We start from the raw sequence: 217,277 nt of genomic DNA on the forward strand, positions 1-217,277 counted from the left end.
AAATGCCAGAGTCCAGTTTGGTGAGTGGCAATTATGAGTGACTCATTTTCTTTCCAAGTTGACATTTATGGTATGCCTGTTCCCTCAACTAGCAGATTCGTAGCAAGGAGGATTTCCCGAGCATCTGTTCTTACTGTCCTGATTTTGAGTTTAAATCAACATCCCATCCCACTAGTGTTGCTCTGTCCTTGTCACAGTTTTATTCTAACAAGTTTCCAGTCCAGTGTATTTGGTACTAAGCAACTTACTCTTTGACCACCAGTTTTTCTTGACCACTGGCTTCTCTTTGACCATCAGATTCTCTTTGACCTCCAGCTAATCTCAAGCCACCGACTACTCCAAAGCCCCAGCTACTCTCAGGCCACCAGCTGTACTCTCAAGCCACAAAGCTACTTTCAACTTGAACCGCCAGCTAGGCTCAAGTCACCAGCTAGTCCCAATTAAGCTACCAGGTTTTCTAAAGCCACCAGTTACTCTAAATTAAGCCACCGGCTACTCTCAATTAAGCCCCTAGCTGTACTCGTAGGCCACCGGCTACTCTCAAGCCACAAGCCGCCAGCTAGGCCCAAGTCACCAGTTTGTCTCAATTAAGCCACCAGCTTAAGTAAGCCACCAGTACTCTTAATCCACTAACTACTGCACCAACTAGTCTCAAGCCACCAACTACTTTAAAGCCCCAGCCACTCTCAGGCCACCATGGAGCTACTCTCAAGCCACAATTAGCTACTTTCAAACCACCAACTGCTCTCAAGGCATAAGCTACTCTCAAGTGGAGCCGCCTACTAGGCTCAAGTCAACAGGTAGTCTCAAGCCAACAGCTAGTCTCAAGCCATTAACTACTCTAAATTCCCAGCTAGTCTCAAGCCAAACTGGCCAATCTCAAGCAACAGGTTACTCTCAAGCCTCCAGCTTGTCTCAAGCCCCCAGCTAGTCTCAAGTCAACAGCTATTCTCAAGCCCCCAGCTTTATCAAGTCCCCAGCCAGTCTCAAGTCAACAGCTAGTCTCAAGTCAACAGCTAGTCTCAAGTCAACAGCTAGTCTCAAGTCAACAGCTAGTCTCAAGCCCCCAGCTAGTCTCAAGTCAACAGCTAGTCTCAAGTCAACAGCTAGTCTCAAGTCAACAGCTAGTCTCAAGTCAACAGCTAGTCTCAAGCCCCCAGCTAGTCTCAAGTCCCCAGCCAGTCTCAAGTCAACAGCTAGCCTCAAGCCCCAGCTAGTATCAAGTCAACAGCTAGTCTCAAGTCAACAGCTAGTCTCAAGCCCCCAGCAAGTCTCAAGTCAACAGCTAGTCTCAAGTCAACAGCTATTCTCAAGTCAACAGCTAGCCTCAAGCCCCCAGGTAGTCTCAAGTCAGCAGCTAGCCTCAAGCCCCAGCTAGTCTCAAGTCAACAGCTAGTCTCAAGTCAACAGCTAGTCTCAAGTCAACTGCTAGTCTCAAGTCAACAGCTAGTCTCAAGCCCCCAGCTAGTCTCAAGTCAACAGCTATTCTCAAGTCAACTGCTAGTCTCAAGTCAACAGCTAGTCTGAAGCCCCCAGCTTGTCTCAAGTCAACAGCTAGTCTCAAGCCCCAGCTAGTCTCAAGTCAACAGCTAGTCTCAAGTCAACAGCTAGTCTCAAGTCAACTGCTAGTCTCAAGTCAACAGCTAGTCTCAAGCCCCCAGCTAGTCTCAAGTCAGCAGCTAGTCTCAAGTCAACAGCTAGTCTCAAGCCCCCAGCTTGTCTCAAGTTAGCAGCTAGTCTCAAGTCAACAGCCATTCTCAAGCCCCCAGCTAGTCTCAATTAAGTCAACAGCCATTCTAACGCCACCATCTTTTAAGCACCAGCTGTTCCCAAGCCACCGTTGCTCATAGCCACTTTTAGCCTGTTATTAGAAACCCAGAGCGACATTCTTTGTTGTATTAAACGGGATTTTTTCAAGTGCGTCATGCTGCCTTGTGTAAAATTGGCTGCCTGTAATTACCAAAGTCCACACACCAGCAGAACTTTCTGTCCAAATTTCGGGGATTCTAATAATTGTTTGCTGGAGGACCTAGCCTGGTACGTGATATGTGCGTCGGGCAGTGCCCCCAATTGTGGTTTGAGCCCGCGCATCAATTACAAGTGAGCATTTTGTGTGCCAGATCCTTGGTCTCAGATGATACTGACAGTTTGGGGCTCGAAATCGAGATGAAGTTTAAAAGTGCACTACCGGGAACTAGACTTGAAGTGGAGTCTACGTATTTTACGGGACAAAGCAATACAAATTGGCGAACCCTGTGCTCGCATGTTTATTTTTGATACCAGTCAATCAACCGTGCAATTTCTATATAGAATCGCCCGGCAGGCATGGCGCCGAAGTGAATGAAACTTTTCTGTCATCTTCCAGGGTAGTGGCGACCTTCCAACAACTTGAATCAAACATCGCTGCACTTCCCCCGCAGTTCCGTATATCTGTTCAGTCTTTATCGATTCTTGATAGAAATTTGCTGAATTGCTGAATTCGGTGCGTCGGCCAAGTTGAAGAACCTAACCATGAAGTGTTGCAAGCGACCGACTCTGTCTGATCTGAAACTGAACGTTGAGGATTCCGGTGTTTTTTATCGTTCACAGGTGGGTCAGTCACTGTCGTTTCAACGCCCTTCAGTGACACAGTGTAACAGTTAGCCTGGTAAACATATAGGAAGCTTGACTGGTGGCAATCCAGTTTGCGTTACGAGGTGCTTGTTTAAGCTACTTCATGTATTCATAAAGTGCAATTAGTCTCGAATGGAACTAAATGACACCTGAGCATAGCACCAACCGTCAAAAAAATGATGATCGCGCCGGTTTAGAACTCAAGTCATTTTTTTCAGACAGTGTCGAGTTATAACAAAGTAAAGAGAGTTGGCACAGCTTCCATCATGTACAAAAATCCTTTGTTCCACTGGGAACGCGGGTTTCCCTGTGGAACAAAAGAAATGCCCTCTAGGATGGCTGACACGGAAAGGCTCTACAGCAGTTATATCAAAATAGGCCAACCCGGCAATGGACTTTTCTTTTGAAACCAACATCTCCCTTTGCGTCGTTCATTAAATGTGCGCTGTCACCGCTGCCAAATGAGGCCTTTAACACGCACTGGGCAAACCAGAGAGCAGCTAAATTTCCTCCTTTTTGCTCCTTAGTGGACTAGGCTCCCCGCCTTGGTCTTCGTAGCATACCGTGTGCTCCTAGCGCTGTATCTGTTGGGTGTCTATATCGCTCTGCTCGTTGAGTTGATTCCTTCCTATGGAGGTAGCATCTTCATCTTTCTGACCAACATTGCCTTCACTGTTTTCGTCGTGTACTTGCTGATAGCCGGCTCCATCGCTGTCCTGGATGGATACATCCTGCGGAGGCGGAACAGCGCAGGTGATGTATCAGCAGGTGTAGAAACCACTGTTTGAGAACTGACACATCTCACCACAAACTTTATAGTTCAAGTACCATATAATAAATATTCAAAAACCGTCAATAAATACCTCACTCACAGAGCTATCAAAACACCAAATAAAATGGTACAAAATTCTGAATGAAAACAAACCCCTCTTCAACAGTTATGGGACAGATGTGATTTTTAAAAGGCACAGATCCACTTGCTACCAATCTAGGGGAAACTTTTGGCAAACTCTGGCCGCTCGATATAAGTGGTAATGAAGGCTCTGTTTTAGCCTTTGGTAATTTCCGACCCTTAATTTTTGCCACATCCTTTCCCTTCAGACATGGGCGTCCGTCACATGATCCACTGGCTCCTCTTCAACGTCACCGTCAACGTCAACCTGATAGTGACCATCGTTTACTGGGTAGGTCTATACGACCCCGCCAGGGGCGGTTTCTTCTTCAGCTTCCACGTGCACGCCGTGACCAGCATCGTGTCCGTGGCAGACCTGGTCGTCACTGCCGTGCCCGTGCGACTTCTACACGCCGTCTACCCCTGCGTATCATTAGTCGCCTACATGGTCCTCACCCTCGTCTATTGGGGTACGAGTAATGGGATCGTCTACCCCTTTCTCGACTACTCCTGTAACCCGGGCCTGGCTGCCGGCTCGATCGTCGGTATCTTCCTGGCCATCTTGTCCACGCAGGTAATCGTCTGGGCCATTTACAAGCTCAGGGTGGGGATGTGGAAGAAATGCGGCGGTGACGGTGAAACAACGCAGGCAGAAATAGAGCAGGACAAAGCAGAGAACGGGCTTTAAATCAACAATTATTTTCACAGAAGACTTCTGCGGCCGTGGTTTATTGTCGGTGCCGATTCGAGAGCGAAGCGAAGTGACGTCATGAAAAGTTAGCAGCACGAACGTACATAACGCCACTGTAATTTCATTACTTTTAAGCATGTTCAAGTTAAGAGTGCAGACGGCATACTGGTTAGCAGGGGCGTAACGGCACGCTCCCCATCTCCATATCATGGCGCCACACATATCCCACTTTACTCTAGGACTAATGAGTTGACTAAACGCTTAGTCCCAAACATTGTCTTGACCCACTCATTCCCCCACCCTCCCCTTTGAGAAAACCACCCTTTGATTGCTCCTCGGGCTTGATAGGAGAGAGAGAGCCACATACTTGGGCTAGACTCAATCGGTACCCCAAGGCTGGATAGATCCAATAGGCACTGTAATCACGGTCCTCCACAGGGCCTTACGAAAATTTGGCGTTTTGGGCGCCGACGAAACATATTCTGAAACTTACAAAGTTTTGTGGAAGATTTGGATTCCCACTTTGCATTTTCGATTTTGGAAAATCCCCAGACCGGCTAGCTCATGTAAATAAAAGCTTGTTACGGCTTAGCATCAACGTGCGAATGGGAAGCTTAAGCCTAGTGGACGGGCGGGGCTGGTGGTTAGGCCAAAGAAAACTTAAAGTAGCCTACACGGAAGACGTGGTGCGGACGAGAAGCTCCGGAATACCCCTACCCGGCGGATTTCCATCGTGAGGTGTGTTTTCGGTTCCCGACACTTTTAGTTGAACCGATCGATTTCTGACCATGCTGGAACCGTGGCCAAGCATTCGTAAAGACATTTTTTAAATACACTACTCAAAAAAGTTAAGGACCACCTTTTTCTGAACTTGTAATTTTTTTTTCAAGCAATGAGTGGGGTCTAGTTCTTTTATTTTTTTGTTTGTCTTGACTATGTTCTCATTGCAATAAAAAAAAATTAAAAATTGTTTCAAATCAAGACCACATTTTTAGTAGTACAATATTTCATATAAAAAGTATACGCAAAATAAAATGTGGTCCTTAACTGTTTTTTGTAGTAGTGTTTAATATATCGTCACGGTACTCTAACATATCTACTTGAACTTCATGATCTTGGAAACCCTGTTGGGTAGTATGTATTGTCTCTTTATTACCCTGCGAGTATAAAATAGTTTTGAGTAAGACTAAGATATAAATACGTCTTGTTTCTTCACTAAAATAAAGTAGGCTTCAAAGTTAGACCTTTTGGTATTATCCTTTTTAAATTTAAAGTAGGCCTCTGTCTCTGTAGCTGCAGAAGTAGCCAAGACAACATTAACTGGGCTGACCGTCTGATGCGTTTGAGTGTAAACAATAACACCATGTTTCCGAAGTGAAGTGACTCTTGTCTATATATAGAAACATATTTGTTTATTTGTTGCAATATTATCTATAATCTTTATTCATCCTACTGTATGTGGGATGTGGGTTGGAAGAAGCTCGTGTTATTTTCACGTCAGTGGCTATAATTTATTTTTACGCCAGTATTTCGATATAGCGCCCTCTACAGACTAACTTCTGCCAGTCATTTTCTCAACATGGCTAATGCGTTTTCGCGCGTGCTTAAGTTTCCCTGATTTGTCGCTATTTCCTAGCTTTTGGAGGCGAGAATTTTAACTCGTATTCCGTCAGCGACCATGAGCAAACGGTTTGAGCTGAGTCCCGCGGCCTTTGAGGCCATACAGAATGTGGACATTGAGCAGATAGCCCGTATGGACGAGGGGAGCATCCGGGCGCTCCTGCCGTGTCTGGTCCGCATGTCCCTGTGTGCCCCGCTGGACGTCAGCCAAGCTTGGGTAGAGGGCAGAAAGCAGATTCTCCGTGTGCTGTCCGGGCTGGAGGTGGTCAACTCCATCGTGGCTTTGCTGTCCGTGGACTTCAATGCCCTGGAGCAGGACGCTCGAAAGGAACTCCAGATGAGGTGAATGCTGGAATAAAAGATGTGGAGCATTTTAGGCTCTATCAAATATTTCTCTACAATTTTGCCAACTTTTTTGCAGTCAGTGACCTATTCAAGTGATTGTATACTCGGGGAACCCCCATTTTTTTTACATTTTTATCTTGCCAAACTGGTAAGTCCCCCCCCCAAAAAAGAGAGGCAGCACTCATTGCGCTGATTGCTGCAACATTGCTCTGACCCTATTTGTTGGAAATTTCGAATTGTAAATTGTGAGAAAATGTGACTTTCTTAACGGTAAACTGACTGTGCAAATTTGAATCCACCATGTGTCATGTGTTGAAACACTCACAGTTCCTCTCTAAATTTCCCTCAAAACCCTACCCTTTTGGACAACAATATTAACCCTACAGTTACTGAGTATGATGTCACAGTCATGTACCAAGGTGAATTCAAAGTTAAAATGTAGCTCTCCCTTCTATTAAGGAACAGGGTCGCCAAATTTACAATCCCCATATTCATTTGGTTTTTTCTATCAACTGGCTGCAAGATGCTGTGCCATTATTTCTCCCTGTTTGTGTCAGGTATGATCAGTTTAATTTGACCCAACACTATCAGTCAGTGGTTGACCATGCTACTGTCACAGATCATATTGGTTATCCTGTAGGAAATCTTGGACCTCACATGTTACTTTGCATCTTCAAAATAATCTTCCTCGTTAGTATTACACTTTTGGGGGTGCCAGATATTTTACTCCTAGCAAACTCTTTGTGAAAAGCATTGCTAAAAAATGTCATTTTAATAATCTGACTTCAGAGTAAACTTATTGACAGACCAGAAATTAAATAAAGAAGACACACCGTTTTTTGAGAACGGGACACCATTGTTCACTTTTGCCGTTTGCTGTAAAAGAAATAAAGTTCTTCAACTTAACCCCCACACGAAAAGATCAAATAAAGTCAATTCTGTTTGTAGACATAAACTAGGTGAAACAGAGAATCTCTTGACCTCCAACATTCAACATGGCCTGGCTCTTGAGTTTGAACGCAGCGATCCAGCCAGCAGGTTGCGTCTGCTCATCAGTGAACTTCTCTTCGTCTCCAGTCAGGTAGGTGTGAGGAAAGCACAGAAAGAGGATTTATGAAGTGCACATATCCAACGGTAATGCTGTTCAAGTTGTTAAACTTGTTACCCCTGTTCGTCAGGCCACTAGACCTCTTTGGGCAGCTGATAGTACACATCTTGCCTCTACCCTCACAGGAAGCTGTTTGTACTCCTGGGATATATAGAGGGCAGTTGGGGTAAAGTGTCTTGCCTATGGTCACTGCATGTTACCAGCAGCTGGATTTGAACCCCGACCCACTAATTGGGAGTCACAATTCCTAACCACTAGGCTACATGAATCCTTAAGCAGATTGAGCCATGAGAGCTGGAAACCCCAAACCGTCCAAATCAGGCCAATTTTCTTCACAAGGTCCACAGGGTGAAGACAAGGTCCTGCTCATTATAATTGTTTGCTTTTGGCCTTGAAATAGGATTGTAATGTAGTGTAATCTTAGATTATCGATTCATTGAAAATTTTGATCCAAGTATGGATTATATCGTTTCTTGTAATTAACTCACTTGGTTCTGTAAGTGTTAAAATAAATTAATACAATTTCTGAGCCATGGCACATTTTTTCTGAATATTCTTCCAGATTAAAGACACCACAGATTTTGTCAGACGACCGTGTGAGTTGTTCGAGAGTGAGGTCTATTTGGAAGAAGTGTCGGACGTACTGTGCATCGCGCAAGCAGGTACGCTGTTTTCATTTGTCCCAATTCAAGTTGTCAACCCAGTATAACCTTGAGTTTTTAATTTCGTTCGTCGCAGAGAAGTGCATTAAAGGTTTTTATTCTTTTTTTCTTTCAGAGTTGCCATCGTTGCTTTCAATTGACAAGATGGCAGAATCACTCTTGCGTGCCCAGTATGGTCCTATTCTTCTATGTAGATTGGTAGCCAATGTACCAGACAGCTTTTTCCAAGGTACAGTAAGCATTACCCATTGTTAAAATTATTAATCAAAATCAAAATGGCTTCTGTGATATCAAATTTGAAGAAAAATTGGAAAAGAATCTCAAAGACTTGAGTTTTACAGAATCTGGTCGGGTATTTTTTAATTGAACTGTTCTCAAGAAGAATTGTCAAGAAGGATATCTTGTCTGTCTTTTAGTTTGCAAAAATTTGATTGTGAATGGTGAGCGGCAAGACGAAGATAGCTACGGTGGCCGCCGACGGACACAGACTCTGAGGATGTTAGCAACAATGAACCCCAGCCAGGCCCTCTCCATCAGAGCTCTTGCTGTAGGTATTTCGGGGAAAAATCGAGAAGCAATCCCTGGGAAGCTTGACAAAGTGTTGCAAAATTTTGGCCGATCGATACAGAGGTTTCTCCATGGTCGCATTGGACTGTCTTGGCTTGTAAAGTTTGTGCATTCGTTAAACAGTTTTCTCAACAAATGTGGAAGATGTGATCTGCTGTATGGAGTGTCGTGTTGTAGGGAAATCCTCCTGTTCGGATGAAACAACCACATTTTTCGGTAAAATGGACACACTTTTTACTTGAGGTGTCTTGTCTGTGTTTAGATTGACCAGTGCAAGTTACCGGGTTTAGCGGTGGCCCTGTCGTTAGACCATGACACACCAGACCAATCAGAGAGCAGAATGAGTGACGTGGTAGGCTTCATCAGCGGCCTGCTCCTCGGCAGCAACTCAGGCGTTCGTAACTGGTTTGCCCAGTTTGTCCGTAACGGACAAAAGGTACCGACGGAAGTCACTTTTGAACAGGATTTAATATCAAGTAGTTTTTAAACTTGATGGGACCTTTTCAATTTTCAAAACCAAATGTAATTCATTATCTAACAAGTGTGATGGTCTGTACACTTCAAAAAGATGAGTTTTAAGCCTACTCAAAAAAGAGTGGTTGAGTGAGAGTCCTCTTTCAGTAACCAGATTTCTGGCTATTTTCAAATTTAAGAGGACATTTTGCGCACTTCAAGTGTTGGGGTTAAGTACCTTGGTATCTGTCACACGTTCATCACAAGTTATCTAATTGCAAGCCAAGTCGCGAGTTACCGAAAGATCTGTAACAAAAGCATTTTTCTGTTGTTTTTCAACCTCTTACTTGTGACTGGTCGTGTAAAAGGACCTCAGAAATGACTTAAGATAGAGCCAACTACAACAATGCTTGCTACATCCTTGCACAGAGGGCTTGCATGGCTGCCATCTTGCAGGCCAATGCTTTTGTTCCATAGGGTATACACAACAGAAAAGCCCTGCAAGATGGCTACCATGCTCTATTGAACCAAAACCATTTTCTCTGTTCCAATCAAGCACAAGGCTGACGCAAGCACCTCAATACTCCAAGCTCTACGGATGCACCTCCTGCAGCAGCTCAAAGCCATCATCCCCTCCGAAGAGTTCCACGGGAACCTCCCCGAGCGGCAAGTGGTACAGGCCAGTGCTGTGATGAGACTGTACTGTGCCCTCAAGGGAATCGCCGGGCTCAAGTAATTCATTAACCTTCCTGGGTTGTCCATGGTTTGCGTCAGACACTGATAACAAGCGTACCCTCCCGTTCTCTTGGAGGTGGTTTAGTGAGGTTTATAAACAAAGGGTTATCCGTTCGAAGTTGGAACAAGAAATGGTGAGATTTTTCATAGTCTTTTATTGGGAGCACAGGTTTGTGTGCATTTTTTTGCTTTTCTGCTTGGATTTATAGTCTCTGCATTTGTCCAACAGGTTCAGCGAGGAGGAGTCCAAGCAGCTGTTACGTTTACTGAGCAGTCACCCCCTGCCCACGCCCTCGGGGATCCACTTCATCTGTCTGGGGTTGTGCATGCTGTTTGCTTGTCCATCCCTCATCAGGTATTGGCCAGATTCTTCTGTTGTCATGGAAACAACTTCAAGCATTTTCAGTATCTTTCCAAGAGAGGTTTCACAGGCCTTACCTGTTCCAAACCAATTTCAGTATCTTTCCAAGAGAGGGTTCATAGGCCCTACCTGTTCCAAACCAATTTTTTTTTGTTTTTCTTAAGCTTTGAATTGAATCATTTTTGGTAGTTAGATCACCGTGGCAACTCTTCACTTTGTCTGTGATGCACTGTGATCTCCATATTGGTAGTTTTCTGGAAAATTTGGTACAGATCGAACGCATTGGGGTCGCAACGGGCTCACCACCTCACCTGGAGATTGTTTTCCAGTTCGTAACTATCTTTATTTGATGTTGGGAGTGTGTCCTTATTGGTTAAGGTTGGTGTCTCATGAGCAGAAGGTCATGTTTGAATTCATTGGCTTGCTGGAGGTTGTGTCCATGGGCAAGCCACTTTACCCTTACCCTTATCTTGCTCCACCGTGGAGTATGAATGGATGCTGACATTAGCTGGAGAGCCACCTGTGATGGACTGGCATCCTATCTAAATGCAGCTGAATTTCACAGTCATTTTATACCATGGAAACAGGAGGTAAACACAGACCTGCAGTGGCTCAGAAAAGATGGGCTGCTTTTCAAAAATGTGATTGATATTAAGCATTGAGAAGTGTGAGACGTTCGACTTTTTTTCTGGTCGCGTTTGTCAGCCAAGAGGACGAGAGCGTTGTGATAGATTGGATCAATTGGCTGGTTCGGGAGGGACCGATGTTTGAGCGAGAGAGCGGGGTGAGCGCCTCATTCAGCGAGATGCTTCTCCTGATGGCCAGCCATTTCCATGGCAACCAGGTGCACGCCATCATCGACCTGGTCTGCTCTACGCTGGGCATGAAGGTGAGGCCGTGTCCTTAGTGTGTGCACTACTTGAGTTACGGCTCTGTCTATGAACAAGGTACCCACATATATTGTAATGGCTGAAGACCTGGACTTAGCTCAAACCGTAAGATTTGGACTTGACCTTAGGCTTCTTCCTTTTGTGTCTCAGCCTTGTTCTTCTCATGTTTTTGACGAATTTAACAATAGATTTCTAAAATCGAGAAAGATTGTTGACTCTGTGTACTTGATGTTCACAGATTCCAATCAGGCCCAACTCCTTGGCTCGACTGCGACTGATGTTCATGCAGGAAGTGTTCACTGAACAGGTAAGGGGGTGTCCATCTTGGTCTTGTTCCCAGTGGTTGCATGCAGTATTACTGTAGTGTGAATTGCCACACTTGATGCACCTGACCATTTAAAGAGTCTGTGTGTGCTCTTTCATGCAGGTTGTTACTGCTCATGCTGTTACCGTAGCTGTGACCCCTGACCTCAGCGGCTCCATATCTGGCTACTTGCCAATCCACTGTGTCTATAATCTACTTCAGAACCGTGCATTTGCCAAGCACAAAGTCCCAATCAAGGTAACGTGTCGGGTAAAGATGCATGGGAAATGATTTGCTTTCAAACAAAATGCACGGGGACCGTTGTCAAAATAACAAACAATGTCCAGTGAAGACATCGTTTAACTGTTTAAATTGTGCATTGCTTTGAAATTACATCATCAAGTAATGAATATTTTATGTGGAAATTTACAATTGACTAGACAATTTATGGGCATTTTAATGCCAATGATTTGTATGCAAAAAGAATCCATTCCGTACCAGGCGACATGTGTAACATAAATTGAAATGAAATATTACTGAGTTCACCGTTGGAACATTTATTCAAACTTGATTTCTTTGAAACGTCAAATAATTTGCAGTTTTCAATTGTGACCTTTTTATCCTGTCTAGGACTGGATCTTTAAGCAGATCTGCCACAGTGCCCCTCCCCTCCATCCCCTCTGCCCACCCCTCCTGGAGGCCTACGTAACCTCGGTGGTAGTGCCCACCCAATCAGGTACTAAGCAGTACCGGAACGAACCACTCACCGAGAGGGAGATCCTATCTGTGTACAAGACCTCCAACGTTTCGCTGTTGCGGGCGTCGGTTCTTGCTGAGGATCCGGGTGTGGCCGGGGAGGGCGGGTCCGGATTGACGGTTCAGCTGTTGATGCTGTACTATTTACTGCTCTATGAGGACTGTGTGCTCAGCAACATGAAGACATTGGGTAGGTTTGTCTTTATCCATTTCAGTTTAAGACTTTACTTTCTGACCATGTCCCCAACTGGCTCAGATTAATTTTGAGACGTTTACTGAGGTTACATTGGAAAATGCCGTTTTGAAATATCATGCCGCTACTATTGAGAAATTGTTGCTAAGCATGTTTTTGTGCTAAGCTGAAACTAGCCACGTGATGTGCCCACAGGCAAGTCACTTTACTCTAACTTTGCCTCTCTCCACCAGGAGGATAAATAAGTGCCAGCAGTAGTTGGGATTGGCCTGTGATGGATGAGCATCCCACCCAGGGGGGAATAAACATATTCTCGGTTATTTGATGTCAAGGAAACGGGAGATAAATGCCGTCCTGATGGATTTCACTATTTTATGAATGGGTTTCAGTTTTTAGAGCTTTAATTATGTTTGAAATATTTGACACAGTCATGCACAACGAGCGGCCCCAGTCCTACTCCTCTAAGCTCACCTCCCAAATCCCCATCAAGTATCTCCTCCATGAAGCCCAGCGGCACCAGCCAGACTATGCCGGGCTCTACCCCTCCCTCCTACGCCTCCTGGCCACCCACTACCCCCACTTGTGCCTGGTGGAGGACTGGCTAGGGGAGGAGTTAATGGAGGAAGAAGTGGGTGGCAGAGAGAGGAAGAAACGGCAGGGCGGGGCCCCCGCCTCCAAGTGTTCCCCTGCGAGACTTCGGAATGGTGAGTCGGTGCCTGATTCGACTCAGATCCTGAGGGAATACGGGCGTTTCACAATAGCATGCCTCAAAGAGATTGCAACGCTTTGGCTAATCACAAAATGCGTAATCTGTGGACCCAATGCGTGCTTGGAAAGGGTCGACAGATTTCGTGCATTGTGATTGGCCGACGCATTGCAAACTGTTGGAGGCACGCCGATGTGAATCGCCGGTATTGTCTTGGGTACACATCCTTGTCATGTGCTTGTTACCATTATTTCTGGTAATGAAACCAAGGACTCCTCAAAAACACCCTAGCCATTATAGCTCGTAAGCCTGAAGAAACCTGTAGAGAGGAGACAGTGAGAAGCAGTTACAGTTTTAGAGGTGGGAGGAAAACCTCAGAGGAATATTCTGGGTGAGAACCCATGGAATCTGGGAGGCAAAATCGATCTTTTCATTTCTGGGCGGCGCACAAAGACCAATTACCATATATACAAGAGCCAGGGTCTGCCTTCTTTCACTGTGTTCGCTCGAGCGTTGGCTGAGAATAATAGCTATAGCTGAAAAGCGGGCTGAGGATCTCAATTTTTACGGCGGAACTTTTGCCGCCCTCCCGGTGCAAAGGGGTTAAAACGCCAAGATTGAGCAAGAATCACACCGAATCTTGTTGGACTAGGCATGGTAAGGGTGAAGTTCTTGTCTGCAAGTTCCGGAAGAAATTCCACCGATTTTTTTTTTTTCAGTTATAATCCTCAAGGCTCTGTCTTTTTTGAACCCCAGCCCTGCAGCACGCCCGCGAGGACCCGTCGGAATCTCTCCTCCTCCTGAGACGCCTCTGTCAGTCAGAACCTCATCACCTGATGGATTTTGCCGAGGTTCTGGTGGACAGCCTCCCTGGCTTGCTGGGTGAAAGGGTGCCTCGACAAGTTGTGACCTTGGCCGTCAAGCTGTGGAGGATGCTGAACACGGTCATGCTCAGAAAGTAAGAATTGAAACATTTCCTTAGGACTGTTGAAAAAAGTGTCTTTATGATGTAAGTCTTCGTCCGTGTTTTGCAACTGTTTCTTCTTCTTAAATTTTTCATTCCTTATGCTTGTTGGTAAGGCATGAATAGTTTTATTTTTTTTTCAGCTCACAAGAAAGCATTAATTTGAAACTCAGTGGCAGCGTTCATCTATGCTGAATCATTATCACAGGCTGCATGGTCTAGTACAAGCAATGGATTAGTCATATTTGTTACCTTTTAGCCTATTGAGTCTTGGGTTTATGTGTGATGATATCAACAGAAACGTTTTAAAACTGTTCATTGTTGCTAGCCCAACGCCTCTACAGTCTAACGATTGGTTGTAAAGATTTTGATAGATCCAGGCATCTGTGGACTATTCACTTTCTGTCTACATGGGATTTGCTGTTGTAGTTGAGTTCAAAGAATGCATTCCTATTGAAATTTTATTGGCTTGTGTTCAACTTCTAGTGGATGGAAGAAAATAGGAAGTTAGGACCGACCTGAATTCTGCCACATTTGAGTCAATTTGTCGTGTTTTAAGCAAGGTATCAGCGGAGTACCAGTCATAGGCAGTATAGTTTGCCTGACATCCTAGCTGGTAAGCTTGGACCTATTGTGTACTTCTTTTGAGGGTGGTTTTTCTTGGTTTTTAAGAGCGTGATTTGTTGTTTTGTCGAGGTTGCGAGTGATGACCGTGAATGCGCTGGTGTGCACAAAGCCAGTGGTACCGTTCACTGAGGAAGACATCACGCTGGATCCACTGATCGTGCTCAGATGTGATCTCAGAGTATTCAGGTCAGTTTTGCTGAATCGTTATTCTTGTTTATCATGTTGCCTTAAGTTAAATACCTTTTTCGGCAGCTTCACAGAAAATTATCTGGACATATCGCTGTCTTCAACAACAACTATACATAAATTGATTTCTGTGACTTAGGTGTCCGCCAATCTTGGATGTGGTCATGCAGATGTTGACCGCCTACCTGGCCGCGTCCAGAGCCTTCCTGGCCACCCATCTCCAGTCCAGCCCCAGCATCCTCAGGCGGCCCGAGCAGGGACTGACCCCTCAGCCCACCGACCCGGAGAGGGAGGAGCTGAAGAGCGCCCTCATTGCCGCGCAGGAGAGCACCGCCGTGCAGCTGCTGTTAGAGATATGTCTGCCGTTGGAAAACGAGGAGGTAAGTCCTTTCCCGTCCTTCCGCTGTCCTGAAACGCTGTGCAGTGTTTGTTTCTGAATATTGTAACCATCATCACCAGTGCTTCATCACAAGGAGCCCAAGGAGTTCAATTTAGGGGTTTTATACTTGTGACATGTTGCTAAGGATTGATCGATTGCTTTTTTTAGCTCAATATTTGGGTCTGTTATGGCTATACCATACCGAAGGTCGATCATTGAAAGACTTTTTTTTTAAATATAAGAATAAATAGTTAAACGCAAATGAGAAAAGGGGGCTAATACAGAGGCATATTCAGAAGACAGTTTGACGCAGAAATGTCTTATAAGACAAAAACTTGACAAGCGACACTAACGGCAGACCATATACATGTACATGTAGTTATTATTTACAGACTTCTCACCCTTTGTTTTCTCTTCGTATTTAAAATGAGTTGCCTCTATTTTGCCAGAATTTCCGCAAAATTGTGACTTTCTGAATGACTGCTTAACAGTTTTGCCCAACCGTTGTCCAACCATTTGTGTTCTAGTCGCCATGGTAACTTTGCATTACTCGTACATTGGGGTCGTAACTAATTGGTACACATTTTCTGACAGCACAGGTATACATGTATACAACATTCAACATTTCTCCTAACGAAAAAAATTGTTTTGCTCAAAGAAGCCAAACTTTCTTTTATAAATCAAGAAACTCAAAAGGTAATTTTTATCACCTGGCCTTATTTGTCTGACAGCAGCGATAACTTGTTTTTTGATTTTGTCAGATAAACAAGAAAACTTAAATCACAGCCACTTCACCTCAAACGAATGTAGAATGGCAGAACAAAATGGTTGGAAGTGTTTTGATGGTTGACTTGTTGGCAGAAAATGCTTTCATCGGGAGGGATTATTTGCTTGAGTAATTTGAAATGTGATGTATTTATTTTTATTGGAAGTTTGTGAGGGGTCTGGTCTCTGACGATACCTCATATTTGGGCTTTAGGTCATAGTTTGTGACTACACACCGTAACGTGGTTTAACATGGTTTTAAATTTTAACTACCCGCTGATAACTGCCCCAGCACACCAATATCTCCTGCATGCAGTGCCAACGTCAGTAAGTTGGCTACCAAGAAAACACAATTTTACAAGTTGTGAAGCCATTTGCAAGTTGTTTTGGGTATATCTGGGTATATTTGTGTATGCTTAAAGGGAACTACGGTATCAGTCGTCTTAAATATCTGTCAAGAATGAGTGATGTAGATTTGCTTCATCTTTGAGTAGACTTTGGGGGCTGTTTTGAAGAGGGATTTTCAGTGGCAATATATGTACATGTAATTACACACGATGGTAGATTTGCAAGAAATCCCATCCGCCTATCACCAGATGGGCGGCAGGTGTGAAGGTCATACCAAGAAGATAAATGCATTGCTTGATGACACATTCAATATATTCGCCGTCAGCATTGAAGACGTGAATGTTTGCTGCACTTGGTGAAGAGCGTAGGCCTTCCGCAACAAAGATGGTGCCTTCACTGTCGCAGCATACGCCCAGCGGCCTACGTGTGTCTACCTCGAACACCGTGCCCCCATTGTAATCTTTACACACCAATTTACCCACGTTGTGGTTGGTGTAGATTAGCTGCTTGTTGGTGATGACCAGTTCGTGTTCAATCATCGGCGCCCGTAGTTTCCAGATGAGGATTCCGTCGGGCTTGTGGAGGCTGATCTCGTCCTTTCCCTTGTAGCCCACAGCTATCAGGTTGTTCTCGTCCACGGCCAGGCAGGTCGGTACCTTGTCCGAATCATGTCCTGGCTGGAACTGATGGAGGAGCTGATATTCCCGGCTAAGGATCTTGACTGCACGGACATCAAGTACGACGAGTTGGTCCAAGCTGTTCACGGCGACCTTGCGTGGACCCGCAAGAACTGGAATTTGTAGTATTTTGTGGGAGAAAGGGGATTGAGGGTTGCTTGTCGGTAAATATGTCATCAGCTGTTTGAGTTTGCTGTTCACGGTGACTATTTCATTGTTGGAGAAGACTGCAACGGAAGTGACCGCGTATTTCCCCTCCAGCTTCATTTCGCTCTTCAATCGCCACTCGGTCTCGTCCTTCAGAATCAGCCTTCCAAGTGACTTCTCGGTCTCTTCACTCGCTTGAAAATCCATGTAGTTCAACTTCTCGGGCACCGACTGCGGTGGTTGTTCTGTCAGTTGTCTGACGGGGTGCAAGATTTTCGGCCTGAGATGTAAAATCTCCGTCTTGATTTCTTGAGCTAGGAGCTGGTGCATCTTCTCCAGTGTCTGCTCTGCTACGGTCAGCTGTGCGTCGTTGGCGTCATCAGCAGCATTAAATATTTGGACTCTGTCTTGGTAGATCTCCTTGGCCTCTTGCTTCAGTTTCTTTTCCTTCTCCCGGATCCTAGCAACCTCCATAGCAACCTCCTCGTCAGCGCTTTGGGAGATCTTCCTGTTGGTGGCCTCAAACATAGTGTCTAGTTTCTTGCGAGACTTAGCTGTGTGTTTCTTTGCATTACTGAGTTCCGCTTTCTTCTTTTCCATCTTTGCCATGACTGCCGCAATTTCTTGTTTGCATTTGTCAAAAGCCTCGGATACTTCAGTGCGAGAATGCTTTTCATGTTTCAGAACGGAGCAAGTTGTGCATACCAACTGTTCACATGTATCGCAGTAAATGTTAAGATTCTGATCTGGATGTTTCTCACATTTTGGTTCTTTCCTTAGTTTGCTCTTGTAGGCAATCTCTCCTGATTGGATCTGAGCAGTGGTGTAGATTTTGTGAGATTTTGTTATTGCCAAGCGTTCATGTGCCTTTTGGCAGTCCTGACAAAGAAAATGAGCACAGTCCATGCAAAATGATGTCGCTTGATTTGTCTCATTGCAGCTTTGACATTTGATCTCTGACCCTTGACCCTGTAGAAGCTGTTCCTGTATTGCGAATTCCTCCACCAGGGCGCTCAGCGTGAAGTTAGGCGGCAGATCTTCAAGGCTATCGCTTTTTAACGTAGTCTCATGTCTGCACATAGGACATTTGAGTTTCAGAATTTGGGGACCTTCTCTGAGTTTGAGATTGTGGAGACATTTCAAGCAAAAAGTGTGCAAACAATCAAGAAATTTGGGCTCCGTGAAACGTTGAAAGCAGATGGAGCATTCCAGATGACGCTCACCGATCTTCTCCAGAACCTCAGCTGCCCTGCTGGTCGCCATTGTTTGGTCAGAAAGGAGCAGCAGAAATATGCTTCCAGACTTGTGCTATGATCAAATAGAAATACCGGTATTTTTGTCAGTTTTCTGTGGTCTTACTGTTTTTACAATTGGCTATAATATGGAACAGCAGCACTCCTTGAATCATATACATGCACAAACCTTTTGTTGCCAATGCCAGTCAAATTTAAACAAATCTGTCAAATGAAATCTTATCGTGAGAAATGGTTGCCAGGCCCCCCAAAAGATGAGTTATTAATCCGGAAATCAACAAAATTACTCTCAGAAGAATGAAGGAATGATTACAAGTGCCGAATTTTGGTAAAGCGTGAGGAATGGAAGCTACTTGTGTATAGAGGCTTTGCGTTGTAGCCATCATGCAGGGCAGTGCTTTTGTTCTACAGGGAAACCTCCTTTGTGCTGCCGTGTGGAACAAAAGCACTGGCCTGCAAGATGGCAGCTATGCAAACCCTCTATTCGTCCCTATACTCTAGCATGCTCTGACTGTGGAATACCAGTAATTGCAGATTACTCCACCAGTAAAGCCGTATTCACACTGGACTCTTTCTTCTGTGGGTTTTACCGAGTCGATGGTCAAATGAGAAATGGTCATGTGATCACTGTCCCGCACTTGGACTTTTGACACGGGAAAATTTTACTGAGATCACGGGATAAGTAATCAAGCTGGTAATGCAGTGACTTATGAGGGGGCTTTGTGTGACCTTTCTGCATTTGTTTTTGTCCTTAAACACTACATTTATCCTCATGAAAATGGAAATGGTGTATTCTTGACACCAGTTAATCTTTCAACAGTGTTAATAATAATTTCTGCCAGGGTTGGGACAAAAAGAGGAGCAAATGTACTGAAAATTGTCTCCACATACCACACTGCAGTGAAATGTGCATAGAAACATGCATAGTTTCCCTGTATGGGATATGCCATTGTGCTTGGGCCGGATGTACGCCCTTCCGGGCCACTTTCTCGTGCTTTTACGGACTTACACTGTCCGCACTGGGCTTTTTGGAAAAGTGTCTTGGGAATTTTTCCTTGAGAGAAGTTGGCTTGTAAAAATGGCCGCACGGCGCAGGGAAAGTAACCAAGAGGAAAACTTCTTTGGATTTCTGCACTGGACTTAAAATGGGAAAAGCAGCCATCGCCTCAGTAAGTCTGACCCAAAAAAGTCCAGTGCAAACATGTCCTAAGGAATCACTGGCCGCAAGGTGGAATTGAAACCATGCACCATGTAGATGGTTCAGTGGAAAGGGACTACCTTGTAGCTGGCTACGCAGCAATCGAGTCAGGGCCCTCTGAGAACGAAGCAGTCCACAACTTAAAGCAGGTTGTGAGGGAAAATTTCCAAGTCCGGGCAGACTGTACCCTGCAGCTTGCTATGCAGTGGAGTGAGAGCGCATTAAGTGCATCATGCCCTTTAGGAAGGAAGTCGACCATGACTCCATAGCCAGCAAAAACATGGGGTCCATGGGTCCGGTGGGTTAAATGCAGTCTGCAGTATTGCCCTGCTGTGAATGTTCCTGTCTTCAGTGCCGTGGTTTGTGATTATGAGGTAAAATAAGAATTTAACATACCTGCAAGAGTGTAGACAAATGAACTGTGGTTGGTGTGGTAGTCAGTAGTCGGTGTTTCTTGCTCAGCAAAGTCTTTGTCACACAAACCTCTTGTCACCCATGGGAAGTGACATCATATCCTGTACCATGTGCCCAACGGCTGTTTTCTGTGAAGGTGGGGTAGTTCACATGAAACAGCTGTAGTTACTGTGCACTGAGGAACATGAAATGCAGCACGTCATTGTGTAAATTTGGGGTCTGATGTGACCTTTTCCTGTCCTTGTTAGAGGTGACTTGTGTAATTTGACCAGGGTTAACTGTACATGTATGTCATTGAAATTGTAAACTGTTTTGTTTGTTTTGCAGGTAATTTGCATTACATGTAATGGCTCTTGGAAATCAAAGAATGTTTTGTAAACTTACAAAATTGTACCCAGGTGTCATGGGGGCAGGAATAAATTGGATCCCAGATAGTAGAACGAGCTGCATGAGGTCCCAGGAAAAACGGAGAGTGTCTTATCCTGACCCAAAAGTGGGGTATCCCAATAGTACAACAAAACAAAGATATGTAGGAGATTTAAGCTTGCTTCCAGATGATGCCAGTGTGAATGCTGTCTTGCGAAAATCAACATGGCGTAGTAACACCTACATATCTGCAAGACTGCAACTGTCATTTATATGTACTCAACCACAATCTTTTGAAGAGAAGAGACACTTACCGGATACTATTAAGTTTGTTCATGGTGCATGAAGTATTCTTGATGTCGTTAGCTGTCTGCCATTCAAATCTGCCACTTTAAGATAAAGGCACAACCACCGCAAGGCTCCGACTGAAATGTGCCATGAAAATTATCGAAAAAGACAGCAGTACGGACACTCCCCCAGTTTTACCATTAGCAGCATATCTTAGAAGCATGTGATATGCTGAGTAAATATAGGTTAATATTTACCACATTTGCTCTCATGTATCCATCCGGGTGGTCAAAAAGTTTAAGAGCTTTCAAAGTTCATTGTTTCACTGAATTCTTAACTCTGGCAAATATGATAAGGCTGGAAAAAAATTGCTCTTAAAAATGTGGCCTTCAGCAAATCCTACGTGTACATTAAAAAATCTGCTTCCTCTGTAAATGAACTTAGCCAACCTGGCTATGTGTGGACTGTTGAGATAAGGTTACTGTCCTTGGAAATTTTTATTGAAAGTTTGCAGTACAACAGTATGAGCAAAGATGGCAGCCAGGTTGATTTCCTCTATCTGCCAGTGGATCATATGATTCAATTCTTCATAATTTACCTTTCATGAATATGAATGAGCTTCCATGCACAGTCAGTTAAACCCTGCCTATTGTCATGAAGTCAAAGTGAAATCGGTGGCCACGAAGTGAATTTTTTCCCCTTTCTTGGACTTGATTTCTTTAACAAATGTGAAGAAGTAGAGATCAAGTAATTTTGCACGATTTGTATTTCCAGTTGAGAAAGCACACATAAATGTAGTGTGATGAGCATCAAAATTAATTAAAAAGGAATGCATTATGGGAAAAGAAAATGGGGAATTCATTGGAGCAAAATGATGAAAACCTATTCATCTTTTCCCTCTGCAATCCTACTCTTGTATCCGAGAAACAGTTGTCAGATGTACATGTATACATGTATCTTGTACAAGTGGACAATGTTCTTAGCGTAAACTGAAAAACAAATTGATAAACAGGACTGGGATTGGATAGATTGTAACTAAGTTAAATTTAAAATGAGACTGTTGTAGATTTATCCATAAATCCATTGTGTCATTTTTTTTAAAATTAAAGCAAATGCAATGTACTTAAATAGGTTGTGCGAGTGGACATGTCCAGTCTTAGACTCCTTACATGTATCTGGCAGAAGTTAATCACTTTTTAAAAAAACTTAGGCATTTAGACATTGCAAAATGAATAAAAATATTATTAAATTTTCTTATCGAGGAAGTCAAGTCACATGTTCTTTTCAGTAGGACAACTGTTCACCTGGGTTTAACCTATAAAGGGTTTACTAGTACATGTAGGTCATATTTTGGGGTAACAAAAGAACAATGCACATACTTTTTTATCTTCACAAAAGTGCACTCACATGCACGTGTAAGGTAAAATGTTCATACATGTACATGTACAAGCAGTGTATGAAAACACATTATTACTAACATAACAATTTTGTTCTTATACAGAGCAAAACAATTTGACGTTAAAAGTGTGCGACTGTCATATCAAAGCATGGATTTCATCTTAGGAAGAGCCTCATGTAACGTTCACAACTGTCGAAGAAATTGCATATTCTTGGTGTACATGTTGTCTAAAATAAATTCGCTTGAAAGTTGAAGTGGAATTCTTCAAATTAAATATAACAACTCCCCACTTGCCTAGTTTCTGTCTTAATTTGGACTAATAGTACCGCCCAATGCCAACAAATTGATACAAATTTTAGTCGTGTACAGGTACAACAAATATTCCAATTTTTACATCCTATGCAATTACCAGGAGTTCAAAGTCATATTTTGATAAAAACAAGGTTCACGGTTTTTCCTGGAAATCTGCAAGGAATCAGTAACATGCATTTTACATGTAAACATCGAGATGATCCCATGTTACTGTCATTCCAATGTTCAGCAGCGTTGCCTGCAGTCACACATGATGATAGATCTCCAACAAATCCCATCCACCTAGCACTAGATCACCTTTGGGTGTGATGGTCATGCTGTATGGATACGTGCATTCCTGGATTGCACATCCGAGGAATTTACCATCATGACTGAAAGCTTTAATGGTTGCCCTACCTGCCAAATAGGGTAGATGGCTGGCAACGTAGATGTTGCCTTGACTGTCACAGCACACACTCCTTGGGCTGCCTACATCTTTTACGTACTCAGTGTCACCGGAGTAACTTTTGGATACCAGTGTACACATGTCGTAGTTGGTGTACATTAACTGCTTCCTACTGATGGCCAGGTGATCTTCAATCATTGGTGCTGGTAGTCTCCTGATGAGGGTTCCATCTGGGTTGTGGAGGCTGATCTCTCCCTTGGCCTTGTAGCCCACAGCTATCAGATTGTCATCATCCACTGCCAGGCAGGTTGGTTTGCTGTCTGAATTAGTTCCTGGCTGGAACTGATGGAGGAGTTGATACCGGCCCATGGATACTCTGTCGAGGGTCTTGACTGCAGGACCATCTAGTATAACGAGTTGGTCTATTCTGTTCACCGCAACCTGACGTGGATCTTTGATATCTGGATTATTTATCCAATTGCGGGATTTTGGGTTGCTTTCTGGAATATAAGTTACTAGATGTTTTAAGTCTTTTTTTACTGTGACTATTTCTTTGTTGGAAAAAGCTGCGACAGATTCCACTGCATAATTCATGTGCAGTTTTCTTTCTTTCTCAAAACGTATTGTAGATTTCTCTCCTAGAATCAGCCTACCAAGTGACTTCTCAGTCTCTTCATACTGTTGAAAGTCAATGAAGCACAACATATGAGGCACGACGTATGGCTGTTGTTTAGTCAGTTCTCTGATGGAGTGCAGGAACTTTTGCTTGAGATGCAAAATCTCACTCTTGATTTCTTGAGCCAGGAGCTGGTTCATCTCATCCAATGTCTGCTCTGCTACTGTCAGCTGTGTATTGTTGGCGTCATCAGCAGTCTCCAGTGTCTTAACTCTGTCTTGATAGATCTCCTTGGCCTCTTGCTTCAGTTTCTGCTCCATCTCTCTGATCCTAGCGACCTCCTTGTCAGCCTTTTGGGAGATCTTCTTGTTGGTGGCTACAAACAGGGTGTCTAGTTTCTTACGGGACTCGGCTGTGTCTTTCTTGGTATTATTAAACTTTTTTTTCTTCATTTCAAACTTTTCCATCAGTTCTGCAATTTCTTCTTTGCATTTTTCAAAAGCTTCAGATATGTCAGCATGAGAATGTTGTCGATGTTCCCAAAAAGGACATAGTGTGCACATGAACTGCTCACATGTGCTGCAATAAATGTTAAGAGTCATTTGGGGATGTTTGTCACATTTTGGTTCTTCTCTTAGTTTGCTCTTGTAGGCAATCTCTCCTGATTGAAGCTGAGCCACTGTGTAGGTTTTGTGAGATTTTGTTATTTTCAAGCGGCCATGAGCCTCTTGGCAGTCTTGACACAAGAAACAAGAACAGTCCATGCAGAATAAAGCTGCTGGATTTTGCTCATCACAGCTTTGACATTTGATCTCTGACCCTTGACCTTGTAGAAGCTGTTCCTGAATTACAAACTCCTCCACTAGGGCACTCAGGGTGATGTTAGTCGGCAGATCCTCCAACCTTTTGTTTGCCAGAGTGGTTTCATGTCTGCACCGAGGACATTCAAGTGTTAGAATTTGGGGATCTTCACTCTGACTGATATTGTGGAGACATTTCAAGCAAAAAGTATGCAAGCAGTCAAGAAATTTGGGTTCAGTGAATCGGTTGCAGCAGATGGAGCATTCTAGATGACGCTCGCTGATCTTTTGTAGAACGTCGGCTGCACTACCATTTGCCATTACTTATTGTCAACGCTAAGAACAGGTAGAGAAATTCACATCTGTGTACAAGAAATCAAAACCAAATCAACTGGCCATTTGTTTGTGTGCTGAGTGCATGTCTATTGCATTTATTTAGCTTTAAGCAATGAGGTGCGTGGAGCCTTGGCTCCCAAAGTCAGCAGCTAAAAAGAAGCAGAATCCATAATACAGACAAACGTGTATACGTGTACATGTTTGCTTGCCAAATTTCAACATTAGTTCACTTTGTACTTAGACTGAATTTAGTTGCTTCAATTTATTTTTTCAACTGCACCCAAAAAAGCCACAAGAAAAGCCAAGACTCACCTGAAGTGCAGGTATTAATGCAGACTTGAAGGGTCGCAAGCAAACAGGTGAATGTACTTTTTTTGGCTGAATTTGTTCTGTTATTCCCTGTCGACTTATTTGAAGCTATAGCCAGCAAAGATGACGACCGTCAAGGTTATTTCCTCCTACCATTTATTAGTGGATTAGTACCCTTGTACCCTTTGACTGAACCTGAAGGAACCGGGGTCGGGTGCACACTATCTTTTGTCATGGAGTCAAAGTGTATGCAGAAATGGCATTGTCCTTTTTTTCATGCATTTATTCTGTTCTTTCTGTACCCTTTCATGCATTTGCAAACGGGGGTGGCACTTCACAGACTAACTGGAGAAGAGAGAAGCATAAAATCTGCATGAGCTTTCATAACAACAACCATTTCGTCGGATGCAATGGGTTGGAGATTAATCCTGGTAGCATGAACGAATGCCACTGTGTGCATTCCTTCACGCTACCAGGATTAATCTGCTTGGCCATCTTCAGCTTTTGTCCATATTCCACTGCAAGGCAGTCCTTGAATTCCAAACATGGGCATCCCTACTCATTGTGTCTGATGCAGTTGTTGTTGCTATGGAAGCTCCTGCAGTTCTTTTGCTTCACCCTCCCTGGTTAGTCCATAAAGTGCCACCCCTGTTTGCCATTGTCGATGAACCTGATACAGCCTGGCTTACACAGCTATGCCTCCTGTCATCCTTGCACATATCTGGCATTTTGTGATAAAGAATGCATGTCAGATTATGACTTACAACTTTGTTTTAGTAACTAGCCTGCCAGGAACAAGCCTAGTGGAATTTTCATAAGAGTGGGTATTTGTTGGCCAAACTAACTTTCACTGGCTTTTTTCAACTTTATTTCTTTCAACTGCTACTGTGGAACCATGCTGCCAGTTTAAAAAACTTAAAACTGGAAGATTCAAAATTGCTACAATTTCATAATAGCACATACAAAAACATTGACAACATCTGTAAACTCTGTTTCATTCATCTTTACGAGAAAGACAAATGATGGTTTCCATCAGGTAGGTTTTGCTCTAGTAGCCTTCTGGGCAAGTGAAAAAATACACTTAACTAGCCCGCAGCAGTTTCTGGGTCAGATTGTACCATTAACGCAAAAAGCCAGCAAACACTGACCATACAATTTGGGTGATTTTCTGACTATTAATAGTTTTAGCCAGTGTATAAGTGTCGTAATATTTAGTGGCACTTTCTGTATTTTTTGTCACGTCTCCTAGTCGCCGTGGGCCCCCTTCCGAAGTGGTTTTTGAATGACAGTAAGGTCTGGTTTGTCCCCTGTAAGCTATTTAAATGCACCCGTACAAGAAATTGCAAGTGAAAATAAAAAACTGTGCATTGGGATGGGAAAATATGTGGAAAGAGATCATTTGGACATTCACACTCTTGTATTTCACAAGGTATTAAATTTTTTCCCTCTTGCTGGGAAACCTACAAAAATTTCTCCCTCTTCAGCAAAACTTTGCAATTTCTGTCAAATGAAACTCCCTGGAAGAGAAAAGTGTGAAAAGATGTTTCCAATATCAAATAAAACAGTCCATACTGTACCTAAACATGGACATATTCTGAGCTCATGGTAAAATACATTTACATGTACTTGAAAATTGAAAACACTTGTCGACTTCCATTCTTCCAACTCTATGGGCCTGTTTGTTTTTATATGTTGATCTGGATAGGGAGTCCCAAGGCTGGTTTGCTGTGTCTGTTAGGTGGTTCTCGTGTCAGTGAACCAACACGATTAGGATTTACACGAAACAAATTCCCAAGTGTCACAGTCCGCTTGAAATCTGCATTACCGGTTAGTGTACAGCACAATTTCAACATGTTTACATGTATTAGAAATTTTGCTCATTTAGATGTATAAGTGGACAAGCATATGAGTTTACAAATTTCCTCATTGTACTCAGTTGTTTTTGAGGCACTTGTGGGGGTTGTGTAGTTTGATTAAACAACAAACTGCAGTCCTTAGAAATATGTCAGGAATCAGTAACTGGCATTTTAAACATCGAGATGATCCCATGTTACTGTCATTCCAATGTTCAGCAGCGTTGCCGGCAGTCACACATGATGATAGATCTCCAACAAATCCCATCCACCTAGCACTAGATCACCTTTGGGTGTGATGGTCATGCTGTATGGATACGTGCATTCCTGGATTGCACATCCGAGGAATTTACCGTCATGACTGAAAGCTTTAATGTTTGCCTTACCTGCCGAATAGGGTAGATGGCTGGCAACGTAGATGTTGCCTTGACTGTCACAGCACACACTCCTTGGGCTGCCTACATCTTTTACGTACTCAGTGTCACCGGAGTAATTTTTGGATACCAGCGTACACATGTCGTAGTTGGTGTACATTAACTGCTTGCTACTGATGGCCAGGTGATCTTCAATCATTGGTGCTGGTAGTCTCCTGATGAGGGTTCCATCTGGGTTGTGGAGGCTGATCTCTCCCTTGGCCTTGTAGCCCACAGCTATCAGATTGTCGTCATCCACTGCCAGGCAGGTGGGTTGGCTGTGTGAATTAGTTCCTGGCTGGAACTGATGGAGGAGTTGATACCGGCCCATGGATACTCTGTTGAAGGTTTTGACTGCAGGACCATCTAGTATAACAAGTTGGTTTAGTCTGTTCACCACAAGCTGGCATGGATCTGTTATATCTGGATTATTTACCCAATTGCGGGATTGGGGGTTGCTCTCTGAAATATAAGTTACTAGATGTTTTAAGTCTTTTTTAACTGTAACTATTTCTTCGTTGGCAAAAGCTGTGACGGATTCCACTGCATAATTCAGATGCAGTGCTCTTTCTTTCTCAAATCTCAATGTACATATTGATTTTTCTCTTAGAATCAGCCTTCCAAGTGACTTCTCCGTTTCATCATATTCCTGAAAGTCCATGAAGCACAGCTTTTCAGGCACTACACACGGCTGTTGTTTAGTCAGTTCTCTGATGGCATAGATGGAATCCAGGAATTTTTGCTTGAGATGTAAAATCGCAGTCTTGATTTCTTGAGCCAGAAGCAGGTTTGCCTCATCCAGTATTTGCTCTGCAGCTGTCAGCTGTGCATTGTTGGTATCTTCAGCAGTCTCCAGTGTCTTGACTCTGTCTTGGTAGATCCCTTGGGCCTCTTGCTTCAGTTTCTGCTCCATCTCCCTGATCCTAGCAACCTCCTTGTCAGCCTTTTGGGAGATCTTCTTGTTAGTGGCTTCAAACATGGTGTCTAGTTTCTTGCGGGACTCAGCTGTGTCTTTCTTGGTATTGTGCAGTTCTTTTTTCTTCTTTCCAACCTTTTCCAACAGTTCTGCAATTTGTTGTTTGCATTTATCAAAAGCTTCAGATATGTCGGCATGAGAATGTTGTCGATGTTCCTGAGCAATACATTGTGCGCATATTAACTGCTCGCATGTGTTGCAATAAATGTTCAGAGTCATTCTTGAATGTTTGACACATTTTGGTTCTTCTCTTAGTTTGCTCTTGTAGGCAGTCTCTCCTGATTGAAGCTGAGCCACTGTGCAGGTTTTGTGAGATTTTGTTATTTTCAAGCGGCCATGAGCCTCTTGGCAGACTTGACACAAGAAATAAGCACAGTCCATGCAGAATAAAGCTGCCGGATTTTGCTCATCACAACTTTGACATTTGATCTCTGACCCTTGACCTTGTAGAAGCTGTTCCTGAATTGCAAACTCCTCCACTAGGGCACTCAGGGTGATGTTAGTCGGCAGATCCTCCAACCTTTTGTTTGCCAGTGTGGTTTCACGTCTGCACCGAGGACATTCAAGTGTTAGAATTTGGGGGCCTTCACTTTGACTGATATTGTGGAGACATTTCAAGCAAAAAGTATGCAAGCAGTCGAGAAATTTGGGTTCAGTGAATAGGTTGCAGCAGATGGAGCATTCTAGATGACGCTCGCTGATCTTTTGTAGAACATCGGCTGCACTACCATTTGCCATTACTTATTGTCAACGCTAAGAACAGGTAGAGAAATTCACATCTGTGCACAAAAAATCAAAATCAAATCAACTGGCCATTTGTTTATGTGCTGAGTGCATGTCTATTGCATTTATTTAGCTTTAAGCAATGAGGTGCGTGGAGCCTTGGCTCCCAAAGTCAGCAGCTAAAAAGAAGCAGAATCCATAATACAGACATACGTGTACATGTTTGCTTGCCAAATTTCAACATTAGTTCACTTTGTACTTAGACTGAATTTAGTTGCTTCAATTTATTTTTTCAACTGCACAAAAGAAAGCCACAAGAAAAGCCAAGACTCACCTGAAGTGCAGGTATTAATGCAGACTTGAAGGGTCGCAAGCAAACAGATGAATGTACTTTTTTTGGCTGAATTTGTTCTGTTATTCCCTGTCGACTTATTTGAAGCTATAGCCAGCAAAGATGACGACCGTCAAGGTTATTTCCTCCTACCATTTATTAGTGGATTAGTACCCTTGTACCCTTTGACTGAACCTAAAGGAACCGGGGTCGGGTGCACACTATCTTTTGTCATGGAGTCAAAGTGTATGCAGAAATGACATTGTCCTTTTTTTCATGCATTTATTCTGTTCTTTCTGTACCCTTTCATGCATTTGCAAACGGGGGTGGCACTTCACAGACTAACTGGAGAAGAGAGAAGCATAAAAACTGCATGAGCTTTCATAACAACAACCATTTCGTCGGATGCAATGGGTTGGAGATTAATCCTGGTAGCATGAACGAATGCCACTGTGTGCATTCCTTCACGCTACCAGGATTAATCTGCTTGGTCATCTTCAGCTTTTGTCCATATTCCACTGCAAGGCAGTCCTTGAATTCCAAACATGGGCATCCCTACTCATTGCGTCTGATGCAGTTGTTGTTGCTATGGAAGCTCCTGCAGTTCTTTTGCTTCACCTTCCCCCGATTAGTCCATAAAGTGCCACCCCAGTTTGCCACTGTCGATGAACCTGATACAGCCTGGCTTACACAGCTATGCCTCCTGTCATCCTTGCACATATCTGGCATTTTGTGATAAAGAATGCATGTCAGATTATGACTTACAACTTTGTTTTAGTAACTAGCCTGCCAGGAACAAGCCTAGTGGAATTTTCATAAGAGTGGGTATTTGTTGGCCAAACTAACTTTCACTGGCTTTTTTCAACTTTATTTCTTTCAACTGCTACTGTGGAACCATGCTGCCAGTTTAAAAAACTTAAAACTGGAAGATTCAAAATTGCTACAATTTCATAATAGCACATACAAAAACATTGACAACATCTGTAAACTCTGTTTCATTCATCTTTACGAGAAAGACAAATGATGGTTTCCATCAGGTAGGTTTTGCTTTAGTAGCCTTCTGGGCAAGTGAAAAAATACACTTAACTAGCCCGCAGCAGTTTCTGGGTCAGATTGTACCGTTAACGCAAAAAGCCAGTAAACACTGACCATACAATTTGGGTGATTTTCTGACTATTAATAGTTTTAGCCAGTGTATAAGTGTCGTAATATTTAGTGGCACTTTCTGTATTTTTTGTCATGTCTCCTAGTCGCCGTGGGCCCCCTTCCGAAGTGGTTTTTGAATGACAGTAAGGTCTGGTTTGTCCCCTGTAAGCTATTTAAATGCACCCGTACAAGAAATTGCAAATGAAAATAAAAAACTGTGCATTGGGATGGGAAAATATGTGGAAAGAGATCATTTGGACATTCACACTCTTGTATTTCACAAGGTATTAAATTTTTTTCTCTCTTGCTGGGAAACCTACAAAAATTTCTCCCTCTTCAGCAAAACTTTGCAATTTCTGTCAAATGAAACTCCCTGGAAGAGAAAAGTGTGAAAAGATGTTTCCAATATCAAATAAAACAGTCCATACTGTACCTAAACATGGACATATTCTGAGCTCATGGTAAAATACATTTACATGTACTTGAAAATTGAAAACACTTGTCGACTTCCATTCTTCCAACTCTCTGGGCCTGTTTGTTTTTATATGTCGATCTGGATAGGGAGTCCCAAGGCTGGTTTGCTGTGTCTGTTAGGTGGTTCTCGTGTCAGTGAACCAACACGATTAGGATTTACACGAAACAAATTCCCAAGTGTCACAGTCCGCTTGAAATCTGCATTACCGGTTAGTGTACAGCACAATTTCAACATGTTTACATGTATTAGAAATTTTGCTCATTTAGATGTTTAAGTGGACAAGCATATGAGTTTACAAATTTCCTCATTGTACTCACTCAGTTGTTTTCGAGGCACTAGTGGGGGTTGTGTAGTTTGATTAAACAACAAACTGCAGTCCTTAGAAATATGTCAGGAATCAGTAACTGGCATTTTAAACATCGAGATGATCCCATGTTACTGTCATTCCAATGTTCAGCAGCGTTGCCTGCAGTCACACATGATGATAGATCTCCAACAAATCCCATCCACCTAGCACTAGATCACCTTTGGGTGTGATGGTCATGCTGTATGGATACGTGCATTCCTGGATTGCACATCCGAGGAATTTACCGTCATGACTGAAAGCTTTAATGTTTGCCTTACCTGCCGAATAGGGTAGATGGCTGGCAACGTAGATGTTGCCTTGACTGTCACAGCACACACTCCTTGGGCTGCCTACATCTTTTACGTACTCAGTGTCACCGGAGTAATTTTTGGATACCAGCGTACACATGTCGTAGTTGGTGTACATTAACTGCTTCCTACTGATGGCCAGGTGATCTTCAATCATTGGTGCTGGTAGTCTCCTGATGAGGGTTCCATCTGGGTTGTGGAGGCTGATCTCTCCCTTGGCTTTGTAGCCCACAGCTATCATATTGTCGTCATCCACTGCCAGGCAGGTGGGTTGGCTGTGTGAATTAGTTCCTGGCTGGAACTGATGGAGGAGTTGATACCGGCCCATGGATACTCTGTTGAAGGTTTTGACTGCAGGACCATCTAGTATAACAAGTTGGTTTAGTCTGTTCACCACAAGCTGGCATGGATCTGTTATATCTGGATTATTTACCCAATTGCGGGATTGGGGGTTGCTCTCTGAAATATAAGTTACTAGATGTTTTAAGTCTTTTTTAACTGTAACTATTTCTTCGTTGGCAAAAGCTGTGACGGATTCCACTGCATAATTCAGATGCAGTGCTCTTTCTTTCTCAAATCTCAATGTACATATTGATTTTTCTCTTAGAATCAGCCTTCCAAGTGACTTCTCCGTTTCATCATATTCCTGAAAGTCCATGAAGCACAGCTTTTCAGGCACTACACACGGCTGTTGTTTAGTCAGTTCTCTGATGGCATAGATGGAGTCCAGGAATTTTTGCTTGAGATGTAAAATCGCAGTCTTGATTTCTTGAGCCAGAAGCAGGTTTGCCTCATCCAGTATTTGCTCTGCAGCTGTCAGCTGTGCATTGTTGGTATCTTCAGCAGTCTGCAGTGTCTTGACTCTGTCTTGGTAGATCCCTTGGGCCTCTTGCTTCAGTTTCTGCTCCATCTCCCTGATCCTAGCAACCTCCTTGTCAGCCTTTTGGGAGATCTTCTTGTTAGTGGCTTCAAACATGGTGTCTAGTTTCTTGCGGGACTCAGCTGTGTCTTTCTTGGTATTGTGCAGTTCTTTTTTCTTCTTTCCAACCTTTTCCAACAGTTCTGCAATTTGTTGTTTGCATTTATCAAAAGCTTCAGATATGTCGGCATGAGAATGTTGTCGATGTTCCTGAGCAATACATTGTGCGCATATTAACTGCTCGCATGTGCTGCAATAAATGTTAAGAGTCATTCTTGAATGTTTGACACATTTTGGTTCTTCTCTTAGTTTGCTCTTGTAGGCAATCTCTCCTGATTGAAGCTGAGCCACTGTGCAGGTTTTGTGAGATTTTGTTATTTTCAAGCGGCCATGAGCCTCTTGGCAGACTTGACACAAGAAATAAGCACAGTCCATGCAGAATAAAGCTGCCGGATTTTGCTCATCACAACTTTGACATTTGATCTCTGACCCTTGACCTTGTAGAAGCTGTTCCTGAATTGCAAACTCCTCCACTAGGGCACTCAGGGTGATGTTAGTCGGCAGATCCTCCAACCTTTTGTTTGCCAGTGTGGTTTCACGTCTGCACAGAGGACATTCAAGTGTTAGAATTTGGGGGCCTTCACTTTGACTGATATTGTGGAGACATTTCAAGCAAAAAGTATGCAAGCAGTCGAGAAATTTGGGTTCAGTGAATAGGTTGCAGCAGATGGAGCATTCTAGATGACGCTCGCTGATCTTTTGTAGAACGTCGGCTGCACTACCATTTGCCATTACTTATTGTCAACGCTAAGAACAGGTAGAGAAATTCACATCTGTGCACAAAAAATCAAAATCAAATCAACTGGCCATTTGTTTGTGTGCTGAGTGCATGTCTATTGCATTTATTTAGCTTTAAGCAATGAGGTGCGTGGAGCCTTGGCTCCCAAAGTCAGCAGCTAAAAAGAAGCAGAATCCATAATACAGACATACGTGTACATGTTTGCTTGCCAAATTTCAACATTAGTTCACTTTGAACTTTGACTAATTTTAGTTGCTTCAATTTACTTCTTCAACTGCACAAAAAAAAGCCACAAGAAAAGCCAAGACTCACCTGAAGTGCAGGTATTAATGCAGACTTGAAGGGTCGCAAGCAAACAGGTGAATGTACTTTTTTTGGCTGAATTTGTTCTGTTATTCCCTGTCGACTTATTTGAAGCTATAGCCAGCAAAGATGACGACCGTCAAGGTTATTTCCTCCTACCATGTATTAGTGGATTAGGTGATTCCATAATTCACAACTTGTACCCTTTGACTGAACCTGAAGGAACCGGGGTCGGGTGCACACTATCTTTTGTCATGGAGTCAAAGTGTATGCAGAAATGACATTGTCCTTTTTTTCATGCATCTATTCTGTTCTTTCTGTACCCTTTCATGCATTTGCAAACGGGGGTGGCACTTCACAGACTAACTGGAGAAGAGAGAAGCATAAAATCTGCATGAGCTTTCATAACAACAACCATTTCGTCGGATGCAATGGGTTGGAGATTAATCCTGGTAGCATGAACGAATGCCACTGTGTGCATTCCTTCACGCTACCAGGATTAATCTGCTTGGTCATCTTCAGCTTTTGTCCATATTCCACGATCGTTCGCGATTAATGGCGCGCGTGACAATCCGGTTTGAATATGCGCATTTGTAATTAGGTTTTTGTAACCTGAAACCACGCGAGAAGATATGATTCGTCCGCGACTGTGACGTCACTATGTTAATGCACGTAGACATTTCCGCGCGTAAAAAAACGAACTTCAAAGTACAATTTTTGCATTTACAAGCCGCATTTTTTACGGAGACTTTGTTGGGTTCTTGCTGTAGTTCAAGAGTTGATGTAATTTTTTAATATTGTCACTATCAAGCTAAGATTTTTTGGTGAGAAAGATTGCCCAATCTCGTCAGCCTATTTCGGATTTAGAAGGTCAAGTTCACGTGTGATTGAATAGGAACTTACCCGTGCGTTGAAGAATAGCCACATTCACGTACATCTAAGCTTTACCGGTTTGGTGATAAAGCAAATATTTCAGTTTGTTTGGAGACTTTAAAATAATGAATCACTCAAATAGATCAACCCGTCTGAACTCAAAACATTCCAAAAAGACTTTCCAATTTTTTAAAGGTGTTTCACTTGTTTCGCACCTCTATTTTTTCTCCTTTATGCAACTCCAACTGCAACTTTGCATATGTCGCTTGGGTAGCTTCAGCTTTGCCAATCTCTTAAGACCAATGACAGATTGTTTCTAGACAGCAGTTACCAGTGAACATTAAGTTTTGAAAGTCTTAAAAGTCTTGGAAAAAAGTACACTTAGATAAGAGAATAAATTAAATAATGTCTTAAACTGTCAACGATGACAATACAAAACCACCAGATATTAATTTACAAGGAAACAAGGGAGCTTAGACTGCAAGCAAAATTCAGTGTTTTGTTGATTTATTGAAAATGTCAATCACAAATCAGTACAGAAATTTTACACATCTCATTCTTTCTTTAAGCTGCCCATGGAGGAAGGAGGGGCCTTTACTTCTTTAAATGGTCCAGATTTCCTGCGTTTGTAGTCATGTTCAAAGACCTCAACAACAGCTGTATGGATAGAATGCCTGAATTATGAAATTGTGTAATGGCTTGTTGCTCAACCGCATTTAATGCGAGTAAAAAAATTTGTACATAAAACATGAAATTCCAAATCATCAGCTCAGGCATCACGGTATCTGTGTAATTGCTCCAACCGGAAAAAAAATAATGTGAACATTCATGTACTATCAAAAGGTTTTAAAAATAATGATTGGCAGGTTTCTCCATATTTATAGATTTCCAATGGCATTCCTCATCTTGTGTCAGAATCACTTCAATTCAAATTAAATAAGAAAAGATTTTTTATTGTTGTGTTTAACATGAAGTGTAAATGCTGCCTTTATCAACTGCAACAAATTCCTGCCAAAAAATGTAACTAACAATCACCTGTTGACCCCGAGACAAGCCAGGCCATGCCCATAAATTACAGATGTTTGTTGGGTATAAATTTCACCACACACATACAAAAATGATCTGTCATGTCCTTTTTCGCAGGGTCTTATTTTTCAGCCGAGATTGACAAAAAACATTTTAATTGAAGCCTAGGCCCACCTTTTAACATTTCCAAACATCATTTGGCTAGCACAATGCGAAACGATATCATCCTGGACCAAGTACTGAAGTAGTGCCAGGACTGCCAAGGTAGTAAAATGTGGTCTTCATCAGCATATACAGAGCTGTGAAAGTGGGGTTACTATGGTCACGACATGGAGGAATCCGTCAGTCCCTGCAGTGGGTGCGGGCCCCAAGCTCGGCTCAACGGCAGCCAACCACAAGGCGGCCGGCCGCGGTTTCGCGACTGGGGCCGGTGTCAGCTTTCTTCCCACGGGTGTCAGCTTCCAGGCACGCTAGATGGCTTGCCAAGCGTGGTAGCCATGGAGTGATTCCGACGTTTCTGATCTCCGACAGAAACAAACAAGCCTATAATTTCACATTTTCACGAAACATGCAGCATCAGCTCCAAACTAGAGAATTCTCCCACTTTTCACGACATGGTACAAAGTGCATCACGAGCAATTTCAAATCGAAATGTCACCAAAAATATGATATTTAAGGGTGGGTTTTCATGACTAAAAAAAATTTTAGCTGTCTTCCCGCAGCAAAAATAATGAACACTGGACCCTCGTTCACCAAATTTAAGAAGGTAGATTACTGTAAAAAATGCGGTTTTAAAAATATCCGTACTTTTTCTGACAAATACTGAAAAAATTAACGATTTTATTCAAAAATATGTCGAAAATTTGACCTTGCATAAATTTACTTTGGAATGGAATAATTTTTATCATTTAAAAAATATTTATCATTTTGATGAATCCATCTAAGCAACTGGGGTGACTAGAAGCCGCCAGATACGATGTCGTCACTGGAAAGAGGGGATGTAATTGGAGAGTCGTCTCAAGTTTATCTCCCTAGGGATTAAAAATTAATATTCATAAGAGATAATGAGGGGCACCATTTTCAAAATGTTTGGCGCATGCGCAAACACACCTACACGAGCGGCCAATCGTGATTCCACTGCAAGGCAGTCCTTGAATTCCCAACATGGGCATCCCTACTCATTGTGTCTGATGCAGTTGTTGTTGCTATGGAAGCTCCTGCAGTTCTTTTGCTTCACCTTCCCCCGATTAGTCCATATAAAAGTGCCACCCCAGTTTGCCATTGTCGATGAACCTGATACAGCCTGGCTATGCCTCCTGTCATCCTTGCACATATCTGGCATTTTTGTGATAAAGAATGCATGTCAGATTTTGACTCGTGGCTTTTTTTAGTAACTAGCCTGCCAGGAACAAACCTAGAGGAATTTTCACAAGAGTGGGTATTTGTCAGCAAAACTAACTTTCACTGGCTTTTTTCAACTTTATTTCTTTCAACTGTTACCGTGGAACCATGCTGCCAGTTTAAAAAAATGCGACAGATGCCACCACATTCATAAACAGTGCTCTTTCTTTCTAAAATCTCAAAGTAGAGTTTTCTCCTTAGAATCAGCCTACCAAGTGACTTCTCACTCTCATACTCTTGAAAGTCAATCAAGCACAACTTTTCAGGCACTACACATGGCTGTTGTTTAGTCAGTTCTCTGATGGAGTGCAGGAACTTTTGCTTGAGATGTAAACTCTGTGTCTTGATTTTTTCTTCTTCTTATTATTATTATTATTTATTCGGCCTTCAACAAGACAATGACAGCAAAAACAAGTGATAAAAGAAGTAAGACAAGTTAAAAGGAAAAAAAAAAAACAAAAACAAGACATAACCCCAACCAAGTCAGCCCAGAATGACAAAAGTATAATAAAACACTGTGACCCAAGGGCCTGCCAATCCTAACTTGGAGGGAAACACAAGAAGATCTTAGGCGACAATATTACAAGTACAACAAAATAAATAAACATGAAATATAAATATATTACATAAATTCAAACAAAATAAACTAAATAAATTTCTCACATTTATAAATCAAAGCAAAACAAAAAATCGGATAAACAAGCAAGAATGGCATTAGAGAGCAGAGCAAATAAAAAAGCAATAAAATGCATAAAAGAGCAAGCATAAAATAAAAAGCAGAAGAGCATCTACATGACCTCTGAATAAAAAGAATACATTTATACAAAAACTAATAAACACAGGGAGAGCAAGAAGAGAGCAAGTGTGATATGCAAGGGGAAAAGGCAAAAATGGCATAAAGAACAGAGCAATAAAAAGGCAGTAAGACACAGAATCGAGACAGAGTATTAAAAAGAAACAAATACACGAACAAAATGAACAAGCAGGAAATTACAAATTAAGCGGTAGCTACAGTTGCATAATGCATGATACGACAAATGAAAAAAAGCAACAAACAAAAACTCCTCCATAACAAGAAATCAGTAGTAGCAAAATAAATTACTCTTTGAGGATGAACCGAGTGGAAGGGAAACAAAACAGAGCAATACATATGTGCTAGAGGAAACTCAACACTTAGGCTTCGTGAAAATGAGTGGATAGAGCTGCATTGAAGTGATTCAAGGAACCTATTAGAAGGGAGTCCTTAATATGTGATGGCAAACTACTCCAAATCCTTGGAAAGACATGGCTAGGTGTGTTCTTAAAAGCAAGAGTCCTGGCAAATTGATGGTTAAATTAGAGAATATCTTGATGCCGAGTGTTAACTGTTATGTTGGCTTTGACAGACTGACAGTCTACCAAGCCAAACAGACATTTCACTGTGAACATGATCGTGTTTCTGTCTCTGCGTGCTTGCAAAGTCATCCAGTTTAGTTTTTGAAGTCTCTCCTCACAGAGCATCTCCCCTTTATGCTGCTTTAGGCACATCCTACTCGCCCTTCTTTGAACTTTCTCCAGTTTGGCAGCATTTGACTCGGTGTAAGGGTGCCATGCTGGCAGGCCGTATTCCAGTATTGGCAAAACAAGTGAACGATACAAGGATGCCAAGGCTTTAGGTGATGATCCACCGGCAGTCTGCCAAATGAAGCTAAGAGTTCTGTTTGCCTTAGATACAGTGGTGGCCACATGATCGTTCCAGTTCAGTGAGTCATTGAGGGTAACACCTAGGTATTTGAATGTTGAAGTTGGAGTCAAAGGGGTTCCGTGCAGTTCATATTTGGGAAGAGCAGTTGCTTTCCGAGATCTTGAAATGTGCATGACCTTGGATTTTGTAGGGTTTAACTGCATGCCGTTGCATTCACTCCATCGTTGGACTTCTGCAAGGTCTAATTGAAGAGACTCCTGGTCATCACGAGATGTGATTGGTTGGTACAGGAGCGTATCGTCTGCAAACAGCAAGCAGTTGGTGGTAATGTTGCGGGCAATATCACCAACGAACAACGAGCAATGAGCCAGAAGCTTGTCTATCTCATCCAGTATCACCTCTGCTACTTTCAGCTGTGTATTGTTGGCATCTTCAGCAGTTTCCAGTGTCTTGACTCTGTCTTGATAGATCTCCTTGGCCTCTTGCTTCAGTTTCTGCTCCATCTCTCTGATCCTAGCAACCTCCTTGTCAGCCTTTTGGGAGATCTTCTTGTTGGTGGCTTCAAACAGATCTTCTTGTTGGTGGCTTCAAACAGGGTGTCTAGTTTCTTACGGGACTCAGCTGTGTCTTTCTTGGTATTATTAAACTTTTTTTCTTCATTTCAAACTTTTCCATCAGTTCTGCAATTTCTTCTTTGCATTTATCAAAAGCTTCAGATATGTCAGCATGAGAATGTTGTCGATGTACCCAAAAAGGACATAGTGTGCACATCAACTGCTCACATGTGCTGCAATATATGTTAAGAGTCATTTGGGGATGTTTGTCACATTTTGGTTCTTCTCTTAGTTTGCTCTTGTAGGCAATCTCTCCTGATTGAAGCTGAGCCACTGTGCAGGTTTTGTGAGATTTTGTTATTTTCAAGCAGCCATGAGCCTCTTTGCAGTCTTGACACAAGAAATAAGCGCAGTCCATGCAGAATAAAGCTGCCAGATTTTGCTCATCACAGCTTTGACATTTGATCTCTGACCCTTGACCTTGTAGAAGCTGTTCCTGAATTGCAAACTCCTCCACTAGGGCACTCAGGGTGATGTTAGTCGGCAGATATTCCAACCTTTTGTTTGCCAGTGTGGTTTCATGTCTGCACCGAGGATATTCAAGTGTTAGAATTTGGGGATCTTCACTCTGACTGATATTGTGGAGACATTTCAAGCAAAAAGTATGCAAGCAGTCAAGAAATTTGGGCTCAGTGAATCGGTTGAAGCAGAAGGAGCATTCTAGATGACGCTCACTGATGTTTCGTTGAAAATCAGCTACACCTCTTGTTCCCATATTTTGTTGCTGAGGCTAAGAACTGGTACAGTTCACACATCTGTGCACAACCTGGAAACAAAATAAAAAAGGCATCTATTGAATAATATTTATAGTAAATATCTTTTGCACTGTAATGTGTGAGACAGTCAAGGTGCTGAGCACACTCTGCCAGAAGATCTGGGAGGAGAGGAAATGGCCTGTGGAGTGGTCCCAGTCCCTAGTGATCCCTCTACCAAAGAAGGGCAACCTCAGGCAGTGCCAGGACTACCGCACCATCAGCCTCATCAGCCACCTCAGCAAGGTGATGCTTCGCGTCATCCTCAACTGGCCGAAGGCGAAGGCAGAGGAGGTACTGTCTGAGGAGCAGGCAGGATTCAGAGTCAGCCGAAGCACATTGGAACAGATCTTCAACTGCAGAATAACTATAGAGAAGCACCTATAGCACCAGCGGGAACTATTCCACAACTTCATGGACTTCAAGAAAGCATTTGATAGAGTCTGGCATGAAGGTCTATGGAGTGTACTCCGAGACTTCAACAAAGAAGAAGGCCTCGTCCAGGCCATCCAGTCCCTGTACCGGCACTCCAGCTGCGCAGTCCTCCTGAACAACCAGCTTGGTGAGTTTTTCCCAGACAACAGTTGGCATTGGGCAGGGCTGCTTGCTCCCGCCGGTTCTCTTCAACCTCTACCTACCTTCATGCTGAACACCCTGTACGACCACCACACCTCCATCTCCATTGGAGGAAGACCAGTCTTCAACCCCCGCTGCGCAGATGACATTGACCTCATAGATGGCTCCAACCAAGAGCTCCAAGACCTGAAGAACAATTTGATCAGATGAGCTAGCACATACGGTGTGGAGGTGATCACGGAGAAGTCGAAGGTCATGGTGAACTCCCTAAACAACACCAGTTCTAACATCACCATTAACGGCGAGCCTCTGGCAGAAGTAACATCCATCAAATATCTGGGAGCTACACAGTCCAAAGATGGCTCCTGCACGGCAGAAATCCGAATCCGGATCGCCACAGCAACTGCAGCGATGGCAAGGCTCAACAGGGTGTAGAGGAGTAACATCGGCTTCCCAACCAAGTTCAGGCTCCACAAAGCACTCGTGCTCTCCATTCTACTGTATGGGTGCAAGTCATAGACCCTCTCTGGCAGGTACCGAGAACATAATTCAAGCATTTGAAACCAAATGCCTGAGGATACTCCTAAGCCTCTCCTACTTGGAGCACAAGACAAACAAGTATGTCAGGGACAAAGTCAAGAGCCTGGTGGCCCCAAGAACCACTCCTTGCCACTGTGAAGCGATGGAAACTTCTCTGGTATGGTTACATCGTACGACATGACAGCCTCTGCAAAACTATCATGCGAGGCACCATTGAGGGCGGGTGGAAGTGAGGCCGACAACGGAAGAGCTGGTCAGACAACATCAAGGAATGGACCAGTATGCCTCTACAGGACACCTTGACCCAGGCCCCTGACAGACCAGCGTGTAGAAAACTTCAGTAGCTTCTGCCTTCAAGTCCCTCCCCCCCCACAACTTAACAGTCGTAGGAATGAATGAATGAATGTGTGGAGTGTAGAGTCCACCTGCCAGTAGTACATTAAGCACTGGAATCCGTAATACAGATAGACACATATACATGTTTGCTTGAAAACTTTCGACATGAGTTCACTTTGTAATTTGCTTGATTTTAGTTGGTTGGATTTGCTTTTCAACTGCATAAAAAAAAACAAACCAAAGGCAGCCAAGACTCACCTGTTATGAAGTTGAATGCAGGCTTTAAAAGTGTCTCATGCAAACAACTAGGCCAGTTGGGTCTACTTTCTCTTGCTTAATTTGGCCTGTTTTTCTCTGTCAAGTACTTTGAAGTTGCAACTCAAATGGTACAGAGACAACAAAAACATGCTGTGTATTTTTAGCAAAACTAAATTTGGCTTTTTGCTGTAAATTTTAGAATGCTAAACTGCTACAACTCATGATAAACAACATATACAAAAAAGTTCACAACATTCGTAACCTTTGTTTCATTCATCTTGACGAGAAAGACAAACGACGGTTTCCAACAGGTACATGTACAGGTAGGTTTTTCTTCCATACAAGCATAAAATTTGGGTGATTTTCTGACAACTGACAGTTCTAGCAACTGTGAATTTATTTCTTTGATATCCCAATCTCAACTCATCTACATGTAGGTACACTGTATCCTCCACTATTTGTAAAACAATGATGCAATACATTTTTACACATGTAATTTTTTATAGACATGTAATGTATTTCAAGTTTTTTAATAAGTCGTCGCTAATATTCTGAGTGCAATAGTTTTATGTCGCAAAGAAAAAGCTACGTGCTATGTCAATGACAATTTATGAACTAAACTAATTTAGATCCTGTACTGTTTTGAATCTTTTCAATCATTGAATCCCAAATATCCATTTTACTGCTCAGCCCTCATTACCTCATTGGACCTGACCCTCAAGTCAAGGCAGTTTAAATTCTGTAATGCAGTTAAATTGGATTTTGGCCGTAGTCGTGGGAAAAAAGGGTGTTTATCACGGTCTTCAACTGTTCACCCTACCGGTAGATTTCTCTACATCATCTTCGTTTAAACTTGGTGCTGAACCAAAATTGCTGCTCTTTTTGTCTGGTTTATTCGAATAAATTTTCTTTTCTGGTCCAGACCACCGGACAGCTTGACAGTCATTCTGTCAGAAAATATACGCACCAGTCTGAATGTGATGTAAAGTGAGTAAAAATTACTCTCTGTATCAAATTGACTCCCAGAGTCAAACTTCTCTGTATGAACAGTGTGATTTGAAGAAATGTGACACGTAGTTTGGCTTTGAGGGGCAGTAGTTATTTGCTGAATACTTTTTCTTTCATGAGCATAATAAAAACCCATCACAGCCACGGTTCAAAACACGTTTCAGTATTTACTAGGAAATGCTTTCCTGTATACCAAGTTAAAATTTGTTACTGCAAATCATCATTCTGAGTAAAAACTTTCAAGGATCCCTCCTTCTTTTTTACTGATAATCGATTTTCCATATTCCAATTTTCTGATCATTTTGTGCTTTCAAATTGTGGGCAGTACGCTTGTCACCAATTGCGAGACAGTCGCACATTTCTTGTTCACTTGAAAATTTTATAGGTACCGGATACCATATTTTGGAAACCTGTTACGAATGAGCTACAAAATGTTCAAAAAGTTTTGATTAAAATTCCTTGGTCACCTTTGGACCAGCAACACCCGTAGTCACACGCGTTGATACACGTGCAAAAAATCCTTTCCACCCAATAGTAAATCACCTGCTGGCATGAACATCATGCCCTCGGGAGGCATTGAGTGTGCAATGACACACCCATTGTGCCTACCATCACTACCAAAGACGTGAATGTTGGATTCACTTTGCCAGGAATCGAGACCTTTAGCAACGTAGATGTTGCCTTGTCCATCACAGCATACACTCAGTGGGCTTTTTATGTCTTTTGTGAATGCCATGCCACCGTTGTAATCTTCGGATACCAGCTTACACATATCACAGTTTGTGTAGACGATCCGCTTGTTGCTTAGAACCAGTTGATCTTCAATCATTGGTGCCGTTAGTTTCCTGATGAGGGTTCCATCTGGGTTGTGGAGGCTGATCATCTCCTTAGCCATGTAGCCCACAGCTATCAGATTGTCCTCATCCACTGCCAGGCAGGTTGGTTGGCTGTCTGAATCAGTTCCTGGCTGGAACTGATGGAGGAGTTGATATTCTCTGCTGAAGGTCTTGACTGCAGGACCATCTAGGACAATGAGATGGTCTAGTCTGTTGACTACAACTTTGACTGGATCTTTTATATCTGTAATGTGTGGCATTTGGGAGATGAAAGGGGTTTGGGGGTTTGTTTTTGGTAAATAAGTTATCAACTGTTCGTATCCACCATCTACTGTAACTATTTCATTATCGGAGAAAACTGCAACAGAATTAATTACACCCTCTGTTTTCGTTTGCTTTAGTTTCCACTCGTCGTTCAGAATCAGTCTCCCAAGTGTCTTCTCAGTCTCGCCACACTCTTGAAAGGCCATGAAGTGCACCTTCTCTGGCACTATTTGTTGCTGTTCTACAAATTCCCTGAGAGAGCGCAGGAACTTTTGCTTGAGATGTAAAATTTCTGTCTTGATTTCTTGAGCCAGGAGCTGTTTCATCATGTCCTGTGTCTGCTCTGCTGCTGTCAGCTCAGTGTTGATGGCATCTTCAGCAGTCTCCAGTGTCTTGACTCTGTCTTGATAGATCTCCTTTGCCTCTTGCTTCAGTTTCTGCTCCCTTTCCCTGATCCTAGCAACCTCCTTGTCAGCCTTTTGGGAGATCTTCCTGTTGGTTGCTTCAAACATGGTGTCCAATTTCTTGCGAGACTCGGCTGTTTTTGTCGTTGCATTTTTCAGTTCTGTTTTCTTCTTTTCTGTGTTCTTCAAAAACTCTGTAATTTCTTGTTGGCATGTTTTTAATGCCTCTGATACATCAGCACGCAAATGCTTTTCATGTTTCAAAACAGAGCAAGTTGTACATGCCAACTGCTCACACGTTTCACAGTAAATGTTACGGCTCTGATCTGGATGTTGTTGACATTTTGGCTCTTCTCTTAGTTTGCTCTTGTAGGCAATCTCTCCTGATTGGAGCTGAGCCATTGTGTAGGTTTTGTGAGATTTGGATCTTTTCTGGCGCCCATGGGCCTTCCGACAGTCTTGACAAAGAAAATGAGCACAGTCCATGCAAAATGAATCCGCTGGGTTTTCGTTATTACAGTTTTGACATTTGATCTCTGACCCTTGACCTTGTAGAAGCTGTTCCAGTATTGCAAACTCCTCCACCAGGGCACTCAGTGTCACATTAGTAGGTAGATCTTCGAGTGTACTGCTTTCTAGCATGGTGTTGCGCCCGCAGAGGGGACATTTAATTTTCAGAATTTGAGGATTTTTGCCCAGTTCGAGATGGTGGAGACATTTCAAGCAAAACGTATGCAAACAGTCAAGAAATTTAGGCTCAGTGAAACGGTTGCAGCAGATGGAGCATTCAAGTTGGCGCTCCCTAAACTTCTTGGGAAACGTTGCTCTTCTGCTAGCTGCCATTATCCTGGTTTCGATGTCAGAATTTTCTGTGGATTTTCTTCCGATCTGTTCAAGAAGCAAATAGAAATGCTTGTTTAGGGTAGCAGTTACAGTCTTGAAGGAGCAGTCTCAGACAGTGTTGCATGATTCGGAACAGATGGCCACCATTGCACTGCAATATAGCATTTTAACCGGAATACTGCCTCAGAACAGTCTATGCGCAAAGTGGATCGTTGTCTCGATGTGGGGAATGCTCACCGGCCCAACTTTAGAGGCTTTTGAGATGCTGCCTTGTGAGACACAGTCCCGGTATGTTAGCACCATATCCTGGTTACCTTCAGTACCTACCCATGGAAGACGTGTGTTTTTCTTGTACAAAATATCCATGTTGTTTATGAGGTGTTATTCTTCACTGACAGAAACAACTCATTTTTGCCAAGGTGTTTATTGGCATTTCATTCTATTTCCGGTATGATGCAGAGAAATCTGTAAAACATCTAGCACTAAAGTGCAAATATGAACACGCAACACTGTGTGACATTTCAGATTTTAAAAAATCTATCAAACAAGGCGTTAATTCTCTCCTCAACGGCTGATTGTGCGAATCTTACTCTTAGCTTCTCTGCAAAGTGAAGAAAACCTGCAAAATTAAAAAAAAAATCCTGGTGGCCAATGTACCACTTTTAATCTTAGAGCAGGATACAGTGTCTTGGAAATGTTCTTACCTATCTCTTTGGAGGAAAAAGTAGAGCTTGCTTTTACAGACTTAACGTTGAGACTATCTGATGTGTACGTAGTTGGCCCTATCTGAAGCATGTCATTCAGTGGTAACGTTACTGCTTCCACTAGGCATATGCTAGATGTTTTGCCGTAGAGCAGCTTTCACAAAGATGATGATGTGGTTATCTCTCTTCTATATTTAGAACTAGCAGGTACCGTTTGATCACATGATTCCAGGCTGAGCCAAATTGGTTAATATTTGCCACACTTTTCTGTGTACTGTTGATAGACATTTGCATAATCACAGTGTTGGAGAGTCGATGGTCCCAAAGTCCAGAACACCAGCAAATGCACACTGTCCTTGTGATGAGGCTAAACAAACTTGTTGATTGATGGCAACCTGGCCGATCTGATATTTTCATTGCAAATTGCCACCCAGAAATATCTGCATTGGACTGAAAGTTTAAACAAAGTGTAGGATAAAAAATATGGGGGTTTTTGTATAAACAGAAAAAAGACATCCCTTCTGCTAGTAGTTAATGGAAGCAAGGAAACTATTTACAAAAATCAAAACAAAAAACAAGGATAAGAAACTGCTTCAAACAAAGCAAAACCCCAAACAAAATTATCTTCTGCAGGTCACCAGTTCACGGTGAACTAAACTAATGTAACAAGTTAATTTAACAATTAATTGAACAGAATGTTATCATTGGTTTCATGATATTGTTTGTGTACAAGACCAGCATTTTGAGGACATAAAATTATCCTACATGTATGCCTGAACCATTTTTCAACAAATATGTGTGGACTTTGGTTTTGCCACGATGCCACTTCAACTTGTTTCCGTAAATTTTGTGAATGGATTACTCACATTTTGTTGTGTAACATGGGATGGTTCAACAACTGTTGTTACACAGTTTTCACAGAATTTATTATTATAAAAGCATCTGTTTATTCAACCAGCATTCAACCTGTTTTTGGCTGAAAATTTGAACAAGATGCCGCTTGAATTACACATGGTCTTTTCATCATGTGATCGTTGTCAAAATTATTTGGTTGTTGTGCAGCAAAGAGAAAATTTTCTTGATCTGTTTGACAAAAGCTCGTTGGTAAATCAATATACCTGTAGTGATACATAGTTCAGTAGTTTTGACTTTTCACAATGAATATATATATTTATAAATTAGCAATGCCTTTTCTGTTCAGAAAATTATGTGCATTTTCTGAATCCATACGAGTGTCTGTATTTTGTAACTAACTTTCTTCACATCTAGATCTACACAGTTACTAGGTTACATACTGTACATTCAGGGTCAATAGGTTGATTCCATAATGTTGCAGTCCAGCTTTGGCGTCCCTCTTGGCATGTTTAAGCTTTTTGTAATTCAAGTACATTCTTTAATGCTTTCTATCTCCAAGAGTGACCCAAAGTACTAGCCAAACAAATAAAAGAAATATTGTGAAGTCAATTTCAGTGATACTTAAACGGCAAATTATCCAGTCGGGTACAATAGGGACACGAACAATGGAACACTTTTGGACGGCAAATTTATGGAATGACCCACTGATATAATATTACACAGTCCTTATTGTGAGAGAACTGTCGGCCATATACAAGCATAGAATTATTAAGTGTGCGCGTAGCTGTCACTTAAAGTGTAGCCGCAGTGAATTTTTTTTAGCCTCAATTTTTCTGCATCTTTTGTACTCTCCTTCAGTGTATGAAAACTCTCTATGTTTACACTTAAAATTATCTGTGCTTCAGAGGACAAGTGAGGGCGCTGTTGCTGTGATTTCATCCAGGGAAGACAGAGTTCATTACACAGGTTTTTCTATTAAAAGTGTGAACCCAGAAGCTACATGTACTTACTGAAAACATTTCCAAGAAATGTATGCACATGAACAACAATGAATCTTCAAAGAAGAGAAAATTTGGTCCAGCATTGACTACAAAAATACAGCACTTTTTGGCTACAAACTAATGTAACATTTAGGCTTTCTTCCTGGGATGACATCACTGTTTTGCTCATGAATATGAAAATCCCTGTCAGCGTAAAAGCCACAAAAGGCAGTAAAATACTCTTTGTAATAGTGAAACAAAAGTCAAACATAAGGTTAACTGAGACACAAAGGTGCATTTTGAAGGTTTGTATTAAAACAAAATTGATTGCAGCTCTCCTTTAAATGCTCAAGTACAAAAATATTACGTTACAAAGTAAGCTATCATCTTGTGATCCTAGATTCTTACTTACTGCGTAGAAATTGAATGAATTCAATATTTGAAACCCAGTATCCAATTTATTCCACAATCTCCAACTCCTGATGGTCAATGCAGTTCAACAATTTGGTAAACAAGCACTTGCTGCCGGGTGTAATTTGAAGTTACATGACATAAAACCGTGGGATTTTCAAGATTTTCCGTTTTTGAAATTCCTCAAAAAATCATTACTTCATTTACTGTCTGTCTGGTGGCTATTCTAATCTGACAGACAACATCTATTGATGCCCGAGTATTTCAGCCGCGCTTGCTCCCTTGTAAAAAGAGCCCAGATTGTGTGGTGTTACATAAGTTTCTTTTGTTCCCCAAACCGGCACAGTGCAGGGCTGGGGTCTTTTCAATAGGCATGAACTAGTGTAAAATACTTCATCAACTGGTCAAGGAGGCCATGCATTGGACTCTCGATCTGCTGAGATGGCTAAGCAATCTTAGAGAAAAAAGTTTTGAATGACTAATATGTACTTATTATATTTTGGAGTCTGGAAGATTGTCACAAAGATGAATGCGAATTTGACAGTGACTTCGTCATTTGAAAATAAATATGCATTCAGACTTGTCTTAAGAAGCTGGAACTGATGGAGGAGCTGATATTCTCTGCTGAAGGTCTTGACTGCAAGACCATCTAGGACAAGGAAGTGGTCTAGTCTGTTCACTGCAACTTGCCTTGGTTCTTTGGCTCTTGGAATCTCTAGCACTTCTGAAGTGAAACAGGATGGGGGGATTACTGGTTGGGGAATAAGTTACCAGCTGTTTGCATCTGCTGTCCTCTGTGACTATTTCATTATTGGAGAAAACTGCAGCAGAAGTAACTGCATGCCTCCCGTCCAGTTTCATTTTTCTTTCTAGTCTCCACCCCGACGCCGGTGTCAAATTTGACTCCACTGACCTCCTCTCATCCTTCAGAGTCAGCTTTCCAAGTGTGGTCTCACTCTCACCACTCTCTTGAAATTCAGTGAAGTTCAACTTGTAAGATACTATCTGTGGCTGTTGTTCTGCCAGTTCTCTTTGGTAGTGCAGGAAGTTTTCCTCGAGACGTAATATCTCTGTCGTGATTTCTTGCGCCAGGATCTCGGTCATCTCATCTAATGTCTGCTCTGCTAGTGTCAGCTGCGTGTTATTGATACTATTTATGCAGAGTCAAATACCTTGACTCTGTCTTGGTAGATCTTCTTGGCCTCTTGCTTCAGTTTCTGCTCCATCTCTCTGATCCTAGCGGCCTTTTGGGAGATCTTAAACATGGTGTCCAGTTTCTTGCGGGACTGCTGTGATCTCCATTGCTCTGCTCAGTTTGGTTTTCTTCTTTTCTGCCTTCACCTGGAGTTCTACAACCTCTTGCTTACATTTTTCCAAAGCCTCGGACAGTTCGACAGTGGAGTGCTGTTGGTGGTCGTTGGAGGAGCAAAGTGCGCAAACTGACTGCTGGCACGAGTAGCAGTAAATGTTAGGATTTCGACCCACGTGCCTCTCACATTTTGGTCCTTCTCTTAATTTGCCCTTGGAGGCAATCTCTCCTGACTGATTCTGAGCTTAACTGTATGTTTGGTGAGATGTTAATATCGCCATGCATTCAGGTTTCTTTTGGCAATCTTCACACAAGAAACTAACACAGTCCATGCAAAAGGAGGTTGCTTGATTTTGCTTGTCACAGGTTTGACATTTGATCCCTGACCCTTGACTTTGTAGAAGCTGTTCGTGCTTTCCGACATCCTCCACCAGAGTGCTCAGTGCATGGTTAGTAGGCAGATCTTCTAGCCTGTTACTTTGCAGTGTGGTGTCATGTCTGCACAGGGGACATTTGATTTTTGTGCCATATGGATCTTGGCTATTTCTGTGATGTTTGAGACATTCCAGGCAAAAATTGTGTAAGCAGTCCAGCGCCTTTGGTTCAATGAAATGGGTGAAGCGGATGGAGCATTCTAGATGACTCCCACTGATGGTCTGCAGAATCTCGGCAGCCGTTGCCATGGTTTTAGTTGGATGTGAGAAAAGCTGCGGAAATTCTATACAACAGTTGGAGCATAAAATCAGAAATCAGAATCAGAAGTTGTAGATCACAGAGCAAAGAAATAGAACCTCTTCCATAGATTATGCTTGCTCCAGGATACCATTCACTCTGCCTCAACACAATGACAGGAATCGCTAGAGGATCTTGAAGGACTGAGAAAGTGGGCACCCCTCAAAGGAGCATATTCAAGAAATATTGGAGGATTTTGAGAGATTGAGGGTGGTGTCTAGCCAAAAGGTCGAGGTACAGTGTAGTTGTGGTTGAAGAGTTTGCACAAATGTCCAGATGGAATGATTGAAGCCTTACCAGATACCAGTACTTTGAAATCCGCTTGGAGTTTTGAACAATTGCTTGGTCAGTCAGTGGAGTCGTTCAAGAGCCATGTGAAGGATATTCAGCTACTTGTCACTGCCTTAGAAAATGAAGAAGAAATCAACTGTGAGGTTGGAGCTGTAGTCCAACGTATGCCACGTCAGGTTTTGATAGAAAAAACTGAACACTGGATAATAACTTATCAGATATTTCAGGTTGATACTGTGGATGGTCACGTTACTCCTTTTGTGGAAAAAAAGAAACTTCCTGGTACCTGCAGTTCTAGTTGAAACTGGCCTGAAGGGTATTCTATGTTTATGAAGTCTGGTGATGGTTCTTCAGATAAAGTCAGTGCGCCGACTTGGTTTAGGCATCATTGCATAAAACAGCATTTGCAAAGATGACAAAGCGGGTATTCCCCGGCTACTGCAAACAGAATGAGTAAACATTAACAGGTCAAGCTGAGTCCAACTACGTGTACAAGTAGTTAATTATTTGCTTGGTGCATTCTCTGCCGCTTTTCATAGGTGTGCATTCTTAGTGCAGCATGCTGCCTTCGGATTGCCACTACAATGACTACATGCATGTATGGTGGAACGTCGCTATACTGAACACCGCTATACCGAACATTCGGCTGTACCAAACATCGTCCTTGGCTCCCAATATTTTGTGCACAAAACCTACTGAACATTATGCAGTTGCAAATCAACCGAGTAGCTTCACGACTTTTCCAGATCAGTTTTGTAACTCAAGATTTAATAAGAATTAAATAATTTACAGATACATTTCTAGAAACCCCAAACATGAATGCAACGGCAAAACATCACGAAAATAGCGAAATCATAGTATCACAAGAGGGCGCACTGCAGTTAGACAAGAGAGGGCGCTATTCAACCTGGCAACGAAATGTTTGGCAGTTAATTTCACCATACCGAACAATCGCTGTACCAAACATTTAGCGTGGATCCTGTCATGTTCCTTATAGCGGCGTTCCACTGTATATGTAGTCTGAGCAAGAACCTTTACCATAGAACAACATATTTTGTAGTCAGCTGAGCCAACCTATGTTGTATTTGACACTTGTATTCATCACTGCTGTTCTTTAATGCTTACATGGTTGTGAAGTCGAAGGGCTTGCAGGTACAAAGTGCAGTATGTGGGCAGTAAACTCCAACCCCAAACAAAATTGGACAAGTAGACCGCATTTGCTTATGAAAAGGATAAACAGTTATTGACAGCAACCTGACCTTAGTGACCTGTAGGTGGGTTTTTTTTTTATGCAACATTGCCAGCTTCAAACATTTTATTGCTTGAAAATTTTTTTCTGCTTGAGGCTTGTTACCTGTTCCCAACTTGGTTCTGCTTGAGGTTTGTTACCTGTTCCCAACTTGGTTCTGCTTGAGGTTTGTTACCTGTTCCCAACTTGGTTCTGCTTGAGGTTTGTTACCTGTTCCCAACTTGGTTCTGCTTGAGGTTTGTTACCTGTTCCCAACTTGGTTCTGCTTGAGGTTTGTTACCTGTTCCCAACTTGGTTCTGCTTGAGGTTTGTTACCTGTTCCCAACTTGGTTCTGCTTGAGGTTTGTTACCTGTTCCCAACTTGGTTCTGCTTGAGGTTTGTTACCTGTTCTCAACTTGGTTCTGCTTGAGGTTTGTTACCTGTTCTCAACTTGGTTCTGCTTGAGGTTTGTTACCTGTTCCCAACTTGGTTCTGCTTGAGGTTTGTTACCTGTTCCCAACTTGGTTCTGCTTGAGGTTTGTTACCTGTTCCCAACTTGGTTCTGCTTGAGGTTTGTTACCTGTTCCCAACTTGTTGATTGGATTTCAGTGCTGATTTCTAACCTTGATTCTCTCTCTTTCTGGTTATTTTCTGACAGGAAGTGTCCAGCAAACTGAGTTTACTGTGTGAGGTTCAGTGCCTGGTCTGTTCCCAACTCCATCAGATGTTCATCGCTGACCCCAACCTCGCCAAACTCATTCACTTCCAAGGCTATGCCAGCGAGCTGCTCCCAATCACCGTCGCTGGTATCCCGTCAATGCACATTTGTCTGGACTTCATACCAGAGCTGCTCAGCCAACCACAGACTGATAAACAGGTTCATCAAAATTAGTTTCAACTTTTTTGAGTCATATCAGGATTCTGTGGAACTTCAAACCTAATCCCCTAGGGTATATGCCAAATCGTTTTGAAATTGGAGGATTTGGGACTGGAATAGGGTTAAAATAAATTTTGGACCAAAAAACACACTTGACACATTTTTTGCCAATTTGACATTGCTTTTGGACACTTCTTAAGGCCGTGTCCAAAAGCTTAGAGCTGTGGCTATGGCTATCATTAGCATGTGTCCACGTATTTGCAGTTGGTAAAGATGTAGATGTAGCTTTAGACATGTCTGAACATGGCCTGCGCTAAATACAGGCATGTAGGTTACCTATGAGAATTTTAACCTGTTTAAATTCTTCATTTAATTTGCTTTGTCTTCTAGATTTTTGCCATTGAACTGGTGTCCCACCTCTGTCTCCAGTTTGCTCTGCCCAAGTCCTTGAGTGTCGCCAGACTAGCTATCAATGTTATGTCGACACTTCTAACTGGTAAAAATTAAGATCTGAAATTTGCCTGAGCGTAAACTGACCTACAGGACTGTGGCAGATTTCCAAAGTCATAGTTAACCAGTTACTGTCATATTTTCTTACCTGAAAAAGCTGCTTGGGGTGGGTTTTTACCCCCAAATTCTTCAACCTTGCAAATTATGCTTTTGACCCAACAAAGCACAACACGTTACTATGCCAACCGCAGAAATGAAAAAAAAAGGGAATTGTTAAACGAGTGTACACATCCTCCGTGGAACAAATTAGGAAAATTATGTGTGTTTATTATCTGGCATCAAGTGGTTAATAATGTGTTAATTTAATCTCTCTTTTTTCCCCGACTTTTTTTCACTTAAGTCCTGCCCAGCGAGAGCCTGTGTGAGTTCTTCCTGCCAACGCTGCCCTCTTTGGTCAGAATATGCCAGGCTTTTCCTCCAATGTACGAGGACGTGACCTCTCTATTGACCCAAATTGGCCGTATGTGCATGTCACGATTGGCTGCAGTCAACTCACCCATGCGCGCAGGTGAGGTTTTTTTTATCAAGAATTCACTGCCTTGTTCGTTATTAGTCATTAACAAACTTGGATTTCATGGGGAAAGAGGGTCTGATTTTTCGTCAGTGGAATCATTTCAGTATTTGAATTTTGTTTAAAAGCTGCTTTTCCACATGCTGTAGAATTATTCCGAATTGTTATTTACCACATTTGCCTGCGGCTAGCTGAAACAGCAGCAAAGCTTTCTCAGGCATTACAAGTATGTCATCAGATTCAAAGAGAGGCCGAACTTGCAAACACAAATCTCATGTGTGATGGTTTGTAGGTTTGTTGTTAAGCTAGTAAGTCATACCCTGCTGACTACTAAAAATTGTAAGTGAAGCATCTCTTTCAAATCGATTGTGCAAGTTCAGCCTCTCTTTGAATGTGATGTGATGATTTATACAAAGAGTTAACATCAGCCAAACTGCACTATTATGGCTTGCCAGTTGGTATGGCTACCAGGTGATAATTCATTTTCTCTGCTCTCGTTGTTTCCTCAGGAACGAACAGTAGTAGCTTTGGACTTTTTACGTCTAAAGGGAGCCAGCAAAGACCAGAGGATCTCAACCTAAGGAACAGTGACCGTGTCTTGCACATGGCCGTAGAGAACACGTTCAGGGACATTGTCAAGTTTGCTGTAGTCAACAAGAAAATTTTCTGATGAGATTTAGAGCTGCAATGCAGGAATATGCAGACTAAAACTTGGAACGACTAATCAGTGGTTATCACTTTCATTTTGAAAATAATTTTTATTTTGCAAGATTCAGTTTGTCGAGCAACCCGTTTTTGTTCATTGCAAACTCTTTGGTTTGGAGTTTGTCGTCTCCTGAAGTTATAACGATTATGGATGTTATAACGACAAGATGAAGTTGTAAAAAGTTTTGTAATAAATGTTTTTCAAGGGAGGCATAAAGGAAGGTTTTACAGTAAAATAGACCACTGTACTGGTTATACCACACTCGTTACATCGTGTACTTTCCTATGGTGCTCAGGGGACCATGGGCCCCCTGGCCCCGTAGGAAAGTGAACATGGAGACATGTGTGGCATCATCAGTACAGGGAAGCCTATTCAAAGGACAACAGAAATGACATTACAGTCAGTGTTTATAATGTATATTTGTGTTGAGCGATCTCTCAGCTCATTTGTAATAAAAGAGACAAAATGAAAACAGGTGTTTTCTTTCAACAGTTTTTCTAATTCTCTTCATTTCAAAGATGCATAGATTTGATTGATTACAGCACCAACAGAGGTTTTTATGAGTTAATTTTCTGAAAGGTGACTGGCACGCATGAGTAAGATATTTTGGCAGCGGTTAAGCTGAAGAAAATGACTGTCATACCCTGCATGGTGCTAGTTGAAGCAATTGAAGGTTGCGTGTCAAAGGTCAAAGGCTGAAGGTTAACGTAACTAGCAAAGGGAAAGGGCTCAACTATAGCATTGCGTCACATTTTACATTTCACTGAGTTTGAATGGGCTTTTCGTGTAGTTGCCAGGGAACCCTGTATGTACATGTGCCTGTTGTCAGGACAACCAATGGCTGTGCCGTTGATTTTTTTTTCCTTTTTATATTTTGCGACTTTACATCATGATCTACCCTTCACTGAATTTGACTTAACTCTTGTGCCGTTGCGAGGCCCCTGTGTCTTGTTATTAAGTCACAGAGTAATGTCCGTGTAGTCCATATTTTTCCCTTTTTATACTAATAACTTAATGTACCTCAGTGTGCACATAACAGTGGGATCTGTATCAGATTGTTCCGGATTTAAAAATCAAATGTTGAAATGTCCATATCTAGTCCATTTCAAAAAAGAAACCAAATTGAAATGATTGTGGGGAATTCAACGTTTAATGAAGCAAAATTATCTTTCTGTTTAGCAGTTAAATTCAGTTATCTCCATAGCTTATTCCAAATATTCAAAATGGTGACTTTCCTTCAAATGTGCTGTGATTGTAAGTATGCTGTTTTCTAGCAAAAACTAAAGAATTAATACGTAATTCAGTTTTTAAGAAGTTTCAGTCAAAAATACAGCAGGAACTGATAGCAGAAATGTAAATGATTCCATGTTTACCTAATCACTCCATTTTATTCAGTTTTCAAAACTTTAGCCAGCATTTGAAAAGGGCATACATGTACATGTATTATCAACAAAGTGTCCATTTTCTAAAATATATTTGAGAACAACTCATTTAATACAGACGATTCACAATAGTGTGCCTCCAAGAGTTTGCAACGCATTGACCAATCACATTGCTTAAAAGTTGACGCAATGCGTGTTTGAAAAGGGAGGCACACTATTGTAAATTGCCCATATTAGACCAGAAATTACATGCCAATTTTGGTTTTGAAAACAACAATTAAAAATTTTCAGTTGAAGCAATGAAGTCATGTGATCTGGTCTGTTGATAAATTGATGATTGAAATAAGATGTTGACAATATTTTAGCAGTGTTAAAGTGCTAGCCACATACACAATTCCAAAGTATTATAATACGTGTTCTTTCTAATTGTGTAATAAACTGGATAAAAAGCAGCCTTTAAGATCTAATTTACATTTTTATTGCATATGTGATTGACCCCACAGCCCACCCACGCTGAGAGCCAGGAGCTGAAGAGCGCCCTCATTGCTGGTCAGGACAGTACTGCCGTGTAGCTGCTACCAGAGATATCTCTGCCATCATTGTAAAACGAGGAGGTGAGTTCTCTTCAACAGACAGGTACAACGTAGCCGTACCTTATACAAGCAAACACTACAATGTAAGCTATCATCAGCCCCACACTTTTGTGAGATAATGTACATCCTTGACCTCATCCTTTCGGTCAAAATCAGTCAAATGACCCCTGTGTGTCTGTGTACCGGGGCAAATGTGGAAGGAATTTATGACTGTCTGTGACTGTGTCAGCAAAAGTAGTAAATTACATTTTGAGGGTAATGTAATGTTTTTACTTTGCTCCAAACAACCCTTTCATCTTTTAAAATGCTGCAAATGTATATCATTGTCCACACTTTTTCTATTCAGAAAATTTCATATTGATTGCATTTTGAAACAATTAAAAATTTATCCCAACTTCCTGACACCCAGCTTGACTTAAAGTAATCAGGCTATATTCTAGAATAATAATGCAATATAGTCTGAATTTTTTGAGAAAAATGCTAGCCGTGTATTCAAGAACAAAAGTATCATTTTACAAAGTAACCTCTCGTCAGCCCAGGTTTCTCTAAGATAATCACTGATTCTTTACCACTCAATAAATGGCAAATCCAGTATTTCATTCTGATACCTTCAACACCTGACAGTCAAGTCAATGCGATTCATGCAGACTAATAAAGCTTGATACTTTGGCAATGACAATAAAAGAAAAGGTTTCTCATCCCAAAGTATTCAACCATTTTTCACTCTTGTTTTTCATCACCATTAAATTCAATTGTCTCTGCTTTTGTAGTTGACACTGAAATCACTGCATTTCCTCTGCAACTAATTTGAAAAACTGAAAACTAACAGAAAACTCTGCCAGCAATTTGGCTTCTTTTATTGTGTAGTTCAGAAAACACTTCTACAAACGAAATCACCTTTTTTGTACTGACAGTTTTCAAACTCTTTTTCTTCATATCTGGGATTGACTATCACAAGAAGCAATGATTTAGTGTTGTGTTTTGGTAAACATGAAAGCCAGGGCAGCCAGTGTACATGCAGGTTGGGAGTTCAGTAGTATCTAGATAAAGCAACCTGCAGTTTTACAATCCTTTGTGACAGAGATCAAATTTTTGGATTAAACTTTCTTTTAAAAGTTATAATCATAGTTTACCCATTCTTTTGGACAAGAGCCTCCCCCAATGTGGATGGTTTTTAGCATGTGATGCTTTCCTGGCTTCAAATGAAATGTTGACACCCATTTTTAAGGATTTTAACCCTCATCCATGGGAGTCACTGACCTTCATAATGATCATTAGATAGGCATGTATAGTTCAGCCAGTGAATCTATATGTTATGTACAGTGTTGTATTCGAGTCCAGCACAAGTCTAGTCACAAGTTCCGTCACAAGGCCAGTCACAAGTCCAGTCACAAGTCCAGTCACAAGTCCAGTCAAAAGTCCAGTCACAAGTTCTGTCACAAGTCTAGTCGCAAGTTCCATCATAAATCCAGTCACAAGTCCAGTCACAAGGCCAGTCACAATTCTAGTCACAAGGCCAGTCACAAGGCCAGTCACAAGGCCAGTCACAAGGCCAGTCACAAGGCCAGTCACAAGGCCAGTCACAAGGCCAGTCACAAGTTCAGTCACAAGGCCAGTCACAAGGCCAGTCACAAGTCCAGTCACAAGGCCAGTCACAAGGCCAGTCACAAGGCTAGTCACAAGGCCAGTCACAATTCTAGTCACAATTCTAGTCATAAGGCTAGTCACAAGGCCAGTCACAAGGCCAGTCACAAGTCCAGTCACAAGGCCAGTCACAAGTCTAGTCAAAAGTCCAATCATAGTAACAGGGTGAACACGGACAAAAGGCTTTTGTCACAGTTCATTTGAGTAGCTTTAGACTGGCTAAAGACTGAGGACTAGTGATGGCCTTGTAATGGCATTACTGGGACTTGCAGGGACTTGTTATAGACTCCAATACATGTACACCACTGGTCGTGTAGCCAACATTTCTTTCTACACCGCCGTGCAAGGAGAGTTTTGCAGACACATGCCATTCATATGTTGTGAGGGATATTTCACAGCAGGATAAAATAGCTAAAACATGATGTCATGCTTTGTCTACATGTGCAATTTCCTTTTAGAGCTCAATGGATTTTGCCGTAGGAAAGCCCATGTGTAAACAAAGTGTGATGTGGTAGTGTTTTTAGGTGTATTGTTGAACAAAATCATGGGAAAACAAAACAATTTTGATTGGATGTTTGAACAGAAAAGTTATTTATGAAGTGGAATACATGAAATTGTTTTAAACAACCATGTTTAACATCTGCCAGGGGCCTTTGGCTTGGTTATTATCGTCCTCTATGATATCCAGGTTGCCGACCTCTTTTATTCCTCATTATCCATTGAACTGATGGACTGACATTTGTGAAAAAACAATGAAAATTTGAAAGTTACTTGGTCAGTTGTCAAAGTCTCTTTGAATTGTGCCAAGTAATTTGCTGTGAATAAGCAGCATGCTTACAATTAAACTTGCGTGTGAAAGACCTTTGATTGGATTTGTTTGCGACAGATGTCTGTTGTCACACACGACGGTAGGTTTGTAAGACACCCAATCTGCCTACCACCAGATTGCCTGCTGGTGTGATTGCCATGTCAACTGTAAACATGCATTGCTTGATGGCACATTCAATGTGTTTTCCACCGTTACTGAAGACATGGATATCTGCCGCTCCTGGGAAGGAGGGTAAGCCTTTGGTAACATAGATGTTGCCTTGGCTGTCACCGCATACACTTTTTGGTTTCTGTGTGTCTGTTTTGAATACTGTGTTTCCATGGTAATCTGTACAAACCAATTTTCCCCTCACTCGGTTGGTGTAGATGATCCGCTTTTTGCTGATAGCCAGGTGATCTTCAATCATTGGTGCTGGTAGTTTCCTGATGAGGGTTCCATCTGGGTTGTGGAGGCTGATCTCTCCCTTGGCCTTGTAGCCCACAGCTATCAGATTGTCCTCATCCACTGCCAGGCAGGTTGGTTTGCTGTCTGAATCAATTCCTGGCTGGAACTGATGGAGGAGTTGATATTCTCTGCTGAAGGTCTTGACTGCAAGACCATCTAGGACAATGAGATGGTCCAACCCGTTCACTTCAACCTGGCATGGATCTGTGATATCTGCAATTTGGAGTATTTTAGGGGTGAAAGGGAATTGTGTGTTGCTTGTTGGTGAATAAGTTACAAGCTGTTTGTATCCATAATCTGCTGTGATTATTTCATTGTTGGAGAAAACTGCAACAGAAGTAATTGCATGCTTTCCACATAGTTCCATATTTGTCTCCAGTTTCCACTTTGAGTCCTCTTTCAAATTTGGCTCCACCAGCCCTCTCTCCTCTTTCAGAATCGGCCGTCCGTGTGTCCTTGCAGTCTCCCCATGCTCTTGAAAGTTGGTGAAGTGCAACTTTTTTGGCACCATCCGTGGCTGTTCTGCACAGGTAAGTTTACTAAGAGCATGCAAGAATTTTTGCTTATGATATAAGATCTCAGTCTTGTATTCTCGACTCATAATTAGGCATATCTCATCCATTATCTGCCTTGCTTCTCTCAGCTGTCTATCATTGATGTTGTCAGAAGATTCAAATGCCTTGACTCTGTCTTGGTAGATCTCTTTGGCCTCTTGTTTCTGTTTCTGTTCCATCTCCCTAATCCTAGCAACCTCCTTGTCAGCTTGTTGGGAGATCTTCTTGTTGGTAGCTTCAAACATGGTGTCTAGTTTCTTGCGAGATTTGGCTGTGTTTTTCATGGCATTCTTCAGTTGTGTTTTCTTCTTTTCAACCTTTGCCATTGCTGCTGCAATTTCTTGTTTGCATTTATCAAAAGCCTCTGATATGTCTGCACAAGAATGCTTTTCATGTTTCAGAACAGAGCAAGTTGTGCAAATCAACTTCTCACATGTGTTGCAATAAATGTTAATATTCTGATCCGGATGTTTCTCACATTTTGGGTCTTCTCTTAGTTTGCTCTTGTGGGCAGTCCATCTCGATTGAGGCTCGGCCAGCATGTACATTTTGTGAGATTTTGTTACTGGTAGGAGGGCATGTGCCCCGTGGCACTCTTGACACTGAAAATGTTTACACTCGTTGCAAAATGAAAGTGCCTGATTTTGCTCATCACAGCTTTGACATGTGATCTCTGACCCTTCACCCTGCAGAAGCTGTTCTCGTTTTCCAACATCTTCAACGAGAGCGCTCAGTGCATGGTTAGTAGGCAGATCTTCGAGCCTGTTACTTGGCAGTGTGGTGTCACGTCTGCACAGGGGGCATTTGATTTTTCTGGCGTACGGATCTTGGCTATCTCTGTGATGCTTGAGACAGTCCAGGCAAAAAGAGTGTAAACAGTCTAGTGCTTTGGGTTGAGCGAAACGGTTGAAGCAGATGGAGCATTCTAGATGACTCTCACCGATCTTCTCCAGAATTTCAGCAGCGGTTGACATTGTTGTTTTGATTGGATGTGAGAAAAGCCACAGAAATCTCTAGATCTGTGAAAAATATAAACATTTGTAAGTATTGTTTCTTTTTAACCTGAACAGTCCTCAGTCGATCCTCCAATTTCAATATAGTTTTTTTACATGCATCCCAGGGGGTTAGGGTTAATTGACATAATGCTAAAAGTACAGCATTCCTTTTTTTAAAAGATTAATTAGACAATTTGTTGATCCGAGGGAGGGGGGGTTGAAGTGCCAGGTGGTGGACTTTATTATGAGTTGTGTTTGTAAATTTGAAGTCAGTGCTAGGTAAGCCCTGCACAATAGGATCAAGACATATTTACAAGTTTGCACAAATGCCTAGTCTAAATTGAATGAAAGGAATAACTAGAACCTTACCAGGTTCTTCAAAATCCACAGGATTCAAAGTTTGGTGGCTGGTAAGACTGACTGCTGTCTTTTGGTGGGTATGGAAAGTTTTTTGTAGACCTGTGTGACAGATAATTGGCTATAAAATGCAAAAATATCAAATGTTACCATTCATATTAATATTATTTTACTATAATTACGTAGGTATGACTTGTCGGCCAAAGGTTGCCATATTCAAGTTTTGTTTTGAGAAAATTCACATTAGTTGAAAACAAATCACCAATACACTACCCCCTTTGCAGTCCGTTCTGCCATTACTCCTTTTGTGGGAAAAAAAAAGAAACTTACTTACTTTCAATGAACTAACTTTTGAGTTCATCCTTCACGTATTGGCTGTCTACAGATGAAGTCTGCTATCCTTAGATAAAATCACTGAACACATTTAGCCTAGGCAATTAGGTTAGAACTTGTGTTGCCGAACAAAATAGGCAAAAGTGGCGCTGTGTTTACTCCTTTGTACTTTTAGAATGAGCAAAGATTGAAGGATCATACTCGTTTAATCTGGTTAATATTTACTTGTTTGCAAATTTGAAAAGCTTGCACACTCACAGTGCAGTGGACAGCGAATTCCCAATTTTAAGAACAACTTGGGAATGTTTGACATAAATGTGTGATTGGCATCTGCTATCTACTATCTTTAGATAAACACATTATGCTTTCTTGGCCTGTGCTTGAACTTTTGCCATAGAGCTAAGCCAGATTAGTCAATAGTCACCAGGTGTATTCTGTGCTGCTGTTCATAGATGTTTGCGCAAAAATTTAATGTTTGCACAAAATGAAATTCTCCCATTTAATAGGGGTGCTTGTTTACGAGAAGAAAAAGAACCAAGTACCTGATTCCCTTAATGTGCAAGTACCTGCAATTATTATTGAAATTTTAACGAAACCCTGCATGTATATTATTTTCCGTTGCTTACAAGCCCACTCTACTGCAGAGCTGCTGGCACGCTCACTCTCCCTGCATTCCGTCTGTAACCCAAAATTGACTTGTCTGGGCTTTCTTTGCAATTTAAACTACAATGAAAAGAGTCAGTGAGTAACATGTTAAAGTGTCTGAGTGTGAAATAAAATGAACCTGAGGTTGTTGAGTCATCATTGTGGAGAAGTTAGTCGGATGCTCACAGATGTGTAGATGTACATGAAAATCGTTAAGCAACTATTGACAAACGGCCTATACACTGCATAAGTGCATCATGGTTAGCAACAGTCCGTAACGGCTGGCCGGTTTTGGCATCTAATTAACAGTCAGGTTCTGGGTACTTGGATACCCTTTACAACCTCAGTCACAAAGAGCAGTACATGAGCAGCAAACTCCCTACCCCCACCAAATTAGATTAAACTACATTTGCTTGTGAAAAAGATTGTTTACAGCAACTTGGCATTCCGGTAAGGGAATTTTGTGATGCGGCTCTGTGAGCTTCACGCTTTTTATTGCCTGAAAAGTTGAAAGTTGTCTAATGGAAAAAAGATTTTACAATATTCCATATATAACTGAAGCAACAAATAGAATGAATTTATTTAAACTGTAATGCCCTAAATTAAAAATACAAGTCCATCAAATGCTAAATTAAAGCCCCTTTCATACCTCGAGATTTTAGTGGCAGCCTTGAAATATAAATATTGAATATAAACACATTAAATGTTATTTCAGCGATTGTTGTTAGACAGTCAATTGTTTCAAACAATAATATAATTTTTTTGTTGAAGTGCCTTGTATTTATTGTTTGAGTACACCCAGTGCATCACAAAAACATTTGAATTAGAATGCCAGTTCAGAGGTTGACACCAACTGTGTAAAATGCATGGATTTAGTTTTATTTTGATTCAGATTACATACAGCCTTCTAGTCCAGGTGAGTTGTTTTGAAGAACAAAATGTGCTGCAGACTTTTGACCTCCAATGATTCCATCTTTCTTTGGTGATTTTGTGACAGAAAGTGTCGGCAAGCTAGGTTTACAGCATGAGGTGCAGTGCCTCGTCTGTTTATCTTCAGGTATTCTGCAGTCTTCATTCCTTCTTCCTGGTTAGTTTCTGACAGAAAGTGTCAAGTGTGCTGAGTTGAGTTAGTTTCATAAGGTTCAGTGTCTCATCTGTCCAAAGCTTCATCAGATGTTCAATGCTGACCTGCCAGACTTAATAAATACTCTCTTTCTGGTTATTTTCTGACAGGAAATATCCAGCAAGCTAAGTTTACTGCGTGACCTCTCGACCCAAATTGGCCTTATGTGCATGTCACAATCGGCTGCAGTCAACTCACCCATGTAAACAGGTGAGGTTTTTTTTTTATCAAGAATTCACTGTCTTGTGTGTTATTAGTCATTTACAAACTTGGATTTCATTGGGAAAGAGTCCATTCCAGCGGAATCATTTTTCAGCTAATAAAATTTGTTCAAAAGCTGCTATTCCAAATTCCGTAGAGTGTTATGCAGCTTCGAACAACAGTCAAGCTGTCATGGTCAGTTCAGGTATGACTTCTGACATTTGTGTTAGTATGGGTGTTTTCCGCTGTTGATCTGAAAGAGAGGCTGAACTTTCTAGGAACGTACCTAGAAACCATCACACAAGAGTTTTGTGTTTGCAAGTTCAGCCTCTCTTGGAATCTGATGTAATGATTCATACCAAAAGTAAACACAGCCAAACTGCAGTATTACGGCTTGCCGAGTGGTAATGGCTACCCGGTGATGATTCATTTTCTCTTCTCTTCCAGTCTTGTTGTTTACTTAGGAACGGACAGCAGTAGCTTTGGACTTTTTACATCTAAAGGGAGCCTTTTCAAATTGGAACATTATTAACAAGCTGGTATCTACCACTGCATATGTGTTGTGTATCATAGTAATTACTTTCTTGCTTTCTCCGTAGAGATGTAATAAATGCTAAGTTAACCACTTTCATTGGAACGTCCTCGGGCAGTGCAAGCAGGGACAAACCCCTCAGCCCACTGACCGTTAGGAGCTGGGGAGTGCCCTCATTGCAACACACGAGAGCGCTGCCATGCAGCTGCACCTGGAGATGTGTCTGCCATTGGAAAATGAGGAGGTACGTTCTCTCCAATTTTCTTTTCTTAAAATTTTGCGAATTGTTTATTTCTTACTTAATATTGGCCTTATTGTTAACAAAATATTACAGCGTGCCAATTTCAGTTTAAGACCACCAGTGCCAGGGAGCCCTCTGTTGACCATGGGGGAATCAAAATAACGTGACCTTTGTCGCTGTTAAAACAAGGAAATCAACCGCATGCTAATGTATTGCGACAAAATAACGGGGCTGCTTAAGCAAAAACACATTTTTTTGGAGATGTCAGTTTTACATCGGTTTTTACTTTTCAAGAATGTGGAAAGGTATTAGCATCAAACCTTCATTATTAGCATCAAACCCTCATTATTAGCATCAAACCCTCATTGTTAGCATCAAACCCTCGCCAGCATATCACATGGCTACGACAGGGCACATATTTTGGTTTATTGCCATTAAAACAGCGCCATTAAGCTTGAGGGATAGACTTGCTAATGCTGCACGTTTGAAGTTTCCTATTGTTGCGTCACTGTCTTATGTTTTTTCACTTTAAGAAGTCTCTTGTGTCTGGCCGGGGGGGGGGCACTTGTTAACAGAGCTGAGACATTCCATGTGATCCTAGAAGAATCAAGTTGCTATTTATTCCAACCATTGATATACTCTGATTCAGCAAATAATCGGTCATATTCTGGAATAACAATGCAACACAGTTTTAGTTTTTCGAAAAAATGTCAGCCATACACAGTCATTAGCATACCATTCTAAGCTGTCACTAAAATGATCTTTAAGTGCAAAATAATGTTACAAATTAAGCCATTGTCAGCTCCATTTTTTTCTGGGGTAATCATAGACCAGTGTTCAGAAGATAGAACAAATTCAATCATTGAGACTCAATATCCATTTCTTTGTATGGGCCTCATGACCTACAATCCTGGACAAAATTGTTGGAACACCTTGTGGAAAGCACGGTGAAAAGATCCCCGCTCCCCCATTCAGTGTTGCGGTCATTTATTGGACCAAGATTCAACCCAACTTACCCAATGTTAAGCAACATTGACAGGGGGCGAGGCATGTTCCAACGACATTTGTCCAGGATTGTAGACATGCCTGATAGTTAAGTGCATGCAGTGCATGCAGGAATACAGAGTATAATTATTTGGCTAAAAGAATCTTTTTCCAATCTAAAATATTGAACAATTTCTCACTCATTTTTCTTTGGCATTAAATTCAGTTGTTTCTTAAATTGCTACTTTTTTTGCATGATTAAATACAAAGAACATATAATCTCTGTGGTAATTTACTTAATCAAAACAATCTCTATGGTATATCACAAATTTGACAGCCATTAGGTGTGTGCACAATCTCTTTTTTTACATAATCTCTGTGGTATGAGAACAAGATTGAGATTGAGAAAGCATTAACAGTGAGAGTTTTTGTAGCCAAATGACATCTTGTTCTGATAAAGTAAATATTTTCTCCTTGGCCATTTTGTTGTAGAGGCTTTGATACTGTTTCCCATTTAAAGTAGGAAATATTGGAAGATTGGTTACACCCACTTTGTCTGTACCTGCACCTAGCCACCAGAATGACTTGTAAACTCGTTTTCCAGGCAGTGCTTCTTCTAGTGGCTAGGCACAAAGCCAAGCAGCCGTAGTTCAGGAAATAACCATAATTCACAGCACCAGAAGTGCCTTTGTTGTCATGGTTACACAATTTCCCTGTCACGTGGTACATGTATACGAGGTAATGAATCCCTTCCACTGTTGAGTAGCTAAACACTGTGCTTTCAATGCCTGTAAGTTTGCATTTTTGTTTGGCCCAATCAATACAATCCCAGTGTTGCGTTCCATGGAATCAGTGCCCTTTCTTGGGCTAGTTTACTCTAAATGGATGTTATCACTGGATTGGTCAGAATATTTTGTTTGTAAGTGGGAAACATTTTCTGCAAACGTGCTTTAAAGAAAATATACATTTAGGAATATTGACAACTGAAAATTGGGATGTGTCTATTTGATTTTGTCCATTATTAAATGTATAGGCATCTATAATCCTGTTCAGGCTGTGACACACAGGCGTACTTGTATGTTCACCTACATTCGGGTGAATTCATTATAATTAATCAACAGTTTGCCACTATTATTTGTTGAGCTTCCTTAATATTAGGCGGTGCTTTTTTGAGGGAAACTTGATACATCAATACACCTGCGTGATTTACTATATGTTGATTATTAAGAGATGTGATATTGACAGACTTTGTCTGGAGTTTTGTTAAAAAAATGACTCAGCCTGCTTGAAGTTTACTCACAGAACTGTCATTTTCATCAAAATGAATGACTAACAATAAGTAGATGTACATGTAAATGTACTTGACTTTCTGTAGTTAAATGGTATACATTTTTCCAGCAGAGATTTTGGGTTCGTATGCAGAATCATTTTCTAAACTGGGATGATAGATTTGCAACCAACCCAGTCTGCCTACCACCAGATCACCTGTTGATGTGAATGTCATGCCTACTGTAAGCTTACAGTCCTTAGTAACTTGTCCAATGTGTTTACCGTGAGCATCAAAGGAATTTATATCTCCTGCCCTTGACATAAAGCGGGAGACTTTGGCAACATAGATATTACCTTGACGGTCACAGCATACACTCTTTGGATATTGTGTGTCCACTATAAATTTTGTGCCGCTGTGGTAATTTCTAGATATCAGTTTACCCTTTGAGTTGTTGCTGTAGATGATCTGCTTCCTACTGATGGCCAGGTGATCTTCAATCATTGGTGCTGGTAGTCTCCTGATGAGGGTTCCATCTGGGTTGTGGAGGCTGATCTCTCCCTTGGCCTTGTAGCCCACAGCTATCAGATTGTCCTCATCCACTGCCAGGCAGGTTGGTTTGCGGCCTGAACCAGTTCCTGGCTGGAACTGATGGAGGAGTTGATATTCTCTGCTGAAGGTCTTGACTACACGACCATCTAGGACAATGAGATGGTCTAGCCTGTTGACTGCAACTTTGTGTGGCTCATTGATGGCTTGAATTGCTAGTATTTTGGAGGTAAAAGGAGATTCGGGGTTGCTTGTGGGAAGATAAGTCACCAACTTCTTGAGTCCATAGTCTGCTGTGACTATTTCATTATTGGAGAAAACTGCAACAGAAGTAATTGCATGTTTTCCAAGTAGTTTCATTTTCACCTCCAATGTCCACTCTGACTTTGGTTTCAAATTTGGCTCCACCAACCTCCTTTCATCTTTCAGAATCAGCTTTCCAAGTATCATCTCTGTACTACCACTCTCCTGAAAGTCCATGAATTGCAACTTGTAAGGCACTATTTGTGGCTGTTGTTCTGTCAATTCTCTGAATGAGTGCAACCATTTTTTTTTTAGAAATAACGTCTCAATCTTTACTTTTTGAGCAAGGAAATAGTTCATCTCGTTCAGTATCTGCTCTGCTACTGTCAGCTCTGCGTTGTTGGCATCATCAGCAGTCTGCAATGTCTTGACTCTGTCTTGGTAGATCTCCTTGGCCTCTTGCTTCAGTTTCTGCTCCATCTCTCTGATCCTAGCAACCTCCTTGTCAGTCTTTTGGGAGATCTTCTTGTTGGTGGCTTCAAACATGGTGTCTAGTTTCTTGCGAGACTCAGCTGTATTTATCTTGAAATTGTTCAGTTCTTTTTTCTTTGTTTCAATCTTTGCCATCAGTTCTGTAATTTCTTGTTTACATTTCTCTAAAGCCACAGATATATTAGCACAAGTGTGTTTTTGGTGTTTCAGAACAGAGCACGTTGGGCACACTAGCTCTTCACATGTGTTGCAATAAATGTTGAGAACCATTTCTGGATGCTTTTCACATATTGTCTTTCCCAACTGAAGCTGAGTCATTGTGTAGATTTTGTGAGATTTTGTTACTGGCAAGCGTTCGTGTGCCTTTTGGCATTCTTGACACTGAAAGTGTTTACAACCCACACAAAATGAAGTTGCTTGATTTTGGTCATCACAGCTTTGACATTTGATCTCTGACCCTTGACCCCTCAGTACCTGTACTTGTTCTTGTTTTTCACAGTCCTCCTCCATTGCATGTGTGTACTTGGGTAGATCTTCTACCCCATTTTTTTCCAACATGGTTTCACTCTTGCACAGGGGACATATGATCTTCAAGGCCTGCGGATCTTGACTATCTCTTAGATTGTTGAGACATTTCAAGCAAAACCTGTGCATGCAGTTCAGTATTTTGAGTCCACTGAAATGGTTGAAGCAGAGCGAACACTGAAGATTGGGATCACAGTTATTCTCCAGAACATCAACTGTACCACCAGTTGCCATTGCTTTGGTTGGATGTGAAGAAAACTTCAGCAAATCTACTAGATCTGTAAAAGGATTATATTTATTCCAGTCAGTGTTGCAGGAAACCTTGGTTTATTTATTGTATTGCGTTAAGCTTTTAAGCTAAAGCTACAACAGACCCTGGGCAACCCCTTGGAAGTATTTACATCTAAGCCCACTGGGAAAATTGCCAGTTGATAGGCTTTTATAACAAAGATAATATGCGATCATTGTCAATTTGTCCAGCCAAATGGAAACAGACAGAAATAACAAATGAAGGCACCATGGTTTGCTTGGCACATTTACTCATAAATAGAATTGATCTTTTGCACTCTCGTTGCTCTGTTTGATAGAAAACCTCCAATCAACAAACAAAAAGCAAACATTCTTTGAAATTATGAGAGAAGAAACTCACCTTGCGAAATATCCTTGAGAAATTGTCTCTCTGTGGATGAAGTCTCCTGTATGTACCTGTACTTTGAGAGTCTATACACTCACTTTTGAGTAATCATTGCCTTAGGATGCTGTTGACAAAGATGACAAAGTACAAACTTGCTTGTTTTTCGAATCTGTCAAAGCACATGCTGTTGTATCTCATGATTTTTATTGTCCAAACCTTGTCCAAACAGAATTAACCTACTACATGATTTTAACAATACAGATTGATATGGTCACAAAGTCTAAGAGCTTAAGAGCTTGCAAAGTCCAGTTTGTGGCAGACAAATTGTTCGATAAACTTTTCATAATAAAGTTAATTTTTTTAATTATAAAGCCAGTTATTTTTTGTTGGAAAAATGCTACATGCATTGATTTTAATCATGACATACAGCAAAAACATTTGAAATAAAGTTTCATGAAAAGATGGCGTAGGACTAAATCAACATTCAGTTGAGCATTAAAATCCCCAGCAGCAGTGATGGAGTTACAAGTTGAATCCAACATGTAATAGAAATCATTTTAACATTCTCTATTCTAGAGTACAATTAATATGCATATGCAGACCTACTTAGAAAAATTTACAAAGACGCAAGCCAGGGGATATAAAAGTTGCTGAACACAGAGTAAGATGGGTTTATAATAGAAAATGACAGCCCTGCTTGGGTCTTTCATTATCAGCAAATGGTTAGCAATATCTACACAAATTTGAGACAACTCTAGGTTGCAAATTGCTGACTTTCTAGTAATATTTGAGAGGAAATTTGCGTCAGGGAGATGTTAATTTTAAACTATGCGTTTTGCCCTTTCACCAACATACATTTATCACTGTATACGTAGTGTTTGTCCAGCAGCTTGTAAAAACTTCACAAGCTTACTTGGGTTGGACTCGAACCAATGACCTCCTGCTTACTAGTGCAGACGTCTTAACCATTGGACCACCGAGCTTGTCGGGGTTGGCTGGCCGGTCCGGGTCAGATGTACTGGTACATGTAGCAGTGATGTACTTTGCCTCAGGGAAATGTTCAGAATTAAATAATGGACTATGCCCTTATACTCATATGGAGGGACTCAAACCCACAACCTCCTTGTTTTTGCAGATGTCTTGACCACTCGACCACCAAGCTTGCCGGGCTCGGTTGGCTGGTCCGCCGGAGTCGAATGTAGCAGTGAGTATCACCAACTATTTCAAGATGTTCTTTGCATCAGGGGGACATTAATTTTTAATATGGATTTGCCCTTACTCTGATGTATAGGACTTGTTCGTCAATCATTTTCTGTATGAAGACCAAGATAGCATGCGTTTCAGCATTGCAGGGCAGCTAGATGTTAGTCAGGACATGCGTCCTGTGGGCATGCAGGTCCTGTAGGCATGCAGGTCCTGTAGGCATGCAGGTCCTGTAGGCATGCAGGTCCTGTGGGCATGCAGGTCCTGTAGGCATGCAGGTCCTGGAGGCATGCAGGTCCTGGAGGCATGCAGGTCCTGTAGGCATGCAGGTCCTAGAGGCATGCAGGTCCTGCAGGCATGCAGGTCCTGTGGGCATGCAGGTCCTGAAGGCATGCAGGTCCTGTGGGCATGCAGGTCCTGTGGGCATGCAGGTCCTGAAGGCATGCAGGTCCTGTGGGCATGCAGGTCCTGTGGGCATGCAGGTCCTGTAGGCATGCAGGTCCTAGAGGCATGCAGGTCCTGTAACTACAATGCTGGTCAAATCTCGTTGGGCCCCACCCCTGGGCCCCCTCTGAATGTTGGTCTTACTGCACAGTCTGTGCTCCGGCTCGAGATGACAACATTATTACTATTACTAATTACTTTTACTATTATCAATGACATGCATCCCAACCATTTTGGCCCGGATTGTAGTATAGGAGAAAAGTTTGGAGTAAATTACATCATGTGCTTTCTACACAGCAGTTTGCTTGAGCACTTGTTGCTTAGCTGATGAATGCTCTGCTTTCTCCCTGGAAATTTACGCCTCTCCCCAAAACAGATTGCCCTCCCCCGAAAAAATTATAATGGTGAATTTGTTATCCCACCTACCTTGATTTTCTGTTCTTGCCACCTCAACGTGTGGCAGAATATTTCATTTTATTTAAATATTTTCGATGCCTAGGCAGTTTCAGGACTTGGACCTTTTAAATTAAGAACATGCATTGCATACTCTCCTCAGCGTCCAACAGGTCTAAAGAATGGAGAGAAGTTCCATGTTTGTCACTGATATCAGTAGGTATGGTCACATGGCATAGGTGTATACACGCCCCCTTCCACATTTTGTGACAGTGGCTCTTTTGATTCCCCCCCCCAATTTTAGAAATGAGAAACCACAAGTGCATAATTTGAGGTTATTGTTCACTTTGTAGCTCGCCCACTTTTGGAAAGTCAGTGGAACGGCAGTTGTAAGGTTTGGTCGTTCCTGTCTCCACCTGGCATGGATTAATCGTGGGCTCTTAAAACAGTTCGACCGTAAAAAAGCCTGAGTCGATTAAAGATAACAGGAAATCTTTTTTATTCAATTTTCAGCTGCAGACCAATTTACCAATTTGTTTACTTAGCGTGCTGTGAAGCGATTTTAATACACCAGCAAAAGAACAGTCATTTTTGTCTTTCATAACAATTACAGTTTCATCAAAACTTTTCTCAAAAGAAAAGCATGTTTTTCTCTCTGATAATGATCATGGTTAACCTGCATTTAACCACTAAATGATTTAGTCGAAAACATTCAGTCTGAGTACTTTTTCTTTACAAAACTGTCGTGACATACTTTCCAACAAAAATGGCTTTAAGTTACACAACAATAGAGTAAATTTGCTGAAACACATTCCGGTATCTTTCCATCACTTTAGAAGAGATTCGAAGCACTGCTGATAATCCATAACTTTTCTGTTCAGGAAACTATACATGTTCATTGCGAGATTAATAAACTTGCTTTGATAGTTGAAGGCCACCTTCAATTTTATTCCAATTTTCCACATACCCAGAGCACCAAAAAATCAGGTTGCTTTCTGGAATAGTAATGCAGCAGAATTTTTCAGTATTTACAAAGGATCCACGTAAAGGAGCTGTTAGCTGCACTTTTTTTAGCAGCTTCATACTGTCTCTCATTGGATGAAAGCCATTCCTTTTTCAAGATGTACTTTGCCCTGGGGAGATGTTAATGTCAATTACAGGCTGGCCCTTACCCGACGTATATTCAGAAATACTGTACACTTAGTGCTTGTCCGAGAGCAAATTAGTACTTTCATGTATTGTCACTTTGGCTCTGCTCTTAGGCTCTAGGAATTAAGCTGATGTCAGCTACAGTGTAATGTGCATTTAAAAAAAATCAACATATTCAATTATTGAAATCCTGTTTTGTTCTTGAAAACCTGGATACACCAGATAGTCAAATCAATGCAGTCTCGTCTGTATACAGTTGAAAGAAAAAGGTTATTTCTGTTTAGCAACCACCTCCCTTGTAAATTTCTTCATCTTAAATTATTACTTGAAAGAAACTTTATCAGGAAACTGACTAGGTGCTTATAAATTATTGTAAAGATGAACAAAGAAATTGACTGGAGCGGGATTTGAACCTTTGACCTCCGGAATACCGTACCAGTGCTCTACCAACTGAGCGATCCAGCCCTATGTTGGTGGCTCTTCCCATTTGTCAATATCTCTGTTTGGGGGCGCGAGCCAGAAGCCATAACTTGAAACACCAGTTGGTAGAGCATTGGTACGGTGTTAGAGGTTGCAGGTTCGAATCCTGCTCCAGTCAATTTCTTTGTTCATCTTTTTAGTAAACTATTACTTGTTTGTCCATTTTACGATGGCTGCTTTTTTGTGTATGATTAATTCCAAGGATCGTATAGCAAGAATTCTGCCCAAAAGATGTAATCACCATGGGCGCCATTTGAGCAAGTGATACGCCTGTGCAGTGCACGTTTTGTGCATGCGATTACATTTTTCAAGTATTCACGGTGAAGTTCTCCATCTTGTGCCGGTACGCAGTGTTCTACAATCTTTGATTAATTCTGCAATAATTTGTTAGCATCCAGACTACATCAGAACTGCTAAACATTAAGTTTATAATGTACATGTATGTTATAAACACTGTCAATCAAATGGACATGTAAACTAAATGAAATAGTTTCAAACATAAACTGTTAAAATCAGTTTTTGTATAAAATGACTTTCCAAAGACAAAGTCTTTTTACAAATAAAGTAACCTACATGGCTTGCGTTTTGACTGAGAGTAATGATCTTTTATAGCTTTTTGATAATTTTTTGATCCAAAATGGGTTTTTGATTTAATACAGTCATCTATTATAGCTACAAAAGATTTGTTTTACTGACTGTGATGACAAAGAGAAATGCAAGTTTTTTGAAGTGACTTATTTAAAAGTCTTTCACTAATCGACGCTTTGAATTACAAGTTTTCTTTTGGAGACTATTTTGGGCCTTGGGTAGATGCCAAGTGGAAAAATGTCACACTTGGTGGTAGATTTGCAAGAAGCCCAATTTGCCCACTACCAGTTCACCTGCTTGTTTGAACGCCATGGCAACTGTGATCATGAATTCCTTAGTAACACATCCAAGGTATTTGCCCCAGGCACTGTAGACACAAATTTCTCCTCCACTTGGTGAAGATTGTTGGCCCTGGGCAACATAGATGTTACCATGTTTGTCACAGCATACACTCTTTGGTCTTTGCATGTCTGCTGTGAATACTATGTTACCATGGAAATCTGTTGATATTAGCTTTCCATTTGTTTCATTAGTGTAGATGAGCCGCTTGTTGCTGATGACAAGTCGGTCTACTCTCAGTGATGTGGGTAGATTCCTGATGAGGTTTCCATCTGGCTTGTGGAGGCTGATCTTTCCCTTTGTTTCATTAGTGTAGATGAGCCGCTTGTTGCTGAAGACAAGTTGTTCTACTGTCAGTGATGTGGGTAGATTCCTGATGAGGTATCCATCTGGATTGTGGCGGCTGATCTCTTTCTTGGCCTTGTAGCCCACAGCTATCAGATTGTCATCATCCACTGCCAGGCAGGTTGGCTTGCTCTCTGAATCAATTCCTGGCTGGAACTGATGGAGGAGTTGATATTCTCTGCTGAAGGTCTTGACTGCAGGACCATCTAGGACAAGGAGGTGATCTAGTCTGTTGACTGCAACTTGGCATGGGTCTGTGATGTCTGAAATTTTGAGTATTTTTGAGGTGAAAGGCACTTGGGGGTTGCTTGTTGGTGAATAATTTACCAGCTGTTTGTATCCATAGTCTACTGTGACTATTTCATCATTGGAGAAAGTTGCAATGGAAGTACAGACATGTTTCCCAGCAAGTTTCATTTCATTCTTCAATTTCCACTCTAATTTTTCTTTCATAGTCAGCCTTCCAAGTGACTTCAGAGTCTCATCGCTCTCTTGAAAATCAATGAAGAGCAATTGCTCAGGCACAAAATGTGACTTTTCTGTTGGTTGTTCTGTCAGTTTTCTGTTGGAATTCAAGAATTTTTGCCAGCAATGTAAAATCTCTGTCTTAATTTCTTGAGCCAGGAGCTGGTTCATCTCGTCCAGTGTCTGCTCTGCTACAATCAGCTCATTGTTGATGGTATCTTCAGCAGTCTCCATTGTCTTGACTCTGTCTTGGTAGATCTCCTGGGCCTCTTGCTTCAGTTTCTGCTCCATCTCCCTGATCCTAGCAACCTCCTTGTCAGCCTTTTGGGAGATCTTCTTGTTGATGTCTTCAAACATGGTGTCCATTTTCTTGTAGGACTTTGCTATGTTTTCCTTTTTATTGTTTAGTTGTTTTTTTATGTGTTCAGCCTTTGCTATCAGTTCAGCAGTTTCGGTTTTGCACTTTTTAAAAGCCTCAGTGATGTTGGCAACAGCATGTGTGTCATGAATTGGAACAGAGCAAGTTCGGCATACCAACTGCTGACATGTGTAGCAATAAATGCTAATATTCATTTCTGGATGTTTGTCACATTTTGGTTCTTCTCTTAGTTTGCTCTTGTATGCAATCTCTCCTGATTGAAGCTGAACCGTTGTGCAGGTTTTGTGAGATTTTGTCCCCGCCAGGCGTTCATGTACCTTTTGGCAGTCTTTGCAAAGAAACTGATCACAGTCCATGCAAAATAAAGTTGCCTGATGTTGCTCATTACAGCTTTGACATTTGATCTCTGACCCTTGACCCTTTAAAATCTGTCTCTGCTTTTCAAACTCCTCTACCAGGGCACTCAGTGTGAAGTTAGTTGGCAGATCTTCGAGTCTGTTGCTTGGTAATGTGGTTTCTTTTCTGCACAGGGGACATCTGAGTTTCAGAATTTGGGGACCTTCTCTGAGTTTGAGGTTGTGGAGACATGTCAAGCAAAATGTGTGCAAACAATCAAGAAGTTTGGGCTCAGTGAAACGGTTGAAGCAGATGGAACAGTCCAGGTGACGTTCACCGATCTTCTCCAGAACCTCAGCTGTACCACCTGTTGCCATTGTTTCGATTAGATGTGAGAAAATCAGCAGATATTCTTTCAGATCTGCATCTGTGAGAGGATCAGGTATAAACAAGTCGCAGGAACATTACATTGTAGTGTGATTAGATTGGCTTTTACTGGTTAAGTAAAATCCACAACAGTATCGGGCAACCAAGCAATCCCGTTGGAAAAATTGCAGTGAACTATTTGGAAAAACATTGTTCATAGCCACTGCTGCTCAAGCCCAGCAAAAGTGGACTAAGCACAGAATTGATTTGCAATGATAGAATAATGAAAACTTTCTAGATGCCTGATATTCCCTGCCAAGATTGATCCGTCAGTCAGTTGCATAATCAGAATCATTGCCAGCTGCTACAGATATTTTTAGAGGAGGCAAGCGTGTTTTTAGAGTAGCAAGCTTTATCAGGTGCAGTAAGCTAAATCATGGGTTTGCCTCAACAGGACAGGAGAGAAGAAAATGAAAGGGAACAAAAAACTTTGGCTGATATGCTTGTCTTGGAAGATGTATATGAACCGACTTTCTGGTCTGCAGAGAAAACTCCAGAGGAAAGCATTTTTACCATGATTCTAAGCAGCAAGGAGGAAATTCTCTCTATTGGAGTCTGATTGCAAGAAATCATTCATTGAATAAAGATATCAGTTTCCATTAAATAAAGATGTGGGGTTTGAGCTTTTTCATTTGTAGGAATTGCCACGCCAAGTTTTGTTTTTGAGAGGACAAATTTGTGAGCGTACAGATGTACTAGACCACCTGTCCCCATATAACAGAGGTTCTAAGGTTTGTGACAAAACCCATGGAGAATGAACTAACAAAGCAAACATAATGCACATGATAGAATACTTGAAACTGACCTGGAGAATATCTTTCATGTAGTTAGCTGTGAAAATGGAGTCGGCAACTGTCAAAGCCACGATGATCAGTCGGTTTATGATGGACTTGTTGCCAGAGAGCATCATTATCAACAAATTCCCCTTTGTATTTTTAGAATCCCAAGAGGCAGATGTTATGGGATCCCATTACCCTTCGGTTAGGAGGTAGTTGGACATTGCTGTTAGATAAGGTTCTAATGACAATGTTCAATTACAATGTACCATGTTACAATGCTGATAACACAGGTACAAGATTGAAGAGCTTGCAAAGTCCAATATATGGCTTCAATACCTATGGCAAAATAACAAATCACTTATGATAAAGCCAAATAATGAAAATAATGTCTTTTTTGGTAAACCTGTTTTGTTGTCAAATTGCCAAAAATCTAAATTAGGATACATGTATATCATGAAAAACATAGACTCCTGTAAGTCCTCACTTGTATCGGAGCAGAGCTGAAGTAGTTAGTCTAATTAATTAAAATAATTGTAAAAACATATTAAGTGGTATCCTAATAGAACAAATATAGTGCTCAAGACCAGGACAAAAAAGTCTGAAAATAAAATTAAATTGTATTTTCACTGGATAATTCTGTTGGGTCTTGCCATGACACCATTTGAATTCAACTATAATAATTGAATACTCTATTTTGAGGGAAATTTTTGATACAGGAGATCATTTTGTGATCCTTTGGAGGTACTCAAAATGGTTAGCTGCAACAATAACACATGTTGTCTTTTGTTTTTTGAAAAACACAAAGTGTGTCAAAAAAATCCCCGCCTGGCCATGTATGGATGTTGGCTTGGCATAGGATTGCCCCAGTTAGATTGTGTTATTGGGGTTCACTGTTATCCTGATCTATTTATGATTAACCAGGGCATAATGTTATCAAATTGTGATATGCAGCAGAAGAAATCTCTTACGCCTTCATTCTCTCTCTGGTTATTTTCTGACAGAAGGTGTCGAGCAAGCTTAGTTTACTGTGTGAGGTTTAGTGTCTTGTCTGTTCACAGCCCTAGAGGTTCATCACCAATCTGGGCAGGAGCATGAACTTAACCCTGAAGTCATAAAACTAGCCCATTGAAGCTGCTGAAGCTGATGGCCAAAGGTTTAAGGTTGATGTAACCCAAACAAAGTAAATGTGTTACACCCCTCCTTAATGTTGCTCCTGGCCATCTGCTACCCTCACTTCTGCGTGGTGGAGGATTGGCAAGGGGAGGAGCTAATGGAGAAAGAAATGGGTGGCACCAAGAGGAGGAAGGGGCAGGGTAGGGCAGATTAGACTGGCAAACAGTCACTATTAGTGGTCACCAGCAAGACTACACTGAGCATAGTAAGTCAATGGCAGCTGGATTTTTGTCATCATCAGATGATGAGTCAAATCGAAGTTAAATCTTTTTCTCTGGAAAACACCCCTTTGCGAGGTGTAGTTTCGCAGTTTTGGGGTAATTAAATCCTGTTGGTATTTTTTTCTTTGGGGCACTGCTTTTAATATACTTCAGTTTACAATGTCAGTGTCATCTGTATGTACATATACAATCATAATATGCTCAAGTACATAGACATGTGTACGTGACAAAGCAAGAAAGGGCACAGACAAAATAATCACACAAACATAGGTGGTACAGTGCTTTTAGGTCCTGCTGTCATGTTACACACAATAGGAAGGTGCAGGACAAAGGTCATATATGTATGAATATGCATGAACAGATCTCGTTACAGTGTACATGTATGACAGGTCTCTGTAATAAGTTATGTGTCTGACTTTTCCTCCTAAAATTATCACTTGTTCTGTACTATGTGTTGAATACATTCAACAAATTCGCCGATGTCCAGTTTGCATGTAGTTTGCAGCTCTCACTGCCTACAAAGTGTCAATTCTCCAGATAGCCAGGTCAATGCAGTACATTCTAGAGTGAAGTAGGTACAGAAAAATTGAATCTCATTCCAAACTTTTCAACAGCTTTTTCTCTGCTTCTTTTCGTTAGCATTCATTAATGTAATTCCGTTTCACAACTAATCAGAATGGCTACATTTTGTGTGGTTGATAGTGAAATACTTGCCACTACACATGACAGCTTCACCAAGCATTTGGTTCATTAATTAATAAATACATGCTTGGCTGCTCAGGAGAAAGAACGTGACTAAATGCCCAAGCTGCAGGCGAGGGCGCAATCAGTGTTCAGTCTTAAATGTTAGTTCCAGACTGGACAAACACATATTTATTCCCATTCATAAATACCTTTTTTAGTCAGAGAGTCAAAAGAAGTTAACGTGCAGGGTGTCTGCATAAAAGTAGAGTATATTTATTCCCATTCATAAATACCTTTTTTAGTCAGAGTCAAAAGAAGTTAACGTGCAGGGTGTCTGCATAAAAGTAGAGTATATTTATTCCCATTCATAAATACCTTTTTTAGTCAGAGAGTCAAAAGAAGTTAACGTGCAGGGTGTCTGCATAAAAGTAGAGTAGGGCTGAGTCAATTCGAATAATTTACTATTCGAAAAATTCGACCTTCAATTTGATCAAATATCCGAATATTCGGTCGTATTGAACGGCAGATTGTTGATGAACAAATCATATACAATATCACTTGCAATAACCTACACAATTGCACATTATAATCACTATAATAGCTCCTCACATCTAGGAGTATCTCCAACCATGATTTAGCAAGATTGAAGAGATGAACAAGACTTCTTGCCCTGTTGAAAATTTCTATTCCTTTTAAATTGTTTTATCAATAATTTACGTTTTAAAGGTTTCTGACGCTTTGCATTTGAATCTGCTTGAAACAAGCCTCCATAGTGGAATATTTCTCATTTAAAACAAAGGAAAATTTTCCTTTTCGTGAATTTTGCATTCAAATATTCAAATTTGAAAAATAACATTTGAATATTTGATGATCGAATATTCGGTTATTCGGATATTCAACACAGCCCTAAAGTATAGCGATATAAAACTACTGTGATGACAAAACTACTTTATATATGGAAAAGAGAAATATATCTCTAGAAAGGGCAGAATGTCCTCTTTGCAATGGTATACAGCTTGTGATGTTATTGACACAGATGAGTGACTTAACTGGACTGATGTCAAGGGTACTGAAATCGGCACTGTGACAAGTTTGCATATTTGATTTAACAAGGCTTAACCATGCAAGTGTGCAAAAAAACAAATAATCCATTTAACTGATTATTTTGTGTTTGTCACAGTCTGACGGCTGGATGTATGTGACAGAGAGGATTGCAAGTTTCTTAATGATCCATTTTCAAAGCCTTTTATAAGTTGACTCTAGAAAGGACAAGATTTCTAACGATCCGTCAATAATGAGTAGCATATATATTGGAAATTTCTTCGTGTAAGGTACAAATTTTGTGCGGTGCCTGTAGTCACGCTCGATGGTAGATTTGCAAGAAGCCCATTCTGCCTACCACCAGATCGCCTGTTGGTGTGAATGTCATGGCAACAGTGAGCATGCACTGCTTAATGACACATCCAATGTATTTGCCGTGAGCATTATAGACGTGAATATCTCCTGCGCTTGGCAAGGAGAGGTTACCCTTGGCAACATAGATTTTGCCTTGACTGTCACAGCACACGCTCTTTGGTCTTCGTTCATCTGTCATGAATACTATGTTGCCGTGGTAATCTATTGACACCAATTTCCCCTTCACTTGGTTGGTGTAGATGAGCTGCTTGTTGCTGATGACCAGTCGGTCTGCAAGCATCGATGCCGGTAGTTTCCTGATGAGGGTTCCATCTGGGTTGTGGAGGCTGATCTCTCCCTTGGCCTTGTAGCCCACAGCTATCAGATTGTCCTCATCCACTGCCAGGCAGGTTGGTTTGCGGCCTGAATCAGTTCCTGGCTGGAACTGATGGAGGAGTTGATATTCTCTGCTGAAGGTCTTGACTGCAGGACCATCTAGGACAAGGAGGTGATCTAGTCTGTTGACTGTGACTTGGCACGGATCTTTGATATCATGACTTTGTATTACTTGGGAGATGAAAGGAGATTTGTGATTTCTCGTTGGCGAATAAGTTACCAGCTGTTTGTATCCATAGTCTGCTGTGACGATTACATTATTAGAGAAAACTGCTACAGAAGTAATTGAATGCCTCCCGTCCAGTTTTATTTCTTTCTTCAGTTGCCACCTTGACTCATCTTTCAGAATCAGCCTTCCAAGAGACCTCTCCGCCTCACCACTCTCTTGAAAGTCAATGAAGTGCAACTGCTCTGGCACTATTTGTGGCTGTTGTTCTGTCAGTTCTCTGTGGGAATGCAAGAACTTTTGCCTGAGATGTACGATTCCGTGCATGATTTCTGGGGCCAGAAGCTGGTTCATCTCCTCCAGTGTCTGCTCTACCACCCTCAGCTGTCTGTCATTGACATTGTCAGCCGAGTCAAACACCTTGACTCTGTCTTGATATACCTCCTTGGCCTCTTGTTTTAATTTCTCCCCCTTTGCCCTGATCCTAGCAACCTCCTTGTCAACCTTTTGCGAGATCTTCTTGTTGGTGGCTTCAAACATGGTGTTTAAATTCTTACGAGACTTTGCCGTGTTCTCCTTTGCATTGTTCAGTTCTGTCTTCTTCTTTTCAGCCCTCACCTTAAGTCCTTCAACCTCTAGCTTGCATTTTCCAAAAGCCTCGGAAAGGTTAACGCACTTGTGATTTCGATGGTCAATAAAACAGCAAGTTATGCAAACCAGCTGTTGACATCTGTAGCAATAAATGTTCAGATTTTGGTCGGAATGTTTGTCACATTTTGGTTCTTCTCTTAGTTTGCTCTTGTAGGCAATCTCTCCTGATTGAAGCTGAGCCAGTGTGTAGGTTCTGTGAGATTTTGTCCCTGCCAGGCGTTCATGTACCCTCTGGCAGTCTTTGCACAGAAACTGAGCACAGTCCATGCAGAATAAAGTTGCTTGATTTTTCTCCTCACAGCTTTGACATTTGATCTCTGACCCTTGACCCTGTAAAAGCTTTTCCTGTACGGTAAACTCCTCCACGAGGGCACTCAGTGTGATGTTGGTTGGCAGATCTTCAAGTCTTTTGTTTGCCAGTGTGGTTTCATGTCTGCACAAGGGACATTTAAGTTTCAGAATTTGGGGACTTTCTATCTCTCTGAGATTGTGGAGACATTTCAAGCAAAACGTATGCAAACAGTCAAGAAATTTGGGCTCAGTGAATCGGTTGAAGCAGATAGAGCATTCTAGATGACGCTCACCAATCTTCCCCAGGACCTCAGCTGTACCACCAGTTGCCATTGTAGTCAGAATTTGCAGAAGTTACATAGACCTTTGTATTAAACCAAAACAAAGTATAGAGGCCATCAGTGTTGCTGAATCAATTCTAATAATGCAATGCACTGTAGATTCAAGTGAGGACACTGTGTACATGTACATGTATGTAGAACCTGGATAGACTGGTTCCCTTCCTTATCAATAACATAGACACCTGGTTGGTGACCATAAAAATAGAGTGTGACATAAGTCCCTTAACTCGTGACCTGCTCTGTGAAAGTGAGTCATGTTGCCAAAGCCACTTTTGAGTTAAACACCTTTGAAAGAATCTTGCAGTGTGTATTGCAATCGGAATCCTGAACATTTTAATGTCTGCACAATGTCCATTTTGTTACGCCAAACTGAGTGACACATCAAAAGCAAGAACTCAAATTTCTCAATCTAATACAAAGTCAAACTCAAACATGGCTCCGGCGACTTGTGACTCATTTTCACAGAGTGGGTCACAGTATTCAGTTGGAGCATGCACATGTCCGTTAGTTCCTAAGTTGTGCAAAACTGGAAGATCAGTATGCGAAATAGTACCAAGAACAAACTGGAGACTTGAGTTTGGAATTGTAATGAATGTTGGGGAATCCGTGAACAAAAGCTGTGTCAATATATTGGCCAAACTCCCGGTATTTGAATATCAGTGGAGTGCATTCGGAAATTTTCAGCCACTTTATCAATAGTTTTGAAATGGCAGGAATTCATATTTTTATTCCCCAAAACACCTTTATTAAACAAAGGATTTTCCAGATTTTAAAATCCTGAAATCAGGAAGTATCCTGAGAAATCATTGATTAATGATGCATTTATGTATATGTGTGTACATATTTGCTGTAGAAAATGTAACATTAATTCCTTTTGTACTTTGGGCAACTTCCCTTTGCTGATTTTCTCCCTTTTTTAACTCACCTGTAGTGTAGTCAAATCTATGGTAGCCCTCCTTAGGACACTGCACTCACTTCTAAATAACTTCAGCCATCCTGGCCCCGAGTCATGAACAAGTCACTGCACTTCCTTACTTTCTTTGCTCCAAGTTTTGCAGTACATTGTACATGCACTGTGCGACATTGAACAAAGATGGAGACTGGGTTATTTCCTTAGTCTGCTTGTATCAGTCGGTCCCATGATTCCACACACAATTTCCCTTTATCAAACTCGAATGGTCGCTTTTGCATAATTGGTAGCAGATCCACTGACATACATGGTCATGATGTTGAATAAATCAGGGCAAAGTGGGGAGGTTTTTATGTTTTTCATATTTACGCTGCCGTAGGCTAGTTTATGTTTCATTTAACTTCAATGGCCCTTTGTGCCTTTTTTGAGACTGGGACGATTGTCCTGCCCCGACAGACCAGTTATGGATAAGTGCAATATTTTTTTTTCTGGCCGTTTCAATACCCATTTGTTCAACAGAGTTATGTGAGCAATGCAATCTCTCTGATAGTGAAATCGCATTGTAATCTGAGTTTCATAACAAGCTACATTGTCAGTTAAAAAGCATAGTAAAGCTGCTTAGGACATCTTAAACAGCGGGTTTTTTTTTTTACTTCAGTCGACCACAGTTAACTCAGTTGTCTCCATTGTAACACGTTTAACAAGATTCTTAAGAATTAGAATGTAAAATTTTAAGTCGTCATATTTTAGTTTGGTGTTAGTGGTGTGTTTTCTTGGATCGCACAACCAATGAGCCCCACGCTGGGTCAAGAGAGGGGACTATTCTCCACGTAACGGAGGCGCCTTTGGTGGGAACAGGCACTTCGCTGGTTCATGAACGCCTAGGTAATGCAAGCACCATGGTCACATTGCTACCAATAGCATGAAGACTGCCCACCACCAGTATGGCTGTGGTCAGCTGATGAGGAGGAAGCGACTTAATACTAGCCCGTGAAACCTGGTGCGCTACTTTTTTTCAGTAGCTGGGGTGACAAATGATTCGTGAAGAGGGGACAATGCGATACACCATTTAAGACATTTCAAAAATGCAAATCCATTACGTCGCTTTGATAGCTTAGTTGGTAGTGATTTGAACTACAGATCTATAGACCCTGGTTCGAATCCGACCCATTTATGCTATTCATTTTCCAATTTTATCATTGTGTTTGGGATTTCCTTTTTCAATTGATGCAGAAACAGAGTCCAAGCATGAACCCTCTAAGAGTCTTGAGAAAAATAGCAGACCAGGTTTCACGGGTTAGTATCTAGTCATTTCCTGATGAGGAGGGGTGTGTCTGCCCAAGGTGGATGAACAATCCAAGTGAAGAAAAGATGAGAATGGCACTGGATGAAAAATTCATTTTCTTTTCTCTCGTTGTTTCCTCAGGAACGGAAAGCAGTAGCTTTGGACTGTTTACGTCTAAAGGGAGCCAGCAAAGACCAGAGGATCTCAACCTGAGGACCAGTGACCGTGTCTTGCACACGGCCGTCGAGAGCACATTCAGGGACATTGTCAAGTTTGCTGTCGTCAACAAGAAAGTTTTCTGATTAGATGGAGTACTGCAATCAGCGGCATTAATACGGGGGAGGGGAATTCCCTGTGCCCCTCCCTATTGAAATCTGTTTAATAATCTCTGTTGTAATGCCACTGCAGCTAGTTTTCTAGTGGTGTCCTCTTGAAAAAATGTGTGTACCCCTGAGTACCCCCACCCCAGAAATTTAGCCCCAGTTGTGTTATGCAGACTAAAATCTTGGTTCGTATTTTACAAGATGCAGTTTATCCATCCAATATGTTTTGTACGCTGTTGCAACATTTTCAATTTTTTTAATTGCAACAAATACTTAGATGGAATTTCAGGGTATTCATGGTGAAAGACAGCAATAGGTGAAAAGGCTTGCGGTAGCACCATGCGAAGGAATATATCTCTCTTATGAGTATGTGTGGTTCTGAAAAGAACCGGAACTACACTCAACGTTTCAGACTGCGTGCTCAGTCCGTTGTCAGGAGACTGAAGAGATGCAATGATGGAGCTGTTATATAAGGTTGACTGGATGCAGTGGGGTGTGATGAGGATGCTGGTGGTGGGCGCTCATGCAGGGCAAGGTTCTGCAGGTCGCTGAGACATGTCAGTTGGGCATAGGTAGGTGCGGGGTGAGGGCCAAGGGTATAGGAGACCCATAGGCCGAGTGGGGGTGTCCTAGGGTAAGGAGGACCCATCGGACTGGGAGGTGATCAGGGATTGCCAGATGTCACTGATGGAGAAACCGATGTCTTGGGGAAACGGTGTCGTGCTTGAGGATCTCCAAGGCTTCTCTGATGCATCTTGGCTCCTCGGATCGAAGGTGTGGCGGTATCGAACATCTCATGGGATGGAACGGCTGCCTGGAGTGGTATGCTGCATGTGATGCTGTTGGTGCCAGTGATCCTGAACAAGCACGGCATCAAGGTGTCCCACATAGCTCCTCTCAAGATCCGCAGCATGCTGACATCCCACAAGGACTGACAAGATCTGCACCACCGACCAGGGGTGTACAAGATCCCTTGCCAATGCGGCAAAGTGTGTATTGGCGAGACTGGTAGTGACCTCCCCACCAGACTCAACACCAAGCCCATGGCAGGAAGGGAGACTACGAGAAGTCGGCGATAGTCAAGCATTCCCACTCCGAAGACCACCGCATCCACTGGGATCAAGCCCATCTCATCACTAGCATCGATAACTGGTACCCAAGATGCATCAGAGAAGCCTTGGAGATCCTCAAGCACGACACCGTTTCCCCAAGACATCGGTTTCTCCATCAGTGACATCTGGCAACGCCTGCTCACCTCCCAGTCCAATGTGTCCTCTGTACCCTAGGACACCCCCACCCTGCCTATGGGTCTCCTATACCCTCGGCCCTCACCCCGCACCTACAAATACCCAACTGACATGTCTCACCGACCTGCAGAACCTTGTCCTGCATGAGCGCCCACCACCAGCATCCTCGTCACACCCCACTGCATCCAGTCACCTTATATAAACAGCTTCATCATCAGCATCTCTTCAGTCTCCTGACAACGGACTGAGCATGCAGTCCGAAATGTTGAGTATACTCCCGGTTCTTTTCAGAACCACACATACTCATAAGAGAGATATATTCTTTCGCATGGTGCTACCGCAAACCTTTCCACCTGTTGCAACAAATACTTAGCAAGTTTTTTTGTTGTGGACGGGACATTGTCAATAGTTGCATTTAAAATAACATCCAGTTACATTTCAGTCAGTGTTTGTTGTGCATTTCAACTCGTTATAAAAAATGAACAAATAACCAAAATGACAAATGTATTTTCATATGAAAATATACCAGTTTATTTAACAACAGATGTCTACATTTTACAACAACATTGATAGGTGTTAAAGGTTAACATAAATAGATAACATTTACAACACGTGAAGTATTTTAAAATGACAGTAAATACGTAACCATTTCAAAGCATCATAGATTCAATGTTTACCCCATTAATCATGACCCCAAAATGAATAAAAAGATCCTGCATTTCCCCGCTCACAAGAAATCCCCTTTTGGCCATTCGCACTCCCAGGCTGATTGGATGACGACATCGTCAGAACGCCTATATGTACTGTGTACATATACATTGCATGATTGCATCCAGAACATGCAGGCTTGCAATAGACCATGTTGTGTTCGATGTAACTGGGCCCACAGGCAAACACTGTCTCAGTTCAAGAAATACACGGTAGGACCGTCTTTTAATTTCTACCGTGAACTGAGACAGTGTTTGCCTGTGGGCCAAGTTACATCAAACACAACATGGTCTATTGCAAGCCTGCATGTACTGTTTGCAATTGTGCATGTACACTGTACATGTCGGCATTCTGCCGATGACGTCATCAAACCAGTCTGGCAGCGCCAACGGCCAAAAGGGGATTTCTTGTGGGCGAGGAAATGCAGGATCTTTTCATTCATTTTGGGGTCACGATTAAGAGGGTAAAATTGAATTTATGATGTTTTTACTTTTTACTTTACTTACTTTTTTTTACTTCACACGAACAAAATGTTTTCTATTTCTGTTAACCTTAAAACTTAAATAGTTGCCATGTTTGATTCAGTTTTTTTTCCACCAGTCACAAACCAGTGTAACATTTTACCTTATCCTGTGTGTAATTTGGCACTCTTTGATGTCATCATGTTAAGCCAAAGTAGAAAGTATTTCTATCATATAACTTGACAGTGACTTGAAAATGTAATCTATTGGAGACTATTACGGTTGAAGTACGGAGCAGAATTAGTGTTAAAAAGATTGGAACGTGTTTGTGTAGAAACTTAATCCCTTTTCTTAAAATTTGAACTCGTTTCCAGATCTGATATGATTTAAAACATGGTGTATTTTAGAATATTGAATGCATTTCCCAAACCCAAATTAAAACTCACAGACCTAACTTGTTTTTAAGATTCAGATAAGTGTTTACACACCCAACATGTTTTTGAAATGCAAGTGAAATTTTCCCACATGCATTTCATCCAAAATTGCATTTTACCCAAATTGAGAAAGCATCCAGTGTTAGAAAGCATCCTCATTAAGAAAACATCCAATCTTTTTGACCCTGTTCAGCTCGATAAAGCCCAAAGGTCTGAACTCTTTCTGGCTATTGGGCATGTGCATGAGTATCTCAAACACGTCAAAGTACCGGCGGCTTGTCTATTGGGCTGCCAAGTCTGTGACCAAATCAATGCTAAGACTGCCATGATATTTGATGTTTTTTTGGAAATATAAAGTAATACCAGTGCACCACATTCGATATCTGCCCCAAGAGTTACTGTTGTGATTAGTAGGAACAAACTTTTGCACAGATGTTCACGTCGCATGTAATCACCCACATAAGTGTGAAATTAAGTCCAAAATTCTGTGAAGTCTGAGTATTAGCGTTCAGCAAGTCTTTGCCTGGTTCAAGTTTTGTCACTTTATGCACGGATTCTTTGAGACTTTCTCTGAAACGGTATCATTTGCAGAACCGAATTCAACACACACACAAAATTGAAGCTCTTTTAGAAAGTTTTTATTTACAGAATTTTTTAGAATAGGGAGTTTCTTTCAAAATAACTGAAACACAAGGATATTGACAAAAGCATGTACAGTCTGTACTCTTAATTTATCTTATTGCCGAGTTTTCGGGAACTGGGTACCTGAATTTGGTTCTGCAAATGATACTGTTTCAGAGAAACAGAATTTTGGACTTAATTTCACACTTCTGTGGGTGATTACATGGGACGTGAACATCTGTGCAAAAGTTTGTTCCTACTAATCACAACAGTAACTCTTGGGGCAGTTATCGAATGTGGTGCACTGATATTACTTTATATTTCCGACAAAAACATCAAAGATCGTGGCAGTCTTAGTGTTAATTTGGTCAGACTTTTGGCACAGTAGACAAGCCGCCACTCTATTCCGGTACTTTGACGTGTTTGAGATACTCATGCAAATTCCTAATAGCCAGAAACAGTTCAGACCTTTGGGCTTCATTGAGCTGAACAGGGTCAAAAAGATTGGATGTTTTCTTAATGAGGATGCTTTCTAAAATAGGATGCTTTCTCAATTTGGCTGAAATGCAATTTTGGATGAAATGCATGTGGGAAAATTTCACTTGCATTTCAAAAACATGTTGGGTGTGTAAACACTTATCTGAATCTTAAAAACATGTTAGGTCTGTGAGTTTTAATTTGGGTTTGGGAAATGCATTCAATATTCTAAAATACGCCTTGTTTAAATCATATCAGATCTGGAATGAGTTCAAATTTTAAGAAAGGGATTCCGTTTCTACACAAACATGTTCCAATCTTTTTAACACTAATTCTGCTCCGTACTTCAACCGTAATAGTCTCCTATAGATTACATTTTCAAGTCACTGTCAAGTTATATCATAGAAATACTTTCTACTTTGGCTTAACATGATGACACCAAAGAGTGCCAAATTACACACAGGATAAGATAAAATGTTACACTGGTTAGTGACTGATGGAAAAAAAACTGAATCAAACATGGCAACTATTTAAGTTTTAAGGTTAACAGAAAAAGAAAACACTTAGTTAATGTGAAGTGAGTCAAAAACATCATAACTTCAATTTTACCCTCTTAATCATGACCCCAAAATGAATGAAAAGATCCTGCGTTTCCCTGTCCACAAGAAATCCCCGTTTGGCCGTTGGCGCTCCCAGGCTGATTTGATGACGTCATTGGCAGAACGCCGACATGTACAGTGTACATATACATTGCATGATTGCATACAGTACATGCAGGCTTGCAATAGACCATGTTGTGTTCGATGTAACTGGGCCCACAGGCAAACACTGTCTTGATTCAAGGTAGAAATTAAAAGACGGTCCTACCGTGTATTACTGAGACAGTGTTTGCCTGTGGGCTAAGTTACATCGAACACAACATGGTCTATTGCAAGCCTGCATGTACTGTATGCAATCATGCAATGTATATGTACACAGTACATATAGGCGTTCTGCCGATGATGTCATCAAATCAGTCTGGGAGCGCAAATGGCCAAAAGGGGATTTCTTGTGGGCGGGGAAATGCAGGATCTTTTTATTCATTTTGGGGTCACGATTAAAGCGGGTGCTTTCTAAAATAGGACGTGTTCGCAATTCGAGTGAAATGCATGTAGGGAAATTTCATTCACATTTCAAAAACATGTCACGTCTGTGAAACGTATTTGATATTTTAAAATACGCCCTGTTGTAAATTACATCAGTACGGAGCCCCTGAGGGGACTGGCACAATGAGATATTTTCTTATTTTGTTCCCTCAAATTATTATTTCGTTCAAAACAAACTCAACATTTTCAGGGAACAAAATATTAATTTGAGGGAACATAATAGTATTTCAAGGGAACGGAATATCTTATTTCGAGGGAATGAAATGATTTTGAGGGAACGAAATAAAAAAAAAAAGTCTCATTGTGCCTGTCCCCTTAGGGGTTTCGTACATCAGATCTGGAAATTAGTTTGATTTTTAAGAAAAGGTGTTAAGTTTCTTCACAAATGTGTTCCAATGTTTTTGACATTAATTCTACTACATAGTTGGCGGCTGTTGGTAAAAAATAACCAAAAAACCAAGTATGTCATCATAGTTACTTGATGTGAATATAGCAGAGATCAACGTCTTTCGATGAGTTCTAAGGCACTTTATTGTGGTTTATTTGCCTGGTAATCTGTCATTTGAAATCTAATATTTTGAGCACTTGTGTAGTACTAGCCATGGTCTGGCAACACAACTGTATGCTGCATAAAGTGAATGCAATCCAATTCTGCTGACTGGAGAGTCTGACTCCGTACAAATTCATCACTGTGTTAAGTCAAGGCTATTTTCCAATACTCGACTTGGGCTCCGTCTCAGGCTTCAACTGTTTTTTTTTACTTCCTGACTTTGAAGTTATAAGCGCAATAGTAAGTCTGATAGTGCCACAGAACATCAAGTAAAAAAAGATGCAAAAGAGCCAAACATTACAGTACTTTAATTAAAGTTAAACTCTTCAGGCCCACAATCAGGGATTGGTTTCGGAGACGAAGTTGAGTATTGGAAAACGGCCCATGTTTCTTGGTAAAAGGAGACTAGTCCAGTTGTATCGGCGGCCATTTTGCCATCACCTCTACATGTTTATCGCGATGCAGCCAGTCGCAATATGCACTCAACAGATCTGCAGGAGTGACAATAGTGAATGAACAGATTGTCAGATCTTAGCAAGTTGCCTCACTACGAATGTGTAAAGCAAATAAAAATTGTTTCCGTTTTCATTAAAGGAGAAGCTCTTTTAATACTGTAAAAGTACATGATCCTTTGTTCACGTGTGAAGAATTCTGTGTTGAGCAGAGCAAGAGATCAATGTTGTTGAGTCCATCACAACTCATCCGGTCTAAAGCCAAGTCAGAAACTGTTCAAAGTCAAATGTGGCAAAAGTATTCCTTTATCGTTCACTTGAATACTTATGTGGTCTTGGGAAAGGGCTTGTGAAGAACTCGACTGTAACACTGATTAGTACACAGGTGTATTCTTTACAGAAAACGATCGCATCTTATCGCATCTTGTCTAACAAAAGATGAACCTTATGGAATAAGAATCTCAGGGATTGTCACGAGATGTCAGCTTTACTCACACTTGTCATTTCGCCTCCACGCCTCAATCAAAGCCTCTTTACAGTCCACATCCTCGGCAACTAGTATCTTGAGGAGGATCTCTGTGCGAGGCTGTAACCTGAAGAGATAACACATACACACACTCAGGCTGGAGAGGCATTATGGGTGGCGTTGGGGAATTAGATTTTTCTTAAGCAGTAGACCGATCGTGCTTGCTAAATCACGTGACCTACAGTGGGTATCAACCCCATTGCAACGTGTGTTTTGAGTATTGTTCACGAACAAAACAGCAAAGTCATGGTATAGTACCCAGCACATCAGTAGTCAAAGTTTGGTACCTACCGTCGGCTTTATCTTTGGTAAATGAAACAGGGTGCGTTTGGTGGACGCCGTGTTTGTTGATATGTAAAACCCACTATAGGTCATGTGACTATATATCACGCGAGCCAATGCAATCAGTCTATAACTTGGCTATGGCTAGCAAGAATACACAAGTCTATGAGAAGTAGTTTAAGCAGTCAGATAGTAACTTCCACTGACAAACATGTTAAACTGAACCATAGCTGGATGTGGCTTCACTCTCAAAGACAAGCGAATGAAATACCGCAAGTCATCCCGAGATGGCACTGTGTACCGACATTCAAATCAGAGAACAACTTGTAAAACTCTCAACTTACTTGGCCCAGGTTTTGATCATGGTGCTTGGCGAGGACAGGAGGAACGAGGTGTTGTCCTTCAACCCAGGAATCACCTGTAACATGCAGAAATTTAGCGCCATGAAAAATTCCATCTAACAGCACACTACATGGTATAAAGACACTGACGTATTAAATCTTGATGCGCTGGACTAAGTACATGTTCATGCATATCTAATGCTGCCAGTGTCCAATGATGGCTATGCGAAAATTTGACCTTCTAAGAGTAAGCCTTTTGTGAGTTAAATTTGGATACAATCTGGTACACTGAGTTATCTGATTGCACATAAACATAACGATTTGAATTCCCCAGACTAAAGACACTGTTGCTAAGTACGTGTATACCTCGTGATTTGGGGGAAGCTTTTGCATAGCGACCACCATAAGATGAAACTAAATCCTGCGAAATCTGTTACAATGGATATTTCCTTTATGGGAAATCCCCAAACCGACCAGACATGGTTATCGGTGATAATAATCTGGCCACTGTTAGTGTTGCGAAATGAGAAACGTGTGATATTGAGAACCGTGCCAATGGCAAACTATACATGCCACGTCTTTTGAGGAGTCGATATAAACCAAGTGAGGATTTGTTAACTGTATATGTAGGGTATAAATAGGCCTCTCACCGAATATGCGGCACCAGTCTGGAGTGGAACCCCGACTCAAAATCAACTTGAACACATTGAGAGGATTCAGAAACGTGCATTTGGGATTTGGATCCTCGTACACAACATATGATGAAATACTTTCCCGCTGTTGGCTCCAATCTTTAAATAAAACTGATCAGTTCCCAGATTTCCTCCCTCCTAACACCGTTGTCAGGACCCTCAGACACAAAGCTAAAATTCCTGAATTCTACTGTAGCACCTTGCCATCCATGTACCTTGTCCACTGTTTAAATGTGTGTTGATCGTGAACAATAGGATTCCTTTTGTTACCGTTGCATTTTAATGTCACATCTCGTTATTTTTTCCGTCATTTGAATTATTTCCTTTTTTCTTTTAATTCCCTTTGTAAATCCCTTTTTATGCAAGTAAATTTATAAATACTTTTATTGAGATGGCCTTTTTATTCATTTTTAACAATACAGGTTTATGTTTTCTTTATCTTTTTACACCGTCTTGATGCTGTACATTCACCGACAATTTGGCCTTGGGTCGCTAAACGTGGCTATTTTAATAAACCATCATTGATTGATCTGTGAAATGGACTGGTTCCTTTGTGCCCTTCTTTCCCATTGAGAACAGTGTATTGTTGCAAGGCGTCTCTTATGGAACTAAGCAAAAGCTTGCCCCGAATCACAAGGTACAGCAACCGTGTCTTTAGTACGGAGAAATCAAATGGCAGCTATGCAAACCCTCCATTCAAGGCTCTGCCCTTGACAGAGACTGAGATGGACAGTTCATGCTGACCTTTCCTTCCAAGAGGAACCTGGCAAACCACTTGAATCTCTCCACACTCTTGGGGTATTCCAGCTCCACGGCAGGCACCTGCCAAGTATTGCGACCTGAAGAAGAGGGAAGTGAAGAGGGTCAGTTATTGTAAATAAACAATCCAATGAGGCGCTACTCATCAACAGTGAAAGCACAGAGTCCTGAATGGCTCAACATCTTTCCACAAGCTCACAATTGCATTCTTCTGCAAAGGTTTCTGTGAGTTAAGACCCACCAGAACTGTTTTTGGTGCTGAATTTTCATATTGAATCAGGAATAAAAAAAAACAGTCTTCCCTGATGAAAAATGCTGACGAGTCCTCACAAGGTTTTCATTTTGTGGTGTCTAATTTTACTCTGGGTTAATTTTTATCCAACAACAAAACCACAGGTTTGGAATTAAGACTTTTGAATCCGGAGAGAGAAAAATTCCTTTTCAAAAAATTTGTGATCAGTGGCAGTGATCCACATCGACATGCAGAGGATTTGTGACAACAAAAAAGGCCAGCCTCCTCCATCCAAGCACCCTCGTCTACACAGACACCAGCGGAAGTTCTCAACCTACCAAAGGTACTGGTCATGTGACAGTGAACCGTTCCTGTCTCTTCATGGTAGGATGGTGCTGGCTGCTCCATTGGCTTGGAGAAGGTGCAGAGATGAGGTAGGACGACCGGTAACCATTCGGGCTCGATAGCCACCACACCTGGACAAGGTCACAGAAAAAAGGGAGTATAAAGTCTCGTAGGCTGCATCTGGATCTGCCGGCTAGAGCTAGGTCTAGGTCCTCATCCCATTGGAAATACGCGGAGATAGACCTAGCCGTAGCTCTGGAAGCCTGTTTCGGACATGGCCGTAGTCTTCTGGAGCTAGTGGCTGGGAATGATCCAGTGTTGCAGTCAAATGATCTCCGAGTACCAAGTTTACTGTCAAATACTGAACTGTTTAAGTGTGAACAAAGCTGGCAAACTCGGACATTGGATGGTAACTTCACAAAGGTAATATTCAAAAATAAATTGATGACTTAAAATTAATCTCAATGTAAACATTTGCTTTCAAGGACAAAAATACATGCTGTGTTGTTTCTATTAATCTTCATTTTTACTAAGCTGCACAACTCACAGCAGACCAACTGCAGACAAACTGAATTAACCACTTGCTGCAGGGTGTAATTTGAAGTTGCCTGACGTAAAACCGGGAGATTTGTAAGAATTTCTGTTTTCAACATTCTTCAAAAAAATCATAACTTCATTTACTGGACGTTTACACCCACATGAAAGACTGTCTGGTGGCTACTCTAACCTGACAGGCAACATCTATTGATGCCCGAATATTTCAGTCAGGCCTAGCCCAGGAAGTGGTTAAGCAAAGACACCAGCGGTTCCCACCTCTCATATAGGGTCTCGACGTCTCAATGACCTCCTGATACACAACAAACTCTGGCTGCTTCTTGGCCAGTACCGAGTCGGGGTGAATGTAGACAGCGCCCTCTATGCCCACACTCTGATAGGCATTCTTCTCTTTCTGCTCCTCGGTTTCTGGCATTTTCCTATTAAAGAAAAAGACAGGTGCATTTTGTTAAAAATTCTCTCAGTAACTTCAGAAATCAAGAAGCTCAGTACAGGTATTCATAATATATGGGTAATTCCAGAAATTAGGGGTCCAAAAGTGTGACATTTTGGTGTCCCTGTTACACCTGACCTGTGTTATTTGACATGGAAATATCACCCGAATTGATTTCAAACTATTTGTATTTCTTTGGCAGGTAAACTTGCATTAATTCATCACTCTTGGAAATTAGAAAATGTGTTCTGAACTTACAAAAATCACATGTCAGATTCGACAGGGACACAAAAAAATGGACCCCTAATTCATAGAATGACCCACGTGAATGTAATGGATACAAATGTGACCAAATCTCACAAAATGAGTCTTTTAGTTTGCTCAAGAAAGAGCAAATTGATTTTTTGTTTTGATGCATCATCCATTTTGGCATCGTCATGAAAATGGACTGTACACGAGTGAAATACATTGAGGATTCTATTAATTACCACAGTACAAGAATCTCTGGTGACTTGTGGCTTTTTGGCTTAACCACTCCCTGCCAGGGATTCCGGATCCGGACATGTACGCTTTATAGGCGTGGCCGGGGTCTCCGAACTCGGACAAAGGGAACAGGGCCTTGTAACAAAGGCCGAACTCGGAACAAAAGAACAGGCTGCTGGGAATTACCAACATTTTTTCACTGTCAAAAGTGGAGATAATCCGGCCTTGTTTTGAAACAGTATACCACGGTTTGAGGCATTTAGAGCGAGCAGATTACCACCGGGGACAAAAGCGCTCCACCACCGCAGCGATGAGCCACACAGCACCGCTGCACGCTAATCTGGCCCCTATTGAAAAGAGGTCAGCGGCATACTGAGCCAGATTCGTGAACAAACGAAAATTATATAACACAGCACAATCTGGGTTCTTTTTTGCAATGCTGAAGGCCTGGCTGAAATACTCAGGCGTCAATAGATTTTGTCTGTCAGGCTAGAATGGACACCAGACAGTCCTTCACATGCTTGTAAGTGTCCAGTAAATGAAGACAGGAATTTTTAAAGATTTTTGAAAACAGAAATAAATAATACATATCCCGGCCCAGCATCATCAACATTGATAACTGCCCCGGCAGGAAGTGGTTAATTGGTCTTGGGCCACACATGGAATTCCATAATTATTTCCACATACACAGCCAATGTGCAGTCCGTGATTTTGGGGGGTCCATCACCATTGGTCAAACTGATAAAAAGGGACTGCCCAATGTACTACATTAAAGTAATGGACCTTCTTTCTCACCTTGCTACATGATGAGGCATCCCGGCCAAGACAATCTGCCTGAGCAGTTTTACCTGCAACCAATCATAACGCATCACTTAGCAATATGCATATACAGTATCAGCTATAGACAAACAAAATTGCCCCAGAATTCTCCCCCACCTAGAGTGGGTCAAGTCTACTACTGCATACCAGATTACCAACACATATGCATTATTTCCTAGTCCATTACCGGTACTTGCATTCGCTAAATTCTCGATCACCAGCAGTGCGCGCTCACTCGCTCGACTCCAGCAAAGGCGGCCGCCATGTTCTTCCTCTTTTTCGACATGGAAAGTGCGCCGAGGCCGCAAGGGAAGGGGGGAGGGAGATTGGTAATCTGGTAGGTATGCAGTAGTAGACTCAACCCAATCTAGGTGGGGGGGAGTCTACTGCCTGTAACCTATGCAGATTACCAATACATATGCAAAGCAGCACCGAGGATGGTGGGAAGGCAAGCCCCCAGGAGTTGTCATATACAACCTGCAACCAACAAGGAAAGGTACTGTAGATTAGTAATATACCGCAAGGGGTAAGGGCCGGCGACCATTTAGACCCGGTTTGAAAAGGGCCCCCCGGTAAGCTCGCCCTGTTGCAAAAACCCCTTTCATACCGGCCTGGCTACCGGCCTGGGATGCTGGACTGGTTGTTGATCTCGAAGTTCTTCATCCTGGGGTCCATTGTTTACAAGTACTGGTACATGTAATCTATCCCAGAAGGAACCTGCTTGTGGTTTTTAATCCTTCAGCTCGATACAATGTTTACACTTATCCACTTAGACCCCTATTCATCTGTGGAAGCATGGTGGGGGAAGCCTTTCATCAGGGACTTTGAAATGCCAATGTGCAGACAGGCCTGATACCGGCCTGGAGTAGCCTGTATATCAGGCAGGCATTATACAGGGTGGGCTACTGGGGGGCCCTTTTCAAACCGGGTCTAATTGGTGGCCGGCCCTAAGGTGCAGATGAAGAAGATCCAGATGGAGATGGCGAGACTTGGGCTAAAACAGCAGGTCATGGCGCTGGGGCAGTAACAGGGGAATATCGACCAGAAGCCTCACAATATGGTGAACCAAGGCTGTCTCGGCCAGTATGGTGCGATGAGAAGAATTCGGCAACGTTTTCTTTCTATCTTTGACAGCACCCTTAGGAGCAGCGAAATGGGGGGAAATGGCATAAGCTAGGAGACCTTCCCAAGAGATACGCAGAGCATCGGTCACCCATGCTTGAGGGTGCGGAAATTGGTTGCAAACCGTGGGGAGTTGAATGTTCAGATGTCTATGTGCAGCCTGTCAGTTGCTTGGAAGAGTCGGAAGAGGGCGGAATAGTCACCTACGCCGACCACACAGAAAGACCGCCAGGGGAAGGCAGGTGACACCACACTGGGCACTAGAGGAAGCAGGAGCCGAAGTGCTTGACTGTTCCCAGGTGGAATACAAAGGCCAATGAACATGTCTAGGAGTGCCTGTAGGATGATGCACCGGAGGAGTGGAGCATTGCAGAGGCCCTGGAGGAGCCGGATGAGAAACACGAGGACGAGAGTTGGCTGGCTGACCAAACAAGATCTTCCGAGAACTGTCGATCCACTTGACCTCACTTTTGAGAAGAGAGGTAAATTGGCCCGCAAAGATGTCTTTATCAAACAGGGGAAGACTCTTGAGGGTGGAATTAACTGACTCATGGAAATATTCATAGCCAGATTAGCCGATCCCCTACGGGAGGCCGTAGCACGAAGAGATACTCTGGCAAACTGCTCAAGCCCTGTAAGCAAGGAATCGTCCAGGCAGTGAAAAGCCATGGTTACAAACTCGGGAGAAATATCGGAGCCCTCCTCGCAAGCCCGGGACAAGAACTCGACAAGGAGGAGGAAAGACATGCAGCAAATGGCCAAGTGAGCAGCTAAATCAACATCCTTCAGAGCTAATTCCATTCATTGAAGATTCCTATCTTGAAAGACAAGGGTAGACTTGCCCCTGTTTGGAAAAATCTTCTCTCTGGTTGCATCACGGAAGTCTGGAACCGACAGATATTGATCAAAATCACCCGGATGGAAGCCTGAAGTCTGGGATGGGGTAGGCAATCCTAAGACTTGTATCATTTCCCGCTGTAGAAGACGTAAGGAAGACTCCAACGGTTAAAGATCGTTCACCGAAAGGGGCTCATCCTCATTTGGAGACTGACCAGAACCCGAAATATACAAAGAAAGGCCAGGACCAGAAGCAAAACCCACAGTACGACTGTCATCCATCGTGGGTCGAGATGGCCCTGGAGGGTGAAAAGTGCCCTGACGCTCAGCCGGAGAATCGCCAGAACAGGCTGGGGGAGGAGAGTCAGGTTTCGGATCTGGATACGCAGTAGTCAGAAAAGGAGGCGGCTATCACCGCACAAGTTCTAAAATGGACTCAGAAAGTGCACATAGCGTTTCTTTGCTCGAGGGGGAGCTAGAACCTTTCGAGATATGTTTCTTCTTCTGATGTGAAGAATGATATAAGGAAGATGAACCCCCACACAATTGCATTTCTCCCCTGAGGAATTCCTCGATTCAGACTGATGGGAAGAAGGTTGGCCGGAAGGGGGATCGAGCTGCGTGTCCACAGGAAGTGGGTCAAAAATAACAGGCAGCCAAAAACACCGCAGGTGAAGCTGACCTTAAGGCTCGGGGGGCCCAGTGGTAGAAGGGGCTGTAGAGGCCACCGTGGAGTCCGACTCAGATACTGTAACAGATATCTAACCCTAGGCGGATCAGGAGTGGGACGAGCCCGCCGATTTCTTGGTTATTAAATCTGAACGAAAAGCAAAAATGCAAGCAGGCTAATTCATCAGCCACAGCTGATTTATACCCGTTAAACACGGTCCACACAACCACTACATAAGGAGTCATCTCAAATCTCGTCCGGGATAAGTTGGGGGAAAACTGCGGTAGAGTGTTGCGGTGGAACGTTGAAGGCTGCTGAGATTTTCCCCACAATCTCCCCGCAATGAAGCTATCAGTATTTGTATACACATTCCTTCCCCCCCTTTTGGCCAGGCAGGCCACTCAAGGACACCTGTGGTTCTGTTGACAGACGAGGCACAGGCAAAGACTGCAAATCTAAGAATTGCTCACTCCCTACACAGTTTCATGAAACTGCTCTATCTGTATCACTTGATATAAATATATTTTGACCCTTTTAACGAATGCAAAGCTTAATTTTTTAAAAAGCTTTGGTACTACTTCAGGCTCTTATAACTTTACTTGCATTCAATCTGGCGATATTACTGCACAAAAGGTCCTGAACAATATGCCTTTTAATTTGTATCTCAAACAATCTCGATAACTTTTTATTAGGAAAAGAAATCTTGGCATAATATAAGGAAGGTTGGGTAGAGAATGTTGATGTCAAATGCTGAAAATATGTTGTTACCACTATGATCAGGCAATTCTGGTTTGGGGAACCTTTCAAAAAGTTAAAGTGAATAGTGCATAATGATCTTGGACAGAATTATGGAAACCATTTAGGTCAAGCTTAATATGCAAACTTAATAAAAGAGCTACATGTATTAACCAAGGAAAATAACTTGTAAATAAATGTACTTGAAAATGAAGTATGAGGTCAACAAGGTATCTTTGGGATTTCACAATGTAAACTTAATAATCTTCTAAAATATTCAGGTTTCCTGAGATTTTAGAAGCACAAAATTATTAAGTATTACATAAATGTGACAAATTAAAGATTACCCCTTTAATGCGTGATTTGCACACTCCAAAATCTCATACCATGGTGTTTTAGTCAATGTACAGTAAATGCATGCATTCGCACATCATTTTGTGGTGTTGGTCAATTTCTGGCGAATGTGTTTGCAAGCATCATTAAGGAGTTGAACGGTTGGGCATCTGCTGTCTGTGTGGCTGTCCTGAAACTCGGGAAATTGGAGTCTTGCTTGACGAAAAATAGCCCGCATTATGCTGTCGTCAAGCTTGGGAATATTCAGCATTTTCTTAGATAAGGGATCTCTCGTTTTACCGGTAACATTTTTACAGCAAGTTCACCTTCCGAAAACTCCTTTTTCAAGAGCAATGAACACAGCATTCGCCCCATTGCTTCAGGCTTTGATGCTGCTCGGGATGCCACTCGACTGAGAGCTATTTTATAGTCGTCAACATCCCACACAAGATCATCCACACCGCCCAAAACATATTTGCTTGGATCTTTGGCTGGAACGTATTTTGGGACGGCGGCTGGTGTAGGACGCTTTGGTGTACTGCTGTGTGTTGAGAATGAAGAAGTGAGAGGGGATGTTGCTTGCACAGAAGAATTTGCTGAAGTCTCTTTTATCTTTTTCGGCATCACAGAGTACAAATACTTTTGATTTGTTTCTTGGATTTACAATCGAAACAATTTTGTCTAGGTCACTGTTAATTTAACTGTTTTTTTTCAATGTAACTTGATGAGTTAATTTTTACTTCATGAAATGAGGCAATTAATTCATAGAACGAGGAAAGTTTCAGTACGTGGAAATGATGTACACAGTTCGATAAATTCAAATCTGTAAAGAACATGAATTAACTCATCCGTGTTTTGATTTTGTCTTCAGGATAATAGATATTAGTTACTTCTCGACCACATTTTTTAATACTCAGTTTATTTTGTGCTGGTGAATTAAATCAACCGTGTGATATAACTTCCCACAGATTTTGAAACCTTGCATAAAGTTGATCAACAAATGACTTCAGAACTGAATGGGTATAATCACGCAGGTATAACAAGGGGCAGAGATAACACGCTTATTCATTTGCCAAGTGAGTGTAACAAATGAATATCATAAGAGGAAATAACAAAGTCTGTAATTCCCCCCCAAAAAATATCTAACTCAGTCTTAAACACTGAAGGCATGACCACAGAGAAAGTCACTGTGTTCAGTGATCCAAGGTCAGTTTCTAGAAACCACAAACCACTTACATGTAACTACTGACCACCTGTTACAAGCCCACTGGTAATGTAAACAGTCCTTCACAGTAAGTGACCTACTAATGCAAAATTCCTCCACAAGTTCCCCACAATAAATGCCCCACAGCTACTTGGGGGGGGGAAATTGTGGGGAAAGGATTCAGTTTCCCCACAATTTTACCACAACTTATCCCGGACGAGATTTGAGATGACTCCTAAGCTACGTGATGTGCAATGGGAGCGGGCAGGGCCACCGCCAAACACTGTGACTATCAAGAGCAGCCGTCTGCACTACTGCGCAGCGAATAACCATGGTACCACTTTGTACTGTAACCACTGAATTGAGCCAGCGTAGGCAAACCGGACCAGCAGCACGCTCTTGCTGTGGGTGGATTCGGACATGCACCCAACCGTTGCGCCGGGGCAGAGACGGGCTGGCGGAATACCTCAAAGGAAGCCCACAAGCAAGCAGTGCAGTGGCAGGGACAACCAACCAATGCTATGACTGCTCGTGAGACCCTGCAATTTGGCATCGCTGGACCAAACGGCAAGCCAAAGCGAGTCACCTGTACCATCCGTTTGGCAGACTTGCTTACACCCCAGACGGACAGTAGAGGGGAGTAGATGGGCCGGAGGTGGCTGGATGCTTGAAGATGGCCTTCTGGGAGCATTTAATGACACTCAAATTGCCCGATCAGCGTTACTGGACTGGACGGTAAGCCGAGCCATGCCAGCAGAAATGCTGCTACAAGTCACCCAATAGCGCTTCCCTGGGCAGTAGGGGGTGCATGGATGGGCCAAAGACACTTGAAGGCCTGTGGGCATGCAGCTGAATGACCGGAAACATAACCCCGTGCCAGGGGCCGGCCACCAGACTGCTGCGAGTTGCAAAGGTATTCAAAGAGCCAACTCACTTGCTCAACAGTACAGTACTGGAGCAAATGAGGGTATTGCACAGTCGTACCCCAGACCAACCGAAAGGGAGGGAAAACCTACGCACTATCCTATTTTCTAGGCTCGCAAGGACCAAAACCACCACATCACTGTCCTTACTAACCAAGCGATCCCTGGGTCATGAAGGGGCGTACTGCTTGAAGAGGAGTGAAGAGCAAACTGTCAATATATCCCTCTAGAACTTGAGTCTAATACACAGAGAGGGAAAAGCAACACCAAAAAAACAAAATAGGGAAGGCTGAAATTTCCGGCAAAATACAAAACAAAAAATAACAAGTACACAACTCACAGAATAATGAGACAACCACTGTCAAAGATATTCTGATAAGATAACCAACAAATATCAACAAGAAATGCCACAACTGGGACAAAGCTAAACAGAAGGTATATACAGATAAGCAATTGGAATAAGCAGAATAACAAGACAAATGTACTCAATTTTAATTTGAAATCAATGAAAATATATATAGAAAGCAAACAGCGCCACCAGGCGAGAACCTAGAAAAAGTACATGTAGGTCTTCATAAGGGTCAGTCTGCCAACCTGCACAAGACAGAGAAAAGAGTGGCAAAATATATATTTACATGTATATGGGAAAAAGGAACAGTCTTACAGTTCACAAGAATGAGAAAGAACAAACAAACAAGGTGATTGAGAAATGATACCAAATTACAAAGTAGCGAAGGAAAAACTCTTGAAAATTTCAGAGCCGGATCAAAACATATCCAATAGCAATAGCTTTAAAGAGAAAAAGGAAGAACATGGCGGCCGCCTCCACGGGAGTTGGATGAGTGAGGGCGCACTACTGGCGATCAAGAATTTAGCAAACAAAAGTAATGGACTAGGAAATAATGCATATGTATTGGTAATCTGCGTAGGTTGCAGGCAGTAGACTTAAAAAGATGTAAACTGATCAGAGTCGCCCACAAGCCCACAATTTACAAGGGTTAATAGTTGACCTAGCTGGCATTTCAATCATAGCAGAACCTTTGCCACAGGCAAAACAGCAGCAGTTGATGTACGTGTACATGCACAAGGAGTTGGAAGCTCTACTGTCCAAATTTTGTTCAGTTGCTACATTTGTGACCCGCTCTGTGAAAGAGGGTATTAAGGGACACAGTGCTATTTCACACTAAGGGCTTTTCTAGGTGGAAAGGGTGATTTTTACCTCTTGGTTTATTGGCTTCTATTATATCAGTACTTTCACATTTCATACAAGAATCCTAACTGTTGCTATGGGTATCAAGAGACTTTCTTCTTGGCTGATTTATATTTCCACTTCCTGTGTTTAAAGGGCTTTATTTCTGAAAGCACTTCTGTTGATGTGTATCATATGATTATGCAAAAATCAATATATCTCCAGATTGTAAAATGCCACAGGGTTCAAACCTACACCAAGTTAAGCTTATAATGTAACAAATTCAAATGTGTATGTAACTCGTTTTGAAAAACTGTCCCATAATACCCATTTTGTGGAGCAGGTCACATATCACAGCATCTGTACAACTTTTTTCAATTATGCCAGACGGCAGGTCAAACATCTTAAAATCTAGTCCCTACAAGTGTCCATCATGTCCAGTATCAGCAGTTTGAATTCTTTCATTAGAGAACCAACCTGTGTTCCACTGGGCGGATTCATCTTTGGATCTAGAACCACCTCATAGTCCGACTGAACAGAATTCACTGAAACAACAATTGAAAGAAAAGTCAACACTTTGCAACATGTAACTACTCCGCCAACAATCAATGCATTATAACATTTCTCGCATCTTCAAAACTGTGAAACTTATGTTTGGATTTGATTTTCTTTTTCATTTACTCGATTTACATTGATTTACTCATGAATGTGTAAACTTGCATTAGCATAAAAATGACGGTTTAAGAACACCCTTAAAGTCTGTAAAGCAAAGGCTAAGAATGGATGAACAGGACACAAAAGGCTTGATTTTAAGTCTTGATTAAAACAAATCTCGAGTTTAGACTCTTACATACCTGCATTGGTGAGCTGTCTTCGCAACCTCCTGATCTCAACCATGGCTTTGTAGCGTAGTCCGTGAGCAGCGCAGAAGGATGGAGTACAACCAGCAAACTCGGTGGCACCGACCGCCCCTAGCATCACCATCAGATCCCCCAGGTGCTGGGATTCACCCTACAGCAACCAACAAACCAACCAAAAAGTTCATCCTCACATTTTCTATCAATCTTTGAAGTTCCTGATTGTTCTAGCCATTGACTACAGACAGATTTTTCTAAACACAAATATACACAAAAAAATCACCTGAATACTGAAAACAGCCAGTAAAATTATGATTGAGACCAGAAATACATCACACAATACGTAGTGTCAAGGTTCTTTGAAGTGATAAAATTGATTACAATTGATTACTCACTACTCCAGCCCATTGGCGCTTGCTGTGAGCAACTCGAGCCCTGTGCCTTTTCTGTTCATCTTTCAGCTTGAAGAAAGAACAAAACACAGGCAATTTCAGTTTCATTTCCCCAACAATTCCCACTCTGGGAGGTGGAAAACTTTCACTAACAATTTGTACTCAACATGCGAGCTAAGCTTTAGTCAAAGCCGAAATGAATGAAAGACAAATGATGCCAATTTGTATTTTCTTCAGAAATCGGGCCGAACTTACCTCCTCTGTGTCTTCACTTTGTGGATCCCCAACTTCAAAGATCTCCTAACGATGACAGCAAAATTAAATATTTACTAATGAGAAATATATGTGTACTGTGAACAAACTATTACAGGCATCTATGAGAGATGCACGCAGGTGGACAAACTAGTCAGCATCTTTCGGGGGACAGGCTATGGCGTATTTGGGGAGCGGATTTTTTTGAAAGTGTAAAACTTTGGAAATGGTGCTGCAACCTTTTTTTTCCAGGGGAGAGTGGAGAGTTGATTCTTTTACAGATAAAAAAAAATTGGTTGATTGTTTTATGACAAAAATCTCCATTTCCTGCCCCTCCTTGACTCTAAACCCGGACGCACCATGAGGGAGAGGTGAGGACAAAAGTTAGATTTCCTTGGTTACATGTATGATTGAATGATATCGTTAGCGATCTCAATCACACTGCGCTACGGCATGACCAACTTATTATTGGAAACAAAATTTGAGTCAGTAAAGGGCGTAGCCCCGTGTGCATTACAAGTTAGCCAATACTGGATTGGCAAAAACAGGTTGCCAGCTACAATTTCACACAATGTGTCGTGTAGAACACTGGCCCCTTGCTGGTTTCAGCTCAGCAGGTAAATTTCCAGAACGCACCCTGACTGTGAGTGCCGAGACCAAGGCGATGATGTAAGGCAGACAGCCCTCCCGTCGACCAATGGCGATCATTGTGGCGTAGCAAGGGGACACTGGGAAACAAGCCATCATCTTACCCAGAGGGGTGATTCTTGTGCTGAAAGATTCTGAGAGAAAGACAAAAACAAAAGAATAAAATTACTAGTTGTTGTGGTGGGCTAAACCTGAAGTAATTTCCTGTGTTGAGCCAAAATCTGTCCCCGCACATTCACTGCAGCCATTGCGTTTCTGAACAAATTGGGCCTTTGTTTACTGGCAGTAAGTAGGAGAAAACTGCAAAAAAGGACTGGTTGCTAAGACTTGAAAAAATGCAACCAACACGGTCAAACTGCAATTCAACATTTCTGCAAAGGCTTCTAATACACATGACTAAACCTAACAAAATGAGACACAAGCCATCAGGGCCACTTTTGAGGTGAGGTCCGTTAAAAAAATCTTGCTTGATATAACCTCAATATTTTCTTTGCCCACAATGTCCTCTTTCAACACAATATCAAATTGAGTGAATCACCAAAACAAACAGCTCGGTTTGCTCTCTTCAATCCAAAATAAAACTAAATCTCTGAATGGTGGCCGTAAGGCTCATTTCGTTAGATCCAGCCACACACTGCATACTCTTTGCTTTTTAATAAACAAAGATCTTCTACATGTTGGCTTCAGTATTCGGAACAGAATTCAAATTTCAAGAAAGTTCCAACTGGTTTTCAACAGGGTTTTGTAATTCACCCCAACCTCAAGGTGGCATCAAATTCTGTTCAAACTGAAAAAAAAAGCAAAGCAGGTTTGGTACGGAACTGGAGCTTAACCACTCCCTGCCGGGCGGCCCGTTTTCGAGTACATAGGCTTTATATGCAGAGCCAGGGAGCCCGGAACTGGGACAAAAGAGTTGGGCCTTGTAACAAAAGACCATGCTCAGCACAAAGACTGAGCTGCTGGGCATTACCGACATTTTTTCGCTCTCACTAGGGGAGAAAATCCAGCCTTGTTTTGAAACAGTATACCACGGTTTGAGGCATTTAGAGCGAGCAGATTGCCACGAGGGACAAAAGCTCTCCACCGCCGTAGCGATGAGCTACACAGCACTGCTGCACGCTTATCTGGCCCCTATTGAAAAGAGGTCAGCAGTGCACTGTGCCGGTTTCTTATGTAACACTGCACAATCTGGGCTCTTTTTCCAAGGCTGCAGGCCAGGCTGAAATATTCAGGAGTCAATGAATTTTACCTGTCAGCTTTAGGGTAGTGCCCAAAGAGTCCTTCATTTTGGTATAAATGGCCATTAAATGAAATGATGAATTTTTGAAGAACTTTGAAAATGGAAAATCTTGAAAATGAGCCGGCATCTTGTCTTGCTCAAGAAAAATCCATCCAGCAGCAAGTGGTTAAAGATCTTGCCTTCTTTGGATGAGCTGAAGCCTGTCCTTTTTGGAGGTACTTCCAAAGCACCGAGAGAGATCAGGAGCCTCTCCGCAGCCTACAAATGAAAAAAAAAAGACACAATTTCAAATTCAACGATATGAAGCCGCATAGTTTCTTTGACAAAGGAATAGCCAATCAACTGACGACCTCAAACTGTTCTTTCACTGATAGTACTTAAACAATGACAGTGTCGAGTCTGACAAAAATATAAAAAAATATACAAAACGAGCACAAAGAAGTTTGAAAGAGATGTTTTGCTATCTACCTTGAGTGCATCTGGTTCTGGTGGTGTTGGGAATGGAAAGTTCACCACTTTGTCAATTCCCATATCCTGTGGAAACAGAAAAATGGTACTCACAGTTGGACCAGGTAAGTACATGTACATCAGTTTTGCAACCCTTCAATAACGTTATCCTTTAAAACTGGGAAGTTCCCATGGAGGTTCAGTACAGCATGCTGCTCATGAGTTATGCCAGCGGCTTTTGAGTCTGTGTAACTTCATCCAAGTCAAAGGAGATTATACATGTACATATACATGTAGATACACACTTTGGTTCACGCATGAAGGACGACCAATTTTCACCTGAATGACTACAAACCCACAATGCACTGCATGAGAGGCTTGGCCTTAAATGTACACGCTTAGCAAAAAATGGTGCAAAATATTCCCTGAAAACAGTGCTATAATACAATTTCGAAACGAGGATGTTTTCAATATGAAGAAGAAAATCTTCTTGGGTCAAAATTGACCCACCTTCATCTGCAGCGTCAGGTCATCCACAGGCCTCCTGGTGATTTCCGCTGGATCAAACGTCTCAAAGTCACTGGCAAACACGGCAGAAGAGTAGAGTCTATGAGAAAAACATCAAGAAAGAACGTGCAGGGATTAAAGAAAGCTGTTGGTGAACTTTACACTTGTAGAAATCTATCATGACAACAATGTCTTGAAACAATAACCAATCATGCTGTTCTTTGTAATCTTCTGGTACTGACATCTTCGGGTACTGAAGCTGACATCAAACATTCCAGAATGTTCCGTGTCTGTCACTATGACGCCCAGAATGAGGATCTGCCCTCAGCTGGCATGGAGGAACCAATGATCCAGATGAGTTGGCATGCTAAATTTACGATACCTTTTGCCCTGCACTTCAACTTTGGAAGGATATCCATACCAAGAAGTTGAATGGGAATGGATGTAATATGCAGCATATTCACACCTAGTCAGGACGACATCTGCTTTTTGAACAACTTAGAGATGACAGTTTTTTAAGAAGACAGATTTTTCTGCAAACAACGCTTTACACAAGAACAATCTCGACCAAACTGAAGTCATTTTTGTTCTTTTATTTGATACTAAGTTCTAATCTTTGCAAGAAAGCATGAACAAATATCCACAATAAATATCCATTTCCATAGTAAGTCTTTACACTTTTCCACATCAATCAAATTATCATTGACTTTAATACTAACCAATGTAGACCACACACAACTCTTTATCAACTCACATTTACTTGTCTTAAGAGATATACACATGAATGCATGCAGTTCAGCCAAAAATTATTCATGCCCATTCCAAATTCAGGTAACAATCATGTAGAGTTTACTGCCAAAAGCTTAGATCTTTGCCCAGATGAGCTTTTGCAGAGGAAATACTAGGTTTTTGTGTGCCTGGGTTGACCATCATCTAGTTTAAATGTTTTAACAAAATAGCAGTCTGCCTCGTTTTTCAGAGGGTATGAATAATTTTGGGCTTAACTCTGTGTAATTTTACCAAAAATTCAAAGCTAACAATAAGCCTTTTGCAAATTAACTTTGACCCAAATCTGGTACACTGAGTTCTTTAAATTCATGTGAACATAACAACTTGAATTCTCCTCAAAACCACTGTTGCTGTGTACCTCGTGATTCGGGGCAAGCTTTTGCTTTAGTTCCATAAGAGACGCATTGCAACAATACACTGTTCTCAATGGATAAGAAGGGCACAAAGGAACCAGTCCATTCCAGAGATGGTGGTCGCCATGCGAAAGCTTACCCAGAATCACGAGGTACATGTACATGTATGGCAACAGTGTCTTTAGTCTGGGGAATTCAAATCATAATGTTTATGTGCAGTAAGATATCTCAGTGCACCAGATTTTATTCAAATTGAACTAAAAAATGGCTTATGGCTTGTGTAAATGCGCACTTTGCCAAATTTTTCAAGAGAAAGAGCTATACAATGTGGTGTGAGAGCATGCAATAGCAAGCTGGACGGTAGTTGCAGAGTAATACAGTCTGATAAAACAATCACATCCTTGAATCTTTATCTACATGTGACATCAGCAGCCAGCTTTCTCAAAAATTACAAATGACCACAATGCCTGAAAAAGAAAAGTCTTTTTGTGCTTTCCTCAAATAATTAACCTCACCTAAATGTTCAATTCGTTTTCTTTTCTTCAGAAATCATGACTGCTAACTTCACTTCCCTTTAACGACGAGATGTTGCACAACATTGTATACATCTTAAAGTACAGTACATGTAATCTATAATAAGTATTTCTGATAATATTGATTAATTACTATGCATAACATGCTTGAAACATGCAAACACAAGGTATGTATATCAGTATACACTAAAAAAACTACATGAGAGTGCCAACCTCCAAATTACTTATATTTAGTGGAATTTCACTGTCATATGACAGTGAAAACTCTACCAAATATAAGTAATTTTTCAATTACGTACATGTAAATGCATAAAAACACTTAGAGCTTGGCTACTCAAACAGGTACATGTACATGTAAATGCATTCTTACTGTCATCCAAGGCAAGCAAGCTAAATGAAAGCCTCGTGCAAACAACAAAGCCACATTGCATCACACGGCACAAAGATTACTTCCTTTCATTTGCGCTTGGCTCTAAACACCCCCCCATAAAAATCAAACCCTCTGTTTCGTAGCCACTCACTCCGAGTGAGCTGGACCATGCAAAAGCTGATTAACTGTTCCAAATATTAATTGCATTCCACTTTCAACTGAAAAGAGACAAACCAAGGTCACGCTAGCTTGCTGGCATGCAATCAATTAGAATGCCTCACAGCATTCCGCAGCAGATTTCCCAGATTGAGCAGAGGGATGAAGACAGGCATCAAATATACGGCAGCTCCACTACTCTGTCCTCTAGTACTATTCAATGTTGTTAAAATATCAGTCTTACACTATAAACGCCAACTGTTAAAAAGCTTTCCATTAAGTTATTCAGATTGTCACATTTAAACCTGATCTAAAAGTCTGAGATTGGGGTCATTCCACAAAGTTGAGGAACATTTAATACGATTTGGACATTTCGGGGGACTTGTTTATCAACCTGGAGGGACACCATATTATTTTAAGTGTGAATGAAACTCTAATTTTGGGCACCAGTTTTTTTTCCCAAATGACAAGTTTAGAGAACACATCTCATCATGCCTAGCTCAACTTTTGGAAACTAATAATCAGAGGTTTGACAGCCATCCCATGAAATTCTTCAAAGTACACAACATTTCAAAAAGTGTGACATTAACCCTAACCCCCCAAGGGTTGCTGGCCCTAACCTTCCCCATTCACACAAAGTTAAACACCCATATGGGACTTTGTGCACAGAGGCTGTTGGACTTTGTTTTTCTGAGGTATGCCAAACCCAATGCAAAAGCCAGCTGTCTGGGCCTACCAGATCTATCCCCACAGAATTAAACACTTTACTACTGTTTAATTCTGTGTGGTTGGGGAAGGTTAGGGTTAAGGGTCAACTACTTTTTTTTGGTGGGAGGAAGGCGGGAATATCACCAAGATCTCAGTTTAAATTTCCCTTGGACTAGTTGAGAATCACGGGCTGTGTTCTCAGCTATGGCATTTATAAGGGAGAAGAAACTGGAACAAAAAATTACAGTTTAGCCAAACTTGTAAAAATGGTGTCGCTTACATGTACACCATACTTGTTACATCCACTTTTCTCTGTAATATGTCACTGGGAATTATTTCAGAATGGCCTGAAACATTCCTGACGGGACAAGTTGTCACAACCAATGTTACACAAAACAACGGAGTTTATCCATAAGAGCCCTTTCATCTGACAAAGCTGTCCAGATGTCGCAAAACGTTCCTCAACTTTGTGGAATTATCAATTTGCAACTTTAATTACACACAAAGGGTACATGTACATAACTAAACTACATGTCCACGTAATAATAATTAATAATTTATTCATTTATAAAGCACAAATTTCATATAGATATGTTCAAATGCGCTGTACAATGAAGAAATTTTAAACATGGTTGAGCCGATGGCATACAAGGGTGCCTCGGGCAGCCGCCAAACAACCCACATTCACCAACATCAGTAAAGGGGAGACAGTAAGAAGCAGTTACAGCTTTAGAGGTGGGAGGAAAACCCCAGAGGAGTATTCTCGATAAAACCCACAGGGTCAGGTAGGGACTGAAAACCCGATCCACATGTGGACCGGGCCGGGAATCGAACCCGGGACCACAGAGGTGGAAGGCGAGGAAAGAACTACTTTGCCAACCCAACTCCCTAACACGTAACCATTCAAGGTCCTGTTATTAACATTCAAAAACCAAGTGCCGGTATGCACAAACTAAGATAATGTCTACTCGTTTAAGTAACTATAAAGCCCTTGACAAAATTGTCAAATCTCAATCCTATTTGCCTGACAATGTACAGAATTTCATTTTTGCAACCAAATTCTACAATTTTTCGTTGTTTTTCCTGATTGAGCAAAAAATCCCCTCCAAAAATCTCAAATGTCTTCATGGAATAAAGTTGACAGTGTCTCTTTGATGGTGATAATGAACATCCACAAACTCCAAAATAGCCATATGATAAATAGCGCGCATAATACCCAAAATCTGGATGGAAAGTGAATTCGTGGTGCTTAAAAATGAAGTTACATGTACTTGAGATTGATTACAGAAACCATTTCCTGCCTTTTCTAGATGTTCTAGAAGTGCTGGGTTGGCTGAGAAGCCTTGATGAGAACAAAAAACCCTCTTGAACAAACTGCATCAGCCCATCCTACAAAGAGAGTCATCATAGCACAGTTTTCACCACGCCCACCGTTGGGCTGCTGTGGATCTGAAATCTAGTTCAGGTAGAGAGATTCCATTCCAGTCATCCAGTCATCTTCCCTGTCCAGGTGATTGCAATTGATCCAGACTCCATACCTCTCCTCTTCTTGCACGATTGTGATGACAAAGTCATCTTCTTCCTTGGACCTTGAGGTGGCCAGAGAGCCTCCTATCTCATAGCAGGCATCTCTGGCATCAAACCAGTTGAAGCGACCCTCGGACACCAAGTAGCATGCTCACCTCCACCATCTCCAACCGGGGCAAGATGCAGATCTACCAGTTTTGCTCACAGCAGGGACACTGCAAGACTCACTGGTAACCAAAGCCATCTTGCAAAGCAAAGCACCAACCAAGAACACTGTTGGGAACATAGTTCATGAATAAATGGGTTCACAAAAGAATTTACTAAAAGTACAGTAGATCAGCATAAATTCATCTCAGAAGGATCGCAAATCCGTTTTTGGCACCAATTGAGGACTCATCTGAACTTGTCAGAAGAAAATGAACCAAGCAATGAAACACAGGAATGAAAGAAGTACGGAGTAACAACCAGTGATGTCTAGATCCTTTCTTTTCAGCCCCTCTGAACAATACAGAGATGGACAGCATCAATATAAGCCATCCTTAATAATGGGGAAGAAATGACCCAGATAAATTAATACTGTGTTTAGATGGAACCAGTGGAGCGTAATTTTAAGCCAAAGTAAAGTCAAGGCCACTGGTCAGGACCCATTGATATTAATGCAACACTAACAACACTGCTGCTGCTACATGTATATGCTGTACACAGCATGTGTAACAGACAGAATCCTGATGGAAACCTCGGTCATGGTACAATGTTTTACAAAATATTACTTGAATTGCAGATTACAGAATGAAGAAATCATTTATGGGCTCAAGACTGCCTCATCTAGAGCTTCTAGAAGTGCAGGATAGGCAGAAAAGCCTTGCAAAGAACAAAATGTTTTCTTGAACATCCTGCATCGGCCCACTCTCCAGACACAGTCGTCATGACACAATCTTCATCATTATCATCTCCACCATCTGGCTCCCATGGAAACCAGTTCAGGTAGGGAGATTCCACTCCATCACTGCTGCATTTCCAGTCACCTTCCTTGTTCAGGTCATTGCAATTGATCCAGACTCGATTCTGTCCTTCCTTCATGATCTGTGTGACAAAGTCATTTTCTTCATCAAATCGTGGGGCTGCCAGAGAACCGCCAATCTCACGGCAGGCAGGTTTGGCCTCAAACCAGTTGAAGTGATCCTTAGTCACCAAGTAGCATGCTCCCCTCCACCATCTCCAACCAGGTTGACATGCAGGCATACCAGTTACACCAACAGCAGGGACACTGCAAAACTCACTGGTAACCAAAGCCATCTTGCAAAGCAGAGCACCAACCAAGAACACTCTTGAGAACATAGCTCCAGAATAAATGCTACTGGAATCAGGAAAAAAACAACCGAGCCAAAACTGATGAGTGCTGTTTGTGCAAGAAAAAAAATGACTTGAAATGTGACTATACACAAAATCTATGTGTTAGCAAGAGAATTTACTGAAAGCAGATGCAGAATAAATGAATCCAAGAAGGGTCAGAAATCCATTTGGCAAGAACTGAATGCTCGTCTGAACTTGCCAGAAGAAAATAAACTGAACAGTGAAGCCTAGAAATTTCGGAGATTCCTCTGACATGAGGGCATGACGGGGTGCCAACCACTGATATCTACTTTCGTTCCAGTCTTTGTCCAATATGATGACGGACAGTATCAATATACCAGGTAAGCCAACCTTAATGAGGAGGAAGTGACCCAGATATGATTGTGTTTAGATGGAAACAGCAGAGAATACTAAGCCAAGGTGAAGTCAACGCCGCTGGTCACGGCCCATCAATATTAACGCATCACTGACAGCATTGTTAGGTAGTGCTTCAAATGTGAATGGCCATTTGGAAAACAGATAGGTACACGTACTATACGTTTATGCAGCACTTTGATTAAAAACACGACAAAGAGAAGATTTTGTTCGATAAGAAGTCTCTGAGTGGAGTGAATAGAATGATGGAAAAGGCTGATTGGCTACTGTGCCTCGCCAAACTACAATCAAATATCGATCCGAAGAAGCTTCTTCATGTAAAAAAAGCCATATCATTGGTTGCATGCAGGCAATTAGAACTGCTTGCTTGTTTTACATAAACTGACTACAATCACTACTGTGGCAACTTGGTCCCATTAAATTCTGTATTTTACTCCTGTATTTTTCTACTGACAATCAATCTTGCCCCAAGGATTCCCTTTTTCTCAAACAGATTCTAGATTTTTTTTCTCTTTCCTCATTGCGAGAAGATCCCTAAAATAATTTATCTCCCCCATAACGAGGTGTTGGCAGTTTCTCTTTGGTTTCTGAATGAGCGTCCAGATTCCGAATTGGCCATGCCATTGAATGGCAGTTGGAACGGACAAAAAGCCTGATGGAGGTTTTAGTCATGTTTAGACGCTGAAGAACTACAATCCTGGACAAATCTCATTGGAACATGCCTCCACCCTCATCCCCTGTCAATGTTGTTTTTCATTGAGTAAGCTGGGCTGAATCTTGGTCCAATAAATGACCGCTACATTGAATGGGGGAGAGGGGGCTCTTTTCACCGCGCTTCCCAGGTGTTTCAGCTACTTTGTTCAGGACTGTAGTCTCTTAAAAGACAGATTGCAGAAATCATTGCCAGATATGTGACTGCCTCATCTAAAAGTGCAAGATTGGCTGAAACGTCTTGCCAAGGGGGAACAGCTTTCTTGAACATTCTGCATCAGCCCATCCTCCAACACGCCTAAAGAGGGTCATCATGGCACAGTTTTCATGATCTTCATAATTGGGCTCATTTTCATCCCAGTTCAGGTAGAGAGATTCCACTCCATCACTGCTGCATTTCCAGTCACCTTCCTTGTCCAGGTCGTTGCAATTGATCCAGATGCGATTCTTTCCCTCTTCTTGCATGATCGCTGAGACAAAAACATTCTCTTCCTCAGAGTGTGGGGCTGCAAGAGAACCTCCCATTTCACGGCAGGCAGCCCTGGCATCAAACCATTTGAAGCGATCCTTAGTAACCAAGGAGCATGCACCTCTCCATGGTCTCCAAACAGAGTGACATGCAGACCGACCAGTAACACCAACAACTGGGGCACTGCAAGACTCACTGGTAACCAAAGCCATCTTGAAATGGCTTGCGCAAAGCAGAGCACCAACCAAGATCCCTGCTGGGAACATACTTTAGTTCCAGAATAATAAATACATCCAAGATTCAGGAAAAGCCAAGATGAGTCAAAACTGACAAATGCCAGAAGAAAATTATTGGTGTGACATAAATGATGACGTCAAATATGACAACGTATAAAAAAACGTGCTGAAAGCACATGCAGCATTAATAAATGAATCCTCAAAGGATCACAAATCCATTTGGCAAGAAGCGGGGACTTGTCGAAATTTGCCAGAAGAAAATAAACTGAGCAATGAATCATAAATCTCCAGACTCCTCTGACATCAGGGCATGATGAGGTACTAACCAGTGACATCTACTTTCCTTCCAGTCTTTGACCAACACAGTGATGGACGGTATCAATATCCCTGTAAGTGTAAGCCAACCTTTTTTGAGGAGGAAATGACCCAGCTAAATTAATATTGCATTTGGATGGAACCAGCAGAGGATAATTCCAAGCCAAGGTACTGTAGGTCAAGGTGGCTGGTCAGGGCCCGTCAATATTAACACAGCACTGAAAACATTGTTATGGGTTGGTATAGAGTTGTTTTGAAAACCAAGGTGCAGATACTGCATTTTGATTAAAAACACAACAAAAGGAGATTTTTTATCACTAGTCTCTGCAAACAGTGAATACGATGAAGCAAAAAGCTGATTGGCTGCTTCACCAAACTACCATTAAATACTGATCTTATTCCTATTACCCATTAAAAAAGCTACAAATGCCACACCGTTGATTGCAAGTAGACAATTAGAACTGCTTGCTTGTTCTGCATCAACTGACTGACAACCAAGCTTGGTTCATACAGACATGTTCAGTAGTTTATACCACAGTCAAAGATGATGTACCTGATGCATTTCAGATTTCAGCTTTTGTGAAGTCTAAGTGAATACCCATGACTTCTGCATGTAGCTACATCAAATCAAAAATTATTTCACAGCATGAGATATACATGTAACTTGCGATGCTCCATGCATCAACTTGCCGCTCAAACTGGAGCCTTTGATTGAATTTTCAATCTCCTTCAATTCCATATTCCATGCCTTTTCCATGCACAGATAAGGATTTTCTTCTCTTTCATCAACAGTAAAAGATTCTGTCATTAACGTCATCTGTCACCCTGGATCAAGGTGTTGCAAGTCTTCGACTGTGAAATCAAGATCTGAATTCCAAAGCCGCGTCACAAACAGTATGTGTAACAGGAAAAATTCCGGATGCACACTAAAGCTATGTTAGAACTCATAAAAACTGTTATTGGCATTGAATAACAGATTTCAGAAATCGTTTGTGACATCCAGACTGCCCATCTAGAGTTTCTAGAAGTGCAGGCTTGGCTTAAAAGCCTTGCAGAGAACAAACTGGTTTCTTGAACAATTGTCATCAACCCACCCTCCGAAGAGAGTCATCATGACACAGTCTTCAACATCTCCACCGTTATGCTCCTCTAGATCTAAAATCCAGTTTAGGTAGAGAGATTCCACTCCATCGTTGCTGCATTTCCAGTCACCTTCCTTGTCCAGGTCATTGCAATCGATCCAGACTCGAGTGTTTCCCTCTTCTTGCATGATCTCTTTGACAAAGTCATTTTCTTCCTCGGATTGTGGGGCAGCGAGAGAGCCACCCATCTCACGACAGGCAGCTCTGGCCTCAAACCAGTCGAATTTATCCTTAGTCACTAAGTAGCATGCTCCTCTCCACCATTTCCAACCAGGGTGACAAGCAGACCCACCGGTTATACCCACAGTGGAGGCACTGCAAGATTCACTCGTAACCAAAGCCATCTTCAAATGGCTAGAGTAAAGCAGAATAGTGACCAAGAACCTTCCTGAAAGCATAGTTCCAGAACAAATGCGTCCAGATTCTTATCGAGTCAAAACTTCACAACTGTTCGGCTGGTATTTTAGAATAAACTACTTCAGACTTGAAGAAACTTTAAACGATGGTTATTTTTCAGTATAAGCCATTCATACATACGTCTGCATTGGCCGCATGTAGCATGCCTTGAGACCTCCAATATATTACGTGTCCATGTACATGTAGGTTGAAGCCAAGGATTCTTCTTTACTCAGGGACTAAACTCTGAAGCATACATGTACCAATCACCAGTTTGACTGAAATGACCAGTTAAACTAATTCAAGGCACTCAGTCTCAGCCAATGGAAATCTGATCCGGACTGAAATACATCCAATTACTGATGCCACTTCAAACCCATCTGAATGGGAACTACCAAGGCCTCGCTGCAATCACGTAAGAAATCTGCTCACTTCTTGCTGTAGCACAGTGTGCCCAAAGTAGATTTTTTTCCCAACCAGACAAATGGCTGCAGACATTTCAATCAATAAAATTTCTACCATCACATTCCAGTCCCTGCCAATATTGCATTTTTCTGATCCTTTTTCTATTGAACACAAAGCCTGAACCTTGGTATTGTGCTAGTCGTTCTGATATCCACGGTCAATGCCACCATGTCAGTCCAATATCTGCTCACATGCATTGCTGATGATTTGACACAAAAGAATTTGCAGGCAGGAAATGCAGCATTTCTAAATGAATCCTTACAGGATCACAAATCCATTTGGCAAGAACCAAGGACTCATCTAAATTTGCAAGAAAAAAAACCAACTGAGCAGTGAATCATAGAAATTTCCAAACTCCTCTGACATGAGGGCAGTATGGAGTACAAACCAGTGATATCTACTTTCGAGTCTTTGACCAAAAAAGTGATGGACAGCACCAATACAAGCCAACCTTAACTGCTTGCTGAGCAATAAATGACCCAGATGAGTTAAGCCTGTGTTCGGACAGAACCAGCACATGAAACATGAAATTTTAAGCCAAGGTAAAGTCAAGGCCTCTGGTCAGGGCCCATCAATATGAACACAGCACTGACAGCATTGTTAGGTAATGTTTCAAATGCACATGATTATTTGGAAAACAGGGCTGTAGGTGCGGTAGTCTGAAAAACTCGCACTCTACAAATAACCTTTTTAAAATTTTGACATGGTTGGGCATGGTAGAGTAAAAGTATGTTCCACAGGCTTTCCATCCCGTTAATCGATTTCACTCAAAGCAGCTCGTGCTCCGAATCAAAATCCTCCCAATTCGCCTCTAAAATGGTCCTTAAACTGTCTGATGCGTCTGGCTTAGGATTAAATGAGAATTGGAGATTCCAATAATGATGGTATAGTTTACTCACATTTGGGAAGAAAAAAAAATTTCCCCATCAAATCGGAAATGCTCTTGTCGTCGAGCTAAAAGTGGCCATCTTGTTCAAATAGTGATTTAAACTGTATATTAATGTCCTAGAGATGATGTCCACTTACATCCAATTACTGAAGCCACTTCAAACCCATCTGAATGGAAACTACCAAGGACACACTGCTTGTTTCACGCAATCACTTAGAGACCGGCTCACTTACATGTATTTTGAAGTGGAGCATGCCCAACTTAGAATTTTTTCCCAACCAGACAAAAAGGTGCAGACATTTCTGCATCCATAGAATTCCTACCGTCACATTCCAGTCCCTGCCAATATTGCAGTTTTCTTATCATTTTCTATTGAACACAAAGCCCGAACCTTGGTATTGTGCTAGTCGTTCTGATATCCACGGTCAATGCAAACATGTCAGTCCGATATTTGCTGGTGAATACACACTAGTACATGTACATGTGTGGCAAGACAAGATTTCAAAAATGAATTTCCAGACACTATCAACACATGCAAAGAATGATACTACGCCCATTGTACAGTATGTACATGTGTACAGCTCCTTGCCATCAAACGTATTGCTTTGATTCAAAGTGCAGATCTCTTTTGACCCAGATTGGCTGTTACTGAAAAGAATTCCGGCATGCACCCTCCATGTACACGTAGCTTCTGTTTACATTTTCTTTCGATTTGAAGATTCCTCCGTCGGCCGTCTCTCTGAAAGAAAGAGTTCACAGTTTCTCTTTGTTTCTGAATCCAAGTTTGAATTCCAAATAAGCAATTCTATGGACAAATCTTGATGGAAACTTGAGTGATGTGAGGATCCTTAAAAATGAAGGAACAGACTATAGAAATCACTTCCTGGCTTCAAGACCGCCTTGACTAGAGCTGGAAGTGGCTGAAAAGCTTTACAAAAAACAAACAGCTTTCTGGAGCATCGCATATCAGCCCACCATCCAGAGGAAGTACATGTAATCATGACACATCACATAAATTTTGATCTTCATGTTTTCTCTTGAATATGCATTAAACTATGAATCCTCAGTCTAATTTTCAATTGCACAGCTGATGTCTATTGGTGCCCACAGGATATCGCCAGATGAGGAGAGATGTGTCACAATGACAAGCTACCGTACATGTACAAGGCAGCTGATGTACAACTCCACACAGCATAAGATGGAAAGATACTTTCTTCACAACTCTAGAAATCAGCCAAGAATCAAATCAACAAGTGAGCTATTTTTCCTTCCCTGGGAAAGATATCCTTTCAATTCCTCCGTTGTCAATTTTTGGCTCATAGACCTCCCACTGGCTGCTCGTCGCCTGATGCAATTCGTTTCCAGGATGCGATCAGCATAAAGGGGGGGGGGCATTCAATCAAGAATATTTCCGAGCAATATTCTGGTGACCACCACATGAATAACATTCCAATTGTCTACCATGCAAATATTTTCAAATCAATTATTAATTTCCTGTTTAACCATGAAAGGCATACAGAGTTATTGCCATGAGTGCCATCGCCAAGGCTGAACCATTGTTATCCAGAAACACTGACTGCAGCACAGCAGAATTCTTGTTTCGAAATGATTTGTGGCCATGGCTTCCAACACAAACCTTCAAACAATCCCTTCCTCAGTTACAGAAACAGGTGCTCCCTTGCATTATTTAAAAATTAATTTCTAGTACCCTAACACATGTATTAATAAGCACATCTTTAAAAGATCTATCGACACTAATTGTTAGATAAACATTTACATGTTTAATTCATTTCCTTTTCCTGCCCACTATTTAATTGTTTTCCAATCTCATTGATTACACTTGTTGCAGATTTCTTTTTGGATTTCAATTAATACTGTGTTACTGATAACTTTCCAAATCCAGACTGGGAAATCTAACATGGGATAAGCAAAGTTTCTGAATGTGGTTTAAGCACATGTAAACAATGAGGCAAGGCCATCATTCAGGACAAAAAAATGCCTGACATCACTTAAGCTCAAAAATTTTCACAGCGCGTGAGTTGGTGTGGATCCACGCCAAAAGAGCCACTCTCCCACGCTTGATTTGATCATTCCAAATGGCACCAATAGGCACCTGTAAGCTTGCACTTCATTTCCTGCAAGTGCTGTTAAAATACATGTACCAATCTGGCTCACTGACTTTGGGGGTGGTTTTTAGTTGAGACTTTCTGAATCAGACTTGAAAAAAGGTGACACAAGGCTGAATAATGTACAATGGTACAGCATGATGATGAAGTGCCACATGTACATGTACTTCAGGGAACCACGCAATGAAATTTTCTTAGAATCATTTTTTGTGCATGTCTGCACTTTTCTTCAATGTATGAAGATTGTATGGTATCTTATTTTGAGTGAGGTTACCTGAAATGTCCACTTTTCAGACATTCAAAATTAACCTAGCATGTTCAGACAAGTGAAGGCACTTTTATCTTGATGTACAATCACAGACATATAAACACATAGATGGGCAGCTCCAATTCAAAACAACGGCGGGGTACCGGAGCCAAGACAGGACCCGACTAAATCCAAAAGCGTGGGCAAATTCACCCCTCGGTATAGGGAAATTACGCAGAGTTGAAGAATTCCAGCCATAACATTCTATTAAGCCATTTTTCGATTGTGAAAAACCCTATGTTTATTTAATCTGGCCAACGCAGATTCGAAAAAGTACTGAAGAAGGTACTCAATTACCAAAAGCTCGGCAGTTACATATTTCAGAGCTCTGATTTTGAACTGAATCTGCTTGCCCTGAAGAAGGTACTCAATTACCAAAAGCTTGGCAGTTACATATTTCAGAGCACTGATTTTGAACTGAATCTGTTAGCCCTGAAGAAGGTACTCAATTACCAAAAGCTCGGCAGTTACATATTTCAGAGCACTGATTTTTAACTGAAAGGGTGGTAGCAAATTCAGCTTGTCATCTCCAACCCATTTTAACTCATCAGACAGTCAATTTTTAATGGCCTAGACAGGTCAAGCAATGAATGTACCAGAACGAACCAGCGACAAAAATGCCATTTTTCAAAATGAAAGGGAAAAACTTTCAAGTCCCTGTCTAGTTTTTTAGAAGTGTAGGGTTGGTTGAGAAGCCTTGCAGAGAATGCGAAGCTCTCTTGAACAAGCGGCATCAGCCCACATTCCGTTGATGGACATCATGGCACAATCTTCCAAAGGGCCACCATTGGGCTCCCAGCGCTGCCAGTTCAGGTAGAGAGATTCCACTCCATCGTTGCTGCATTTCCAGTCACCTTCCCAGTTCAGGTCACTGCAATCCATCCAGACTCGATCCTTGACCTCTTCTTGCATAATCCCTGCGATGAAAGCATTCTCTTCCTCAGATCGTGGGGTGGCCAGAGAGCCTCCCATCTCGCGGCAGGCAGCTCTGGCATCAGACCAGCTGAAGAGATCCTCAGTCACCAAGTAGCATGCTCCCCTCCATGGTCTCCAACCAGGGTGGCATGCAGGTGTACTAGTTATGGCCACAGTTCGGGCACTGCAAGACTCACTGTTAGCCATGACAGAATTCAGAAGAAGACCAAATGCAAGAAGTTTCAAGTACACTTTGATCTTCATACTGGTCGCAGAAATATGCATGACACTGAAAAACCCCAACGTTGATGACTCAAAGGTATAAATGAGTGGGTGGGTGAAGGATCAGAGACCTTGTGAAGTTCTATCAAAGTTGATTCCAAACTGAACATTCACCTCTCCATTCTGTCCAGGAAAACCATTTCAAAGTATTAAACGGTACACAACATCAACCCGGCCATTAAAACGGCAGCAAGTTTACAGAACTTTCCAAATCTAGTTCACCAAATGTAAGGTGAACAAGCACTCAGCAAAGTAGTTGAACAGGAGAGGAATGCACCATGTACATTAAGTACGATCATCCATACTGTGAATATTCTACTGACAAGAGTTGCACACAATTAAAAGGTAAGCTACAATTTCAATTAATGCATACATGTAGGTATGCAAGGCTTCAGTGACCTGGCAAGATGGAGGCGCGTCATCAATAGAAGTTAATATCCAAACCTCTGTAACAAATCAATAATCACTAGAGGACCATAAAATTTGCACATGGCCATCATCAACAGACAAACCAAAAATACTGCCATTTTTTATTGAAAAACTTCTAAACGAGTCTTGGTGGTTTCTTAATTGCAATGAAATGTCCTGAATTGTCTGGCATACACCTCACTGCTCAATTTCAAGGGCATCACAGGCAAGCACAGTCCTACACCTGCATTTTTTTATATTCTCAAGTAACCTTTTATCAATTGCATCAATTGCCTCGCTGGCTCTCTTGCAGCTGGAGATAATTTCCGCCAGAGTTAACACAGCCCTGGTGTAGCAAAAGCAGGCATGGATACTGGCAAGACGATCATGTGTCATACGTCTTTTTGACTCAAAACATTTCACCAGTGACACTGCTTCACTAAAAGCAGAGAGTCAATTTAGCCCTTAATTTTGCAACATGTTTTAAAGGCCCACTCATATATACCTGTACATGTACCCGTTTCTCATAATTGGCATCAAAAGACTCATTTTGAAACTCATTTTTCTTTCAGGATTGTCTTTATTCTTTAAGACATTCAATTTCAGTCCAATAAAAAGCCAAAAAGCCAAAAAACCAAAGCCAAACTGAGTGATTATTGCAGAACTTTCCCTGCATAAGCAAATCAAACACAATGAATTTTGGGCTAAAACCAAGCCTTCTTAGCCAACCGGCATATTTAGAATATTTTAGAACACTGCTGGCATTGTTCTGTTTTTTTTTTCAATTTGGATGGTAAACTCAACTGCCAGGGATCTCATATAGACTATATGTCCATGATGTGAAAATTAAAGTTGTCTTCTAGTGACAAGGGTTGTACGAGGCATTTGGAGTGTCGGCAACACTCCACACCTCATCTTTGACATACTTGTACGTAGCTGCCTAGCAACCGGTCAAATCACTAGATCACTATGTATTTGAATCACAAGAAACAGCAAGGTTTAATTGCTGCTCTTAAGTGTAGGTGGTGTCCGACCCAACCTGACAAATTGAGTCACAAGTAACCAGAACCACTTTGGAGTTGGTGGCCTTTAAAAGAATCTCACACAATGAAAATCGATGGGAACTCTTGAACACTTTTTACCCTAATAACATCCAGTTTTCTCCGGATGCCAAACGGAGTGATACATCACAACAAGGACAAGAACAAGCCAAACCGCGGAAAAACTGGCGTAAGACTCATTTTGTGGGATCCCGTCACATACATGTATTATGTTCTGTGTTAAGTCTCAGATGGCAATCCAAAAATCAAACAGAGCAAACACTATCATAGTTGACGTTGACTTGGTCATTTTGGTCATTATTTATGCAAGAGTAGGAAAGGCTCTATGCAAAAGTGGGAGTCCTTGATGAGAGAGCAATGAAACATAGAAACTGGGATGGCTTTTGAGCAACTAACCTTTGCAGTAAGAGAGTGCTGTCTGAGGGCTGGTTGCCCATGGCAGTGGTTCTCTGGGCCTCAATTAAGCACCGCCTCAGTTCAATCAATCAAGAGCCAGCTGAAGCCACCTTTTAATAAGTGGTCTCTTGATGGATTAGGGATATCGCGACGGGTGAGTGTGGAATTTGGACACTTTTATCTTGCAACCAATCCTGCAGAACTATCCGGTGCTACATTGTTTGAGCTCTGTCTTTTTAAATTTGTGAGTCCAACAAAAACCACAAATTCAGCATCCTTTCAAAAATTGACTGGACTGATCCTGTGCTGTGTTTAAGTCGGCGTAAAGTGGAAAAGCCAGACACTTGATTCCTTGTTTGTGCACTATACCGCGCATGCACGGTGTACATATCAAGTTGAGGACAAATGCAGCAGGCTGCAATAAGGAAACACGAGGCAGGCAGACGGTGGAGAGAGCATGGAAGAATCCGAAGGGGTCTATCTGTCGGCGTTCAGCATTGTCCTACACAGCTTAGTGTTCCTGATCGGATTCCCGGGAAATCTGCTGGTTTTATGCGTCTACTGGTCCAAGCCGGTTAAAACCAGCACTCATGTCCTGATCAACTCGCTTGCCGCCCTGGACCTTGCCACCTGCACGTCATCGGGCATTTTCCTGCTGTGGCTACTGAGAGTAATCCAGGGTGAATTGGCCAGTCACGTTTACTCTCTGTGTACCTTCTTCTTGCTGCTTTCATCAATGCTCATAACGACGGCTGTGGCCTTTGACCGGTTTGAAGCAATCTGCCGCCCCCACAGACGTTTCGTGACACCACGCAGGGCAAGAGCTCTGGTCTGCATCTGCATTGTGATCGCCATACTAATCGCCATCCCATCGTTTGTCCAATTCATGCTATTTTACAACCTCCGTTACGAGTGTACAATCAAGTCACTTCTTCTAATCTTCACGTCGTGCGCATTCTGTTTCGGATGCGTCATTGCAGTGGCGGCGCTCTACGTGAAAATTTACGTGACGGTGCACAAACGGGGAAAAGTTGGTGCGGCCAACGATCAGACGCAGCTCAGCATAGTAACCACAGAACTCAAAGCTTCTTGTAAAATGGCTGCCCCGAACGATGCCGCAAAGACCAGTACTTTGACATCATCATTGCATCGCATTGGCAAAATGGATCATCCTGATGATCAACTCTCACAAGCTCAAAGCCAGTTAGACAGAGGCAAATCTACCAGTGATGCTGCAAACTCAGCATTATCCTTGAAGTCAGCTACAAGTACCGACTCCGAGCCTTTGAGTACAATGACAACAAGAGCAAAAGACACAACGAGACCAAGTCAAAACAACTCCAAAACAGATGCTCCATCCCTACATCAGATCAACAAATTCTGGGAGCAGGCTAGTACCTCTGTAAGAAATCCCATCAATGACAATCTGACACAATCCGAACAAGTAACGGTGGGCCCCAGACTGAAAACACTAACTCGCAAACCCCCCACAAGGACAGTCCAGCCCAAACTGAAAATGATGGCAATGTTGATCATCTCGACGGCAGTATTCTTTGCCACCTGGGTTCCGTTCGTCTGCATCACGACCTGGCTGGACATAGCTACTTGCTACTGGATGCCTTTTTCCCGTCATGCCATAATAGTTGAATGCGTGCTAGCACCTCTTGTACACCTGAACTGCATGGCCAACCCATTTATCTACAGCGTGGCCAATGTCAAATTCAGGAAGAGTTTGGCACTGGTAGTGCGTAAGGTCAGGGCTAAAGTGTGTCCTTGCTGTAACCACAACTACTAGACTAAGGAAAGTAGGGATACAAGGCAAAGGAAAGTCCGCACCACAGGAGACTTGCTACATGTACCAATGTTTTCCCTTTCTAAATGGCATGCCCATATACGGGGAGTGAAAAGCAAGGATATCGACTATTCCATGGAAACGTAAGTCTGCAGGTCATGGGTCACATCAAATTGACACTGACTGGACTTTTTTGTTTCTTGAGACCTTTTAATGATGGTAAATGTGTAAGTTCATTTTTCTACTTCTTGCAAATCTGATTCCGAGTGCGTTTTCAAGATAACAAAAACATAGTCGAAGCATAAAAGGGCTCTGCTGGTAGTCGACGCCTTGCCGGTTTGTCCGTAGTTTGATTAGACAAGTTAATTACCGATTTCTAGCATGAATGAAACAATAAAACCAGTGGTAAGCTGTGGCAATGTACCAGTATATTGCTGTGGTTACCAGGGAAAAATCAATACCATCCAATTCACTCCTTACGCCTGAGTAATAAATGATTACAATGTTAAAAGCTGAAGTACCCTGTGCAGGAAAAAACTGTTTCCAACAAATCGGCTTCAATCAACTTTCAGAAAAAAAAGTAACTTTTAAGTTCCTTGCTTGGTATTATACATCCCGACTTTGTATTATTTGAATTCAGTTCTGGTTCTGATATGCCCCACTTAATCAATGAGTATTGGGTCTGCCCTTTCTATGTTACAGACACATTTTGCCTTTCAGTGACTGGCAAAACTATGGCTAGTGATCAATACAAAAGAAAAGAATTCACTGAGTGTTAGAAACGCTCAACCAGCTGTCAAAGTACCAAATAATAAACCCTACGATACAACCTGATACTCCAGGTGGATGGGAACGCAACCCCTTCAAACAGTTAACAGGGCCAATGTACATTTGGAGGTGAAATTCAACACCACCGTGGGGTGACGAGCAGTCTGCAAATACATGTAGTTGTTTGACCAAGTTCTGGGCCCAAAACATTTCTCCCAACCATGTCAAACCACCATACTCAGAGTACAATGGCAACTGCTTTTTACTGTACCTTGTTGACACACGCTTTTAGTGCCAGCTTTTTGTCCACGTATGATTCAAACAAAGCAGGCCATTAGTTTGACACTCGAGCAAACTTGTTTACTTTTCTCCCTTTTGCTTGGTCAGTCTAGCCTCTGATCCATCAGGTTTTTTTTTTTTGAAAAGTCAACTTTCGGGGTTTGCTTATGACATTTACGCTGATTATTTGAAGAACTCTACCCCCAAAAAGATGTCATCTGTAAAGACTGTCTCCAACATGCGAAGCTAAAGTTCGGAAGAGAGAACTTTCTTTCCTATCTGCAAACTGATGTTTCCAGATCATGGAATAGCCTTTGGGACGTGCTCGAGTGATATCTATATGTAGGTCGTTAAGTGAAAAGGGCCGTCTGTTACAAAGCGTATGGGGAAGTGCCTGGTCATAATGACTTACTGTAGACGACACGAAAAAACCAGTATAATGATAAAGTGGGCTATTGCCATTATTAATCTCAGTCCACTTCACCAACCAACCCACGTCCTGGATCAGTTGAACAAAGAATATGCAAGAAGCAAATTAATGAGCTTTGGTTAAAAAAGTTTGCCTCTTATTATAATTTCCACCCTTCAAGGATGTCATCTCTTCATTCTTTCGCGTCTTAATTTATTTTTGGGGTGTCAGAGCAGGGAAGAGGGTTCAACTCCCAAAATTACCCCTCTGGATTCACGCTTTTCCATCTTAATTATCATGGATGTCACTTGTAATTATACGCAAATTTTTTGGGACAACTGTCAATTACAGCACCCTTTCTTCCTGCGTTCTGCTTCCTACATTAGACGTGCTTAATGGAAACTTATCACGGCAAGCTTTCACGTCAAATTCTGACAGCGGCAACGGGACATACAGCCTCTTCAAAGCTATACAAATTCACTCTCAACTTATTTCATCATTTATAATTGCCTGGGACATGCAATAGTGTAGGCCTACTTGGTAACACAATGTTGGACTGTAACTGCATAAATGTTTTCCTTATACTTGGTTGAAATAAGTCAATACATGTCAAATGAAGAATTTGGTTCTTTGAAGAATTTTGGTTCTCTGAAGAATTTTGGTTCTTTGAAGAATTTTGGGTCTTTGAAGAATTTTGGTTCAACACTAGCTGTTCAGAAAAGTATCTTTTTAACGGTTGTTACAAATTATCATTTGAATCAACTGTATTTGCCAACTTGTCTGAATAAATGTATGTGTTTAAGTGTAGGTACATTTTCAAAAACTGATTTTCAGAAATTTTGAAATTCTTTTTCCCTAGGAAACTCCTTCAAAAATGTGAAAAATATAAATCTCTGTTTCCGACTTAATTACATTGAGAGAAAACAATATTTTGGGAAGTTGACATTGAGAACAAACACACATGTACGAGTTACTAAACTATAATTCATCGCAGACTAACTAAAAAAGCAATGCAGGAAAAACACAAGAAATGACTCATCATGTACAAAATCTGGTAACAAATGTTTGGGTCCCATGAGATTTAGGACAAAATATACAAATGCAAATGATTGTAGGATCATATCGAGCAGAGATTCATGAATGTTGGCACTCACCTGTAGCAATGTCCTGGCTCGGTTCGTCCGGCCCGTCCAGCTCGCTGATTGGCCGAAGCTTTGGACGTCCAAGTGATCTTGAAGGATGAGACACCGGTGACTTTGTCGTAGTACCTTTTCTTGACCTGCAATTGTGAACAGGCCATGAGGAAATATGAGGAACCCAGAAGAACCAAGAGGGATTGCATAAAACCACAACAAATGAAAAGGAACTTGAGGAATCCTGAGGAATAGGGCTGAGTCAAGTCGAATTATTCACTATTTGACCTTCAATTTGATCAAATATCCGAATATTCGGTCGTCCGACAGGCAGATTGTTGATGAACAAACCGTATACAAAGTCAGTTGCAATAATCCACACAATTGTACATTATGATCAATATAATAGCTTTTCACATCTAGGAGTATCTCCAGCCATTATTTAGCAAGATTTAGGCGATGAACAAGACTTCTTGCCCCATTGAAAATTTCTAGTCCTTTTAAATTGTTTAATGAATAATTTAGTAAGATTTCTGTCACTTTTCATTTGAACCTGCTTGAAACAAGCCTGCATATGCAATTTTTCTCATTTAAAAACAAAAGAAAATTTTCCTTTCTTTTCATGAATTTTACATTCGAATATTCAAATTTGAAAAATAATATTCAAATATTCAATAATCAATCAAATATTTGGTATTTCGGATATCCGACACATCCCCATTGAGGAACCAAGATGAATCACAAAGAACAGCACCAATAGGAACCTTACAGAACCACAAGGAACCAAGATTTACCAATAAAAGTGTCAAGTAACTAACAGGAACTAAATGAGTCACAAAGAATTACAACAATCAAAAAGGAATCCCAAGGAACCACAAAGAATTGAGACTGATCAAAAAAACTGTGTCAATTTGGAACTTCGAAGAACTATGAAACAAGAGGAACCAACATTGATCACAAAGACGGACAACAAATCAAAAAGAACCCTGAGGAACTACAAGGAACCAAGAAGGGTAAACCGAAAGGAATCGAGATAAAAGACCAAAAATGCCACTATTAAAGCAAGAGGCACCACTAGGAACAAAATGTGGAACAAAGGCAGAGGAGCCCAGTTAACTCAAGAACCTTACCCTGCCCGTGTCAACGACATACTTGATACCAGGGATCGTCAGGGAGGTCTCAGCAACGTTTGTAGCCACGACACAGAGGCGGGCATCTTCTGGTGGGGCTTGGAAGACCTTAGCCTGTTGATGGGGTGCGAGAAGCGAGTACATGGGCAGGACATACAGAGGAACCCCATCCAAGGCTAGATCCTCCTCGGGTAGCTATGAACAAAAAATACAATGCCATGATGCACGCTTGCTGAAATGCAGCTGGCAAATTTATGACAAGATTTTTTGGAATTGAAAAATACCATGTCATTTTGACAGTATGGCTTCAGTTTGAAATTGATCAAACCTACCATATCATCCTCGGATTCAGGCTCTGCAACCTGGAACTCCGACTCAGAGTGGTTGCCCTCTTCATCTTTCAGTTCGTCAACTTCTTCCTCCTCATACGGCTGAACGGAGTAGCTGTGGGCAGAGAGAGCATATTTCAAACTTCAATTGAATCGCCTTGTGTAAGCTAACAAAGACCATTCCAAAAGCAAACACTGTCCAGCAACCCAAGTCCCATGTACAGCAATAGCTCCCAGGCAACATATCCCACTTTGAACCAACAACCAACCAAGGTCAATTTTGGTGCATATTGAAGGGTTGAGACACTAAAATTTGACCTTATATTTATCAGTCAGCCATACTACATTGAAAGCCACGAAAAAAATTTTGGGGTGGAGCCTAAGAATTAAAATAAATGCAATGAAACAAAACTTGTAACCAATTCATGTCATTTATGCTGATTAATAATGAAAACTTTGTGAATAATTACATTTACATGTTTTAAGTCTCCATTAAAAAAAAACAATATGCAAGTAAGGCATGGATTCCAAAATTGTTTGGCACCACCAAATTAACAGATTATAATGAACACGATAGATTCTTGGTACACAATCCAAAATGGCTTCCCTGTTACAAAACTACTCATATTTTGCTCTCACTGATGTCAAGTAAATTTCACAATTGCTCCAAACCTTTTCCGAGCTCAGATCCACTTTACAGGAAAATAGGGAACCCAAGTGAAACTTCAATATCAAAAAAGCTCGGTCCTTCAACCTCTATCTCCTTGTTAATAATAACTGAATTCCTAACCACAAATTTTCAACTCTCATCTTGGTTTCAGATGAATAACATGAGATTATCTGAATTGGTTTCCCTTCATTAACCCTCCTTTGGTTTTACAGCACAAATATGCACAAGTGCCCCAGGTCACTCTCTTGCATGTTGGTGCAGTGCACAACACAACTGTGCTTCTTTGAGGTGTTTACCAAGTGACCCAAAGAGTAACTTCAGCATAGAAGGGTTAAGTTATTGAAGCAAAAGTCATGCACTACAAAACATAAAAGCAGGGGACCAGTTTTGGGCAATATGCCATGAATGACTCATTGGCCGGTAACTTCTATTTGCTAAAAAATGGGCATCGGAAATCGTCGTTCTTGGAACTAGCCATATGCACACAATTATATCATGATAACATCGATCAAGGTTGACACGTACCATCCCTCATATAGATGCTTCTAATTACTTGGAGTCAATGATTTACAACTCAATTGATGGGGGAGAATTTTCCAGACTTGAATGAGTTCCCTCCTAGCCTGATTATCATACTTATCCAGACTGATCTTGGGCAGTTTCTGCTTCCTGAAGGCCTTCATCGATTCTTCATCTTCTTTCACATTCTCTGCCTCCTCCTCATCAGACACGCCCTCTCCACCTCTCTCTCTCTTCCTAGAGGTCTCTGTTCCTAGAAACACACCCACAACAAATTCCAAGCATCACATCATGTAGAAAGTAATCATTTTAATCTTAGTAGTTCTTAATGGGTGAAGGATAACTCACTGTAGAGTTTTTATGTCACAACTGTTTACAAGATGCAAACCGCCGCATCTCTGCTTACAGAGGGTGTCAAATCTCTAATCTTCTTTCAATATTTCTTCGTGCGTTTATTAATACAGAATGATGCACTCTTTCAGCAAAGTGCCTGTCTGTACCTGCATAAGTACGGCAGAGCCCCTACTCAAAAATAAAATGACATGTAACACATGAGCTCATGGGGTATCAGGTCGAAGGTCACTATGGCCCACACACAAAGGCCTGTGCAGTTTCTTAATATACATGTAGGTTATAACTTGCTGAATGCTTAGCAGAAGAGACTGTGCTTAGCACAGCAAGCAAACAGTGCCCGCACGGAGATGCATAATGTGTGAATATTTCCAATCAGCATGTCACATAAATAAACGTGCTCTTTGTTTCTAACCAATAGACAAAGGTTCTGATAAATGAAAGCTGTGAGCTAGCAGGGAATCAAAATCATTCATGGTTTAAACATAACCTGGTTAAAAGATAACAATTTTTTCTGTTGCTAAGCAAAACAAATTAACATGTAAATTTGTACATAACTCAAACTGCCTGCCAGTATTTTTTTCCTTAACAAATGATTTGGCAAGGATTTGTCTGGTCTACATACCATGGAGGCTGGCTGCCTTGATCTTTTTGTTTCTCGCTCTCAGTTTGCGACACAAGGAGCTGACCTCATTTTGACCCGTCACAAAGACCAAGATGCCACCGGGTGGTAGCGTGCGATGAATCTTCAACACCTGCATATCGATTATTGATTCAATATCAGTATCTAGTCACTGATGCTTGTTGGTGACACATTTGCAGACAACCGAAATAGAACCAAAGGCATGAGCCCCGGAACCAGCGTGTGAACCAACATGCACGTGTACTCCGATCGTGTGCACTAGACTTTCTGACAGAGTTTTTCAACAAACTTTGACAAAATTCGATACCTTCTCATACAAGAGAGAAGTAAGGAAATGGAAGTGGGTTTACCTTTCTTTCTGCCTCTGCCATGTAGTTTTCTACGGGCGTTCGCTTGTTGAAGTGAACGGTGACAGGAAACTGTCTGGACTCAACCTGCACTCAGCCATGATCACAATGGAAAACCACATACAAGGTCAAAGTTCAAAGGTCAATAATAAAGACTGCAGAGCATTTAGACAAACTACACTTCAATTTGGAGTTTATCGTCAGCAAGGTTGTATTGTCTAAAATATTTAAATACTGCAGAGTGCAGCTTTGATGGAGAGAGAATTCATCTTCCTACTGAGCTTCAAAACAACAAATGGCAAGACTATATGTTACTTGGGAAAAAATCCAACACTGTACTAAAATAATGGCACACTTTCTGTGCTTTAACTTTGTACACCAAGCCCACTTGAACAATGGCTGGTCTGCAGGGTCTTATATCCATCAAATTCCTACATAACCTCAAGATGAATTTTAAGCAATTTACGATCATTAGGGCTTCAGTAATGTGCAGTCTAGCATATGGCTACCTGAAATCAATCTGTTATGTGAATATACAATAACATAACAAAGCCGATCATAACAGAATCATCAGACCTTGATGACTGGTGGAGTGGTTTTGAAGAGCCGTTGATTTTCGGTAAAATCCTCCACTCTCAATGTAGCTGACATGATGATCAACTTCATCTTACTTCCTTTCTGTAAAGGAGAAAAAGAGCATTTTTCCAGCGTCTTCACAAAGGGGTTACACATTAAAAAAACATTATTCAAAGTAGATCATGTGAAATCAAACATATTACACATCAAATCTAGTTGCCAATTCAAATGCAGCACATGCATTACCTGTGAAAAACTGACCCTCTGGTGTTTTGCACTCTGCATGTATAGCGCCCTCAACAGACAATGCCCAAAGCTTATATATGAGCGGTCAAGTAGTCAATGCTCCTTGGGGCCTAGAAATGCCCATTTCTACCCCTTTTGTAATTTGAATTGTCAAACTGTGTGGCTGCGTGATCTTGATATTCTGAGTGCCAACACTCTCATCCACCACTCAACTCAAGTCTGGTATGAGAGGTCAAATCGAATCAATGACCTACACTTTGACCTTTGAACTGACCTTGTTTCTGAGAGGCACTATCCTGGACAGTAAGCCAATCAGGATGTCCGTGTAGACACTGCGTTCATGAGCCTCATCAATAACAATCACAGAGTACTTGGTCAGCAAGAAATCCTGTTTTGAGCAATAAATTCAGATAAAATAATCACGTGTTTCAAACGGACATCTGTGATACAAGAGCTAATGATTAAAACGTAACTGCTCAACATTATCTTTGGAACGGTTTACTTTTTTCAAAATACCTTCTGGATCTCCTTGAGTAGCACACCATCGGTCATGAATTTGATCTTGGTATCCGCTGTCACGTTGCCTTGATAACGGATCATGTACGACACCACACTGCCAAAAAATAGCAAGTACGTGTAGAGCGTAAAGAGTCACATTCATTTTTCTTAAGAAGAATAGCTTATTATCCAAATATGAAGTTTCAGGGTTTTTTCAATAATTATCTTACCTTGTGGAAAGGCCCATTTCCATGGCAACTCGTTCTGACATAGTAATAGCGGCAACTCGTCTGGGTTCTGTAATTCCTATCAGACCATTTCTGTAATTGGTTTGACAATTATTTAAAAATTTACCGTTAGAGGAAACATCATTTGGAGTATTGTTTGGAAATGAAAATGTGCAACATTACATGGTTGGAATCGACTGGGGACCCAATCTCAGTGAGCATGGCCTGGTATCAAAGAAAGCCTCAGCTTCATAAATTTCATTGGCTTCCATTACTTCCTTTCCAAAACGCTGATCAGCTGGTGTACAGTACATCGTTGATTAAATTAAGTCTGCCCTGGGTCAAAGTTCACGGAGGCAAATGCCTTCACCGGATTGGTCCGTGGTGACCACTACAGAGATACCTCATCATAAATACAACTCAAACCCAACATTAATCCAACTCACTGTGCGTAGCCTGCTTCATAGAGGAACTGCGGGACCTGTGTGGTTTTGCCGCTGCCCGTCTCTCCACACAGGATGACGACTTGGTGTTCGTTGATTGCTTCCATGATGACCTGCTCCTCGGCTAGGATAGGAAGAGCCAGCCTGGCAGCCTGGAGATGGTGAGACGGATAGAGTTAATGGCATTGAGGACAATTGTTTACTTTAGCAAAGTGTATCACAGTAAACTCCTAGGTACATGTACATATAGCAGGGATGGGAAGGTTGATCTCCAAACCTGAACTGAAATTTTGAACATGTTTGTTACTCTAGAACCTTCCAAAATCCTCCAAAATCCTCCAAGTCCCCCACTATCCAAGAAGCACAGTGGCTGGGCTCTACCTTCCTCAATCCCACAAAACCCAACAAAACCTACTTAAAGGTGGACATTTTCTAAGGATTTGGAAAGGTTCAGATTAAATGTTTGATGTTCCCTTCCATATGCAAACTCGTAGGTCGCTTACTTGAATCTCCGGCTTCCTGTCGACGTGAACAAACACAGCCGGAGTCCTGTTTTCAGGAGCTCTTGTCTTCCCGCTCTTGTCCATCTCGGATGTCTTCTTGGACACCTCCTCATCTTTCGTGCACATCTCGGCTGATGAAGATAAGGATGGTGAACCTTCAGTAACAAGTTCAGTCACTGGAGCATCTACATCTTTGTCTTCTCTTGAGTCCGTTTCCTTTGCATCATCTTCAGTCTTGCCCTGCTGTTTGGAGTCATCATTTTCATGGCCGTCACCGTCAACCTCATCTGATTCATCATCGCTTGATTCCAATTCACTCTCCATCTCCTTTTCTGCCTCTTCGAGTTTTCTTCTCTTCCGCCTGTTGACTCCTTTGAGGCTGTTGATGGAGATGCATTCTGGCATTTTTTCAGCCAACTGCCTGAAGCAGGTGTAGGGACAACAGAGAATGCGAAAGAGGTCAGAGGCATTTTTGGTCAAGCCAGAACAGAGGTTAGAAAGTGTTGAGGTAGTTGAGGTTTGGTAAGAACGGTCCGGTGTGGTCTGGTTTGGCATGGCTAGGCTGAGTGTGGTTGGGCCGGGTATGGTTGGGCTAGGTGTGGTTGGGATGGGTATACATGTAGTTGGGCTGGGTGCAGTTGGGCTGGGTGTAGTTGAGATGGGTGTTGTTGGGCTGGGTATAGTTGGGCTAAGTGTGGTTGGGCTAGGTGTGGTTGGGATGGGTGTACATGTAGTTGGGCTGGGTGCAGTTGGGATGGCTATGGTTGGGCTGGGAGTGGTTGGGATGGGGGGTTAGCAGTCGGGTCATGACTATGGCGCTGTATTAGGTTGAGGTAAGGGTTGAAATGGGTTGGTAGGGTTGAGATGGTAGGGAACCTTTTGGAATGAGGAAAGACTAGATTGGCTTGAGACAGCTGTACAAGTAGGTAACCAACTAAAAATAAACAAACTTTAGAATTGACACAGGCAAACACAGCTAATGTAAGGTGTACAATGGAAAATGTATGAAATGATTTAATACCTTTTTGTTGCTTTTTGTCCAAGATGTGCTGCAGAAGCAAACATAGACATCTCCTGCTTTGATGCTTGATGCTGGACCAGTGAAGCTAAAATATCTTCTCTCTGAAAACAGCCAAGGAAGAAAATTGGAGAGCATTTTCTGCCTTTGTTTACGGGTCATGCTATTTAGCGTCAACAAGCATCAACAAAGTGTCAACAAAATATTCAAGCATTTAGGGCTGTGCCAAATATCCGGATATTCGATCGAGTATTGAATATTTGAATATTATTTTCCGAATTCGAATATTGGAGTGCAAAATTCATGAAAACAAAGTTTTCCTTTTGTTTTAAATGAGAAAAATTGTAATGTGGAGGCTTGTTTCAAGCAGACTCAAATGAAAAGTGATAGAAATCTTACAATTCAAAAATTAATTTGTTCATTACAAAATTTTAAAGGACAAGAAGTACTGTATTATTTGTCTCTAAATCTTGCTAAATCGTGGCTGAAGATACTCCCCAACGTGAGAAGCTATGTGTATTGCAGTGATTAAAATGTACAATTTTGTGCATCATTGCAACTGATTTTGTATGTGGATAGTTCTTCAACAATCGGCCTGTTGGTACGACCGAATATTCGGATATTCGACTGAAGTGAAGGTCGAATATTCAAATAGTGAATTATTCAAATTGACTCAGTCCTACAAGCATTTTTATGTAAATATTTTATAATTTACAATATCAGTAAGGCTCCTAAATATCACATTCGATGTATCACGTTATCAAAAATGATGTTTGAGTATGCAAATTTGAGCAACAAATTCGGGCGTGCTCATGCAGCCTGACCAGCTGCTATCTTGTTTTTGCATGGATGGTACAGTGAAGAAAGATGGTGACCTCCATACAACGCGAAAAAGTTTTGTTTTTCTGTGTGAATCTAAAAGCGAATTTGATACTTCTCTTACATGCATGTAGTGGCAGGTCTTAGAGTCTGTAAAATATGATAAAAATCACTTTCAAATCTGTAGAGGGTATTTTCAAGTTGTTGATGCTTTGTTGACACTACTTATGTGTACTGACGCTTGTTGATGTATAGCATGACCGTTGTTTAGTGGCGTGGATACATGTGAGTGTACCTGCATCTTGGCACCAGAAAGGAATACCGTAACATTTCACCTCTAGAAATACAGGGTTGGTCATAATGCTGCATTCCCACAAGTTCTACAGAAACTAATACTATTAACTGCAGAAGAAGCATGCTAGTGCTTAGTCAATTTGAATAATTCACTGTTCAAATATTCGACCTTCAATTTGATCGAACATCCAAATATTGGATGCGCCGAAAGGCAGATTGTTGAACAAACGATACACAAAATCAGTTGCAACAACATACAACTCACATCTAAGAGTATCTCCAGCCACAATTTAGCAAGATTTAAGAGATGAACAAGACTTCTTGCCCTGTTGAAAATTTCTATTCCTTTTGAATACATGTATGTTACTTTTTTAAATCGTTGTAAGATTCCTGACATTTTTCATTTTTATCTGCTTGAAACAAGCCTCCATGGTGCAATTTTTCTCATTTAAAACAAAAGAAGATTTTCCCTTCCTTTTCAGTTTGGCATTCGAATATTCAAATTCAAAAAACAATATTCGAACATTCAGCAATCGACAAAAACGGAATATTTGGTTATTCGGGTATTCGGCACAGCTCTAAAACATGCAAATATCTTTTCACTGCTTTTGTAGGAAACTCAAAAGCATTTAAAAAACCTCACTACAAAGTTGTAACACTGTAAGATACATATGCTGTATACAACTTTGGATATGTATTGACACATTTTGTAAGATAATTATTAAAATAAAATTCATACTTGGGTGTATCTACTACCGCCCATAAAATCAAGCCTTTAAAAATATTAGTAAGGTCTGAAATATTTTGTCATGTGAAGTGCATGAATATATATCTTATAATTATAGGTTTAAATATAATCAATTAATGTGTTCAAACTTAATACATATGAATAGGAAAACTACAAATGGGAGGAACATTAATCAAAGTCTGAAATTTTGAAAAACAATACCTTGGATTTCTTTTCTTTTTTATCTAAGACTTTCTGCAGTCTCTTGCGTTGTTTGTTGCTCAGTTTCCTAGGTAACTTGGTCTGAGGTTCTTTCTTCTTGTTGTTGGCTTTTTTCTTTGAGGGCAGAACCAGTGCGTTGCTGTGCATCCAGTCGTTTTGTGTTTCCTCGACCAAGGCGTCTTGCGACTTCTTGTCGGCCGACGGCAAGTCCAGTTCAACGCAGGGGACATTGTGCGCTTTACGAATGTCCGCATCGTCAACAATTTGCCGGCCTCTCTTATTAAAATTCCGTTTTATTCGACCCATTTTTTGCATTAAATTGGAAATTTATACCCTAATAAAGAGCATTTTTTCATTATGACAACTTTCGCGATTCAGAAGATGAAGAAAAAACCGAACATTTGACGAGCGTTTTAGCATACTCTGCCGCACGTGTTTTAAAGCCCTGCAACACAAGCCCGCTTGTGAGAACCTTTGACCTGAGATAAAGTAGTTCACAGAATTCTTTAAAATTAATTGCATTAAAATGAATTCATTTCAAAAATCACATAAAAATGAATTTATAACGCCATTTTGAAATATTTCAAAATTTACGTTCAAATATTTGAGAAAAATTTCATTATGTTCAAAATTTATTATTTATCCGCGTGTTAAGAGTCCACTGTGTCAAACCAAAATGGCAGCGCCCATGGACGAAGACGATGTTGACATCATTGATGATCAGCATTTAAATGCCATGCTTGTTTTCCCTCAAGATGTCCAGCAAGCAATCGAGCAAGTGAGTGAAAGTCTTAAAATGTGTAGCCGCTCATCCCGATGTTTAATTTTGTTTTTTCATTCGTGGAAATGCAGAAAATCACAAGGCCTACAGCTGTGGTGGCGACGGACATTGATGGAGGGGCGGTACCTGATATAGAAAATAAAATGGGGGCAGTTATTTTTTTTCATTTATTTACTTGTATTTGACGTGTTTGGTATGCAATTCTTGACACGCATAGGTCATGTAGGCCTAAAGATTAAACGCACTGACTTGTACTTTGTAGTAACTGCAACTAGGAGTGTGGGAATTTTCGACCAGGAGGAGAATTCGACCAACTGCATTCAAAAACTACACAGCTGGTAGAATTTCCAGCTTTTCTTCTATGGTCCAGTACCCCCACCTTTAGTACCCTATGTACAATTTACCTGGCCCTATGTTGACAAAACACAGCAGCCCAATTTACATTTAGGGGGCCTATGTAAGTTCAGGACGGAGATAAATGTTCAGCATGATCAAGAAAGGTATCAGGAAGAGTTCCATATACATGTACGGACCCTGGTAATCATTCCAGAAAAGTTCAATTTAGGAGGTGTCAAGTGGCATCCACGTAGGGAACGCTTTCCAAGAAAAGAAGAGGACTCTTTTAGTGAAAACTGAGAGGGACAGGATTGTTTGAGTTCCATTTACAGATGTCACTAATTTTTCCTTGCAGTGGTTTCGTAGCCATCAGAAAATGATACCATAAAAACTAAACTCTAACAGGGAAAATATTGAAGCATTTACTTAAAACACCTACATTTTTTCAGATCAGTTTCATAAAGTTTGTGCTTAGAGTGTCAAGTGATTAAAAAACTCTGTCCAAGGATTAATTAACTTGTTGAAGTTTGTGAAAATGTTCAGCACCCTTGCTATGTTTACAATCCTACATGTAGGTGCTGCCGTCCAACGACCCCTTAGACAAACCCGATTTCAATGCAGTGGAGTACATCAACAACCTGTTCCCAACCGAACAGTCCCTGGCTAATATTGATGATGTCATCAATAGGATGAGGCTGAAGATCCGTCGCCTTGACGACAACATCCGCAGCGTGGTACGAGGGCAGACAAATGCCGGCCAAGATGGGAGACAGGTGACCAGCAATAGTCAAATTAATCCTCCTGTGCAAACAGCCATTCTAGACAAAGTTGTCGTATCAATCAAAATCAGTCAGGTGACTTTGACAGTTTAGAGCCCCCTGCTGATATAAAGCAGAGTTGATTGGCTAGGACTGTTGATATGGACCTCTTTCCTAGAATGGACAAATAAAAAGGACCGGGATATTTCACATTCAGAATACACAGATGCTTACCAATATTAAGACAGAAAAGTTGTAAAAATCTCTGAACGTAAAAACACCATCTAAATTTCTTTATTGTACCCGGTACAGTCATCTCACATTTAGGAAATCATTCGCATGAGCATAAGATGTTTGAGCAAATTATCTGCTTTCCTATTTTGAAGGGATGCTTAGTAACTACTGTGGGTGGTTTTTATCTCACAGGCCTTGTCAGAAGCACAGAAGGCCATCCAGGAGCTCTTCAAGAGGATTAAAGACATCAAAGAGAAAGCGGACAAGTCTGAGCAGATGGTAAGGACGGTCTCATTCCATCCTCAAATAGTCTTTCTGAATCAGTGCAGTGCAGAGACTGAACATTTCCTGATTGACATCTGACTAAAAAACCAAGGGAAGAACTTGCAACAAGCCTTCCCCCACCCAAGACTTTATCACTTCTGTTTCAAATAGGAAAAAAATGCAAGCTGGGGCCATCTTTGTAGCTCTAAAATCCTTGACATTGGACACTAGGAACCTCCCTGAATCCTACAAAATCCTCCACTCTGCAGGAAACCTAATAGATACTTCTTTGTATTTCAACTTAAAAGAGCATCAAGCTGCATTTTAAGTACAGTGATTGGGCTGTACATTCCTCATTCCTACAAAATCCTCTAACATCTCCTGCTGGATTTTGATGGATATGGGAATGTTGGGGTCGATAGCCCAGCATCAGGTGCAGTAAAAAAAAAAAAGTTTCTCAAAACCAAATGAACCAATTTCTTTAACTGGTCAATTCTTTTTTTCTACTTGGTAGGTCAAAGAGATAACGCGAGATATCAAGCAACTTGATCATGCTAAGAGACACCTGACCTCCTCTATTACCACACTCAACCACCTGCACATGCTGGTTGGCGGAGTGGACTCGCTGGAGTAAGTGACTTCACAGATTTACCTCAGCATCATTACATTACAGACATTATGCATTACACCCTTTTTAGAAGGCGTTTTATACCATTTAGGAAACAATAAGTTAAAAGTGTCCACTCATCCCTCTTGTTGACATTTGATAAACATTCAAGCTATTTACCATGATATTTTTGTCAGGTCTTTAACAAGACGGAGGCAGTACGGGGAAGTGGCCAATCTCTTACAGGGAGTCATCAATGTCATGGAACACTTCCAGAAATACATGAGCATTCCGCAAATCAGACAACTCTCAGACAAGTAAGTCCCGATCTTCATTTGTTGAGGGTGCTAGGAAAAAAACAAATATACAGACATGTTTTACAAACAAAACTTCTACACGGATCTTTTCACTGAAACGACTAGAAATTCAAACGTGTTGTTTTTCCAGAGTTAAGAAGATCCAATCGGAGTTAGGAACCCAGATCCTCGCCGATTTTGAGGATGCTTTCACGACACAAGGAGGCAAGGTAAGATGAAAGCCACTGTTGATGTTTGTGTTATCAAATCACCAGAATTTCCACTCGAGATTTGTTTTCTTTCATATTTTTCTCTTTTCTTACAGTTACTAAGCAACCAATCACAACTTGCGGAAGCTTGCTTGGTTGTCAATGTGCTGGATCCTAAAATCAAGTGAGACATTTATACCATTCAGAGTTACGTCATTCCAGAAATTGTCCATTTTTGTGTGTCCCTGTCACATCTGACATATGATTTTGTAAGTTCAGAACACATTTTCTAATTTCCAAGAGTGATGAATTAATGCAAAATACCTGCCAAACAAATAGTAGTAGTTTGAAATCAATTCCGGTGATATTTCCATGTCAAATAGCAAAGGCCAGATGTAACAAGGACATGAAAATCTCATACTTTTGGACCCCAAATGTCTGGAATTACCCAGTTATTCATATGTAACATAATCATGCACTGAGAGCCTGTACTATAAATCTCAACCACGACAAACATTTGAACCATACCACTGGACAACTCATTTTGTAGATCATTGCATGCAGACGACAGTGCATATTCTCAACCCATCATTTACCTTCTCAGGAGAGACCTCCTCAAGTTCTTTGTCAAGTTGCAACTCCAGGAGTACGTGGTGCTGTTTGGGGAGAATCAGGATGTGGCCTGGCTGGACAAGATTGACCGCCGTTACGCCTGGCTTAAGAGGGCGCTGGTGGAATGCGAGGAAAAGTTCGGCCGCATGTTCCCCAGGGATTGGGACATTGAGGAACGGATATGCGTCGAGTTTTGCAACATTACGAGGTAGAGTGCTTCTGTTGTAATAACAGAAAGTGGATATTTAAGAACCAAAGTTGTAACATCAGTTTAAAGAGATTTAAGCTCTTTTCCTTCTGGAAATACATAAGTAAAACTGTGAAGCTTTCGGGAAAAGAGACTGTCAGAAATGCCAATGTGTTCTGTTTGCTGATCAGGTCTGAACTGAGCAAGATCATGCAGAACCGCGCCTCAGAAATCGACGTGAAACTCCTTCTCTTTGCCATCAAGCGCACCACGACCTTTGAAACCTTGGTGGCCAAGCGGTACAGCGGGGCCACCTTACGACCCCCCGGAGGGGAGGAAGGGTTATCCGCCCAACCCCAGGCAAGGATTGACACGCCGGAGATGCCTGTCAACCCTTTTGAGACTGATGAGAGTGCGGAGCCACCAGTTGAGGTCAAGGTAAAGATTAATATAGACCAATATCTTAATCTGTGTTCTTGAGCTGGACAATTTACGTCAATATCTTCTCGCCATATTGGAATCAAAGAGATTCTTATGAATTCCAGTTTGCTGAAGTTGCAGCTGAGATTGTTTCGAGTTGTGAATTCTAAAACGGAGGAAAAATAAGCTTGATGAGCAGGGGTAACAATGTAGCCCCTTGAATTGAGAGTCCTAGTTTGTTAGTTTGTTTTCTTGCTAATTTCTCACTGCTTAATGAATTTCCAGTTATTTTTTCCATTGCCATTTTCCATTCGGGCAGACTGTTCTCAAGCCCAAGCCCTCGCCATTCCAAGGAATAATCAGTCAGTGCTTTGAGCCTCATCTCCATATCTACATCGAGTCTCAAGACAGGTACAAAAAGTAACCTTCACCCTAACACCAAAATTAAAGGCCAAATTTCATTTTTCATGAAACAGCTATGCATTCAAATGTAAACTACAGATTGCCAGCCTTGTTCTGGAACTGTCTTTAAATGGGCCCTTTTAACCGTGTTGCCCTTACAAATAATATATTTAGCCCAAGTAAACTCTTTGTTTTCTCATAAGAGATGCGACAGTATTCCGTTTTTGGATTCATATTTTACAGAAACAGGAGGCTTTGAGACACTTGATAGTAGCAGACAAACTGGTCCTTTTCCAAAGTTATGAGCATGCTCAGAACTATGTGCGCCTGCTCAGAACTAGTTAAAGTACTAGTTTGTCTGCTGCCACCAAGCATCTTAAAGTCTCCAGGTGATATATTTAGTGTCAATCATGACGTCTTTAGGTGACAGCAAGAGGTAGTTTTTGGGTAATTTTTCTGCCCTAGATATTTGTCAGAGCTGATCCAACAGTTTGTCTCCGACTTCCACTCCCACGGCCCACCCCGTATGGAATCAGACGAGAGCGGCGCCATCTTGCCGAGCAGCGCCGACCTCTTCGTGGCCTACAAAAACTGCATGGTGCAGTGCTCCAGTCTCAGCACCGGTACCCCGCTGCTCTCCCTGACGGCCACATTCCAGAAATACCTGCGAGAGTACGCAAACCGGTTACTGACCAACAACTTACCAAAGTGAGCGGATGGGAAGAGGAGGGGGCGGGGAAAATTAAATGAGGGGAGGTGATTAACCAATCATCCTGTCAGTCCGGGCTGCAAGGCTGTCAATTTTTCTTTGGAGCCATCAGATATATTTTGCTAAATAGCAACCTGTATAAAGTGAATTGCGGTCTTGGAGTTGGTTGTGCTTTGTCAGTGTAAATCTGAATGACAAAGCATTTGTCATTTTGTGGCAAGAAAGTGATTGGATTTTGTTATCAGGAAGCTTAGGACAGTGAAAGTCCATTCTCAGGTATGAAATAGAAATAGCGTACAGGGCCGATTGATCGGTCTTTAAGGCAGGTCGGTTTCAAACTCAGAAATCAAATTTTTTATGATAGTATTTTTTCTCTGTCTGTGGTAATATATATTTCTAAATGCAAATACTTTTACCTCCTGACTGCTCCTCATCATCCTGATTTCTCCTCATTACTGACATCTTTTCATCGCCACTCATTGCAACCATTCATCACCTTCCATGGTGCCCGCTATCGCAAACCCAACACAATAGCCTTTTTGCCCGGCGCAGGTCTCAGTCGATGCAGGGGACCAGCACGTCGGGAGCCATGGGGATCAACATCTCGGCGTTGCTGAAGGAAGGACTGAAGGACAACACGCCCGAGGCACCCAAGTTCACCAAGGAAGAGCAGTATTTGGTCTGTAGCATCCTGTGCACGGCAGAGTACTGTCTGGACACAACGTCACAGGTACATCAACATCTCTCATTCTAGTTTAGCTGGTGTTTAATACTTGGGAGGCACCCACTCTTTTTGTTTCCGAGAAAGAGGTTGTCTCAAAAAATTGACACCCGCCACTTCACTCGATGTGCTCCATTCTGTTGATCCTAAATTTACCATTTCGAATAGCTGGTTGATCAAACTTGATTGTGACTTACCTTGTGTTAAAATGAATGGCATCATTTGTTATTATTTTTGTTTGGCCATTCATCACAAACGAGATAGACAAACCAAGCATGTCTACATGCACAAACATTACATACATGCAAACGCTTGTTAAACAAGTCATTCGATTTGTACATCTTCTGAGAACTTGTCAACATTTGCCGTAATAACCCTGTCTGTTTTTTAACAACTTACACTATACTTTTTTTCTGGAATGCAGTTGGAGGAAAAGTTGAAACAGAAAGTCGACCCGACGCTCGTGGACAAGATTGACCTGAACGGGGAAATGGACGTTTTTCACGGGTAAGCTTGGCCCGTCACAGAGAGGTTGCACCATTGTTCAGGTCTGTGCTTTAATTATATAGAATATGCACAGGTCTACTCATGGGCATCACTGTAGAATAAAAGCACTGACTTGGAAGATGGCTACCACGTATAACCTCTTTGAGCCTCAGACTAGACCAAGAGAGGGCGCTATTTCCTCAGCAACGGGTCTTCTTCGGTTACTAACTGTGCATCGCTGGCTCGTGAATGACTAGGAAATGAAAGTGTTGCAATTGCGTCACTTCAAACAAATTGCATACTCTCACCAACATGGCTGTGTTCAACCAATGAGGGCGTGCTTCTGCTCAAGGTGGATAGACACTTTGTATCCCAGCACTACTTATTTGACACTTTATTTTGCCAGCGCAATAAAATCACTTTATTTTCATTCCCAATAGTGTGATAGCTAACTGCATCCAACTTCTAGTGCAAGATTTGGAGTCGGCGTGTGATCCTGCCCTCACTGCCATGAACAAGGTAAGATCACCATTTACATGTAATCTGAACAACCTGTTCAAAAGACTGTATGAGGGCCATTGGCCATCCAGTGCATGATGGATTCAGGAGTTACACATGGCTCAGGATCTGATCAGGATATTTCCAGCTTCAGTGACTGTGACCGGATCTCACAAAATGAGATTTAAGACTATAATTTTGATCATTCTGATTTTGTATGTTCAAGAAAGAATCGATTTGAGTACTCTGTTTTCATGTTTGGCCCATTTGGCACCCTGATGAAAACGGACAATAGAGGCCTTGCGTGGTAGCCATCTTGCAGGGCACTTCTTTTGTTCCACAGGGAATCTTCCTTTGTGCATACCCCGTGAAACAAAAGCACTGGCCTGCAAAATGGCAGCCATGCAAACCCTCTATCTATGCGTGAAAACTTTTGAGGATTCAAAGGTTCTCTTAGAAGGTGTCTCGTTCCAAAATTTCTGTGGCGAGTTGTGACTCAATTGGTTCTGTTGGGTCACAATTCTGGCAAGATTACTTCTGTAACATTTGCTGTGTTACATCCTGTGAAAACTTGTCAACAATTTAGAGTTCTTGACCCGTTAACAAACAACTGTTGGACTAACCCATCATCTACCTCATTGAAAGGTTAACTGGGCAGCCATTGAGACGGTAGGAGATCAGAGCAGTTACGTGACGGCCATCACTGGTCACATCAAGCAGACGTTGCCGACCATCAGAGACAACTTGGCGTCGGCTAGGAAGTACTTCACCCAATTCTGCATCAAGTTTGCCAAGTCAGTGTTCAAATTGGGTCCTTTTGCTTTACTTAGCCAATCTGTACTTCAACTTTGTGTGTGCATGTCACGATTTTACCATTTTTCCTTTCATAGAAAGGAACATTCCAATTGCATCTGAAATCATGAAAAATACAAGTGAAATCTAAAGAAAGTGTTACAAGTGAGTTGACAAATTCCAGATTTGGTTTCCATCCTTCTGGTTGGATGAAAATTTCTGAATACCGATTCCATTGTACCACAGTCCGACATGATAATCAACAGACAAAATTTAAAGTCTGTGATGGTCACTTTGGCTGCAGCTCTTTGGTCCGAATTCAGTCCATAAATTCTTTGCTGATCGTTTCTTTTGTAGCTCATTTATTCCTCGATTCGTCAGTCACATGTACAAGTGTAAGCCAATCAGCACCGTTGGGGCCGAGCAACTCTTGCTAGACACACACTCCCTGAAGACGGTTCTACTCGACCTGCCTTCCATCGGCTCCAAAGTCTCGAGGAAGGCTCCTGCCAGGTGAGTCAGGGCCCCAGACCATCAAATACATGGCAGCCATCTTGGTTTGCAAGACTAAGTCAATGAGACCCAGCATGAACCTGCTATACCAAATAGACTGGCACCCGAATTGCCATCAGCTGTAGACAATCTTCATTCTATTGGAGAACCTGTCAGTTCTTAGCAAATTTCAGACCAGATTTATGCCTTGTTTTCACACTGATCTACTTACCTTTTCCCAATCCAAAACAGCTACACAAAGATTGTCGTCAAGGGAATGACCAAGGCAGAAATGATACTGAAGGTAACTTTGTTCTCTGAGCCGCTTCATTTTTCACCAAATGAATGCAGAAGCTGAAAACAATAACTTTTTCGTTCAATTTGAAGAGTGATCCACTGCATTGTGATAAAGTTGACAAGCTTCGTTGATCATCCAAAATCTGACAATGTTTATCTTTTTCCAGGTGGTTATGTCTCCAGCTGATCCACCCCAGTCCTTTGTTGATAACTACATCAAACTCATTGCTGACAGAGACACGGCAAACTTCCAGAAGGTTCTGGAGATGAAGGTATGTTAGGCCTTACACTCCACCAACTCGATTAATAAAGGTGCAGCGCTCAAAGGGAGGATTTAAGAGGTGCACGTTACAGTGTAGTGAGTAAAAATTGCTATTTAAGAATTGAGGTTGTCATGAATGCTGTTGGCCAACATAAAATGAGATGTTTAACTCATTTCACCACTCTGTTCATGAAGAGGCAAGACTGTCAAGGAGTCCTTTTTTAATGGTGCACACTGCACCATGTTCAAATGGACTCGCAAAAATACTCGTTTCTTCAGTGTAATGTGCGTGGATGTAAACAAGTCGCTCAGTTGTTGGCTTTTCTTTCCCCGTTTATTACTCAGAGTTTGAAGAGGAGCGATCAGAACACGATGCTGGAGCTGTTCCGCACCAGAGTGCCGAGGGGGGAAGGGCAGACCAACTCCCCCTCTGCCCACCAAGAGCAAGAGGGTAGCCGAATACGACGGCTGGAGAAACTCATCAAGAGAAGATAGGACAGACCAGGAGAGACACAGGCAAGAGGAACTGTGTGAGATAGACCTCAAGACCCTGGGGAAAGATTCCTCAGCATCTGCACGACCAGCCTGATGTCTATGCTAATATCTTTGTTTTTGTCAATTCATTCAAATCATTTTTTCTCAGTAAAATACATTATTGCAGAAACTTTGCCTGAAAACTGGGCGGTTACATACCTATGCTAAGCCAAAGACAAGTAACCATTCAGTGCATAGTTTGAAAACGGTAACTCATCCATAGAAGTTTGTAGTTGGTTAGAAGGGATTGGTACCACGTTAGAGTGAATGAAGAACAATCTATTGTGATTGGTGGTTAACCACTTCCTGACAGGTGACCTGTTTTCGAGCACCTAGGCTTTAAACACAGCCAGGGAGTATGAAACCGGACAAAAGAGAGTTGGGCCTTGTAACAAAAGACCATGCTCGACAAAAAAAAACCAGGCTGCTGGGAACTACCAACATTTTTTCACTCTCAATAGTAAAGATAATCCGCGGCCTTGTTTTAAAACTGTATACCACGGTTTGGGGCATTTAGAGCGAGCGGATTATCACCGGGGACAAAAGCTCTCCACAACCGCAGCGATGAGCCACACAGCACCGCTGCACACTAACCTGGTCCCTATTGAATAGAGGTCAGCAGTTCACTGTTCCCGGTTTCAGGAACAAAAAAATCTTACATAACACTGCACAATCTGGGCTCTTTTTACAAGGCTGCAGGCCCGGCTGAAATACTCGGGCGTCATTGAAAGTCAGCTGTCAATTTAGAGTAGTGCCTAAAGATTACTGCCTGTGGGTATAAACGTCCATGAAATGAAATGATGAATTTTGAAAACGGAAAATGATAATTATCCTGGCCCAGCATCATCAACATTTATAATTAACCCGGCAGCAAGTGCAAGCTGGTAAAAATAGACAAGGTTGTAGTGGTGATAGAAGGGTCATGGTGGTGATAGAAGGTCACGGTGGTGATAGAAGGTCACGGTGGTGAAAGGAAAGATTATTAAGTTTATGCTAATGTATTTGGTGAAGACATGAATAGTGTTCTGTGTACATAGTTCCAATCAATAAATTAATTTGTATGTCTAGCATTTATCAAATACATGTGCATGGTTGATAAACATCAATGTTTATACCAGGCAAGATATGGGACGGAGGGATACCCCCCTAACCTGTTCAATCCCTATACACACTCTAGACTATTGTTACCTAACACATCCCCCCTAGAAGTCTGTAAAGAATTCCTGAGATTCCGATCAAACAATGACCAACACAAAGGCGGGGGTTCTCTCCATCCCATATCTTGCTTCAAATGTCAATGTTGATAGCTAGAAAATGAAATATGGTGCCCACCATTGTCTTGTCATACGTTGTGTTGGAATCGTGCAAATAAATCATACATTTCAGAGGACATTCTTTGTACGTTTGGCGTTTTTTCACATACCTAAGATGCCCAATAACTCATTGCAAATTATTGTTGAAACATTTGGGCAGAAAGGTTCATGATTACAGAAATGACAAGGCATAATTCAGCAAATAACTTTCACAATATACTGAAACAATGCTAAGTTACACAGTGGCAATGAGTTGGAAAAAGTGCATGTTGATACGGGAGCCAAGCGTTCAATGAGACATTTGGTCGACAAAAGATAATGTTTATGTTATTGCAGACAATGTGGAAGCTTTTCAATGCTTTGCAGTGCCGTACAGGATTTTTTATTGCATTAAACAATCCATGATTGAAATTAATTTTAACATCAGACTGAAATGATACCATGTTCCAAGGTTTCAATCATCCACTTGTATGAATGGGCCAAAGTCAATGCTAAACTATATGCAGAGAGCACACCAAGTACTATCACATGGTAACCAGTACTTCAGCATGGCAACTAGGTACAATTGGCCATGAAGTACTACTGCATGGCAAACAAGTACTATAGCATGACCCCAATGTACTAGTGCATTGCAACAAAGTACTGTAGCATAGCCATGAAGTACTATTGTGTGGACGCCCAGTCTACATTAGAACTGAGAACTAAACTTGGCTCAGCCTTTCGAGCTCAAAAGTCTGCCTCCCGCAAAGCAACAAACTCAATCATTACAGCAGGTTGCAGCAAAAAGCACAAGTTGGTTTCTCCATTGTGATGAGAAAATGTGGTTTTAACTTCATGTAGAAATTTTTATCTAAGCGCGGTCTCTTCAACCTTAGGAGAAACACAGATGATGCTGGCAAGAATGAACACTGATTAGCTTGGGGACGACAATTCTTAAGCTTCATGATGTGTCAAAGAAAAAGTCATTTAGAGCAAAATATGACAATAATAGTGTGGTTTATAAGGCCTTATATAAATACCCACCTACATGTACACAACAGTTTTTACACCTAAAGGAAATGCAAAACCACATAAGCAACAGTTAAGCAGTTTTACAGTGGAACATCATAATTACCGTATGATTTCGGCATTTTAAAAAAAAAATGAATAGTCACTAAAGTTGAATTAATAATAACAGATAAGTTAACATTGTTTCATATCATGTTTTGGTTTACCCAAAGGAACAGTTCCTTTTCCCACTGTTAAAACCTTTTCAAATAAAAATTCTTTAAAAATAAAAATCCCAGGGTGTAATAAAGGGATAAAGTTTCTTCCACTGTTTTACAACTAAACATACCTTTTTATGGCTTCGATTTCCGTTAACCTTGACTTTTTGCCAGCACTAACTAGCGATACGTGCATGCTTAGATATAATAAATATGTACACTTATCCACAACTTTACAACACATCTTTTTGTAGCTTGCTCGCAGAATAAAAGGCAAAGGTTCATGAATATTCAACAGGTTCATGAATGTTCAACAGGCCACATGAATATATATATGCATGCTTCTAAAATGCTGTGCATATACCTCGTTCAAAAGTGTGCTAATATCGTCATTTTTGGCATTTAAACTGTATACATTGCTTATATATCATTCAGTCACTTGTTACTCAAGAAAAAAACCAAACAATATGTGCACAGGACATTGAAGTCAAGAGCTTACAAGCACAATTGGGTGGCAATAGAAACATTCCTGTGACAAGTGGTGACAAAGCCCATATCCGTTTTCAATACCCACTCAGATTTCTGATGTCACGTTTTAAAAAAAGACAATTTGATAGACATTTTATTGCCGATAAAGTCTTTCCCAAACTGATTTTTTAAAAACCTACCGTGATGTAAAGACATTCATTATGTGTGCCTTTGTGAGTTTCCAATTCATTCTGACATACCATAGGGCATGTCAGCCTGGATGCAATGAACAAAAGTCCAAAAAAAGAAGACATATTTGGCCAACCAGTTGCGGAAACGCAACATTTCACCACAGTGGTACGTCCGATGTTCATAAAACTTTGTGTGAAAAGGATTTTACTGGTAAAACTTCTCAAAGCTCTGTGCAAAAAAATAATGCAATGTGACACTCTTAGAGAAAACATTCAAAGTGTTTCCCCATATTAGGCTCTTTTAGGCTTTATTATGACTCCCAAAACACATGGAATACAGGGTCACACTAGGTGTATTCAAAACTGCAAGGTACTGGAAAGAGGAAGTAGGATTGCAGACAAGCAAATTACAATATCGCCTGTAGAATTCCCTCTCCTTTCGAGAGAGCCTTTGCAGAGAAAATACAAAATTTGACAAGGACTTTTTACTGTGTTTTGTATTTTTTTTGTCACAGAGGGAATGACAGAGGAGAGGGAAATTCTACTCTTAGATGGCAAATCTCTTTTAAAGTAAAGGCTTATCAATCAATATTAGAACAGACACCGTAAACTCGAAAATCCAGTGTTATCTGCTGCCCTCAATTGGGTCTGCACAGGGCTGATGCCAGGGTGGAAATTAATCTTTCAAGCAGTCTTCGGTCACCCCCTGGGCAGCTAGCTCGGACAGCACGTTGTCAAAGTAGTTGGGGTCCGGGTAGCCGTGGCCGGTCACGTTGGAGCCAAACTCCGTCTTGTGGTGGATCTCGTTCCAGACCACGGTGCAAGGCTCGCCTGTGGTGGCCGACGTGCCGATGGTGAAGAGAAGACGACGCTCCCAGGCAATAATAAGAAGCTTCAGGATCTGGAAGGTTGGAAGAGAACATCTGGGCTGAGAGAGGCTGTATCTGAAATGGTTGTCATGAGTTATTTCTAGGTCTTCACAAGTTGCAAACACATGATCACAACAGACATAACCGCAACTCTTGAAGGCCATACAGGAGACAACATTGATCAAGCAGGCTTATCAGAGACCTTACCATGTACATAGCAGGCATGGAACCTGATGTCCCAATTTTGTGTCAAAACCAAGCCCTAAAATGCTTTAGCTCAGTTTAAGAAGGTTGCAGTTGGTGTAAAGTAGGTTCAGGAAGGTTCTTAGCTAACCTAGCTCAAGTTAATGGACATTCAATTTATAATTACATCAATAAATACAAGGTGTACTATGAGCAAACCGTGTTATGAGAATGTGACTTTTGGACAGGCTTTCACAATTGTTACACCTATCTTTTGGAACTCACCTCACAAAACACGAACTCCTCTTATGAGGAAAGACTTAAAGAATACCCCACAATGCTCAGAGATAGAAGAAAGTGGTACTTTCATTTGATGAACTTTGGTTTAGAAACAGCACAACCTGAATCCCACAAAATCTTGCAAAACTGGTAGCTGGATATTTGAGGATTTGGGTCGGCTTGGGATGATGGGAAACTGTACTTTTACCTTTCTTCCAATCTCATTGTCTGGGAGGTAGCAGTGCCTTGGGAACCCGCGGGCAGAGTACCGCTTACCAGGATGAGGATGTTCAGGTCCCTGCAAAATATGAACAAGAATTAAATAACGACCACTTCACATTTCTAAGCCAATCTGAATTGGACACGTATCTCAACACCATGCAACAATGATTAAAGGGAAATGTTTCTTAACCTGGAGCAAAAATGTAAACAAGACATTGTGAAGGAGACACTGGCCAAAAATTTCTTCAAATCTTGGTCAACAAACAATTTGCTTTACACTTCATTATTTGCATCTAAAGTGAATGTCTCCTGGGAGACAAAGGGGTCAGTTGTGCTTGAAACGAACAAAGAAGGCAATGGTTAAAATTGAAACGGAAAAGAATAAAATGGACAGTTCAAAAATTTAACTACTGATAACGTTAAAACTTCAGACTTTGGCTTGAAGTTCTTTAACTATCTAGAAATCAACTGAATTAATTTTGGATTTTTGCCATGCCCGACTTACATGTATAACACTGTTTACTCAGTGTTTGCCCCCAAAGGCTTGAAAAAAAAAAACACAAGCATACTCGGATGGGACTCAAACCCACAACCTCCTGCTTACTAGTGCAGACTTTTAACCACTCAACTACCGAGCTTGCCAGTGTCGGCTGGGTGGTTCGAGTCAGATGTAGCAGCAGGTACCGCACGTGCTTGTGGTTTTTTGACAGTGAGTATACAGTGTTATAATATACGTCAGGGAGGGCAAAAATCCAAAATTAATTAAAATCCCCCTGCGCAAATCCATCCTTGGAAATCAGCTGAAGTGTAAAGGTTATTGTCGTGCAGCGCTCACAGCCAGTAGAACCTTTTGACCTTGGATTCTATTAATGTATGTTAGCAGTATAGGCCTGCTGAACTTTGAGACTGCATGTCCTTTAGTTTCTTAACTACAGAAGTCTGCACAGGCATTGACAACATACACGTGTCAAGCAATTAAGTGATGACTGGACAGGGTCAACAAACTACAACAAAATGGGACATATCCACAACGCCGCCATATTTGCGAATAATGATCTGCAGAGATGAAATTTCAGCACCAAGAGGGTGCTATCTGATGGTATTTGGTGCCATCAGGAGTTAGCCAACCTCATGAAGAAAACTTTCAAGGTTAGTATCAACAGAATAGTGCATAACAGTTTTGGAAAACCTACAAAAAACATTCAGAAGCTCAATATGTATCTTACGTAAGTCACTTTGCAAAAGCAAAGTATGTGTATCAGATGTTTGGGTGGTTGTCAGTAATGGCTGAGGACACAACAATACCTGACCAAATCACACAAACTTTCAGTCATCTCTCTCTCTCTCTACCAAATGGAAGAATTATTCTCTCACACTTAATACCATAAGAACACCATAAGAATTTTATTTTCCATGACAAAATGAAAGGCTATAACCATTAGCTACAGGGACATTTTGTGCTGAGCAGAACAACAATGGAAAATCAGGATACAGTCTAAGATCCACTGGGAAGAAGGTGACGCGGCATCAACTGAACTTGATTGAAGCTTTTGGATTTTGGAATGAACGTGAAGAATGGTTGTGAAGTCAGGTCAACTGAGAACAAGAAAAAAATCAAGAATGATGCTGAAAAAAATTCAAAGTAGATTACAATGGGCATTCGGAGAACAACTTTTTCCATCAAGGGTAAATTGAAGTAATTTTATATTTTATTTATCTGAAGTAGTTTTAACTTCAGAGCAGAGAATATTCTTGCAACAAAAAAATCCTGTTCTATTTCTTTCGGTCTATTCTAAAGGTACAAAAGTCAACACGTTTCACATCCAATAAAACCATGGCAACTGGTGGTGTAGCTGATGGTCTGGGGAAAATTAAGCGTCATCTAGAATGCTCCATCTGCTTCAACCGTTTCACTGAGCCAAAAGTGCTGGATTGCTTACACAGTTTTTGCTTGAATTGTCTCAAACATCTCAGAGAAAGCAAAGGTATGACAGCAGTGAGAATCAAGTGTCCCCTGTGCAGATGTTACACTGAACTGGACAAAAATCAGGTTGAAGATCTGCCAACTAACTTCACACTCAGTGCCCTGGTGGAGGAGTTTGCTATACACGAACAGCTTCTAAAAGGTCAAGGGTCAGAGATCAAATGTCAAAGCTGTAGTAAGAAAAATAAAGCAACTTCATTTTGCCAGGATTGTGTTCAGTTTCTTTGCAATGATTGCCAGGAAGTACATGAACACCTAGCAGGGACAAAATCTCACAACACCTACACCATGGTTCAGCTTCAATCAGGAGAGATTGCCTACAAGAGCAAACTAAGAGAAGAACCAAAATGTAACAAACATCCTGATCAGAATATTAACATTTACTGCAACACATGTGAGCAGTTGATTTGCACAACCTGCTCTGTTCTGAAACATAAACAACATTCTTGTGCAGACATATCGGAGGCTTTTGATAAATGCAAACAAGAAATTGAAGGACTGATGGCAAAGGCTAACAAAATGCAAAACGAACTGGAGAAAGCCATGAAAAACACAGCAGAGTCCCGCAAGACTCTAGACACCATGTTTGAAGCTACCAACAAGAAGATCTCCCAAAAGGCCGACAAGGAGGTTGCTAGGATCAGAGAGATGGAGCAGAAACTGAAGCAAGAGGCCCAGGAGATCTACCAAGACAGAGTCAAGACATTCAAGGCTGCTGAAGATGCCAACAATTCGCAACTGAAAGTAGCAGAGCTTGAACTGGCTGAGATGAACCAGCTCCTGGCTCAAGAAATCAAGACGGAGATTTTACATCTTAAGCAACAATTCTTGTTCGTTCTCAGAGAACTGACTAAACAACAGCCACAAATAGTGCCACAGAAGTTGCACTTCATTGACTTCCAGGACTGTTTTGAGACTGAGAAAACATTTGGAAGGCTGATTCTGGAAGGTGAATGGAGACTGGACAAGAAAATGGAACTGGATGAGAAACATACTGTTACTTCTGTTGCAGTTTTCTCAAATGACGAAATCGTCACCGTAGACACTGAACTAAGTCTTTTCAGACATACATGTAAGCAGCTTGTGACTTACCGGTATTTACCAACAAGCAACCCCCAATCCCCTTTCATCTCCCAAGTGCTACAAATTCCAGAAGTCGAGGATCCACACCAAGTTGCAGTCAACAGACTAGACCACATCATTGTCCTAGATGGTCTTGCAGTCAAGACTTTCAGCAGAGAATATCAACTCCTCCATCAGTTCCAGCCAGGAATTGATTCAGACAGCCAACCAACCTGCCTGGCAGTGGATGATGACAATCTGATAGCTGTGGGCTACAAGGCCAAGGGAGAGATCAGCCTCCACAACTCAGATGGAACCCTCATCAGGAGACTACCGGCACCAATGATTGATGATCAAATGGTAGCCAGCAATAACCGTTTAATGTACACTAACAGCATACTTTCACTATTAGTATCTCTAGATTACTATGGTAAAATAGTATTCAACGTGAACACAGACCCAAGCATATACCAGTACATGTTAAGTCCTAGGAGTGTCTGCTGCGACAATCAAGGCAACATCTACATCTACATGTGCCATGACAACGAAACATCACCCCTGTTGACCAACCTTTTCAGCTTGGGTATCCATCAGTGTAATTCTGAGGGCAAGCACATTAGATGCATAATTAAGGAGGACATGGATGTCAGTGCAATGACATTTACATCTTCAGGAGATCTGGTGCTAGGTGGTGAGGGTTTATTGAAAGTCTATTGTCGTGTTTGAAAACTGAGCCTTTTGGTCAAATTGGAAGTACATGTAACAAAGAAAATGTACATACATGTAAGTAATTCTGTGTGGTAGGATAATTTTTTTGTGATATGAGGGAAATGCTTGTTGGAAATTCTCAACTGTTGACCCAAAGGAATTCACTTCATTTCATTGAACAGCAAGTGGTGTCAACACAGATTACTGAAAAAAAATTGTCATGATAGCCCTATAACAAATAACAGATGTAAATGTACACTTGAAAATCATAGGGAAACACTTCTCATTATAAATTTCAAGCAACTGAACCTACATGTAGTCCAAGATACTGCAGAACATTCTTAATCATACTTTCTAAAAAGTTTTACTCTTTTCAGTCAAGATTCAGCGATTATCAAACATTTTCCACATCTCTCAAACTGAGAGTGTTCCAAATGCTGACAATGGACCAAATGAGAAGCAGGGTTGTTACATGTAATTAAATTAGAAAACAGGCTAACAAACAGAACTTTATGAAGTATATAATTAATCACAGAGAACTGCAGCAATGTTTGTTCTGTATGAAGAGGAAGGGTGGCTGGGGACTGAAGATTTTGCATGAAACACAAATTATTTTACAACTGTTTAAAAAAACTCCTAAGCTCTGTATTCCAATGTAAACCACTCTCTTATTTGGCTATCACACAGTACACGTGTATGTATCTGCTGTTACATGTACATAATATGTGTACAATGTACATGGAGGTGGCCGGGCTAATGCACAAACTGGGTTAAAAGATTTACTTCCTTAATCCTTTGAACCCAAAGGAATATATAACTAGGTACATGTACCATCGAAACAAACAATGGATTGCATGTTTAGGTTGTGACCTGATATAAACATTTATTATGCTTGTGTCAAAATGTTGCAGCAGTATTGAGGAATCAAACTCAACCTGAATATTGGGTGTCGACAAGAATATAAGATTAAATCAGTGCTCTGAAATATATGATTGCTGAGATTTCGGTAACTGAGTACCTTCTTCAGGGCAAGCAGAAAAGGAAGAGTCGTGAATTCATTTTGATGGAGAAAAACAGGCAAATCAATGCCAAAATGTTTAGCAATATAAAGAACTGTTTTAGTAAAAGCTTGCATGTAGAAGATTGCTTGTATGTACGGCTAGCATGTGAATGAAGAAAATTTTATTCCTGGATTCCAATGTACATGTTTGTTTATTAATTAATACATGTTTATCTCCATGTAGATAAATAACAAGTACATGTACACGCTTCGACAAGAACATCTTTGCTCGGAAGGTTAAGGTTTGTCAATGGGGCTCAAAAATGTGACATTTTTTGTGTCCCTGTTACATCTGACCTTTGTTATTTGACATAGAAATATCCCTGAAATTGATTTCAAACTATTACTATTTTTTGGCAGATAATTTGCATTAATTAATTCATCACTCTTGGAAGTTAGAAAATGTGTTCCGAACTTACAAATCGTATGTCAGATGTGACAGGGACACACACAAAAATGGACCTCTAATTTCTGGGATTACCACAATCTACTTTTGCGGCCTAAAGTTCCTCAAATCTTCATTACAAATCATTTCCATACTGACCTTTTAGAGTTTCACCTTTAAGTGGACACTTATTAGTTACTAACACTGAGCCAGTTTGGTATTCCAACAGCGCATGCTTGACATGAAGTAAGTCCAAGGTCATTTAGATGTGCCTGTGATGTTTACCCTCTCAGCACAACCCTACTTAGACTCATACATGAGCTTTGCTCCCGATTGACATTGCTTTCTTTGAAATGTGAAAAATTTATAGCAGTATTTAAAAAAGAAGCTTATGTCTTTTGCATTAATGTCACGCTAACTGTACCAGCCTTTATGAGCTGCATAGCTAATACATAAATCTGACAAACTTACGAGACAACAGTTATAACTGTGAACAGTTATAACATTTGAACAGTACTGAAAATTTGGTTTAAGGTCTTGACCAAAATCAATCAAACATGAGGAGACATTCAGAACTAAAAATGTGAGAGAAAAAACCTAAAGCCAAACAAATGAACCTGGAAATCAGTCTCTGTGTCAATTCACAATACTAGGATAAACGCTGTCATTTGGCTTTGTGTAATTTCAGCAGCTACCAGAACCTTTCAACCTTTTATTCCACTTTATTGCTAATACAGGTTTCTCTGTATGGCAAACTTGTCATGCAATTGTGTTGTTACCTAGTCAGGTGTAAAATAGAGTTCAAAAGAATCCTACGGTAACGTTGGTGGCAACCTTTGTATGAAGAGGCATTCATTTCACCTTGGCAACTGCACAGCACTATGGCAACAGGTACACTACTGACTGAAAAGGTGATTCCAAACTATGTTACGAGGGTTTAACACCAAGTTTGCCATCTGCAATATGAATTGTTGAGAATTCTAACTCTTCAATTTCATTATAGACGAGAAGCCAACATATACACAACATCCAGAAATGAATCTTACTTTTCTTTGCATTTATTGCAATTAATGTGACCAGTTGAATTGATACACATAACAAACAGCTCAAAACTCACTTTTTTACCAACAAGCAAACCCCGATCCCCTTTCATTTCACACATGCTACAAATTCCAGATATCAAAGATCCACACCAAGTTGCAGTGAACAGACTAGACCATCTCATTGTCCTAGATGGTCTTGCAGTCAAGACCTTCAGCAGAGAATATCAACTCCTCCATCAGTTCCAGCCAGGAACTGATTCAGACAGCCAACCAACCTGCCTGGCAGTGGATGAGGACAATCTGATAGCTGTGGGCTACAAGGCCAGGGAAGAGATCAGCCTCCACAACCCAGATGGAACCCTCATCAGGAAACTATGGGCACCAACTGATTTTCAGCAACAAGCAAATCATCTACACCTAACATAAGAAACTCAAACATCTTGTTGAAAGACAGTGACGCAAGTTTAAGTACCATGTAAGTAACAAAAATAATCTGAGTTCTTTAACGTTAATTTTATGAGCATTGAAGCTCATATTGCATTTTGAGGTGGCACTTAGAACAGCAAAATAAAAGCTTTAACCTTATGGAAAATACAATCAAAGTCCAAATCAAATCAATTAAACATGGACACATATCAAGAACTAAAACAAAATAACAGGTACACTGGTTCTACATGTATGTCAATTCAGAATATTGGTCAACAAACAGTTCGCTTTACACTTCATTATTTGCATCTAAAGTGAATGTCTCCTAGGAGAAAAAGGGGTCTGTTGTGCTTGAAACGAACAAAGAAGGCAATGGTTAAAATTGAAAAGGAAAAGAATAAAATGGACAGTTCAAAAATTTCACTTCTGATAATGTTAAAACTTCAGACTTTGAAAAACTTCAACAATCAAGAAATCAACTGAAGTGTTAGGGTTATCGTTGTCATGCAGCACTCACAGCTAGTACAACCTTTTGACCTTGCATTCAATGATGTTTACAGTATAGGCCTGCCGAACTTTGAGACTGCATGTTCTTTAGTTTCACAACTACAGAAGTCTGCCCAGGCATTGACAACATACATGTATCAAGCAATTAAGTGATGATTGGACAAAGTCAACAAACTACACAGCAAAAAATCATGTGATCCTAGTTAATGATTTTCAAAATAAAATCGGGTGTATCCACATTGCCATCTTTGCTAATACTGATCTACAGAAACGAAATTCCAGCATAAAGAAGGTGCTATCTGACGGTATCTGGTGTCATCAGGAGTCAGCCAACCACATGAAGAAACCTTTCAAGGTTTGTACCAACAGCATAATGCATAAATGTTTCTGAAAACCTAAAAAAAAAGTTCAGAAGCTGATACACAAGCAGAGTTCTGCTTTATACGTGTAAGTCACTTTGCAAGAGCAAAATCCTCCAAAACCACCCAACGGGTTTTGGAGGATTCAGGAGGGTTAGGGTTAAATGAAGGTGGGACAATCAGAAAAAGATCTAACAAAAAACCTACCTAGCTACAGGGGCATCTTCTTGTGCTGAGAGGAAGAAAAATGGAAAATCAGGATAGTCTAAGATCCAATGAATTGAAGGCGACTCCCAAACTACCCTTGATTGAAAATTACCGAACTGATTTTGGCATGAGGACAAGTAACGATTATGAAGTCACATGAACTGATGACAACAAGGAACAAGAAAAATTATGAATAATGCCAAACAAAATAGTTTTCAATGTAAATTAAGACAGGCATTCAGAGGAATACTTTTTGATGAAGGATAAATTTGAGTAGTTTTCTACAACTTCAAAGGAGAGAATATTTATGAAACCAAAAGTCCCTCATATTCTATTTCCTTTGGTTTATTCTACAGGCATAGAAGTCAACCTGTTTTCACATTCAATCAACAATGGCAACGGGTGGTGAACCTAGGGTTCTGAGGAAGATCAAGAAGCATCATCTAGAATGCTCCATCTGCTTGAAACCATTCATCAAACCTAAATTACTGAACTGCATACACAGTTTTTGCTTGACATGTCTCAAATACCTGAGAGAGAGCCAAGATTCACTTGCTATGAAAATCCAATGTCCCTTGTGCAGACGTTACACTGAACTGGGAAGAAATGGAGTAGAAGATCTGCCAACTAACATCACACTGAGTGCCCTAGTGGAGGAGTTTGCAATACAGGAACAGCTTCTACAAGGTCAAGGGTCAGAGATCAAATGTCAAAGCTGTGAGGAGAAAAATCAAGCATCTTTATTCTGCATACAGTGTGCTCAGTTTCTCTGCCAAGACTGCCAGAAAGTACATGGACGCCTTGAAGGAACAAAATTTCACAAAACCTACACAATGGCTCAGCTTCAATCAGGAGAGATTGCCTACAAGAGCAAACTAAGAGAAGAACCAAAATGTGACAAACATCCTGATCACAATATTAACATTTATTGCAACACATGTCAGCAGTTGGTATGTACAACTTGCTCTGTTCTGAAACATCAAAAGCATTCCTGTGCCGGTATAACTGAGGCTTTCAATAAATGCAAACAAGAAATTGAAGGACTGATGGCAAAGGCTGAAAAAAAGAAGACAGAGCTGAACAAAGCAAAGGAAAACACCTCCGAGTCCCGCAAGAAACTAGACACCATGTTTGAAGCCACAAATAAGAAGATTTCTCAAAAAGCCAACAAGAAGGTTGCTAACATGGCTAAGGAGGTTGCTAGGATCAGAGAGATGGAGCGGCAATTGAAGCATGAGGCCAAGGAGATCTACGAAGACAGAGTCAAGACATTGGAGACAGCTAAAGATACCAACAATACACAGCTGACAATGGTAGAGCTAGAACTGGCTGAGATAAACCAGTTCCTGGCTCAAGAACTCAAGACGGAGATTTTACCTCTGCAGCAAAAATTCTTGCTCTCTCTCACAGAACTGACTGAACAACAGCCAGAAGCCGTGCCAGAGAAATTAAACATTATTGACTTCCACGAGTACGATGAGACTAAGGAGCTTGGAAGGCTGATTCTGGAAGATGAATGGAGAATGGATAAGAATGTGAAAGTGAAAGAAAAACATCAAATTAATTCTGTTGCAGTTTTCTCAAATGATGAAATAGTCACCGTGGACACTGAACTCAGTCGTTTGAGACTTACACGTAAACAGCTTGTGACTTACCGGTATTTACCAACAAGCAACCCTCAATCCCCCTTCATCTCCCAAGTGCTACAAATTCCAGATATCACAGACCCATGCCAAGTTGCAGTCAACAGGCTAGACCATCTCATTGTCCTAGATGGTCTTGCAGTCAAGACCTTCAGCAGAGAATATCAACTCCTCCATCAGTTCCAGCCAGGAACTGATTCAGAGAGCAAGCCAACCTGCCTGGCAGTGGATGAAGACAATCTGATAGCTGTGGGCTACAAGGCCAAGGGAGAGATCAGCCTCCACAACCCAGATGGAACCCTCATCAGGAAACTAAAGGCACCAATGATTGAAGATCAACTGGTAGCCAGCAATAACCGTTTAATGTACTGGTACGTGTACAGTACCTTCATGCTTGAACAATTGGCACTGGTATCTCTAGATTACTATGGTCAAACAGTATTCAATGTGAACACAGACTTGCGTCTGTTCACATACATGTACATGTTTTATCCTAGGTGCATCTGCTGTGACAGTCAAGGTAACATCTACATGTACAAGAGCTATGATAATGAAACATCGCAAGAGACGACTAACCTTTTCAGGTCTGGGGTTCATCAGTATAATTCTGAGGGCATGCACATTAGATGCATAATTAAGGAAGACATGGATGTCAGTGCAATGACAATTACATCTTCAGGAGATCTGGTGCTGGGTGGTAAGGCTTTATTGAAAGTCTACTGTCATGTTTGAAATCTGAGCCTTTCGGTCAAATGGGAAGTAACAAAGAAACTGTACAGACACGTAAGTAGTTCTGTGTGGTAGGATAATGTTTTTGTGATATCAGGAAAGTGCCTGTTGGATAATCTCTACTGCTGACTCAAGAAGGAATTCACTTCATCTACATTGAACTGCAAGTGATGTAAACACAGATTACTGAAAAAAAATATTTGCCAGAATAGCCCGATATTAACAGATCTAGAATGCACACTTGAAAATCATAGGGAAACACTTCTCGTTATAAATTTCAAATAACTAAACCTAGTCCTAGACACTGCAGAACATTCTCAATCATACTTTCTAAAAAGTTTTACTGTATTTAGTCAAGATTTGGCAATTATCAAACATTTTCCACATCCCTGAAATTGAGTGTATTCCACATACATGTACCAACAATGGATTCCTGAACCATATATTCCTGGACCAAATGAGAAGCAGGGTTGTCAAGTAAACTAGAAAACAGGCAAAGAAACAGAACTTTACAAAATTTGTAATTAATCACAGAGAACTGCAGCAATGTTTGTTCTGTATGAAGAAGAAACATCTGAAATAAAGCAAGAAAAGAAAACAAAGGAGAGTGGGCGGGGACTGAATATTTTTGCATTAGAAACATGACTGTTGGAAAAATCAAAACTTCTAGTAAGCTCTGTATTCTAATATAAACCACTCTCTTATTTGGCTATCATACAATACATGCACGTATCTCTGCTGTACAATGTACATAGAGGTGACCGGGCTAACGAAGATTGAAGATTTACTTTCTCGATCCTTCAAACCCAAAAGAATGAGCCACTATGGACCATCAAAACAAACAATGGATTGAATGATTAGCTTGTGACCTGGTATAAACTATGAGGAACATTTAAATGATTATGCTTCTATCAAAATGTTGCAGCAGTACTGCGAAATCAAACTCAACATGAATGTTGGGTGGATCTGGATGTAAACAGATTGGACAAACAAATTGTAACAAAATGGGCGAACAGATTCAACAATTTTTAGACACTCATGCATGTAAAAAAAGATACATGTGATATCCTGAACGGAAGAGTTGTTACTAAAAAGAGTGTGAAATTTCTAAACAAAATGTTATGAATATCTTGAATTACATGTAGTTAGTGAGCATTTGCAACGAAATTTTAAAAAAAGCTTTATGCAGAGAACTATAAAATTGTTTTGCACTTACTAAAATCTTTAGTCAGAGTGTGTAAAAGCACAGGACTTGTGTAAATAACTTGAATTTATGTTCTTGTTTTGCACTTAGTATTCTTTAATCTTTTTAAAAGGTCTTGTGATCTTACTAATCGAATGGAGTTCATGTTGATCTATCAGAGTTACTTTTATTTTCTTATTTACTTGTTCAGTCTTAAAACTGTTAGCATCTTGTTCAAAAACGACAAAGCAATTTCCAGCCATGTTACAAATCTTCATAGTAGTCCAATTGTGATCTGTGTCCAAGACCAAATTGCTTGACATAGGAATAACATCTGTTACTGAAAAAACAGACTTCCTTTCGTACATTTTTATCAATTTGAGGCTAAAATCAAGTACCAGAACCTGCTGACCATACATCTTTGGAGTTTAAAGGTGAGAAGAGTTTTCCCCTGTAAAACTCTGGACTTTGTGACTGATATGTACGCAGAGGGTGACAAGGAGCGTGTATTTCTTAAACCAAATTGCTTCAGTGTTTAGCTGGGCTTGGAAAATGTGAACAACATGAGGCAACATTTCGCTACTAACTGTTAGGAGGCATTTCACTGATATTATAATGCTTGTATATGGCTTTCATTTACCTGTACTTGGTAAATTTAGCTTTAGTTTAAACTACTTGCAAAGTGTGTTGTTATTTGAGATTTCCTGAAAAGAAATAGTCTTGCATTTGTTTTTGATGGAAATTGGGAGAAATCTAGACCAAAGGGTTAACAATTTGCAGAGGTATTTTAGAAAAAAAAGCTTGCACACAGAAGATTGCTACTATAATGCATGGTTAGCAACAAACATGTAGATGAAGAAAAACATTTTGTAAGCAAATTTTATTCCTGGATGCAAATGTTTGTGTACTAGTCTAAAGGAAGATAAGTGATATACGCCAGGGCAAATTCATTTGTTCAGAAGGTTAAGGTTTGTCAATCTACTTTTGTGGATTGTTGTTCATCGTTACAAATCATTTCAACACTCTGATCTTTCGTAGTTTCACTTTCAAGTGTACACTTTTATATAACAGGTTTTGCCCTTACCCAACGTATATTAATAAGCACTGTATGCTCAGTGCTTGTCCGAGAGCTTGCGAAAAAAACCTCACAAGCTTACTTGGGTGGGACTCGAACCCAGGACCTCCTGCTACTAGTGCAGATGTCTTAACCACTCGACCACCGAGCTTGCCGGGGTCGGCTGGCCGGTCTGAGTCAAATGAAGCAGCGGGTACCGCGAACTATTTTCAAGATGTATTTTTGCGTTGGGAGATGTTAATTTTATATAACAGGTTTTGCCCTTACCCAACGTATATTAATAAGCACTGTATGCTCAGTGCTTGTCCGAGAGCTTGCGAAAAAAACCTCACAAGCTTACTCGGGTGGGACTCGAACTTATATAAAATTATATAAAATTAACATCTCCCAACGCAAAAATACATCTTACAAGACAAGACATCAGACAAGCACTGAGCATACAGTGCTTATTAATATACGTTGGGTAAGGGCAAAACCTGTTATATAAAATTAACATCTCCCAACGCAAAAATACATCTTGAAAAAAGTGTACACTTATTAGTTACTAACCAAAGAGTCAGTTTGGTATTCCAACAGTGCATACATGTACTTGACATGAAGTAAGTCCAAGGTCATTTGGATGTGCCAGTGATGTCTACCCTCTCAGCACAACCCTACTTAGACTCACACAGTCTGCACTTTGTTCCTGATAGACCTTACTTTCTTTGAAATACTGAATTGGCTGATTGGTCTCACACTTGTATCTTGTTCAAGAATCGTTAGAGTGATATTTACAGCAGCATCAAAAATGTGAGAAAAGAATCTGATGTCTTTTGCATTAATTTGATTGTGTTGTGTCATTTAAAGTGGCTTTTGTTGATTCCAATTTCAATTTTAAGCGCTCTTTCATCAGCTCACAACCAACTGGTTTCAAACTTAAACATCTCGTTCAAAGACTGCGAAGCAATTTTTAGCAGCATAATCATGAGAAAAGAATTCGATTTGTTTATGTTAATTTTATGCTGACCATTGGCTTCTTTTATGGTCATTGAAGCTAATGTTACAAACAATCCCATGGCAATGCTGGCCATGTCCTTCATATCAAAGGATTGTATTCCTTCAGCGCGACATGAACATGTAAGCCATGTTTACCTATTGAGTGAAAGGGTGATTCCAAAAAAAATTGAGAGGGGTGTACAGGCACATGTAACTCAAGGCTCTACATCTGCAATATACGGGTAGAATATTTTGAGAGTTCAAACTCGACACTTCATGTACATGTACAATCAGTGACAATGAAAAAGTATCACGAATGTTCAACAATTCAGTGGGGAATGACAAAAGTGAGAAAGTGCATCCCTCCCGGAGACCTCACCATTTCAGAATCCTGTGATCCTGTTGTAATGATTCTATTTAAAGACAGGGAAATACCCACATTTGCCATATTTGCTATGTGCAATACTGTTCTTCAGCCAACATTCTTGCCAAAACCAAGTGAGTGAGAGGTGCATTTTAAGACTTCATCAAGAGACAGCCAATGCCATCTGTACATGACAGAAGTCCAAGTGAGTACTAACTGTACTGTATGATCTTTTTGAATACTAACACATACAATACCACACAATCTACTGGTACATTGTAAAATACAATTCAATTCATAAATTTCCTATTCAACAATGTGCAACGTAACTGTGTATTAACCACTTGCTGCCGAGTGACCTTGAAACTGGGACAAAAGAATTGGGCCCTATAACAAAAGACCGTGCTTGGCACAAAAGACCGAGCTACTGGGCATTTCCGACATTTTTTCGCTCTCAATAGTGGAGATAATCCAGCCTTGTTTTGCAACAGTATGCCATGGGTTGGGGCATTTAGAGCGAGCCGATTACCACCGGGGACAAAAGTGCTCCACCACTGCAGCGATGAGACACACAACACCGCTGCATGCTACTCTGGCCCGTATTGAAAAGACGCCAGCAGTGCAGTGCCAGTTTCGGGCACAAAAGAATCTTATGTAACAACGCACAATCTGGGCTCTTTTTACAAGGCTGTAGGCCTGACAAAAATATTCAGGAATCAATGGAGGTTACCTGTCAGCTTAGAGTAGCCACCAAAGAGTCCTTCCTGTGGATGGACACGTCCATTAAATGAAATGATGGATTTTTGAAGAATTTTGAAATCTGAAAATCTTGAAAATCGCCCCGTATGTGTGCACCGCATTTTTATAAGAACCCAGCAGCATGTGGTTAACATCTGATAATGCCTACTGTGTAACAACACACTGGCACCTGAATATGAGGCAGTTTAATTTATTCCTATTGGTCACGAGTCTGTGTGTGCCACAGTGCTCAGAACTCGTTACAGGCGCACTAACTCCATATAGGAAGATTCTTCTCCACATTACTTGAAATAAGGAATATAACACAAAATGGACAGAAGTGTTCAAGAAAATGAAAGTAAAATTCTTGAACAAAATGCTTGACTCTCTGAGTGAAATGTTATTTATGAATGAGAATATATAATCATGTGTTTGGTCTTAAACTTACATTTACAACAAGCTCAGGAGAATGAATGCTAATAATGCTCAAGTCTCAGGAGAGGGCATCAGTCACATCCATCCTCCTGAGCCGGTCTTAAACACACTTCTAAGACTGACCAAGCACATAGCAGTATTGACTTTCTTCACAATAAAATATGTCTGTCTGTACATGTAGTAGCATTAGGGATTTTTCTCAAATGACATGCATCTATATATGCATTGTATACCGCTAGCTTCCTTCAATGACAGCTCAAAACTCACATTCTCAGACAGAAATTTAACACATATAGAGTACCGAAGTGAATATGTCACGCGCACAATTAGTGTGTAAAAGGCATTAGCCAGTGAACCAGCGCGTGAACCAACAGGCGTGCGTACTCCATTCGTTTGCACTGCACTTTCTGGTTCACAGTGGCGTCACACTTCGCCGCGCATTCTCCATTCGTTTGCACTGCACTTTCTGGTTCACAGTGACGTCACACTTCACCGCGCATTCTCCATTCGTTTGCACTACACTTTCTGGTTCACAGTGACGTCACACTTCGGTACCCCATTCCTGGCCAACATGTACAAATACTGTACTGTAGGTCAAGGGAACGATATTTCTAGATGCAAAGCACAATTCACATTTGAACATGCAATACATGTACGGGTATCTAGATACAATGTATGCATGCTGGTTCAATAGAGGAACTGTACCAGAACCAAGACACAAGTAATCGGCAACCCAGAGTTCAGAAAAACCTCTTCAATGGCTTTCAACCAGAGATCTTTTAGCGCTGCATAGCGGTGCAAGATGGGGGGACTCTGCCAAAGAGGTGTTTATCACCATGGGTGCCGTTCAAGCAAGCAATACGCCTGCACAGTGGATGTTAATGCACAGGTACACACTATACTTGTGGGGTATTTCCTTTGTTCTTGTGTTCAAAACTCCCACAAAAATTTCAAATCACTCCAATTTAAACCAAATTCACTTTCCTGGGATGAAAGTTTGACCGTATGTCCCTTATATAAAACACTTCAATTTGTGACAGATTTTTACCCATCAAAAATTTCCCCTTTTTGAGTTATTTCCAAATATCAGTTTCGTGAAATTCTTGTGGTATTTTGGTACCACACAAGGTAAAAACTGGCCTTGTGGGGTACTTCAAATTGTTCCGCTACCCCACAAGGCCCAATGTATAAGCGCACGTGCGCACAAACGTACCAGGCATGTGTGCCTGGCCCAACGCCTGCATCTGTGCACTAATGTCCACTTCACAGGTGGATTGCTTGATGTAAGGGCGCCCAGGCGATTACAACATTTTACATGTACATGTAATCACAATGAGGTTCTCCATCTTGCGCCGCTACGTAGTGTTATATGATCTTTGCTTTCAACCGATTCAAATTGAACATTAAAATGGGCATTCAGAAAAAAGCTTTCACTGAAAGGTAAAACAATTACAGTTTTCCACAACTTGAAATGAGAGTATATTCTTGCAACAAAAAATCCTGTCTACTTCCCACAGGTTTGAAAGTCAACCAAACAATGGCAACTGGAGGCACAACTGAGGTTCTGCAGGAGATCAGTGAGCGTTATCTACAATGCTCCATCTGCCTCAACTGTTTCACTGAACCAAAAGCATTGAACTGTCTTCACAGTTTCTGCCTGGAATGTCTCAAATATCTCATAGAAAACCCAGATACGGAAACAGCAAAGATCACATGTCCCCTGTGCAGACGTGAAACAACATTGGGAAGAAATGAGGTTGAAGATCTGCCAACCAACTTCACACTGAGTGCCCTGGTGGAGGAGTTTGCTATGCATGAACAGCTTCAACAGGGTCAAGGGTCAGAGATCAAATGTCAAAGCTGTGATGACACAAATCAAGCAACTTCATTTTGCATGGACTGTGCTCACTTTCTTTGCAAAGATTGCCAAAAGGTACATGAACGTCTGCCAGTAACAAAATCTCACCAAACCTACACACTGTCTCAGCTTCAATCAGGAGAGATTGCCTACAAGAGCAAACTAAGAGAAGAACCAAAATGTGAACAACATCCGGATCAGAATATTAACATTTATTGCAACACATGTCAGCAGTTGGTATGCACAACTTGCTCTGTTCTGAAACATCAAAAACACTCTTGCTCTGATATATCTCACGCCTTTAAAAAATGCAATCAAAAAATTGCAGAACTGATGGCAAAGGCCGAAGATAAGAGAGAAGAACTGAACAATGCCAAAACAAACATAGCTGAGTCTCGTAAGAAATTAGACAACTTGTTTGATGAAACCAACAAGAAGATCTCCCAAAAGGCTGACAAGGAGGTTGCTAGGATCAGAGAGATGGAGCAGAAACTGAAGCAAGAGGCCCAGGAGATCTACCAAGACAGAGTCAAGACATTGACGACTGCAGATGACATCAACAATACACAGCTGAGGGTAGTAGAGCTAGAACTGGCTGAGATAAACAATCTCCAGGCTGAAGAAATCAAGACGGAAATTTTAAAATTGAAGCCCAAACTCTTGCACAACCTCCAAGAAATAACAAGGAGAGAAAGGCCACAAACTGTGCCAGAGAATTTGCACTCCTTTGACTTTCATGAGAGCAATGAAACTGTGAAGTCACTCGGAAGGCTGATCTTGAAAGATAAGTTTAAACTGGAGAGACAAATGAAACAGGACGAGACACAAATTACTTCTGTTGCAGTTTTCTCAGATAACGAAATAGTCACAGTGGAGAGTAAATGCGGGTATCTCGCATGCAAACAGCTGGTAACTTATTTACCAACAAACAATTCCACATCTTCTTTCATCTCCAAAATGCTAAAAATTCAAGATATCGCAAATCCCATCAAAATTGCAGTGAACAGACTCGACCACCTCATTGTCCTAGATGGTCCTGCAGTCAAGACCTTCAGCAGAGAATATCAACTCCTCCATCAGTTCCAGCCAGGAACTGATTCAGGCCGCAAACCAACCTGCCTGGCAGTGGACGAGGACAATCTGATAGCTGTGGGCTACAAGGCCAAGAGAGAGATCAGCCTCCACAACCCAGATGGAACCCTCATCAGGAGACTACCAGCACCAATGATTGATGATCAACTGGCCATGAGCAACAAGCAGATCATATACTGGAGCACTGACAACAGCACTTGTAAACTGGTATCTACAGATTACCATGGTAACACAGTATTTGAAGTGGACATAGACAATCCCAGGAGTGTCTGCTGTGACATGCAAGGCAACATCTACATGTACATATCATCTGATCATAAAAAATCAACCTGGCAGGGGAGGCTTCTCAGGTGGGGTAGAAGAAATATTCATCAGTATAATGCAGAAGGCAAGTACACCAGAGGCATAATCAAGGAAGATATGGATGTCACTGCAATGACATGCACGACTAGAGGGGATCTGGTGCTGGGTGGGACTTCCCTGAAACTCTACTGTCGTGTCTGAAAACTGAAACTTTAGGCCAGATTGGAAGTGACAAAGAAAACAAGTAATTTTGTGCGTTAGGATAATACTCCAAGCAAGTGGTATGAGGAAATGCCCATTGGATAATCTCAGTTGTTTTACAAGTAATTCCATTCATCAACGTCAAACAGCATGTGTGTACAAACAGATTACTGGGAAATTACATTTTTGTCATTTTAGCATTATATCAAATAACAGTTCTGCAGCATGTACATGTACATATACTTGAAAATCATAAGAAAACATGCTGTTGAAAATTTCAAACAACTGAATCCAATCCAAGACATTTCCCAATAATTCTTTCTGCAATGTTTTTATCAATTGGAATTTTGGAAAGTCTATTCAGCCAAGATTTGGCGAGTCCCAAAAATTTTTCTCTTCTGTAAAATTGAGAGAGTTGCAATGGACTATTCCTGAACCATGTACATGTAGTTTGTCAAACCAACTAGAGAAAAGGCAGGCTTGAACAGAACTTGTAAAAACAGAACTTGACAAATTGACACACAAATGTAGCAGTGCTTGTTCACTATGAAGAGAAAACAACCGAATTCAATTCCCCGGCAAGCTCGGTGGTCGAGTGGTTAAGACATCTGCACTAGTAAGCAGGAGGTCGTGGGTTCGAGTCCCACCCGAGTAAGCTTGTGAGGTTTTTTCGCAAGCTCTCGGACAAGCACTGAGCATACAGTGCTTATAAATATACGTTGGGTAAGGGCAAACCCGTTATATATAATTAACATCTCCCCAACGCAAAAATACATCTTGATAACGAATTCAACTAAGACAAGTAAAAACTAACCAGGAAAACTGGGGATTTTTTACTGACTGTTGTAAAATCCAAACTCATATAGGGAAACTGACTAGGTGCTTACATTAAATGATTAACTCTTAAGCTCTGTATTTTAATATGAACCACTCTCATTTGACAGTCAGAGATATCTATGTACATGGAGGGGTTGAAGGCTAACATATAAACTGAGTTGAAAGATTTCATTTTTAGATTTATGAAACCAAAAAGGAGTTTTGAGTGTATTTCAAAGCAAACAGTGGATAACATAATTAGTTGGTGACATTTCATAAACTGTAGGGAACATTTAAATGATTGTTTGTATATGGCTAAAATATTATCAAAATGTTGAAATGGTACTGAGTAATGAAATTTAGCCTGAATATTGGATGGATCTGGGTGTGAACAGATTTGAAAATTGTAAATAAGGTGTGAAACTTGTAAGTGAACTAATGGATTTCAGCTGAAAAGAGTGCAAATTTCCTGAACAAAATGTTATAAAGATCTTGAAATAATGAATGAGCACTTTCAACAACTTTTTAAAAGTAGCTTAGACCTAAAACTGGTAAACTGTTATGTGTATAACAAGAAATTTAGTTAGAGCTTGAAAAAGCAGAAGGCTTGTATAAATGACTGGAATTTGTAATCTTGTTTTGTTCTAATTATCTTTAATCACATCATTTAGAAGGTACTAGTTATAAAATTCAGGCTAACCTAAAAGGTTCTCGTAATCTCACTAGCATATTAGATCAGTGTCACCTTTCCTTGCTCAATGACTAGTCAGCCATAAACCTGTTAGCATCTCGTTCAAACACCATCAGGGAGCAGTTTCTAGCAATGTCGCAAGCTTTAAAATAGCCCAACTGCATACTGAGGCATGACATCAGGAACTAAAAACACACACTTATGTACATTTGTGTCAGTCTGAAGTTCAAATCAAGTACATTGTACATGTACTCAAACCTGCACCACCAAAGGTCTAAGTTTACCTAAGTTTACAGGCAAAAAGATTGTTTTCTCTGTAAAATTCTAGACTTTCTGACTACAAGCATTACAATTAGGCCTACACAATTACATGTGGGCAGAAAGTGACACAAGAAATGTTTATTTATAAACAAGCTGCTTAAACTGGGCTTGAAATCTGTGAATGCGTCGCAACCTTTCACAACTAACTGTTACGAGACATTTCAGTTATATTCCAATGCTTGTACATGGCTTTCATTTACACATATACCTGTGCAGCATGTAGCTTTAATTACATGTTCATGTAAAACATGTCTTGTTATTTGAGAACATTGAGTTCTGTGTGGGGTGGATCTCAATAACAAAGAGGAGGGGGAATTGTGACGAAATGGGAAAATTGATTCAAAGATTCTTAGGCACCCATGCATGTGAAAAAGGATGTGATTTCCTGACCGAAAGAGTCTGGAATTCATTTGGATGAAAAATGAGGCAAGTCAGTACCAAGATGTTAAATAATAAATGGAGCTCTTTTAGTCAAAAGCTTCTGCATAGAAGATTGCTCGTACATGTACTGTATGTATGGTATGGCGAGCACACATGTACAGATAGAAAAAATAACTTGGTGTTTAAATTTTATTCCTTAATTCCAATGTGCAGGTTAGCTGACCTAAGATTGTGTACTCTACAAGTAAATAATTGATATGCTATGACAAATGCATCTTTGTTCACTTGGGTAACGTTTGTCATTCTACTTTTGTGACCTGACGGTTTTCATAACAAATCATTTCCATACTGATCTGTTAGAGTTTCACTTTCAAGTGTACCCTTGTTAGTTAAAACCCAATGAGTCGGTGTGACACATGTATTCCAACAGCGCATGCTTGACATGAAGTAAGTCCAAGGTCATTTAGATGTGCCCATGATATCTGCTCTGTCAGCACAGCCCTACCTAAGTAGACTCACATGCACGCTTTGTTCCCAACTGATATTGCTTTCTTTGAAATATTGAACTGGCTCATTGGTCTCAAACTTGTCTCTTGTTCAAGAATCATTCGAGTGAAATTGATAGCAGCATTAAAAATGTGAGGAAAGAAGCTGTTTTCTGTTGCCTTAATTTCCTGCTTCCTGTACCAGCCTTTAGGAGCTGGGTAGCTAATGCACAGTTTGGACAAACTTGCGGTACAACAGACACTTAAAAAGTCTGCACATTACTGAAAACTTGGTTTAAATCTTGACCCCAAAACAATCAAACAGACTGACATTCAGAAGTAAAAAACTGAGACAAAAAACCCTTAAGCCTAAACAAATGAATCTGTCAGTCTCTGTGTCAGTTCAAATACTAGGATTGACGCTGTCATTTGGCTTTGTGTAATTTTAGCAGCTACCAGAACCTTTCAACCTTTTATTCTACTTTGTTAATGCAGGAATCAACATTTTATTCTCCTCAGTTGCTGATGCAGAAATCAACCTTTTATTCTCCTTAGTTGCTGATGCAGAAATCAACCTTGTATTCTACTTTGTTAATGCAGAAATCAACCTTTTATTCTCCTTAGTTGCTGATGCAGAAATCAACCTTGTATTCTACTTTGTTAATGCAGAAATCAACCTTTTATTCTCCTTAGTTGCTGATGCAGAAATTAACCTTGTATTCTACTTTGTTGCTGATGCAGAAATCAACCTTGTATTCTACTTTGTTAATGCAGAAATCAACCTTTTATTCTCCTTAGTTGCTGATGCAGAAATCAACATTGTATTCTCCTTAGTTGCTGATGCAGAAATCAACCTTGTATTCTACTTTGTTAATGCAGAACTCAACCTTTTATTCTCCTTAGTTGCTGATGCAGAAATCAACCTTGTATTCTACTTTGTTAATGCAGAAATCAACATTTTATTCTCCTTAGTTGCTGATGCAGAAATCAACCTTGTATTCTACTTTGTTGCTGATGCAGAAATCAACCTTGTATTCTCCTTAGTTGCTGATGCAGAAATCAACCTTGTATTCTACTTTGTTAATGCAGAAATCAACATTTTATTCTCCTTAGTTGCTGATGCAGAAATCAACCTTGTATTCTACTTTGTTAATGCAGAAATCAACATTTTATTCTCCTTAGTTGCTGATGCAGAAATCAACCTTGTATTCTACTTTGTTGCTGATCCAGGTTTCTCTTTACATGTATGTCACACTTCTCATGCAATTGTGCTGTTACCCAGTCTAGGTGTAAAAATAAAGGTCAAAAGAATCCTACAGTAATATTGGCTGTAACCTTTGTATGAAGAGGCATTCATTTCACTATGGCAACAGCACAGCACCATGGCAACAGGTACAACTTCTGAGTGAAAGGGTGATTCCATAACTTGTTTTTTCGGAGGGGGAGGGGTTGGTGACACAAGGTGCTACATGTTCGTGCACGTACATGTACAAGGCTTTGGGGGACTAAAAACACATAAATGAATAGACCTACATGTACAATGTAAAATCCTTGACAATGAAAATGTATCACAAATGTTACGGAATTCAGGGACAAAAGAGACTGAACAAATACAGTACAGGTACAAACTGTACCTCGGCATTCTAGAATCGTGTGATCCCATTCTACTGGGAATAAAAGAGAGTTGGAAATAGACACATCGCCATATTTGCAAATGCTGTTCTATGGCAAATGTTCTAACCTTAACAAAAGTGAGCGAAGTGACTTTCTCTGAAGGCAGACATCTTCAGCTAAGCAGCTAACATCATCTGTATATGACTAACATTGTCCTGGTGAGTACATTTACTAAGTGCACTACATTCACAATATAAACACAACGTGTGTTTGGTTATCTACATGTAGCATAAAGGATTCTTCTCAATGGCACACATGTACCGGTAGCTGCCTTCAATGACAGCTAAAAAATGACATTATCAGACAGAAACTCAAATCTACGTCAAGTTACAAAATTCTATGCCAACACATGCTCATTCAATAAAAGAATTGTATCAGAACTGCTACTAGTAAGTGGCAACTCCAGCATTTTTGTGTTGACTTGAAAAAAATGATCCAACTTGAAGATTTAAATGGGCACTGAGAAAAATCTTTCAATGGAGAGTAAACAGTGTAGGTTTCTACTCCAGAACTGTAAGGGTACGTCAGTTCCTACATGTGTGTCAATTCAAATAGTAGAATTGACGCTATCATATAACTTGGTGTAGTGTCAGCAACTTCCAGAACCTTTCAATCCTTCATTTTACTTTGTTGCTAACACAAGTTTCTCTGTACAACAACAAACTCTTAATGTGTTCTATGCAATACACAAAGTTGCCAAGTGGGCAGGTCAGGCTTGGAACTTGATTGTAACTTTTTTTTCTGCACACAAGGTCAAACTGGTGCGTGCAGGGAGCAAAGTACTGTACGTGCAGGGAGAAACATGGTACCCACTTCTGATGTTTGATTAAACAGGTACATGTATTGAATGGATTAAGGACAGTTCCAAATAATCAAAGGGGGGGCCTTAAAACAAGACAACATCTTCAAGTGCAACATTCAGGATTCTGCGACTTCAAAGTCTTCAACCTCATTACTTTGCATACACGTAAACATGCAGCTACGTACAGTTGGTGAAAATGAAAACATGTTGAGAATGTTGAGCCATTCAGTAGGCAGTGGAAAAAACTTAACTCTTCTGCCTTCTGGAATCCTGTGACCCCATTATACGGATTCTTAGAAAAAAAAAGAACTGGGAAGATATCCACACCGCCATATTTGCTAATACGGTACTGTTCGACGGCAAAAGCTCTCACCTAAACTACAGTATGTAGGTGTGACTTTATGAGGTGACTTTATCTGAGAGCAGCAGACTTCATCTAGAGACAGCCAACATTACCAGTTCAAGACAAATATTGTCCAAGTGAGTACCAACTTCATAGCATGGACTTAGGTGCCGATAATAAACACTAACATGATACATACGGTATTATCTAACTTACAAAACATGTCAGCCTGCTTATCTGGCTTATCAAAGTTAAGAATGAAATGGGTATTTAGAGACCAATTTTTTGAACCTGGGTTTAAAAGGCAATTTTCCCCAGCTTAAAGGGTAGCTGCAATCAATGTGTTTGATTACAAATACGCAAACTTCGCCTTTGTGTCTCAGTAAATCTTATTTTCAACTTTGGTTTCACAATTTCAAAGAGTATTTTTAATCTTTAGGCTAATGATGTCAGGGTTCTCCCCAGGATATTTCAAAACTATGGGGGATTTCCATTGTGATTTACCAACATTTTGTAAAGCCATGGAATGGAAATATCATCCCCATCGTAGATGCCATTAATACTCTTACACAGGGTTACGGCTGCCGCCATGAAAAAAAAACGTGCGTGGGGTCGATGTTGTAAGTTCTGCGAATGGTGTAATATAAAATGTCAACCTTCGTAAATTCAGCCCCAGTAGCGTATTGAGCACACGGCACCCAGAAAACCCACATGCGCACGGGGGCATATACGGCGCCCATGACGGAAGTTCACATTTCATGCGACAGCAGCCACGAGGCACGTTCCATGCCGATGTACACGTGCACGTACACGTACGGTGTGCTGTGTGGCCGCCAACGCGTGGTGCACAATGCATGTACATCTATTATGTAGGTTACCTATAGTATGTACATGTACAAGAAAAAATGCAGGACTATTAACTGCTTTTTTTGTCTAGATTTTCCGGACATGCAATCTGCATTATGTAAGATAATTCTGAGCCATACTATCATAATTATATTGTGCGTATCGGGGATGAAAAAATGGGTATTGTCCCATTTTTTGCGTATGGGGCAGAAATAATTGCGTATTGGGCCCGATACGCAAGTTTGTGCATGGGGATATTTCCATATTCAAAAGCGAAACTGTGATGTCACCTCAGGAAGAAGCCTCAATGTTACATTGGCTTGTTCGCAAACAGACCTGCACTTTTGTAGATTTTCCTGGACTCAGTTTTCTCTTCTTTGCTGATTTATTGCTGTTTATGTGCATAGCAATGAGAACCCATCAATCTCTCTCTCAGAAACATTTTCAGTTAGTAAATTCTGGGTTCACAATTTGAACAGAAACACCTATGCACTGAGCCACGTCTTCCCTAGATGACTGCACAGCAACAGTGCCCTCAGTTGTCCAGGAAAACATGGATAATTTTGGATGTTTAAAAGTGTGCCCTTTTCAGTGCATTTAACCGGGTAGGAGTGTGTAAGATTTTTCATACAAAGTACAAAGGTGCAGAAAAGAATGGTGTCAAAGAAGAATACACTGCAACTTCTGTCCAACAAAACACCCTGACTATTTTACCAGTATTTCTTTTCAGGTTAATTCCGCAGGGGAAAAGTCAACTGTCTTCAACATTCAACTGAACGATGGCAACTGGTGGTACAGCTGAGGTTCTTGGGAAGATTGGTGAGCGTCATCTAGAATGCTCCATCTGCTTCAACCGATTCACTGAACCGAAACTATTGAACTGTATTCATAGTTTTTGCATGCATTGTTTGAAAAATCTTAGAGATATCCAAGATACGGGACAAGTGAAAATCAAATGCCCGCTGTGCAGACGTTACACTGAACTGGGAAGATCTGGGGTTGAAGATCTGCCGACTAACATCACACTGAGTGCCCTGGTGGAGGAGTTTGCAATACAGGAACAGCTTCTACAAGGTCAAGGGTCAGAGATCAAATGTCAAAGCTGTGAGGAGAAAAATCAAGCATCTTTATTCTGCACACAATGTGCTCAGTTTCTCTGCCAAGACTGCCAGAAAGTACATGGACGCCTTGCAGGAACAAAATTTCACAAAACCTACACCATGGCTCAGCTTCAATCAGGAGAGATTGCCTACAAGAGCAAACTAAGAGAAGAACCAACATGTAACAAACATCCTGATCAGAATCTGAACATTTATTGCAACACATGTCAGCAGTTGATTTGCACAACCTGCTCTGTTCTGAAACATCAAAAGCATTCCTGTGCTGACATAACTGAGGCTTTCGATAAATGCAAACAAGAAATTGAAGGACTGATGGCAAAGGCTGAAAAAAAGAAGAAAGAGCTGAACAAAGCAAAGGAAGACACAGCCGAGTCCCGCAAGAAACTAGACACCATGTTTGAAGCCACTAATAAGAAGATCTCCCAAAAGGCCGACAAGAAGGTTGCTAAGGAGGTTGCTAGCATCAGAGAGATGGAGCAGAAACTGAAGCAAGAGACCAAGGAGATCTACCAAGACAGAGTCAAGACAATGGAGACTGTTGAAGACATCATCGATACAGAGCTGACAGTGGCAAAGCAGGAACTGGATGAAATGAACAAGCTTCTGGCTGAAGAAATCAAGACAGAAATTTTACATCTGAAACAGAAATTCATGCATTCCCTCAGAGAACTGACCGAACAACAGCCACAAAGAGTACCAGAGAAGTTGCACTTTATCGACTTCCAGGAGTACAGTGAGACTGAGAAGTCTCTTGGAAGGCTAATTTTAAAAGATGAATGGAGACTGGACAGAGAAATGGTATTGCCTACGAAACATGGAATTACTTCTATTACAGTTTTCTCGAATAACGAAATAGCTACAGTGGACATTGAACGCAACCCTGACTTTCCCAAACGGTTGGTAATTTACTCACCAACAAGCAACCCTGAATCCCCTTTTATCTCCCAAATGCTACAAATTCCAGATATCACAGACCCATGCCAAGTTGCAGTCAACAGATTAGACCACCTCATTGTCCTAGACGGTCTTGCAGTCAAAACCTTCAGCAGAGAATATCAGCTCCTCCATCAGTTCCAGCCAGGAATTGATTCAGAGAGCAAGCCAACCTGCCTGGCAGTGGATGAGGACAATCTGATAGCTGTGGGCCATAAGTACGAGGAACAGATCAGCCTCTGTAACCCAGATGGAACCCTCATCAGGAAACTATCAGCACCAATGATTGAAGATCAACTCACGGTCAGCAACAAACAGCTTATGTACATTAACAACACTGAAAGCAAGCTTATATCAAAAGATTACGAGGGTGAAACCGTACTCTGTGTGGAAACAGACACTCCTAGGACTGTTTGCTGTGACATTTATGGAAACATCTATGTTGCTAAAGGTAAATACACACCACCAGAAATGTCAGGTTCAGGGGCAATTTATAGGTTCGATACAGAGGACAAAATCATGAAATGTGTGAAAAAGAAATGTACCCTTTGTCCAGTTGGCATGGTATTCACACCCACAGGTGATTTGGTGGTTGGTGGCAGAGGTCCACTACAAATCTATCATCGTATTTGAAAACTGAGTCAGACATTTAAAAAAAAAAGATCTGTGTACATGTGTGTGGCCCGCCAGACTAATGTTGGGTGATATCAGTCATTCACTGACTTCATAAAGTAGCGGCTTTCCACTTACACCAGTCAGCTGCCAGTATAAAGTACTGGGATCACTGGATGGCCCCTTTGAAAAATGCTTAAATTGCTCAATATTGTACAGTAGATGGTTTTGCTTTTTTATTAAAATTTGGCCAACTGTACAGGTGGTTTGACATTTTTCTAACAATGAGAAATGAAACAAAAAGGAACATAAGGTTCAACTTTACATTGAATTTTGTACATACACATACATGTACATATGTGACCCACTCTGTGAAAATGAGTCTTAAATCGCCAGAGCCACTTTTGGAGTTTTCATTTGTATTGGAAAGAGCAAATAGAGCTTTTTGTTTTGATGTATCACTAAGTTTGGCATCCTGATCAAAGTGGATACCCCATGGTGAGAATTTACACTGTGCAAAATTATTCTAAAGGACTTGTTACTCCAAAGTGGATCTGGCGACTTGTGACTCATTTTCACAGAGTGGGTCACATATATCCGTGTGCACAGAATATCTGATTTCCTGTAAACAATAGACAATACCGGTAGATGTAAAAACGTTCGTCATTTTATGCAGCAACTGTATTATGTCCCGGTAAATGTAAGTAAAAAGAATAACAGGAGAATGGCTGTACATGTACAATGCATCACTGGACCAATTTTGAACGACACATACTAGAACATGTATTATAAATGATCGCAATGATTAATCTGAAATCAAAATTCCTAAATACCTCCCTACTAAAAATGGTCCATTCAAAATAATTGATTTTTGAATTGGATTTAATTGGAATGAATTGGGTCCAATTGGCAATCGATTGGGTCCAATTGGCAATCAATTGGGTCCAATTGGCAATCAATTGGGTCCAATTGGCCATCAATTGGTGCTCAATTGGTTTCAGTCGGTGTGTTTTCTCTCCCATTTGTTTTCCCCCGTCCATTGGAGATTTCAAATGGAACACGCTTGGTTTCAATTGGTATTTTTTTCTTTGCTGTTTTTTTCCTAAATCAAATGAAATTTCTAATGGGAATCAAATGGTTCAAATTGGTTTGCTTTCAGCTTGTTTCCCCCATTATTCTAATGGCACTCAATTGGTTTGAATTGGTATTGAAATGGTTTCAATTGGTTCTTCGATTGTTACAGTTGGATTGTGAATTGGCATTCAACTGGGGGTCAATTGGTTTGGAATTGTCCAACTGAGAAAAGGTTCAAATTTACTATTCAAACCAAATGAACCCAATTGGATTCCAATTGATTCCAAACAAAAGCAATTGGTTTTGGAATTGGTTATTGAATTGAGTGAATTGGATCCAATTGGTATGTGAATTGTATCCAATGGGTAAGTGAATTGGATCCAATGGGTTATGACATTTCAGTTGGGCTAGGACAGATTTTCTATTCCTATTGGTCGAAATGCATCACATGATTGTGTATTAACATATGATAATGCCTGCTGAGAAGTGATAAAGCCTACTGCATAAATCACATGCTGGCACTTGGATACGAGACAGTTTAATGAGGTCTGATAGGTCAGGAGTCTGTGTGCATACAACGCAACATGTGCATGCCAAACTCAATGAAGGGGATTCTATTGGACAACTTTCAAAAGGAATATACCATAAAATGGACAGGGGTGTTTGGGAAAATGAACGTCAATTTTTTAAAAAGAAAATCATTGTAAATTCTTCACACATTGACTTATTTTGACTTCCTGAATAAAAAGGTATTTTACAATGGGAAAAAATATGTGCCTGGTTGATCTTAAATAGCAATTAAGACCTTGCTCAGGAGAACAAACGCTGATAACGCCTGAGCCACATGCCGTGTCCATTCTCCTGAGCTGGTCTTAAAGGCACGTTGAAGACCAGCCAAGAACATATTTATTCCCATACCAATTTGCATTTCTTTACTGGACTTTGTGGCTACTAGTGCTTCCACTTCATGAATATGCATGTGTATGCAAACAGTAGCAACGAACACGTATTGTAAATACGAAGTACTTTGACTGACACGGTAACTGACATCATGTGATCCTATAACAATGTGGAGTCCAAAGATATACATGAAGTCGAAGGGGGAGTGTCCATGTAATCCTGTTTTAAATGCTGTTCCAAGGCAAAAAGTAGGGCATAAACCAACTGGGTATGGGATCGATTGAAACAAACAATGTCAACAATTTTGGTGGACTTGGAAAGGCGAATGACGCAGCATGAAATCATGTGATCCCAACTGCCAGGTCTACAAATAAAATGGGGTGTATCCACATCAATGTTCTTGTGCATGCTGTTTAAAGACGTTTGGTCTAGCGGTTACGGTGACTTGAGCAAACAGCAAAAGATTTCATCTGCTTGATTCCAAGAGGAACACCATCAAGGTAAAGACCAACTGTGCTGCATAAGTGTGTAAGTTTTTCAAAACAGTAAACACGAGCAAAACAAAAATTTAATTCAGTGTCCATCGTCAGGAGTGGCTGATCAAACAGGACAGCCAGAAACTCTCCCCACCCTGGGAGAACTAGAAAAGTTGAAACGATGGGGAGTGGTTGGGGCGGTAGGGTGGCGCTTAGGAGGCCTACCGGGGCACAGTCAATGAAACCTGTGGTCACAGACTTCCCCTGTACATGTATACGCACAAATACATGTACAGTACATGTATTTTGTACAGAACTACAGAGGGTCGATTACAAAAAATTAATGCTGACATGTAAACAACAAATACTATTGCATACAGCTTGACAAGCACAGTGATTTAGGAACATGAAAATTACAATGTTAGAGAGCCTACTCTTTGGCTCCTACAGCAAATTTACAACCATATTGAATTAGACCACCATATTGTTAGTGATTAAAACTTCAACGCGAACACATCTGTGTGCTTATAATGTACATGTATGTGTACCTGGTGGAACGGATTTGCCTTTGTTTCTATCGCTAACAAATGATTCAACATTTTGATTTCTTTCACAGGTCTGACTCAACATCTCACTGAACCATGGCAACCAGTGGTACAGCTGAGGTGCCAGTGAAGATCAAAGAGCATCACTTAAAGTGTGACATCTGTCAAGAGCGCTTTGACAAACCAAAGATGCTGGACTGCATTCACAGTTTCTGCTTGAAGTGTCTTAAACGTCTCATAGACAGCCAGGATCCACAGGCCGCAAAAATGAAATGTCCTTTCTGCAGACGAGAAACAAAACTGGGAAAGAATGGGGCCGAAGATCTGCCGACTAACATCACCCTGAGCGCCCTGGTGGAGGAGGTTACGATACAGGAACAGCTACAACAGGGTCAAGGGTCAGAGATCAAATGTCAAAGCTGTGAGGAGAGGTATGAAGCAGTTTTATTCTGTGTGGACTGTGCCATTTTTTTGTGCAAAGACTGCCTAAAGGTACATGAACGTCTGCCAGGAACAAAATCTCATCAAACCTACACACTGGCTCAGCTTCAATCAGGAGAGATTGCCTACAAGAGCAAACTAAGAGAAGAACCAAAATGTGAGAAGCATGCAGGTCAAAATCTTAGCGTTTACTGCTACACATGTAACAAATCGGTATGCGTAACTTGCTCTTTTATTGAACATCAACAGCACTTCAGTACCGAAGTATCTGAGGCTTTTGACAATTGCCAGCGCGAGGTTGTAGACCTCGCGGCAAAAGCCGAAAAGAAGAGAAGAGAACTGACCGAAGCAAAGGAAAACACAGTCCAGTCTCGCAAGAAACTGGACACCATGTTTGAAGCCACTAACAAGAAGATCTCCCAAAAGGCTGACAAGGAGGTTGCTAGGATCAGAGAGATGGAGCAGAAACTGAAGCAAGAGGCCAAGAAGATCTACCAAGACAGAGTCAAGACCTTTGAGACTGCAGAAGATGCAAACAAGACAGAGCTCAAAGTAGCAGAGAAGACACTGCATGAGATACACCAAATCCTGGCTCAAGAAATGGAGAATCAGGTTTTACATCTCAAGCAAATTATCCTCGAAAACCTCAAAGATCTGATGGAGAAGGAGCCAGAGATTGTACCTGACGAGTTCCAATTCATTGACTTCCATGAGGGAGATAAAAACTCACTGGGAAGAGTTGTTCTGGGGGGAAAATGGAGGTTACAAACGGACATAAAACAGGACTTGGCTACTGATGTTTCTTCCGTTGCAGTTTTCACTAATGAAGAAATAGTCACAGTGAACAGCAAACACAAATGTCTCGTGACCTTTTCATCAACAAGCAACCCCCTATCTCCTTTCATCTCCCAAATGCTACAAATTCCAGATGTCAAAGATCCATGCCAAGTTGCAGTCAACAGACTAGACCATCTCATTGTCCTAGACGGTCTTGCAGTCAAGACCTTCAGCAGAGAATATCAACTCCTCCATTGGTTCGAGCCAGGAATTGATTCAGACAGCCAACCAACCTGCCTGGCAGTGGATGAGGACAATCTGATAGCTGTGGGCTACAAGGCCAAGGGAGAGATCAGCCTCCACAACCCAGATGGAACCCTCATCAGGAGACTACCAGCACCAATGATTGAAGATCAACTGGTAGCCTGCGACAAATGGTTCCAGTACATCAACACCAACGAGGGCAAACTGATATCCACTGATTACCCTGGCAACACAATGTTCACAGTGGACACGGACAGCCCTAGAACAGTATGCAGTGACATTCATGGCAACATCTTTGTTGCTGAAGGTGACTACTCCATACTTGAGATGTCAGGTTCCGGAAATATCCATCAATATACTCCGGAGGGCATGCGCACTGGATGTGTAGTCAAACAGTGTACGCTGTGTCCACATGGCATGTCATTCACACCTGATGGCGATCTAGTCGTGGGTGGACAACATTCACTGCAAATCTATCGACGTGTTTGAAAACTGATACTCGAAGCATTGAAACACAAATCAAAACTAAATTCTCATTCATTTGTGCATACATCAGAAAAAAATCTTTTTTGTGATTCATAAGCCTTTACTTTTGAGATGAAAAACAATAGTTTTCAATACAAGAACCTATTTTACAGCCATGGGATGAAATAATTGGGAATTGTGCTTCGCTGATTAAATTTTAATCCATTCAATTTTTCAAAACGTTATAGGATCTTTCATTCAAAATCTGTGATTACCTGAGTGGAAACATTGTGGATGACACTGGCAAACCTTTTTGTCAACATTTACTGGGCTTAACAAACCATTATGGTAATAACTTTTGATTCAGCAAGCTTGTACATGGCTAGCACTTTACTCATAACCAAAACATTTCATATATTGAATATTTTCGTCAACATACATTACTCTGTGTAGACATTTAATTTGTTGGTGACAGCTATTGGTCAGGAGACTAAGGCCATCTGTACCTGTACACATACCGGGTACATGAATTCAACCTTTTGTTCTACTTTGTTGCTGATCCAGGTTTCTCTTTATGTCACACTCCGCACACAATTGTGCTGTTACCCAATCTAGGTGTAAAAATAAAGTTCAAAAGAATCCTACAGTAATTTTGGCTGCAACCTTTGTATGAAGAGGGATTTCCAACATTTCACCTCTGCAACAGGTACAACTTCTGAGTGAAACAGTGATTCCAAATAATTATTTTCGAGAGGGGAAGGGTGTTTGCTGGCACAAACCTCTACATCTGCAATATGTGGCTTATGGGGAGATCAGACACTCCAACCTCATCGTTGAAAATACACCTGAGTATGTATATTGATGGCAATGAAAACGTATGGCCAATGTTAAGGCATCGGGCGACAAATGAAACAGCAAAAAACACCTCATTATTCTAGCCTGAAGCATCATGTGACCCTATTCTACTGGGAAAAAAGAGTGAAATTTATAGCATTATAAATGTGACAGCAGAGTCTGATGTCCTTAGCATTAATTTCATGCTTACTCCAACAGCCTGTATGTACTTTCCAGCTGACATACCGATATGATTTTTTACATACTTATAACAGACAGCCAAAAGGATTGAATAGTACTGAAAACTTAATTTAAGTCCTGAACCAAATTTCTGAGGACCATGCGTGATCAACCTCATCTGTCCATTATCCAGGCACTCAGGAATATCCTCTGGCCCATGGAGTTTTGCAAGACAAAAGATTGTTGACAGTCTTCATATCAGACCACATGACTGTTCCACTGTTGTTTGCAGAGCGCTTGAGCTAATGATAAAAATGACACAAACAACAGAGGACTGGTCAAGTGGGACTGGTTTAATGGTTAATGCCGCCAAATATCTCCACTGTCTCTTGTTCGGGAAAAAAAATCTCGGTGATACAAGTAAACAGGACTTTGACTGTGAGCTCTTCAACACCAGCTACGCAAATGTGCAACGGCAATGTCACAAAACATGCATACGTGTTATGTACAATATGGCAAATATTAACTTGTAAGGCTCAGCATGACATCACGTGACCTGACTACGACATCTACTGATACTAACGACAAGAATGGTACTGCCATCTTTGCTAATTGCTACTCCACAACAAATGTTCTTGCCTAAACCGAGTGGGTGTGGTGACTTTATATAAAGGCAGCGGACTTTATCTAGAGACAGCCAACAGCACCTGTCCATGTACACACACACACCATCTAAGTGAGTACCAAATACATCACAAAAACTTGTTCAAACATTAATATTTGCAGTGATAGTGTTCTAGCCACGGTGGGCGGTGCCAGAGGGCACCGCCAAGTACTGCAAATTTCCCAAAATTATGGTAAAAATTTTGACAAGATTACGAAGAACAACTGACATATACAGGTACATGCACCAGTATCCAAACTTTTCTGGGCTGAAATAAATTTGAGATTAAAACAATTTCAACAAGGTAAGTTTCTTTCCACCTATAACCACTTCCTGATGGGGTGCCCGGAACCGGAGATGTTGGCTTTATACCCAAAGCTGGGGTGACCAAAATCGGGCAAAGGAGCTTGGCCTTGTAATAAAAGACCGTACTCGGAACAAAAGACTGGGCTGCAGGGAATTGCCAACATTTTTTCAGTTGTCGATAGCGGAAGAAATCTGTCATTGTTTAGAAACATTATACCACTGTTTGTGGCATTCAGCATGAGCGGATTACGAACAAAGACAATGTGCTTCAGCACTCCAACAATGAGTGATACAATACCACCCCATGCTAATCTGATCCACATCTGAAAAGACGTAAGCAGCGCACTGGGCCAGATTCAGTAACTAAAGAAAATATGTGCTTCTTTAAAAGGCAGCAGGCCTGGCTGAAATACTCGGGTATCAATAGATGTTGTCTGTCAGATTAGAGTAGCCACCAGACAGTCATTCATGTGAATGTAAACATCCAATAAATGAAGTTATGAATTTTTGAAGAATTTTGAAAATGGAAAATCTTGAAAATCCCACGGGAATCCGTCATGCAACTTCAAATTTTGCCCGGCAGCATAATTAAACAAGAAAATTCCAGCAACAGATCTTTTTTTCCCCTATTTTATTTCTTATCAACTTCCTCAGGTGTGAGCGCCTTTTACCCTTCATTTTTCACATCCAACCGAACCATGGCAACTGGTGGCACAGCTGAGATTCTGGAGAAGATCGGCGAGCGTCATCTAGAATGCTCAATCTGCTACAAACGCTTTACTGATCCCAAAATTCTGAACTGCATACACAGTTTTTGCTTGACATGTCTCAAATACTTGAGAGAGAGCCAAGATCCACTTGCTGTGAAAATCCAATGTCCCTTGTGCAGACGTGACACTGAACTGGGAAGAAATGGAGTAGAAGATCTGCCAACCAACTTCACACTGAGTGCCCTAGTGGAGGAGTTTGCAATACAGGAACAGCTTTTACAGGGTCAAGGGTCAGAGATCAAATGTCAATGCTGTGAGGGGAAATCTCAGGCAGTTTCATTTTGCATGGACTGTGCTCATTTTCTGTGCAAAGACTGCCAAAACGTACATGAATCCCTGGCACGGACAAAATCTCACCAAACCTACACGATAGCTCTACTTCAATCAGGAGAGATTGCCTACAAGAGCAAACTAAGAGAAGATCCAAAATGTGTACAACATCCTTATCAGAATCTGAACATTTATTGCAACACATGTCAGCAGTTGATTTGCACAACTTGCTCTGTTCTGAAACATGAAAAGCATTCTTGTGTTGATATATCTGAGTCTTTTGATAAATGCAAACAAGAAATTGAAGGACTGTTGGCAGATGCAGTGAAGAAAAAAACAGAACTGAAGAAAACCAAGAAAAACATATCCAAGGCTCACAAGAAGCTAGACACCATGTTTGAAGCCACTAACAAGAAGATCTCCCAAAAGGCTGACAAGGAGGTTGCTAGGATCAGGGAGATGGAGCAGAAACTGAAGCAAGAGGCCAAGGAGATCTATCAAGACAGAGTCAAGACACTGCAGACTGCTGAAGACACCAACAATACACAGCTGAATGTAGCAGAGCTGACACTGGATGAGATGAACCAGCTCCTAGCTCAAGAAATTAAGGCAGAGATTTTAGACCTCAAGCAAAAACTCGTTCAATATCTCCAAGGAATATTAAAAGAGGAGCCAATATATTTGCCCGAGAAGTTACACTTCATTGACTTTCATGAAGGGGATGCTAACTCACTTGGACAACTGGTCCTTGAAGACACGTGGATACTAGCGACAGAACTGGACTGTGGCAATTCCAGAATCAACTCTGTCGCATCTTTCTCAGACAATGACATAGTTACAATAAATGGTAGATACATGCACAAACACCTGCTGGCGTACGTACCTACAAATAATCCTAAAGTCCCCTTTGTCTCACACAAACTACCAGGAAAACTTTTTGATGTAAAACATCCCCACAAGGTTGCAGTGAACAGTGTAGACCACCTCATTGTCCTAGATGGTCCTGCAGTCAAGACCTTCAGCAGAGAATATCAACTCCTCCATCAGTTCCAGCCAGGAACTGATTTGTACATTGAACCAACCTGCCTGGCAGTGGATGAGGACAATCTGATAGCTGTGGGCTTCAAGGCCAGGGAAGAGATCAGCCTCCACAACTCAGACGGGACACTTATCAGGAAACTACCAGCACCAATGATTGGAGATCAGCTCGCAGTCAGCAACAAACGGCTTGTGTATGTTAACAACACAGAGAGCAGACTGATATGCAAAGATTACAACGGCGAAGATTTGTTCTACGAGGAAATACGTCACCCTAGGACAGTTTGCTGTGACATTCATGGCAACATCTACGTTGCTACGGGTGAACACTCCTTGATGAATAGGTCGCAGACAGGAGATATTTATCAATTGAATCCAGAGGGTAAAAACATGAAATGTGTAAAGACGAAATGTAATCTTTGTCCAGTTACCATGGCAACCACACCTGCAGGCAATCTGGTGGTTGGTGGTACCAGCAAACTGCATATTTATCGTCGTATCTGAAAACCGAGTCTGACTCGCAGTTCAAAAACAAAGGAAAAACAAGAAGAAAAAGACGGAACTGTGTGCCTACGGCCTAGCTGCGAGAGGAAAAATACAATGTGCATGTATCTACCTGTTATTTTCCTTGCTACATGTATAAGTACACCAAGGAGCAAATTCACTGACTCATTGTCCATACACCTACATGTACTGTATGCCTTGCATTGAATGAATGTACTGTATATGTACACTGCTTAAACTTTGACATCCACTCTGAACTTTGACTTTCATGTATTACACTGTATGTACATGTATCTGGGACTTGGTTAGGGATGCGGGGAAGGGGGCAATGGCACAAAATGGTTAAAAAGTCTGAATTTTAAAAAATTGTTTTGATTTGGTTTAAATGTTTCTATTTCCAAACGTCAACCTACATGTAACCCATAATCTGCTTTACTTCTCAAAGGGCATTTCAGAAACATTTTACAAATATGGCTGGCATTTGAATGTACATGTATACACTATGTTCAAAATTCTGAAAACTTGCATTGTTGAAGAATATGATCTACTGTAATATTAATGAAATGATTATAAAAAACAATGGAAAGCCAATGTTAAAATTATAAGTCTTTTAAACCATCCAAGAATTGCTAACAGAAGAATGCCTGTACAGCACATGGCTACCATTGGTATAAGACCGTAATCCTTTTGTATAGAGTACCAAACTGTGACGTCACTGTGAACCAAAAGGTGCAGTGCAAATGAATGGAGTACGCGCGTGTTGGTTCACGCGCTGGTTCTTGCGCTAATACCTTTTACACACTAATTGTGGGCATGACGTATTCACTTCGGTACTCTATTACTCCTGCCAGTAAATCATAATGTGTATGTTGCTGTGCAAAAAGCGGCTACACACATTAGATGCATAATACGGGCGATTCACAACAGTGTGCCTCCAAGAGTTTGCAGCGCATTAGCCAGGTGCACTATTGTGAATCGCCCGTATTGAGGAAGCCATAAATGGGTCATTCTGCAAACTCAGGGTCCAAAAATGAGACATTATCGTGTCCCTGTTACACCTGACCTGTGTAATTTGACATGGAAATATCACTGAAATTGATTTTAGACTATTTTACTGTATTTGTTCGGCAGGTAATTTGCATTAATTAATTCATCACTCTTGGAAATTAGAGAATGTGTTCTGAACTTACAAAATCACGTCAGATGTAACAGGGAAATGAAAAAAATGGATCCCTAACTAAGTGTCAGTGCAGTGACATTCACATCTGCAGGACATCTGGTGTGAAGTGATGAGGTTTCAGTCTACTATCGTGTTTGAAAACTGAAATTTTTCTGTCAAATTGGAAGCAACAAAGAATATGTAAATACATCATTTGTATGTTAGGATAACACTTACCTGTACAGTGATATGAAAAAATGCCCCTCGGACAATCTCAATTGTTAACTCGAGGGAATTAACATCAAACGACAAGTAACATACACACAGGTAACAAATAACAGATCTAAAATGTGCATTTGAAATTCATAAGGAAACACCTGCCACAAACTGAACTTACAATGTAACTCCAAGACACCACCAACCATTCTCAATCGTACTTTTGATTTATTCTCAATTCATTTCACAGACTTTTGGAAAGTCTATTGAGCCCAGCAAATTGTCATGACTGTCGCCAAAGCCTGAGATCTTATGCTCTACATTCCAATACAAACCACTCTCTTGACCATCAGATGTACCTACTAGGACCTGGAGGTGGTGACAGCTTAAGAATTAACTGGGTTTTACAGATTTAATGTCAGATTTTTGGAAACCCAGAGTAAGTTTAAGTGTATGTGCAAGTACAATCAAATCAAACGGTTGATTACATAATTAGATTGTGCCATAGCATAAACTTAAAGGAGCATTTGAATGATTACGCTTGTTCAGTATACATGTATGGCTAACCTATTACCAAAATGTTGAATGGTACTGAGTAATCAAATGTTAGGGTGTGAACAGATTTGGAAAAATTTTCAATAAGGTTTGATATTTTTAAAGTAATCTAATGGATTTAAGCTGAACAAGTGTGAAATTTCATAAACAAAATGTTTTTATCTCGATATTGATTTATCATGACACTTACATTTGCTTATTTACTGCTCAATAAACGGTCAGTCCTAAACCTGTGAGCATCTTGCTCAAAGGCCCATCAGAGAAACAATTTCTAGCAATGTAACAGGCTTTAAGAGTAGCCCAGTTGTTATCTACAGATAAGTTGAGGACCAAATTGCTTGCAAAAATTGATTAAGTATTATCTGGGCTTTGGTAAATGTTAACGATGTGGCAAGTTTTGCTTCTTATTGTTAGCAGGCATTTAATATATAATTATGATGCTTGTATATGGCTTTCATTTCATTTGTGTCACAAAATATTGTGTTCAGAAGATGTATCAGAAAAAAAAAATCTCTTTTGTGAACCATAATCTTTTACTATTGAGATGAGAAACAATATTTTTCAAAACAGGAACCTACGGTATTTTACAGCCATGGCGGAAAACAATTGAGAATTGTGCTTCACAGATTAAATTTTAATCCATTCAATTTTTCAAAACGTTACAGGATCTTTCATTCAAAATCTGTGATTACCTGAGTGGAAACATTGTGGATGACACTGGCAAACCTTTTTGTCAACCATTATGGTATAACTTTTGATTCAGCAAGCTTGTACATGGCTAGCACTTTACTCATAACCAAAACATTTCATATATTGAATATTTTTGTCAACATACATTACTCTGTGTAGACATTTAATTTGTTGGTGACAGCTATTGGTCAGGAGACTAAGGCCATCTGTGCCTCTGCCGCTAACTTTTTGAGATTTTAATCACAAATTGGTTTCACGTAAATCTTGTAGAATTTTACTTTTTTCATGTTTATTTATTAAGCACTGATTGGTCTGTCACCAAGGAAACCTTCTCCACCAAGAACCAGTGTACGTAGCTAGCAGTCAAATTAATGAAAGAACCCGCCAGAACACCAGTGAAAATACAAAAGGGTGTGCTTATCAACACAGGCGTAAATAGACAAAAGATTAGACTGTTTGGTGGAAACAAAGGGGTGAAGACTTTCAACACTTAGTTAGTAAAAAGAGTTTTTCTCAAAAATAAAAACGCACAAAGAATGCTACTATATTGTTTGATCTTGAGATTTATTTATGGGTCCTTTCCTACAATGCCTCTCTTGTCGTACTTACCTGAGTTCCTGGCGGTATGTCATAGATGATGCGAATAGTGCCACAATCAGGGAAACCTTGAAGCGACGGAGGAATGATATGATAATCCATGCGACCGGACGGTTGGTTGCCGTGTTTGACACCGTAGATGGTCTTACAGGTTGGACACTGTATGCTGCCATCCTGGACATGGACAAGTACATGTACGCCATCAATGAGACAGTTCAGTATTTCAAATAGCCAAGGTCTTTCACGTACAAAGAGCGCATGAGTCAGTGTATGGCTACGTTGACAGGAAAGACTGTAGCTGTTCCCCAATAGCCTCATACTGGGCATGTGCTGTCGGGATACTGAATTACATGTAGGCTCGTTCAAAAATTTATTTAGCACCATAGCAAATCAAGGATATAATCTTTGTGGCTCGTACGCAGGTGGTGTACAGTTCAAAATTTCAAATAAGGTACGGAAGGCAGGGGTGGGGCTGAGGGGGGGTGCACACATGCCCCCATTACCCATTTCTGATGGTTAGGCCACTGGTTCCACAATGCAGTGTGATACATGTTTGGATGTAGTAAATCATGCACACAAGTTTAATACATGTAGGAACAAGATGTGGCCTTGGGAACCGCTCAAGAGTTTCTTCAATCTCAGTTTTAGTTTTCAATTTGAGACTCACCTTGGGGCCACTGTTGTACATGGCGTGAAGGCAACCTCTATGGAAGAGATGTCCACATCTGCTCAACTTCAAGACGACGTCATCCGTGTCTTCAGTGTAATGGGAGCCTTCGCTGAGCTTCTCATAGCAAATTGGACATTCCTGGAAAACATGATGGAGGAAATTCAAGATGGAGGGTCGACTTTCGACAACAATCAAAAAATGTCTGGACAGATGTATCCCGAGAGAACTTGAAAGGAGAAATGTGAGGGTCAGGTGCAAGGAAGATGACTTCATGTCAGGATTGGTAATGTTGCAAAATATAAACTAGAAAAATTGGCTGGAATGATTTTCTAAAGGTGCATTTTATTTTGAATTTGGCTTTCTTTCATGAGGATAGACTTTAAACTCAATTTTAATGTAGATATACGACTGATTCTGAAGCCATACGCATCTAATTGATTTATGGCAGGAGAAAAGAAAGAGGGTACTTGTAGTGATATGGAAACCGATTTTCACTGGTACCTCGTCCGGTATCTTCTTGACCTTGTTGACATACTTTTTCATCACATCTTCAGGAGAATCCACTGAAAATATGATACAGACAACAATACTTCATTAAGATTTCTCACAGTTTACATAAACCTTTAGCGATGATGAAAACACAAAAGAAGCTGTCCACAAGTTGGCTGAAGTAAGACGTGCACAGCAGTCCACTGTGTATGAGCGCAATACGAAATTTGGAAAAAAAATGGAGTTTAGATGCACCACACACAAATCAAAGGTAATTAGTTTAAATGTCGCTCTTGGCAAGTACCCATATTTAAGCTTACCAAAAAGAGTGCACGGCATGCAAGACACCCACATTTCCCTTACATACATGTACCTAGTGTGGACGTTCCTTTTCATGCAGTTAAGAAAACTCAGTGAAAATACTCATTTTTCTGGAACTGGGAACACGATTTTCAGCTGGCTTTTTGTACAAGGTTTCCTTGACTATTCCTCTTCCAATATGACAGATGATCCCTACCCCAAAATGCCTCTAAACTTCTTTTTCAGAGAAGGGGAAACGTCCTGTGGACGTGTGCAAGTCCACAGAACGTCTTCCTTTCCTGCATCGTGTGGACATCTTTTGTTCACAAGTCCACACTTTGCCGTCAAGAGTTGCCCATATTTGAAAATCCTTTCGACACATCACTGTTTTCAACTTTAAAAGGCTCCAATCAAATTGAAATGAGAACAAAATGATCAGTGAAATCCACTACACATCCATTCAAGAAAGAATGGGAATATAAGCAACAACTGACATGTGTACACATTGTACTTGATTGTTTCAGGAAACTATTTAACAGTTTAAGTCTCATTTACTGCATCGCTCCCAACATATCTTTTTAAGAACCTTTTAAAACAGCTCCGTGCTGGTGCAGATTTCATAATATGCAACAGAACACATGCCAAGATACCACAAAATGCTGTTTTTGTGTAATTTGCTTCCACAGAAAGTTAAGACATACACAAAATGGTACATGTATGGAAAGTTTTTTTTTTTAAGTGACTCTATGTGTTGTGTTTTTTAGCGGGTGAAGGGTCGTGTCTATGCTTGGGATTGGATCTAGAATGGGAAAATGATTTCGGATCATCTGTTAATTATCGGTTGATTTTCCCCGGTGCCCATGTACAAATTACATGTACATCTTGGATACCAGGAAAAATCAGCCAGACATTGATTAATGGTCACAGACAGCACTTTGTCCATTACTAAAGTTTTTAACACTGGTCTATGTCTTCTTTGCCAGTAAGGGAGAGCTTGTGAGGTACAGGTTACATGTACATTCAGAGCCTGCCAAGCAATGTGACCGTACCTCTGATGAGCGACGTTGTCTTCTGCTTCTTCTTGCTGGGTTTAATGCCTTCCACCGGCCGGATACTCCCCTTGGAGATGGGTGGGGGCGAGAAGATGGGGATGGGCGTCGGGTGGAGCTTGACGGGCACTGCAGTGGAGAGCAACAGGCCCGTGATGGCTGGTTGGGGAGGGCGAGGGGCAAAAGGGAGGTAACAGAATGGCCAAGAAGGGCGCGGCCACAAAAAAAAAGAGAGAGAGAAAAAAACCAGATGATGCGGGCGGGTGAGGTGTGAAGTGGTGGGCGTGGTGGGAGATTAAAACGTGAGTATGAAAACAGGAACCATGGGAAGGAAGGGCGGGGTTTGCTTTTGGTTAGCCAATCAAAATCCACAGCACACAACTTCAAAATCCATGAAGCATGAGCGATGTATAAAGCCTACATGTAATACCTCTCAATGGACATAGTTCAGAGGCATAGAGGGCGCTATTAAGCCCAGCATTGAAGGCAAGTGAAAAGAGTAGAGGTTGCATCTGACTTGGCTACAGCCAGCGATAGTACATATTTCGATCAGAAGTGGCTCTAGCCATTATGCAGAGGCTTCCATCGGAACATACATATTATTTTAAGCCGTAGCCAAGGCATAAGTACTACATGTATGAATGAATTCAGGGGATACAGAGTTTTGCCTCAGATCCAGAGCAGAAAAGGTTGCCTCAGAATGGTTCATTTTTATCATAGGGGTGTTCTGCTTTTCGCTCGGTGTTCTTAAGTAGATTTACCTGTATGTGCATAAACTGAGGCCATGTCTGAAACGGGCTTCCAGAGCTACGGCTAGGTCTATTGTCTATGCATCTCCACACTTTTCCAATGGAACGAAGACCTAGACCTAGCACTAGACAACCGATTCAGATGCAGCCTGAGGCCGTGTCCGAAACGGGCTTCCTGTGCTATGGCTAGGTCTTATTGTCTACGCGTCTCCACACATTTCCAATGGAACAAAGACCTAGACCTAGCACTAGACAACCGATTCGGATGCAGCCTGAATTTATCCACTGCTCAGCCTCTGGCCGACTTGTGATGTCAGGACAAAAGTTACTTCAACAGTCACATCAGTTTCATTTTTGTTTCTCTTTGTTTTTTCTCTAGGGCACTGCAAAAACTGCCTCCAAACACCAAATTCAGAAGACCACTGGTTCTTTTCCTCCCAAAGACAACTTTGAGATGCCCTGAAGCATGGTATTCAAGTTTATGATACAAAAGTACCAGCATTTTGTTGATGGTCACAGTCATAACAATTTATTAGTTAGCAGCCATGTGGAACAAAGGGACCATTTTATTATTTAAACCACACAAATCAACTATTGTTAATATGAAATAGATGCACAATTAAACTTTAATTATCAAATATTACGATGTTAATGTGTGAAGTATATCGTGCACTGTTTGTGCATAAGGAGGCCAGATTGCATTAAAAAGGGAAAATAAATCAACTGTAACACACACACGAGCTCTTGTTAATTTGAAGCAGTGCAATTTTTCCTTAGTCGGTGAACAACTTTGCACTGACCTCTTCAAATGTCACAGAAAGCCACCAAATGCAAAGTAATCGGTTTTTGGATGTGAAATGAATGCTAATGTTGAGTTGCCATGGTCACTCAAAGAGCAATTGACTGATTAACGAATTGAGATGAATATAGGATTATGCGACTAGGATATCATTGTGATATTCTGTCCATGTGAAATGAACAAGCCAACAATTAAATTACCTTTGACACATCACCTGAACTTGTTAATGGGAAATTCTCCACTGTGTACGAAACCCATAGATCACTCAGTGCTGTCAAGGGACATTATGCCCCATAGTCAAGTTATTCATTCTAAACTCTATCATACCTTCCTCAATCCTACAAAATCCATCCAAACACTGCATACATGTAGATTTGAAAGGGAAAGTGTTGTTCGTGCACACACCACTTCGCCCACGCGCCACTTCGCCCACACTGTACATGTACGTATCCGATAGAATGCACATACCTTAACTTCACTTATAAAAGTTGAAAGTTGCGTCATGTACACTGACTTACCACTAAGACATTTTCAGTATTTTTTCTGTGCTTCAACGCTCTCCAGAGAGTAAATCATGACTCCTGATATTTGTTTTCCTTGAATGCATACCGGTACTGACAGATTCTATCAACATTTTACACACTTTTTTTGCAGTTTACAATACTTGCAGTCAGCCATTTAATGTACATTTCATTTCAAAAAGGTCCTGCAAGATTGCCAAAAATTTTCTGAAGCATATTTGCATTTTATTCTTGAACATGTGCATGTACCGGTAGCAGGCATGAAGTCACATGCAGGTCATTAAGCATGTTAAGTAAAGATTGATTAATCTCTTCATACATGTCCAAGTACTTGTATCATAAAAACAACCAGAAAATCTAACAAATATACATGTACCAGCAAAAAACTTCCAAGGCGGCTCTCTACAATTTGGTTGAATTAAATTTAAAATTTATCATGATGGTTGAATATGACTCATGTGAATTACAATGTACATGCACATGTAAGTGTAGGGATATACACGTACACTGTACAGTACAGTATGGACACAAAGACAGTCAGGCTTCAATAGAACGATACAAGAACGAGTACATGTACTGAGCAGCCCTCCATTTGCTGAATGAGTATTTTTACTACCAGCAAAGGGTTAAAGGGGCTTTGTAGCATTAACATCATTTCAGTGAGCTCTGGGGCCAATTTCAAAATTTGCTTAAGCGTGAAAAAACCTTGCTTGACAAATCAGGTTACCAGCCAAATTTTCATGTGATGTACATTGTATATTGTTTTGGAATGGTATTCACCTGTCTTTTGGTTAGCATGACAATCACATAGATTATGAGCTGGTAACTTTTGTTTTTTAAGCAGGGTTTTTTTCCGCTTAAGCAAATTTTGCACTTAAGCAGCTCTGTGAAATTGGCCCCTGGTTCCAGACAAGAGGCCAAGATACCATGCACTCAATGCAACTGTAGACTTCAGACATGCCCATCTAAAACACTGCTGAACGGCGGTTTATTCAACCCTACCAGCAAAAATATATCTCACTCCAAATTCACTAACTGTGTACAACTCACAATGCAAAGTTTCAATGGCACAGTCATACGTGACCCGGTACATCGAAACTAGGACTAAATCGCAAATTGACTTTTTGAGATATTTACATGGTCAGAAAGAGAATTTCATAAGCTTTCAAGTGGTACACATTACAAGTGTGTTGATGGTAACCTTTCATACATACACCTTCAAAATATACAGAAAGCGCCACATCAATATTTTCAAAGTTTACCCACATCCCCACTTTACTCATGTTACTCGGCCATTATGTAAAATAGCCTCAGCGACTTATTCCTAATTACTATATACTGGGCCACATACACCTGGGCACCATGAACAGTGTTTGTTAACAAAGGCTGATTTTAAAAAATGAGAGAATTCATCTCATTCAAAGTTGGGATATTTTACAGCAGCAATCTTCAATTTCTCAACCAAAGTTCCTCATCATTATTAGCTGAGATTTCTTCCTCAAATAACAGAAAACCTATAGATGTTGAAGGGCACATTCTTTTAGAAGAAAAAGACACATAAAAGGCAGGCTTCTCTTTCATCTGCAAATGTTAATGATGCTTGTGGTTACTCTGTGGATGGGCCAACGCCAGTAATGTTTGTAGGACTTGAAAGTTGCCAAAGTAGCAGGGGCTGGTCAGGATAATCCCCGAACCCATCAAGGAGTATTGTTAACAAAACCGACCTGAGATTTTCAACAATCTCTGCTTCAATCTTCTGCGAGTTGCTATCTTACCTGTCATGACCGGGCTAAGTCGAGCCCCTGCTGCGTGCGCTGGTCTCGCTATGATAGAGTTGGGTGTCGACTGAGACCTAGATATACATTGTATAAGAAAAGACAAAATGTTTGCTGCAGGCTGGATTCCAAGTTCACCATGTCAGATTGGGTGTACCAGCACATGTGTGGGTGTTAAATGCCATTTTTCTTTTCCTTTTGGAAAGCATTTGGCTTCCGTTTCCAAAAGGCTGGTTGGGACTGAAATTGCTATACAAAACGTTTCTTCTTAGCAATGTCTTGTTTTTATTTCTACCGGTAATGTTATATCCCTTTTCCCGCATTAAAAAAAAATTCTACCGGAATTGTCTTGAGGGCAACAGTTTTTCATCACAAGTATGAACGCATCAGCAAAATACAATCAGGGACTGATGCCACAGAGCTTTTAAGAGCTAATAAAAAATGCTACATGTACATGTCAGTCTGAACATACATGTACATGTACAGTACGTGCTATCTGCTTAGTACACACGTTACCAACCAATGCACAGTGAAAAGTACATCAACTGACACTTGTTCCCTGCTCATTTTTGCTCAACAAATAATTGACAAAAATGATATTCTCTGTGTGGCCAGCTCAATAAAAATGAACCCATGTGTATATCATATCATGCAAATATGCCATACCTTTGTGCACACTCAGGTGAAAACTGGCCACATATATACGTTTATCATCTGACCTTGTAAAACAGTGGGCATACATGTACTGTATGTGGTAATTTTCACTGTCTCAGAGCCAGCTCGGTATTACAGTGTATGCTCAAAATGAAGGGTGTCCAAGGCCATTTGGGACCTAAAGTAAGTGCGCACTAGCTCTGCGCTATCAGCATGGCCATACACTTATTCACATGCATGCTTTGTTCTTGAGTGAGCTTGCCTTTTTGAAATGTCAAACCGGCTCATGAGGCCACACTTCCGTTTGGCTGAACAGAATCAATAACTCAGACAAAACTGAAGTAGTTACGTACAAAGTGCCAACTCTTTCGAACTGACCTTGTCATTCTGCCTGCCGCAGCAGCAGCAGCTAAACACGAAGTTGTTGAGCTGGAGCTTATCACAGCCCCGCTGGACACGCTGGGCCTCTCGTTGGCAGAGCCACTCACCCCTGCCATGGTAGCTGGTACGCTGACAGACCTCGGCAGGGAGGACCTGGTTCCGATCCCTCCACTGCCTGAGCTAGTCCCTGCTGCGTTAGGGTCCGGTGGTGAAGTCCACGCCACAGTAGCTCGTACTCCACTGGTAGCGGCCACTGATTTCCGCGAGGCCGCTCGCTTACCGGGGTGTTTCTTGCCGGCCCGTCCCAAGGAAGATGAGGCAGAGGTTGAACAGTCAGACCCTTGGGAAGAGTTTGAATCGTCCGGCGCCGCTGTCGTGGCGGTGGGCTGAGACGACGGCTGTGGGGGCGCTTGTAGACTGGTCGGCCTGCTCAGACCGGCTGAACCACCATCATGCGAATCCTCCTCCACAGACTCCATGCTGGCGCTGGAGCTGCACTGCGCAGGCGTGATCCGTGGGTACCCAGGCACTGGCAGGCACATCCGTCGTATATTGCGAACAAACCCGGTCCCCGAGCGCTGCTGCGTCATGGCCACAAGGTCCAGCTCATATGGCAGACAGCTGGGTGTCGTGGACAAGTCAATGCTACCGTAAGGATGCTGGTACGCTTCTTCAATGATACAGGATGTGTCAACGTCATAAGGGCACCAGTTATAGTCATCCTGCCATTGCCATTCAATGTTCTTCCCTGGGGCAGAGGTAGCTTGGAAGGTACGTCTTCTTATTGAGCGTACCGTCCCTGTCAAAATAGATAAATTTTACAGAGGCTGTGTGAATAAATTGACAATCATTTTCAAAAGTGACAGCAAACCACATAGGTTCGATTCCAACCTTTAGGAATGTGGTACACGTTGCATTGGGCAAATGTTAACTCTATGGGCCCCCAGCTGAATCAAGAGAGGGCGCCATTTTCTTAGCAACGGACGCTCCTTTGGTCGGAACTGAACTTCACGCATTACGGTTGCATCATTACCAAGAAAATAAACATGACCAATGCCACTCTTTTCCACCAATGGGGGTGCTTTTGCTAGAGGCGGATACCAGGTGTTACCCTTAAACTTTAGGGCCTGTTTCTTTCGCACAGATCTGAATTTGGATTAGTAATCTCCAGTTGGCTCACTAACTCCAGAACCCACCTAACAAATGGTGCAAGCCAGAGGCACCAGTAGGACCAGAGAAACAAAGAGGCTCTTAATATCATTGATTGCTTGCGATGCCCGCTGCTGTATTGGATTTGAGCCAGCCGACTCTGTGGTTCAGTGGTTAAGAAGTTTGCTCTAATAAGCAGGGAAAATGGGTTAAGAATTCCATCCAAGCCAGTTAGTGATTTTTTTGTAAAGTCCTACGCCATTTCTTCTGGATTAGAAGTAGGCCTATCCATATCGCAACAGAGATCTGTTCATCAACTTTCAAAGAGGTCAATGAACTCCTCTTCAACCAAATTCTCCTGTTGCCCACTACTGAGTAGGGAAACACAGCTGTGCATGCGTGTCCATGATGCAATCAATGGATGACATCTCGAGGAGATGTACGATAAGATAAATTCATCATCCCACATCCCTGATTCCACACTCCAAGGATCAGATAACATCTGCTCCCATCACCCCAAGCAGTTTGGCATTCTTGTCAAGACGAACACAGCCTCCTGTCCGCGACACTACAGTGTACCTCCATCTCTATGCTACACTGAGCTCCTTGACCATGAAACCTAACAAATGTACATGCCTTCTTGTTAACACAATTTAATCATGCCAAATGTACTGATAAGCTTTCACCACATGATGTACATGTAAGTTTTAACATCAAAGACCCTACCCTCATCCTTAAATTCTTCACAGCTTGAGTAGGTGGCTTCAATAGCGTCTGAGAAAACGATGTACAGTGTTGTACTTGTAGACAGTCGTACACACACACACGCCCCGATGCAACCCCCTTTCTTGCTTTATACATGTAGTTCACCGCACATCACCTCCGATGTGCTTACGCATACAGTACATGTACATCATAATGTCCGATGAGCCAGCCACGGCACGAGTTGGCTCAATTAACAATGTCTGAGGCCGCCCCTATGGACTGGCTCCGCTAATAATGGGGAAAAATCACTTCTTCTTTTTTTTCATTTGGCAATGGAGGAGGCAGTTCCATGACTTGGGAAAAAAAAAAAAGCTGAAAAAAGAAGATTCTGAAACAAAAACCAATCAGTTGCAGGTGAACTGTGGACCGGAGGGCACGATAACACCGTGAGCAGCAATACCCACAGGTCTATCCATTATTTCCGCAATGGAAATGTCAATTATTCAATTACTTTTGTCCTTTATTTCCTGTCAAATCCTGAATACCAGGAATTTTAGAGGTACCGTACAGTTCAAAGAAATCTGTTTGACTTTATTCTCTAGCACTCTGCTGCTTGCTGTGTATAGTACGGCCAATATCATGACCCCTTGAATTTTCAGAATTTGATGTTGAAATTATGCCACGGACTTCAAGAGTTGAAAGACAAAACCCTATTGGAAACATGCATCACCTTCACGGCTTCGGGTTGCCTCCCTCATTTTCAATTTCTGGATTAAAAACATCGGGCTGATGACTTCCGCGGGCTGTTTTTCCTTAGTTTCCTTGTATTTTATTGTAAACATCTCAGTAGACAGACTTGGCTCGATTACATGAAGTCGTGAAAGAATACTAGAGGAGAACACACGCCACATTAATGATTCACTGATTAGACTGGGAAGGGTTGTGCCAGATGAGACCCAACTGAAGGTCTCAGTGCATGAGGTGCATGTAGAGCTTCACGTGCAAGAATAGAAGCTTATGACCTGGAAATTGGAAAATAACTTGTCCACATGCATACATTCCCTTTAAGCATTCTATATATCCAATGAAAGCTCAACAATAACAACCTTCCTAAGTATACAGGTACATATAAGTAGGTGTACGTGTACATGTACCTTCTTGGGCCTGAGGGCGTGTGATGTCATTTAGTCTAACCAGTTGTAAAATGGAAGCCTTCTGCATGAGATAGAAAAGGCACTTACACATAAATGTCTTTGCCACTTGGACTAGTTTCTTTTTCATATTTCTAAAACCACATTACAAGAATTTGCTTGACTCAAGGCTAATTTCCTGCTTACAAACAGCAACATCTCAAACACAAGCGTTGATTAAAGTCTACATTTACAATTATATGAGCTCTCTCCTTCCATCCTCTACCCTGACTCTCATCTCAGTGAATTCCCCATTCTCAGTGAATTCCCCTGTCTCAGTGAATTCCCCAGTCTCAGTGAATTCCCCTGTCTCAGTGAATTCCCCTGTCTCAGTGAATTCCCCAGTCTCAGTGAATTCCCCAGTCTCAGTGAATTCCCCAGTCTCAGTGAATTCCCCAGTCTCAGTGAATTCCCCAGTCTCAGTGAATTCCCCAGTCTCAGTGAATTCCCCAGTCTCAGTGAATTCCCCAGTCTCAGTGAATTCCCCTGTCTCAGTGAATTCCCCAGTCTCAGTGAATTCCCCAGTCTCAGTGAATTCCCCAGTCTCAGTGAATTCCCCAGTCTCAGTGAATTCCCCAGTCTCAGTGAATTCCCCTGTCTCAGTGAATTCCCCTGTCTCAGTGAATTCCCCAGTCTCAGTGAATTCCCCAGTCTCAGTGAATTCCCCAGTCTCAGTGAATTCCCCAGTCTCAGTGAATTCTCTAGTGAAAAGTCACCGCATCTTGAAATTGCCTGTAACCTGATCTGATTGCTTTGCCACTGCAGTGTCTTCTCTAGACACCCCCTTACCCTCCTTAAAAATTTCCTGCGATACGTCACTGATCCAAGACTGCATCAGACATTGCAACCATGCTGCAATATCTTAATTTAACAATAACAGTGCACTGAACAAATGTCAACACATACACCCACATGTATGTGCCTCGCAGAATACGTTATGTACTGGCTACAATGTACATGTACATTTATGCTTCAAAAGTAAAAAAATCAAGCATGTACATGTACATGGTGTAATAACAGACACCCCAAGGCGGGCATAGCACCTGCGTGCACAGCATTACATGTAATATGCCTAGACATGCACCTGCTATGCCAGCATGGTTTACAGGTACACAAAAAAAAGGAGCAATTTTACATCCAGAGTCGTCAACCCTGGTAAATGGCTCATGATGACGTAGGGACACTGCTCTGCTGGGGATCTTACGGACTCACAAATTTCCCCTCAGGGAAGTCTCACGACCGGAAATGCGCCAACGAGACGTGGATTACCGATTGGCCGCATTAGGATGGGGAAAAGAAGGTTCATGAGAATCATGACGGTACACAAAAAAAACAGGGAACATTTTCATGCTCAGAGAAAAACGGTAATTTACTCGTTTTCTCAACAGACAGACAGAGCTACTGTACATGTGTTTTATTGAAAACAATTCAACATTTGTTTAAAGTGGAACACTCACTGTGATAAAATTTGGGGCCGTGTAACAAAATAGCTGTGTTTCCTAAAAAAAAAAAAGTGGGGCTGGGCGCAGGAGATTTTTTTTCTCCCTCTAAATTTTTTTGCCACAATTGTTACAGGATAATGGCCACTTAATTAATAAATTAACGTTGTGGGTATTTGAACGCATTTGTAACATGTGACAATACCTGTATTGCTCTGATATTAGGATGTACATGTACATGTAAACATGTAACTACATGTATGTAAAAACAAGAAACAGTTCTTAATGCATGTTTCCCAGCCTACCCTACACATGTATATCGATGGCGTGTACTGAAAGTTTCAAGATGGAATATACCGGTACATGTACATGTATTTGGGACTACTGCAATGTATTTTGTGTCTTACATGTACCGTATGATACAAGTTTTCAGCCTGTTAAATGGAGTAACATGGAAGTACATGTATCTGTGGAGTTTTCCAGGAAAGTCATCGAGAGAAAACAGCTGTTTCGAAACGCGGCCATTTCAACTTGGCCTGATGCAAAGGTATTTCACTACCTTGTACTGTAAGTGTGTCAAGAGAACCAAATGATTGCCACTTGAAATGTTAGTTCTTCTACAATGATGTCAGCTGCATGCATGTACACATAGCCAGGACTCTTACTCAGGACAATAGAGTCAAACATACGTGACCTGTCACCACAAAGTGAGCTGAAGTCAGAATTTTCAACAATTGAGATTTCAGTATTTGTGAATTCAACGGAATGAGAGTTTTCCTATGGTACATGTACATGTATGTACATGTACATGGAACAGTGGGGGTAAAAGTATACCTAAGGTGACAATGTGACATTATTGTGGCAGCTTTGCATCTTTGCTTGCGACACTGTTTCAACATTTCTGACTGGGCACAAATAATGCTGTCATCAAAATTGCCAAAATAAATGACATTTTGAAATATCTCATCCTGAGAAAATTTGGAACTAAAGACAGATTACTCTTTCCAAATTCGACACCCTAAAACTAACTTCCATTTCAATATTTGACTTTGAACCCTCAAAATAAGAAAGCGTGGAATGCCACTTTATGCTAATTTTGTCATGACAGATCACATACATACATATACATGTACACGTATGTAAAGGGCTTAATGTCTTAACAATTCTATTTTTTCCTTCAAATTTTCAGCGAAGGAATAAAGATGGATGACATTTTTTTTTATGTAGGTTTGGTTACAAATACTACAAAGGCAATTCAAGGAAAGAGTACAATCCACGGACATCACTTGACACCATGCATGCCCTGTGCATAAACCCAATGAGACTGGTCCAAAAAAGTCACAAGTGTTTTCTAACTAAATTATGCTTCAACATTTCCCGGATAAATTTGACTTTTTAGGACAAGATATCGCATTCCGATTGCTGACAGACCACTTCAAGGAACAATTTCCATGATTGTCTGTATATAATTCATCATGTATAACTCTTCATTCATTCTGCACAGGGATTTGCACGGTTTCCTCCTTTTTTGCTGCAACATGACAAAAATAACTGAAACCTTTTTGGTACAGTGTGGGAGATATTCATTGTGCATAGACAGCAAAATTTCAGGCATATTTGACAGAAAGGTTAAGAATTTAGTCAATATATGTACATGTACTTCAGACTCTCCCCATAGACCACAGCAATATCTAGTCAGTCCCAAGTGTGAAATATCAAACAGCCACCAACTGACCAATCAGAGAGAAGAACCAACACTCAGTGATGTCATCCCAACCATGCAAATTGAACTCATTAGGTAAAAAGTACTCATTTTTCTCTTGTAGTAAAAAGTGAATTATTACACGTATATAATAACATGTACATGTACGTGATAATGTAATTGCCTGTCACTGAAACTGACAGGAGGTTTTCCCTTTTGTCCAGCATACATGTACATGCAGCTCACACATACAGCTTATAACCAGCTTCCTTAACAACACAGGTACTTAAGCCATCATAACCTGGGGCTTTTCCATTGGGCAGTTTTGAAATAATAAGTGCTACATCTGCTTCGGTAACAGGAGCGAAAAATAAAGAATGTGCACATCTTTCATCAAGAAAGTGTTCAAATGAACTGCTTGATTGAGGAAGTTCACTTGCTATTTTCTTGCCAGTGTTAATGAAATAATCATTGAAAGCATTAGCAATATCAGAATCAATTTTAGCATCCCTTTGCGTATAATAGGACGGATTTTGTTCAATGTTTGTTTTACTAAGCAACGAATTAAGTACACGAAGTGTACATGTATCTTTAACATTGTGCATGTACTTCTCTTATTAAACTGTTCACCTGAGTAATCATTCTTTGCCATTCTTTATATTACATGTAAACTTGTTTTTAAACATGTAGGCTTATTCATTATGAACTGTAGGATTCTGAAGGTATTTTTATACAAGTGTTTTTTTTTTCTCTGATTGAGTTCTGGGCCATTTTCCAAAACTCGACTTGGTCTCATGTCTCAGGCTTCAACTGTTTTTTACTTCCTGACTTTGAGGTTGTAAGCGCAATAGTAAGTCTGATAAAGCCACCATGGTTCAAGTAAGACGCAAAAGAGCCAAACATTACAGTACTTTAATTTATTAAATTAAACGCTTCAGGCCCACAATCAGAGATTTGATTTCCTACACGGAGCCTGAGACAGAGATGAAGTTGAGTACTGGAAAGTGGCCAAAGATTCCTTCTGTTACCAAGGTGATTTGACTTAAATTAATGCGACTTCGGAGCTCACACTAATACACAATACTAGTACACAATTTAAGAAGTTCTAATACATGTTATGGTCAGAGGCCTCTTCAACATATCTGGCATAAGTAATTCCTGCCAATAAATGTCATTAAGATCTTGGTTTAAACACATTAAAGTGATGAGCGTTTCTTTTATTGAAATTATGATTGACACTTTTTGACCTCTCGAATGTGTAGTCGTACCCTCGTTAATGGAACCACTTTAGCTGGCAAAATACACCCCATAATGACTGACTGTCGCTCTAAATAATGTGCATGCATGTGATGGTGCATGGGGAATTAAATGTAAACAAAAACACAGCTGTCCACTCACCTGTGTTCAATCTCTTTTGTTGACGGGTATTGAAATCGATCTCGTACACGGCCATGGACGGATCTATATCACCCAGACGAAGCATAAGGGTCCGACCGTAGTTCTCCTCGATTCCACGGGCGATGTTGGGTTGATAAGGTCTCCATCGCCCGTGATCTGTGAACCATTCCCACACCACAACGTCACCTTCCTCCGCCATTTCCACTAATTTCTGTGATTATTGGATTAAAGTCTGGTGCTCCTGCATCTATAATGCAGCTATTAAGAGTAAATGATTAAGGTCTCAGACTGCGGCGTACGTCGATGCGACGAAGGCACATGAGCGCACGCGCGCACTGAACATCACAACGATATGCGCATGCAGGATCGCAGAACGTTCTCTTAAAAAAGCAACTTTCAGCACCGAAATGCTTTTTTAAAACCCTCCCACTGACCATAGAAATGCTCTTTGATTTCGTCCTAAAATACCGAGTGATAGTCCAATCGGAGCTATTCAATTAACTATCCACAATTCAGGAAAATTGAAAAACAAGAATTAGACACTTCTGTTTTTTTAAATTTAGTTTCGTTTGTCGTATGTTTCGTCACTTGATTCGTTTGTTGATTAATTAAAAACCAAAATCAAAGACAAATCGTTTTAAGTTGATTTTAAAACAGATATATATAGAGCCGTTTCTCATTTTTTCAGTTTTATACCACCAAAACGAGAAAAGAGATAAAGAAGTCTTTTTGTTCCTCGTGAAAAACGTATGCCTAATTTTAGTTAAAATTTATCAAAATTCCCATTTCTTTCATTGGTGACGGAACAATTTTCAGTGGGGGGGGGCATTTGTTAAACCATCGCACATTTGCAATTTATAGGCCAATCCATGAAGCCCCACTCCATTACCGGCACTGCAAAAAAGTGGAGGGCATCCCCCCCCGAAGTGGGAGGGCCACTCCCCCCCTACAAAGCCAGTGATGTCGTTTACATGACACGTTTTTAAAGAGGCAACTTACGGTGGCCCTAAGAGGGCACTGGCAAGGAGAAATGTCTTTCCCAAATTCCGTGCAGGAAATACGTCACAGCTACAATCTTGTAAGCCATTGTGGGTTGCTTATACACGTGTACACGTACATTCGCTCAGAATTAACGTGCGCAGGTGTCAAGCGGGGAAATGCTTAAATCATCCCTATTCCTCTCTAATCCAATTAGTACAGGTGAAAAATTACGCCTATAAACCTAGGAATATCATGTCGATCAGGGCGGTGGTCAAAGTACAACGACTATCCCGCTCTCCATCGTCCTCGTCAAACTGTCCTATCTCTGCCAGTGAACACTTCTGAAGATGAAAGTTGGTGTTAAATTGTTCGTTTTTGGAAGTAACGAATTCCTCATAATCCTCTATTTGTCAGACCTCCTTAATTCATCTAATTTAGCTATGGTGAAGACGTTTCTCACATTATAAAGTGACGGTTTATTATTAGCTATTCGTTTTCAAATTGATTGAAAAACGAAAAACAAAAGGATTGTTGTTTTTTCGGGGTTTTTCTCTGTGTTGTTTCGTGTTTTTTATTTCCTATTTTCAAGTGGAAAGACACAAAACTTTTTTTTTCGATTCTCCATTTTTAAATGAAAAACACGACTTTTTTAAAGGCCCTATTTGGTTTTTCCTTTTCAAATCGAAAAACTAAAAAAAGAAAATGTACAGTACTAGAGAAATGAGAGAGCTGAGACAACCTCAAATATTGAAAAATTTCTCCCTCTCAAACATATTTTAATATCCCCAAATCCCCCAAATCCCAAAACCATGTCCCTGCCACCCAATTAAGGCAACATTAGTCGCAGCCCACGCCACCTGGTTATGCACTCAATCCACAGCCGTGGAAGAAGACCTCAAACTCCAAGCGAAAAAAGACGCGCGACGCTGGCGGCATCGCATCTGCTTGGTGCGGGAAACGAAGCACGTTCCTAAGCGCTATCGCCCGCATCAGATATTTATTCCAAATTATATACTTTGATTTTGGTGGGTTTAAAAATTGAAAAAAATCTCACACTATATCAAACTCGCAAAACCGAAAATGCCAGGAAGAAAACAAAGACACAAACCTAAACCTAAAAATTATCTCTCTAAAAGTTGCATCCAATGCCAAGGATGTTTTGCACGTAACTTTTGCCAAAGCTAGGTGTGTACACTGTTTAGACTGTGTAGATTGCAAAAAAAGTTTGAGTGTAATGGTTGCAAAAGTTGCGTCGATTGTAAAGATTGCAAAGATTCTGCCAGTTGTGACGATTGTAAAAATTGTGATGATTGTCTAAGTTAGAATTTGTGTACTATCACCATGTTACAATAGCACATGTTGTATTGCTACTTAAGTTCAATGCACGGATTGACCGTCAGCAGTAGAACCGCTTTCCAAGTAATGAGCCTCACTTAAGGAATGACTAGTTGAACCACAAGGCCCTTGGGGAGGAAAGCAGGGCTGGACCGGATGGGTCATGAGGCAGCCCACTGGCCTTATAAGGAAAAGTCAGTGTTCATTAATTTGACTAACCCTACCCTCAAATCCAAATGAACCAAACATATTCATGCACGCTGTATTAATATTCAAAGAATAGTAGCTAATACCTAATAAGGCAAGGAAACTTGTATGATGGATGAAAAATGGAATGTCCAGCAAATGTATAAAAATCCCTTTGAGTTCAGGCAATTTGGCAGAGAGCCGCACATCGAGCCAGCCGAATAAACCACATCAACTACAGTAGGCCTACAACTTTGTCTCAAGTCATCCTCTTGTGTCGATTCATATAACCTGTCGGGTTTTAGTACCAAGGACATATAAATGCTGTCACAACCATTCTAAATATAACTGCACACAATGAAAAAAAGCACTCTGAATCATAAAATTAAATAAGCTCTTCCTTCAATTGAAATCCAGATTATCAAATTTGTAAAGATAAAACTATACAATACTAACGAGTTAAATTTCATGGGTATAGATTTTCCCACGCCCAAGTCGCAAATTCCACAAATCGAAGCTCAGAACAACTTGTCGATTAACTTGTACGGCTACGACAGAAATAATGCATCGTTTCCTACGCTCTACATTTCAAGAAACGTTTCAAACAAAAAACCCATTGATCTATTACTAATTGCCAATGGCTGTATGGAACATTACTGCTGGATTAAAAATATGTCTAGACCAACGTCGAACGTCATCAGCAATCATAACGGCCGAATATATCCATGCTGTAGATGCGAATCCCATTTTAGAACCGCCGAAAGTTAGTTCAACATAAAGAAGATTGCCTTGGATTAAACGCTCCACCTTCTCAAGTCGTGCTACCCAAAGAAGATAAAGTCCAAAACATCCTCAGATTTAAAAATCACAAAAATAATCAACCCGCGCCATTCATTACATATGCCGGTTTTTAATCTGTTTTAGAACCTGTGCTTTTCCAAGAAGGGAATATGGTTAAAACGCAACATCCCAAGCCATTGGGTCACTCGTACTTTGTCATTTGATGCTACGGCGTTTGTATGAAAAAAATATATCGAGGAGCAGATTGTGAAAGACAAACGCAAAATCAACGACGTGTTTGCCAAGATATGATCAATGCCATTGTATTAATCCGGGAAACCCGGAAACCAAAGCCGAAAAGGAAGCATCTAAAAATATAAAAGATAACGGCTATATCGAATACCATTGCATTTCCGGAAATTTAATGACTATTGCCACATCACCGGTGAATATAGAGGAGTGGCACACAATCGCTGTAATCTACAACTGAAAATCATTCCAGACAAATTGATATTCCGGTATTTTTACAAAGTTTGGAAAATTACGACGCTCATTTGATTATGCAAGGACTATCCTCATCGAGCGACGACAAACTGTTTTGTATTTCAAAAAACTCTGAAAAGTACATTTCTTTTTCTGTGGTCCAACTCAAGTTTTTAGATGAGCTACTTTTAGAAAAAGGCGTTTACCCCATGAGTACATCGATTTTTTGATCGATTCGACGAAAAGCAATTACCATCGCGAGAAGCGTTTTATATTTCATTCAAACAAGAGACTGTATCCGAAGAAGCTTACGCAAGAGCCCAGCGGGTCTGGCAAGTATTTGGATGTCGTACCTTAGGCGACTTTTACGATCTGTACGTCAAAACGCTTTGGACGCTTTGTTGAAACATTTGGGTGTTCAACTCGAACTTTTGACTGATATCGACAAACATCTATTTTTTGAATGTGCAAAACGCGGCGGCATATCTAGCATTGGGGCCGTTCGTTACGCAAAAGCAAATAACAAATATTTACCCGATTACGACCCAAATCACCCAACGTCGTAATCGCCTACCTCGATGCAAACAATTTATACGGTTGGGCCATGAGCCAATATTTGCCCATTGGAAACTTTAGATGGGTTAGTGAGCTAGACAGGTTTACTTCAGAGTACATTCAAAAACTTTCGCCTTACTCTAAAACTGGCTACATGTTTGAAGTGACTCTTGGTTACCCCGAACACTTACACGATTTACGAGATGATTTTCCTCTAGCGCCCGAAAATATTCCAATTCCAAACGAATGGATGTCAATTACACTTTTTGTGTAATTGATCAACAGCGCTTCGCCTTTCCAATAGCCTAGCGGACTATAAAACAATCTTGAGAATTCTTTGTCCATTTTAAAATAAAGTTAAACAAACCGATACGACAAAAAAACGACCAAGGCAGTTCCTCCGAGAATCCAAACGAGTTCTTTAACCCATTGGTCTTTCGAAGGCACGTAAATGCGTTTAAAAGATCCAACAGCTATACACGATTTTTTTCCAGGTTTGTTTGGCTTGCGCAAATTGTTCTAAAGCCAAATCGTTTCTCTTTTTTTCTTCGTCCTCGCGTTTTTGAGACAGGCTACTAGAATGACGCGATACCTGATCAAGAACGGTATCGATTGAAACGACACCTCTGCGTGACGTGAAATTCTCAAAGTTAGTTCTCATGACGGAGCCTCTCGTCTATTATCAAGTTATATAAAAAAATGATAAAATGTATTTATGTAATATCAAAATAAAGATGGAAACAAAACTGTGTAATCGTTGCCATAAACAGGAAGATTTGAAATCATTTAAGGTTAAAGTTAATGGTGAAACACGCACAAATTGTAACGATTGTAACATTTTAGCTGAAAAATATAATGCTCGTTATAAATGTCTCAAAGGAGGGCGGAGATGCCGTTGCATTAATAACGAAACATTAAGCTGTCAATAAAAGTTCTTATAGATTAAAAGAAGATGTCGACGGAAGCAGCAGAGGAACAACCGCAAGTTCCACCATCGAGTCCGACCAGGACACCCTCAGAAAAAGTTACACGGAATAAAAATCCAAAGCGAGTCGAACAAGGCAAGCGCTTAGCAGAACATATTATGAAGAAACTACTTTTACAATTAAAAGCTGGAGAGCCTGCCGAGTCCGACACCAAAAGCAAAACTTGCCCGTCTTTTGCGGATCACAGAAACTTTATTTTAGGCGGATTGTTGATTGGCGGAATCACTCTCGCGTTATTTTTAAAAAAGAAGAAAACGTCGGCGCCATCTGCACAGCCATTGCCGCCCATCCAAAAAGCACCCGCATCGGTAGCCTTAGACATGGATTAAATTAAAAATAGCTATATAATAAAAACATATTGAGTAAAGCAATAGACGTAAATGGAATTGCCAATACGGTATATCACGGCGCTGTGGTCAGCGTCATCTCAATGGGATGGCTATGCTCGGTAAAGCTACTAAAAATTAAAGCGTTCGATTTGGACAAACTCACCGAATTATATTTAAAAACGAATTAGAGGAAGCGCAATCGCCAGTTGAACGTGCAGAAATTAAAGAAAGCTTAGACGATTAAGAAGTCGAAAGACGAGGTAGATTAGAAGTTATAAACAGAAACACCGATCAAATAAGAACGCAAGTCAATCGCATCAAAGAAACGATTAACGCCGTAATGTACAGCGATTCGACTTTGCGCGAGACGGAAAAAATAAAGCCTTGTGACTCTTTTCTGGAGTAACAAGGCTTTTTAAAAAATTGTTCTCTGATTTTTGACTTGACCTTGTTTAAGTCAATACTTTATATGCCATAAAAGCGATTCCACCGACGGCAATAGCTCCGACCGTTAACGACATCTGTTCTTCGTTGTGAACGTCAAGCAGCTTCTTTGCCTGAATGGGTAAATTAGGCGTGGGGTCTGACTCTGCAACCTTATTTTCTGGATTGGCCAATTTGGACGGTGGATCGATAATCTCAGGTTTTGAATTAGAGTTTAACGTTGGAAGATAACCCATTCGCATGTTAGGCGTCGCTATTTGAAGATTATTGCTGTATCCATCAAACGTGCCGATTCTGATGTGCATATCAGACGGCACGAGGTACAAACCAGGCGCAACCACAAACTTAAGAGGTGTTTTGGCATATTGTAATGAGTCTTGGAATTGATTAATGCTTTGTTCTAATAATAATAAAGCATTTATAAGGCGCACTGTATCTGCAAAGCATTCAGAGGCGCCGGTCTAGGTGAGAAAATGAAAAACTCAATTGTGCATTCATAGTGAAAAAGCTTGTGAGAAGAAGAATGTTTTGAGATGATGCTGAAATTGCTTGATGTCATGTTCTTGTCTTAGATGATCCGGGAGTGAGTTCCATAAGCGTGGTGCAATTGTAGAAAAAGCCCTGTCTCCGGCACTGGCCAGCCGAGTCCGGGGAACAACTAGGGTATTACTTATTGACCTCAGACCCGGCCTGACAGAGCGGAGTTACAGCATGTTTGCAAGATAAAGGGGACTAGAGCCGTGGAGTGTCTTGAATGCGAGAAGGAGGATCTTGAACTGAATTCTGTATTTGATGGGTAACCAATGTAGTTTGTTGAGAATGGGAGTTATGTGAGCTGTTCTTTTGGTGCTCGTTAGAAGACGTGCGGCAGCGTTCTGTACAAGTTGCAAACGATGAATTCTACCGTGCGGAAGACCGGTGTGCAGGCTATTGCAAAAATCAAGTTTAGCAGTGATAAAGGCAGGAATGAGTTGCTCTGCTGCGTTCTGAGAAAGTAAGTGTCTGATACTTGCTATTCTTCTTAGATGCATGTATGATGTCTGACAAATCTTGGACACATGTTCTACGTTTGGCTCTTAGTTAATCAAAGATTCCACGATGGTAGCAAATTGCTGTTGAGAATCTAATCCCGTTCCAGGCGCTAATACGCTTGTTTTTGTTTGAGCTTCAGTTCCCAATAACGGGTAAAAGTAAGCTCTAATCGATTCGTTCAGCTTCGTGATTCCCACGTCGGTCAATTTTAACTTGCGCGTAATAAAATCCACCAAGCCAACGTGACTGAGTCCGGTTGTTCTCGTTCAGAATACTTGGCAGACTTGTTAATCGTTAAACTCACTCGCCAAGTTTTTTCATCAGATCTGTTTTTAAATCAGCTGCAATAGCTTCCGCCTTTTCTTTGACTTGACGACCAAATTCGGCCTTGTCCATTTTGGCTTCCTCCAATTTGGTACTTGTCTTTGAGCGAATCTTTTCTTTCGTAATTTGATTAAATTTGTTAAGTTCGGACAAAATTAAACGACCACCTGTTATAAAAGTTGACGCAGGTATTCAACTGACTGCAATGAATAAACGCGCGTCTGTCTGATTCTAAGGTGTAACCAGCTTCAAACAAAGTGTTTTGACTAATGGCTTTGTCACCTTTTGTGTTAGTGATGACGTGTTTCAATTTAAAAGTCAGCTCACTTTCGGTCAAATAAAAAGTGTGTGTTTCAATCTGATTCGACGTGTTTTTATAATATACTAAATTTCCTTACGGAGTCGCTCCAGTGTTTTTTCAGAGACTTGAAACAGGTCCCTGGCTTTGTCTGACGTTTCTTTCATCATGTCTTGATAACACACTGCGACGATAGCACGAAGTACTTGGCCCCTGGAGATCTTGCCTTGTAAAATTTGGTTTAGTTTGTTTTCTATGAGGCTCGCCGCTCTTCTGCCAATTTAATGTCTAGTTGTTTTAGCACTTTGTTTGTTTTAGATGTTGGCCTTTTATAAACAAACCGCTGATTGTATCGGCCTCCTACGTTTTCCACTTCAAAGTCTGTATAAGGGTGTAAGTTTTTAAAACAATCGTTACAATTAACAAATTCGTCTTTTTTTCTTTTATTGACGTGTTTACAAGTGTCTTCTTAATACAATATATATTTATTTAAGTCTGACATAAAATAACCTCGTTATCCCAAAGATAACGAGGCTTACAATCAAATCTTTAATACGTGTTAGTTACTCTGTGTCGCTGCTGGTGCTGTCAAATCCTTGTAACAATATAATTGCAATGCTGTTTTATCCGAAATGACAGTGACTAACGCTGGCGTCGCAAGACAAAGATCCATGTGTGCCGTAATAGAAATCTTTGGGACAAACCAACGAAAGCACGTCGCAACGTTTATCGACAATGGTCGAGTTGCTCCTGCGATATTTGATTTTTACGACCGTCAAACAGCGTAGTCGTGGTTTGTAACTTGACTTAGGCCTACATGCGTTTCTTATCCCACAAATTCAACCTGTAAGCGTTTATCGAATTTGGTGGAATGTCAGTTTTAGTCGTTTGCGTGCCGATGTATTTGTAAGCAGCAAAGTTTATGCGGTCGAGGATATCAATCGTTTGCTCTTGAAGTTCATAGCAGATTTGATGTCCAACGATTTTTCGGGAGTAGTTTCTTTGGCACCAAATTTATAGACTGGATTTACGCCATAGCAGATTGTTTTGGGTATCATGATCAACAATAATGTTGCGTATGTTCGCTCTTTTTTACCACGGGGTCTGCTATCTCGAGTCTGTCTGGATCAAATGGGCCGTTTACGATCGACGGTTGGGTCTGTGTTGTCGGCAATGAGGCGGAAGTGGTCTTCGGTTACGATATAAATTTGGTTAACCTTGGTTGGTTTGGTTTGCATGTGGAATGTGATGATGTTTTCATGTTTTTTGAGTTAAATGACTATTTAGTTTTATTTGTTTGTGGGGCCATACGTGAAGTTGTTCTAATATCTGCATTCTATAATTAGATGGTAGGAATTCTCGCTACCCCTTTGTGGCTCCTCTTTGTGGATTGTTGAGGCGTATCATGTATTTAAAGCGTGTGTACCACTCGTATTCTCATTCAGATCTTGCACCCACCGAGTGTCACTTTCGACTTGCAATCCACTATTCTAGTACAATTTATCTTGTTTTTGGTTTTAACATGTCGAATCCTTCAGACTTATCGGTGGATCCAACTACAATTTTCGAAAAAATTCAAGGAGTATTTCAACTGCAAATTCAATGCCATCTCTAAGGCCTCCGATGATGTTGCGCTAAAAGAGCTGCAGCTAAAATTAGACTCCAAAGACCTAACCAAACCCCCAAAACTGCTGCAAGAATCACGTCTATGTCTATATCTTCATCATATTCAATTATTAAGCCTAATATCTACTTTTAGGTCAGTTTCAAAGATGGGATCGGGATCATCTTCTTTTTTAAATCTCATCCTTTTATAAGAACCGTATCTACTGTTACTGTCGTATATAAATAAAACTATAAACGATATAGCAGCTAAAATTTTGTAGTTGGTGCAGTAATTACAATCAGTACAGTTATCGCATTCGATACAATGATCACAACTGCTAGGCCTACAACTAACGGCTGTCATAATTATCACAATTGCAACAATGGATGCTATCTAGCCTATGCAATCGACACAGCCCATGCAATTACCGCAACCATCGCAGTTATTACAATGTTCTGCACAAGTTTCGCATTCGCCGCAAGATTTGCAAAAGTTACATTCTATACATAATGTAACGGGTGAGGGGGCCAATTGAGTCATAGAATGATGAGAACTTGGCGAATATACCCACCGTATACTTACGGCTGTCTTACCTGCTGCCTGTAGTCTCAGTCACAGTCAGCCGATGGGGGAAGGGCGGGGACGAAAGAGGGAGAGGGGGAGAAATCCAAAATGTCAAACAACTTTCCTAATTATGCGGGGTCAAAGGGTTGGGGGAGGGATTGAGGCAGTCCAGGCTCACCAGGAAGGTTTCGCCACCAGAAGAAATAGCAGTCAACTAATAAAAATGCGCAGGCGCACGCATGAATGAGTAACGGACCATGAAGAGAATTACTCGAGGAAACAGCTTCTGTATTCAGAACACAACTGAAAATTATCTCATTTATTTCGGAAATCTCTTGGGTGTCTCTATCATATTTACGTCAAAAGATTTTTTTTACATTTAGTTCACCCAACTCGGTGGTCAGAAAGAGTGAGTCAGGTCGCTGCAACAAGCCTATTACGCATTCTGGTATGCTGGTCTGCACGACAAATTGTTGTTTCGTGCTTCGGTAATTAGGCTGGGCCGGCTGGTCAAAATTAACTTGTGAAAACTAGCTGTTACGCTGATCTTGAATGACGCTAACCAATAATAAACTTCACGGCACTTCTCTTCCGACTGATTATAATTATTTTCACGGCACTTCTTTGATGCCGACTTCATACGCAGCGCTGGTCAGCCTTGCACACACGGCACTTGCAAGCCGTTCCTTCTGCACGCGGGACTCGTTCGTAAGAACGGAGCCACCCGAATGCTGGTTGCACACGCCTTTTGTAGATTTCTGGCAGTATCCGGTTCATAAATGTGACGTCACTTCAGTTTAAACCACGCCCACTGCACACGTGCACTGCACATAGGGTTAAGGAAATTAATCATCACTGAAAGATACTTTTAAGCCTTTTTACAATTATCTGGGGTGTGTCCTGTCCCTGAAAAGTCGGTAAGTGCTACCACGACTAAAAAATGTCAAGAATGTGTTCCTAACGAAGAGCAATTTCTACAGTAAGAGTCATTTGACTAATTTTTGGAATTAGTTCGAAGGCTGAGTGATTTT

The 217,277-nt window shown here is 41.1% G+C and overlaps 20 protein-coding genes and 1 long non-coding RNA gene across 33 annotated transcripts; 11 read left to right on the top strand and 10 right to left on the bottom strand.

The window, feature by feature from the left end:
• The first annotated feature begins 2,139 nt into the window (after nt 1-2,139).
• On the top strand, nt 2,140-5,579 carry LOC110976958 (protein rolling stone-like). Its single transcript, XM_022230696.2, has 3 exons — nt 2,140-2,589; nt 3,141-3,366; nt 3,715-5,579. The coding sequence occupies exons 1-3, from the start codon at nt 2,512-2,514 to the stop codon at nt 4,191-4,193; spliced, it is 783 nt and encodes a 260-aa protein (XP_022086388.1). The 5' UTR covers nt 2,140-2,511; the 3' UTR covers nt 4,194-5,579.
• Nucleotides 5,580-5,738: 159 nt separating this feature from the next.
• ints2 (integrator complex subunit 2) lies at nt 5,739-54,259 on the top strand. Its single transcript, XM_022230697.2, has 20 exons — nt 5,739-6,158; nt 7,110-7,242; nt 7,832-7,931; nt 8,047-8,160; nt 8,348-8,478; nt 8,761-8,934; nt 9,508-9,683; nt 9,916-10,041; nt 10,753-10,936; nt 11,176-11,244; nt 11,365-11,499; nt 11,872-12,187; nt 12,619-12,894; nt 13,653-13,854; nt 14,557-14,673; nt 14,813-15,053; nt 51,842-52,060; nt 52,451-52,556; nt 52,911-53,078; nt 53,591-54,259. The coding sequence occupies exons 1-20, from the start codon at nt 5,875-5,877 to the stop codon at nt 53,749-53,751; spliced, it is 3,432 nt and encodes a 1,143-aa protein (XP_022086389.1). The 5' UTR covers nt 5,739-5,874; the 3' UTR covers nt 53,752-54,259.
• Nucleotides 15,410-19,982, bottom strand: LOC110976960 (uncharacterized). Its single transcript, XM_022230698.2, has 2 exons — nt 19,837-19,982; nt 15,410-18,297 (listed from the first exon to the last, which is right to left on the bottom strand). Exon 2 carries the CDS (start codon nt 18,250-18,252, stop codon nt 16,366-16,368), a length of 1,887 nt encoding a protein of 628 aa, XP_022086390.2. The 5' UTR covers nt 18,253-18,297; nt 19,837-19,982; the 3' UTR covers nt 15,410-16,365.
• Nucleotides 21,257-24,822, bottom strand: LOC147798040 (uncharacterized). Its single transcript, XM_087141406.1, has 2 exons — nt 24,669-24,822; nt 21,257-24,382 (listed from the first exon to the last, which is right to left on the bottom strand). The coding sequence occupies exon 2, from the start codon at nt 24,339-24,341 to the stop codon at nt 22,464-22,466; it is 1,878 nt and encodes a 625-aa protein (XP_086997532.1). The 5' UTR covers nt 24,342-24,382; nt 24,669-24,822; the 3' UTR covers nt 21,257-22,463.
• LOC110976962 (uncharacterized) lies at nt 26,112-29,138 on the bottom strand. Of its 2 annotated transcripts, none has more exons than XM_087141404.1 (2): nt 28,965-29,138; nt 26,112-28,686 (listed from the first exon to the last, which is right to left on the bottom strand). In XM_087141404.1, the coding sequence occupies exon 2, from the start codon at nt 28,643-28,645 to the stop codon at nt 26,753-26,755; it is 1,893 nt and encodes a 630-aa protein (XP_086997530.1). In that variant the 5' UTR covers nt 28,646-28,686; nt 28,965-29,138; the 3' UTR covers nt 26,112-26,752. The 2 variants fall into 2 exon arrangements, with proteins under 2 accessions (XP_086997530.1, XP_086997531.1); XM_087141405.1 differs by having other exon boundaries at nt 26,112-28,454; nt 28,965-29,137.
• On the bottom strand, nt 29,177-34,563 carry LOC110976965 (uncharacterized). Of its 2 annotated transcripts, none has more exons than XM_087141403.1 (2): nt 33,267-34,563; nt 29,177-32,756 (listed from the first exon to the last, which is right to left on the bottom strand). In XM_087141403.1, exon 2 carries the CDS (start codon nt 32,588-32,590, stop codon nt 31,055-31,057), a length of 1,536 nt encoding a protein of 511 aa, XP_086997529.1. In that variant the 5' UTR covers nt 32,591-32,756; nt 33,267-34,563; the 3' UTR covers nt 29,177-31,054. The 2 variants fall into 2 exon arrangements, with proteins under 2 accessions (XP_086997529.1, XP_086997527.1); XM_087141401.1 differs by having other exon boundaries at nt 29,177-32,988.
• LOC110976963 (uncharacterized) lies at nt 41,676-46,803 on the bottom strand. Its single transcript, XM_022230703.2, has 2 exons — nt 45,377-46,803; nt 41,676-44,717 (listed from the first exon to the last, which is right to left on the bottom strand). Exon 2 carries the CDS (start codon nt 44,670-44,672, stop codon nt 42,816-42,818), a length of 1,857 nt encoding a protein of 618 aa, XP_022086395.2. The 5' UTR covers nt 44,673-44,717; nt 45,377-46,803; the 3' UTR covers nt 41,676-42,815.
• A 659-nt stretch (nt 54,260-54,918) lies between the features above and the next one.
• On the bottom strand, nt 54,919-60,207 carry LOC110976945 (uncharacterized). The gene has a single exon (XM_087141400.1). The coding sequence runs from the start codon at nt 60,205-60,207 to the stop codon at nt 58,303-58,305; it is 1,905 nt and encodes a 634-aa protein (XP_086997526.1). The 3' UTR covers nt 54,919-58,302.
• A 956-nt stretch (nt 60,208-61,163) lies between these two features.
• Nucleotides 61,164-83,988, top strand: LOC147798041 (uncharacterized). Of its 3 annotated transcripts, none has more exons than XR_015426482.1 (6): nt 61,164-61,659; nt 62,561-62,650; nt 62,797-62,896; nt 63,487-63,663; nt 69,490-69,558; nt 83,335-83,982. It is a non-coding gene; the product is annotated as an uncharacterized LOC147798041 (long non-coding RNA). The 3 variants fall into 3 exon arrangements; XR_015426483.1 differs by having other exon boundaries at nt 62,561-62,620; XR_015426481.1 differs by lacking the exons at nt 61,164-61,659; nt 62,561-62,650; nt 62,797-62,896; nt 63,487-63,663 and having other exon boundaries at nt 69,420-69,558; nt 83,335-83,988.
• Nucleotides 64,256-75,926, bottom strand: LOC110976966 (uncharacterized). Its single transcript, XM_087141394.1, has 3 exons — nt 75,707-75,926; nt 68,370-74,902; nt 64,256-67,998 (listed from the first exon to the last, which is right to left on the bottom strand). The coding sequence occupies exon 2, from the start codon at nt 74,850-74,852 to the stop codon at nt 72,852-72,854; it is 2,001 nt and encodes a 666-aa protein (XP_086997520.1). The 5' UTR covers nt 74,853-74,902; nt 75,707-75,926; the 3' UTR covers nt 64,256-67,998; nt 68,370-72,851.
• LOC110976961 (uncharacterized) lies at nt 78,948-82,110 on the bottom strand. The gene is made up of 2 exons (XM_022230700.2): nt 81,924-82,110; nt 78,948-81,021 (listed from the first exon to the last, which is right to left on the bottom strand). Exon 2 carries the CDS (start codon nt 80,988-80,990, stop codon nt 79,116-79,118), a length of 1,875 nt encoding a protein of 624 aa, XP_022086392.2. The 5' UTR covers nt 80,991-81,021; nt 81,924-82,110; the 3' UTR covers nt 78,948-79,115.
• Nucleotides 83,989-86,982: 2,994 nt separating the features above from the next.
• On the bottom strand, nt 86,983-137,326 carry dhx37 (DEAH-box helicase 37). Of its 3 annotated transcripts, none has more exons than XM_022230584.2 (29): nt 136,660-137,326; nt 134,601-134,701; nt 133,580-134,000; nt 133,080-133,228; nt 132,637-132,726; nt 132,425-132,521; nt 132,183-132,296; nt 131,663-131,764; nt 131,090-131,173; nt 130,722-130,851; nt 129,863-129,992; nt 128,560-128,671; nt 128,228-128,422; nt 127,119-127,243; nt 106,438-106,534; nt 105,949-106,014; nt 105,660-105,738; nt 104,229-104,374; nt 103,596-103,640; nt 103,344-103,409; nt 102,946-103,102; nt 102,569-102,636; nt 95,055-95,107; nt 93,602-93,762; nt 92,782-92,919; nt 92,197-92,291; nt 90,764-90,837; nt 90,107-90,204; nt 86,983-89,650 (listed from the first exon to the last, which is right to left on the bottom strand). In XM_022230584.2, exons 1-29 carry the CDS (start codon nt 136,972-136,974, stop codon nt 89,565-89,567), a joined length of 3,594 nt encoding a protein of 1,197 aa, XP_022086276.2. In that variant the 5' UTR covers nt 136,975-137,326; the 3' UTR covers nt 86,983-89,564. The 3 variants fall into 3 exon arrangements, with proteins under 3 accessions (XP_022086276.2, XP_022086275.2, XP_086997519.1); XM_022230583.2 differs by having other exon boundaries at nt 129,863-129,998; XM_087141393.1 differs by lacking the exon at nt 136,660-137,326 and having other exon boundaries at nt 129,863-129,998; nt 133,580-133,996.
• On the top strand, nt 123,052-124,511 carry LOC147798042 (uncharacterized). Its single transcript, XM_087141132.1, has one exon. It carries the CDS (start codon nt 123,174-123,176, stop codon nt 124,509-124,511), a length of 1,338 nt encoding a protein of 445 aa, XP_086997258.1. The 5' UTR covers nt 123,052-123,173.
• On the top strand, nt 137,320-147,946 carry vps53 (VPS53 subunit of GARP complex). 3 transcript variants are annotated; one of them, XR_015426480.1, is made up of 20 exons: nt 137,320-137,437; nt 138,352-138,549; nt 138,961-139,047; nt 139,547-139,662; nt 139,837-139,956; nt 140,087-140,165; nt 140,261-140,328; nt 140,749-140,964; nt 141,135-141,381; nt 141,683-141,774; nt 142,231-142,473; nt 143,009-143,204; nt 143,620-143,702; nt 144,122-144,200; nt 144,825-144,973; nt 145,329-145,484; nt 145,716-145,767; nt 145,928-146,032; nt 146,368-147,475; nt 147,514-147,946. XR_015426480.1 is itself a non-coding variant. In XM_022230585.2 (19 exons), exons 1-19 carry the CDS (start codon nt 137,336-137,338, stop codon nt 146,515-146,517), a joined length of 2,538 nt encoding a protein of 845 aa, XP_022086277.2. In that variant the 5' UTR covers nt 137,320-137,335; the 3' UTR covers nt 146,518-147,946. The 3 variants fall into 3 exon arrangements, 2 of the variants coding, with proteins under 2 accessions (XP_022086277.2, XP_022086278.2); XM_022230585.2 differs by having other exon boundaries at nt 146,368-147,946; XM_022230586.2 differs by having other exon boundaries at nt 143,027-143,204; nt 146,368-147,946.
• Nucleotides 147,947-148,213: 267 nt separating this feature from the next.
• Nucleotides 148,214-206,617, bottom strand: LOC110976844 (E3 ubiquitin-protein ligase DTX4-like). 3 transcript variants are annotated; one of them, XM_022230477.2, is made up of 9 exons: nt 206,344-206,617; nt 198,758-199,559; nt 197,726-197,802; nt 193,882-194,010; nt 192,545-192,606; nt 192,041-192,181; nt 191,386-191,547; nt 151,273-151,362; nt 148,214-150,634 (listed from the first exon to the last, which is right to left on the bottom strand). In XM_022230477.2, exons 1-9 carry the CDS (start codon nt 206,540-206,542, stop codon nt 150,410-150,412), a joined length of 1,887 nt encoding a protein of 628 aa, XP_022086169.2. In that variant the 5' UTR covers nt 206,543-206,617; the 3' UTR covers nt 148,214-150,409. The 3 variants fall into 3 exon arrangements, with proteins under 3 accessions (XP_022086169.2, XP_022086168.2, XP_086997524.1); XM_022230476.2 differs by having other exon boundaries at nt 193,882-194,040; XM_087141398.1 differs by lacking the exon at nt 193,882-194,010.
• Nucleotides 152,012-156,243, top strand: LOC147798043 (uncharacterized). Its single transcript, XM_087141395.1, has 2 exons — nt 152,012-152,435; nt 153,085-156,243. The coding sequence occupies exons 1-2, from the start codon at nt 152,418-152,420 to the stop codon at nt 155,056-155,058; spliced, it is 1,992 nt and encodes a 663-aa protein (XP_086997521.1). The 5' UTR covers nt 152,012-152,417; the 3' UTR covers nt 155,059-156,243.
• On the top strand, nt 158,567-164,478 carry LOC147798044 (uncharacterized). Of its 2 annotated transcripts, XM_087141397.1 has the most exons (3): nt 158,567-158,816; nt 159,384-161,041; nt 161,168-164,478. In XM_087141397.1, exons 2-3 carry the CDS (start codon nt 159,420-159,422, stop codon nt 161,400-161,402), a joined length of 1,857 nt encoding a protein of 618 aa, XP_086997523.1. In that variant the 5' UTR covers nt 158,567-158,816; nt 159,384-159,419; the 3' UTR covers nt 161,403-164,478. The 2 variants fall into 2 exon arrangements, with proteins under 2 accessions (XP_086997523.1, XP_086997522.1); XM_087141396.1 differs by having other exon boundaries at nt 158,568-158,816; nt 159,384-164,478.
• LOC110976843 (uncharacterized) lies at nt 164,725-170,394 on the top strand. The gene is made up of 2 exons (XM_022230473.2): nt 164,725-165,201; nt 167,687-170,394. Exons 1-2 carry the CDS (start codon nt 165,174-165,176, stop codon nt 169,621-169,623), a joined length of 1,965 nt encoding a protein of 654 aa, XP_022086165.2. The 5' UTR covers nt 164,725-165,173; the 3' UTR covers nt 169,624-170,394.
• Nucleotides 174,907-181,842, top strand: LOC110976845 (E3 ubiquitin-protein ligase TRIM33-like). Of its 2 annotated transcripts, XM_087141399.1 has the most exons (3): nt 175,097-175,273; nt 176,713-178,487; nt 181,715-181,842. In XM_087141399.1, the coding sequence occupies exons 2-3, from the start codon at nt 176,762-176,764 to the stop codon at nt 181,771-181,773; spliced, it is 1,785 nt and encodes a 594-aa protein (XP_086997525.1). In that variant the 5' UTR covers nt 175,097-175,273; nt 176,713-176,761; the 3' UTR covers nt 181,774-181,842. The 2 variants fall into 2 exon arrangements, with proteins under 2 accessions (XP_022086171.2, XP_086997525.1); XM_022230479.2 differs by lacking the exon at nt 181,715-181,842 and having other exon boundaries at nt 174,907-175,273; nt 176,713-180,662.
• Nucleotides 181,740-184,240, top strand: LOC147798045 (E3 ubiquitin-protein ligase TRIM71-like). Its single transcript, XM_022230475.2, has one exon. The coding sequence runs from the start codon at nt 181,740-181,742 to the stop codon at nt 183,612-183,614; it is 1,875 nt and encodes a 624-aa protein (XP_022086167.2). The 3' UTR covers nt 183,615-184,240.
• On the top strand, nt 185,185-190,733 carry LOC110976846 (E3 ubiquitin-protein ligase TRIM33-like). Its single transcript, XM_022230480.2, has 2 exons — nt 185,185-185,340; nt 186,229-190,733. The coding sequence occupies exon 2, from the start codon at nt 186,273-186,275 to the stop codon at nt 188,154-188,156; it is 1,884 nt and encodes a 627-aa protein (XP_022086172.2). The 5' UTR covers nt 185,185-185,340; nt 186,229-186,272; the 3' UTR covers nt 188,157-190,733.
• Nucleotides 206,618-217,277: the final 10,660 nt, after the last annotated feature.

The sequence above is a fragment of the Acanthaster planci genome, linkage group LG09, assembly GCF_054643075.1.
Source record: "Acanthaster planci isolate LZ-2023a linkage group LG09, COTS_SCS, whole genome shotgun sequence".
In the NCBI taxonomy this organism is placed as follows: Eukaryota; Metazoa; Echinodermata; class Asteroidea; order Valvatida; family Acanthasteridae; genus Acanthaster; species Acanthaster planci.

What these genes read in the sequence shown, in the direction of transcription:
- LOC110976958 (XM_022230696.2), top strand. Translation starts at nt 2,512, where the DNA reads ATGAAGTGTTGCAAGCGACCGACTCTGTCTGATCTGAAACTGAACGTT. An exon ending in GTGTTTTTTATCGTTCACAG is followed by an intron (nt 2,590 to 3,140) that starts GTGGGTCAGTCA and finishes TTTGCTCCTTAG; the next exon opens with TGGACTAGGCTCCCCGCCTT. An exon ending in GCGGAGGCGGAACAGCGCAG is followed by an intron (nt 3,367 to 3,714) that starts GTGATGTATCAG and finishes CTTTCCCTTCAG; the next exon opens with ACATGGGCGTCCGTCACATG.
- ints2 (XM_022230697.2), top strand. Translation starts at nt 5,875, where the DNA reads ATGAGCAAACGGTTTGAGCTGAGTCCCGCGGCCTTTGAGGCCATACAG. An exon ending in GCTCTACGCTGGGCATGAAG is followed by an intron (nt 10,937 to 11,175) that starts GTGAGGCCGTGT and finishes TGATGTTCACAG; the next exon opens with ATTCCAATCAGGCCCAACTC. An exon ending in CAACTCACCCATGCGCGCAG is followed by an intron (nt 53,079 to 53,590) that starts GTGAGGTTTTTT and finishes TTGTTTCCTCAG; the next exon opens with GAACGAACAGTAGTAGCTTT.
- LOC110976960 (XM_022230698.2), bottom strand. Translation starts at nt 18,252, where the DNA reads ATGGCGACCAGCAGGGCAGCTGAGGTTCTGGAGAAGATCGGTGAGCGT.
- LOC147798040 (XM_087141406.1), bottom strand. Translation starts at nt 24,341, where the DNA reads ATGGCAAATGGTAGTGCAGCCGACGTTCTACAAAAGATCAGCGAGCGT.
- LOC110976962 (XM_087141404.1), bottom strand. Translation starts at nt 28,645, where the DNA reads ATGGCAAATGGTAGTGCAGCCGATGTTCTACAAAAGATCAGCGAGCGT.
- LOC110976965 (XM_087141401.1), bottom strand. Translation starts at nt 32,947, where the DNA reads ATGGCAAATGGTAGTGCAGCCGACGTTCTACAAAAGATCAGCGAGCGT.
- LOC110976963 (XM_022230703.2), bottom strand. Translation starts at nt 44,672, where the DNA reads ATGGCAGCTAGCAGAAGAGCAACGTTTCCCAAGAAGTTTAGGGAGCGC.
- LOC110976945 (XM_087141400.1), bottom strand. Translation starts at nt 60,207, where the DNA reads ATGTCAACCGCTGCTGAAATTCTGGAGAAGATCGGTGAGAGTCATCTA.
- LOC110976966 (XM_087141394.1), bottom strand. Translation starts at nt 74,852, where the DNA reads ATGGCAACAGGTGGTACAGCTGAGGTTCTGGAGAAGATCGGTGAACGT.
- LOC110976961 (XM_022230700.2), bottom strand. Translation starts at nt 80,990, where the DNA reads ATGGCAACTGGTGGTACAGCTGAGGTCCTGGGGAAGATTGGTGAGCGT.
- LOC147798042 (XM_087141132.1), top strand. Translation starts at nt 123,174, where the DNA reads ATGGAAGAATCCGAAGGGGTCTATCTGTCGGCGTTCAGCATTGTCCTA.
- dhx37 (XM_022230583.2), bottom strand. Translation starts at nt 136,974, where the DNA reads ATGCAAAAAATGGGTCGAATAAAACGGAATTTTAATAAGAGAGGCCGG. An exon ending in ACAGGAAGCCGGAGATTCAA is followed by an intron (nt 133,229 to 133,579) that starts GTAAGCGACCTA and finishes CACCATCTCCAG; the next exon opens with GCTGCCAGGCTGGCTCTTCC. An exon ending in CAGAACCAGATGCACTCAAG is followed by an intron (nt 105,739 to 105,948) that starts GTAGATAGCAAA and finishes TTTCATTTGTAG; the next exon opens with GCTGCGGAGAGGCTCCTGAT.
- vps53 (XM_022230585.2), top strand. Translation starts at nt 137,336, where the DNA reads ATGGCAGCGCCCATGGACGAAGACGATGTTGACATCATTGATGATCAG. An exon ending in TACATCGAGTCTCAAGACAG is followed by an intron (nt 141,775 to 142,230) that starts GTACAAAAAGTA and finishes TTTCTGCCCTAG; the next exon opens with ATATTTGTCAGAGCTGATCC. An exon ending in TTCTGCATCAAGTTTGCCAA is followed by an intron (nt 144,974 to 145,328) that starts GTCAGTGTTCAA and finishes TTTCTTTTGTAG; the next exon opens with CTCATTTATTCCTCGATTCG.
- LOC147798044 (XM_087141396.1), top strand. Translation starts at nt 159,420, where the DNA reads ATGGCAACGGGTGGTGAACCTAGGGTTCTGAGGAAGATCAAGAAGCAT.
- LOC110976843 (XM_022230473.2), top strand. Translation starts at nt 165,174, where the DNA reads ATGCCATCTGTACATGACAGAAGTCCAA. An exon ending in TGTACATGACAGAAGTCCAA is followed by an intron (nt 165,202 to 167,686) that starts GTGAGTACTAAC and finishes TACTTCCCACAG; the next exon opens with GTTTGAAAGTCAACCAAACA.
- LOC110976845 (XM_022230479.2), top strand. Translation starts at nt 176,762, where the DNA reads ATGGCAACTGGTGGTACAGCTGAGGTTCTTGGGAAGATTGGTGAGCGT.
- LOC147798045 (XM_022230475.2), top strand. Translation starts at nt 181,740, where the DNA reads ATGGCAACCAGTGGTACAGCTGAGGTGCCAGTGAAGATCAAAGAGCAT.
- LOC110976846 (XM_022230480.2), top strand. Translation starts at nt 186,273, where the DNA reads ATGGCAACTGGTGGCACAGCTGAGATTCTGGAGAAGATCGGCGAGCGT.
- LOC110976844 (XM_022230476.2), bottom strand. Translation starts at nt 206,542, where the DNA reads ATGGCGGAGGAAGGTGACGTTGTGGTGTGGGAATGGTTCACAGATCAC. An exon ending in GACAACGTCGCTCATCAGAG is followed by an intron (nt 192,607 to 193,881) that starts GTACGGTCACAT and finishes TCATATTTTCAG; the next exon opens with TGGATTCTCCTGAAGATGTG. An exon ending in ACATACCGCCAGGAACTCAG is followed by an intron (nt 151,363 to 191,385) that starts GTAAGTACGACA and finishes CATATTTTGCAG; the next exon opens with GGACCTGAACATCCTCATCC.